Source organism: Rhinoraja longicauda, chromosome 6 (assembly GCF_053455715.1).
Source record: "Rhinoraja longicauda isolate Sanriku21f chromosome 6, sRhiLon1.1, whole genome shotgun sequence".
NCBI classification, from domain to species: Eukaryota; Metazoa; Chordata; class Chondrichthyes; order Rajiformes; family Arhynchobatidae; genus Rhinoraja; species Rhinoraja longicauda.
In genome coordinates this window covers 79,393,042-79,608,634 of record NC_135958.1, presented here as the reverse complement: position 1 = coordinate 79,608,634, position 215,593 = coordinate 79,393,042, and the positions used below count along the sequence as shown (strand labels likewise).

Genomic DNA, 215,593 nt, shown 5'->3' with positions numbered 1-215,593 from the left:
AGCGATGAGCAATAATTGCCACATTACTCAAATGTTCGGGGTTCGCCCTGACTTTACAAATAGCAAGAAACGCTGTTGCCATCAACTCTGCAATTACCAACTCTCTTATTAGAACTGATCTCCATGTTCCAAGGGGAATCCTGTTAAAACTCAGTAAAATGGCCCAAAACCAAACAGGATCATCCCTTGACGGGCAGTGCTCGCAAGCTCCTGACACCGATAATCCGGTCTGATCATTACATTAACAATCTTACCAGTCTTGCTCTCTGCACCCAGTGTAGCCTGTTGGTGTTCTGAAAAACAATAACATTCTAACTGAAACAAGGTTAGAGTCACAGTGGCACAGCTGGTAGACTAGCCACTGCCTCACAGCGCCAAGAGACCCAGTTTCGACCCTGACCTCAAGTGCTGCTTATGTGAAGCTTGCATGTTCTCCCTGTAAATGCGTGGGTTTCCATCAGGTGCTCGAGTTTTCTCCCACATCCCAAAGACATGTGTGTTTGTGGAGAGTGGATGAGAAAGTGAGATAATAGCACTAGTGTGAACGGTGATCAATGGTTGGCATGGACTAGGCATGCCAAAGGACCTGTTGTCATGCTGTATCTTTCAATCAACGAAAAAAGGTGATGTCCTTCCGTGTCACAAATTGTCTATGATTTATAGGGGCACTTTGGGAAAGGTTTAATTTTAGTTCTGAGATACAGCATGGAAATAGGCCCTTCGGCCCACCGAGTCCGCACCAAACATCAATCACCCGTTCACCCTCGTTCTATATTATAGCACCTTCACATCCACTCCCTGCACACTCGGGGCAATTTTACAGAGGCCAATTAACCTACAAACTCACACATCTTTGGGATGTGGTAGGAAACCCATGCGGTCACAGGCAAAAAGGTGCAAACTCCACACAGACACCACTTGAGATCAAGATTGAACCCGGGCACTCTGACACTGTGAGGCAGTGGCTCTACCAGCTGTGCCACTGGTGTTGCAGCAAATAAGTCTCCGGATGAGAATGAGTGGTTCTCTGAGTGGACGGGGGGGCGGGAGCCTGTTCCTGTGCTGCACATTTCTATGAGTAGCTGGTGTGAGATGGTGTTTCTTTAAAAGATTGTCCCATGTGACTCACTGCACTCTGCGTTCCATCGGTCTAGTGTGGAACATTCCAGAAGCAGGCCGCATGCAGAAAATGTCATGGCAGGAGAAACTGAGTGGGATTGCACATTCTTTCAAGAATAAAGAACCGCTGCTGTTAGTTTTAATTTCTGACCATTTTCCCATATCTTGTAGAGATAAGGGAGATACTTGAGCTTATTGCTGGGTTATTAACAGATGAGATCAGTGTAACTTGGCATCATGTTCAGCACAAACATTGTGGGCTGAAGGGGCCTTTCTTGTGCTGTACTGTCCTATGTTTTATTTTGTATGTTATTCTTGAGGACAGAGCATATCGCATGGGTGAGATTACTCCCGTAGTCCATTAACGTCGGTGACAACAGTATGGTCAGATGTGCCCCTATGTTGGTCAGTCACATTGCAGATGCAGAGCGATGCCAGCCAACGTGTTTCATCTTCTCTGAAAAGTCAGGAAGAAGTGAGTACGGACAGCAGTCAGCTCAGCCTGAAGATTGTTCAACTCACACAGGAGGCTGCAGAGATGGTGGACATAGCCAGTCAGCTTTCCCCACCATCGAAAGCATCCACACGAGGTTTGTAGATGCCTCAAGCAGGCAGCATCTATCATCAAGGATCCTCACCAGCCAGGCCATGTCCTCTTCTCCCTGCAACTGTCAGGCAGGAAATACAGAAGCCTGGCATCCTACACCACTAGATACAGAAACTTCTACTTTCCTACAACTATCAGATTCTTGAACCAAAGAAAGGTACCAACCCAAAATGGCACCTGTCCATGTTCTCCAGAGATGCTGTCTGACCCGCTGAGTTACTCCAGCACTGTGTCTTTTTTTTCAACTCTAATCTCATCAAGGTTACAGAATACCATCTCTTGCACTTCCCTGACCTTATTTTCTAAATGAGTACTTTTGCACAAATATTTTTTTTGCAGTTTCTTTTCACAGTCTTGTGTAATTTATGTAAAATGTATGTTTTGTGTGAGTGCCTGAGTGTATGTGCCTGTGATGCTTTTGCAAGATTTTCATTGTATCTCCACCTCACTGTATTTGTGCATGTGATAATCAACTTGACTGGATAGACAAATGTAAAAGATAAGTCTTTTAGGCAGCACAGTGGCACAGCGATAGAGTTGCTGCCTTACAGCGCCAGAGACCCGGGCTCCATCTCGACTGCGGGTGCTGTCTGTCCGGAGTTTGTACGTTCTTCTCGTTTTCCCCGGGAGCTCCAGTTTCCTCCCACACTCCAAAGATGTACAGGTTTGTAGGTTAATTGGCATGGTAAAATTGTAAGGAAAAAAAAACTGCAGATGCTGGTTTAAATCGAATGTAGACACAAAATGCTGGAGTAACTCAGTGGGTCAGGCAGCATCGAGGGAGAGAAGGAATGGGTGATGTTTTGGGTCGAGACCCTTCTTCAGACTGATTAGCCTGAAGAAGGGTCTTGACTCGAACCGTCACCCATTCTTTCTCTCCCGATATGCTGCCTGACCCGCTGTTACTCCATCATTTTGTGTCTACTTTTGGAAAATTGTAAATTGTCCCCAGTGTGTGTAGGATAGCGTTAATGTGCAGGGATCGTTGGTTGGGGCAAACGCAGTGGGCAGAAGGTCCTGTTTCCGTTTATATCTCTAAACTAAACTGAAAGTCTGTGGATGTCATGACCATTGACTGCACGTTGAGAACTGTGGCCCATTTCTAGTTTCCAGAAAATGACAGAGACTTTGAAACATCTGAGGCAGTGTCAAGGAGAGTGGGCAGAAGGAAGCAGTTAGTTGCTGTGCCTTTCCTTCAACTCCTCTGACTATTTGCCGCTGTCCCCTTCATCAGAATGCTGAAACTCGGGGAAAACCGGAGTGAAATTAACTCCAACTGACAATAAGGGGACGTCTGGATTGACTTCACCAGGTTTATTATTGTCATATATACCGAGGTACAGTGAAAAGCTTTGTTTTGCATGCCAAGACCATCTCTTATCTGTTTGCACATAATACATATCCCTCCATTCCCTGCATATCCAAAAGTCTCTTAAATGCCACTATCTTATGTCTTCACCAAACCCAACAGCGTGTTCCTGGCACTCGTGACCCTCTTGTGTACTAAAACCTGCCCTGCACAACGCCTTTAAACTTTACCCCTCTCGCCTCAAAGCTGTGCCCTCTTGTTTTAGAAATTTCCACTCGGGGGGGAAAAAGGTTCTGACCTCTCATAATTTTATATAGTTCTATCAGGTCTCCCCACAACCTCTGGCATTCCAAAGAGAGCAATTCAAGTCTGTCCAACCTCTCCCTGTAGCCGATATCTCCTAATCCAGGCATAATTCTGGTAAACCTTCTCTGCACCTGGTCCTGTTTCACTCCATTGATATATTTTGTGCAGTATCTCGCTCTCATTCCACCGTGCCTTCAGGGCTGGTGTTGAACGCAAATCCAACCACCATCTCTTGGCTCTGATCTCCTGTTGCCAGTTATTCCAGGAACCAGTGGTCCCCATTTTCAGTCTCTCACCTTTGACCTCCTGGCCAGACCAGCTGTCACCGATGGCCAACTTAGAGAAGCCACAAATGCTTATTGGTGAGATCGACTCAGTTAGTCGGAACAGAACAACTCTCAGGACTCCGAGGCCAAGAGCCAGGCGAAGGTGTCATGGTCAGATTCTTGCTCCACTCTAAGGCCAGGGAGTATTGTGACACACATTACCAGCTCCGCGCTGGTGGCAAGGAGCAGTATCAAGCTGTGCTTCTTGCTCCATGCTGGGGCCAAGGGCCAGGGTGGCGATCCACAGTACTAGCTCCACGCTGGGGGACGGGACGATGTTCTCCTGCTCCACGCTGGGACGAAGGCCAGCGTTGAGCTGCGCTACCAGCTCCGGGGTGACGCCAGGGAGCAGTGTTGAGTCGCTCCGTGCTGGGGCCATGGGGGGGGGGGGGGGGGTGGGGGCGGTGTGGAGCCGCTCCGCGCTGGGGCCGGGCGACGGCGTTGAACCGTTCCACGTTTGTGCCAGTGGAGGGCGACGTCGAGCCGCGGCACCACCTCCGCGCTGGGGCCAGGGGGCAGTGTCGAGCCGCTCCGTGCTGGGACCCGGGGCTCTGACGCTTCGCTGCGGTGGTTCCCGGGCGGAGCTCCGGGGACAGCGATAAAGAGCGAGGGTTGAGCCCTGTCCTGCTCTCACTCAGCCCGACCGCGTCCGTCCGTGGGTCCCTGCGCCGCCCCAGTAGGCTGGGTGGGGTGGTGGGTGGTCGTGAGCTGAGCTGAGCTGAGCTGAGCCGGGGCTGGTGCTGGTGCTGGGATTATGGCTGATTCAGAGAGCAGCGAGAGCGGCGGCGGCGGCGGCGGCGGCAGTGGCAGCGGCAGCGGCAGCGGCGAACCCACGGCCAACCGGTTCGCCAGACAGGGAGCCCTGCGCCAGAAGAACGTGTGCGAAGTGAAGGACCACAAGTTCATCGCCCGCTTCTTCAGGCAGCCCACCTTCTGCAGCCACTGCACCGACTTCATCTGGTGAGCACCCCCCCCCTCGCCTCTTGTACCCCTCCTCGCCTCTTGTACCCCCCCTCTCCCTCGCCTCTTGTACCCCCCTCTCCCTCGCCTCTTGTACCCCCCTCTCCCTCGCCTCTTGTACCCCCCTCTCCCTCGCCTCTTGCACCCCCCTCCCTCGCCTCTTGCACCCCCTCCCTCGCCTCTTGCACCCCCCTCCCTCGCCTCTTGCACCCCTCCTCGAGTCTTGCGCCCCCTCCCACGCCTCTTACACCCCCTCGCCTCTTGCACCCCCCCCTCGCCTCTTGCACCCCCCTCCCTCGCCTCTTGCACCCCCCTCCCTCGCCTCTTGCACCCCCTCCCTCGCCTCTTGCACCCCCTCCCTCGCCTCTTGCACCCCCCTCCCTCGCCTCTTGCACCCCCCTCCCTCGCCTCTTGCACCCCCTCCCTCGCCTCTTGCACCCCCCTCCCTCGCCTCTTGCACCCCCCCTCCCTCGCCTCTTGCACCCCCTCCCTCGCCTCTTGCACCCCCTCCCTCGCCTCTTGCACCCCCCTCCCTCGCCTCTTGCACCCCCCTCCCTCGCCTATTGCCCCCCCCCCAAAAACTCCCCCTTCCCTCTCCCAACTTTACGCCAACTTTGCCCCCCCCCCCCCCCCCCCACCCTGGCGTCTCCTCGCCCCCAACCTCTCCTGTGTTGTGTGTGTGTGTGTGTGTGTGTGTACATTCCTGACTTGTGTGCAGATAAACATCGAGCTGTTTTATTTCCTCTTTCCTACTTGTTTTACCTGCTGATGTTTGTTTTTGTTTGTGTTGTGCAGGGGCTTCGGGAAGCAGGGATTTCAGTGTCAAGGTAAGGAGCGCAGTCGGCCGTGCGGCGGGGCGGGTGGTGGTGGTTTTTGTTGCAAAACTTATTACATGTTGGCGGCGACAAGGAACCAGAGAGCGGGAGAGTCATTTGGGTGTCATTTACAAGGCGAAAAAAAGAGGGAAGTCTTGCAGTTTGTGTACATTGCTTGCCTTCTGAGTTTCCGCCTTCTCCCCGCTGCTTTGTAGTAACCAGCAAGTCCTGGTGAAATGTTCGATACTAATTATTGATGGTTGACGTGGAGGCCGGCGTCTTCAACTCGTTCCTGTTGATGCTTGGATGAGTGCAGAGAGTGTTAATACGTGGCTGTGTTCCAGTGTGGCCTCTCTCATTTTTTCTCTCTCCCTCTCTCATTTTTTCTCTCTCCCTCCCTCTTTTTCTCTCTCCCTCTCTCATTTTTTCTCTCTCCCTCCCTCTTTTTCTCTCTCTCCCTCCCTCTTTTTCTCTCTCTCCCTCCCTCTTTTTCTCTCTCTCCCTCTCTCTTTTTCTCTCTCCTCCCTCTCTCTTTTTTTCTCTCTCTCCCTCTCTCTTTTCTCTCTCTCCCTCTCTCTTTTTCTCTCTCTCCCTCTCTCTTTTTCTCTCTCTCCCTCTCTCTTTTTCTCTCTCTCCCCTCTCTCTTTTTCTCTCTCTCTCCCCCTCTCTTTTTCTCTCTCTCTCCCCCTCTCTTTTTCTCTCTCTCTCCCCCTCTCTTTTTCTCTCTCTCCCTCTCTTTTTCTCTCTCTCCCTCTCTTTTTCTCTCTCTCCCTCTCTTTTTCTCTCTCTCCCTCTCTTTTTCTCTCTCTCCCTCTCTTTTTCTCTCTCTCCCTCTCTTTTTCTCTCTCTCCCTCTCTTTTTCTCTCTCCCTCTCTTTTTCTCTCTCCCTCTCTTTTTCTCTCTCTCCCTCTCTTTTTCTCTCTCTCCCTCTCTTTTTCTCTCTCTCCCTCTCTTTTTCTCTCTCTCCCTCTCTTTTTCTCTCTCTCCCTCTCTTTTTCTCTCTCTCCCTCTCTTTTTCTCTCTCTCCCTCTCTTTTTCTCTCTCTCCCTCTCTTTTTCTCTCTCTCCCTCTCTTTTTCTCTCTCTCCCTCTCTTTTTCTCTCTCCCTCTCTCTTTTTTCTCCCTCTTTTTTCTCTCTCCCTCTCTCCTTTTTCTCTCTCCCTCTCCTTTTTTCTCTCTCCCTCTCTCCTTTTTTCTCTCTCCCTCTCTCTTTTTTCTCCCTCCCTCTCTCTTTTTTCTCCCTCCCTCTCTCTTTTTTCTCTCTCCCCCTCTCTTTTTTCTCTCTCCCTCTCTCTTTTTTCTCTCTCCCTCCCTCTCTCTTTTTTCTCTCTCCCTCCCTCTCTCTTTTTTCTCTCTCCCTCCCTCTCTCTTTTTTCTCTCTCCCTCCCTCTCTCTTTTTTCTCTCTCCCTCCCTCTCTCTTTTTTCTCTCTCTCTCCCACTCTCTTTTTTCTCTCTCTCTACCTCTCTCTTCTCTCTCTTTCTTTTTTCTCTCTCTCTCTTTTTCTCTCTCAAAATGCTGGAGGAACTCGGCTGGTGGAAGGAATGGACAGGCGCGACGTTTTGGGTCGAGACCTTTTCTCAGTCTATCTGTGTCTATTGCACTTGTAGATTTCATCATCTGTGACAGCAGTGCAAAGCTCCCTCTCTTTGGTTTCGCCAGAACACAATTTGAAAACAACTTGCTCCGAGATGCTGTTTAAAAAAAAAAAACGAGAACGACTCGAAACCCTTGTAATAACATCAATTTTGCAATGTCCTCGAGTAAATTCTCATCGTAGCCCCAGAGTGCACTATTGTCACACCCCGCCGCCCTGCAGACAACACACCTCTGCTGCTAGTTTTAAAAACAGAACCAAGCTGCGACCTTTGTGATCCTCCCCCACAGTCTGCCTGTTTCACAATTCCTGGTTGTCCAGCAAGTCCTAAAAGCGAGAAATCGAGAGCTGCATTGCTTCAGATTGAATGTGTAGGAAGGAACTGCAGGTGATGATTTAAACTGAAGATAGACACAAAAGGCTGGAGCAACTCAGAGGGTCAGACGGCATCTCCCGAGAAAAGGAATAGGTAACGTTTTGGGTTGAGACCCTATTCCTATGAATAGTCACCTATTCCTTTTCTCCAGAGATGCTGTCTGACCCGCTGAGTTGCTCCAGCTTTTTGTGTCTATCTTTGTACTTCAGATTGAACTGTTTTAGAAATGTTCACTTGCACCTCTGTGTCCGAATCAGAGCATTACTTCGTGGAGAAAATACCAGTGGCTTAATTGCTTAATAAAAATAACTTTGGAAATGACCTGAATGCAGTTTTAATGTTTTTATACTGAAGGTGGCAGTTTTAGTTTGTGCGAGTGCCAGTTGGTGTTCTTCCTTCACCACTGCACCGTTTGCCATCAAGGGATTATCTGACCGGTCTTATTGTGCAGTTGAAGAGCTCTGCAAAATGTGCCTTTCAGACTGGCCTTTGCTACATGTTTTACCACGTATCCAAGCAATACGTTAACAAGCAAAAAAAAAAAAAGATGGACTATCTGGATTGTAATGTCTCGAGCCTCTGCCCTTTCACCAGCTGTTTGTTTTGTAGTCTGGGTTAACGTTGCCATTGTTCGGTTAGTTTTGTCCTCGGTTACAGTTCAGAATTGACACTTTATGTTCCAGTTGCAAATCAGGAAGTGGAGCTTTCTGCTGAAATGGAGATTTGATTAAGTGAAGGGGGAGTGGGGGTGATACGCTTTAGAGTCATTCAGCAGAGAAGCAGGGCCTGCAGCCCAACTTGCCCATGCTGCCTAACCGTGTTAATCCCGTCGACCTGTCTGATCTCTTCTGCCTGCACATGCACTGGTGCTTCATTGTTATTTTTTGCATACAATTCGGTAAAATCTTGCTACTCGTAAGTACAATCATCCCCCTGTACAGCGGTGTAATTAATGCTTGTAGTGGAAGGTGAGTGGACTGCACTGATGCAGCACACACAGCTGCCTGTGATCCATATCCATGTGCTCAGTTTAGAGATGCAGCGTGGAAACAGGCCCTTCGGCTGACCATCGATCACCCGCTCACATTATGTGGGAAAGAACTGCCGTTGCTGAAGTCTGAAGAAGGGTGTCGATCCGCAACGTTACACGTTCCTTCATTCCAGAGATGCTGCCTGTCCCGCTGAGTTACTGCAGCATTTTGTGTCAGTCCGCTCACACTAGTTCTACATTTCCCACTTTCGCATCCACTCACTACGCACGAGGGGAAATTTCCAGTGAGCCAATTAACTGACAATGCCCGCACGTCTTCGGGAAGTGGCAGGAAACTGGAGCACCCGGTGGAAACCCACGGTGGTCACAAGGCAAATCTGTAAACTCCACACAGACTGCATCCGAGGTCAGGATCAAAGCCGGGCATCTGGTGCTGTGAGGCAGTGGCTCCACAGCCGCGCCACTGTGTTTGATTGCTGATCTTCAATTCATTCAGCCCCCAGTGTCCCTGCAAGACTCCCTATCCACGTGCCTGCTCTTGCTGAGACTGCCACTGTGGTCGGGCTGCCTTCTGTGCTCTACGTCTGACACTTTACATGGAGTTTCCACCTGTTGTCACTGGGTTGAATTCCACCCAGGCGGGGGGGGGGGCGGGGGAGGGGGGAGGGGAAACAGCCACCCAGAGTGAGGGTCTGCTCACTGCACTAGAGACGGGGGTAGAGCGTCTTGGAGAAAGAAGCAGCTCCCACCTTGAGCAAGGAGTCCCATCAGTCAAGGAGCTACAAAATAAAAGCTTTTCACTGTACCTCGGCACACGTGACAATGTTCCCTTGTCTGAGGTCTCTCCTCCTCTCTCCTGCCAGGTCAGTCGATGCCATGTGCAAGCTGCTTTATCAATGGAAATGCCGACAATGGGAGGGATGGAATTCCCGGCAGGAATGCTTGGGAATTCTCTGCCCAGTGGGTTTTGAATGCAGTGTTGCTGTAAGCATTGATGATCATCTTCTATGGGTCTTATGGCAGCTCCATGTGTACTGCCTCAGAGTAATCTGCTACTCTTACACTACATTTGTCACACTCTTGTACTTGGATACAATTTGTGGTTGTGAGTAGTAAGATTTTACTGAATCGTATGCAAAACAAAGCATTTCACTATCTAGATACATGTAGCAATTAAGTGTCATTGAACCAGCATAGAATGTGTAGGTAGAGGAGATTAACTTGGCAATATGTCCGGCATGGACATTGTACCTGTGCTGCGTTGTTCTATAGACCACCGGTGTGAGTTTCATTGGCAAAGTTGTGTGGTGATTTGGTGGTTAACTGGGGGTAAAAATTGGCTGAGACATTATGGGGAAATCTGTAGGAAAAAAAACTGCAGATGTTGGTTAAAATTGAAGATGGACACAAAATGCTGGAGTAACTCAGCGGGTCAGGCAGCATCGAGGGAGAGAAGGAATGGTTGACGTTTCAAGTTGAGACCCTTCTTCAGGCTGAATCTCCTGTTCCCTCCTCCAGCGGAGTGCTGGGGGATCTATCCTGTTCGTTGACCCCCTCCCCACTGGAAGGTGGATGGGACCTTGGACAGGGATCTTTGGGTTGGAAGACTGTGCCTCCTGGGGAGTTGCTGGACTGGGAGTGTGTCTCCAACACAACACTTGCCGGTGGCAAGGCCACGCCTGGACTGTCTTCCCACTCCCGGCGGGAGGTGACTTCCCCACTGACTCCCTCCCTGAGTCAGCGGTCTTGCCCGGAGAGAGCAGTGGAGGCAGACTCTACGGCCTGGGTAGAAAGAGACGGCATGGAAATGGACCGTCCACGCCGACCATCACACTGGTTCTACGTTGTCCAGTCTTATCCACACACTCCATGCTGGGGCCAATTTACAGAGGGCCAATTAACCTACAAACCCACACGGCTTTGAGATGTGGGAGGAAACTGGAGCACCCGGAGGAAGCCCACGCGGTCACAGGGAGAACATGCAAACTCCACGCAGACAGTACCCGAGGTTAGGATCTAACATGGGGCTCTGGCGCTGAGAGGCAGCAGCTCTACCCGCTGCACCTGTCTGGTCCGCAATGGGGCATATTTCTGTCTTCTGACTGACGACAGGAGCAGCTTGTTCGTGACCCTGACTGAGTGTCAGATTCCCCCAGAGCTGCTGATGAACTCCCTGTTTAAAGATTGCATTGAATCCTTCCTCAATGTCTGTTCGTTCTGGAGGCCAGTGACTCAAGAAAACTGTTAACTGGTCCCACATTAACGCTCTCACACAGTAACCAGAGCCCACAGACCAGCTTCAGAGCACCACGCATTTGATATATATGTAGAAACAAGGAACTGCGGATGCTGGTATCTTCAAAAAGACTCGGTGCTGGAGTAACTCAGCTGGTCAGGCAGCATCTCTGGACAACACAGATAGGTGACGTTTCGGGTCAGGACCCTTCTTCAGGCCCAACCCGAGCTGTCACCTATCCATGTTCTCCAACACACCTGCCACAGGCAATGATGGTCCAGTTTTATAATGCCATCATAGAGTCTGTCCTCACCTTCTCCATCATGGTCTGGTTTGGCTCGGCCACCAAGCACGACATCCGGAGGCTGCAGCGTATTGTGAAGGTTGTTGGCTGCAACCTTCTCCCCCCCCCCCCCCCCCCCCCCCCCCCCATTGACGAACTGTACACTGCAAGGGCCAGGAAGCGAGTGGGTAAGATCATCTCTGACCCCTCTCACCCCGGCCGCAAACTCTTTGAAGCACTTCCCTCTGGAAGGCGACTCCGGACTGTCAAAGCCGCCACAGCCAGACATAAAAACAGCTTTTTTCCACAAAGTCTGTAGCCTCCTTTTACTCTGGTATTCTATTTCATTCTTCACAAGTTTAAACTATAATGTTTTATTCTTAATGTTTTATGTTTTATTCTTAATTGTTTACTGTATGTCGTGTCGTTACTTGTGAGCAAAGCACCAAGGCAAATTGTATACATACTTGGCTAATAAAAAAATGTATTCAATTCAGAGATGTTGCCTGACCTGCTGAGTCACTCCAGCACTCTGTGTCCTGTTGGATCTACAATGGCTTGCTGTACCTCTGTGATCCAGCATGTCCTTGTATCGAAGCCCTGTGTAGGGACCCCAGGAGTTGAGTATAGGAGCAAAGAGGTCCTTCTGCAGTTGCGCAGGGCCCTAGTGAGACCGCACCTGGAGTACTGTGTGCAGTTTTGGTGTCCAAATTTGAGGAAGGATATTCTTGCTATTGAGGGCGTGCAGCGTAGGTTCACTAGGTTAATTCCCGGAATGGCGGGACTGTATTATGTTGAAAGACTGGAGCGACTAGGCTTGTATATGCTGGAATTTAGAAGGATGAGGGGGGGTCTTATCGAAACATATAAACTTATTAAGGGATTGGACACATTAGAGGCAGGAAACATGTTCCCAATGTTGGGGGAGTCCAGAACCAGGGGCCACAGTTTAAGAATAAGGGGTAGGCCATTTAGAATGGAGATGAGGAAAAACTTTTTCAGTCAGAGAGTTGTAAATCTGTGGAATACTCTGCCTCGGAAGGCAGTGGAGGCCAAGTCTCTGATGGCATTCAAGAGAGATCCAGATAGAGCTCTTAAAGATAGCGGAGTCAGGTGGTATGGGGAGAAGGCAGGAACAGGGTATTGATTGTGAATGATCAGCCATGATCACATTGAATGGCGGTGCTGGCTCGAAGGGCCGAATGGCCTCCTCCTGCACCTATTGTCTATTGTCAGTTCATCTAGTGGGCCGGCCCAGGGTAACTCAGTGTGTTCCCTGCCTGAGGTGCTGTCCTCAGGAATAAAATGTTAAACTGAGCCTCTATTTGCCCCTTGGGTGGAAGTTAAACGTTCAAAGTGATTATTTCAAAGAAAATGCTTCGGGGCCAATATTGATTTTTTTTCATTTAAAAATTGTAGAAAATCAATGTTCCAGTTATCACATTGCTGTTTGTGTGGCTACTAATTGATCCTGGCATCATCAGTTGTAAAGTGCGTTAGATTGTCCTGGTGTAATAAAGGACCTGTCCCAGCCCAGTCACTCCTCCTTCTCCCTGCTCCCGTCTGTCGGAAGGTGCAGAAGCTTGAAAGCACATATCACCAGACTCGGGAACAGTTTCCTCCCCTCTGTTATCAGGCATCTGAACGTTCCTTCCATTAGCTAAGGTACTGTCCGATTCACCTCTACCCCATTGCGGACAATGGACTTTGTCTCTGGAGCTGATGCGCTACAATGCTGAGAACTATATTCGCCATCTTCCCCTTTGCTCTACCTATTGTGCTTGAGTTTGACTTTGTTGTGATTGTGTCGTGTTATCTGTTCTGTCGAGATAACCTGCAAAACAAAGCATATTGCTGTACCTTGGTAAACGTGACACCAATAAACCTAAACCTGCACCTGAGGCATTGTTAAAAATGCAAGCTCTTTCCCCCATGGGGCTCCCTGTGTTAATGCTGCACCTCTTCATCCTGTGCTGAGCGTGGGAGTCTTTGTTCACTACCCCTCTCCTTCACCCCTCGTGTGTGTGACAGTGGGAGTGGATGTGTAACACACTGCATCGCAAACAAACTCAACGCTGTTTAAACTACCTAGTGGTTTCTACTGAATGTTTTTTAAATCTACTTCCAATAAGCATCCCGCTGTGAATATTCTATCAGTTTTTACAAAATAATCTTCCGATAGAATAATTTAATACAGTAATTTTCCGAGGCAGTTATAACACTGTCAGTCCCCATGCATGAACAGCCTTTGTGTAATCGGTGTTTAACTGTCCTGCTGTTTCCCATAAAAAGATGCATCAGAACAAAATGTATGTTTACCATTTGCCCTGATAGGGCCCTCAAAACTTTATACACGCTAATAAATTTGATGCTTTGCCTCCTCCCTTCCAAACACTCTCTTGACTTTTGACTAAACATAAGAAAATAGGAGATGCAAGGAACTGTAGATGCTGGTTTACAACAAAAGACACAAAGTGCTGGAGTAACTCAGCACGTCAGGCAGCATCTTTGAAGAACATGGCAATGTTTCGGGTTGGGCCCTTTCTTCAGATCCTTCAGTCTTCAAAGGCGAGGAGGGGCCAGGGTGAGAGTCTGAAGATGGGTCCCAACCCAAAACATCACCCATCCATGTTCTCCAGAGATGCTGCCTGACCAGCTGAGTTATTCAAGCACTTTGTCATTCTTGGTAAAACAGCATCTGTGTCGACATTCTTATATCCATTCTAAGGCTGTTAATACTGAATAGCAAAACCCTTGTGGTCTAAGATAGACAGAAAATGCTGGAGTAACTCAGCGGGAGAGGCATCATTTCTGGGGAGAAGGAATGGGTGATGTTTTGGGTCATGACCCTTCTTCAGACTGAGAGTCAGAGGAGTGGAAGACATAGAGATATAGTGAAGATGACAGATCAAAGGGAACGATGGTCAAGGAAAATGTAGAATGGTTCATTGTTAGCTGAGCGGAAGTTGTCAACGGGGCAAACAAATAGTAACATTTAATCAGGAGGACAGTGAAACTAGTTGGAGAACTTGTTGTTCTCGGGTGCTGTGTGATGTAGAAACGTCAGCACAGTGCTCCCTGACCCTTCCTCCCCACAATGTCTCGCCCACGCTCTCCTTGGATGTTGTCTGAGTTCTCTTTCCACTCTTGTCAGTGCATTGCTCTGTTTCCCTTTTGGCAACGTCAACCATTTGCACAATTCCAAAATAAATTACCTCGATCTTTCAAAGCCCTCCCATTCTCTTGTCATCTTTACATTCTTCGTCTGTTCACCTGCGAGCCCATGTTTCTTGAGCCTGACTGTTAACTAATGTGTTGGGATTAATCTAGTGTACCCACCCGAAGTGTGGGTACCGCAACAGAGGGGATCTACCTGCGTACTAGATCGGACGGCAGGCTCTTCAACCTCACCCACCTCCGAGCCAAGACAAAAATACGTGAAGCTCTCATCAGAGACATGTTGTTCGTCGATGACGCAGCAGTTGTGTCCCACACCCAGCAGGAACTACAGTCACTGATGGACCGCTTCTATCGGGCTTGCAAGGACTTTGGGCTGACCATCAGCTTGAAGAAGACGAACGTCCTGGGGCAGGATACAGAGGCACCGCCTGTCATCACCATCGACGACTACGATCTCGATGCTGTCCATCAGTTCATGTACCTTGGCTCCACCATCACCGACAACCTCTCCTTGGACACAGAGATTGACAAGAGGATCGGGAAGGCAGCTACAACTCTCGCTCGCCTCACAACTCGAGTGTGGACCAATCCAAAGCTGACAGTGAACACAAAGATAGCAGTCTACAACGCCTGTGACAACAGCACGCTGCTATACGGCAGTGAGACATGGACTGGAGAGAAGACTCGACACCTTCCACCTTAGAAGCATCCTCCGTATACTGGGTATACCCTGACAAGACTGTGTCCAACGCCGAGATTCTGTCTCACGCTGGCCTTCCGAGTATGTACACTCTACTCAGGCAGCGCAGGCTGCAGTGGCTGGGCCATGTCCACCGCATGGAGGATGGCCGTATTCCAAAAGACATCCTCCTCTATGGAGAGTTGACATCTGGGAGGGGAACCATCGGCCGCCCCCAGCTACGTTACAAGGATGGCTGCAAGAGGGATTTGAAGGCGCTCGACATCGATGTGGAGTCCTGGGAGAGTCTTGCAGCTGACCACACGAGGTGGAGAGGTACCCTGAACCAACATCTCTAAACGGGGGAAGAGAAACTGATGGACGCAGCGGCAGACAAGCGGGCACGCAGAGAGGAGCGCAGCAACTTCAACAGACCAGAGACCACACACAAATGTGACCTTTGCCACAGAGACTGTCACTCCCGCATTGGTCTCTTCAGCCATAGCCGAGGTGTGGAGCAAGCAGCCAACTAGGATGCATCACCCATGATCCATTTGAGCTTGGACCTGGAGCTGTCTTATCCTGTGTGGCTGTAGACTCGAGGCTTTGCTGTATACTTTGTCACTGAGTATCAACTCCCTGGCCATTAAACCTCGCGTCTGTCTGTGGGTCAACTTCTGAAAGGGAGAGGAGACCATTTAACCGACCAAAGAGTTAACCGTGATGCATCCATTGCACAGGACTGGTTTCTCCCATACAGTAATAGCTTTGTGAAAATCAATGTGTATTGTATTTACAGGCTTGTTATGCTGCTGTAAGTAAAGATTTCATTGTTCCAATGCCGGTGCATGTGACATTTGAACACTTGACTCTTGATGTGGGAAGTTGCAACCATAAACAGAAAATGCTGCAGAATCATTGCTGGTCTGGCAACATCCTTGAGGAGGGAGAACAGAGGAAGTTTGGAATTTGTGGGGTTTCCCCTGGTGCTCTGGTCTCCTCCCACCCTCCAAAGACATACAGATTTGTAGGTTAATTGGCTTAGTTAAAAATGATAAATTGTGGCCAGGATAGGATAGGCCCAGTGTGTCGCCAGTGTACAGGGACTGCTGGGCGGCCCAGACTCGGTGGGCCGAAGGGCCTGTTTTCCGCTCTGTATCTCTAAACTAAGTGTTCCAGACCTCAAACGTTAATTGGAGGCATTATAAGAGTACAGATGTTGCGATCTTGAGCAAAGAACAAACTGCTGGAGGAATTTTGCATGTGTCGAGTGACATGTTTTTGGTCAGGACCCTTATTCAGGTTGATGAAGTAGAGGGGAGAATGCTGCTGGAAGGGGCTGAGGGGGTGGGGTATGTGGATCCAGGTGAGGGGGTAGGGTATGTGGATCGAAGTGAGGGGGTGGGGTATGTGGATCGAGGTGAGGGGGTGGGGTATGTGGATCCAAGTGAGGGGGTGGGGTATGTGGATCCAGGTGAGGGGGTGGGGTATGTGGATCCAGGTGAGGGGGTGGGGTATGTGGATCCAGGTGAGGGGGTGGGGTATGTGGATCCAGGTGAGGGGGTGGGGTATGTGGATCCAGGTGAGGGGGTGGGGTATGTGGATCCAGGTGAGGGGGTGGGGTATGTGGATCCAGGTGAGGGGGTGGGGTATGTGGATCCAGGTGAGGGGGTGGGGTATGTGGATCCAGGTGAGGGGGGTGTCAATTGGCAGATGCATCGGGTGGGGGAGAGGAGGGTGGAGACGGTGGCTGAGGTTGGAGGTGATGAGTGGAGAAGGCAAAAGGTGGCATCTGATTTTTGTTCTACCCGCTGCGGCACTGTGCCGCCATGTTCTGTCCATGTCCACCTATAAACACGTGGCATTTGCAAGCTGTTGTCAAGCTCTGGGCCCCCTTCCTGCTCGCTGGTGTGAACTCTCAACCGTTCAGTAATCTGCTTCTCTGTCAAATCTCACTTCCCCAAATTAAATTGCATCTGGTTGCAGCCCAGGTTTTACTTTTGATTCTGTGAATTGCTGTTCAGTGACATCTGCAGCTGTCAAATCCCTTGCGCGTGCTCCGATCATGCTGATCACTTTAATAACGTTACGTAAACTGTAGCGGCCTGGGTCCGGACAGCAGCTAGTGTGCACAAGACCACCCTTTGTTCAGCTGCAATGTGATTGCACTCGTGGTCTGGCCGATATTTCTCAACGTTATCTGTAAAGATGATTCTGGTCATTATCCCATTCCTGTCGGGGACTTGGCTGTCGGGCTGTACGTACACTGTGCTGGCAGTCACCATGCTTTAGAATTATTGGGGTTACAGGTGCTTTGGGATATCCTGAGCTTGCAAACTGCACCTTCTAATTGCTGGTCTTCCACCTGAACGCAGAGACTGCATTGGTCTGAGGAGAACGCCGAGTCTCTTATTTCACGTGCACTGCCTTTTTAAAAACAGAATATCTAAGGCATCTTGTCCTCACTTGTACCAGCTTCCAATGTCCAGTAAAATAAACTCGCAGGGCACTGAAGGTGATCTGTTTTGATAAAGTATTTATTCAAGGCATGACATGTTACTACATCCACTTATTGGTGGTGTAATTGATCGACTTGTTAAATGGAGAATCTACACCGATCAGCCAAAACATTATGACCACCTGCCTGATATGCTGTTGATCCTCCGTGTGCAGCCCCATAGGCAGCAGGGTGCGATGCACTGTGTATTCTCACATTCCTCCTGTGACCACCATTAACATTTTCTGTGACTTGTGCCACAGTCGACCTTCTGTCGGTTCGGACCAGACGGGATAACCTTCGTTGCCCTCACGCATCGATGAGCCTTGGGCTCCCAACACCCTGTCTGTCGCCGGTTTGTCCCTCCTTGGACCACTGTCAGTCAGTACTCGCCACTGCTGACTGGGAGCAGTCCACAAGCCTTGCCGTTTCAGAGGTGCTCTGACCCAGTCGTCTGGCCACAACAATTTGGCCCTTGTCAGTCGCTCAGGTCTTTACTCCTGCCCATTTCTCCTGCATCCAACACATCAACTTCAAGAACTGACTGTTCACTTGCTGCCTAATATATCCCACCCCTTGGCAGGTGCCATTGTAACAAGATAATCAATGTTATTCACTTTGCCTGTCAGTGGGCATAATGTTTTGGCTGATGGGTGTGTGTCACTGGATAACTGGCCCGTGATTGCTGTCATGCTCGCCCACTCTCTGCGGGGTGACAGTGGACTTGGTGGTGAAGCAGAGGTGTCTGTGTCCGACGGGTTAGAGATTGAAGGTTGTTGTTGATCACTTGATACCCTCGACAGGGAAAACAAAAGACTTGCATTTATGTAGCGCCTATCATGTCCTCTCTCTCTCTCTCTCCCTGTCTCTCTCTCTCCCCGGGCGCTAATTTCTTCAGAGTATTTCCCGATGACCTTTGGCACCAATAGAGGCAGTCAGGTCGAGTGTGGTGTGGAAGGCAGTGCCCCTGGCAGCAGTACAAACCCAGTGAGCCTGGCAGCATCTCTGGAGAGAATGAATGGGTGATGTTATGGGTTGAGACCCTTGGTCTCGACCCATAACGTCACCCATTCCTTCTCTCCATTGATGCTGCCTGGCCTGCTGAGTTTCTCCAGTTTGTTGTGTCTACCTTCGATTGAAAGCAGCATCTGCAGTTCTTTCCTCCACAGTGAGCCTGGCCTCTCTCTCCCTGCGCTGGCTTTTGCTGCTGACTCTGTGAGCTGGTTACCCGTTGAGGCCTGGCCCCTCCGTCTCTGGCCTTTCTCCTGACTCAATCTGAGGGTTTTAATGTGTTGCTCTGGCTTGTGGTTGTGGAGCTGTCATGATTTTTATCTGCATGGGAAGCAAAATTTTTTTTTTTTTGCTTTATCAGTTAGTCTGAGAAACGCTGCTTTGGGCGATCAGATATTAACCCTTTCCTTGTCGATGAAAGAGCACGAAAAGGGCCCCTCAGCCCAATCTGCTGACTGAGATGCCCCATCCACGCCAATCTCACCCGCCCACATTTGCCCCATATTTCTCTCACCCCAGCCACCAAAGTAAGCAGGAGAATGGGGATGAGGGAAAAATAGACCAGCAACGATCGAATGGCAGAGCAGACTTGATGGGGCCAGATGGCCTGACAACGATCGAATGGCAGAGCAGACTTGATGGGCCAGATGGCCTGACAACGATCGAATGGCAGAGCAGACTTGATGGGGCCAGATGGCCTGATTCTGCTCCTATGTCTTTTGGTCTTAAACCTTTCCCATTCATGCTCCTGTCCAAATGCTCCCCTTGTCTCTGAGATCCCCTTGCCTTTTCCTGTCTCAATGCAGTGGGCCCTCGGGTCACGGAGTGATGTTGGGTTCCTCAGTGTCCCAGAGCTGTGCGTTCAACACCAGTTCCACTGCTGGACTGGCTGGGGTAGTAGTTGCAGTGAGTGTTGCCATTGAACTCTGGTCCAAGGTTGAAGGTGACCCGGGCTCGCTACAAGATGAACACTAGACTATTGAGCAAAAAAAACCACAAAGTGATGTAGCAACTCGGCAGGTCAGGCAGCATCTGTGGAGGGAAATGGGCAGATGACAATTGGGTCGGGACCTTTCCGTCTGATCACTAAACTTTGCCTGCTGCTGTTTGCTAAGACCTCCTTTGTGACAGAACAACCACCTACATTTATTTAGCACCCCTCAAGAGGGAAAGCCTTCCAAGCTGCACCTCTGCCTGCAGAGATCAGATTAGAGTCATACAGCATGTAAACAGGCCCTTCGGCCCAATTTGCCCATGCCGACCAAGATACCCCATCGACACTAGTCCCACCCGTCACCTTAAAGCTATGTCCCCTGCTTCCTGCTTCTCCTACTCTGGGCATTTACCCGATCTAGTCCCCTCATGTTCCAATGCCCCACCATGAAATCTCCCCTCGCCCTACTGCACGCCAAGGAACAAAGTCCTCGCCTGTCCAATCTCTCCCTATAACTCGGGCCTTTGAGTCCTACAGCAGGGTGGCCAACATTGAACATAACAATCTGAATAATATAGGGCTGTCACGGTGGCACAGCGGTAGAGTTGTTGCCTTGCAGTGCTTGGGGCACCACAGACCCGGGTTCCATCCCAACTACGGGTGCTGTCTGAACGGAGTTTGTGCGTTCTCCCCATGACCTTGTGGGTTTTCTCCGAGATCTTCGGTTTCCTCCCACACTCCAAAGACGTGCAGGTTTGTAGGTTAATTGGCGGTGTATGTGTAAACTGTCCCTAGTGTGTGTAGGACAGTGTTCATGTGCGGGGATCGCTGGTCGGTGCGGACTCAGTGGGCCGAAGGGCCTGTTTCCGCGCGGTATCTCTAAACTAAACTAAAATCAAAATGCTGCCTCGCCAAAGTCTTGCACAACTGCATCTTGGACTGCATCGGTTTTGTTTCCAGCGTGGGTTGTTGCATGTGGACTGTCTACACTGAAGGCAATGGGCTCGGCGTGGGGTTAACAAGTAAAGCCATGGCCTGAGTGACTACAGTCATGTAATATCACACTAATCCATTCTCCTTCACCACATCTTAAGCCACTGAGCCATGGGATCACTGGTGGATTAATGATGGTTCAAACATATTTAAAGAGATAAATGCTGGAAACACTGGCCCATCTGTCTATCTTGCAGTTGGTCCCTCTGCTCCGGTTTCCAGCTCTTGCCCTCTCTCCCTTCATGTGAACGTGTCTCTGTCTTGCCCAAACTCTTCCGACCAGGCTTCCTGTAACCTGTGGCTGCACAGTGGTGCAGCAGGTAGAGCTGCTGCCTCAATGCCACAGACCCAGGTTCGATCCTGACCTCGGGTGTTGTATAGTGGAGTTTGCACGCTCTCATGTGATGGTCTGGGTTTCCTCCATATTGTACCACTCAAAGATATGCAGGTGTGGTTAGTATAGGTTATGATTATGTAGGTTAATTGGCACCTGTGTGATTGTCTCTTGTGCGTGTAGGGAGTGGGCAAAGTGGGATAACATAGAACTATGTGAATGGGTGGTCGATGGTCAGCATGGGCCAAAGGCCCATCTTTCAGTCAATTCCATCTCAAAGGCTCCAGCATATGTCAGAGAAGGTGTCTGAGCTACTGTTCTACTTATGCCCCTGTGCCTATGTCAGAGGTGATCTATAAATATAATGTTGAACAGTACAGCACAAAAGCCGGCCCTTCAGCCCACAATGTCCAAGCTGAACATGATCCCAAGACCCTCTCTTATTTAACTGTGCAGAATCCACGCCTTGCATATTTATGCGCCTATCCAAAAGCCTCTTAAATGCCATTAACAGCTGCCTCAATCACCATCCCTGGCAGCATGTTATAAGGTCATGTGATAGGAGCAGAATTAGGCCATTCAGCCCATCAAGTCTACTCCGCCATTTAATCATGGCTGATCTATCTCTCCCTCCTAACCCCATTATCCTGCCTTCTCCCCATAACCCATGATACCCGTAGTAATCAAGAATCTATATATCTGTGCCTTAAAAATATCCATTGATTTGGACTCCACAGCCTTCTGTGGCAAATAATTCCACAGATTCACCACCCTCTGACTAAATAAATTCCTCCTCGTCTCCTTCCTAAAGGAACGCCCTTTAATTCTGAGGTTAGTCTGTCCTCTGGTCCTCGACTCTCCCACTAGTGGAAACATCCTCTCCACATGCACTCTGTCCAAGCCTTTCACTATTCTGTACGTTTCAATGAGGTCCCCCCTCATTCGTCTCAACTTCAGTGAGTCCAGGCCCAGTGCTGACCAGCGCTCATCATCTGTTACCGCCTGCAGGTGATGCATGTGACGCTTGGCAGTCACTGCCTTCAGTGTATTAAAAAAAAGATTGCCTGCACAACTCCTTTACACTTTGCCCCTTTTATCTTAAAGTGATCCCCTTTGGTATTAGATTTCTCCATCCTGGGGGAAAGGTTCTGACTGCCTACCAATATCTGTGCCTCTCATAATTTTATATACTTTTATCAGATCTCCCTGCAAACTCTGACGTTCCAGTGAAATCAATCCAAGCCTGTCGAATCTCTCCCTGTAGCTAATGCCTCCTAAGCCGTGCATTATTCTGCTGCAAACTATCGTTTGATCTGTCGTCGTTTGAGACAGTGAATGGGGTGACCTGGGATTTGAGGCAGTGACTCCGTCACTTTGAAGAAGTGAAATCCAGAGGCGAGATCCCCCGAGGATTCCCTCGGGCAGCGTGGGTCGGTGAGAGTGCTGAACAATGGTTGCAATCCACCCCAAACCACCGTGGAAATTGCAGGGGAATTAAGTTAGCGAGAAACGAGGGGTGAGACGTGGCCACTGGAGACACGCCAGGAAGGATTTCCTCACTCCCGGTCGTGAAGCTTTGGAATTCCCCGTCCCAGGGAGCTGTGGCTGCTCATTCACTGGGGAATGCTCAGGGAAGCCACTGGAAGATTGAGCCTGAAGGGAATCCAGGGATGTGGGGATTATGTGGAATTATGGAGATGAAGTCAAGGCCCAGACTTAATCTGCCCAACGGGACTGCTTCTTGCACTTGTGACCACATAAAACACAGGGCAGTGCAGATACAGGCCCTTCAGCCAACTATGTCTGTGCTAGTCATGCCACCTCCCCTGCCTGCAGGTGGCCCATGTGGCTTTCTCAAAGCCTCTTGAATGGCGAGCTTAACCAAGAGCTGTGACCAGTTTGCTTTCTTGGATAGTGCCTGGAACAATTTCACTTTTAGCTTTCTTAAAATTTCCAATGTGTTTTCAGTTTGTTTCCGTCGAGAAAGGTTGTGAGTAGAAGATGTTCATTGACGCTATTTCGATGGCTGTTTAAATATTAATTGGATGGCTGTGATCAAGGAGTGAAGTTAATTGGACGGAGTGCCCAATCTGCATGCTGTGGTTAAAACTGTGATGCAGTCCTGGAGTGCTGGCACAGTTAGTGACTACCCGCTGCAGGGAAGCACCGGCCCTGGGGAGCAGTGCGGGTCGGGGAGGAAAGGGGCTTTGCATTTCTGTGACCCCGTTTCCCACCATATCAGAGGAGAGATGCTCCAAACGTGCAGAGTCTATCTAAGTAACCCTGACATCAGCTGCCGTCTGTGTGGAGTTGACACTCTGGTTTATGCTTTGGGACATCCCAAAAACATGCTGGTCTGTACGTTAATTGGCCTCCGTAAATTGCCCCTTGTGTGTCGGGAGTGGATGAGTAACTGGGATAATGTGGAGCTAGTGGGAACAGGCGGTCTATGGTCACCATCAACTTTATGGGCCAAAGGGCTGGTTTCCACACTATCTCTTTCAATGATAAAATGCTGACCTATCTAAGTTGTTCCCATTTGTATGTGTTTGGCTCTAAACCTTTTCTATCCATGCACCTGTCTAAATGTCCTTTAAACGTAGTTATTATACCTGTCTCAGCCAGCTTCTCCTGGCAGGAGAGAAACACGTGCATGAAAACATTCTCCAATGATACAAGTACTTTGCCTTGAATTAGAGAGCTGTATTTGGCACTAGTCTGTGCGGTCACAGGTAGGAATTGTTGGCATGTTCTTGAAGGTCTCTGAAAGATCAGCGATGTGGATAGCAATTAGACTGGATATGACATCATCTTAGCATCCTGTTCAGCATGGATACTGTGGGCCAAAGGGCCTGTGCTGTACTGTTCTATGTTCTGTAATCTTATCTGCCTCTGTTATCTTAGCTGTGGATAATTAGTTTAGAGACACAACATAGAAACAGGCCCACCGAGTCCACTCTGACCATCAGTCATCCATTCACATTGATTCTGGTCTCCCACTGTCTCTTCCAGTACATCCACATTAGGAACAATTTTACAGAGGCCAATTAACCTACAAACCCTTTGGGATGTGGAAGAACCTCTGATGCCCAGAGGAAACCCATGCGGTCACATGGTGAACATGCAAACTCTGCACAGACAACAGTAACCAAGATCGGGATTGAAGCCGAGTCTATGGCGTTGTGAGGCAGCAGCACTACCCGCTGTGCTAGTTTGGGGCATGCAATCTCTTGCTAGAGTAACATGACGTTTGACCCTTGCTTCCAGTGCCCCGTCTTTCATCATGGCCCCTGCACTCATTGCCCTTGTGCCCATTGGTTCTCTGTGGAGAACTGTCTCCATAGGTTCTTGTCCTGATATCTCCATGGGTCCCACCCTCTATTCCAGAACCTTTCATTGGAGCACGTTCCACGTGCTTCATCCATCTTCCATTGCTCTCCTCAAAGCCAAGCTTCGAGCCAGTGGAAGCAGTCCCTGAGAGACTTGGGAGATGCAGAGTACTGCAGATGCTGGTTTACAGAAATGGCTACAAAGTTCTGGAGTAACTCAGTGGGTCTGAAGAACATGGATTCAGTAACATTTCAGGTCGGGACCCTCCATCAGCCTGAAGAAGGGTCCCGACCTGAAACGTCACTGATCCATGTTCTCCAGAGATTCTGCCTGACCCACTGAGTAACTCCAGCGCTTTGTGTCTTTTATTTTGCTGAACAGTTTGCCTGGCGTTTGTGTCCGTGCTGGAAGAGGCCAGGCTGAGGAGAGCAGACAGGGTTGGTTAACGGGGTGAGGCATGGAATAATAATCGCTGCCCTCGGACATCACAGCGAGTAGTCCTGCTGTCTGCGGCTGCCCATGTGGCAGGCAGTTTGATGCATCCCAGCAGCCCCGAGAGCTCCGGTAAACATCTGCTGCTTTGCCAGATGTGAAGATTAAAGCCTGTGGATTTTCCATCTGTTAACCGCAGAGGAGAGCTTTCATTTACGTCACCTGTAGCTCAGACCTCTTGGCTCCGTGCTGGTGTTTGAGGTGAGAGCGACTGTCGGAAGTTGTATGATCTGCCAATCTTTTAAATCTTATCTAATCGGAGAACAAAGATGGTGGTTTGTGGTGTGTGGCTTGAGTTGTGCTTCAAATGACTTGAGGGTCTATGATCCCCCTTGTCTGCTCCCTCCTGAGACCCCTGCCCAGCAACTGGGAATAGCAATGATATCCAGCCTTCCTTGGAATGTTAAGGGGGCAGGAGACAGGAGGAAGGGCAGGGTTTCCCACCCACCGACTTGGAGCTGGGAGCACCAGATGTCCCACCACTCAATGGGCCAGTCTGAGAGTTGTATGGAGCTTTGGAAGGGCCTGGTTACTCTGGTAGTTCGCTCAACACTACCTCGCAAATGTAGGGATGGAGAAACAATTGGAACATTAACTGTTTAGAGTTTAGAGATACAGCATGGAAATAAACCCTTCCATCCACCAAGATCACACCAAACATTGATCACCCGCTCAAACTAGTTCAAACTAGTTCCCACTTCCGCATCCACTCCTACACACTGGGGATAATTTACAGAGGCCAGCTAACCTCCACATCTGCACGTCTTTGGAGTGTGGGAGGAAACCCATGTGGTCACGGGGAGAATGTGCAAACTCCACAGTGACTGTGGTCAGAGTCCTCTCCTGATGTGACGCACTGAAGCAGGGTCCAGACCCAAGACCTGCTATTCCTGCCCATGTCCTTGAGTTGTCCTTCTGGGCAGTCTGAGCATCAGGTAATAGGAACCCAACCTGGTGGAGGGTTTGAGAATGAAAGGGGTGGTGTGGAAGATGGAGAGACTGTTCCAGGAGGCCGAGGGGGAGCGGTTCCAGAATTGGAGGCTGTTTAAATTATGATGGATGACCCCTAGCGGACCAGATTCTGGAGAAGCTGCTTCATTTGGAGAGGGAAGGGGGGGGGCAGGTGGGGATTGGGTCCGGCAGAGTGGCTGAAGCCAATACGTTGGTGGTGTTTGAGAGAGCAGGAGTGGGACGGAGTGTTAGGGCGCTCCTGCGGATCGTAGTGATGGCGCAGAGGCTGCACTACCCGCCGCTGAGCTGGAAGTACGTTGGCATTCGAGTGCAGTGCCCGATCTAAGGCAGTGTGACTGCTCCCTCCACAGGACTTCCTCTGGCTGGGTCCTCGGCATCTGCAGTGAGCAGCCTGCTGCCGAGAGAAGAATGTTTATAAAGAAAATGCCTGTGGGGCTGGTGCTGCGTGCTCACTATCAGCTTGGCACTGACTCCAGGAAACATTCCTAGAGTTGGGAGTGAGGATCCAATGTGTGGTTTTGGTTTGCTCACAGTGCACTGACGAGACCTGCTCTGCTGGTCTCATGTGTACATGCATGTGTGGAGCCCACAGTGGTTTTTCAACCAGACCCCAACCAGCCCTGGCAAACTTGTTAAACTTGTTTGGGGATTTCACTGGAAGCCGTGCAGGCTTCGGCTTGTCGGTGTACATGCCAAAGTGTTTGAGAGGGAGTGTAGGAAAATAACTGCAGATGCTGCTACAAATCAAAGGTATCACAAAATGCTGGAGTTTGAAGAAGGGTCTCGACCCAAAACGTCACCCATTCCTTCTCTCCAGAGATGCTGCCTGTCCCGCTGAGTTACTCCAGCATTTTGTGATACTATCAGTGTTTGAGAGTGTTTCTCTCCTGCCTGCTGCCATGTGCTGAGCTCAAGCCTCTCGCCTGCTAGAGACTGAGTACTGGAGAACTCTGTGCTGTCATCCATGGAACCATGCACTATGAGCTCATGGGTCTGCACAAAGAACATTTGTGTCTTTTTTTACAAACCAGCCATTGCAGTTCCTTGTGTCTCCACTTTACTGCTGCACTGTGACCTATCCACATTCTCCAGAGAGGCTGCCTGACCTGAGTTACTCCAGCACTTTGTGCCCTTTTTTGTTAGCCAGCACCTGCATTTCCCTATGTCAGTTGCCCCCATTCTGTTTTGCCTCTTCTCCTCTCCCATGTTTGCTCATCAATTAGGGGGGCGCTGCTGGTGGAGCTGCTGACACACAGTGCCAGAGATCCGGGTTCGATCCTGAACTCTGGTACTGTCTGTGTGGAGTTTGCATGTTCTGCCTGTGACCGCGTGAGTTTCCTCTGGCTGCTGTGGTTTCCTCACACATTCAAAGACGTGTGGGTTTGTAGGCTAATTGGCCCTCTGTAAAATGCCCCCAGTGTTAGGGAGTGGGTGAGAACGTGGAACAACAGAACAAGTGGTCGATGGTCAGCGTGGGCTGAAGGGGCTGTTTCTCTGTTGTAACTTTCAATTGATCTAATTCCATCCTTTCTCGACAGTCTCTTGGGATCGAGGATGACTTGCTTCATCACTGGTTCTGAGGAGATGAGGTCAATGTGGGATCTGCATAGTTTGCCCCCCAAACGTGGCAAGAAGTGTCTGAAGGGGTTATTTTTGTGCGTTGAGACAGAAAGAAAGAAGCCGGAGCAGAGGGAGTTTGTGCATTGAGTGTCAGCAAAAGAATTGTGGGGAGCTAAGAGCCAGAGAAAGCCAGCCTGCCATTCCTGTGAATGAGAAGGCCCAGAGGCCCTGCTTTGTGCTTTGTCTCTGACCTTCATTATTACGCTTCAAGCTCGCTGTCCGATTCCATTTGAAAGCGTGAAACCACCCAGAGTATTGAGTTCCTGATAGTGGCTTGATGGATCGCACGAATTGCTGTGTCCCAGGTCTCTGCGGCAATATTGATCAAGATGCAGATGTCTGAAGAACTGTGCAGTGTGTTGTTCCCAGCTCCCCCCTCCCTAATGGTGGGCACCAGCACGCAATCACTCTCCACTCCTTCCTCTCCACCATGGTCAAGCTGGTGTCAGCATCAACCCATCCCACCTTGTCCAAGGGTGCAAGTTTATGAAGGACAAAATGCAAACTGTTATTTTGTATTGACTTTTTTAAAAAAAGAGGATGCTGGAGTAACTCAGCGGGCCAGGCAGCATCTCTGGAGAACACCGATAGGTAAACTTTCAGGTCTGGACTCTTCTTCCTGATCTGAAACGTCACCTATCCATGTTCCTTTTGTCTCTATATTGTCCTCCATCTTGGAAGCAAGTAGAGGCGTTGATGAGCTTCGTGCTGGGCCCAGCATAGATCCTCAGAGAGTGAGGGGCAACATTGAGGACAATATAGAGAGAAAATCTATTTCAAGATTGAGGACAATGTCTGTGACCTGCTGAGTTACTCCAGCACTTTTTTATTATTTTTGGTTGTAAACCAGCATATGCAGTTCCTTTTGTCTCTATATTGTTCTAATGTTTGGTTGAGGCTGTTACATAACGGCATCTAAAAGACATTTGGTCAGGCACATGGATAGGGAAGATTTGGACAGATATGCTTCAAAGTGGGGAAATTGCCCCGTGTAGATGAGCATCTTGGTCAGTGTGGACACGTGGGCTAAAAGGCCTGTTTCTGAGCTGTGTGATTCCATTGTAACAAGATAATCACTGTTATTCACTTTGCCTGTCAGTGGCCATAATGTTTTGGCTGATCAGTGTATATTCTGCATCTGCGTCTTCCCCTATGCTTTCTGCTAGACTTTGACATGATTGTATCTATCATATCATATCATATCATATATATACAGCCGGAAACAGGCCTTTTCGGCCCACCAAGTCCGTGCCGCCCAGCGATCCCCGTACATTAACACTATCCTACACCCACTAGGGACAATTTTTACATTCACCCAGCCAATTAACCTACATACCTGTACGTCTTTGGAGTGTGGGAGGAAACCGAAGATCTCGGAGAAAACCCACGCAGGTCACGGGGAGAACGTACAAACTCCTTACAGTGCAGCACCCGTAGTCAGGATCGAACCTGAGTCTCCGGCGCTGCATTCGCTGTAAAGCAGCAACTCTACCGCTGCGCTACCGTGCCGCCTATGTAGGTTATTATCTGATCTGTTTGGGTAGAATGTGAAACAGGCTTTTCACTGTACCTCGGTGCACATGACAACGATAAACCTGAACTTGCAAATGATGGCTGGATCTGTGCAGTGGATGGAATGTAATTTCTGTTGAATGCCGTTGAGTAGTTCTGAGTAATGATCCACAGAAAGGGGTTCAAATCCCACTGGGGTTATTTAAATTTAGTTAAATAAACACAGAAGGAAAAGCTAGCAACAATTTTGCCAGCCTTAAAATCCCATCTACTTCTCTGATATTCAGATGAGAAGATCTGCTGATGTTGCCGGTCTGGCCTCTGTGAGCAGGTCCCCGGCCAGCCAATGACTTGTCTAACCCTGTGCTGAAGGCACGTTGCATTTCTCTGCATGATTTGTGAATCAGACCGGGCGGGAGCCCAGGTACCGATCCCTGCAGCTTATCCCTGGGCGTTCCTTCAACCACGGGATCGGTGCTTGTCTTTGCATTAGCTGCAGCGCATTAGTGCTCCAACATCCCCCCCCCCCCCCCCCCCCCCCCCCCCGGAAGACAGCATCCAGGCTGGTTGCCTGGTTTGGCAACTGCAACGCCCAGGAGTCACAGAGCGAGGTGATCACTGCCCTGTCCATCATGGATACTGACCCCCTCACCATCGACTGGATCCAGAGGAAGCACTGCCTCCGCAAGGCAGCCGATGTCATCAGAGATCCACACCGCCCTGGCCACGCTCTCATTTCAATCCTGCAATCAGACAGAAGGTACAGGACTCCCCGTCTAGCTTGGCAGACAAGTTGGGCTAAAAGGCCTGTTTCCCTGCTGTACAGCTCCATGCCTCTTGTCTGATCATCCAACAGAACCCATGCTGTTTCAAGCACAGTACTGCACTGGGACAGGCCCTTCGGCCCACAATGTCTGTGCCAAACATGATGCGAAACTAGTCTCCTCTGCCTGCATGTGATCCGCAGGCACGTGAAGGGTGAGGACATTCTCCGTGAGGTAGTACAGTCAACACTTAACCCCCTGTCTGCCTAAAACCCCAGCTCATTTGTCTCTGACTCACTGGGAGATTTGTTACTTCCCTTTGGGAAGTGTCTTGGGTGCATTGAAAAGGGATGTGGGAGGCCCTGTGGAAATTCCGAGAATGCCCTGTCGTTTGGCTGTGGTATTCAGCAGCTCGCAGCCAAAGCCCTCTGGGCTCCTAAAACCACACTATATCTATGCAAACTGTCCGCTTGCCATCATCAATGTGCAATTGTGGCAATTTTCTCCTTTCTCCTGCTTGTTATTAACCTTAATTGAAGCAGATTGCTCTGGTTGTTGGAGACCGAGATGTTTTGCACTTGGGATTGTGTGTGTACATATAATGGGTACTAAACAAGGTCATTAGCATCTGTTCATTTGCTCTGTGCTGGGAGAGGAGAGTTCTCTGGCAGGCTGTTTGAGGCTTCGTTAACTTGGTGCTGCCTGACTGCAGCCAAGTGCTCGCCTAGCCTGTTCACTGCCCTCGCTGTGACTGACTGGAAACTGGCTCCTCCCGTACTCTGGTCCTGAACTCAGAAGAAAAAATCCTTTCACATGGGAGGCTTTTCACTGTACCTCAGTGCACGTGACATTTAACTAAACTAAGCAGCCTTCACAGGGATCTACAGGCATTGTGTGTGTATATGTAATGGACAATAAACAAGGTCACTAGCATTGTTCAGTTATCTGCTCTGGGAGAGAACCATTTTGGTTGATGCTTCAAATAGTACGGAAATGGGCCCTTCAGCTGCCTTGTCTTTGCTGACTCTAGTGACCTCCTGGGCTAGTCCCATTGCTTGCGTTTGGCCCATATCCTTCTAAAAACTTCTATCTTTTAATCTGTCTAATCGCCATTGAGTCAAGTGTTGGAATAACTCAGCAGGTCAGGCAGCCGTGAGTCTGAAGAATGTTCCTGACCCGAAACGTCGCCTGTCCAATACCTCAACACGTGCTGCCTGATGTGCTGAAATCCTTTTGTGTGGGAAGGAATTATAGATGCTGGTTTAAACAGAAGATGGACACAAAAAGCTGGAGTAACTCAGCTGGTCAGGCTGCATCTCTGGAGAAAAGGAATAGGTGCCGTTTTTGGTTGAGATCCTTCTCAAACTTCAGACCTTCAGCAGGGCCTCTACCCCATTCCAGTATCTACAGTTCATTGTATCTCCAACTGTTGAGTTGTTTACCTCTAGTTTGTGTTCTTTGTTCTCGGTTGCCTGTTGAGCTTGTCGGGGGGGTCTGGGATTTGGAGACTGCCCTGGCTGATCGGGTCCCTGGAGTGAGGGCTGTTTGTGGCTGTAACTCTGTGTCCCACACTGGCTTGTACCCTTCCTCCACGCGCCACTCTGGCCCATTCTCTGAGCACCTCGTCTACAGTTGTCACAGACTTGGTGAAGAGGCTTTTTAACGGTGATGAAAGATGTTTTCTTGCAGGAACTCTTTGGAATTCTGCTAGTGCTGCCTGAATCCGATAATGTGAGCGAGTTTCAAAGTTTATCATTTGGCATTTAACAAGGAAAGCAATGAGGAGTTGGAGATCTTTTTACCCTTGGAGCCTGCTGTAATACCCTGTGCCGTGGTTAATCCCTCGACTTGGAGCCACTTCCCTGCCTGATCCTAACTACCTCTGAATTAAAAAACATTTGGACAGGTTCGTGGATAGGAAACATTTGGAAGGATATGGGTCAAACACAGCTAGGTGGGGCTAGTGTAAAAAGGGCATCTTGGTCAGCATGGGCAAGTTGGGCTGAAGGGCCTGTTTCCCTGCTGCATGATTCTCCCCTTGGACCCAGCTGCTGCTCTCTGGCTAAAAGATTCTGAGTAAAGTTCTCTCCTCAGCTTCGTCTCAAATGGCCGCCGTCTGAGTGACCACGGCCTTTAGCTGGGAGCCTGGGATTAGGTGTCAGCCACCAGCACGCAGTCACCAAAGCCTCTGTGTTCTTCCAGTAATTGGGGTGACCACAACTGCACACAGTTTTTTGTTCTCTCATTTGCTGAAACTGAGAAACTTCCAAGGAGGAGTTCTCCAGAAAGGTATGACACACAGTGGGTCAAGAGGCACGCCCTGTTAGCTGGGCACATCTGTTCAGTGCTGTTGTCTTGAGTCCCTCGCCTGATAACTTTGGGGAGGAAGGAAGTGACTGAAGCTTAGTTGTTAAGTTCAGGCCTTGATGGTGTGTGGTGAACAGAACCATACTTTCAGCATGCGCCCTACACCTCAGACCCTTGACATCGGGGGAAAGGGGGGCACGGGATAGTGGGGGGGGAATGGAAATGGTGATATGATGTGTTTGTGAATGAGGAGATGAGTCTGAAGTGCAGAGTGCTGAGGTGTGTGAGACCAGACTGTGTTTGCAGGCAGTGGGAGCGTTTAGTGTTTGGTTTATTTGTTTTACTGAGATACAGTAGAAAAACAATTGTGTGCAGTCCAGGCAGTGCTTGTCTCATGAGCACACCGGGCAGTGCAAGATGAAGGAAAAACTGTGTGGAATCTAGAATTACAATACAGGGAAAGTGCAGATTTTAAAAAGTGCAAGGACTACAACGAGGTAGGTTGAAAGATTGGGAATTCATCCTTGGCATATGAGAGGCCCCTTGAAGAGTTTGACAACAGCTGGGAAGAAGCTGTTCTTGAATCTGGTAGTTCACACGTGCAAGATTTTGTATCTTCTGTCCGATGGGAGAAGGGAGAGGAAGGTTTGAGTGATCCTTGATTGCGTTGGTGGCTTTTCTGAGGCAGGCTGAAGTTTGGATCGGGTTGATGAGGTGAGGCTGATTTGCGTGGTAGATTGGGTTGGGTTTGAGGTTGGACTGTGTGTGCGTATATGGTTGAGGAACTTTGCTGGACAGATCAGATTCACACAGTCATCAAGGTGCAAACCTTGTTGAGGTTTCCAATGGGGAAAGCCCAGGCAGGGAGTTGACGACAGCCTTGTGCTGACATCACCTGGTGACATGGCCACGCGGGAGGTGTGTGTGTGTGTGTGTGTTTGACGGAGTGGGTTGCTACACCTGGCAGATTTTGTGGCTTCCAAATCTCCTCGCTAAATTCCGTAGCAGGAATATTTTGATTAATCCGCCCTGATCCTGTGGTTTCCACCACGTCAGATGGAGAGGCTTAATGGAGGATGCTTGTCGTGATCGCAGCCTGTCCTGTAAATACTCGCGCCAGGCTGCCAGCGGTGCCATTAATTGATTTTCGTTAAAAATATTTCCGGGCGGCGGCATTTAATTTTGTGCGCTTGTCCCTCCAGTGCGCTGTTTAACCTCCAGGCTGGCAAAAGGCTCTCCGCACTGGTCTGGCCACTGGCCATGCCCTCTGTGGTCAGAGGGGTGGACTGGTGCCAAATGACGGGCTAGGGATCGAACACTTGACACAGGTTGCCCACACTGCTCAACAGGGCAAATATTCTCATCCTCCCTCTCCCCCCCTCCCACCCCCCCCCCCCCCCCCCCCACACCTCTATCGGAGATAAAAGATACAGTAATGGGATTAGTTAAGTCTCGCTCAATACATTCCTACTCTCCCAACCCTCGAGTTGAAGGTCACCTAGTTTGTTATCGTGTGGGATCTCCCTTTGTGAGATTAGTTTAACTTGCAGTCGGCAAATACACTGGAGGTCGATGAGTTAAGACCAACCTTTACTTGCCTGCACATAATCCATTCCCTGCATATCCACTTGTCTATCCAAAAATCTGTCAAACGCCTCTGTTGTATCTGTCTCATGTTCAGCACAGATACTGTGGGCCGAAGAGTCTGTTCCATGTTCATGAGGTCATGAGTCTCGTAAGTGATAGGAGTAGAATTAGGCCATTCGGCCCATCAAGTCTACTCCGCCATTCAATCATGGCTGGTCTATCTTTCCCTCCTCACCCCATTCTCCTGTCATCTCCCCATACCTCTGACACCTGTACAAATCAAATATCTATATCTATATATCTGCCTAAAAATTAGCGGCTATGTACTATGTGGCATTTAAGGGGCTTTTAGGGAGACACGGATATGGATCATTTTCAGGCAGAGGAGTTTAGTTAACTTGGCTTCATGTTTGGCATGGGGACTGTGGGCTGAGGCCTGTGCTGTTCCCTGTTCTAACTCTCTGCTCTGTAGAGTGATGTCCATGACCCGATGTCCCCCCCCTGGTCACTAGCTCTCTCCGCCACTGCTTCCTGATGCTTGGGGCCAGGCAAGGTTCTGCCCCATCTGGGGCAAGTCCTGTCTGCTGTGTGCAATTGTTGGAGGGCGGCACGGTGGCGCAGCGGTAGAGTTGCTGCCTCGCAGCGCCGGAGAGTGTTAGTGAGCGGGGATCGTTGGTCGGCGTGGATTGGTGGGCCGAATGGTCTGTTTCCGCGCTGTACCTCTAAACAAAACTATGTTCACCCTTGCAAGGTCATCACGAGCATCTTCTGCAAAGCCAAGCCTACTGTGATCTGGGAAAGAGGAACCAAGTTCTTTATTCAGTCCAGCATTTCTTGCAATATTCTGAGTCACATCTCTCTGGCCTTTCTATTTGAATATCCATAATATCAAGTTTCACGCTGTGTTTCATCTTTTACTCCAGAGTTCATTTGGCCCGTTAAACTCCTGGATATCCCTCTCCATTTCCCCACTCACGAAAGATGGCACAGCTGGTTGAGCTGCTGCCTCGCGGCGTGAGAGACCGGTTCCATCCGGACCCCGGATGCTGCTAGTGTGGAGTTTGCAGGTTCTCCCCGTGACCGTGTGGGTTTCCTCCAGGTGCTCCGGTTCCCTTCCACATCCCATAGATGTGCGGGCTTGTGGGTTAATTGGCTTCTGTAAAATTGTGCTCTCATGTGTCATGAGTGGGTTGAAAAGTGGGATAATATAGAACTAGTGTGACTGAGTGATTGACCATTTCGGTGACCTCTCAATGGGCCGAAGGGCCTGTTTCCATGCTGTCTCTCTAAATTAAATTGCCAGGAATGTTTAATCTGCTCTCGAAGGCCCTTCAATTCCCCTCTTTGTTCCCTTGCCTCTGCTTATAGTACTCGATCAACTTATCTATGCTTAGCAACATATGATGCTTATCTCATCAGATAGAGAATAGAAATTGGGAGGTCATGTTGCAGACGATACAAGATGTGGGTGAGGCCGCATTTCGAGTATTATGTTCATTTTTTGGTCACCATATTATAGGAAAGGTGTTGTCAAGCAGGAAAAGGTGCAGAGAAGTGTTGCCGGTGTTTTGCTGAGTTGGTATCAGTTGATTGTCTGCCCAGTGCTGTATGTGGTGGCTTTCTGTACACAGGCTGGGTGCTTTCCATAGATTCCTTCCATAGCAGCATGACCAGAACTCTTAGCCATTTAATTGCAGGTAAAATGCCGTTGGACATGAAAGACCTGTGTGGAAGGTGCAACAGGAATACTATAGAAACATAAATAGAAGGTGCAATGAAATAGAAAGAGCTGCAGATGCTGCAATTTACAGCATGGAAACAGGCCCTTCGGCCCACCGAGTCCATGCCAACAATCGATCACCCATTCGCACTAGTTTTTTTATAATTGTAATTGATTTTATTAGACAAGTATAGAAACAAAACAAGTATGTAAATCATACGAGGAATTTGATTTGACATACAATCGTACCAAAAGAGCGACAAAACACGCAACCACAAAAACGTAACATGAACATTCATCACAGCGGCTCCTCCACATTCATCACAGCGGCTCCTCCACATTCCTCTGTGACGGAAGGCAATAAAGTCTTGTCTTCTTTTCTTCTTTCCTCCTTTCTCTCCTGCGGTCGAGGGAGTCGAACCATCTGCAGTCGGGGCGATCGAAGCTTCCCGTGATCGGGGCGGTCGATGCTCCTGCGGCGTGGAGCTCCTGAAGCCAGTCCCCAACCAGGGACCGCAAGCTCCATGATGTTAAGTCCGCAGGCTCCCGAAATCGAACCCCGGCAAGAGGCCGCCAGCTCCACAATGTTAGGCCGCAGTGCAGATGGAGATACGATGAGGAAAAAGTCGCATCTCTGTCGAGGAAAGAGATTTTAAAAAGTTTCCTCCCTCCTCCCCCCCACATACAAAACTAAAGATACACTAAAACAACATTTAACTACAGACTAAAAAACAACAAAGTGAAAGGGAAGAGACGGACTGTTGGCGAGGCAGCCATTGTACGGCACCACCTTATCCCACTTCCCTACATACAGGGGGCAATTTAGAGGCCAAGTGAGCTACAAACCCTCACACATTGGGGTGTAGGAGGAAACCCGGGGGAAACATTCGCAGTCGCAGGGAGAGCATGCAAACTCCACACAGACAGCACCCGAGGTCAGGATCGAATCAGGGTCTCCAGCAGCTCTAATCTGCAGCAAAATACACAGCGTGAGAGGCACTTGGCAAGTCAGGCATCACCTGTGGAGGATGGGTGATGTTTCGGGTCAGGACCCTTCTTCAGGCAGAATGTAAATAGTGTCAGCTGCTCCTAGCCCCAAGCTGTTTAAAGTAAACCAGTCTGGCCGATGTGGCGGAGGCGCCTCGGGGAGAATTCTCTAGAACCATTGTGTGGGTGTATGTGATGAAATTCTATTTATTCATGAACTCTTGGCCAGGAAATATTTGTGCATTTTATCTGGCATTGAGTATTCTCGTTGTGCTGAGTAGACAAAAAATAAGGTGGTGGATGTTTCAAGTGTTTCTGGTTTGTCGTTGCCAGACTCCAGTCGCTAATGACTGTCTGATAGTGTCAGACCGAGCCTCAGTTACAAGGTCGGTGGAGCTGTCGGGTATTTAGCACATTCCATTCACACTTTTTCTAATCAAAATGCTGTTAATATCACAATTTTTTGTAGGTATTTACGTTTAGTTTAGAGATACAGCGCAGAAACAGGCCCTTCGGCCCACCGAGTCCTTGCTGACCAGCGATCCCTGACCATTAACACTATCCTACACACACTAGGAACAATTTACACTTATACCCAGGCAATTTGCCTACATGCCTGTAAGTCTTGAGTGTGGGAGGAAACTGAAGATTTCTGAGAAACAATAGACAATAGGTGCAGGAGGAGGCCATTTGGCCCTTTGAGCCAGCACCACCATTCAATGTGATCATGGCTGATCATTCTCAATCAATACCCCGTTCCTGCCTTCTCCCCATACCCCCTGACTCCACTATCCTTAAGAGCTCTATCTTGAATGCACTCAGAGAACTGGCCTCCACTGCCTTCTGAGGCAGAGAATTCCACAGATTCACAACTCTCTGACTGAAAAAGTTTTTCCTCATCTCCGTTCTAAATGGCCTACCCCTTATTCTTAAACTGTGGCCCCTGGTCATGGGGAGAAGGCACAACTCCGGACAGACAGCACCTGTAGTCTGGATTGAACCCCTGGCTCCAGTGCTGGGGACAATTTACAGAAGTCAATTAACCTGCAAACCCGCATGCCTTCGGAATGTGGGCGGAAGCCCACGCTGTCACAGCGAGAGCGTACAAACTCAGTGCAGACAGCACCTGTAGTCAGGACCAAAAGGTGAACAGGTGGGCAAAAGGGTGTCTGATGAGAAGAGGAGTGAAATGTAAAGCCAGCGGGAGGGGCGTATGGGAATGGGGGGGGGGGTCGGGGTGGGGGGGAATAGGGGACTCGAGGACGTGAGATGGATGTACAAAAGAGAGGAACTGAGCAGGATGACTGGGGGGGGGGGAAAGAAACGGCAGTGCATCAGGGTTGTTTTGGGGCGCGGGAAAGAGGGAGGTATTATGTGAAGAATATCAAGAAAGGTCCCGACCCAAAACCACGCCAAGCCCATGTTCCAGCAATTTGGCTTTTTTTAAATAAACCCACATCTGCAGTTCCTTGTATCTAGACACTTGGAGAGTTTAATGTTCCTACCGTTGGGCTGTGGGCTATCCAGGTGCAGCACGTGTTGCTGTTCCTCCAGTTTGCTTGTGGTCTCAGACCTGGATCTGACACCTCCCCCCCCCCCCCCCCCCCACACACACATACAACGTGTCTCCCAAATTTTACTCCCCCTTTGTCGGCCCCTTCCTGGTGGACTCTGGCAAGCTGCGCAGGAGAGCGCCAGTCAGCTGCCGTGGGGAAGGGACTGTGGTGGTTTCTCGGAGGGGTTGCGGAGTGGCTGAGCAACGTTCATTGCTGTGTACTTGTGGGCCTCTCATGCTCCTTCCTGACAGCCTCCTCCTGCGGTCGCCAACTGTCCCGTACAAGCCGGGACATCCCGTGTGTTTTGGGCTCAATTAGTTTGTCCCGCACGGGACCGCCCTTGTCCCGCACGGGACCGCCCTTGTCCCGCACGGGACCGCCCTTGTCCCGCACGGGACCGCCCTTGTCCCGCACGGGACCGCCCCTGTCCCGTATTAGTCGGGCTTCCCAGCTTCCTCATTCCCAAATACGGGACAAAGGGTGACGCCACCTCCCCGTGCAACCTCGCCCAGCCAGCGGCCACGTGCTCCCGCTCCACTAATGGCGGCAGCGAGGTCACGTGGGGCGCGGGGCGGTGGAGTCACCCTCTGTCCCGTATTTGGGAGTGAGGAAGTTGGCAACCCTACCCCCTCTATCGTAGCAAGCTGTCTGTGCCAGACTATAAATAGCCCCTCTACCTTGAGCCTGCCTCTGCTCCAGGCAAACCAGTAATTTTATTTCTATTTCCCTCTCGTCTAAGAACAACCTTTCACTCTGTCAGTGAGCATTATTATCCCAACTGTGTAGCGAGCCAGCTTAGGGCAGGATTCTGCAGGAAAAACACGAAAGCAGACTTCTGATTTTGGTCTTTTTTTCAACAACAAAAAAAAATCTATTTATAAAGTGTCGTCAGAGTTGAAGCCTGTGACTCTGATTCATGCCTCCTCGCAAACTGGGTTTGGGCTGATTATTGTCACGTGTACCGAGGTACAGTGAAAAGCTTTGTGCTGCATGCTCCCCAAACAGATCAGATACAATACAAATACAATCCCGCCCAACTCCAGTACAATAGGCATAGCCGTATGGAAAATATACGCCGATCAGCCAAAACATTAAGATCTGGGTGTCCTAGTGCATCAGTCACTGACAGTAAGCATGCAGGTACAGCAGGCAGTGAAGAAAGCCAATGGAATGTTGGCCTTCATAACAAGAGGAGTTGAGTATAGGAGCAAAGAGGTCCTTCTGCAGTTGTGCAGGGCCCTAGTGAGACTGCACCTGGAGTACTGTGTGCAGTTTTGGTCTCCAAATTTGAGGAAGGATATTCTTGCTATTGAGGGCGTGCAGCGTAGGTTCACTAGGTTAATTCCCGGAATGGCGGGACTGTCGTATGTTGAAAGTCTGGAGCGACTCGGCTTGTATACACTGGAATTTAGAAGGATGAGAGGGGATCTTATTGAAACATATAAGATTATTAAGGGATTGGACACGTTAGAGGCAGGAAACATGTTCCTAATGTTGGGGGAGTCCAGAACCAGGGGCCACAGTTTAAGAATAAGGGGTGGGCCATTTAGAACGGAGATAAGGAAAAAAAATTCAGTCAGCGAATTGTAAATCTGTGGAATTCTCTGCCTCAGAAGTCAATTCTCTGGATGCTTTCAAGAAAGAGCTAGATAGAGCTCTTAAAGGTAGTGGAGTCAGGGGGTTTGGGGAGAAGGCAGGAACGGGGTACTGATTGTGAATGATCAGCCATGATCACATTGAATGGTGGTGCTGGCTCTAAGGGCCGAATGCACCTATTGTCTCTTGACCTGATGAGCTAAAACATTGTGACCACCTGCCTAATATGCTGTTGGTCCTCCGTGTGCAGTCCCATACGCAGCAGGGTGCGATGCACTGTGTATTGTGACACATTCCTCCCGTGACCATCATTAAACTTTTCTGTGACTTGTGCCACAGTTGACCTCCTGGCGGTGCGGACTAGACGGGATAGCCTTCGTTGCCCTCGCGCATCGATGAGCCTTGGGCGCCCAACACCCTGTCGCCGGTTTGTGGTCTGTCCCTCCTCGGACCACTGTCGGTAGGTACTCACCACTGCTGACCGGGAGCACCCCACAAGCCTTGCCGTTTCACAGATGCTCTGACCCAGTCGTCTGGCCATAACAATGTGTCCCTTGTCAAAGTCGCTCAGGTCTTTACTCCTGCCCATTTCTCCTGCATCCAGCACATCAACTTCAAGAACTGACTGTTCACTTGCTGCCTAATATATTCCACCCCTTGACAGGTGCCATTGTAACAAGATAATCAATGTTATTCACTTCGCCTGTCAGCGGTCATAATGTTTTGGCTGATCGGTTTCGTTCTCAGCATTGTAGCGCATCAGTTCCAGAGACAAAGTCCATTGTCCTCAATGGGGTAGAAGTGAATCAGGCAGTGCCCCAGCTTATGGAAGGACCGTTCAGAAGCCTGATAACAGAGTGGTGGAAGCAGTTCCTGAGTCTGGTGGTATGCGCTTACAAGCTTCTGTACCATAACGCTCGGAGATAGATCAGCTTTTCCACCACTAACTTTATACCAGCACATTGGGGGGGGGGGGGGGGGGGGAGGAGGAGAGCAAAATGATTTTCTCATGGAGATCCTAGCAGACTTTTTGCCTGTCTCTGCAGATTATTGGCCCACGTACCAGTCATTGTGATTTCCACGCCATCGGCAGGTCCTGCAGCGACAGCTTGGACTCTGCAAACACTGCTCTGTTACGGGCTGCTTCAGGAGGTTGGGGCAAGCACTCTCAGGCTTCACGGCGCTCCCTCCTATTCTCTCCCCCTTCTCCCCATGTAGCTCCACTTTCTCCGAGCCCCACCACCCATCTGCAACCCAGAGGAGCAGGAACGGTAGCAGGAGACACCTGTCCCTTGGAGGGACCACAGACTTTAACCTCACGCCAACAAAGGTATCATTATGAGATGTGTACTCGGAACACAGCAACAGGCCCTTCAGCCCATAATGACTGTGCCGAACATGATGCCAAGTTTTAAAAAATCTCCTCTTCCTGCACGTGATCTAGTTGGACAGGGCCCTAGTGAGACCGCACCTGGAGTACTGTGTGTAGTTTTGGTCTCCAAATTTGAGGAAGGATATTCTTGCTATTGAGGTTTGCAGCGTAGGTTTACTAGGTTAACTCCCGGAATGGCGGGACTGTCATATGTTGAAAGACTGGAGCGACTAGGCTTGTATACACTGGAATTTAGAAGGATGAGAGGGGATTTTATCGAAACATATAAGATTATTAAGGGATTGGACACATTAGAGGCCAGAAACATGTTCCCAATGTTGGGGGTGTCCAGAACCAGAGGCCACGGTTTAAGAATAAGGGGTAGGCCATTTAGAACGGAGATGAGGAAAAACTTTTTCAGTCAGAGTTGTAAATCTGTGGAATTCTCTGCCTCAGAAGGCAGTGGAGGCCAATTATCTGAATGCATTCAAGAGAGAGCTAGATAGAGCTCTTAAGGATAGCGGAGTCAGGGGGTATGGGGAGAAGGCAGGAACGGGGTACTGATTGAGAATGATCAGCCATGATCACATTGAATGGCGGTGCTGGCTCGAAGGGCCGAATGGCCTACTCCTGCACCTATTGTCTATTGTCTATAAACACGTGTCTATCTAAAAGACTTAAATGCCCCTATTGTAACTCCCTCCATCGCTGTCCCTGGCAGCACGTTGCATGCGCCCATCACCCTCTGAGTAAAACACTTTAAACTTTGTGCCTCCCAGATTCTGGATTCTGTCTAGAGGTGAATAGTTTTCAAATTGACTGGTTGTCTGGGTAGAAGTTGTGACAGCATTCTTTCTTTTCCTCTCTCTCTCTCCCTCTCCAGGTTATCATTCTCCTCTCTCTCGCTCTCCTGCTCACAGTTACTCTCTCCCTCTCCTGCTCACAGTTACTCTCTCCCTCTCCTGCTCACAGTTACTCTCTCCCTCTCCTGCTCACAGTTACTCTCTCCCTCTCCTGCTCACAGTTACTCTCTCCCTCTCTGCTCACAGTTACTCTCTCCCTCTCTGCTCACAGTTACTCACTCCCTCTCTGCTCACAGTTACTCCTCTCCTTCTCCTGTTCACAGTTACTCTCTCCCTCTCTGCTCACAGTTACTCTCTCCCTCTCTGCTCACAGTTACTCTCTCCCTCTCTGCTCACAGTTACTCTCTCCGTCTCCTGCTCAGTTACTCTCTCCCTCTCCTGCTCACAGTTACTCCTCTCCCTCTCTGCTCACAGTTACTCTCTCCCTCTCCTGCTCACAGTTGCTCCTCTCCCTGTCTGTTGTCTGCGGGAGGCACCCATTGGAGGATGGGTGGGTGGGTGGGCGCAGAGGCAGGGAGTGTGGGGAGGGAGGGAGGGGGTGTTGTAGCTCGTGGGGCTGCTCTCATCCCGCCTGCAGTCGCCTGCAGTGGGTGAATATGATTAACGGGAATTATGTTGCAAAAACATTTGCATTTGGTCATTAAACGTGCGCCAAGCAGAAAATCCAACTAAGTCAGCAGAGTGAAGTGAAATTACGGCCTGTTCTGTTTATTTATCCTTGTTAATGGAAAGTTGTTTTTGTACATGTTCATGGAGTGACACGTGGTGGCAGTGATTCCGCCCCTGGGCACACGGGCAGCTTGGAACCAGTGCCATCACCTCAGTGAAACACACTCCCTGCTCTGCCTGCGGCCTCTGGGGCAAGGTGTTGCAGACTGGGGCGTTCCAGGGTCAAGACCAGGAGCTGAGGGCAGCATTGGAGCTGGCTGCAGTCCACTGCACTTGGAGTGGCTGCTGTGAGGCTGTGCATTGGTGCTGGCTGCATCTTGCTGCTCTGGGGCTGCCTGTGTTTGGCTTCAATAGGGCTGACTGCATTGGGACTGGCCCCAGCTGGCACCCAGTGTCTGTCAAAGACCCAGTGTTTGCCCCTCCGCCTCATTGGTGTCCACGTGACAGACTGTTTGCTGAAGGGTTGTATATCACTGCTGTCGTGCTCAGATTGCATCATTAGAATAACATATTTTGTGCTTCAGATGTTGGCATGAACGTTCTGAGTAAAATGTTATGTTTGTACTTTTCCTGAGTTTCGGAAATAAAGTGTTGCAATAGTCAGCGGTTTGGGCGGTGACAGTGGAGGAGGGAGCGGAGTGGAGCGGGAGCTCAGCACCATTCATTCAGTAACTGAGCTCCAATTCCAACAGGAAAATGTAGACACCAGGAACAGCAGATGCTTGTTTAAAATAAAAAAAAGACAAAATGCTGGAGTAACTCAACGGGTCAGGCTGCATCTCTGGAGAACATGGGTGACATTTTGGGTCTGAAGATGGGTCCCAATCTGGAATCTCACCAATCCATGTTCTCCATGCCTGACCTGCTGAGTTACTTCTGCACTTTGAATCAAATTCTGGCTGGGCAGGTTTAAGAAAATAAATCTGGAATTTAAAAAAAATAAGCTGGTCTTAATGATCGTTATAAAATGACCATGTTATTGAATAAACAGTTCTTTAGTCTGCACTGAGTGGCTGTTGCTGGTTTGTGTGGAGTTGCTAGTGTGGCTGAACTCATTTCACATTGGCCCCTAACAGCTAGATCTAAACTCTCACCAGAAGTGAAGTTCAGAAGTGAAAGGGCAATTCTTAATCGGGCTCTGGGTCTCTCTGGCTCCCAGTATATAATACCCAAACAGTCAGCACAGAAAATATCAGTGTTCTCTGGCTGGGAACAAATTGGAAACTTTGCCATTTGAAATGAGTTCTCTTCCAAGGTGAACAGCTTGCATTTGATACATGGTCCGAGGCACTTTGTGAGTGTGGTCCAGCCAACTCTGGCTGAGATACGGCCCTCGGTCTTAAAGGGACTGGAGAGAGGTTTAGCAAGGGAAGAGCTGCAAAATAAACCTTGCAACTGTGGACATGTCGCCAGGAGGTTACGAGAGGTTTCTGAAAGATAAGATATACGTGCATTTGGAAAGAGGTTAATAAGGGAGATTGTGCCTCACACACTTGAGTTTTTAGTTTATAAGTAGTAACCAAGAAGGTTGAAGATGGCAAGCCAGTCATCTACATGGACTTCAGCAAGACCTTTGGCAAGGTTCTGCATGGTAGGCTGCTGTGGAAGGTTAGACTGCAAGCAATCCAGGGAGAGCTAGCTAACAGGATACAGAATTGGCTTGTTGGTAGGAAGCAGAGGGTGATAGTAGAAGATTGCTTTGGACTGGAGGCCCATGACTTGTGATGTGCCCATGGATCGGTGCTGGGCACCATTGTTGTTTGTCATCTAAATCAAGGATTTTGAGAATATACAAGACATGATTAGTCAGACACTACCAATGCACGTCGCAAGAAAGCGCTCTAATTGCTGTGGGATCTTGATTAGCCGGGCAAGTGGGCTGAGGAATGGCAAATGGAGTTTAATTCTGGGAAGTTAAACGAGGGTAGGACTTTTGCAATGCATGGTAGGGCTCTGGGCAGTGTTGTAGAGCCCTAGTGCAAGTGCATAGTTCCCTCAAAGTGGCGTCACAGGTGTATTGGTTACTGAAAAGGGATTTGGTACGCAGATCTTCATCAGTCGGGGAATTGTGCGTAGAAGTTGGATGTTATAGTTGTACAAGACATTGGTGAGGCCACCGTTGCAGCACAATTTAGTCTTTATCATCCTGCTATTGGAACGATGCCATTAAGCTGGAAAGATTTCTGACAGTGTTGCCAGGACTTGAGTGCCTGAGATAGAGGGAGTATGTATTTGGATAGGCTTGGACTTTATTCCTAGGGGCATAGGAACCTGAGGGGTGATCTAATAGAGGTGTATAAAATCATGCGGGGCATAGATAGGGTAAATGTACACATAACTTTATGCTGGAATTGGAGAATCAAGGACCAGAGGGCCGATGTTTAAGATGAGAAGGGAAAGATTTAATAGGAGCCGGAGGGGCAACATTTTCTCCACTGAAGTCCTTGGCTTTATGGAGCGTGCTGCCAGAGGAGGTAATTGAGTCACATAAAATAACATTTAAATGACATTTTTACAGGTTCATTGGGAAAGGTTTAGAAGGACTTGGGTCAAAAGAGACTAGCTTAGATGGGCATTGTGAACAAGTTGGGCTGAAGGGCCTGTTCCCGTGCTATATGACTCCATGACTCTCGGGGAATGCCAGAGGTTGGGGCCTGGGCAACTGAGGGCAAGTGTCCGGTGGTGGAGTGATGGAAAGCGGGGAGTCTCGGAAGTACTTGCACTTGCCGTGATGGTGTGGATTGGATACTGGAGAGTTAATGGTAACATAAGTAGAGGTGCTCCTCAACCTATGATGGGTTACGTTCTGAGAAACCCATCGTAAACCGAAAATAGCGTACGTCGAAATGCATTTAATACACCTGATCAAGTGGCAGGAAGTGAGCTGTGGCTCGCTAGGGGTCGCTGCCGTTTGCACATCGCAAAGTCAAGATATCGCAAGTCGAAGCATCGTAAGCCGGGCAGCATCTGTGATGCCCTATCCCTGAATGTTGAATTGGTTCCAGTCCATTGGATGAAATATTTCTTATTTTTCTCATATTTCCTCTCAACACAGTAGAAATTCAATGGTGTAGCTTTGCCAATTGGCCACTCTCGTGATTGCCAATCAACCTCTCCCCTGATGTCCCCAATACCCATCTACACCACAGGCAACATATGGAAGCTGATTAAAATCTACCAACCTGCATGCATATGGGATGTTGGAGGAAATGGGATACCCTTCGGAAACAAAGGTGGTCATAGCAGGGAACATGCAAACTCCACACAGATGGTGGCTGGATTATGAATGCAACCTTGGGTTGCTAGAACTCTTGAGATGTTGCCACTAACTGCCCTCGCCTGAAGGCAGGCACTGTACCTCCTGTCTCTTAGATTTGGAGTGTGCATGTGCCAAATGCAAGTTATGCAGAGATGGTTTCTTGAGTTAGAAGATGCTTTGAGTCAACGTTGAACTCTGGTGTTCTTTGATGGGGTGTTGGCAGGTTGGGTGGTGCTGTGATGTTTCACCTGCACTGTTTGTATAAGATACCGTGTTCTTTGCCAGTTGGAAGGAGGAAAACCCCGTTGCATTTGTTTGACCTTTGTTGTCTGTATCCGCCGTTGGTTGCCAAAAGACAAGAATAATTCAATATTGACCTAGTAGCATGGAGACAGGCTGTAAATTCAAACACAACCCGTCTACACGAACCCGCACTTTGGTTTGTGTTGAGGAAGTGCAGCCTGACTGGTATTGCATCCTCTCTAACACCACTGTGTGGAGCTGCTGAAGGTGAGCTCCTCCACCTGTTTCCCATCCCCGCTCTGCTCGAGTGTAGCCCTGATCTTCCAACCTACCTCGTTGCAGATATTGGACTTTTTCTCTGGAACCTTAAGGTTACATTGCTGAAACCTCTGCACTCTGGCATTTTTCTCCTTGATGTACCTGTGTTTGGCCTGATTGTGCTCGTATCACAGTGCTGGATAGATGGAACGAGCTGCCAGAGGAGGTAGTTGAGGCAGGTACCAGAGTGACATTGGGAAAACATTTGAACAGGTAATGGATAGGAATGATTTAGAGGGATATGGGCCAAACATGGATCGGTGGGACTAATGTAGATAGGCATCTTGTTTGGTCTGGACAAATTAGGTTGAAGGGCTTGTTTCCGTGCTGTATAACTCTAGTATTATATGATTTAATTGGATAGCTCCTAAACCTTGTTACGCGCAACAATAATAAACCAAACCAATCCCCCACCGGACTATGTTTGTGGAGTGAGATGGAGGCCACTCGGTCTATGCTAGCTCTTTGAAAGTCTCCTCTTTTAACTTGCTCTCTGTTCTTTCACCTTTTCGTGAAACGTCACCTATCCATGTTCTCCAGGGCCGCTGCCTGACCTGAGTTACTCCAGCACTTTGTTTTTCTTTTTGTAAACCAGCACCTGCAGTTCCTTGTTTAAACCTGTTCTTTCCCCATGGAGTGATTTCTGAAGTTCCTACAGAATCCAAGCCGTGCAGTCCAGTGTGTTGGTTTTTCAAAAGATCTGCTTTTGCCAATTATTTTTAATCGTTCTATGAATCCTGACCTTCTGGCAGGAGAGTTTGCTTTATTAGATACGAGAACTTAACGATTTAAAGCATCACTGCTCAACATAGAACAAAGAACATGGAACAGTACAGCACAGGAACAGGTCCTGTGGCCCACAAAGTCCATGCCGACCACTATGCCAAGTTAAACTATTCTTCTCTGCCGTCTTGTGATAACCCAAGGTCATAAGGTCATGGAATTAGGCCATTTGGCCCATCAAGTCTACTCTGCCATTCAATCATGGCTGATCAATCTCTCCCTCCTAACCCCATTCTCCTACCTTCTCCCCATAACCTCTGACACCAAAAGACAAAGTGCTGATGAGACTCAGCAGGTCAGGCTGCATCTGGGGAGGGAATGGACTGGCGAGGTTTCAGGTTGGAATCCTCTTTCAGACTGGTTCTGAGGTTCCTTGTGTGTCTCTTGCTGCTTAGACCATTCCTCTGTCAGGCCTTGTGTGGGAGCTGAAACCAATCATTCCTAGTCTGAAGAAGGGTCTCGACCCGAAACGTCACCCATTCCTTCTCTCCCGAGATGCTGCCTGACCTGCTGAGTTACTCCAGCATTTTGTGAATAAATCGATTTGTACCAGCATCTGCAGTTATTTTCTTATACATTCCTACAATTGTTCTGATGCCTCAACCAGAGCTTGTCATTGCTGAGTAGCTTTGTTCTCATGTGCACTGAGGTGCAGTGAAAAGCTTTGTTTTGCATGCTGGATGTTTGGAAAGGTAAATGGATTCAATAGACAATAGGTGCAGGAGGAGGCCATTCAGCCCTTCGAGACAGCACCGCCATTCAATGTGATTATGGCTGATCATTCTCAATCAGTAGCCCGTTCCTGCCTTCTCCCCGTACCCCCTGACTCCGCTATCCGCTATTCGTTGGGAGTGGAGGGATATGAGTCACGTGTATATAGATACGTGATAGTCTTGGCATCATGTTTGGCACAGACATTACGGGCCGAAGGGTTTGTTCTTGTGCTGTCCTGTCAGATCAGATAACACTACGCTAATACAATCAGGCCAAACAGGTGCAGTGGGTAGAGCAAAGGAAAGATAGACTGCAGAATACGCAGGCACGGAAACCCACTCACGTAGGCACTAACCTCATATACACACACACAGAACACACGCACAATCCAGCGTGCGCGCACGGAACCCACACTCGCATAGGCACTGACCACACACACACACACACACACACACACACACACACACACACACACACACACACACACACACACACACACACACACACACACACACACACACACACACAATGCAGCGTGCACGCACGGAACCCACAGTCGCGTAGGCACGGACCACACACACACGCATGGAACACGCCAGCACACACACGAAACCCACACGCGTAGGCACAGACCTCATACACACTCACAGAACACATGCACAATCGCGCGTGCATGGAACCCACACACGTAGGCACGGACCTCACACACACACACACACACACACACACACACGGACCACGCATGCACACGCACGAAACCCACACGTGTAGGCATGGTCCTCACACACACACACGCACGGACCACGCATGCAACACACATAAGCGTAGGCACAGAAGCCCACACTGGCACGGTGGCGCAGCGGTAGAGTTGCTGCCTTACAGCGAATGCAGCGCTGGAGACCCGGGTTCGATCCCAACTACGGGCGCTGTCTGTACAGAGTTTGTACGTTCCCCCCGTGACCTGCGTAGGTTTTCTCTGAGATCTTCGGTTTCCTCCCACACTCCAAAGACGTGCAGGTTTGTAGGTTAATTGGCTGGGTAAATGTAAAAGTTGTCCCTAGTGGGTGTAGGATAGTGTTAATGTGCGGGGATCGCTGGTTGGCATGGACCCGGTGGGTAGGTAGTGGCCAGTACTGTGCTGGTAAATGTCTCTGTCGGTTACCCAGTTTCATATCCACTCCCTGCACACTGGGCAGGCCAATTAACCTGCACATCTTGGGGATGTTGGAGGAAACTGGGCACCCAGTAGAAACCCACACGGTCACAGGGAGAACGTGCAAACTCCACACAGACAGCACCCAGTGTGGGTGATTGCAGTGTTTTGGAAAGGCAACTGTAGAATTGGTGAGGTTTTGAGATGATATTGTGCTTGAGTTTTTAACGGTGATGGGGTGAATGCTGGTGTCATTTATGGTGCTGGCCAATGGCAAAATAACTATTTGGGTCTGAAGAAGGGTCTCGACCTGAAAGGTCACCCATTCTTCTCTTCAGAGGTGCTGCCTGAGTTACTCAGCATTTTGTGTCTACCTGCATAATAACTATTGCCAGGACTCGAGGGCCTGAGCTATATGGAGAGTTTGGCAAGCTCACACTTCATCCTGTGGTGTGCCAGAGGATGGGGTGATCTTGTAGAGGTGTATAAAATCATGAGGGGGAGTGAATAGGGGAAAAGCACAGAGAGGGGAGGGGAATCAAGAACCAGAGGACATGGGTTTAAGTTGAGGGGTACAAGATTTAGTGGAAACTTGAGGGGCGACGTTTTTACTCAGCTGGTTGGCATGTGGAACGAGCTCCCAGAAGAGGTAGTAAACGGGCAGGTACAACAAAAACATTTAAAAGATATTTGAAGAGGTACATGGATAGGAAAGGTTTGGAGGGATACAGGCCAAAAGCTGGCAGATGGGACTAGTTAAGATGGGGCACCTGGGTCGGCAGGGACCGACCGGTTGGGCTGAAGGGCCACTTGCCCTCTGGCCCCTTTTTAATTCGGCTTTGACCTAGTTGTGTTCGGTTCAACTGAGATACTGTGGCACAGAGTGGGAATCACGAGGAGCTCAGAGCCCATTTAATCAAAGGGATAATGTGATTTGTTAATGAGTGGTATTAACTGCGGCTCACCATGTTGGTGGAGGCGTGATGGTGTCAATTTAAAATGCCTGCTCTTGTCTGCAGTTACCTTGTCCCTAATCTCTCTGCTCTGTGATAGCTTTGGAAATCCGTTTTGGCAGAGTTTCAGTTCAGCGAGGGATTGGCAGATGGGGTTGTTTAGAGGATGAGGCTGAAGCGTTTCCAGTTGCTGTACCCAATATGCCTTCCTGCTTCAGGATCGGCATTCCCTGTTCCCCAACCCCGTCCCCAGGGATTGGGAATTATTATATTCCAGGTCTGGTCGACGAGGCTGATGTGGAACCTGCAGTCACACAGCCCATTAGTGGAGTGGGGGGCTGGTTGTGGCTGGGGATTTGGGAGAGAGTACGTGGAATACTTTGCAATTTTTACTCTTTCACACAGTGTCCTTCCGTCCATTACTATGGCTCACGGTTGCAAATACAGTGCAGTGGTTGCCGGTTTTGAGAGAGTTGCTAGCTGTGATAGTCATAGTCATACAGCAAGGAAACGGCCCTTCAGCCCAACTCGTCTGTGCTGGCCAAGATGCCCCCCTCCAAGCTAGTACCATTTGCCACGTTTGGCCCATAATCCCTCTAAACCTTTCCTATCCATGTACCTGTTCAATGCTGTTACAATGCCTGCCGTAGCTGCCTCCTTTGGCAGCTTGTTCCATAGATCCACACCCACAATTGTGTGTAACAAATTGCCGTTCGGGTTCCTAACAAATCTTTCCCCTCTCATCTGAAACCCATGTCCTCTGGTTCTTGAATCCTCTGCTCAGGGTAAAAGACTGTGCATTCACCCAATCTATTCTTCCCGACCCCCCTCCCCCCCACCCCATGATTATATGGACCTGTCTGGCGCTACAAGGAATGCTTCCTGTTGGGATGTCTGCATCTCTCTGCTACTGGATCGGGCCGGAAAGGCAGGGGAAGCAATCAAGCTAATAACTAGTGAGGAATTCTTTGAGGAAGGATATGTTGTATCTCCTGGGATTGCTTTAGAGACTTGTACTGCCCATCAGCTTCATCATAAACTCGTGTCTGTTGGTAACTCATGACCTGCATGTTATACAATCATAGTTCCAGCACTGAAACAGGCACTTTGGTCCACTTTGCCCACGCCAATTTTTCTTTTCCCATCTATGCGGTTACTATTTGCTTGGATTAGGACCATACCTTTCTATGTCTTAATGCAGAAACAAGGAACTGCAGATGCTGGTTTACAAAAGGAGACCCAAAATGCTGCAGTAACTCAGCGGGTCAGGCAGCATCTCTGGAGAGAAGGAATGGGTGACGTTTCGGATCGAGACCCTTGTTGTGCTCGAGTTCCTCCACAGCTTGGGTCGTTGAAGTGGATTGAATGAAAGCTCATTCATAAGGAAGCAAGTACCGCGTGATGTTGCATGGTGGCGAGGGAACGTGGACTGACCTCTGCACCAGTGACTGGCGATCATTGTGCGACAGTGCTGGGAGAGGGTTGGACAAGGGTCTTGCTCTCCACTCACCTGACCCAGAGATTTTGCCACAAGTGAACCCGTTTCACCCTTGCCTACCACAATGGGATCTCGAGGTTCCTCTGCAACAAAGTGGCAGGCTTGCCTTTGAATCCTCTGCATTGGTGGAAACCCACGGCCCTGTCTCTGGAGACACAGAGGGAGGCATCTGCCCGTGGAAGCTCACCTTGAGTTCCAAGTCCAACATGTGGGCAGCGCAGTGGCAGTGAAGCTTGGTGTGCACTGTCCCGTGTGCTTGTGTGTGTTTCAGAACGATATTGACTCGTTTCTGTAACTGGAGAATGAATGAAACGCGAGCTGTGTTTGTTGTGAGATGCATCGCTGACACGCCTGGTTGGTTAAACAAGTGCTGACCTGAGATCAGTGGGAGATTACAGAGAGCAGTGGTCACTGCCTCGTCCCTCCACAGTGTCTGTCTCCATGCTGTAGCTTTGCCATTGCACCAGTGTCCAGCATTCTCCAATTAGTGCACTTCTCACACTGCCTCTAGCCATCTGCTGTGACCCAGCCACACTGACAAGCAGCGACAAGAAGGCACACCACTGCTTCCTTCCACTGCACACAGACCCGACCCTACCATTGACTCCAACTACACTCCACGCTGCCTCTCAAAAGCGACCGACATAATCAAAGACTTGTCCCACCCCAGTCATTTCTCCTCCCTGCCCCCATCTGGCAAAAGGTACAGAAGCTTGAAGTCGTTCACCGCCAAACTTGGAAACCGCTCCCTTGCCGATGTTATCGGGCTTCTGAATGGTCCTTCTGTAAGCTGGGCTACTGCCCGATTCACCTCTACCCCATTTGTGGACATTGGAATTTGTCTCTCTAAGTGATGTGCCACAGTGCTGAGAACTGTATTTTGCACTCTGTGCCTTCCCCTTTAGGATATCCATTGTCCTTGAATTTAACCTTTTTTGCAGGCCGTTCAGTAAAAAAAATCTTACTATACGTTGGCACAATCATACTGAAGTACAGGAGTGTAAGTATAGTAAATCACACGAGTCACCACACTTCCAGCGCCATCTTGTACACTGCACTTCAGGTTCAAAGTTGTTCAAAATGTCGAGTCTTGCTGTTGCCATCAAGGCTTTGTGTTCTGTGGGTTCTGTGCTGGTGTTGGGTTTTGGGGGAACTGGGCAGGTACTGCCCCCTCTGTCTCCTGCTTCCTGGGTCCAACACCAGGAGTCACTTTCCTTCCTTTTCCCAGTCGTTTCCTGGGATTTCCTCCCTTTATGGAATATTAACCTGGCAGCTTATTGATCAAAAGCTGATTTACCAATTGCATAACAGTCCACGTATAATCCTCTCTCGCGGAGGCCGATTCTTGCCAAGTCTTCACAATGAGTCAATTGAATTGCAATTAAATGTTGGTTCTGTGGCCTGCACTCCTGTCAAATGCAAATGGTTCTGGCTCAGAATTGGAGTTTTATTATAATCCTTTCATACACAGATTATGCTGGTGTTATGCAGAGCTGAGCTGGTCAAGTGTGCCGCGATGGGGCAGTCGGCAGATATTAACAGAATTTGGAGACCAGTGACTTCGGGCAGTAGGTAGAGCTGCTGCCTCATAGCACCAGAGACCAGGGTTGAATTTTGACCTTGGATGCTGAATGTGTGGAGTTTGCACGTTCTCCCTGTGACTGCGTGGGGTTGCTCTGGTTTCCACCCACATCCCAAAAGTCGAGTGGGCTTGTAGGTCCAATTGATCCTAAAGTCGCCCATAATGTGCAGGGAGTGGATGTTGAAAGTGGGATACGGTAGAAGTAGTGTGAATGGGCGATCAGTGGTCAGAGTGGGCTTGGTGGGCCAAAGACCTGTTGTATTTGTGAACTAAAGCATGTTGGGGGTCTGCAATGATCGAGGAGCAGAGGTGTCGGTAAGAAACTGCTGCAGGTAGATCATAAGAAACGGATCACCTCAGACAATGAGTTAACCCGGGTAATAAAGCATGTGGTGGAGATGGTCTGGAGATCAGGCAGCATCCGTGGAGTGTGACACAGAATATACGTTGACCTTTCTCCAGAACTAGTGAAGCTTGTTTTGGGCTGTTTGCCTGAACCACGTCAGGATGTGAATATTCTGGGACAAATGCCTTTGTCGACGTTTTAGCAAACTAAAAATAATATCAGTCTTCGATTAACTTGCCAGTCATGGTTTGAAATGGCAGTTTATAAATATAAGCAGGAGGTTACGTCAATGAAAGGCCACAATATAATGATACCATCTTGGCTTCTCTTGTTTGCCTTGATTGGCTGGTGAGCATTAATTATGCCCTGCTTGCTGCCGAGATGTATCTTCGCCCTGACATTGAAGGTACTCTTCGCTGTTTACAGAGCCTGGTGTCTGTCGAGGTGAAAGCTCGTCCAAGGATGAGGCAGATTAACCGTGAACAATTGCGGAGATAAAAATAACAGTTTCTAATTCTTGTACAAAAATCACATCTGCAGAGATTTGCAAGATGTGATCTTTATCCAATGCACTGAATACATGACAGAGTAACACAGGCAGTTAGTTCAGTGTTCCTCACATTCATTACTGAGATGCAGGTAAAATTATCCAGTAATTTTAAAAACAAAAGCCTCAAAGCTTTGAGCAGCGTTCTAAAGACTGACAAATTCTGGTTATCATCACCACAACCTTGGAGCAGTGAAGGAAGAGCTGGCACAGAGACTTTGACAGACATGCAGTTGGACAATCAAGGCTTTCTAAAGTCTGCCTGCATCTTGGGATGCGTGTGTCCACAGACAGGACTGCAAGGTGCCCTGCTTTCATCCACTCCATGGGGCGTTGGGGGATGGGGCTTCCATTTGGCTGCACAGTTCTGTTTGATTGCTAGTCAGTTTTGTTGTTATTGGTCGTGGGAGGAGATTAACAGCTGGAATTACTTTAAGATCCATGCTCAAAGCCTCACGAATCTTCCCTTCACTTGTTCAAAGTGCAGCCCGATTGTCAACTTAATCAACACGTCCCACCCCCAATCATTCCTCTCCTCCCCGCTCCCGTCCAGCAGAAGGTAGTGAAGCTTGAAAGCGTGGACCACCAGACTCTGGGACATCTTCTTCCCCTCTGTTACCAGACTTCTGAATGGTCCTCCCTGGAGCTAGAGTACTGTCCCGTTCACCTCCACCCCTTGTGCCTCTGGATCTGGTGCGCTGCAATGCTGAGGTTTCTGTATCTTCCTCTTTGCTCTGCCTATTGTACTTGAGTTTGGCGTGATTGTATTTATGTACAGTATCTGATCTGTTTGGATTGCATGCAAAGCAAGGCTTCTTACTCAAGGAAAAAAACTGCAGATGCTGGTTGAAATCAAAGGTTGACACAAAATGCTGGAGTAACTCAGCGGGTCAGGCAGCATCTCGGGAGAGAAGGAATGGGTGACGTTTCTTCAAACTGATTTCGGGGGAGGGGGTGGGACAACCCGCCCCATCCCTTGACATCAGTCTGAAGGAGGGTCTTGTCCTGAGACGTCACCCATTCCTTCTCTCCCAAGATGCTGCCCGACCCGCTGAGTTACTCCAGCACTCTGTGAAACGTCACCCATTCCTTCTCTCCCGAGATGCTGCCTGACCCGCTGAGTTACTCCAGCATTTTGAGTCTACCTTCTCACTACACCTGGATACACATAACATAAAAGATTTTGAAGAAATGTTATGGCTTTTTAGCTTTTCCCCAAAAGAACCAAAACTTGGAGGGAATCTGTTTTCACCAACAGAAGAAAAGCAAAGTGTTGTCTCTCTGCAGCTGCCCTCATCTTTCTGCAAGATTATCTTGGCTTTCTGGCAACCCCGAAAATCCTCTGAGTTTTGGTGCGACCAATGGATGGACAGCAAGCTTGCACCAAGAGCAGATCTAGTTCTGTCGCTGTAATTGGAGGGTGACTGCTTCATGAGCACAATCTTACAGGCGTCTAAGGCTCCTTTGTGCCCCGAAAACAATGATCTGCAAATGCTGCAAGTTCAGGACAAAAGGTCTTCATTACTGGCATTCTCTTCCCCTTAGGGTTTGGTGGCCAAAATCCCCCACCCCCCCGCACTCCCTCTCCACTGGGGACACACACACACACGATCACACAGCATGGAAACACGGCCTTCACCCCAACTCATCCATGACGACCAAGATGCCCCATCTAAGCTCGTCACATTGGCCTGCATTTGATCCATAGCCCTCTAAATCTTTCCTATTCATGTACCTGTCTTTTAAATGTTGTTATAGTACCTGCCTCGACTACCTCCTCTGGCAGCTCGCTCCAGATACCCAGCACCCTCTGTGTGGAAAAACATTGTCCCTCGGGTTCATATTAAATCTTTCCCCTCTCATCTGCAACCTATGCCCTCTAGTTCTTGATTTCCCCATCTCTGGTAAATTCACAGTCGTTTACCCAATCTATTCCCCTCATGATCTTAGGCACCTCTGTAAGATCCCCCCTCGGCTTCCTGCGCTCCAAGGAATAAAATCCTCAGTCCGATTGTATTGCTGGGGCTTTGATGCGAGTGTTGATCTCATGGTTACACAATATATGCAGATTTTTACATTTCAAAACCACATTTGATCAAACCCTTTGATAGGCCTGTTTACATCAGTGTTTACACCTGAGTGCATATGAAACAGGAGATGCGCAATCTTTAGTTTAAAGATACAGTATGGAAACAGGCCCTTCTGCCCACCGTATCCATACCAACCATTGATCACATGTTCACACTAGTTCTACTTTGTCCCACTTTCTCATCTACTCCCTACAGACAAGGGGCAATGGAAAGGACAATTAACCCACCAACCCCCACTTCTTTGGGATGTCGGGAGAAACCCATGCAGTCACAGGGAGAACATGCAAACTCCACACAGACAACACCTGAGGTCAGGATGGACCCCGGGTCTTAGGTATTGTTAGGCAGCAGCTCTACCAGCTGCACCACAATGTCGGGATCTTGCAGCCTTGTCCAGTTTTTACCGCAGTGACTCGCCCAAGACCTTGAGCTGTAAAACACTTTGACACAGTGAGTCATCGGCGGCCTTGGCTGCTCTGCTCTTTGCTCTGTCTTTAGTCGGACTTTGCTGGACTTTAACTTGTGCCAAACGTTATTCCCTTTATCCTGTATCTGTACGCTAAAAACCGGCTCCATTGTAATTGTGTGTAGTCTATCCAGTTAGATAGAGCTCCAGGGGCTGGCAGAATCAAGGGGTATGGGGAGAAGGCAGGCACAGGTTACTGATTGTGGATGAGCAGCCATGATCACAATGAATGGCGGTGCTGGCTCGAAGGGCCAAATGGCCTCCTCCTGCACCTATTTTCTATGTTTTCCACTGCCTGGATAACGTGCTACAAAATGCTTTTCACTGCACCTTGGTAACTGTGACAATAGACTAAAGTAAACTTTCCCTGGTTCATCTTCAAGCCCAAGGCATGGCTGCATGATATGCAGTGGGTTGAAGCTTGCATGGGCCAGCTTGTGGAGTGAGCGAGGGTGTGTTGCCACACATGTCTGTCTCTGGCCATGGCAGGGTGCAGGATACAGGAACAGTGTGGACCAGCTCAGCTTATTTCCCTAAATTTGCATGGGTTGTGCTGTGATTGTCTTCGTTGTGCAGCTGGATTTCACCGAAACGCCGATCTCTCCGACACCTGCACGCTGGCCTTTCGGCTTTGCCACGGCCCATGGGAAGGCCTTGTCACACTCTAGGCCATTCAGCCCATCGAGTCTACTCCGCCATTCAATCATGGCTGATCCATCTCTCTCTCCTAACCCCATTCTCCTGCCTTCTCCCCACAACCCCTCACACCCGTTCTAATCAGGAATCTGTCTATCTCTGCCTTAAAAATATCCACTGACTTAGCCTCCTGCAGCAATGAGTTCCACAGATTAACTACTCTCTGACTAACCTCTCGTCCAGATTACAGCAGCACCACCTCGGTAATGGGCTGAAGGGGGTGGGCCTGGCACTGGGTCCAGCCCTGAGATGGGGGATGAGGGATGAGGGAGGAGGGGGGTGGGGTTGAGGTGACGGGGCGCGGGGGGGGTGATGGAGAGGTGAGGGGATGTTGATGGAGGGAGATACACGTGTGGCAGTGAAGGGGCTTTTGGATAGGCACATGGATATGCGGTAGATGGGGCAATGTGGATCATGCACACACTATCACAGTGACGAGTCTCTCTCCTCTGGGCCAGTGTCCGTGCCTGTCCTGTCCTTTCTCTTGTTTCCTGCAGATTCAGTGCATGGAATGATATTGATTTCTTCACTCTCGGTGCCTGAATAATTCATGTGCAAACAATTTCACGCCAATTAGCTTGTCCATAACTTGTGAATCGTGGCTGGTGATGAGTGGGCAGGGGTGACCCCGAGGTGGGGCAAGTTGTTGCCCAGAGCCATCTCCTCCCTCTCCTTACACGGCTGTGTGCGGGACACAGTGAGTCTCAGTCCACCCGCCCTCTCTGTGGCACTCCGTGTAGAGGGTCGAGTGGGGTGAGGGGGCGATCACGGTGGCACAGCGGTAGAGTTGCTGCCTTACAGCGAATGCAGCGCCGGAGACCCGGGTTACATCCCGACTACGGGTGCTGTCTGTACGGAGTTTGTACGTTCTCCCTGTGACCTGCGTGGGTTTTCTCCAAGTTCTTCGGTTTCCTCCCACACTATAAAGACGTACAGGTTTGTAGGTAATTGGCTTGGTAATGTAAAAATTGTCCCTAGTGGGTGTAGGATGGTGTTAATGTGCAGGGATCGCTGGTCGGCACGGACCCGGTGGGCCGAAGGGTCTGTTTCCGTGCTGTATCTAAACTAAACTAAAGAGAAGGGACAGGCTACGTATTGATTACCTGCCACATTAAACATTTGTGGGTTAATTGGCTTCTGTAAATAGTAAATGATCCCTAGTGTCTGATAGTGCTAGTATAGTGGTCACTGGTCAGCATGGACTCGGTGGGCCAAAGGGCCTCTTTGTATGCTGTATCCCTAAAGTTTAAATTACCAACCCCAAAAAGGAAAAGTGCAAACAAAGCCCAGAGTCTCCAGTACAGCCAAAGCTCATATTTTATAGTTTAGAAACGCAAGCATGTTCTCAGTGTTGGAGCACTCCCTGGTTTTGGACAACAAGCCAGTCGCCACATGCTGTTTGTTCCTGACACCAGCGAGGCGTGAATATAAAGAAGGTGCAGATTGTAGAGCTGGGTATCGCAACAAGCAGTCGAACAAAGAAGTGGCCTGTAGCATCCGAGATTGAGGGAAAACTGCGTCAAGCTGGCAGCTCGTCAATGCCCAGAGATCAGACAGCTCCAGAGAACATTGTTACTGACAGATCTTTGTGTGATCCTGACTCCAGCCAATGAACAACACAAGCCTCACAAAGATCAAAGTGCCGGAGTAACTCCAGCAGGAGGATGAGGAAGGGTCGTGCCCTGAACCATCACCTGTCCATGTCCTCCAAGCCTCTGGCAGCACCTCTGGAGGACATGGATAGGTGATGCTTCAGGGCACGACCCTTCCTCAACACCGACTGGCTGGACGTTAAGGCAGTTAAGATGGAATCTAGGTACGGATTAGCATGCTCGACATGTATATCTGAGCCAGAATAATCCCAAGAGACTGAATGGCCTCCAGTTGCTACATTGCGAGTTAACACGAGTCACATCCTCCGGGAGGATCGATCTCACCGTCTGATCTGCGGAACGATCCACACTGACAAGGGCAAGTCGGTGAACGTTTCCTCACTGCCTGCACAGCTCTGCCGCTAACCTTGACACAAGGAGAGGAACCAAGTGGGACCATGGACAAGGAGCTGCTCTGACCCTGGCAGGCAGGATGGCAGTGAAGCTGTCAGCCCAACTCCCCACGCTGGGACCAGCACTCATCGGCAAGCTGTAGCCGACTGCACTCACCTCTGCTCACGTAGCTAAACACGCAGGGGCAGGTCTGCGCTCAATCCACCGCCAGTGAAGGTGTTTCCACACTCTGTCAATCTATGACTCTATGCAGAGATGCACGGTCCCACATTCTCCACCTGTTTGCTGTTTTGTCTGAGACGTGCACAGATCCCTCGCCCTTCAACCACGTAACAATCCAGTCTCTGGCTCAGCCTCGTACGCCCCAACCCCCTTCCTCAATGCCCTGCTGCAGGGGGGATTGTTGGAGCTGAGTAACTGTAGACGGCCCCTTGGGTTAAGATTCAACGCCGATATCCTGCTGCCCATTGAGGGGGTAAATAACAGTCCGATAGCATGTGGGGCTGTCCATCACTGACCAACACCCTGCTCAATACACAGAGAGACACACACACACACACACACACACACACACACACACACACACACACACACACACACACACACACACACACACACACACACACACACACACACACACTCCCACCCCCCCAACCCCTACCCCAATCCTCCTTCAGACTCAAGTCGCATCCCACACCAAAATGGCTTCTGTCCACTCCCTCCCCAGGTGCTACTGACCCAATGAGTCTCTGCAACACTTTGTGTTTTGCTCAAGGTCTCAGCATCTTCGTTCCCGTGTCTGCATGCACGCGCCAATCCCCAAAGGCCTGCCTCTTCCAGGGATAATCCCAGCAGCACTCCAGGGAGTAGAGGGCACTGCCAGGCACTCGCCAACACCTCTCTGCACTTGCCCGAGTGGGAATCCCACTCTGCTCACTCCTGGACATAGAGGTCAGTCACATTATTCCCAGTTCAGTTTATTGTCACATGTACCGAGGTACAGTGAAAAGCTGTTTGTTGCGTGCTAACCATCCAGCAGAAAGACAATACATGACAATAGGTGCAGGTGTAGGCCATTCGGCCCTTCGAGCCAGCACCACCATTCATGGCTGATTATTCTCAATCAGTACCCCATTCCTGCCTTCTCCCCATACCCCCTGACTCCGCTATCCTTAAGAGCTCTATCTATCTCTCTCTTGAATGCACTCAGAGAATTGGCCTCCACTGCCTTCTGAGGCAGAGAATTCCACAGATTCACAACTCTCTGACTGAAAAAGTTTTTCCTCATCTCCGTTCTAAATGGCCTACCCCTTATTAGCAGTGATCCATTTACAGTGTATAGATACATGATAAGGGAATAACTTTTAGTGCAAGGTAAAGCCAGCACGTCCGATAGTCCTTGGGTCATCAAAGAGGTAGACAGTGGTTCAGCACTGCTCTCTGGTTGTGGTGCACTGACTGAAGCAGTGGGAGACTCGAGTACTTGCCCAGGGACAGAGGAGAATGTCCAGGATGGATTGTCCAAGATGGTCAGGCAGCATCTCTGGATGACATGGATGGGCACCGTCTCAGGTATCATGTATCACCTCATCTGTGGCACGATGGTATGCAGGAAATGGAGGGATATGGATCGTGTGCAGGGAAAGGAGATTGGTTTCACTTGGTATGGTGTTCAGCACGGACACTGCGGGCCGAAAGGCCTGTTCCTGTGCTGTACTTTGTGTTCAAATTGTACCTGAGCTGCAGAGAGAGAGAGAGAGAGAGAGAGAGAGAGAGAGAGAGAGAGAGAGAGAGAGAGAGAGAGAGAGAGAGAGAGAGAGAGAGAGATAAATCGCAATAAAACGCTACTGGTCCAGAGATGGGAAACTAGTGAGTTCAGAGGAGATTGCACGGAGTTCAATGAATCAGATGAGGCCTTCAGTGACGTGTCTGATCTCTGTGTCCCCAGAGGAAATCTCCACAGTCGCACGCACGCACTCCATCACTTGTCAGCCTTCTGTTCAGCTCCCTCTGCCACATTCCCCCCTGACATTAATGCCATTAAGCTGGAACGATGCAGAGAAGACAGATGTGGATGTTGCCAGGCTTTGAGGGATTGAGCTTCTGGAGAGAGGTTGGGCAGGCTAGGACCTTAAACCTTGGCGCACAGGAGGCTCGGGGCCGATCTAGCAGTGTATGAGAAATCAGGAGCGGAATAGCTAATGTGAATGCACAAGTCTCTTTCTCAGGGTAGGGGCATCAGGAAAAGGAAGGCACAAGTTTACGGTGAAAAGGGCAAGATTTAATAGGAACCTGAGGGGCAATATTTTCACACAGAAGGTGGTGGGTATATGGAATGAGCTGCCAGAGGAGGTAGTTGAGGCATGTACCATAACAGCATTTGAAAGACACTAGGACAGGTACATAGATGTATATCACACACATGGGTGACATGGTGGCACAGCGGTAGAGTCGCTGCCTTACAGTGAATGCAGCGCCAGAGACCCGGGTTCGATCCTGACTGCCGGTGCCGTCTGTACGGAGTTTGTACGTTCTCCCCGTGACCTGCGCAGGTTTTCTCTGAGATAGACAATAGACAATAGACAATAGGTGCAGGAGTAGGCCATTCAGCCCTTCGAGCCAGCACCGCCATTCAATGCGATCATGGCTGATCACTCTCAATCAGTACCCCGTTCCTGCCTTCTCCCCATACCCCCTCACTCCGATCTTCGGTTTCCTCCCACACTCCAAAGACGTACAGGTATGTAGGTTAATTGGCTTGGTATAAATGTAAAACTGGTCCCTAGTGGGTATAGGATAATGTTAATGTGTGGGGATCGCTGGTCGGCGTGGACCTGGTGGGCAAAAGGGTCTGTTTCCGCGCTGTATCTCTAAACTAAACTAAAAGATCGGAATGGTTTAGATCTGCAATGGTGGGCCAAATGCAGGCAAATGGGACTAGTTTAGATGGGATGTCTGTTGCATGATCCCTTCGATGTTGGGGAGGTCAGTACCCGTGATAGAGTGGGCCGAGTCCACCACTTTTTGTAATCTTCATTCCTGGGTGTTCGAGTTGCCAGACCAGGCTGTGATGCAACCAGTCAATAGGCCCTCTGGTTGCATCACTGGTTTCTTTACAAAGATGCCAGGAGTCTGGGCCACGTTGTTTGTCACATTCCCCAAAGCCAGTGGTGTGCGATGGATAATTTTCCCGTGAGCCACGACACAGGGCTAGGGGCGCCAACTGTCCCATATTAGCTGCGACATCCCGTATTTTGGGCTAAATTGGTTTGTCCTGTACGGCCCTTGTCCTGTATTGGGCCTGGGGAGTGTTGTGGGCCCAGACAGTGTGGTTGGAAAAGAACTGCAGATGCTGGCTAAGATTTGTGCCTACCTTCCGGGCAGTGTAGGTGCGGTGTGGACAGTGTAGGCCCGAGGCCCTGGCGCAGCCTAACAGAGGTTGCGTAGCAACCCGCCTCCCGGGTGGACACGAAAAGCTGGAGTAACTCAGCGGGTCAGGCAGCATCTCTGGAGAGAAGGAATTCTTTCTCTCCAGAGATGCTGCCTGACCTGCTGAGTTACTGCAGCTTTTTGTGTCTACCTTCGATTTAAACCAGCAGCTGCAGCTTTTTTCCCTGCACAACCCGCCTCCCGGCCCGGGCAGCCGCCATTGGTGGAGCGGGAGCACGTGGCCGCTGGCTGGGTGAGGTGGCGTGGGGCAGTGACGTCACCTTGTCCCGTATTTGGGAGTGCTATAGTTGGCAACCCTACGCAAGGCTGACACAGATTCCATTGGCGTGCCCTAAAATAACTCTGGTATGGAGAGGCGTTGCTTACAGTAAGCAGGATAATACAACAGCTGTGTTTCCTTGCAGAGTGGCCAATGCAGGGATTGTCAATGGTTCAGGGATGTGTAACTCTGCTTGCTGAGCTCTGTTTGATCTGAAAACATTAATCCTCCCAGTCACCGCCCAGCTCGCTGCCGGAGGTTCAGTGTCCAGTGACCCCTGCAGTTCATGAGTCAGGGTTGAAACCATCTTCCTGCCTTGGAGGCTGACAGTGAATCCTAGATGCCATTGGGCTTTGGGCTGAGCTAGTCTCTAGCATATCACTGCCACCTCCCCAGCCTGACTCCTGGTCCCACAACATCGCTTATCCACGCTCTCCAGAGATGCTGCCTGACCTGCTGGGTTACTCCAGTACTTTGTGTCTCTCTTTTGTACAGCAGCATCTGCAGTTCCTTGTGTTTGGATTAGTTAAGAGATACCGCGCGGAAACAGGAACTTCGGCATCGGGTCGGCGCCGACCAGCGATCCCCGCATTTTAACACTTTCCTACACACACAAGGGACAATTTCTCACATTTACCAAGCCAATTAACCTACTTGCCTGTACGTCTTGAGTGAGGACCTTGGAGAAAACCCTCACGTTCACGGGGAGAACGTACAAACTCTGTACAGATAGCATCCTTAGTTGGGATCAAACCCGGGTCTCCGGTGCTGTAAGGCAACAGCTCTACTGTGTCTCTGGATAACACAACTGCCCGGTAGGTCCAGGGACCAATCTAAGGAATGTTTATTTACCTCCACTTCTGTCTCTACACTAAATGAAGACCAGAGCCAGATTTCTTCTGGTCCAACTCGTGATCTCCAACCAGCATCATTGCAGGTATGCAATCTGTCTGAAGAAGAGTCCCGACCAGAAACGTCAGCTATCCATGTGCTCCACAGATGCTGCCTGACCCGCTGAGTTACTCCAGGACTCTGAAACGTCAGCTATCCATGTGCTCCACAGATGCTGCCTGACCCGCTGAGTTACTCCAGGACTCTGAAACGTCAGCTATCCATGTGCTCCACAGATGCTGCCTGACCCGCTGAGTTACTCCAGGACTCTGAAACGTCAGCTATCCATGTGCTCCACAGATGCTGCCTGACCCGCTGAGTTACTCCAGCACTTGGCTCCCTTTTTTCACAATCCCAATAGTTTGGTAGTGTCAGCAAACTGGAATAAATGATAGATCGGCCAAATCACTGATAGATTGCAAATAGTGCACAGTCTTTCTGATGACCAGATAGCAGGTAACAAAAAAGCTTTCCACCATATCTTGGTACACGTGACGATAAAGAAAACTCAACTCAACTCAACTAAACTAGTAGTGTCGGAAGGAACTGCAGATGCTGGTTTATACTGAAGATAGACATGAAATTCTGGAGTAACTTGGGGTCAGGCAGCATCTCTGGAGAAAAGGAACAGGCGATGTTTCGGGTCGGAACCCTTCTTTTGAAACGTTGCCTATTCATTGTCTCCAGAAGTTACTCCAGCATTTTGTGTCTATCTTCATCTAAACTAGTGTAAGAAAATAACTGCAGATGCTGGTACAAATCGAAGGTATTTATTTCACAAAATGCTGGAGTAACTCAGCGGGTCAGGCAGCATCTCAGGAGAGAAGGAACGGGTGACGTTTTGGGTCGAGACCCTTCTTCAGACTGACCCGAAACGTCACCCATTCCTTCTCTCTTGAGATGCTGCTTGACCTGCTGAGTTACTCCAGCATTTTGTGTCTATCTTCATCTAAATTAGTGTCTTTGATGTCTGGGCCTCTGAAGCCCGTGCTGGGTTTGCCTTAGAAGTGAGAAGCTTGCTGGCCTGCTTAATAATTCATTGCTAATTTGTGTCCCTGGGCTCCAGATGATGAGGTGATTAGAGGCTGGAGAGCTTGAAGATTGCCAAGTCTCTGACCGCTGCCAGGGTTCTCAGTGCTGGCATTGTGGCATTCTGCAAATCTCCCCCCCCCAGGCAAGAGGAACGTCAACCATCTTCTCCCACCCCCCCCCCCCCCCCCCCTCCCTCTTGCCATGTACCACGGCAGAGTAGGTGAGCTCCCCTCCCCTCCCCACCCTCCCCTCCCCTCCCCTCCCCTCCCCTCCCCTCCCCTCCCCTCCCCTCCCCTCCCCTCCCCTCCCCTCCCCTCCCCTCCCCTCCCCACCCCTCCCCACCCTCCCACTGTGCCTCCAGCACCACGCTGTGTTGCGACATTAAATGAGGAATGGGAAGCCCAATGCCTGTCTCTTTTGTAAATGATGGGATGTTTGTTTTTAATTAATTTCTTACAAATAAAGGTCTGGTGAACTTGATTTATTCCATCTCCTCGATCCTGGTGTTGAATAAAGCGAGCTCTTTGTCTCATTACAGATGGGTCTGTGTTTCCAACCCCCTTCCTCTCCCTCCCCTGGAGCTTGGGCTGAGCTCAAATGGTCCCTCTCCCCCAAGGTTGTGTGGCAGTGGCCTGTGGGTGTGGAAGCCTTGGCTATGGGCACGGAGGGAGAGAGGGAAGGAAGAGAGAACAAGAGGGAGAGGGGGGAAGGAGGGAAAGAAGGGAGGGAAGTAAGGTCAGAGGGAGAGAAAGAATGAGGGAGGGAGGGAAGGTGGGAGGGAGTGAGGGAAGGGAGAGAGAAAAAGAGGAGGGGAAAGAAGGGAGGGAAGTAAGGACAGGGAGAGAAAGAGGGAGGGAGGGAGGGTGTTGACTGATGCATTTGCTCTCTGTTTCATGCTCTGCTAGCTGCAGGTACATCATTAACAACCTGCTGTTAAACACAATCTCTGCTCCTTTGAATTGGGTTCCTCTTTGCTTCAGCTTTTCCTTGAATTAATATGAAATACAGACAAGTTCATTTATCATCTGAATAATTAAAGAACAGGAATCTGGTTTCATCCGCATGGAAGCCAACACCAGTGTGAAGTGTTCGGCTATTAATATAAAGAACGGCTTTAATATTTTCAAGCTGCTTGGAGCCTCCGTGGGCTGTTTCCTGTGGGTGGGAGCCTCCATTGAGTAAGCACGCTGACGTGTGTGTGCGCGGGAGTGGAGGTGGCGGTGTACCTGGGCTGTGGACACCCTGTTTCTCAGCGTCCAGGTGAGGGTTGTCCTGTTCCATGGAGTCATACAACGCAGAAACAGGCCCTACACCACAACTTGTCCATGCCAATCATGATGCCCCATCTACATGTCCCACCTGCCTGCGTTTGGCCCCCGCCTCTCGACACCTTTCCTATCCATGTACCACCATTATCGTTCCAGTACTCGAAGGTGTTGCCCATGTGGGCATCTGGCCTGGTGTTCCTTGTGCCTAGGGCATGGGTGCCAGATGTTGGCACACTTTAATTGGGCAGCTCTACACTAATCACGGCCATGTAAATCAATCTGTGTAAGCATCAATTAAACTCGTGCGAGGAATAGATCGGGGTAAACGCATAGAGTCTCTTGCCCAGAGTAGGGGAATCGAAAACCAGAGGACATAGTTTTCTGGCAAAGGGGGAAGGAATTTGAAGGGCAACATTTTCACTTGGAGGGTGTTGGGTGCCACAAGCTGCCACAAGTGCTATCGCAACATTTAAGGAAACATTTGGGCAGGTACATGGACAGGGCAGATTTAGAAGGGTATGGGACAAACACAAGATGTTCAGACCAGTGTAGATGGGGCATGATGGTGAGCAAGTGGGGCGGAAGGGGCTGTTATTGTACTTAGCCTCAAATATTGTCCACGTGCCTTGGCTGGAGAGAATGCCAGAGTTCACGAACACAGAGAGAGTACAGAAGGTGGCACAATGGGCCAAATGGCCTGTGTTGTTCAAGTCTTGTGACTCAGAAGGGATGTCTCCTTATTCCTGTTCAAAATAGTCGGCCCTCTTTCAGGAGTGCTGGGGGTGTGTGTAGGGTTGCCAACTGTCCCGTATTAGCCGAGACATCCCGTATTTTGGGCTAAATTAGTTTGTCCCTTACGGGATGGCCCTTGTCCCGTATTAGTAGGGTTGCCAACTTCCTCACTCCCAAATAAGGGACAAAGGGTGACATCACCATCCCGCGCCCCCACGTGACCTCACCCAGCCAGTGGCCACGTGCTCCCGCTCCACCAATGGCGGCCGTGGACACTGGCTGGGTGAGGTCACGCGGGGCGGTGACGTCACCTTGTCCCATATTTGGGAATGAGGAATTTGGCAACCCTAGGTGTGGAGCACTGGGCCAGGCAGGTCTTGCATCGCCTTCCCCTGGAGACCCTCCAGAGGTCTGGCCGTGGACAATGATGGGTGGGATCTCTGGACCACAAAATGATCCCCGCACCAACCACGAGCTTTGGCGAATGCCCTGTTCAACCCAGCAATGCACTAACACGGTCTCACTGCGCAACAGGCTGTAATTAGCCATTAACGTTAATCCCCGTTGACGTAATAAATAACAGTAAGAATCTCCTGGGAACACAGCAGAACCTAGTGTCTTAGTCCCTGCTGCATCCTCGAGGCTGGTAGTCTTCGACTGGGTACGTTAGCGTGGGATCCGGCTGATTCAATCTTATTGTGGACAGAGTGCTGTAACTGTTTCACGCGGGAACCTTGCTCCATCTACAACTCACAGGCTCGTCATTTTGTCAAGAGTCGAGAGTGTTTCATTCTCATATGTACCGACGATGGAACGGTGAAATTCGTACTTGCAGCAGCTTAATAATACAATAAATTAATAACTGCGATACTGGGTAACCGTTACAGTGCAAAGCCTGCATCGCAACCAAAGACACAATCCAAGGAAGATCGGCGTTGCTGAGGTTAGTAGCAGGAAAACTGCAGGTGCTGGTTAAAATGGAAGCTCGACTCAGAATGCTGGAGTAACTCAGCGGGTCAGGCGGCATCTCGGGAAAGAAGGAATGGGCGACGTTTCGGGGGGTCTCAACCTGAAACGTCACCCATTCCTTCTCTCCCGAGATGCTGCCTGCCCCGCTGAGTTACTCCAACATTTTGAGTCTTGTTGAGGTTAGTGTTGTGTCGTGTTCGAGCCTTTTGGCCGCTTGGCGTTTTGCGTGGCTTAACCAGGGCGTGATGCATAAGTCATTATGCTGTCCATTATAGAAGTTTGATGGAGTATTTGTTGAGGTTCCGGGCTGCACCAAGGTGATCTAGAGATGTGTCCTGCACCATTGTGTAGGAAGGAACTCCAGATGCTGGTTTAAACTTTATTCTGAAGAAGGGTCTCGACCCAAACGTCACCCATTCCTACTCTCCAGAGATGCTGCCTGACCCACTGAGTTACTGCAGCATTTTGTGTCTACCCTGTACCATTGATGGCTTGTTTAATAGAGCCTCTGCCCCACCTTGTTGGCCCCTAACGTCACTGCCACTCTCTCCTTCACCCTGTGCTGGTGTGAGACACTGAGCTCAGTCACACTCTCCAGACTCCAAAAATTGCCTTGTCAAAAGATTTCTAAACTTAGTTTCAGCAAGGAACTTCCCTTCTTATCTCTCTGCGGAGAGGAAGTGTGTCTGTAACCTCCCTTTCATTGGTTTTAGTTTATTTCTTAACTTTGTGTCTTGTCAGTCAACGGAAGTAATGTCTTGGACTAAGCTTATCACAAATCAACATGATCTAGAGGGGGAGAGGCAACAACTCAAAGTCCTCTCACCATCAGGGCTTTAATAGGGTCAAAATCAGGACCCCACAGTTGGAAGTCCGTTTATTTACTTTAGTGTCATTATTGTGTTTTTGTTCTGTAGTTGTTTTTTGGGGGCTGTTTCGTGCGTGGATACTGGAGCTGGTATGGTTTATATACTTTTATTTCTTCTACTTATTGGACACTAAATGCAAGCAGTTAAAATAGTAACTTATAATGTGAATGGCCTTATCAATCCTATTAAGAGAAGCAAGATATTAACCAAAATAAAGAGAGATAGAGTCGAGGTGGCCTTTCTACAAGAAACACACCTGTCTGAAACAGAGCATGCTAAACTAAAACGACTGGGCTTTAAACATCAGTACTCCTCATCATATAGTGCTGGTCATAGGAGGGGGGTGGCAATATTAATCTCTAGCAATATAAGTTTTGATCCCACCTTTGAAAAGAGAGATCCAGAGGGGAGATATATCTTCATGAGAGGTAATTTAGGCGGCTCATTGGTTACTCTGTTAAATATTTACGCTCCTCCCAACTCGGATTGGAAATTTTTTAAACAAGTGTTTGATTTGATAATATCTGAAACCCAGGGAGTATTAATCTGTGGGGGGGATCTTAATGTTAGATTAAATCCTAAACTGGACTCTTCAAATGTTCATATAGCTCAGCCGAAATTGATAAATAAAAAAATTAATTTGGCAATGAATGATATTGGATTAATTGATGTATGGAGAGAACTAAATTTGTCAAAACGAGACTACACATATTTTTCTAATCCACATTTGGCATATTCTCGGATTGATTATTTTCTTACCTTTGGAAAAGACCTTCATAGGGTTGTAAGCTGCGAGGTGGGGAGCATGGGCCTTTCAGATCATAGTCCTGTGTATTTAAAACTACTTCTTGATCGGTATCAAAGAGACACTTTATGGAGATTAAATACATATGTACTGACTCATATGAAAGAACAGATTAAGAACAATATTACAGAGTATCTGGAACTGAATGACAATGACGAAGTTTCACCTCTGATACTGTGGGATGCATGTAAAGCGGTGCTTCGGGGCAAGATAATAGGATACAGTGCTCACATAAAGAAAGCTAGACATGAAAAGTTAGAGCGGCTGCAAGTGGAACTGAAACAACTGGAACGAAACCATAAGGATACAAATGATCAAAAAATCCGAGAACTACTTGTGAAGTAGAAGAATGAAATAAATGATATTTATACAAAAGATATAGAAAAAAAGTTGATTTTTGTAAAACAGAAATATTATGATGGCGGAGGAAAAGCCAGTAAATTATTAGCCTATAAACTAAAAAAACAACAGGCAGAGAATATAATTCATAAAATAAAACACCCTGTAACTAATTTTACACACTATAAATTGAAGGAAATACAAAATTGTTTTGATATATATTTCAAAAGATTATATTTACAACCTCAAATCAGTGGGGAGAAAATGGAGGATTTCTTTAAGGAGATTCATTTGCCAAGATTGACCAGTGAACAGAGTAAGTCTCTTGTAGCTGAAATAACAGAGAAAGAAGTTAGGTCTGCTATAGTACATCTTAAACCAAATAAGGCCCCGGGCCCAGACGGGTTCCCTTCAGAATGGTACCGGGTAATGGTGGACTCATTGGTCCCTACGTTACAATGTACTTTCAATTGGGTTCTCAAAGAGAACGTAATACCCCCCTCCTGGAAGGAGGCAGTAATCTCATTGATTCTGAAAGAGGGAAAAGATAAATCTGTATGCAGTAATTTTAGGCCAGTGAGTGTACTCAACCAGCAACTATTAGCCTGGATCAGACAGGGTTTGTTCGAGGGAGACAAACCCAAGACAACATTAGAAGGACATTGCACATAATTGGCTACATAACAAAATTTAACTTAGAAGCAGTCCTAGTTGGGCTAGATGCTGAAAAAGCTTTTGATTGTGTAAATTGGTCTTTTTTGCTTAGAGCTTTAGATAGATTTGGATTTCACAATACTTTTATTAAAACAATACAGGCTCTTTATGATAGCCCAAGTGCAAGAATTAAAATTAACGGAGTAGTTTCAAAACCATTTTTGCTAGAAAGAGGAACAAGACAGGGATGTCCAATCAGCCCCCTTTTATTTGCGTTTTTTATCGAACCTTTGAGTCAGTGGATTATCCAGAATAATAATATCAAAGGAATAGTAATGAAAGGAGGGGAACAAAAGATTTCCTTATTTGCCGATGACGTATTGGTGTATTTGTCAGACCCTGAACAGTCTTTGTTACAGTTATTTTATGTTTTGGAACAATATGGATCCTTCTCTGGCTATAAGTTAAATGTTATAAAAACACAAATTCTTAGTTTCAAATATAGCCCCTCAGTAAAAGTAAGGGAAAAGTTTAACTTGAGGTGGGATGCTGAATCCATGAGATATCTGGGAATAAACATTCCAATAGATCTGACTAAACTGCACTTGCTTAACTACCTCCCATTGAACAATAAGATCAGGGAAGACATTAGGAGGTGGGACCTAATACCTTATCTTAATTTTGGATCTCGTATTGAATCGGTCAAAATGGTTATGTTACCGAGGCTGTTGTATCTCTTTCAATCACTTCCACTAGATATATCAGACCAACAATTTCAAGAATGGGATAAACATATCTCGAGGTATATTTGGCAGGGACAAAGACCAAGAATCAGATACCAGGGGTTAAGACTTTTCTTTGCCTTCCATCACAGTGAGGGTGTGCCTGGAGCAATCACTGTGATGGCTGTTTGTGTTAAAATTGTATCTGTGTGTCCTGTGCTTTTTGTTGTATACTGCCGGACCCTGACGTGAGAGGACGCTGGCGCTGTTTATTCGCCGCTTCTCCGTTAGGATAGTTTGTCTGTTTGTTTTTATGTTATGATTGTTTTTGTAAAGCGCTTTGAGCTTCTGGTAAGGCGCTATATAAAATAAATGCTTATTATTATTATTATTATTACAACTGACCAAAAATAAAGGTGGGGTTGCACTCCCGTGCTTGAAAGACTATTATGCAGTTGCTCAGCTGAGAACATTAATTTATTGGTGCAACCCCGACTATTGTGCTAGATGGAAGGAGATTGAGATTGCTATAACAGAGGAATTTCCGATTCAGGCTGCAATTGGAGATAAGGAGTTAACAAATAAGTTAATTAATTTGGGAAACTCATGGATTCGATTATCACTTAAGGTATGGAATAAGGTCGTTACCCAAAATCATCTGAGGGATGCTGTGAAGGTTTTGAGATGGTGCACGTTTGATCCAGATTTTGTACCAAAAAGACAGGACACTAGTTTTAAAAGATGGAGTTCTCAAGGTTTGACATCATATTGCACATTTTTACCTAAGGGGTCTATGAACAGCTTTGAGAATCTGAAGAGGCAATTTGGTTTGAATAATGATGATTTCTATAGATACCTTCAAATTCGCCATTATATAGATCAAATACAAAAGGAATGTGCAGAAGTAAAATGGGATAATATTTTGTTAAATGTATTTATTGATGCTTACCATGGAGGCTCAAAACAGAAAACCATCTTAAAATTATACAAGGGTTTACGGCAGAGAAAAGGCAACTCACTGTATGTAAAACAGAAATGGGAAAGGGAAGGTAATCTGGGAGAGCTTATGTGAGATACAATGGAAAACTTCAAGTTCAAATGTTTGGCGGGTGTTTTGCTGGAAAACCCTTATTAGGTTTTTTATTACACCAGTTCAAAAAAGACATTACACAAATTCTTCTTCATGCTGGTGACAATGTGGGTGCCTTGAGGCAAACCATTTTCACATATTTTGGTCTTGTGTATCAGTGATCCCATTTTGGCAGGAGATTCATAAAGTTTTACAAAAAGTTTTTTATATGGATATTCCATTTAAATTTGAGTTGTTATATTTTGGTGCTTTACCAGTACAAAATGCTTCTATTAAAGATAAGTATCTTTTCCAGATCTTAAGTGCTGCCAGCAGGAAAGCTATTACTAGGAAGTGGTTGAAACCTGGAAAACCAAATGTGGATGACTGGATTAACATTGTATATGATATTTTTATAATGGAAAGGATAACTTTTGCTTTAAGATTGCAACAGGGAATATTTTTGAAAAGGTGGGAAAAATGGATGTTGTACATCATGCCCGTACGGCCATCATTTGTCTAAAGCGGATCTTTGTATCCTACTTCCGTGTCCTATCTCATTTTCCTTGATTTCATACCGCTCCAGAAGTAGTGATGAAATATTATAGAGGTATACCCCAAATGTTGGTTTTAGTTGTTTTTGTTTTTGTTTTTGTGTGTAGTTAAGTTTTGGATATGATCAAATGTCCAGTAAGTCATTACCCATCCTTGTAGTGCTTCCAATACCTGTGGTATGCTTTATTTTGGGATATGCAGTATTTGTTAACTACGGAGGGTGTAAGGTGAATGAGAATGTGTATCATTGCGGAATGTATGGAACTGGAAAATAAAAATAAAAATAGAATTATAATTTTTTTTATTTTTAAAAAAGATCTAGAGGGGCACATTTAGGGCTCCTTGTAACTTCACCACCTCGGTTCCAGAGCGTTGGAATAATCCCCGACCGTGGGATGACTCCAACACTTCAAGCAAGGCCTCTGTGGTAGGGTCGCCAACTGTCCTGCATTAGCCGGGACATCCCGTATTTTGGGCTAAATTGGTTTGTCCCACACGGGACCGCCCTTGTCCCGTATTAGGCCCGTGGGCTGCTGTTGACCGGGATGGTATAGGCTAACGGAGTGTGTTCGCCTAACGGAGGTTGCTTAGCAACCCGCCTCCCAGCCCGGGCGGCCGCCATTGGTGGAGCGGGAGCACATGGTGACGTCACCTTGTCCCGTATTTGGGAGCGAGATGGTTGGCACCCCTACTCTGTGGGTCCTTCGGAAGCAAGGTCACTCATAACGCAGGCAGATTCCCCTCGATGGACAACAATTAAATAGGAAATAGACACAAAAAGCTGACCCCAGCGGGTCAGGCAGCATCTCTGGAGAAAAGAAAAAGGTGACGTTTCGGGTCGAGACCCTTCTTCAGGCTAAGAGTCAGGAGAGAGGGAAACGAGGATATGGGCGGCACGGTAGCGCAGCGGTAGAGTTGCTGCTTTACAGCGAATGCAGCACCGGAGACTCAGGTTCGATCCTGACTACGGGTGCTGTACTGTAAGGAGTTTGTACGTTCTCCCCGTGACCTGCGTGGGTTTTCTCCGAGATCTTCGGTTTCCTCCCACACTCCAAAGACGTACAGGTATGTAGGTTAATTGACCGGGTAAATGTAAAAATTGTCCCTAGTGTGAGTAGGGTGGGCCGAAAAGGCCTGTTTCCGTGCTGTATCTGAAATATGAAAAATATGAAAAAAATATGTGTCTATCTTCGGTGTAAACCAGCATCTGTATTTCTTTCCTACAAATTAAATAGAAAATGCTGGAAATAACCTCGTCTACAAGTTTCTGTTTGGTGATGGCCAGATAACCATTTCTCCAGCACAGAGAAGTGAAAATGGATCTTGCACCTGGAGAGCTCCCTGTTCCAAGAGTCGTACAGCACAGAGATAGCCCCTTTGCCCTAACGTGTACACGCCGACTAGTGTTTATAACTGGGCTAGTCCCACCTGCCTGCGTTTGGCCCACATCCCTCTGAACTTTCTGTGCCCATGTTCTCTTTTGAACATTGGGCTCTGCGTGTGTCAGTCGGGTTTTACAGAGACTGAATCCTCACCCAATCTCATCACCTCCTCTGTTAAACTGAGACTGATCAACCGTTGGATTAGCTGGGTGCGTTAAAGCAAACACGGAGGCTAATTTAAAACAGATTCAGCAGACATTTTGCTTCCTAATGCCATAATTCGTGTCTTAGAGCTGCCTAATCTTGTTACAGCCTGTGATCTGTACATGAGATCCAATTAGTGAGAAATGAGAGACATTTGACAGAGAGGGCTCAAGGCTTGGCTGCCAACCCGTCCTCCCCGCCCTTGGTGTCAGGGCCAGGATGACTGCGATTCAGTGGTTATCGCAGGGGAGAAATTTAGTTCAGAGATACAGCACGGAAACAGGCCCTTCGGCCCACCGAGTCCACGCCGACCAGCGATTCCTGCACACTAACACTATTCTACACACACTAGGGCCAATTTACACCTACACTAAGCCAATCATCCTACACACCTGCGCGTCTTTGGAGTGTGGGAGGAAACCAAAGATCTCGGAGAGAACTCACGCGGTCACGGGGAGAACGTACAAACTCCGGACAGACAGCACCCGTAGTTGGGATTGAACCTGGGTCTTCAGCGCTGCAAGCGCTGTAAGGCAGCAACTCTACCGCTGCGCCACCGTGCTGCTCCTTTGCCTTTGAAGAATCTCTCATGTGTGTGATGCAAGCAGTTTTACTCTGTTCCCTTCTGAGGGTTTTGGAGTCAGACAGCATGCAAACAGGCTCTTCGGCCCATCATGTCCTTGTTGACCATCGAGTACTCTTGTAGGTGGCATGGTGCCAACAATAACAGCCTGCATTTATAGCTGTCACTGCAGCCTCCACAAGGCTAGCAGCATAATCAAGGACCAGTCCCACCCCGGTCACTATCTCCTACCCTGTCCCATCAAGCAGGACCTCCCCAATTGTGAAAACACACCCCCCCAGATTCAGGGACAGTTTCTTCCCAGATTATATGGTAACCAAACCGTCCTATCACCAACCAGAGAGCAGTCCTGAGCTATTGTCTACCTCATTGGAGACCCTTGGACTATCTTTAATCCGACATTACTGGACTTCCCCACTCCTGCAGTGGTGTGGCAGGACCTGCAATTGATTGAAAGGTACAACATGACAACAGGCCCTTCGGCCCACTGAGTCCACGCCCACTATCAATCACCCGTTCACACAAGTTCTATGTTCGCTCACTTCCACATCCACTCCCTACACATTTTGGGCCAATTAACCTACAAACCCACACATCTTTGTGATGTGGAAGGAAACCAGAGCAGCTGGAGGAAACCCACGAGGTCACAGGGAGAATGTGCAAACTCCACACAGATATCACCGGAGGTCGGGATCGAACCTGGGTCTCTGTCACTGTGAGGGAGCAGCACTACCAGCCGTGCCTACTCCAGCCGTGCCTACTCCAGCCGTGCCTACTCCATCTGACAGGGCAGATAAATTCATAAGAGTTAGGCCATTCGGCCAATCAAGTCTACTCCGCCATTCATTCATGGCTGACTTATCTTTCCCTCTCAACCCCTTTCTCCTGCTTTCTTCCCGTTCGTTACCCCTGACACTCGTACTAATGTTGTTCAGCCTTGTTTAATGCCCCACCAAATCTTAATTCAAAAGACAGCCCTCTTTCTGTGCAATGTCCCACCAATTCTGCACAGAAGCATCGACTAGCTTGCTCTACCAGGGGATGGTCTTTCCCCATGTGTGTGTGCACGTAGTGGAAGCCCCATCATAGGAGCAACACTGTGCCGTAGATCAATGAGGGTGGACCAGGCTTCCAGTTTCTCGTTAAAGAGCATCTGGAACATCATCGAACCGCTCAGTCCTGGATGGCTTGAATGGGTAAACGGGGAATTATTTTGCACTTGCCGACCCGATTACTTGAATAGAGAGGTTTTGATTGGTCTCTTCATGTGGAGGGCCATTAAAATGCAGAGCCAATTACCACAAGTGACTGTGGGAGGCTTAATTGGCCATTGTGATGAAGAGGGAATTAAGGGAAAGTTTGTGGTGTGGAGGAGAGAAATGGATCGGAGTCGATGGAAACACTGACTGACACAGTAATTAAAACGTCGTGAGTGGAACCAATACTTTGGAGCTCATTTCTTCACTGTCAGTGGAGATTAACACCATTGATTTCATTAAGAGTGTTGGAAAATGTTTTTGTTTTAGAGAAACAGCACGGAACGTGCCAACTTTACACAGACAGCACCCCAGGTCAAGATCAAAGGGGGGTCTCTGGGGCTGTGAGGCAGCAGCTCTACCCGCTGCACTACTCTGCCGCTCTGCCTGAGCTCCAGTGCCCCCTCTTGCAGCCTGTGCTGTGGGAGGGTGATGGGTCAGGTGGGAGGCCTGTGTGTAGTGTGGTCGTGATCTGACCCACTTGCCCCAGTCACGGCCAGACCCACACGGCTGTAATCGTCATGCTGGTTGGTGAAAGTGTTCTAATGGCCATCTCCCTTTGCTTCCCTCTCCTGCAGTGTGCTGTTTCGTGGTACACAAGAGGTGCCATGCGTTCGTTACCTTCTGCTGTCCCGGAGCAGATAAAGGGCCGGACACGGACGTAAGTACAATGGCCAGGAACGCTCTCTGTCTTTAACTGGGGGCAACCCACCCGACTGCTGGCTGGAGCTTGTTGTTTGTACGCTGGGGTTGATGTTGGTGTCTTCTCTGGAGGAGTTTCACGTGCTGAGATCTCTGCTTGTAGTGTGCCCGTGTTAATGCCAGTCTGCAGTTGGCACTGATCTGCAGAGAGAGGTTTACTCGGGACCCTTCACCCTCCCCTTGTATATCTGTTTGGGCAACATCCCCCCCCCTCACCTCTCCAACGCTGGTTGACCAAGAGTTGCACCTCTGACCTTTAGGGACCTGAGTCATCACACCACAGACAGAGAGCAGTGCTCAACTACTGTGCACCTGATTGCTGACCCTGCACTGTCTCTGAATGGACTCTACTGGCTTTATCCTGCATTGAATGTTATTCCCTTATCATGTGTGTGTACATTGTAAACGCCTCGAATGTTGTACGCCCACTCATCCGGCTTAAGTTTACTAGTGGCAGGGTTGGCAACAGGGTCTCGACCCGAAAGGTCACCTAGTCCTTTTCTCCAGACGTGCTGCCTGACCCGCTGAGTTACTCCAGTATCTTCGGTATTATCCAGTATCTACACAGCCCGGTTTCCAAGCTTCTCTTCAGCAGGAGAACGAGAAGGTGACTGGGATGCTCCCACCAGCGACGGTGGTGCAGCGGGTAGAACAGCTGCCTCACAGTGCGAGAGACCCGGCTTCCATCCTGACCTCAAGTGCTGACTGTGTGGAGTTTGCACGCTCTCTCTGTGACTGTGTGGGCTTCCTCCGGGTGCTCCAGTCTCCTCCCACATCTCAATGGCGTGCAGGTTGATTGGCCCTCTGTAAATAGCCTCTAGTGTGCAGGGAGTGGATGAGAAAGTGGGATAACTTGGGACTGGTGTAAATGGTGCTCAATGGTTCAGTTTGGTTTAGAGATACAGCGCGGAAACAGGCCCTTCGGCCCACCGGGTCCACGCCGACCAGCGATCCCCGCACATTAACACTGTCCTACACACACTAAGGACAATTTTTACATTTACCAAGCCAATTAATCTACAAACCTGTAGCTCTTTGTAGTGTGGGAGGAAACCAAAGATCTCGGAGAAAACCCACGCAGGTCACGGGGAGAACGTACAAACTCCGTACAGACGGCGCCCGTAGTCAGGATCGAACCCATGTCTCCGGCGCTGCATTCACTGTAAGGAAGCAACTTTACCGCTGCGCCACCGTGACCGCCCATTGGCGGTTGGCGTGGACTCGGTGGGCCGAAGGGACTGTTTTGGTGCTGTGCCTTTCACTCAATTAGGATAACAATACACTGAAAGTACTGTCTGGATCGCTATTGACACTGAGCTATCGCACGTCTCTGTCTCCCGCTGGATCTCTGGTGAGGGGGGGAGAGATAGATGGGTGGGGGGGAAGTTTGGTTATCTCGCCCATTGCTCCCCTCCTCCTCCTCCCGGTCCACCTACATTTCTTCCTCCGGCTTCACAACTCGCACCTCTTCTGATCTTATCTCCCATCTTTTGTCTTTTTAACTCTGGCCTTTGTCCGACCATTTGCCAATCAAAACCTCCATCCAACTATCGCTCACAAGGCTTTGTTCCACCCCCACCTGCACTACAATCAGTCTGAAGAAGGGTCTTGACCCGAAACGTCACCTATCCATGTTCCCCAGAGATGCTGCCTGACCCGCTGAGTTACTCCAGCACTCTGTGAAACGTCACCTATCCATGTTCCCCAGAGATGCTGCCTGACCCGCTGAGTTACTCCAGCACTCTGTGAAACGTCACCTATCCATGTTCTCCAGAGATGCTGCCTGACCCGCTGAGTTACTCCAGCACTCTGTGAAACGTCACCTATCCATGTTCTCCAGAGATGCTGCCTGACCCGCTGAGTTACTCCAGCACTCTGTGAAACGTCACCTATCCATGTTCTCCAGAGATGCTGCCTGACCCGCTGAGTTACTCCAGCACTCTGTGAAACGTCACCTATCCATGTTCTCCAGAGATGCTGCCTGACCCGCTGAATTACTCCAGCACTCTGTGGAACGTCACCTATCCATGTTCTCCAGAGATGCTGCCTGACCCGCTGAGTTACTCCAGCACTCCGTGTCTTCGGTTGGAAGCACTCCATGGTAGTGTTGAGCCGAGGTGATCACAGCAGTTTCATTGTCCGTGGGCGCCAAGCGGAACATGAAACTTGGACGCTCTCCAGGATTCTGTTTTCTGTACAAAGATGGATTTTCACATTCTACGCATTGTGTTAGTTCCGGTTTAGCCACATTTTTATGAAACAATTCCAAGCAATTTGTTAACTTGTTGATTTTGGACACTCTTAAATGCACCCTGGGAAAGCTCCCAAAGTGATCAGTGTTAAGGCTCGTCTATTGTGTATGTGCGTGAGGTCAGGATGCAAACAACTCCCTCTCCCTTCCACAAGTTTTGTTCTGTTTAGGAGAAACTTGCTTTCATTTTCCAGTTGCAACTTGTACAGAATAATTGTGATGATTTGGTGCATCATGTAGCATGTGGATATTATTAAGCTGTGGATAAATCTGTAGGTTGAGGTTTATTATTGCCACGTATACAGAGGTACAGTGAAAAGCTTTGTTTTACATGCTGTTCAATCGAATCGAATAAAGAAGGGTCCTGACCTGAAACGTCACCTATCCATATCCTCCAGAGATGCCTGCTGACCCGCTGAGTTACTCCAGCACTTTGTGTCTTTTTTTGTAAACCAGCATTTGAAGATAGACACAAAATGCTGGAGTAACTCAGCGGGTCAGGCAGCATCTCGGGAGAGAAGGAATGGGTGACATTTTGGGTCGGAACTTTTCTTCAGACTGAAAGATAGAGATGGGGCTGGGGTTTGGGGGGGGGGGGGGGTGGGGGGGACACTGGAGGTGAGAAAAGGCCTGAACAAATCAGGGCAACAGGATCATCCGACCATCCTGCTGTGAACAGGATATATCGGAGACGCTGCCTCACAAAGGCAGCCCGCATCACCGAACAGCCACACCACTCTCATTTTACACCTGCCATTAGGCAGGAGTCTGAAAACCGTGACCTCCTGGTTCAGGAATAGCTCTTACCTACAACTAGCAGGCTCTTGAATACCACAAGACACCAGTGCAACTGTGAATGATGATGTCTCAGTTGCATTAAGGGCTTTGTGCTTTTTTGCAATAGCATTTGGTTTATTAATTTATTGAATTTTCTGCGTATTGTATGTTATCGATGAGTGTTATGTTTACAGGCCTGTTAAGCTGCTGCAAGTAAGAATTTAATTGTTCCCTTGTCTGTACTGAAGAAGGGTCCCGACCCAAAACATCACCTGTCCATGGTCTCCAGAGATGCTACCCGATCCACTCAGTTACCCCGGCACTTTGTGTCTTTTTTTATAATCCAGCATCGGCAGTTCCTTGCATCTACAGCAAAAAAAACTGCAGATGCTGATTAACATCGAAGTTAGACACAAAATGCTGGAGTATCTCAGCGGGTCAGGCAGCATCTCGGGAGAGAAGAAATGGGTGATGTTTCGGGCCGAGACCCTTCGAAGGGTCGAGACATTTCGGGTCGAAACCCATTCCTTCTCTCCCAAGATGCTGCCTGACCCGCTGAGTTACTTCAGCATTTTGTGTCTACCTTGCATCTACAAATAGGCACTCTTGACTAAAGGCGCAAACTAAAGGAAGAACTTTTTCAGTCAGAGAGTGGTGAAGGTGTGGAATTCTCTGCCTCAGAAGGCAGTGGAGGCCAGTTCGTTGGGTGCTTTCAAGAGAGAGCTGGATAGAGCTCTTAAGGATAGCGGAGTGAGGGGGTATGGGGAGAAGGCAGGAACGGGGTACTGATTGAGAGTGATCAGCCATGATCGCATTGAATGGCGGTGCTGGCTCGAAGGGCTGAATGGCCTACTCCTGCACCTATTGTCTATTGTCTATTGTCTAAATGCAGGTTGTTTTTTTATCCAGGATTGTCACCTGTAATGAAGCACAGATGATAATTGCCTTGGATAGCAGGCTTCTTAAAGCACACGCAACAATGATCACTGCTATTCAGACATACTAATGATACAGCCTGTCTCCAAATATACCGATCAAACTGATCTCTGCTGGGTTGCGAACATTAAAATTCATTAGCCATGCTTCCAGTTATTGGTGCTTTCGTTTTGGTCGGGTGGTTCAATAGTTAATCCCCAGCGAAGTGTGTTGGCATCATGGTTATCCTCACAGAGAGGAGATGGAACTTTTAAATTCATCCTTGGGATGGCAGGTTTAGCTTTTATTACGGTCACGTGCACCCAGGGACAGTGAAAAGCTTTTTTTCCGCGTGCCTTCCAATGAAATAAGATAATATTATCCATGAATACAATCAAGCCAAACTCAAGTACAATAGGTAGGTCAAAGAAAGAGACACAGAGTGCAGAATATACACCGATCAGCCAAAACATTATGACCTGATGAGCCATAACATTGTGACCACCTGCCTAATAATGCTGTTGATCCTCCGTGTGCAGTCCCATACGCAGCAGGGTGCGATGCACTGTGTATTGTGACACATTCCTCCCGTGACCACCATTGACATTTTCTGTGACTTGTGCCACAGTAGACCTTCTGTCGGTTTGGACCAGACGGGATAGCCTTCGTTGCCCTCGCGCTTCGATGAACCTTGGGCGCCCAACACCCTGTCTGTAGCCGGTTTGTGGTTTGTCCCTCCTCGGACCACTGTCGGTAGGTACTCACCACTGCTGACCGGGAGCACCCCACAAGTCTTGCCGTTTCACAGATGCTCTGACCCAGTCGTCTGGTCATAACAATTTGGCCCTTGTCAAAGTCGCTCAGGTCTTTACTCCTGCTTATTTCTCCTGCACCCAACACATCAACTTCAAGAACTGACTGTTCACTTGCTGCCTAATATATCCCTCCCCTTGGCAGGTGCCATTGTAACAAGATAATCAATGTTATTCACTTCGCCTGTCAGTGGTGTTAATGTTTTGGCTGATCAGTGTAGTTCTCAGCAGTGCATCACAACACTTCCAGAGACAAAGTCTGTCAGCAATAGGATAGGTTGGAGAAGCAGAACTCCTCCCTAGCTAACTCTTGGACGGTCTAATAAGTAGTCTTGCCGCAAGGGGAAGACACTGTTCCTGAGAGTGGTGGTGCTCGCTTTTGAGAAAGTTTGAAAAGAGAGGTGGGGGCGAGACAAAGCCCGGCAAGTCGGTTGATTGCAGATGGGTGGACAAAGGCCAGAGATGTTTAGTTTGATGTGATCTGTTTGAATAGCGTGCAAAGCAAAGCTTCAGATCCACAGTCTGAACAAGCACCTTGAGCCTAAACGTCGTCCATCATTATTTTCCCCAAGATGCTGCCTGACCCGCTGAGTTACTCCAGCATTTTGTGTCTTCAGTTACTGTTACTTGCTGCTATCTTGTTGTTCCAGTGGGTGTGTTGGCCTACCCTCTATTTTTCAGGATACACACCAACATTGATCTTGGTTCGGCCTCCTAGCATCGTCCAGAGGTTTACCAACAGCAATTTCCTGTAACGGTTGATGTCCAGAGAGGTTAGTGCAGGCAGCTTGGCAGCAGAGTGTCACAGTCACCCCCCACTGCCTGGGGGTGGGGAGGGGGCAAGGATTAGAAACATTGAAAGATAGCTGCAGAGTAGGCCATTCAGCCCTTCGAGCCAGCACCGCCATTCAATATGATCATGGCTGATCATCTAAAATCAGTACCCCTTTCCGGCTTTTTCCCCATATCCCTCGATTCCGTTAGCCCTAAGAGCTAAATCTAACTCTCTATTGAAAACATCCAGTGAATTGGCCTCCACTGCCCTCTGTGGCAGGGAATTCCACAGATTCACAACTCTTTGGGTGAAAACGTTTTTCCTCATCTCAGTCCTAAATGGCCGACCCCTTATTCTTCAATTGTGGCCCCTGGTTCTGGACTCCCCCAACATGGGGAACATTTTTCATGCATCTAGCCTGTTCAATCCTTTAAGAATTTTATAAGATTCCCTCTCATCCTTCTAAATTCCAGTGAGGGGGTGGGTGGGGAGTGAGTGGGTGGGGAGTGAGTGGGTGGGTGGGGAGTGGGCGGGTGGGGAGCGGGCGGGTGGGGAGCGGGCTGGTGGGCAGGGGGGGTGGGGGGTGAGGGGGGGTGGGGGGCGAGCGGGTTGGGGGGCGAGCGGGTGGGGGGCGAGCGGATTGGGGGGCGAGCGGGTTGGGGGGCGAGCGGGTTGGGGGGCGAGCGGGTTGGGGGGCGAGCGGGTTGGGGGGCGAGCGGGTTGGGGGGCGAGCGGGTTGGGGGGCGAGGTGGTGGGGGGCGAGCGGGTTGGGGGGCGAGCGGGTGGGGGGCGAGCGGGTTGGGGGGCGAGCGGGTGGGTGGGGAGGGGGCGGATGGGGAGTGAGCGGGTTGGTGGGCGAGCGGGTTGGGGGGCGAGGGGGTGGGGGGCGAGCGGGTTGGGGGGCGAGCGGGTGGGGGGCGAGTGGGGAGTGGGGAGGGGGTGGGTGGGGAGTGAGCGGGGAGGGGTGCGTGGATAGGGAGGGGGTGGTGGGGTGGGGAGGGGCTGAGCTGGGCCCCCCTCTGTGTCTCAGCCCCAGCCAGGGGTAGTTATGTGGGGGTTGCCCGCAGTGGCCCGGGGTTCGTGCAGCCAGCAGGCGCTGCAGTGAGGGGGTGCGGCGGGCGGGCGGGCGGGCGGGCGTTTGTGAACCGCACAGCTCACTGCCAGTGACGGGACACGAGCAGGTCGTTCCACATTGGTGCTGAAACACATTGGCCAGGACACAGGGAGTAGCAGCTGGGGCTGGGGCTGGGGCTGGGGATGGGCGGTGGGGCAGGGAAATCCAAATCCAGTCCCCGTCACAGCAGGGTTACAATGGGCAGCTGCTCACCAGCGTGTGTCTGTGTGGGTGGGTGTGTGTGTGGGTGGGTGTGTGTGGGTGGGTGTGTGTGGGTGTATGTGTGGGGCTGTATGTATGAGTGAGTGGCTTTATTTGTGCGTCTATATCTGGTTGTGTGTGTGGGTCTGGACCCGGAGGTGTTTGTGTGTGTCAGACAGTGTGTGTGTGTGCCTGGATGTGCATGTGCCTGTGTGTGTGTATATCAGGGTATGAGTGTGTGTGTGTCTGTGTCAGGGTGTCTGTGTCTGGGTGTGTCAGTGTGTGTCAGGGTGTGAGTGTGTGTCAGGGTGTGAGTGTGTCTGGGTGTGAGTGTGTGTGGGTGTGAGTGTGTGTGGGTGTGTGTCAGGGTGCGAGTGTGTCAGGGTGTGTGTGTGTCAGGGTGTGAGTGTGTCTGGGTGTGTGTGTGTGTGTGTCTGGGTGTGTGTGTCAGTCTGGTGGGTATCTGTGTGTCTGGGTGTGTGTGTGTCTGGGTGTGTGCGTATCTGGGTGTGTGTGTGCGTATCTGGGTGTGTGTGTATCTGTGTCTGGGTGTGTGTGTCTGGGTGTGTGTGTCTGGGTGTGTGTGTGTGTGTGTGTGTCTGGGTGTGTGTCGGTGTGTGTGCGTATCTGGGTGTGTGTGTGTGTGTCTGGGTGTGTGTGTGTGTGTGTGTGTCTGGGTGTGTGTGTGTGTGTGTGTCTGGGTGTGTGTGTGTGTGTGTGTCTGGGTGTGTGTGTGTGTGTCTGGGTGTGTGTGTGTGTCTGGGTGTGTGTGTGTGTGTGTGTGTGTCTGGGTGTGTGTGTGTGTCTGGGTGTGTGTGTGTGTGTGTGTGTGTGTGTGTGTGTGTGTGTGTGTGTGTGTGTGTGTGTGTGTGTGTGTGTGTGTGTGTGTGTGTCTGGGTGTGTGTGTGTGTCTGGGTGTGTGTGTGTGTGTGTGTCTGGGTGTGTGTCGGTGTGTGCGTATCTGGGTGTGTGTGTGCGTATCTGTGTGTGTGTGTGTGTGTGTGTGTGTGTGTGTGTGTGTGTGTGTGTGTGTGTATGTTCTTACACCAAGTTCCTGGGCTTTCTAACAACCTGGCCTCTCCCCACTGTGACAAAATGAAATATGTTTAAATGACTCACTCAGTGACCCTTGTCACTGGTGTGAGCTTTGTCCAGGAAACTTGTTCAGAGCGATTAATTGAATATTGCATATTTTGCAATCTGACAAAGTCATAAAGATATTTGAGATGACACCTGACCTTTTGAAGTACAGACAGCCACATGAGCAGCGTTGCAGTGGCCTGGGCTACACTGGCCTCTGTAACACTGCCCCTCGGCTGCACTGGCCTCTGTAACACTGTCCTGACACGCACTGCCCTCAGCTGCACTGGCCTCTGTAACATTGTTCCCGGGCACACTGTCCACAGGTACACTGGCCTCTGTAACATTGTTCCTCAGCACACTGTCCACAGGTACACTGGCCTCTGTAACGTTGTTCCTGGACACACTGTCCACAGGTACACTGGCCTCTGTAACATTGGACTGAGAAACAGTGTCTCCTGGGGGCGGCCAAGGTGGCCTTTCACGGGTCCAGGCAGCGGGCAGTCGAGGGTTCTACCCACAGTTGACTGCCTGCCCCCTCTTCCAGCCCTGTGTCCATGCCCGAGTGCCTGTGGAGAGGGAACGCAGTGTCCACCGTGAACAGTGGTCGCTGCATCGTGAATAAGGCTGACAACGTTGTCATCTCATGGTGGAAGATTACAATCTGCATGAACAGCAGTTTGGATTAATGTCGTATTATGTAAACTGTGAATTTGTAATAAAAGCTCCTTGTTCGGAAGAGGAAAGAGGCAGTGTGCCCACCGTCACATACACAGGTATGTAGGTTAATTGGCTGGGTAAATGTAAAAATTGTCCCTAGTGGGTGTAGGATAGTGTTAGTGTGCGGGGATCGCTGGGCGGTGCGGACTTGGAGGGCCGAAAAGGCCTGTTTCCGGCTGTATATATATGATATGATATGATATGACCGCTACGCCCATCCCACAACACGTTGCGTTGTTCTGAAGGGGGCTGTGAAAAGCATTATCCATATATCAGCCTGTGCAGCCTGCGTCTAATCTGTCACGTTAAGGACTGATCCCTCTTGCCAAGAACCATGTTTAATGAACGCTTGACGTGAGGTTTTGCAGCAGCAAGTGTGAACAGTAAAATTAAACTTTCCAAGCTGCAAGCACTTCTCAGCCCAACGTATACAGAGTGGCGTGAGACTGTCCAGCATGCTGCAGAGGGAAGGGTTGGACGTGACACTTCTCATTGAGAACACAAGGAACTGCAGATGCCAGATTACAAAGAAAAAAGACACCAAATGCTGGAGTAACTCTGCCGGCCAGGCAGCATCTCTGGAGTTTCCTCCCACCATCCCAAAGACGTGCGGGTTTGTAGGTTAATTGGCCCTCTGTAAAATTGCCCTTCGGGGCAATTAACCAACAAACCCGCACGTCTTTGGGATGTGGGAGGGAACTCCAGAGATGCTGCCTGGCCGGCAGAGTTACTCCAGCACTTGGTGTCTTTTTTATTTTGTGTGAGGAGTGAATGTGAAAGTGGGATAACATGGAACTCGTGTGAACTAGGGTGACCAATGGTCAGTGTGGGCTGATGCGCCTGTTCCCATTCTGCGTTCTGAACCTAGACTGAAGCATCAGTGTGCAGGAGCGAGCGATTAGTAGCTATGTTTTGAGGAGAGATTCTGGTTGTCGGCAGGTGTTTCCATTCGCCACGAAACTCCAGATCTATTCGCGGATGCTGTAATGATGTAGAGCAACATTCCACAACACCACTGCCATTTTAACTCTTTGCGCTGCAGCGTGGGCTGAGGGAGCTGTAAACGGGATGTGATTGAGCGAGGAAGCGTTGCGTTGTCATTCAGCAAGCCCAGCGCACTGGGACAGCTGGATCCCCGGCGGCCGGCACACCGCCGCGCCGATACTGCCACGCTGCAAACGGCCAATTCAAGGGAGAGTGTGACCGGCGGGGAGGGGAGGCCAGCAAGTGTGGAGTTCCACGCCTGCCCCGAGTGGGGACGGGAGATCAGATGAAGGAAGAGCTGCCAGCAACCATCCAGCTGTGCCTGTGACATGGACTCATGTGCCCCCATTCCAGCTGTGCCAGTGCCTGTAACCTAGTCGTGCCCCAATCCAGCTGTGCCAGTGCCTGTAATGGTCATGTACGCTCACATCCAGCTGTGCCAGTGCATGTAATGGTCATGTACGCTCACATCCAGCTGTGCCAGTGCATGTAATGGTCATGTACGCTCACATCCAGCTGTGGCACTGCCTACAACAGGTCTTGTGCACATCCAGCTGTGGTTCTGCCTGTAACCTGCTGGTGCTCCAGTCCAGTCCAGCTGTGGCTCTGCTGAACCCCCAGTTGTTCAGGGGGAACCCCCAATGCTCCATTCCAGCCGTAGCATTGTGTGTATTATGGTCTCACGGACTCCAATCCAGCTGTTGGGTCTTGTGCACTCACATCCAGCTGTGGCAGGATCCCAACCCAAAATGTTCACTGCCCATTTCCCTCCACGGTTGCTGCCTGGTCCGCTGAGTTCCTCAAGATTCCAGCATCTGCAGTTCCTTCCGTCTCCGTTCCTGTTTTGTTTAGTTTTGTTTAGAGATACAGCGTGGAAACAGGCCCTTCAGCCCACCGAGTCCGCATCGACCAATGATCACCTCTACACTGGTTCTATCTACATTCTACATTCTTACCAAAGCCAATGAACCTATAAACCCAAGATAGAGACGAAATGCTGGAGTAACTCAGCGGGACAGGCAGCATCTCTGGAGAGAAGGAATGGGTGACGTTTTGGGTCAACACCTTTCTTCAGACTGATCTGAAGAAGGGTCTCGACCCGAAACATCCCCCTTTCCTTCTCTCCAGAGATGCTGCCTGTCCCGCTGAGTTACTCCAGCATTTTGTGTCTACGGTTTAAACCAGCACCTGCAGTTCCTTCCCACAACTTACAAACCCATACGTCTTTGAGAAGTGGGAGGAAACCGGAGCACCTGGAGAAAACTAAAGTGGCCACAGGGAGAACATGCAACTCCGCACAGACAGCACCTGTAGTCGGGATGGAACCTGGGTCTCTGGCGCTGTGAGGCAGCAGCTCTACCCGCTGGGCTACTGTATCGCCTGTTGGTGACAGCTCCTTAACTTTGTTGATGACAGTAATCTGATGTACTGTCGGCCTAAGGGCATTTACAACTTCAAAGTGAAGGCGTTTCTGCTGAATTAGGTAATCGGTGAGACGGGTTTGACAACGCTGAGTCTCGGGGGGGATTTCAGCAAGATTTTCTGGAACAGACCTTCATTCCTGCAGCTGATAAACAAGGTTGGCTCGAGGCATCCTGTGGGAGAGGCAGTGTTCAGCTCACTCTGTGGGCCACTGCCTCCAACTGTCTGTGAGTGCCAGTGTTCATGAGCGCCAGTGTTCATGAGTGCCAGTGTTCATGAGTGCCAGTGTTCATGAGCGCCAGTGTTCATGAGCGCCAGTGTTCATGAGCGCCAGTGTTCATGAGTGCCAGTGTTCATGAGCGCCAGTGTTCATGAGTGCCAGTGTTCATGAGTGCCAGTGTTCATGAGCGCCAGTGTTCAGCTCACCCTGTGAGCCACTGCCTCCAACTGTCTGTGAGCGCCAGTGTTTGGTTCAGGTTTATTAATGTCACATGTATCGAGGTACTGTAAACAGCTTTGTTTTGCATGCTGTCCAAACAGGTTAGATAAAACTGCACTAACACAATCAAGCCAAACACAAGTGTGATTGGCAAAGCAAAGGGGCAGATACAGAGTGCAGAATATAGTTCTCAGCATTGCAGCACACCAGTTCCACAGACAAAGTGCAATGTCCGCAATGGGGTAGAGGTGAATCGGACAGTACCCTGGCTCATGGAAGGACCGTTCAGAAGCCTGAGAATAGAAGAAAAGAGGAACGGTGGCGCAGCGGTAGAGTTGCTGCCTTACAGCGAATGCAGCGCTGGAGACCCAGATTCGATCCTGACTATGGGCGCTGTCTGTACGGAGTTTGTACGTTCTACCCGTGACCTGCGTGGGTTTTCTCCGAGATCCTCGGTTTCCTCCCACACTCCAAAGACGTACAGGTTTGTAGGTTAATTGGCTTGGTAAATGTAAAAATTGTCCCTGGTGGGTGTAGGATAGTGTTGATGAGCGGGGATCGCTGGTCGGTGCGGACTCGGTGGGCCGAAAGGGCCTGTTTCCTCGCTGTATCTCTAAACTAAACTAAAGCAAATCTGTTCCTGAGTCTGGTTTCAGGTTGTATCTTCTGCCAGACAGGAGCGAATGGCCAGAGTGGGCCATGTTTACATTATGTCGGCTACTATTCCAGGGCAGTGTGAAGTGCAGATGGAGTTGGTGGTGGGGAGTCTGTTGTATGTGCTGAGCTGCGCTACAACTCTCTGGGCAGAGCTGTTTCCCAAACAAGCTGTGACCAATCCCAACAGTGCGCTTTCTACCGTGCATCTGTAGACGTTTGGAGGAGTCATTGGAGACATGCGGGGTTGCCTCAGTCCCCTCAGACAGCAGAGCTGCTGGTTTGCCTTTGTGGCTGTCGTGTTGATGTGTGTTGATGAGGTAGGGTTGCCAACTGTCCCGTATCAGCCGGGACATCCCGTATTTTGGGCTAAATTAGTTTGTCCCGTACGGGACCGCCTTTGTCCCGTATTAGTATGGTTGCCAACTTCCTCACTCCCAAATAAGGGACAAAGGGTGATGTCACCGCCCCGCTCCCCACGTGACCTCACCCGGCCAGCGGCCATGTGATCCCGCTCCACCAATGGCGGCCTCCCGGCCCGGGCGGTGACGTCACCTTGTCCCGTATTTACGAGTGAGGAAGTTGGCAACTCTATGGTGAGGCCACGTCGCTGTGGAACGGCTCCGGTCCCAGCCCGCTAATCCCACAGGGATTACGCTCAGGGCAGCGCAGATTCTAAGTCCAGATCGAAGAATCCATCTTCAAAAAGTAGACGTTCGTTTACCGCTGTGCGCCAATTCCTCTGCTTGTTCCTTCCAAGAACAGTGAGAGTGAGACTTCCAATGATGCAGACACAAGATGCTGGAATCGTCAGCGGAACACAGTGCTGGAGGAACACAGTGGGTCAGGCAGCATCTATGGAGGGCATGGACAGGCTGAGCTCTGAGAATGGACAGCACGGCCTGGCAGACATGAGTTGGATTCCCTGCGGCACCATCAGTGAAGTAAGGCCTTCAGGGCACCTCTCACTGAAGGACGATGCCTCGATGTCAGCCACAAGTCCCTGGAGATGACTGGAGACACTGGGGGTGAGAATAGGTTAGTGACTGACTTAGAGCGACGTATTGTAGCTTTATGCGTCTGGACTGGAGCACAGAACAATTAACGAGCCTCATCTGTAAACCCCTGGGGAGAGAGCAGCAGCCGGGCGCTGTTAACAAAGTACGCTGCGGTCTCAGACTAACGGCCTTGCAGCCAACCATCCTGTAGACCAACGCTCAATGAGGGCGAGCCTCTGTCTACAGAGAGAGCCCGTCACAACCCCTGGCATCTCATACTGCAGAGTCTCCCATCCTGACCAAGGTGCCCCATCTACACTAGTCCGGACATGCATTTTATTAATAAATCAGGGAGGGAACCGTTGCTGTCTGCTCAACTTATGATGGGGTTGCATTCCGAGAAACCCATTGGAAACCGAAAATATCGCAAGTGGAGATGCATTTAATACTCCCGATCACGTGGTTGGAAACGAACAGAGGCTCGCTACGGGTCACTGCCGTTTGCACCCTCTGATCTGATCTGGATTATGATCAGTCTGAAGAAGGGTCTCGACCCCGAAACGCCACCCATTCCTTCTCTCCAGAGATGCTGCCTGTCCCACTGAGTTACTCCAGCATATTGGGTGTATCTTTGTGTGGAGACTTTGTGTAATGGCAACTTTCAGACTTTTCCAATATATTCTTTTTGCCATTACTGCAGAGGGAGTCGGAATGATCTTTGGCAAACCCCAACAGAACAGATCTTCCAGTCGTTTTTCCAGTTTAATTAGTTGTTTATTGAAGTAGTTGTACAAACAAGGAAATGAACATACCAGGCTGTACTTATTTTGCATAAATGTTGTAGCTGGCTGCTCTGTCCCTGGTCTGGTCCCAGGTCTCCAGGTCTTTTCCAGGTTTGTTCCCCCTTCTGCTCACAGGTCTGTTAACAACTGTATACTCTCCCTCCCTGCATCTGACCACTCCCAGTCCGTTATGCCCAAATATATACACCACCCTGTGCGTCGAACGACCGCCCCAAGTGTCCAAAATAATACTGCAAGATATATCTAGACAAAATAATACAATATGCCAACGAGTAGCTAAACTAAACATAAATGGCTCGTACACTTTGCTCAGCTGAAGTTGGTCACTGGTCTGACGTGCAGCAGAGGTGGAGGAGAGTTGTTAGTGCAACCCACACCGAGCTGAATCCAGCAACAAGCTGATCTGAAGGTTTTTCATTTGCCAACTTGCAGATGATGCTTTTCTTTGTGCCTTGCCCAAGTGTTACAGAATAAATGAAACCAGTCTTCCATGGAAGACCACGTACTCTATGTGTTGCCCTAACTTGCTCCATCTACAGTTAGTGTTTGCTCCAACATTCTGACTCGCCAAATGTAACTGTTTCTCAATTATTTCCTTCTGACTGGCAGAAGGCAGAAATACGGGAGGGAACTGTTGCTGTCTGCTAAATATAATCCGGATCAAATGTGTAGGAAAGAACTGCAGATGCTGGTTTAAATCAGAAGGTAGACACAGAATGCTGGAGTAACTCAGCGGGACAGGCAGCATCTCCGGAGAGAAGGAATGGGTGACGTTTTGGGTCGACAATCATATTCCGGATCAATCCTTTCAACCAAATCTCTCCTCTCTGCCCCCATCTAATCTTTCTCTCTCTCTCCTACACTCCACCAATTCCTTCCCTCTCTCCCAGCCCACCTCTCCCCCCAAATTAACTCTCCCTCCCCTTCCTTTGTGACCAGTGTGCAGATATTTTATTTAACACATTTTGAAGGGATTCTGTCAGTAATGTGCCAACAATATGGCCTTGAGCCAAAGCTTCTTGGCTTTAACGTTCCCTGGTGACACAGTCTACTTCCAATTAAAATCTGACCGAGGGAAATAGTAAAACGATAAAAGTTAAGGATGTTAGTCTGGATGCACACGGCTTTTAGAGACAGAGCACGCAAACAGGCCCAGTGGACAAACTCGTCCATGCCCACCACGATGCCCCATCTACACTAGTCCCTTTTGACCGTGTTTGGCCCATATCCCACTAAACTGTTCCTATCTATTTACCTGTTCAAATGTATTTTAAATGGTGGAGTCCCTCCTTCAACCTCTTTCCATATTCCCACCACCCTCTGTGTGCAAAAAAAAAACCCCTCAGGACCCTTTCCCCTCTCACATTGAACTTAAATCCTCTAGTTCTTGATTCCCCTACTCTGGGTAAGACTGTTCACCCGATCTATATCTCTCATGGTTTGATACGCCTGGAGAAGATCACCCTTCAGCTTCCTGCGCTCCATGGAATAAAGTCACAGCCTCGTGCCACAGCTCATGCCCTCAGGAAATCTTGCCCCACTCACCTTAAACCTGTAAACTCTAGTCTGTAGAAGGGTCCCGATCTGAAACATCACCTATCCAGTCCCTCCACGGATGCTGCCTGACCCGCCGAGTTACTCCAGCAATTTGTATTTTACTCAAGATTGCAGCACCTGCAGTCCCTTGTGTCTGGCTCCCTCTTGTGCTTAATTCCCTTCCCTTGGGATAATGATTCTGTGCATGAGCAATGCGTGAACTCACCGGTCTTATAACAAGATGGATGAATTCATGGCCCACATAGAGATAGACTGGTGCCTCCTAATCTTTACAGGGAGAGATTGCAGAGATTGCAAGATGATTAAGGTTGGAGGGGAGACTGCATAGAAGTGTATGATATTATGAGGGGCCTAGACAGGGTAGACAGTCAGAACCTTATTCCCAGGATGAAAATATCAAATACCAGAGGGCATTGATGTGGGTTAACTGAAGGCGTGTGTCGAACATAAACATTAGCATGGACCTCTTGGGTTGAGAAGCCTGTACCTACACCACAAGATGAACTGTCGCTAACTCACAGAGGCTTGTACAGGGATGTGCTGCAGCTAATCACACTGAGCCTGGCAGTGCTCAGCCTTAGGGCATTGCCGCTGGCTACTGGTGCCAGGCATCGAGCTGTCCTTGCCAGCCTTGTGCCTAGCGTTAGGATTTTTCTGTTCTGAGCAAACAACAACCGTGCGTTAATTAAAGCAGACAGGCGGGGGCAGGAGAAGCGCGTCGATGCTGAGAGTCAGGGAGCACTGGAAGAGGCAGCTGATCGTTAGAGCCATGCAATTAGTCCCAGAGTCCAACTCCTGCACCCTCTGTCCCCAACCAGTTAGTACAAAGTTTCCTGGTCAAAGTTGTGACTGACTTTGCCTTAGTTGCCCTTCTGGGAAGGGAATGTGCAAGTAATTAGTTCAGGAGTCTTGGAGCTGTGGTGTATTGTTCAGCATTCCTGTCTTGTCAGATCTCACTGTGAGGCGAGGCTCTCATCCTGTTGTACTGGAACAGATGGAGCCTCATACTGAAGCACAAAACCCTGCCTTGTCTCAGATTGACTGATCAATTTGGCCCACTTTGTCTCCGCCAGGGATCGGTAGAAGTGGCGCAGCGGGTAGAGCTGCTGCCCCACAGCACCAGAGACCTCGCATGCTGACTGTGTGGAGTTTGCACGTTCTCCTGTGACTGCATGGGTTTTCTCTGGGTGATCCGATTTCCTCCCACATCCCTGGATGGGCCAAAGGGCCAATTTCCACCCTGTACCTCCAACAAAGAACAAATTAAAATCTGGCCTCCCACCAACCCACTCCTGCTACCCCTCAGGCCCACAAATTGTTCCTTTTCAGGTGGCCAGCCAACTATCTTGTGCAACTGAACTGCTAAATCCGTTTCCATTCACTTTTCAAAAGCCGGAGTTCAGATTATTGTAATTTATTGCATGAAAACATAACCCCTCTCTGATTCTCGCACCGATTATCTTAAGGGGGACCCGCTGGGAACTAAGTAGGGTCACCAACTAGCCGGGACATCCCGTAATTTGGGCTAAATTAGTCTGTTCCGTACGGGACCGCCCTTGTCCTGTATTGGTAGGGGTTGCCAACTTCCTCACTCCCAAATAAGGGACAAAGGGTGACGTCACCGCCCCACATGGCCTCACCCAGCCAGCGGCCACGTGCTCCCGCTCCACCAATGGCGGTGATTTGGGAGTGAGGATGTTGGCACTCCAAGAACTAAGGGGGAACCGGTGGGGGGGGGGGGGCACTGGGAACAGGGGGAACCGGTGGTTGGAGGGAGGGGGGGAATGAGAGGATGAGAACTTTCTGTAACTTTGTCAGTGCCTTTGTGATGACCCTTTTGTGTGCTTTGTTTGCAAAAACAAAGAATTTCACTGCATCTACCTAGCTACGTGACTAGAAAGTATCATCATGTGTGGTCTCTGATTAATGATACAATATGAATGGATCGATTGTCACCGTGTATTGTCTTTGTGCTGACTGGATAGCATGCTAACAGGTACAGTGACAAAGTTTGTCATTGTTCCTCGGTACACCTGACAATAAACTAAACTGAAATGACATTCTTCCAGTTTATCAAAGCGCGCCCTGTGCGAGATTCCAAACACTTTTATTGAATCTCTTGAATTAATTGAACGATACAGCATGGGAACAGGCCGCTCGGCCCACAGAGTCCGTGCCGACCAGCGATCACCCGTTCACACTGGTTCTTTGTTATCCCACTTTCTCATCCACTCCCCACATATCAGGGCAATTTGCAGAGGGCCAATTAGCCTACAACCAACACCCAGAGAGTTGTGGATTTGTGGAATTCTCTGCCTCAGTGGAGGCCGATTCACTGGATGCATTCAAAAGAGAGTTAGATAGAGCTCTAGGGGCTAGACGAAATCAAGGGTTATGGGGAGAAGGCAGGAATGGGGTACTGATTGTGGACGATCAGCCATGATCACAATGAATGGCGGTGCTGGCTCAAAAGGCCAAATGGCCTCCTCCTGCACCCATTTACTATGTATCTATATACAAACCCTTAATCTTAATCTTAAAACAGAACCTGTCTTCTTAACCTTCTATCTTCTCTCCACCAAACTGAAATATGCCTTCCCGGTTTCTTTCTAGAGAATTCCATTTCACCCCTCCCAAATGCCTGAGGTATGATTCATGCTCAGGCAAGTTCTGACCAGTGGCTGGGTGAGAGTATTGCAGTATAAAGATGTACAGTAAATACAACTTAATTGTAAAGAAGAGTTCCAGTGGAGCAAATGTTTATGACAATGTCGTTATTTACTGACCATCCATGTTTGCTCAAGAACTTGGCTTCATTGGTCGGGGCATTGAGTATAAGGACCAGGAGGTCATGTTATAGGAATAGAATTAGGCCATTCGGCCCATCGAGTCTACTCCGCCATTCAATCATGGCTGATCTCTGCCTCCTAATCCCATTTTCCTGCCTTCTCCCCATAACCCTTGACACCTGTTCTCATCAAGAATTTGTCTCTCTCTGCTTTAAATATCCACTGACTTGGCCTCCACAGCCCTCTGTGGCAATGAGTTCCACAGGTTAACTACCCTCTGACCAAAGAGGTTCCTCCTCACCACCTTTCTAAAAGAGCGCCCTTTGAGTATAAGGCTCAGGAAGTCATGTTCACAAGTTATAGGAGTAGAATTAGGCCATTCGGCTCATCAAGTCTACTCCGCCATTCAGTCATGGCTGATCTATCTTAACCTCTCATCCCCATTCTCCTGCCTTCTCCCCATCACCCATGACACCCTTATTAATCAAAATTCTATCGACCTCTGCCTTAAAAATGTCCGTTGACTCGGCCTCCACAGCCTTCTGTGGCTAAGAATTCCACAGATTCCCCACCTTCTGACTAAAGAAATACCTCCTCATCTCCTTCCTAAAGGAAGGTCCATTTATTCTTCTCTCTCTTTCCTCCTTTTCTTCTGCCTCTCACACCCCTCTTATCCATGGGCAGCGAGCAGGAGCGGACATTGGACACCCACGGAATGGCGGTGCTGGCTCGAAGGGCCGAATGGCCTACTCCCGCACCTATTGTCTATTGAAACGTCACGTATCCATGTTCTCCAGAGATGCTGCCTGACCCGCTGAGTTACTCCAGTACTCTGTGTGCGTTTGTGTAAAGCAGCAACTGCGGTGCCTTCCTTCCACACTGTGACAGGGAGATCGTTGCTGTGGCTCCACTCAACCAGACATTTCACTGACTGTGGATTTGGGGGCAGGGGATGTGGGGAGTGAACAGAGAAGTGATTTTCAAGCAGTCTATACTCTGGGGAGGGCAGAGATTGGAGGAGAGGGACTGTGAGTGTGGGGGAGTGACAGGTGTCAGAGGCAAAGCTAACACAGCCGCTGACTGAAGTGACAGACAGTGAGAAGGAGGCATTCACTCGCACTCTCTCCACCTGAATTATTCAGTGGTGTTGCTTGCTTTTTAATTTGCTTTTAATAATTCACAGGCGCTTAACAAAGGACCAGTTGTTAAACAGTAAGTGACTTCTGTACTGTTATTAAACCGAGGCAAGGATGCAGCACCTTGTCCAAACACATGTGAGTGACAATCAGCAGACCCCACACAAGAGCAACATGCGTGTAAATGAGGCAAGGAATCCCGCGGTGCTGCATCTCAGACCAAGGTTGATGGCACGGTTTAATAAGGAGATATACACCGATCAGCCAAAACAATATGACCACTGACAGGCGAAATGAATAACATTGATGATCTTTTCCTTTGTCCCGCCCCCCCCTGACGTCAGTCTGAAGAAGGGTCTCGACCCGAAACGTCACCCATTCCTTCTCTCCTGTGATGCTGCCTGACCTGCTGAGTTACTCCAGCATTTTGTGAATAAATACATTGATTATCTTGTTACAATGGCACCTGTCAAGGGGTGGGATATATTAGGCAGCAAGTGAACAGTCTGTTCTTGATGTTGATGTGTTGAATGCAGAAGAAATGGGCAGGAGTAAAGACCGGAGCAACTTTGACAAGAGCCAAATTGTTATGGCCAGACGACTGGGTCAGAGCATTTCTGAAACAGCAAGGCTTGTGGGGTGCTACCGGTCAGCAGTGGTGAGTACTGACCGACAGCGGTCCGAGGAGGGACAAACCACAAACCGGCGACAGGGTGTTGGGCGCCCAAGGTTCATCGATGCGCGAGGGCAACGAAGGCTATCCCGTCTGGTCCGAACCGACAGAAGGTCTACTGTGGCACAAGTCACAGAGAATGGTAATGGTGGTCACGGGAGGAATGTGTCACAATACCCTGCTGCATATGGGGCTGCACACGGAGGACCAACAGCATATTAGGCAGGAGGGCATAATGTTTTGGCTCATCAGGTCATAATGTTTTGGCTGATCGGTGTAGAAACGCAAGAAAGGAATCTTGAGCAAACAAAGTGCTGGAGGAACTCAGCGGCTCAGACAACATCTTCTGAGGGGAAGGACTGGTGATGTTTAGGTTTGAGACCCTTCTCCAGACTGACTGTGGTGGGGGAGGGGGGGGAGAGAAAGCGGGAAAAGAGCGGTGGTGGGCAGGATAAAGCCTGGCGAGTGATAGGTGGATGCTGGTGGGGTCGTTTGGCTGATGGGTGGAGTAAGTGACAATACCTTAAAGACTTGAAAATATTCCACGATGGTTTTCCACCACTGAACGTGAACACAGACTGACTCAGAGCATCTGGCCCGGCCTGCTGGACCGATGTGTAATGTTATCATCCAGGGACCATTACCTAATCCTTGAAAAAATAAAATCCCACCGGTTTAGCATGCCTGGGACAGTCAATAGCAATGAAGAACGTTTCCCACCATGCAGCAATGTCACCTGCCCATGGCCTGCACAGATGCTGCCTGACCAGCTGAGTTACTCCAGCACTTTGTTTGTGTCTCCCTTTGGGTTGTTTTCTCTGGAGCGTTGGAGGCTGAGAGGAGACCTGATGGAAGTATATCAAATTCTGAGAATTATGAAATAGAGCAGACAGCCAAAACGATTGTCTGGATACAGGCCATTTAGTGTGAAATTGTGTGGATATTTCCAGTACAAATCTGGATCGTCCTCCCTGGGACTGAGGATCAGTGTCACTTTTCAAAAAGGAGTTTGATCATTTTTTGGGGGGGGGTGGGTGGAAGTGTTGAGAGGTACAAAGACTAGAGGATGCAGCTTTAAGGAGGGAGGGGAAAACGTTTAAAGGAGACTAGACCAAGTGGACCCGTTGGGCCCATAACTCATTGGGTTGCCATTGTGATGTTGGGAAAAATCGCACTTTTTTCTTTAAAATAAATGCCTTTAAAAAATATCTTTAAAAAAAATCTCAATGAAAATCGTGATTTTTCTTTAAAATGTATTTTTTTCCTGCATCGCTCTAGCACCCTCCCCTCCCTCACTCCATCCCCTCAACCCCTCTTCTCCCCCACCCACTCCCCCCCCCTTCCCCTCCCACACCCCAGTCACCCACTCCATCCCCCCTTATCTCCTCCCTCCATTCTTAGGGCCTCTCTATTGGCGCCGCCATTCCCGCCCGTCGGGGTTCCATGGTGACGTGGAACATGGAGGTATTACTGGGCATGGGCGGCTGACGGGCACAGCAAGTGGAAAAGGGATTTATTAAAGGTTAAAATGTGGATAACAAAATATAACAATTTGAACGCTAATAGGATTTCTTGATGCAGGAATTTTCAACATCAGCATCATTTCCCCTTTTCACAACAGGAAGGAGTTGAGAAAATCGCCACAACAAAAGTCAAGTCAAGTTTATTTGTCACATACACATAAATGTGCAGTGAAATGAAAGATTACCCACAGTCCAACAACAAGAGCAATAAAAATAAGCAATAACACACATAATCAAACAAAAAGAAACATCCATCACAGTGAGTCTCCTCCAGTCACCTCCTCACTGTGATGGAAGGCCAGCATGTCTTTTCTCTTCTCCTGCCGTCTTCTCCCGCGGCCAGGCTGTTGTAGTTGCCACGTTCCAGGCCGCGCCGGACGGTGAAAGGTCCGCAGCGGGCCGACCCGAGCCCCGTGATCCGGGGCGGGCGATGATGTCGCTGCCGCTGCCGCCAAAAGGCTCATCGTTCTTTTTGCATAGATGTCGAAGAGTTCTGTCCACCACTTCAAAGCTCTCCCTCCTAATCATCGGGCACTCATCCCGAACAATCAGTCTCACACTCCTGATCAAATGAACCATGTTGGAGTTCTTCTCAATGTTGCACATGGTATTATCGGTCACTTCGATGGGTATCTTGAATCGAGAATGTGCAGTTCTTCCACCAGGCATCAATGTAGCTGCTATACCAGAGGATGCTACAGCAAAAGCAACATCAACTTGACCTCAAACTTTGGAGAGGATCAAATTGGTGAGAATTGTTTTGCCCATTCCTGCTGGTGTATCAATGAAAAACATTGAAGGAACATTCCTTTCCAAGCAGCTGCACACATGGTCATACACTGCTCTTTGCTCAGCATTCAGCAGAGGCTCCTTCTCTTCAACAAATCACTGTTGTTCAGGTCTATTGTACTGCAGTTCACTCAGCAATTCTGGATTGTCACCATCAAGGTTCATCCTTCCATGTCTTGGTAGTGGCACATGAAAGTATCCCAATGTCTTGTTGTAATTCACAAGCTTGTCTTGAATATACAACAGAGCCTGATCATGATGCCTCTCATCAATCATGATATTTGGATCATCGATTGTTCTCCGTTCTCTTTAAAGGTAATCTTCAGACATTGAATTCTTGAAGCGATCCCATAATTGTCGAGGTGTTGATCTCAGCAATCGTCAGCAAAACAAACAAATCTCTCATTGCTTCGGGGAGTCTTGTCCGTTCAGCATGTTCCATCGTCTTGCCAATGGTCGTCAGTTTGCAACAAACCTCTTTCTATAAAGACGTCTTTGAAGGAAGGAAGAATATGTCCGTCATGTGTTCTTGATGAATCGAAGGATACTGGCCCTTTTACGTGATGGAGAAGCAGTCTCAAGTAGTAGAGGTCACATCTCAAGTAGTAGAGGTGAATCGGACAGTGCCCGAGCTTATGGAAGGACTAATCAGAATCCTGATAACAGATGGGGATCTGCCCAAAAAGAGCAGGGAGAAGAAGGAATGACCAGGGTGAGACAAGTCTCTGATTACGTTGGCTGCTTTTCCGAGGTTGCGTGAAGTGCACATGGAGTCAGAGGCGGAAAGCCTGGTTTGCGTGACGGACTGGGCTATATCCCCACCTCACTGCAATTTCTTGCAGACTTGGATAGTTCCCAAACCAGTAAAACCTTTTAATGACATTGCTAACAGTAAATAGTGTAATAACAAGTAACTGCAGATGCTGATTTACCAAAGAAAGATTTTTTTAAATGCTGAAGTAACCCAATGAGTCAAGCATCTCAAGAGAATATGGAGAGGTGACTTTTCAGATCAACACTCTCATGCAGTAAATAGTGTACATAGCAACAGAAAATTGAGAAACGGCATTAACAAATTGGGATTGATGAAAACGATGACAATGGAGTTCAGCATTGAATGTGGAGTCATCCATTTTGGATTCTAATTAAACACCACAGATTTTTTTTCCCAAGAAGACAAGAACTATGGACGAGCAAGAATCTAACTGAAGAACCCTTTGTGGAAAGGCAAAATATATAAAAGGTCAAATGGATTTTTGCCATAACATCAAGGATACAACTCTAAAGTTAATGCCTGCACTCTCTTCTTAATCTTCCAGATTAAGAAAATAACTGCAGATGCTGGTACAAATCGAAGGTATTTATTCACAAAATGCTGGAGTAACTCAGCAGGTCAGGCAGCATCTCGGGAGAGAAGGAATGGGTGATGTTTCGGGTTGAGACCCTTCTTCAGACTGAAGAAGGGTCTCGACCCGAAACGTCACCCATTCCTTCTCTCCCAAGATGCTGCCTGACCTGCTGAGTTACTGCAGCATTTTGTGAATAAACTCTCTTCTAGATTATTCTGTTCAGTGCCGGTAAATAAACCAGAAGGAAATGTGACCTTGGAGTGGCATAAAATGCTAATTAGCAACGATGATTTGGGACTATAGTGGGTAGTTGTGTCGGCTAGGCCTGTATTCCTGAAACTTTAGATATTATCTTTATTCAGCATTAAAACTGATTGAAGAACTAACAAAGAGAAGCTATCTGCTCTGTCATGGAAGAGCAAAGAATATTGGACGTATCTTTTGATAGCGTTTTATCTGTCTGTGGATGGTGTCAGTAAGCACTTATTTCTCTTTATGACAGTGGAAATGTGCAGTTGTCTTCCTTGAGAACAACGGCGTTTCGTCAGTGAAATTAAGATTTTTGTTAAAAGTAATGAATTTAAGAAATATAGAAAAGAGTTAAAACACAAGGTTAGGTGATAACAAGGGGAGGGGTGGAATGAAAAAAAGGAAATACATAAAACCAGAAACATTTGAACAGACATCTATACTAAAAGTTAAAATTTGGTTTGCGTTTAATTTTGATTTAAAAAATATATATTTAAATTATATTTTTTGCTAACTATTGAACTTTGAATAACTGAAAAGGTTTTTTTAAAGAATACCACTCTTATAAGATTACACTTATTATTGTTTATACTTTTAGTATTGTTATAAAGGTTTAATTTAATACCACCAAACCCTCCCAAAGTGTGGCAATTATCAGGTGGTGTCTCAAGGGAGCATTTTCATCAGTACTTTTTTAAACAAACCAAATCTCAGAACATTGCTCAATCCCAACAGAAATAATTTTGAAAAAATGCCCAATGTTACAAATGTATAGATGAACAGGTGCCCAAGAATGCAAATACATAATTTCTGCAAAGAACACATGTAGCACAAAAAAAACTAGCCAATCAGTCCTGATGAGGTGCCACGGATGCTGAATTCCTACAATAGTCTGTTTTTTTCTCTCTAAATTACATCACCCACACACAGTCTCTTGTGACTCCAACTAGCCACTACATTTTAAGTTCGTGAACAGAATCCAGCACTTGCAAAATTTAACTTGGAGCAAAATGAAACGATATAGGGTTAGTGAGGGCGAGTTGTAAAGAGATAATATCATGGCTGATCTATCATTGAATTGTAGAGTAGGCAGGAGATGCCAAATTATTATTTTTTAATTGTTCTGTACATACAAGTGTTCGGGCCTCCAATGAGAACAAGATGCAATTTATCTTACATCCTCCGCACTCTCCTGCCTAAGTACAGCCAAGGTTAAAAGAAAAACAAAGAGAGAGACAAACACAGGGAACTGCAGATGTTGGAAATTTTGAGTTGAGTTTAAAAGTGCTGGACGAACTATGTGGTTTAAGCAGCATCTTTGGAGGGAATTCCTTCCCAACTTCCCACTGAGTTGCCCCAGCACTTTTGTGTTGTATTCAAGGTAAAACAAACGTCACCCTTACCTTGAGCTGGAATATGGAGTTTGCCCATGGAGAGGAGAGGGGAAAGACATCCCTGCTCACACCATGCACTTAAACGTGAATGTCCCACTTTCCCCACCCACCCACAGCAAGGTCTCTACTCACCACCCACCCACAGCAAGGTCTCTACTCACCAACCCGCCATCTTAGTAAAGGAGGTTCGGTGGGGGGAAGGAAAGCAAGAGAGAAAGATTGAGAAACGGAGGAGGAAAAAGGCACCAGAGGTGTTACAAATGCGTGATGGAAACTTTGCTTTATTTTGTGTAGGAGGTTTTGGGGGTGGAAGGATTTGTTATTTTTAAAGATAATGCCGACCAGTTGCCAATGGATGCACGGCCATGTCCAACAAGTACACCAGCTTCCACAGGGAGGGGAGGAGAGGGGATGGAGGGAGGGGCGGGACAGGACGGCCTCAGGGGATGGGATGGGAAAGGGAGATGAGAGGAAAATGCGTCGCGTGAGTCAGTGTTAACACGGAGCCTGCGGCCTACAGCGCCGTTGCCATGGGTGTCGCTGCGGCCTACAGCGCTGTTGCCATGGGCGCCGCTGCGGCCTACAGCGCCGTTGCCATGGGTGGCGCTACGGCCTACAGCGCCGTTGCCATGGGCGCCGCTGTGGCCTACAGCGCCGTTGCCATGGGCGCCGCTGCGGCCTACAGCGCCGTTGCCATGGGTGCTGCTGCGGCCTACAGCGCCGTTGCCATGGGTGCCGCTGCGGCCTACAGCGCCGTTGCCATGGGCGCCGCTGTGGCCTACAGCGCCGTTGCCATGGGCGCCGCTGCGGCCTACAGCGCCGTTGCCATGGGTGCCGCTGCGGCCTACAGCGCCGTTGCCATGGGTGCCGCTGCGGCTGGCGGGTCCCTCCGCTTCGTAAAAAGATGGTGACGATGTTTAATGGGCGGAAAAAAAAGGGAGCGGTGTAAGAAAAGATGGCGAGGGAGTGTGGGAGTGTCATTTTGTGGATTGAAGGAGGGATCAGGCTCCTCCCCCTCGCCTGGGCGTGGGCGGTGGAGTGACGCCCACCTGCGGGCGAGTAATGGATGATGAGAAGAACACCTGTGTGTGGGGAGAAGGGAGCGTTTTCAGGGCGGGGAGCATTCCCATTTGAGACTGGAGACCGGGGATGGGGACGGCGGCGGCAGCAGCGGCAGGGGGGTTGGCCGGCGCCGATAACCCGCTGGCGCGCCAAAGCGTACCTCAGTACACGTGATAATAAACTAAACTGAACTGAAGGAGCTTAATTTAGCATCATGTTTGGCACGGAAATCGTGGGCAGAAGGGCCTGTTTTTGTGCTGTACTGTTCTGTGTGCTGTGTTAAATCATGAAATATCGTAATAGTCACTGCTGAGGCCTGATTTGAATGGACAACAGAGGCTCTCTGTAAATCCGAGCATTGGATGAGAAACATGAAGGGATTGCCCAATTACTCAGATCACAACCTCGCCTCCAGACTTTCATCTTGACATCATTGAGAAAATAAACGTGGAACTCGAAATGTGGAAGGAAATAAGGAACAAGAGAACAAGAAAAGGCAGTAAATCATTTTGGCCTCCATTCCAAAGGCTTCTGCAAACCTTCAGAATTCGCAGCATCAGGTGCACGGGCTGCAATTTAGACTGTGTTGTTATGTTAATATTTTCCTTTTAATTTACCATTGGTCTAACAGAATAATAGGGCAATTAACACTCTGACAGCTCACGTTTTTTTTGTCATCAATAATAGTTTGTAGCCTTGGCAACGCGGTGACAGGGTGAAAGGCAAGGAGATAAAAGTACAATCCCAAAGAAGAAGCCAATTACTTTGAGTAGGAAAAAAAACCTGCAGATGCTGGTTAAAATTGAAGGTAGACACACAATGCTGGAGTAACTCAGCGGGTAAGGCAGCATCTCGGGAGAGAAGGAATGGGTGACATTTTGGGCCGAGACCAATCTTCAGACTGATGTCAGGGGAGGGGGTGGGACATTTGTCACCCATTCCTTCACTCCCGAGATGCTGCCTGACCCGCTGAGTTGCTCCAGCATTTTGTGTCCACCTCCAATTACTTTGAGTCAGACAGCTCTATCACGATCAGGAGAACGGTCCACGCTTGATGAGGCACTCGTTGCTACGACACGGAACTTCAATGGGATTGGGAGAAATCTGGGTGGGCCTGCCCCAGCGCGTCTCAGAGGTTCAGGCAGCATCTCTGGAGAACATGGATAGGCAATGTTTCAGGTCAGGACACTTCTTCGGGCTGATTGTGGTAGTGGTGTGTGGGGGGGGGGGATGGTTGGACAAAGGCCGGAGATGAAAAGACAAAAGGCCGTGAGATAAGGAGAAGGAAATATAAGGGGGTTCTACTGGCGGCACGGTGGCGCAGCGGTAAAGCTGCTGCCTCACAGCGCCAGAGACCCGGGTTCGATTCTGACCACGAGTGTTGTCTGTATGGAGTTTGTACGTTCTCTCCGTGACCTGCGTGGGTTTTCTCTGGGTGCTCTGGTTTCCTCCCATACTCCACGTTTGTAGGCTAATCGGCATGGTAAAATTGTAAGTTGCCCCTGGTGTGTGTGTGTAGGATAGTGTGAGTGTGCAGGGATCACTGGGAGCTCAGAGTAAGCCACAGGATGGTATCTTTTTTTTTTAAAGGTGATTTTTGCGTAATTGTATGTGATTTCCCCTTTCAACGTTCTCTCACGTTGTTGACTGGGAAACCATGACATTCTTCACTTCCAGCATGATCAGGCAATACTCCAACCACAGAGATCAAAGGGAAAAGCCTGTAGATAAGATACTGAAAGCAAAACTGCCATCAGTGCCTATTTACAACACAATGCTACACCGAGGCAGGAAAGGTGATAGAGCAAAAATGGAGCAAAGCAACATGCGGACTGTGTATATAAAATGTGTAGGAAGGAACTGCAGATGCTGGTTTAAATCGAGGATAGGCACAAAATACTGGAGTAAGTCAGCGGGACAGGCAGCATCTCGGGAGAGAAGGAATGGGTGACGTTTCTTCAGACGGAAAAAGAGTCTCGACCCGAAATGTCACCCATTCCTTCTCTCCAGAGATGCTGCCTGTCCCGCTGAGTTACTCCAGCTTTTTGTGTGTCTACCTTTTGTAGATATAAAATACACTTAGAACACCGTCAATCCGGCTTTGGAGTGGTGAAGGTGAGAGGGGCAAAGTTTAAAGATGTGCAGGGCAAGTTTTGTTCACAGAGGATGGTGGGCCTGGGATGCACTGCCAGTGATGGTGGTGGGCCTGGGATGCACTGCCAGTGATGGTGGTGGGCCTGGGATGCACTGCCAGTGATGGTGGTGGGCCTGGGATGCACTGCCAGTGATGGTGGTGGACACAGAGGATGGTGGGCCTGGGATGCACTGCCAGTGATGGTGGTGGAGGCAGATACAATAGTGGCATTTAAGAATCTTTTAGATAGGCACGTGGATATGGATCACAAACATGCAAATAGGAGTTTGTCGGCATCATATTTGGCCCGGGCATTGTGGGCCAATGGACCTATTGCTGTGCTGCACTGTTCAACGTTCTAAATCCAAAACCACAATGTAAGCAAAAGTGCACAGGTTGTGATAAACTGGTTATCAATTACGTAAAAGACCACAGCCATCTATCAGAGATTAGGAACACTAGAAACTGCAGATGCTGGAATCTTGAGCAAAACCCAAAATGCTGGTCAGGCAGCATCTCTGGAAGATGAATCTGAGAAAGGGACTCGAGCCGAAATGTCACCCCATTCCTTCTCTCCAGAGGTGATGCCTGTCCCTTAGTGTCTACCTTTGGTATAAAGCAGCACCTGAAGTTCCTTCCGACGCACATCTCTGGAGGATGTGGACAAACGATGTTTTGTGTCGGGAGGCTTCAGATGTTCAGAAGGTCTCAAGGTTATGGGGAGAGTGAAACTCGGTGACTTGTGATGGATGATCAGCCATTGAATTAGAGGAGCAGGTTCAAAGGGGATATTCCTGGTGATATTTTCTTTTATTCCATGAGCTACCATTTGATTTTGAATCTCTAGACTGAGGGTTGAGCTTATGAACCGTAAATAATTGGATCAAAATACCATCGACCAATCTTTGGGTAACACCAGTAACTCTCAGAGATGACAGATTTACAGTGACACACCAAGTATGATAAAGCACCGATCAGAAAGGGTCAGCATTTGCAGCCAGCAGATCCTTTATAAGAGCGGTCTCTGAGATTGATTCACTGCGACCTCTCCATCACCAGTATTTCCATCACACCGTGCCTCATGGGAACATGAATGGATTTGATTTATTTAGTTAGCAGTCTAAATCAAGTTCTTCATCTAAATCCAACTATTCTGCATTTCAAATACTTCCTTGCCAACTGATCATGTAAATGAGATAACAACTTGACTCAGCCCCGGACAGATGGTATTTGTAATGAAGATCTGCTCATCTGTGGAGGGTGTCGTTGTTCCTGAGGCTCAGGGTTTCGAGTCTCCAGTTCTCCTGTCACCAGTGCCGTGTACCTGTGTCAGTCTGCCTCTTTTTGACTTGTTCATTTCTGAAACATCGAATTTTGGAAGTTGCATTTCCAGTTCACAAAGCTGGAACAAGAACATGGACTGTAAGGAAACAGAAAGGTAGACACAAAATGCTGGAGTAACTCAGCGGGACAGGCAGCATCTCTGGAGAGAAGGAATGGGTGATGTTTCTTCAGACTGAGACGGAGTTTCTTCCCACAGGCCATCAGGACTGTTAACTCTCATATCACCAGGGACTAATTTAATTTACTGTATTAATTTTTTTTTGTGTTAAATTTTTTTTCTATTCTGTTTTGTAGTTTAGCACAATCTGCAGGCGTTGGCACTTTCATTTCAATGCACATCTTGTATATGTATGCAACAAATAAACTTGACTTGACTTGACTTCGACCCGAAAAGTCACCCATTCCTCCTCTCCAGAGATGCTACAGGTCGGAGCTAAAGTTGACCAAGCAGATGACGAGAGGGCAGCATGGAGTATCTCTGTGGCTCTAGCAGAGGGTCTATCTCTCTGTGGCCCTGAAAGAGGGTGTATCTGTGGCCCTGGCAGCATGGAGTATCTCTGTGGCCCTAGCAGCAAGCGTGGTGTATCTCTCTGTGGTCCTGGCATGGGTGCTGTATAATCTCTCTGACCCTGGCAGAAGGAACATAATGCTTGAGTTTGCCTCTGCAGATCCAGTGCTGGCTTTGCAGTCTCCTTGCTCTGTCCCCATCTGATGCGTGGGCAGGTCTGTGGGATCCCAGCGCAGACTTTGTGACAACGCCAAAGTCAGAGAGCAAATATTGAGGAGCTTTTAAAAAAAAAATAAGAACAGAATCAATCTTGCGTTTTTGTCTGCTTTTGTTTGCAGGACCCAAGGAGCAAACACAAGTTTAAAATCCACACCTATGGGAGTCCTACGTTCTGTGATCACTGTGGCTCACTGCTGTACGGCCTCATTCACCAAGGGATGAAATGTGACAGTAAGTTTCCTGCCAGAGTTTGACCAAATGTAAACATAATTCAGAGACAAATGCACACACAGACATGCATGCACACACACACACACATGTGCAAACACATATACAGCCTCACGCGCACACACACAGACGTGCGCAAACACACACAGACCCCACACACACAGATGCTCTTACACACAGACATGCGCGCACACACACACACATACACAGACACACACACGCACATACACAGACGCACACAGACGCACATACGCACACACAGACACGCGCACACAGACGCGCACACACGCACATACACAGACACACACACGCACATACACAGACGCACATACGCACACACAGATGCGCGCACACAGACGCGCACACACGCACATACACAGACACACACACGCACACACACAGACGCACATACGCACACACAGATGCGCGCACACAGACGCGCACACACGCACATACACAGACACACACACGCACATACACAGACGCACACAGACGCACATACGCACACACAGACGCGCGCACACAGCACGCACACACGCACATACTCAGACGCACACACAGTCGCACACACAGACGCACGCACACACACACACACACACACACACACACACAGGCACAAGGAGAGTCTGGCGTGCGTGGATGCACAGACAGACAGAGAGACTGTCGTGATGCGAGTGAAGATTGCTTGAGCAGTGTGTGTGGGCACAGGCCAGGATGTGATCACCCATCTGTCAGACTGCTCCTCCTCATGTACACTCAGAAAATTAGATCCATCATCAGGGGACGTTGTTGCGGTGATGCAGTTAGAGGTTTAGATCACAGTAAGATATTAAAAGGATCCATTGAGCTGTAACTCTGCAGGTAAGCTGCTTGTTGCAGGTCTGAGAGACTGCAACTCTGTACTTCCCCAGGCTGGCTTCATTCGTGGAGTCGGGGGGAGGGAGGGAGGGAGGTGTAAACCAGCCGGCTCATTTACAACACCACCCTCAGCTGGATTTCTCCACACAGCCCTTTGTTGCAATTTGTTTAGTTTAGTTTCGAGATACAGCAGGGAAACCCCTCTCCCTTGACTCTCAGTCTGAAGCAGGGTCTCGAGCCGGAACATCACCTGTTACTTCTCTCCAGAGATGACGCCTGTCCCACTGAGTTACTCCAGCATTTGTGTCCAGCACAAACAAGTCCTTCGGCCCATCGAGTCCATGCTGACATTCGATCTCACGCTCACACTGGTGCTGTTATCCCACTTTCTCATCCACTCCCTGCACACACTTGGGGCAGTTTGTAGAGGGCAGTTAGCCAGAGGACGTAGTTGAGGCAGGTACTATAACAACATTTAAAAGGCACTTGGACAGGTACATGGATGGGAAAGATTTAGAAGGATGTGGGAAGCAGGCATGCTTGTAACGTGGGCCGTTGGAGTGGGGCCTCGTGGTCAGCATGGGCAAGTTGGGCCGAAGGGCCCGTTTCCATGCAGTATGAGACTATGAGTCTATGCTCAACCAAAGGACTTGAAGTGGGGTCTCACTGCTCTCCAAAGCACAGTGCTCTAAATGTTGAATCAATGTTAATTCCTCTTCACGTCCCGCTATCAGCCCTGGTTGTTTTCTCTGAAGACCCCGCTGAGTACAGATGCTAATCGACTTACTATGGGGTTAAGTTCCGATACACCCATCGGAAACCGAAAATATTGTGTCGAAAGTGCATTTAATACACGTAACCTACCAAACATTATAGCCAACTAACCTACCCAACATCATAGCCTAACCTAGCCTAACTTAAATGTGCTCAGAACACTTACATTAGCTATAGTGGGCAAAATCCAAAAAACGTTGTCAACACAGTGCACTGTAGAGTCAGGGTTGTTTACACTCGTGATGGCGTGGCTGACAGGGAGCTGTGTCTCACTGCCGTTGCCCGGCATCACGAGAGAGTACCGTACCGCATATCGCTAGCCCGGGAAAAGATCAACGTTCAGAATTCAAAGTACGGTTTCTACTGAATGTGCGTCGTTTTGCACCATCGTAAAGTGCACCATCGTAAGCCGAGGAGCACCTGTGTTCTGGTAGGCCGAGTGTCATGGTGTGGTACAGCAGGGAGACGGGGCCCTCGGGCTCACCGTGCGAGGGGACCGAGCGCCGGGGTGTAACGTTTCCAGGGCCGGTTCTGAAACGTGCGTGTCTTTCCACTCCGCAGCCTGTGACCTCAACGTGCACAAGAAGTGCGTGGTGAACGTCCCCAGCATGTGCGGCACGGACCACACCGAGCGGAGGGGCAGGATATTCCTCAAGGTGGAGGTGGCCAACGACACTTTGCTCCACGTCTCAGGTAGGACGAGGCTTGAGGTGAAGGGGTAATGGGATCATGACGTCCAGGAGCAAGTCCATCACCCTCAGCTACCCGCAGACGAAAGAACTGCAGACACTGGTTTAAATCGAAGATAGACACAAAATGCTGGAGTAACTCCAGTACTCCAGTAATGCTGGAGTAACTTTGGTCTCGACCGAAACGTCACCCATTCCTTCTCCCCAGAGATGCTGCCTGCCCCGCTGAGTTACTCCAGCATTTTGTGTCTAGCTTCTGGTACCTGCTCTCTCAGTCACTGTGGACATGCCTGATCTTCTCCTGTTTATGTCACTTTCCTGCACAAAGCTCGTGTCTCCAATTTCCAGAGTGCCCAGGAATCTGTTGGTCTTTGTCCTGAATAAAGTCAAGCTGCGTTGAGCTTATTATCACACGCACATGTACGGTGAGGTACAGGTACAATGGAAAAATCCTGTAGCATCCCAGTAACAGTGACTCAGACATAAGGGTGCCAACTACCTCACTCCCAAATACGGAACAAGATGACGTTCACGGCTGGCGTGATCTCACCCAGCCAGTGGCCACGTGCTCCCGCTCCACCAATGGCGGCCTCCTGGCCGGGGAGGCAGGTTGCTAAGCAACCTCCGTTAGGCGGCGCCCGGGCCTCCGGGCCTCCGGACCTAGACTGTCCAGAGCTAACATGTCGGAAACCTAGAGTGTCGGGGCCTACATTGCCACCCCCCCCCCCCGGGCCGAATACAGGACAAGGGCAGTCCCATACAGGACAAACTAATTTAGCCCAAAATACGGGATGTCCCGACTAATACGGGACAGTTGGCAACCCTAATCAGACAAAACACAAAACTCTACATAAATTGTACATAAATGCAGTGAAAATGAAAAAGGTTGTGCAAAAAATTAGACATTAGTACAAAACACACTTAGAAAACAAGTGCATGGTAGTGCAAGAGGTGGCATGTAGTGTTCTGTTGCAGAGGTGGGATCAGGCTCATGGGGGTCGGTTCAACAACATGATGGCTGTAGGACAGTAGCTGTTCCTGAACCTGGTGGCATGAGACTTCAGGCTTCTGTACCTCCTGCCCGACGGTAGCAGCGAGCAGAGGGCACGGTATGGATGGTGGGCCTCCTCGATGATAGATGCCATCTTCCTGAGGCAGTGCCTGGTGTAGATGCTCTCTGTAGATCAGTCGCTGTGTTCACAGTCTATGTGGAGTTATTGCAGATGCCGTTCTTGGAGGACGTTATCTTGCGCGTGCGTGTTACCCGGGGGAGATCCCGGTGGGTGGCACTTGTTCGGGAACTGCGGCCTTGTCTGTAATCTTGCACCCTCGATGGTCATTAAACCAGGTTTGAAGTTCAATAACGTTGTTATTCTTGCAACTTCATACACTCTCGATGTTGAGAAGGGCAGTGCCCAGGATGGTGTAGATGCTCTCGATGTTGGGAAGGGCAGTGCCCAGGATGGTGTAGATGCTCTCAATGTTGAGAAGGGCAGTGCCCAGGATGGTGTAGATGCTCTCGATGTTGAGAAGGGCAGTGCCCACGATGGACGGGGCTGAGTCCACCTCCCTCTTGTGTTCCTGTGAATTGCTGTGCCAGCCTTTGTTGCAAGCAGTCAGGATACTTCTGTAGAAGTTTGAAAGTATTTGGATAGCTGCCAATTCTCCTTAAACTGATAAGATCAGAGATGTTGCCACTTTGTGGTTACATTAATGTGCTGGGCCCAACACTGATCATCTGAGATATTGATGGCCATGTAATTGAACCTGCTGTGTCTCAGCCTAAAGCAGCACACGTCTGTCCAACCTCTTCTTTTCGCTAATACATCCTAATCCAGGCTGGATTATTCGGCGTAAACCTCCTCTGCCCCCTCTCCAAAGCCTCCACATTACCTCCCTGTAGTGGGGGCAACCAGAATTGCACACAATACTCCAAAATGCGGCCTGACCAATGTCCTGTAAAGCTGCAACTTGATGCCCCACCCAGGTCATTCCTCCTTCTCCCCACTGCCATCAGGCAGAAGAAACAGAATTTTGGAAACACGCACCACCAAACTCAGAAGCAGCTTCTTCCCCTCGGTTTTCAGACTTCTCAGCTGGCCCACAATAAGTTAAGGTACTGTCCGATTCACCTCTACCCTCTGGTGCGCTACAATGCTAAGAACTATATTCTGCACTCTTGTATCCGGGGACAGTGTATGTCTGGAGGCCCGGGCTCCGCCTGATGGAGGTTGCTTAGCAACCCTCCTCCCGGCCTGGGCGGCCGCCATTGGTGGAGCGGGAGCATGTGGCCGCTGGCTGGGTGAGGTCACGTGGGGCACGGGGCGGTGACGTCACCTTGTCCCTTATTTGGGAGTGAGATAGTTGGCACCCCTAGCCCCGACCGATGCTGGCAAGCGTACCATACCCCTACCTTATTGTGAATTGTTTTTGTCCTGCCAACGAGTCCCGCGTACACTGCCCGGTGATACAGGACAAGGATGGCCTGAGCCACCTCACTGATCCCTCACCTGTGAGGAGCTGCAAGAAATGAACGTTGCTTTAGTTCCTCGCACAAGAACAGAGCAGGCAAGAAAAGCAAGGATGCAACTGTTAAACGCTAATCGTGTTTTGGTGAATTGCATTAAACTATCTGATGAGACAACAGAATTGATGAGGGCAGTGAATACTGTGTACACGGGCTTTCCAAACAGGCTGGTAGACCAGTGCATGAACAGGCAGACGACAAAACGCTGCCCATTAATTGAAAGAGGCAGAGACAAAATGCTACATAATGAGATGTGGTGAGCCATTATTTTTACAGCTGGAATAGAGTGTTGCAGCGGGTAGAGCCGCTGCCTCACAGCGCCAGATACCGGCTGCAATCCCACCCTCCTTTGCTGTCTGTGTGGAGTTTGCACGCTTCTCCCTGTGACCGCGAGGGTTTCCTCCGGGTGCTCTGGTTTCCTCCCACATCCCAAAGACTTGCAGGTTTGTAAGTTAGTTGGACCTCGGTAAGATGCCTCCCTGGTGTGTCGGGAGTGGATGAGAAAGTGGGATAACATAGAACGAGTGTGAATGGGTGATCGCTGGTCGGCGGCACGGACTTGGTGGGCGGGAGGACTGCTTTCCATGCTGTCGCTCCCAAACAATCAATTCAATCAATGATGTTGCCCTGGAACCATCGCTTTTCATTTACATTCATGATGTAAACGCAAGTGATGAAGGCACTGTTGCAATATTTGCAATGGCAGTGTATTATACAATCATCCAATATACTCTGGATACCACGTTATATGACTGTGATGCTTTAGAGAGAAGCTGCCAGATATATTTGCAAGCATGCTTGTGGACTGAGGAGGGTGCAATCATTCTCCTTGGAGCTGAGGAGTACCGAGAGGAAATTTGTTTAAATCAAAATCAGGGAAGGGTTTGGACAAAAGAACAGCTGTTCCCACAGGTGGAAGGAACGAGACCAAAGGGCACATGTTTACAGTGACTGGCAACTAAAAGCTTTTCGCTGTACCTCGGTAAACATGACAATAAACTGCACTGAACTGGCACCAGACCAGAGCTCACACGGGGGAAGCGCTGCCATAGAAATGGAGCAGAGGACACTACAGCACAGGAGCAGGCCCTTTGGCCCACTATGTCCGTGCCCAACATGATGTTAAGATAAAGTATCCTCCTCCGCCTGCAAATGATCCATATCCCTCCATCCCCTGCATATCCATATGCCTATCTACTCATCTGAAAAAGGGTCGCCACCTGAAACATCACCTATCCATGTTCTCCAGAGACGCTGCCCGACACATTAAGTTACTCAAAAACTTCTTTGTTTTTTTTTGCCTATCTGAAAGCATCTTAAATATTACCATCGTATCTGCCTGTTATGTCACATGTTGCTATGGTTATAGAGTCACACTGCGTGGAAACAGGCCCTTCAGCCCAACTTACTCATGCTGACCAAGATGCCCCTTCTAAGCTAGTCCCACCAGGCTGTGTTTGGGCTCAATCCCTCCAAACCTTTCCTATCCATGAACGACTTATAAATATTGTTTAGTACTTGCCTCAACTACACTCTCTGGCAGCTTCTTTGAAATACCCACCACCTTCTGTGTGAAAAGGTTGCCTCTCAGGTTCCTATTAAATCTTTCCCCATTCACCTTAAACCCATGTCCTCTGGTTCTTGATTCCTGTAGTCTGGGTAAAAGACAAGTCAATTCACTCTTAACTATTCCCCACATAATTTAATACACGTTTCTATGTTTTCATATCTATTGCTCAAAAGGCTGCCAAAATTAGTTTTATTCATGGATTTCAAAAAGGAAATATCAAGTTGCTGAGAAAAATCTAGTTTTCAGGGCCCTGAGGGTCAGGCAATGGGAAAGAGGTTTGCCTTTTCCAGGAAGCCAGCAAGGAAGCTTTGTCACGATGATTCAATGAAACTTTAAAATAGTTTCCACATGAGCTTTTATCTCGACCCCGGGGCTTTGGTTCAAGGCAGCTCCTCTAGCAGTGCGCTGTCTCTCAGTCATGGACTGAAATGTCAGCCTTGCTCAGACGCTGTGCGTGGAACCTGGCGGGGGGTCAATAGACAATAGGTGCAGGAGGAGGCTACAGTGGGGTCCATCAGTGGGCGCAGGGAATGCCGCCATTACACGAGGAGTTGAGTTGGAATGTAATTGTACTTAATGAGCAGGGGATCCCGGTGTGCAGGGGCCACAGTGGGGTCGGCTGGAACAGGTTTCACCTCAGTACACAGCTGATGCACTTGAGTGAATGTGAAGGGGCATTGGGAGGGGGAGATGGCAGCAATGTGGCAGCGTCATCTCAGGAGAATGAGGCTGAGGAGACTGACTGCAGGCTGGGTGCTGCAAGCATTTCATTGCACCTCGTTTAATGTTTACAACCTTAACCGTGAAATTAGTAACTGGGAACTGATCGCCTTGGGGTTGTGTTGCTGCTGAGCTGAAAGAAGTCGATGCAAACGCCAAGGACTTGGGACTGAAGACGTAAATAGATCAGAAGCTTCAGCCACTGAGTTTATTCCCCTCACCGGCTCTCTCTCCCCCCCCCCCTTCTATGTGACCTACCCATTACCTCACTAACCCACCCCCCGCCCCCCCACTTTCAACCTTCCTCTTGCACTCCTCAACCTACATCCTTTCCTCTGGCTTCACATTTCACTCCACTTCTTCTTACCTTACACCCCTTTGTCTCCTTAACATCTCTAACCTTTGTCCATACATTTCTAATCAGCCCCCCCCCCCCCTCATGTGTATCATAGTCACACAGCGTGGAAACAACTTGCCCATCTTCGCTAGTCCCACCTGCCTGCGTTTGGCCCTTATCTCTTTAAACCTTTGCCTGTATCCACCTATCACTTGCCAGGCTTTGTCCCGCCCCCACCTCTCTGTTCCAACTTTCTGCCCCCTACTACAGTCAGTCTAAAGAAGGTTCCCGATCTGAAACGTTGCCTGTCCATGACCTCCACAGATGCTGCCTGACCCGCTGAGTTACTCCGACATTCTTTGTCTTTCTTTCTTCCCACAAAGTGGGAGCTGGTTTTCTGCCGACCCTAAGTGTTTTTGCAATGTCTAGAATTGTGTGGAGCAGCTGATTGGTCTCCCAGCCGTCGGGTGGAGATGCTGCTCTCCGGTAGCGGCTGGCCATCGAGGCAGACGATGCACCTGATCCCTATTGGAAATCCTGAGTGTGCTGTCGACATGACACAGATCTAATCGGGCGCCACCACCGCCACCACCGCCAGCCCCATCGTCTCCCTCGCTCTGTTACCAGCAGAGTGTTGAGTGGTGATGGTGACAATGATCGGGGCAGCCCCCACTCACCAGTCAACACCCTGCTCTGTTCAGTAGCTGCAACTACGCAACGCCACAGCTCCGGTATCAATACAACTCAAAGAGACTGAGTTTCAGTAGAGAAAGACCACACAGCCTTCGATTGAGTGTGGCTTCAAAGAGCTGTGGTGAAACGGAACACAGATGGTAGTAGTCAGTGGGAACAGTCCCCGCTGGCAGGTTGAAACCTCGTCCAGTGAAACGGGCGGCACGGTGGCGCAGTGTAGAGCCGCTGCCTTACATCCCCGGAGACCCGGGTTCCATCCTGACTATGGGTGTTGTCTGTATGGACTTTGCACGTTCTTCCTGTGACCGTGTGGGTTTTCTCCAGGTGCTCCTGTTTCCTCCCACATCCCAAAGACGTACAGGTTTGTAGGTTAATTTGCTTCTGTAAATTGTCCCTATTGTGTAGAATAAAACCTAGTGTAGCGGTGATTCTAGTCGGTGCGGACTAGGTGGGTCGAAGGACCTGTTTCCATGCTGTATCTCTAAACTGTATCTCTAAACTAAAGAAGGATAGAGAAACAAGGAACTGTGGATTTCAGTTTACAAAAGGAAGACTCCAAGTGCTGGAGTAACTCAGTGGGTCAGGCAGCATCTGTGGAAGACATGGATAGGTGACGTTTCACAGAGTGCTGGAGTAACTCAGCGGGTCAGGCAGCATCTGTGGAGAACATGGATAGGTGACGTTTCACAGAGTGCTGGAGTAACTCAGCGGGTCAGGCAGCATCTCTGGAGAACATGGATAGGTGACGTTTCACAGAGTGCTGGAGTAACTCAGCAGGTCAGGTAGCATCTCTGGAGAACGTGGATAGGTGACGTTTCACAGAGTGCTGGAGTAACTCAGCGGGTCAGGCAGCATCTGTGGAGAACATGGATCGGTGACGTTTCACAGAGTGCTGGAGTAACTCAGCGGGTCAGGCAGCATCTGTGGAGAACATGGATCGGTGACGTTTCGGGTTGGGACCCTTCTTCACATTTTGTGTCTTTTTTCCCAGAATTTTTTGTGTCTTTTTTCCCAGGTCTGGAGGGTTATGGACCAAGTGCAGGCAGGTGGGACTAGTGTAGCTGGGACATTGTTGGCCGGTGTGGGCAAGTTGGGCTGAAGGGCCTGTTTCCACACTGTGTCACTCTGTGACTCTATAAACACTGTGACACTGGGCAGCGGTCTCATTGCCGTGCCCCCCAAACTCAGCATGTAGAGGGGTGAGGATCGAACCCGGGTCTCTGGCTCTGTGTGGCAGCAGCTCTACCTGCTGCACCACTGTGCCATCCCAAAATAAACAGTGGTTCCTGCACCTTTACCGGGTCTGAATACTAGAACTCCCGAAGACACTGCCTGCACCAGTGGGAGTCCCATCGCCAGATGGGTTGCAGTGATTCAAGAAAGTGACTCACGACCACCTGTGAAGGAAATTCAGGCACGAACGCCTTCATTATCAGAGGAATCGCACATGGATGTGAACACTGTCGCCAGCAAACATGATGCCCTGGGCCTGGACTCGCTGGAGTTGAGAAGGATGAGGGGGGACCTCATTGAAACGTACCAAATAGTGAAAGGCCTGGATAGAGTTGATGTGGAGAGGATGTTTCCACTAGTGGGAGAGTCTAGGACCAGAGACCATTGCCTGAGAATTAAAGGATGTACCTTTAGGAAGGAGATGAGGAGGAACCTCTTTAGTCAGAGGGTGGTGAATCTGTGGAGTTCATTGCCACAGATGGCTGTGGAGACCAAGTCAATGGATATTTTTCAAGTGGAGATTGATAGATTCTTGACTAGTATGGGTGTCAGGGGTTATGGGGAGAAGGCATGGGGTTGAGAGGGAAATATAGATCAGCCATGATTGAACGGCGGAGTAGACTTGATGGGCCGAATGGCCTAATTCTGCTCCTGTAACTGATGACAGTGTGGGGCCGGAGTGTTGTCACATTAACGTCCACTGCCTGGGAGTTGGGAGATGGGGTGGTGTGTTCCCGCCTCACACACGATGCTCCTCAGTCACAGCTTGTGCAGGGGAGCAGAGCTTTGTGCTGCCGACAGGGAGATTGAGATTAAACCAGACTGTATAGGCTGTACCTGTTTTAAATCCCACCAAGGCTCCTTTTGACAGTTTAATGATAACACAGGGCCATGTTGATATACTGACTCTAACATGGCACACCATTAAACGATTACTTTAGGTTTTAAAATAACTGGCACGAGTAAAAAGGCCATTTGCCCTTGTTTCAAGATCTCAATCCAGTTTTTATAGATAAGGTAATAAAATAAACTTGCACTATTAAAGGGACTCTGGCAATCATCAAAGTAACATTATCCTTTTATCGTCCTTCCTGTCATCATTTTCAGCACTGTTTTCCTCCAGTATCCTTCAAACGTGTAATGAACTGATGCCAGCGAGTGATTCTCCCACAGATAGGGAACGTTGCGGGCCAGGCAGCCTGCGTGGAGGGAATAGACAGGCGATGTTACGGGTCGGGACCCTTCCTCAGACTGTTTGTAGAAGGGGGGAGAAAGCTGCAAACGGGAGGCGGGATGGGACAAAGTCCGGCAAGTGAAACTCGGGATTCCACCCCTTGCACCTGTGTCCACCTGTCACTTACCTGTATCCACCTATCACTGACCTAATACCTCTATCCACCTAGGTCCACCTATCACCTACCAATGTCTATCTATCACTTGCCCGCATCCACCTTACACTGTACGTTTCCACCTATCACTTACCTATTTCTACCTGTTTCTTACCTAAGTGCACCTTATGTGTCCACCTATTGCTTACCTGTAGATGGACACAAAAAGCTGCAGTAACTCAGCGGGACAGGCAGCATCCCTGGAAAGAAGGAATGGGTGACATTTCGGGTCGAGACCCTTCTTCAGACTGGTTAAGGATAAGGGAAATGAGAGATATAGACGGTGATGTGGAGAGATAAAGAACAATGAATGATAGATATGCAAAAAAGTAATGATGATAAAGGAAACAGGTCGTTGTTAGCTGTTTGTAGCTGTTTGTGCATCGTATGGGAGGCGCATTCCCAATCTCGTTGTACCCCTGGGTACAATGACAATAAAGATATATTGTATTGTATTGTATTGTATGTAGATGATAAACTAGTGCGACTTGGGTAGGAGAGGGATAGGGAGAGAATGCCGGGGCTACCTGATGTGAGAGAAATCATTTACCTGAATTCACCTATAACTTATCTATGTCCACCTATCACTTACCTGTATCCACCTCTCACTTATCTTTATCTACTTATCACTTACCTTTATCCACCTTACGTATCCACCTATCACTTACCTGCATCAGATTCCCAGGCGTTGGGAGACAGGATTGTCAGTAGTCTGACGTTGAGACAAGAAACAGTTGTCGTTGTTGGTAACAACGTGTGAACGTGTGATCAACGGTCAGTGTGGACCCAATGGGACGAAGGGCCTGTTTCCATACTGTACTTCTAACCCGAACTAAACCAAAGATGCTGCAGAATTCCTCCAGCACTTTATATTTTACTCAAGATTGCAGCATCTGCAGTTCCTCTTGCCTCTGCAGCTCTGATGTTGTTTGATGATGTTCCGGCAAAGCCTGTTGGATGTTTCACTACACGGAATGTGGCCTGTAAACCTAAGCTAGTGTCGGAAAACTTCAAGCGTCAATTGTGCCGTGAGCAGGGCTGTGTTAAGCCCGTTCTCATTCTGTTGTAAAACACCAAAGGACTGGTTAATGCATCTTTACATTGAGCAGAGGCCCTGCTGTCATTCTTGAGTCCTGACCAATTGCTAAGTTAATCCTTGGATGGAACAAAAGAATACTGTAAAGCTATCCGTGTATACACACCTGGGCTTTGAGAATGATCACACACGCTTTAATTGAATTAAACTTGAGCCTTAATGCAAATCTTTGATGTAGTTTGTGATCAGGAGCCGTGGACCAAGTGGGAATGGCGTAGAAGTTGGCAGCAACTTAATGGAAGTTGATTGAGCGTGAGTGTGGGAACAGAGTTGTCCATTTACTGGAGGAAGAGTTCCAGCAGGTAGACACAAAATGCTGGAGTAACTCAGCGGGTCAGGCAGCATCTCGGGAGAGTAGGAATGGGTGACGTTTCGGGTCGAGACCCTTCTTCAGACTGATGTCAGGGGGGGAGGCTGGGACAAATGTCCCCTCCCCTGACATCCGTCTGAATGAAGAAGGGTCTCGACCCGAAACATCACCCATTCCTTCTCTCCCGAGGTGCTGCCTGACCCGCTGAGTTACTCCAGCACTTTGTGTCTACCTTCGATTTAAACCAGCATCTGCAGTTTCTTTCCTCCACTAAGGAATAGAATTTGTTGAACCGAGGTGTGAGATCGATAAAGGCACAGTTTGGGAGACAGTCCCGGCTGAGACTGAACTGTAATCAGCATCGACAACCTCTGGCAAGGTGATGGATGTTGTCAGCTGGGAAATGCAAAACGTTATAGATGTCGGCAACTTCACCCTGTGTGTAACCGAGCTCAGCCCACTTTGGCATTCATTACCCTGACCCCTGGCCCTCCCCAGCCCCCCCCCCCACACTGGCATTCATTACCCTGGCCCTCCCCAGCCCCCCACCCCCACACTGGCATTCATTACCCTGACCCCTGTCCCCCCCCACACCCCACCCCCACTCTGGCATTCATTACCCTGGCCCTCCCCAACCCCCACCCCCACACTGCCCCCCCCACCCCCACACTGCCCCCCCCACCCCCACACTGGTCCCCCCACCCCCACACTGGCCCCCCACCCCCACACTGGCATTCATTACCCTGGCCCTCCCCACACCCACCCCCACACTGCCCCCCCCACCCCCACACTGCCCCCCCCCACCCCCACACTGCCCCCCCCACCCCCACACTGGCATTCATTACCCTGACGCCTGTCCCTCCCCAACCCCCACCCCCACACTGGCATTCATTACCCTGACCCCTGTCCCTCCCCAACACCCACCCCCACACTGCCCCCCCACCCCCACACTGCCCCCCCACCCCCACACTGCCCCCCCACCCCCACAATGGCATTCATTACCCTGACCCCTGTCCCTCCCCAACCCCCACCCCCACACTGCCCCCCACCCCCACACTGGCCCCCCCACCCCCACACTGGCATTCATTACCCTGACCCCTGGCCCTCCCCAGCCCCCCCCCCCACCCCCACACTGCCATTCATTACCCTGACCCCTGTCCCTCCCCAACCCCAACCCCCACACTGCCCCCCCCACCCCCACACTGCCCCCCCACCCCCACACTGCCCCCCCACCCCCACACTGGCATTCATTACCCTGACCCCTGTCCCTCCGCCCCTCCACCCCCACACTGCCCCCCCACCCCCACACTGCCCCCCCACCCCCACACTGCCCCCCCCACCCCCACACTGCCCCCCCACCCCCACACTGCCCCCCCACCCCCACACTGCCCCCCCTCACCCCCACACTGCCCCCCCACCCCCACTCTGGCATTCATTACCCTGACCCCAGCCCCCCCCCCTCCACCCCCACTCTGGCATTCATTACCCTGACCCCTGGCCCTCCCCACACCCCACCCCCACACTGCCCCCCCCACCCCCACACTGGCATTCATTACCCTGACCCCTGGCCCTCCCCACCCCCACTCTGGCTAACACCGGCATCCGCTCTGCTCCACGCTGTTCCCTTGGCAACACCCCTGGCAACTAACTACTAACCTAGTGACAGCAACTGTACGTGCATGTCAGAGGCACGATAGTGTGAAGGCTAGACCACAGTCTCACAGAACCAGGGGTGGAGAGAGAATAAGATATCCCGTTACACAGCGAGTGGACAGGACCTGGAGCACAGATCCCAGGGCAGTGGGGCAAGTGGTTAAATCGGTGGACAGACCCAGCATGGAAACAGGCCCCTCAGCCCACCGAGTCCACACCGACCATCCATCACCCGTTCACACTAGTTCTACGTTATCCCACTTTCTCATCCACTCCCTGCGCATTAGCGGCCATTTACAGAGGCCATCTAACCCACAAACACGCACGTCTTTGGGATGTGGGAGAAAACCGGAGCACCCGGAGGAAACCCACGCGGTCACAGGGTGAACGTACAAACTCCACACAGACAGCACCCGAGGCCAGGATCGAACCCAGGTCACTGGCGCTGTGAGGCAGCGGCACTACCCGCTGGGCTGCCCGCACAGTTTGGACAGAAGTGTTCTCTAGGATGTTGGCTGAATGAGGAAGATTCTCCAGCACTGAGTTGATGCAGAGCTGGCTCGGGAGAGTTGCTGCAGCCCAGGCAACTGCAGAGAGGATCGTGACTGGTGGGCACTCTGATTGCACAGCCAACAAACAGTGGGTGGTCGCTAAATGCTGGAGTAACTCAGCGGGTCAGGCAGCATCTCGGGAGAGAAGGAATGGGTGACGTTTCGGGTCGAGACCCTTCTTCAGACCAGGGGTATTCAAAGTTCTCTCGACCCGAAACGTCACCCATTCCTTCTCTCCCAAGATGCTGCCTGACCCGCTGAGTTACTCCAGCACTTTCTGTCTACTTTCGATTTAAACCAGCATCTGCGGTTTTTTTCCTAAAACTTTTAGTTTAATTTTAGTTTAGAGATACAGCCAGAGGAGGGGTAGTACCGGAGCTCAGCCGAACGGCCAGAGCTCAGGCGAGCGCCACTCCAGCACCTCTGTAAAAACAAGCCAAAACAAACAGCAGCCGCTCCGGCAACAGTCACAGCTCCGACACCTGAAACATCAGCACTGCAACACTGGCTACAGCGTGGAAACAGGCCATTCGGCCCACCGTATCCGCGCCAACCAGCGATGCCCGCACAATGACACTACCCCCCCACACTAGGGACAGTTTAACATTGACACCAAGCCAATTCACCTACACACCTGTCCATCTTTGGAGTGTGGGAGGAAACTGAAGATCTCGGAGAAAAGCCATGCAGGTTACGGAGAGAACGTACAAACTCCGTACAGACAGCGCCCGTAGTCAGGATTAAAGCCATGTTTGCTTTGCAAGGAATTCTTGCCAACTTTGGAGGTTGTCGGTGAGGAGATGTCAGTGATATCGCCGGCTGGGCAGTGTACAAATTTCTTTTGCGTAAAGTTTGTTTATGGAGTTGTGATCCTGGAGTGTATTTTGCAAGCATTAGCATTGATGGGCAGTTTAATGATAATATGAAGCATAATTGTGTTTAGAACAATTATTGGATATCAAAACAACATCTCTGGGGAAAGGCTGAATTGCAGACAAAATGTTTCAGTGGCCAGAGGGCAGCGAATGTATCTCACACTGGAGATGAATGTTGCTTGTTCTTCCTGTTCGATTAAGCGGCAAATCCGCTGTGAGGCTTTTTCTTTGCAGGCAGTGTAGCAGGAAGATAATTGGTAATTGTACGGAGAGGAATGAACACAGACCGTTTCTGTAGCCTACTACATCGCGCTGTGGGATTTGGAAAACAAAAGCATTACCAAAATTCAACTGCACCCATTCAAATACTGCTTTTATTTGGGGACTTCGAGGACTTGGGTCAGAAACATAGATGCAGGAGTAGGCCATTCGGCCCTTTGAGCCAGCACCGCCATTCAATATGATCATGGCTGATCATCCAAAATCACTACCCCGTTCCTACTTTCTCCCCATATCCCTTGATTCTGTTAGCCCTAAGAGCTATATCTAACTCTCACTTGACTACATTGCTACATATATACATATATCGATACATCGTTAGGCTGCATTTGGAGCATTGCATGCAGTTGTGGCATCCCATTACATCCCATTACAGGGAGGATGTGGAGGCTTTGGAAAGGGTGCAGAGCGAGTTTACCAAAATGATCAGGGAAAAAACTGCAGATGCTGGTTTAAATCGAAGGTAGACACAAAATGCTGGAGTAACTCAGCGGGTCAGGCAGCATCTCGGGAGAGAAGGAATGGGTGACGTTTCGGGTCAAGACCCTTCTTCAGCTAGTTCAGTTTATTGTCACGTGTACCGAGATGCAGTGATAAGCTTTTGTTGTGTGTTAACCAGTCAGTGGAAAGACAATACATGATTACAATCGAACCATCCACAGTGTACAAGGTACATGATAAATGGAATAATGTGAATTACATTTAGTGCAAGATAAAGTCCAGTAAAGTCCAATCAAGGATAGTCCGAGGGTCTCTAATGAGGCAGATAGTAGCTTAGCACTGCTCTCTGGTTGTGGTAGGATGGTTCAGTTGCCTGATAACAGCTGGGAAGAAACTGTCCCTGAATCTCTAGGTGTGTGTTTCCACACTTCTGTGCCTTTTGACCAATGGGAGAGACCGGGGTGAGACTCAGGTGAGCTTCAGGTGAAAGATCATTTTTCAGAACAGGAAAGCAATAGAAGTTAAATAGTGACACAGGATGGAGATGTTTGAATGAAATCTTGGGTTCAGTCCTGATTTTCAGACATCGACCCTCAAGATAGAGAGCTGTGATAAATGTCCAGCACAGATTATCTGGAATTACACAATTTCCATCAGAGGGCATCATATTAAAGTTAGAAGTTTAAAGATTCAGCAGGGGTACAGGCCCTTCGGCCCAATGAGTCCATGCCGACCAGCAATTACCTGTACACTAGTTCTATCCTACACACCAGGGACGATTTACAGTGGCCATTTCACCTACAAACCTCTACGTCTTTGGAATGTGGGAGAAAACCCACCCGGTCACAGGGAAAACGTACAAACTGCATGTATTTAAAAATGGGGACATGAGGAAATGCAGGTGCTGAAATCTTGAGAAAAATAGAAGGTGCCGGAGGAACTCAGCGGGTCAGGCAACATCTGTGGAGGGAGATTCTTCTTGAGACGACGTTTCGACTGAACATCAGCTGTCCATTTCTCCCTCGGGTGCTGTGTGACCCGCAGAGTTCCCCCAGCAACAGAGTGAGTTGGTGAGGAGCCGGTGTGGGGAGAGCACAGCGGCATTCATGTGTGGTCTTCACCCTGAGTTGCCAGGGTAACAGTTACTTTAAATACTGGTGGTCAGAGGGGAGAAAGAAAGTGAAACAGAAAAGTGCTGCCACATGCAGAGAAAGAGAGAGCTCTTGCTCTATCTCTCCACTGATGTAGCTGCACTTTTCTGCTTTAACTGGCTATTTGTTTTCTCCAAAGATAGACACAAAATGCTGGAGTAACTCAGCGGGGACAGGCAGCATCTCTGGAGAGATGAAATGGGTGACGTTTCGGGTCGAGACACTTCTTCAGTCTGATTGATCCATCAGTCAATCCTTGTTCTCCAGAGATGCTGCCTGACCTGCTGAGTTACTCATAGATTCATACAGCATGGAAACAGGTCCTCAGGCCCAATTCATCCATACCAACCATGTGCCTCCATCTTAGCTAGTCCCAACCCACTATGAATAGGTGACGTTTCGGGTTGGGAGTCTTCTGCAGACTGATTGATCCATCAGTCAATCCATGTTCTCCAGAGATGCTGCCTGACCTGCTGAGTTACTCCAGCACTTTGGGTCTTTTTTTGTAAATCTGCGGTTCCTTGTATCCACATCCTCCCTCTAAACCGTTGGACCTCTCCAATGAGCGTAGAAGGATCCCAAGGTCCTTGTGAAGAGGAGCAGCAGAATTCTGATTCCCAGTTGATACTTATCCCTTAAAATGCCTGGTGGTCACAACCAGGTCGGTCTTTGACAGAGGGTGGTGTTGTGGGAATTGGCAGTGTGCCAAATGGACAGGATTCCTGCAGATGTTCACCAGAGCAAATTGTGAGGAGGATTTTGATTAAATACGCACCACACATCTTAGACAAGCAACACCAAATCCCAGGATACAGCTGCTTGTTTATGTGACTAAAGCCCTTTGCTGTGAAGGGAACCTTTGATAACAGTGTAAATCCCATCAGCTCACTGTGCCATTACCACTTGATGTCAAGGTCACTCTGTGCTCGTTTACCAAGGACAGACTACAATTACTCGCAAAGCCACTTAAGTCTCCCTTCAACTTGCATCTTCACTCTGAGCGTTACGTTCTCCCTGAAGTCAGAGAACAGTCAGCAGCAAACAGTGTTTCCCACCAACACGTCCCAACTGGGCTGTAAGCTGAACCTTCAAATGGAAATTGAACGGATATTTAATTAAAAATGAGAAGGCCGAAGGGAAGATTCATTTGTAACTCGTCTTCCTAAAGAGCATTGTCTCATTGGATATTGAACCGTTCCAACAAAGGACAATAGACAATAGACAATAGGTGCAGGAGTAGGCCATTCAGCCCTTCGAGCCAGCACCGCCATTCAATGCGATCATGGCTGATCACTCTCAATCAGTACCCCGTTCCTGCCTTCTCCCCATACCCCCTCACTCCGCTATCCTTAAGAGCTCTATCCAGCTCTCTCTTGAAAGCATCCAACGAACTGGCCTCCACTGCCTTCTGAGGCAGAGAATTCCACACCTTCACCACTCTCTGACTGAAAAAGTTCTTCCTCATCTCCGTTCTAAATGGCCTACCCCTTATTCTTAAACTGTGGCCCCTTGTTCTGGACTCCCCCAACATTGGGAACATGTTTCCTGCCTCTAATGTGTCCAATCCCCTAATTATCTTATATGTTTCAATAAGATCCCCCCTCATCCTTCTAAATTCCAGTGTATACAAGCCCAATCGCTCCAGCCTTTCAACATACGACAGTCCCGCCATTCCGGGAATTAACCTAGTGAACCTACGCTGCACGCCCTCCATAGCAAGAATATCCTTCCTCAAATTTGGAGACCAAAACTGCACACAGTACTCCAGGTGCGGTCTCACCAGGGCCCGGTACAACTGTAGAAGGACCTCTTTGCTCCTATACTCAACTCCTCTTGTTACGAAGGCCAACATTCCATTGGCTTTCTTCACTGCCTGCTGTACCTGCATGCTTCCTTTCATTGACTGATGCACTAGGACACCCAGATCTCGTTGAACTCCCCCTCCTCCTAACTTGACACCATTCAGATAATAATCTGCCTTTCTATTCTTACTTCCAAAGTGAATAACCTCACACTTATCTACATTAAACTGCATCTGCCATGTATCCGCCCACTCACACAACCTGTCCAAGTCACCCTGCAGCCTTATTGCATCTTCCGCACAATTCACACTACCCCCCAACTTAGTATCATCTGCAAATTTGCTAATGGTACTTTTAATCCCTTCGTCTAAGTCATTAATGTATATCGTAAATAGCTGGACAAGTTAGATGCAGGAAAAATCAAGGGATATGGGGAGAAGGCAGACACGGGTTACTGATTGTGGATGATCAGCCATGATCACAATGAATGGCGGTGCTGGCTCGAAGGGCCGAATGGCCTCCTCCTGCACCTATTTTCTATGTAACATACTCTCACCTCTGAGTAAATCACAAAGTGCTGGAGTATTTCAGCAGAGTCAGGCAGCATCTGTGGGTGGGGATGGACGGAGAAAACACAAAGGGCTGGAGTTCCCATTCATTCCTGTCCATTCCTTCCACAGATGCTGCCTGACCCACTGAGTTCTTCCAACGCTTTTTGTTTTGCTCAAGGTTCTGGCACCTGCAGTTCCTTGTGTCTCCACTGCACGCTTGTCTCTGTATTGTTTCTCCAAAGTCCTTGCTGTCAGCAAGCATAATATGAACATTTTAATTTCTACAGTGAGTTGTTACCAAAGGATCATCTAACTCCCAGCGTGGCCGTTGGAATATGCATGAGCCACAAACAGTGCAGTGTTATAATGGGAGACAATTTAAATGCAGCAAACCGCCACAAACAACAATGTGATATTGAGATATTGATACAGTAATTGGATGACTTGGTCAGGACAACAGGCTAAACTCCCCTTTGGAAAGTTTGTTGGACCTTTTCATTTCATTTGTGATGCTAGGCAGCACTCTGCCTGGCATCTGTACGGAGTTTGTACGTTCTCCCCGTGACCTGCGTGGGTTTTCTCCGAGATCTTCGGTTTCCTCCCACACTCCAAAAACGTGCAGGTGTGTAGGTTAATTGGCTTGGTAAATGTAAAAATTGTCCTTAGTGTGCGTAGGACAGTGCGAGTGTGTGGGGATCGCTGGTCGGCACCGACCCTGGGCCAAAGGGCCTGTTTCCACGCTGTATCTCCAAACTAAATCCTAGTTTAGTTTAATTTTCTGGATAACAGCATGAAAACAGGCCCTTCAGCCCACCGAGTCCATGCTGACCATCGATCACCCGCCCCAGTGTATAGGGAGTGGATGGGATAACAGAACTAGTGTGAATGGGTGGTCGATGGTCAGCATGGACTGAATGGGCCAAATGGCCTGTTTCCACACTGTCTCTTTCAAAGATTCAATGTTCGGATATACACAGGATGATTGAATTCAGTAACAAAAGTGTTTGCGTTGCAAAGAATTCTTGTCAGCTCCTAGTTTGCTTTTATAGGTGTAAATCCCATGAAAGTGTTTTATTTTCCTGTGATCCAGGTTAACTTTTACTTTTCCAGCCCTTGCACTTAATTTTCTGCCCAGGGGCCCCTGCCTTTTCCTCTCCTATTCTCCTTTATTTCCTACAATGCAGCAGTGATACATCGAATCGTTGGTGTATTTAAAAACTACTGGGCAGTGGTTTAAGGTGAGAGCCAGGAATTTTAAAGGGGATCAGAGGGAAAAGTGGTTTTTATACCGAGGGGGTTTCCACCTGGAATGTGCTGCCAGGAGAGGTGGGGGAATCAGACACAACCACTACATTTACGAGGCATTTCAGTCGGCAAGGCGTAGTCTTACAGCGGGCAAACGGGCTTAGTGTTGATGAATGAGTGGTACTGTATGAATGGAATTCTTTCCTGTTTTACAGTTTTAAGTGTGGTATATCCATGCCATTTTTATATATTTTTAATACATTTAATATTCAACGTAAACAGTCCATGCTTTGGGAATTTAATGTAAAGACCTTTCCGTGAGACTTTCTGAGATGAGAAAGCCAAAAGCAAGCCGCACGCGGCCAGTGGCACAACGGTAGAGTTGCTGCCTCACAGCGCCAGAGACCCGGCCAGGTTCAATCCTGACTATGGGTGCTGTCTGTGCGGTCGGTGTTTGTACGTTCTCTGTCCTTTTGTGCAAACCAGCCTCTGCATTTCCTTGTTTTTACACTTGTTACAAATGTTCTCTGAGGTGTTGATGGACAGCATCCTACTGCAAAGGCAGCAAATTGAAGGCTTGCTTTTATTTCTGCACAAGGACGAGAAAGCACGGGGTTTTCACCCAGGACCGGTAAGGAGTGGTTGGGAGGGCCAGAGGCAAGGAATGTTGACAAATCAATAACAAGGAGTGAAAGGTTCAAGGTCTTTGCAAGAAAAAGGAATGAGGCCATTAGAAGATTTTTTTTCCTCAAAGTTAGGTCAACCTCAACATCCTCATCCTACTTGACCTCAGCGCCGCCTTTGACACCATAAATAACTCCATTCTCCTCACCCGACTTGAAACCTCCTTTAACGTCACCGGCACAGCCCTATCCTGGTTCAAATCTTACCTCTCTGACAGGCACCAGTTCATCTCCATTAACAACTGTAAATCCCCCACCGCTCCCCTCCCCCAAGGTGTCCCCCAAGGCTCAGTCCTTGGCCCCCTCCTCTTCATCCTCTACCTGTTCCCCCTTGGTCAATTAATCCGCCGTCATGGTCTCAACTTCCACTGCTTCGCCGATGATATCCTGCTCCTCATCTCCACCAAGTCAATCTCCACCACCACACACTTTACACTGACAAACTGCATCACTGAAATAAAATCTTGGCTTCAATCAAATTTCCTCAAACTCAACTGCAACAAATCTGAAATCATCATCATTGGTCCAAAAACGCTCACCAAATCCACCCAAAACTTCATCCTCAACATTGATGGTCTCCCAGTATCCACCTCCCCTCACATCCGGAATCTTGGAATCATCTTTGATCAAACCCTCTCCATCGACAAACACATCAAACACATCACAAAGACAGCCTTCTTCCACCTCAAAAACATTGCCCGTCTCCGTCCATCCCTCTCCTTCACAGCTGCAGAAACCCTCATCCACGCCTTCATCACCTCCCGTCTGGACTACTGCAATTAGCTTACAAATACACACAGAAATATTACCACAGGTGTGGACTAACAGAGGAGATCGCAACTTAGGTGGAGGTCTTGAAGCCAATTCCTCATTTAGAGTCGTAGAACAACGCAGCTTGGAAACTGGCCCTTCGGCTGGACTATGGCTCACCCTCAAAAATCATCAGTAAACTTCAATACATTCAAAACTCCGCTGCTCGTCTACTCACCCACTCCCCGATCCGTGACCATATCACCCCCGTCCTTTACAAACTCCACTGGCTCCCCATCCCCCAGAGAATCCAGTACAAAATCCTCCTCATGACCTACAAAGCCCTCCATAACCTGGCCCCATCCTACCTGACTGACCTCCTCCACAGGCACACTCCCACCTGCACCCTCCGCTCTGCTGCTGCCAATCTCCTGTCCCCCCCCCCCCCATCCGGACCAAACTCAGATCCTGGGGGGACAGGGCTTTCTCCATTGCTGCTCCCACCCTATGGAACTCACTGCCCCAAACCGTCAGAGACTCCTCCACACTCACCACATTCAAAACATCACTGAAGTCTCACCTCTTCAGCACTGCCTTCAACCATTTTAATAACACTTGGACAGGTTGATGTTCAGGAAAGATGTAGAGGGATATGGGCCAGGTGCAGCCAAGTTAGATTAGCTTTGGACAGGCAACTTGATCGGCACAGGTGACTTCAGCCGAAAGGCCAGTTTCCAAGCTGCGTTGCTCTACGACTCTAAATGAGGAATTGGCTTCAAGACCTCCACCTAAGTTGCGATCTCCTCTGTTAGTCCACACCTGTGGTAATATTTCTGTGTGTATTTGTAAGCTAATTTTTGCGTGGAACAGGTACAGTTCCAACCTACCAAGCCTCGTGTGCTAACAGCAAACCTCTCTGTCCCCAGCCTTTATGTCATTCTCTTTCAATTCTTGGCTGGGAATGGTCACAGACTGCAGGGGATTCTTTCCCTTGAGAACAGATCTAGAGTCGAGAGACACAAGGAACTGCAGATGTTGGAATCTTATGTAGAACGCAAAGTACAGGAGTAACTCAGCAGGTCAGGCAAAGCGTCAAGAGAGTGTTTAATTATATATACCGACAAAGGAACAATGAAATTCTTACTTACAGTAGCATAACAAACTTGTAAGCACCATATGCGTAGCTAATATATAATAAGCAAAAGTTCAATGAATTAATAATGACAATACTCGTGTAAAAACAAACAAGTTCTTGGTACAACTAGAGATAGTCCACAGAAGTTCATTGTTGTGTGTAGTGTTCAAGAGCCTGATGATTGTTGGGAAGAAGCTGTTCTTGAACCTGGTGGTCACGGTTTTCAGACTCCTGTACCACGTTCTCGATGGTGGGAGTGAAATGAGAGTGTGGCCAGGGTGGTGTGTGTCTTTAATAATCACTGTACAGCCTGAACTGAATGAACAAAATGGAGCATTCACTCGGCCAGCTTCAGTGCAGAGAGAGGTGGAATTAGCTGTCAGTGATTTATTTGTTACTGAAATGATCAAGTGCCATGTTGGTGTGGAGTTGCTTCGACCTCAGATGGTGCCTATCTATCTGACTGTCAGATTGCAACTTTTTTGTTTTCTACGATATTTGACTTTGTTCAGTGTGAGGATTGAATTGTTGCATTGCTGAAAGACATGTAGCTGTGATGCACGCTAGGAGCTGCAAAGGCACGACCCAGCTTTGAAATGTCAACCAGACTTTATTTGCACTCTGTCTTTGCTCTCTGGTAGCTGTGCAGTTGAGAGACGAGAGCAGTCCCTCAGCTCCCCCACATGGACATAATCCGTAGTGCGATTGAGCAGCATACTGAGAGCACAACCCTGGTTACCCTAATCTCCTGACTCAACCTGGGTCGTATCACCACAACTGCTTGGGGGCTTATTGTCGATTCAGTCCAATGTGTCCTGCCCCTTGCTATTTCTTTGTTTCATCCAGGCTAACTCAATTTTCTCCTCTCACTACCCCATGTCACTTCATTTTGCAATCACATCTCTGCAATTGTTTTGGATAATTGTTACGGTGAGAGGGGCAAGATTTTAATAGGAACCTGAAGGGCAACCTTTTCACTCTGAGGCAGGTGGATATATGGAACGAGCTCCCAGGGGAGGTAGTTGAGGCGGGTCTTATAGCAACTTTTAAAAGACTCTTGGACAGGTACAGGGATGGGAAAGGTTTGGAAGGATTTGGGCCAAATGCAGCATCTTGATGAACATGGTTGAGTTGGTCTTTGCCTACTGCCCACCTCTATGACTCTAATTCCAATTTATTTCTGTTTATTGCCATTAATTTGCTTATCGTTTTACAAACATTGTGTGCATTCAGATTAAGAGCCGTCACTTTTCTTGAGTACTCTGATTGGAGGTAATTGTTGCTTCCTGGCATCGTGAGTTTATCATTTCCTTTTCGTTGCCCAATCACTTGGCTTTTCTGTCATTCAATTTATGATCTTATTCATCCTTTGCCAAGCTACTAATGGCTCGGGTAGTTGTCCAAAGATTATCAGCTTTGTGGTTTTGGTTTCAATTTGGGTCCGAATGATTCATTTTCATTTTATTTCAAACAAACTTTATTCAGAATAAAAAATACAAAACAAAATCTGTGCAAAAACCCTTCATACATTTTCAGTGTCTAAATACATTCGAGTGTGTCATACACCATAGTGTTCACACCTATCTTTACACAACACACTCTTGTTACTCATGGGGTGATATCTCTTCCCTTGTTTAAGGGGCGTCCCTACCGGACTCTGCCCCCTCAATGTCCAGCAAAGGAAGGACTCTGGACTGTGGACCTCCCCCACAAAGTCCTGGTGTTGGCTGCACCAAGCTTCAGTGTGTCCCGCAGCACATCAGAAATAGGCCAGTCGGCAACATTCCTTGACAGCCATCTCCTCTGTCCCCTACAAAAAACATTGGTCAAACCACAACTGGAGTCGTGTCTGTTTCTACACACCACACTCAGGGAAGGTTTAGGTTTATTATTGTCGTCTGCACCGAGGTACAGTGAAAAGCTTGTTTTGCATGCTACCCAAACAGGTTAGGTATACTGTACATAAATATAACGTCATACACCAGTACAACAGGTAGAGCAAAGGGGAAGATACAGAGTGCATAATATAGTTCTCAGCATTGTAGCGCATCAGTTCCACAGACAAAGTCCAATGTCCGCAATGGGGTAGAGGTGAATCGGACAGTACCCGAGCTTATGGAAGGACCGTTCAGAAGTCTGATAACAGAGGGGAAGAAGCTGTTCCTGAGTCTGGTGGTGCGCGCTTTCAAGCTTCTGTACCTCCTGCTGGTTGCCTGCAGAGAGAAGAAGCAATGTCCAGGATGGGACAAGTCTTTGAATTATTTCCTGAGTTATTGTACAACTAAGATACTGACATGAAGAGTAATAGGTTGGGAACATAGATTGGATTTGAAAGAATTGTTCTCTGGGGCGGTCATGGTGGTGCAGCGGTAGAGTTGCTGCCTTACAACGGTTGCAGCACCGGAGACCCGGGTTCCATCCCGACTACGGGTGCTGTCTGTACGGAGTTTGTATGTTCTCTCCGTGACCTGTGTGGGTTTTCTCCGAGATCTTCAGTTTCCTCCCATACTCCAAAGATGTACAGGTTTGTAGGTTAATTGGCTGGGTAAATGTAAATTGTCCTCAGTGTGTGTAGGTTAGTGTTAATATGCGGGGATCGCTGGTGGGCCGAAGGGCCTGTTTCCATGTTGTATCTCTAAACTAAACTAAACTAAATTGAGAAGACGAGAGCAGATCTTAAGGAGTTCTGATAATTCACAAAGTGTCTGGATAGCTGGACACTATCCACTGCAGGAAGGGTCATGACCGTCAGACACAGAGTAAAAAAAGACACAAAGTGCTGGAGTAACTCAGTGGGTCAGGCAGCATCCCTGGAGAACATGCAAGTGTTCTCACTCATCCATGTCCTCCAGAGATGCTGCCTGACCCACTGAGTTACTCCAGCACTTTGTCTTTTTTGTGTAAATGAGCATCTGCAGTTCCTTGTTTCTACAGACACAAAATAAATCTGGTTGGCGAAGAATCCAACAATGTTTTCGAGGATTGTGTTAAATCGGCTTTTCCTCGCTCGCTCAGCTTTGTAAACACAACTTTGTTTTCCTGTTTTACAGTGAGAGACGCAAAAAATCTAATCCCCATGGATCCCAATGGGCTGTCAGATCCCTACGTTAAACTCAAGCTCATCCCTGACCCCAAAAGTGAAAGCAAACAGAAGACGAAAACCATCCGATCGACCCTCAACCCCACGTGGAACGAGTCATTCACTTTGTGAGTGCCCTCTGTTGGTCTGACTTTGTAAACAGTTCGGGAAGGGTTTATTTTTCGCTGGGAGTGAACTTGTTAAAGGTAGAAATACGTCCGCAGTCAATGTGCTGAATGTGGCTTTGCGAGGCAGCTGCACGTTTAGGTTTGTTTATTGTCACGTGTGTGGAGGTACAGGGCGTGCTACCAGCCAGCGGAAAGACAATACATGATTACAATTATACCGCCCACAGTGTACAGATACAGGATAAAGGGAACAACGTTCAGTGCAAGGTAGAGTCCAATATAGTCCGAGGATCTCCAATGAGCCCACTACAAAATTTGACCTGCTATGTCTAGCACTATGGTGAACTGCCCTCAGAACAACTGCAACATTGTAAGGCACTTCCTCAAGGCCATTTGGGAATGGAAATGATACTGGAGTGCCGTGCTTGAAGATAGTATTTTGGACATTTAGCAAAGTGAATGTATTTCTACGCTGATTCGTTTCAAAGTCTTGGTACAATGGGAAGCGCAGTGTTGCAGCGGGTAGAGCTGCTGCCTCACAGAGCCAGAGTCCCGGGTTCGATCCTGACCTCGTGTGCTGTTGTGTGGAGTTTGCACGATTCACCCTGTAACCGCTTGGGTTTCCAGGTGCTCCAGCTTCCTCCCACCTCCCAAAGATTTGCAAACTCCACACAGACAGCGTCTGAGGTCAGTATCGAACCCAGGTCTCCGGTGCTGTTAGGCAGCAGCTCTATGAATAATTGGTTTTCGTTATTCTTGCAAGCCGCAGCTGGACTGATTTTTCTGTTGCGCTTTGGGGCCTTAAATAGACATGTATTTGTTGTAAACAATTCATTAATGTTGGATATTGCTCACTTACCGTAAAGCCTTTTAATGTGGTCTGTCAGTCGACCATAGGCATCTATCTCATGCACCATGTCTTTGTAGTGGCTTTGTTTAGATTTAAAGCACTGATTTCAAATTGAAGTAAATCTCTTGCAATTTTTACAAAAAATTTCCAATGCATGATTACTCATCCCTTGTACCCGTTAACTAAAGCTTATTATTTAACTCTTCATTCTTGCACAACATTAAATCAAACACAGCCTCTTCCCTTGGTAGACACAGAATGCTGGAGTAACTCAGCGGGTCAGGCAGCATCTCGGGACATTTGTCCCTCCCCCGACATCAGTCTGAAGAAGGGTCTCGACCCGAAACGTCACCCATTCCTTCTCTCCGGAGATGCTGCCTGACCCGCTGAGTTACTCCAGCATTTTGTGTCTACCTTCGATTTAAACCAGCATCTGCAGTTTTCTTTCCCACAGCAGCTTCCCTTGTTGCTTTTAAACTGCCAGCTTGTACACACATCAGGAATTTGTTTTCCCTGCTGTTCTTGCTAATTCCAGTCTGAATTTAGATTATAGTCCCTACCATCGTTATATGCATCTGTAATTTCCTGGTTTATCATGCGGTCTACATTACTATGAGTTTTGTTTAAAGTTGACAGCACTCCCATCAATGTTTGCCGCTCCACGCCACTCACTAACTCTTCCCAGTCGATTCTGTTGCCTGATTTTATGAGCTGAGATTCTTTTCCACTTCAGTGTTCATTTCATCCCTCATTATTTATCTAATCTTTTTCATTTGTCTACAATGTCTAATAATCAATTATCATAGAACATAAAACAGAACTGTTTTTATTAAACTTGCCGTGAGAGGGCACTGGGCTGGCCCCTCCACTCACTCACTAACATTGCCAGCAGCACTCTCAATCAACTGAAAGGAGAGGTGTCAACATAGAACAGCGCAGCACAGCAACAGGCCCTTCGGCCCACAATGTCCATGCTCAACATGATGCCAAGTTAACTAACCTCCTCTGCCTGCACGTGATTCATATCCCTCCATTCCCTGCGTTTCCATATGTCTATCTAAAACCCTTACACACCGCTATCGAATCTGCCTCCACCACCACCCCCGGCAGTGTGTTCCAGGCACCCACCACCCTCTGGGTAACAAACCTTCCCCTGCACATCTCCTCTAAACGTTGTACCATCTTAAGGCTTTGCCATCCCCTCTTTTGACATTTCCACTGTGGGTGAAAAAGGATCTGACTGTCTACCCTTTTTATGTCTCATAGTTTTAGGTACTTCTATCAGATCCCCCTCAGCTTCCAACGTTCCAGAGAATAAACAATCCAAGATGTTTTCCACGATGTCCCCACTTGTCCATGTTGCTACCAGTGACACAAATATGGCGTTTAGGAATATTAATCCTGAATATTTAAATCTTAACCTGAATTACTTTTCAACCACAACTCTATAATTACTTTTAGATTATAGCCATGTGCTTTTATTTGTGCTATTAATTCTTCTGAATTGTTACAAATGCTGAGTGCATCGGATAAACAGATTTATCTTTTTACAATTTCCCTGCTCTGAATCTTAATTGTTCTGTTTATATGTGCTGCTCCTTCCTGAAACAATCTAGGAGAAATTCCTCCTCACTTCCATTCCAAAGGAGCAATGCACAGAGACCAAGTAGCCGACAAACCCGCACGACTTTGGGACGCAGGTGGAAACCAGAGCACCCAGAGGAAACCCACTCGGTCACAGGGAGAACGTGCAAACTCCACACAGAGAGAAGGATCAAACAGTGGGACAGAACTGCCAGCTTCATGCTGGTGACGTGATCAAGAGTCAAGGGTGTTTAATCGTCATATACACTGATAATAAAACTATGACATTCTTACTCGCAACATCTTAACGGCCCCGTACATACAGTATAAATTGAAAAATCAAAAACGTTCAATAAATTAACAACCGTAATAATAGTGCAAACGAGAACTTCTTTGGTGGTGGAGAGCTCTGGAGGTAAAACTTGCAAATGCTTCAAAAAAAAGAAGACGCATAGTGCTGGGGTAACTCAGCGGGTCAGGCAGCATCTCGGGAGAACATGGATAGGTGACGTTTCACAGAGTGCTGGAGTAACTCAGCGGGTCAGGCAGCATCTCTGGAGAACATGGATGGTGGCATTTTGCATTGGGACCCTTCTTTAGACTGATTGATTCTTCAGTCAATCCATGTCCTCCAGAGATGCTGCCTGACCCTCTCAATGACTCCAGTACTTTGTGTCTTATTGTGTAAACCAGCATCTGCAGTGACTTGTTTCTACTGAACCTTATTCATTAACCCTGTTTCATTCCATGGTTTGTGAAACGATGGCGGTGTTTATCTCAGTCTCCCTTGTGCTTCCCAGTAAACTGAAGAACAGCGACAAGGACCGGCGGCTCTCGGTTGAGATCTGGGATTGGGATCGAACCACCAGGAACGACTTCATGGGATCATTGTCCTTCGGGGTGTCGGAGCTGCTGAAGGCCGGCGTGTTTGGCTGGTACGTGGGTCCCTGGGGCCAGTGGAGCAAAACCCTCGCGAGTGGCAAGAGAGTCTCGGGTGTTTAATTGTCATGTGTACCGACAACGCAACAATGAAATTCCTACTTGCAGCAGCATAACAGCCCTGTAAACTCAATACTCAGATAATATATCATCAGTAAATTAATAACCACGATACCAGTGCAAATAAGCCCAATGTCCATAATGCAACCAAAGGCAGTCCATAGTTGAGGTTAGTGTTGTGTGGTGTTCAAGAGCATGATTGTTGTTGGGAAGAAGCTGTTTTTGAACTTGATGGTCACGGTTTTCAGATTCCTGTACCTTAATCCTGATGGCAGGAGAGAAATGAGAGCATGGCCAAGGTGGTGTGGGTCTCGGATTATGCTGCCTGCCTTTTTGTGGCAGCGACTACCGTAGATCCCTTCGATGGTGGGGAGGTCAGTACCTGTGATGGAACTGTTCTCCAATGGACCGGATAAAGGGAACTCTAGTCTACCCTTTGCTCGAGAGAATTGAAGGGTGTTCGAATTCAAGTTGATTAAAAGATATTGTTGGAATAAATAACGGAAAACTGTTTGCAGTGTTGGAGGAGACATTGGAACAAGGGCACGTAATTAGAGTCCCGCCTCGGTTCAACCCGAAAAGCTGCCTGTCCATTCCCTCCACAGATGCTGCCTGACTCGCTGGGTTCCTCCACCGCTTTATGCCTGGCCCATTTTAGGTGACAGAGTTGAAATCTGAAACACTCAAAGCAAAAACTGTTGCGGCTAGAGGTTAATTCAGGTTAATTCACGAAATAACTCAAAAGACGCGATTATACACGCAAGGAGAGTGAAGGGAGTTAAGATGCATTATAGTCAGGATTAGTCGTGAACTAGTTAAGTTGTAGATCAAGCACAGGGGTTGAATGACTTAATTCCTATTTCTGCGGTCCCAAATTTGAACAATCTCGAGTTGTATTTAATCTTTAGTTTCCGCCCTCCTGGGCATTTCAGGATCCTGCTGCCTAAATGCCCCAGATTCCGGCACCACAAATCCTCCATCTTGCCATTAATGCCCCCTGCATCCCACCAGCTCCTGCCCAGCCTTGCCAACCACCACCATCCTGACCAGCCATGGCCATAGTTTGTAAAATTAATTAAGAAGTTAATAAAATGAAGTCTCGGGGCTGAGGTCGGACTGACCCGGCATGGCCCTTTGTACACAAACTCTCAGATTTATTAACACAGGACATGATAGGGTCTGAAGCAATAAATAGCTGGCAGTTTGGAGTGAAGAGGTCCTTCTGCAGTTGTACAGGGCCCTAGTGAGACCGCACCTGGAGTACTGTGTGCAGTTGTACAGGGCCCTAGTGAGACCGCACCTGGAGTACCGTGTGCAGTTGTACAGGGCCCTAGTGAGACCGCACCTGGAGTACTGTGTGCAGTTGTACAGGGCCCTAGTGAGACCGCACCTAACATAGAAACATAGAAAATAGGTGCAGGAGACCATTCGGCCCTTCGAGCCTGCACCGCCATTCAATATGATCATGGCTGATCATTCAGCTCAGTAGCCTGTACCTGCCTTCTCTCCATACCCTCTGATCCCTTTAGCAAAAAGGGCCACATCTAACTCCCTCTTAAATATAGCCAATGAACTGGCCTCAACTACCTTCTGTGGCAGAGAATTCCACAGACTCACCACTCTCTGTGTGAAGAAATGTTTTCTCATCTCGGTCCTAAAAGACTTCCCCCTTATCCTTAAGCTGTGACCCCTGGTTCTGGACTCCCCCAACATCGGGAACAATTTTCCCGCATCTAGCCTCTCCAACCCCTTAAGAATTTTATATGTTTCTATAAGATCCCCCCTCAGTCTTCTAAATTCCAGCGAGTACAAGCCCAGTCTATCTAGTCTTTCCTCATATGTAAGTCCCGCCATCCCAGGGATCAATCTGGTGAACCTTCTCTGTACTCCCTCTAAGGCAAGAACGTCTTTCCTCAGGTTAGGAGACCAAAACTGCACACAATACTCCAGGTGCGGTCTCACCAAGGCCCTGTACAACTGCAGCAGAACCTCCCTGCTCCTAAACTCAAATCCTCTTGCTATGAATGCCAACATACCATTCGCTTTCTTCACTGCCTGCTGCACCTGCATGCTTGCTTTCAATGACTGGTGCACCATGACACCCAGGTCACGTTGCATCTCCCCTTCTCCCAATCGGTCACCATTCAGGTAATACTCTGCTTTCCTGTTCTTGCCGCCAAAGTGGATAACCTCACATTTATCCACATTATATTGCATCTGCCATGCATTTGCCCACTCGCCTAATCTATCCAAGTCACTCTGCAGCCTCCTAGCATCCTCCTCGCAGCTAACACTGCCACCCAGCTTCGTGTCATCCGCAAACTTAAAGATGTTGCATTCAATTCCCTCGTCCAAATCATTAATATACACTGTAAATAACTGGGGTCCCAGCACTGAGCCTTGCGGTACCCCACTAGTCACTGCCTGCCATTCCGAAAAGGACCCGTTTATTCCTACTCTTTGCTTCCTGTCCGCCAACCAATTTTCTATCCACCTCAACACTGAACCCTCAATACCGTGTCATTTAAGTTTGTACACCAATCTCCTATGTGGGACCTTGTCGAAGGCCTTCTGAAAGTCCAGATATAACACATCGACTGGTTCTCCCTTATCCACTCTACTAGTTACATCCTCGAAAAATTCTATAAGATTCGTCAGACATGATTTGCCTTTGGTAAATCCATGCTGACTTTGTCCGATGATTTCTCCACTTTCCAAATGTAATGCTATCACATCTTTAATAACTGACTCTAGCATTTTCCCCACTACCGATGTTAGGCTAACTGGTCTATAATTCCCCGTTTTCTCTCTCCCTCCCTTTTTAAAAAGTGGGATTACATTAGCTACCCTCCAGTCCTCAGGAACTACTCCAGAATCTAAAGAGTTTTGAAAAATTATCACTAATGCATCCACTATTTCTGAGGCTACTTCCTTAAGCACTCTGGGATGCAGCCTATCTGGCCCTGGAGATTTATCTGCCTTTAATCCATTTAATTTACCTAACACCACTTCCCGACTAACCTGGATTTCCCTCAGTTCCTCCATCTCTTTAGACCCCCGGTCCCCCGCTATTTCCGGCAGACGGTTTATGTCTTCCTTAGTGAAGACAGAACCAAAGTATTTGTTCAATTGGTCTGCCATCTCCTTGTTCCCTATGATCAATTCACCTGTTTCCGACTGCAAGGGACCTACATTTGCCTTAACTAATCTTTTTCTCTTGACATATTTATAAAAGCTTTTGCAGTACCTGGAGTACCGTGTACAGTTTTGGTCTCCAAATTTGAGGAAGGATATTCTTGCTATTGAGGGTGTGCAGCGTAAGTTTACTAGGTTAATTCCCGGAATGGCGGGACTGTCATATGACTGGAGCGACTAGGCTTGTATACACTGGAATTTAGAAGGATGAGAGGAGATCTTATCGAAACATATAAGATTATTAAGGGGTTGGACACTTTAGAGACAGGAAACATGTTCCCAATGTTGGGGGAATCCAGAACCAGGGGCCACAGTTTAAGAATAAGGGGTAGGCCATTTAGAACGGAGATGAGGAAAAACTTTTTCAGTCAGAGAGTTGTAAATCTGTGGAATTCTCTGCCTCAGAAAGCATTGGAGGCCAATTCTCTGAATGCATTCAAGAGAGAGCTAGATAGAGCTCTTAAGGATAGTGGAGTCAGGGGGTATGGGGAGAAGGCAGGAACGGGGTACTGATTGAGAATGATCAGCCATGATCACATTGAATGGTGGTGCTGGCTCGAAGGGCCAAATGGCCTCTTCCTGCACCTATTGTCTATTGCACTAAATGTCTGAGTTTTCAATGTATAGGGTGGTGGGTGCCTGGAACGCGCTGGAGGAGGCAGATACGATAGCGGTGTTTGAGGCTTTTGGATAGGCTGGGAATGGAGGGATATAGATTATGTGCAGGCAGATGTGATGGTCTTGACATCATGTTTGGCCTGGACATTGTGGGCCGAAGGGCCTGTCTGTGCTGTACTGTTCGATTCATTGCAAGCTGGATCTGATTCCATATGCCGGCTTGGGTGGATACAGCCATTTAGTTTAACTTAGAGATAAAGTGTGGAAAGAGGCCCTTCGGCCCACCGAGTCGGCACCGACAAGCGATCCACGTACACTAGCACTATCCTACCCACCAGGGACACTTTACATTTTTACCAAAAGCCAATTAACCTACAAACTTGCTCGTTTTTGGAGTGTGGGAGGAAACCGGAGGTCCCAGTGAAAAGCCACAAAGTCATAGGGAGAAGGTACAAACTCTGTACAGACAGCACCCGTAGTCAGGATTGAACCTGGGTCTCTGGTGTTGTAAGGCAGCAACTCTACCACTGTGCCACCGTGCCGCCCCAATGAAAAGCATTTTGACCCAGGTTAGGTTAAGTTTGGCTCTGGTCATTTTGAATTTGGTTTTAGGCACCCACCAGTGGTTTGAGCAATGTTTTGTAGGGAGCAGAGATGGCTCTCAATGTCCTTCAGGGAATATTGCTGACTGACAATAATAATCCTAAATATTTTGTGTGCAAAAGCTGAGTTGAAGAAGTAAGATTTAAGTAGCTTCTTGAAGTAGGAGGGAGAGAGCGAGGCACAGAGATTTTGGAGAGATCCTAAAACCCTGTTCATGTAACAGCAAGGCCTGCAATGTGGTCTTTATAACGACCGCTGGCTGTTGGGACACCAGTATCCTCTCAGAGTCATACAGCACGGAAACAGGCCCTTCGGCCCACCTTTCCCTGGAATTCTCTGCCACAGAGGGCAGTGGAAGCCAAATCACTGGATAGATTTAAGAGAGAGTTAGATAGAGCTCTAGGAGCTAATGGAATCAAGGGATATGGGGAAAAGGCAGGCACGGGTTATTGATTGTGGACGATCAGCCATGATCACAATGAATGGCGGTGTTGGCTCGAAGGGCCGAATGGCCTACTCCTGCACATATTTTCTATGTTTCTATGTTTCCCATACCAATCAAGATGCCCCATCTACCCTAGTCCCACCACGCTGGGTGTGGCCCATATCCCTCTAAACACTTTCTATCCATGTACCTGCCCAAAAGTATTTTAAATGTTATTACAATACCTGCCTCAACTACGTCCTTTGGCAGCTCGTTCCGTATACCCACCACTCTCTGAGTGAAAAAATTATTAAAGTGATTAAGAGTGATTAAATCTTTCCCCTCTCACCTTAAACCCTTGTGCTCTGGTTTAACAGACGTTGAACCAGAACCGTCTCATGGTTTAACAGGCAGCAGTAATCCTCCCCTCTGTGTGACATTGCGGTTACTCCGAGTTTCTTCGGCACTTATGTGTTTTGCTCAAGACTCTGCAGTTGCTCGTGTCTCCAACTCTCTGTGTGGCTTCTACAGGTTCAAGTTGCTGAGCCAGGAGGAAGGGGAGTACTACAATGTCCCCATAATGGAGGATGACGGCGATTCAGAACTTCATCAGAAATTTGAGGTGAGAGGTTCCTGAGTGTGGTTTCCTGTCCCTCTGCCATCAGTGAAGAGTCTCACAGCATCCTGCGTTCGTGTTTCAACACGGCCTTTCACAGCCAAGAGTCAAGGCAGGAGTAGACACAAAAAGCTGGAGTAACTCAGCGGGTCAGGCAGCATCTCTGGAGAGAATGAATGGGTGACGTTTCGGGTTGAGGCCCTTCTTCAGAATGAATGGGTGATGGCAGAGGGACAGGAAACGTCACTCATTCCTTCTCTCCAGAGATGCTGCCTGACCCGCTGAGTTACTCCAGCACTCTGTGAAACGTCACCTATCCATGTTCTCCAGAGATGCTGCCTGACCCGCTGAGTTACTCCAGCTCTTTGTGTCTACCTTCGATTTAGACCAGCATCTGCACGTCAAGGCAGGAATGTTTTATTGTCATATGTATCACCAACAGAACAATGAAACTCTTACTTCCTGGAGCTTAACAGCCTATTGACACAAGAAAACACAAATAAATATATAATAAGTAATCATACAATAAATGAATACAAGGTAACCATAATCATGCAAAACTGAAGTCTGCAGAGCATCAAAAGTACCGTCCATAGAAGATGCCAGTTGCTGAGGAAGTGTTCAAGAACCTGATGGTTTCAAGGAAGAAGTAGTTTAATAAATTAATAATAGTTGAGAAAATGCTAGTCCTTAGTGCAAAGACTGTCCATAGAAGTTTGTAGTTAAGGTTAGTGTTGTGTAGTGTTCAAGAGCCTGATGGTCGTTGGGAAGAAGCTTTTCTTGAACCTGGAGGTCATGGTCTTCAGGCTCCTGTGCCTTCTTCCTGATGGTAGGAGTGAAATGAGAGCGTGGCCAGGGTGGTGAGGGTCTTTGATAATGGTGGCCACCTATTTGAGGCAGTGCCTCCTGTAGATGGTGGGGAGGACGATAGCTGTGATGGACCGGGCAGTGATTGACCACTCTCTGCAATCACCTTTGTTCCTGGGCTCTGGAGTTGCTTGACCCGGCCGTGATACAACCAGTCTATTACCTCCACCGTACACCTGTGGAGGTTCAAGCAAGTATTTGTCAAGAGATGAGATGGTATCACAAATGGTTTAGATACGGTTAAATAGGGAATGCTTCAAGCTGTGGAGACACCGATTTCAGGCAAAAGAATGCAAGAGGGATGTTAGGAAAAGTATTTTTTTAAAGAATGCTAGCGATCTGGAACATTAGCAGCAGAGGTGGAAACCTCTTCCGAAAGGGAAGTTGAATGGGCCCTTGGGGTGAAATAATTTACAGGAATGTAGGAAAAGGCAGCAGGGGGCATGGGTCCCTCAGTTAGGAGCCAATGTGGATTTGGTGAGTGAAATAACCCATTCCTTGTCTTATTTCATACATTAGTTGGCAATGCAGGGGGAGAGGAGGGCAATAAAATCTCAAACGTCATCCACGAACATGGCTGCATGTGGTTTAACACGTGGCAAATGGAACTAGAGAGTCATTCTGAACGACTGCAATCACAATTGTTAGATATGGGCAGCGTGCCAAACAATGCATCAGTCGTAGGTAGACACAAAATGCTGGAGTAACTCAGCGGGTCAGGCAGCATCTCGGGAGAGAGAAGGAATGGGTGACGTTTCGGGTCGAGACCCTTCTTCCAAATGCTTCAGTCGTATTGGATTGTCACGTGTACCTAAGTACAGTAAGATTCTCTTTCTGCATATATTCCAGTGATAACCCTGCTACACGTTAGGCACAATCATACTAAGTATAAGAGTGTAAGACAGTAGACCACACTAAGTCTGTACATAAGAGCTTTAGGTGCCATCTGCAAGGATTTGTAGGGGAAAAAAACTGCAGATGCTGGTTTAAATCGAAGGTAGACACAAAATGCTGGAGTAACTCAGCGGGTTAGGCAGCATCTCGGGAGAGATTTTGTATCTATTTGCAAGGATTTGTCAGGTTAGTGTCTTGCTCCAGGCAATCGCCTAATGGATGGTGGGTGGAAACCTATATGATTTACCAGCATGTCATATCTTTAATTGGGGAATGTTTCCCTGCGCATCAAACTGCTTTATCATTTTCTGTGCTACAATAACATTTACATTGGCAACTATCCCAATACTAGACTTTCACATGGTTCGGTTTTGAACTTTAATCTTTGCACATGAATAAACGGGGTGGGGTGGATAAGAAACAACGCAGTAGAACTCTCCCTGTGTGAAATGGTGATGATGAAACAATAAAACGGCCTCCAAAAATTTTTGGCCCAGCAGAATTGGATTGGCTTCGAATTGAGCAGATAATTAAGAGATAGAGATTGAGGTTTAACTGGGGGAAAGAATCTTATAAAGTGAGATCCTGATGAAGAATTGGAAGGAGGAGGAGGGCTGAGGACAAGTCTGTCCATCCTCTCCCTGTGGCTGATACACTCTAATCCAGGCAGCATTTTAGTAAACGTCTTCTTTACCCTCCCCAAAGTTTCAAATGCTTCCTGTAATACGGCGATCAGAACTGCACGCATTACTGCATTAGGTAGCTTGTCGACTAAAACCCATCCATGCCTCATGCTGCCGTTGCAGGGGGCTTGGACACAGACAATTTCTCTGCCCGCTGTCTGTGAATCTGTCAAGAATCAGTGAGAAGAAACAACCTGGATATTTATTATCTTCAGTCACATCCTCAACAGCCACTGAATGACTTCTGACACGCAATTACCTCTGTTATGTAGACAATCATGGGTATAAATCGCACCCTATAATGTCTTAAACCACTGACACCGTTTCTCAGTTGAGGAATTGAGGTTGACAGGTCCATCAGCACCTCTGCCTTTGCAGTACTGAGACCAGTTTTCTTGACTGAACAGGCAAATAGGTTTGGTTTAATATCTGCCCTTAAGACCAGACCTCTATCAGCTTTCATTTATAAAGTTGCTTTAATGTTGTCAAATGGCCCAAAGACACTTTGCAGGAGGGGCAACGATACAGAGTTTGACAGCTGGCCACAGCGTGAGGAAATTCGACCTGTCTCTGATTACTCTTAAAGACTTCTACAGATAAACGACAGAACCAGGGGTCACAGTTTAAGAATAAAGGGAAGGCCATTTAGGACTGAGATGATGAAATACTTTTTCACCCAGAGAGTTGTGAATCTGTGGAATTCTCTGCCACGGAGGCCAATTCACTGGATGTTTTCAAGAGAGTTAGATTTAGCTCTTAGGGCTAACGGAATCAAGGGATATGGGGGAAAAGCAGGAACGGGGTACTGATTTTGGATGATCAGCCATGATCACATTGAATGGCGGTGCTGGCTCGAAGGGCCGAACGGCCTACTCCGCACCTATTTTCTACGTTTCTAAAACGTACTGTCGGGTTATATACAGCTTGCTTTGGGAGCAGCTCTGCCCAACATCCCAAGAAATTGCAGAGTTGTGGATATAGCCCAGTCCATCACACAGACCAGACTCCCCACCATTGTAGATGTAGCCCAGCCCATCACACACACCACACTCCCCACCGTTGATAGATCCATCTACACCTGACGCCACCTCTGTAAAACAGCCTACATAATCAAAAAAAGACACAAAGTGCTGGAGTTACTCAGCGGGTCAGGCAGCATCTCTGGAGAACATGGATAGGTGACGTTCCTGGTTAGGGACCCTTGGTTCTGCTCTCGGTTCCTCTCTCCCCAGACGGACCATGGTTCTGCTCTCAGCTCCCCTTCTCTCCAGATGGAGCAAGGATAGAGTTCCCCTGGCCCTCACCTTTCACCCCCCCAGCTTCTGCATCTAACTTATTTCATCACCTCCACTATGATCCCACCACCAGTCGCATCTTCCCATCCCCGCCCCTTTCCACTCTCCACAAAGACCGCTCTTCACAACTCCTTTGTTCACTTATCCTTTCCCATCCAAACCACCCCCTCCACAGGTACTTTCCCTTGCAACCACAGAAGATGTAACACCTGCTCCTATACCTCCTCCCTCGCCTCCATGCAGGGCCCACTGCAATCTTTCCAGGTGAGACAGGTGTTCACGTGCACCTGCTCTGACCTCATCTACTTCATCTGGTGTTCCAATACGGTCATCTTTCCATTGGCAAGACAAAGCTTAAACTTGGTGATCATTTCACCGAACACTTGCGCTCGGTCCACGAAGACAATAGACAATAGACAATAGGTGCAGGAGTAGGCCATTCAGCCCTTCGAGCCAGCACCACCATTCAATGCGATCATGGCTGATCACTCTCAATCAGTACCCCGTTCCTGCCTTCTCCCCATACCCCCTCACTCCGCTATCCTTAAGAGCTCTATCCAGCTCTCTCTTGAAAGCATCCAACGAACTGGCCTCCACTGCCTTCTGAGGCAGAGAATTCCACACCTTCACCACCCTCTGACTGAAAAAGTCAGACCTGCTGGATCTCCCGTTGCTAACCATTTTAACTCCTCTTCCCACTCCCACACTGATCTCTCTGATAGTGAGGTTGCACACAAACCAGAGGGACTGTGCCTCTTATTCTGTGTCAGTAGTTTACAACCTAACAGTATGAACGTTGAATTATCCAATCAGAGGTAATTTTCCAATGTCCCCCCCCCCCCCCCCCCCCGTCCTTTTTTGTAAATCAGCATCTGCAGTTCCTTGTGCCTTTAATTTTGAACGCGTGATGTGAGCAGCATTGTGATTGTGTTCGGTCGTGAGCTGATGTTGCCTCTCCCACTTCTTAAGCTTAGTTTGGCCAAGTAATGGCATTAGCAGGTGACACAAGGAACCGCAGGCATTGGAATCCTGCGTGGAACACAAAGTGCTGGAGTAACTCAGAGGGTCAGGCTGGGGGCCGAAATGGCCCCTATCCACGCTCTCCAGAGCTGCTGCCTGACCCGCTGAGTTACTCCAGCACTTGGTGTCTTTGCTTGTAAAACAACATTACAGTCGCTTTTTTCTGCAGTCTAACTAGTTCTGGGTTGTTCCACCAATTGTTCGATGATTCTATGAATTTCCCCTGAGAATATCTCCCAATCTCAATGGACAACAGTGCCCGGAGCAAGCAGTAAAAGGTGTAGGAAGGAAATAAAAGGTGTCCACTGGGCAGCAAGAAACCACCAGGTGGCAGCATGGGATCTTCAGCAAAACACAGTGCTGGAGGAACTCAGCGGATCAAGCAACACTTTATGTGTAGGAAGGAACTGCAAATGGTGGTTGAAACCGAAGATAGTCACAAAAAGTTGGAGTAACTCAGCGGGACAGGCAGCATTTCTGCAGAGAAGGAATGGGTGGCATTACGAGTTGAGACCCTTCTGGCTGTAAATCACGGGAAGGGGAAACGAGAGATATAGACAATGACGTGGAGAGATATAGAACAATGAGTGCAAAAAAGTAACAATGATAAAGGAAGCAGGCCATTGTGAGCTGTTTGATGGGTGAGAGTGAGAAGCTGGTGCAAATTGGGTGGGGGAGGGAGGGATGGAAAGAGAGGGAATTGCTGGGGTTATTTGAAGTTGGAAAAATCAATATTCATACCACTAGGCTGTAAGCTGCCCAAGCGAAATATGAGATGGCGTTCCTCCAATTTTTCATGTTTCAGTGAGATCACCTCTCCTCCTCCTAATGCAGGAGAGCATTGCTTTATCCTCATCACTCTTCATTTTGGAAATCTACTGAACCTTTGTCACACTTCCTCTACCAAAGTATATGCTCGGGAGAGAAAGCAGCACACAGCATTGCAAGTGCGCTGTCACCAGCACCCGATATATTGGCAATAAGATATTGTTACTCTTGTCTCCACTCTGCGTTCACAAGAGACCAGCATGACTTCCTGTGTCTTGCTCTCTCTTTATGTTAACGGAAGATAGACACAAAAAGCTAGAGTAACTCAGCGGGACAGGCAACATCTCTGGAGAGAAGGAATGGGTGACGTTTCGGGTCGACTGAAGAAGGGTCTCGATCAGAAACTTTACCCATTCCCTCTCTTCAGCAATGCTGCCTGTCCTGCTGAGTTACTCCAGCACGTTGTGTCTATCTTCAGTATGTTAACAGGTCAGGTTACAATTTCACTGTGTGCTGCACTGTAATGGTCAGATACATGTAAATCTATTTGATCTGTGTTCTTATATTCACTATTTCAGTTAAGGATATGAAGTGTTCAATATGTCATTCCTGAAGTTTAAAAATGCACTGTTCCAGCCAATGTTGTGTCAGATGTAATGAAAGAACACAATGTGCTGGAGTACCTCAGCGGGTCAGGCAGCATCCCTGGAGAACATGGATAGGTACAATGTGCTGGAGTACCTCAGTGGGTCAGGCAGCATCTCTGGAAGGATTGGACAGATGATGTTTTGGGCCAGGACCCATCAGACTGATCGTAGTTGGGGGAGGAAGCTGGCAAAGAGGTGGGGCAAAAGCCTGATGAGTCTTTTCCAGCTTTCTCTCCCCCACTACTAGAAATCTGAAAGTGGCCCCCACCTGAAACTGCACCTGTCCATTTCAGCTGAACAGCTGAGTTACTCCAGCACTGTCGATCAAAACTGAAACTTGGCCAGTTTCCTACAGCACTGTGATAGCTTCTTTGGGATCTTGCACTGGAAGGTATAGGAACCATGTCCAGCCAACAGTCACATTCTCAACACAAGGAGCCAGAAAATATAAAGAAAACCTGACACTGATACTCCAGATAGAAGCAAATAGAATCATGAGAGGCATAAATAATGTCGTCAGAACCTCTTCCCCATGGTCCCCAAATATCAAAGACGAGAGTGCACAGCTCTAAAGTGAGAGGGGTAAAGTTTATAAAAGATGTGCGTAGCAGGTTTTTTCTACAGAGGTGGTGGGTGCCTGGAACGTGCTGCCAGGGGTGGTGGTGATGGAGTACAATGATGGCTTTTAAGAGGCTTTTTGATTGGCACAGGGTTTTGCAGTGAATGGAGGGAGATGGAGGCAAAGGAGATTAGTTTAACCTGGCATCAGGTTCTGCATGGACATTGTGGGCCGAAGGGCCTTTTGCCTTTGCTGTACTGTTCCATGTTCTACGAAAAGAAAATATCACCAATGATACTGCCTGACCCGCTAAGTTACTCCAGCATCTTGTGTCTTTGTTTGTAAACCGGCATCTGCAGTTCCCTGTGTCTACATCATCCGTGGTCATTCAGGTACTGATGTGGAGAGGATGTGGTGATGCCATTTGGAGGTGTGAGACTACTGCTTGCATTGCTAGTATCCAACAATGTATGCGCTTCACTTAAATCCTTCCACCCACCTGTGTGCTTTCTTCATTAAAGCTGCTTTCTTCCTTCATGTTCCCAATAGAAAGCCAAACTTGGTCCAGCTGGCAACAAGGCGATTGAGAAGAAATCAAGTTCATCATTTAATAATTTGGACCATGTGAACTTAACTGACTTCAACTTCTTGATGGTGTTGGGCAAAGGAAGTTTCGGCAAGGTTTGTAAGTGCTTGGGGGGGGTGGAATCATTTCAATAGAGTTAGATGTGGATATTAAAGTGGAGAATTTTAGCCTGGGAAGAAAAAGCACCCAGCAAATCCCTGAGGAGGTAGTTGTTTATATAATTTATTCCACTTGTTACACCATTAACACGGCAGAATGTTCTACCATGGTGGGGAGTCTGGCCTGTGTGATGGACTGGGCTACATCTACAACTCTCCTGACATGGTTCTTCCAGGAGCTTGATTTTGCTCACTGTTCCAGCAGCCACAGTCTCCCGGGACTCCACAAGTACAAAGATGAAAGGTCACATTATTATTTTGCAATAGAACCGTGAAAGAGCATTTGGTTTTAAGAACATTTTTTAGCACATTTTTGTTTGCAAATGTGTAACCTATTTCAGTAGTCTTTGCATGATTTACACTGTCCCTTAAGGCCTTCAATCATCATCTCCTGCAGGTCATGCTGTCAGAGAGGAAGGGGACAAACGAACTTTACGCCATCAAGATCTTGAAGAAAGATGTCGTCATTCAGGATGATGATGTTGAATGTACAATGATTGAAAAGAGAGTCCTGGCTCTGATGGACAAGCCAGCCTTCCTCACACAGCTCCACTCGTGCTTTCAAACTATGGTGAGTCTGTACTCATGGAGGCTAAACATCACACAGAGGGGATACCAAGGACTTGGTTCTTCATCACTTTATGCACTGTTTCAAAAATGGTGCAGTTCCAACTTGGAAGAATGATTTTTGTTTAAATGATGCATTTCAACTTGTACAGTTGCATGTTGTTTCAAAATGATTTGACTATGGTTTTTACCTGATAGAAGTAGTATGTAATTATGAGAGGCATGGATAAGGCAGACAGTCAGAACCTTTTTCCGAAGGTGGAAATATCAAAGACTAGAGGGCATAGCTTTAAGGTGAGACGGGCAAAGTTTAAAGAAGATGTGGAGGGCAAATATTTTTTCACAGAGTGTGGTGGGAGCCTGGAATGCAGTGGTGGAGGAGGCAAATATGGTGGCATTTAAGAGGTGTTTAGATAGACACATAGATGTGAAGGGAATGGAGGGATATGGATCATGTGTAGGTAGAGCTGATTAGTTAAACGGCATCGTGTTCAGCACAGCCATTGTTTTTTTTATCAAAAAATGTATTCAATTATTTGAAAATAATATTTACAATGCAATAAAACAAAACAGACAGAACCCACCACCAGAATACAATACAAACAAATATACCAAATGAAACCATTATACAACTATATTACAATCCCTATCCAGGATGCGTCCAATCCCCTGTGGTGCCCAGCGGTCCCGGAAATCCCCCAGGGTGCCCTTGAACAGCGCACAGTCCCTCGCCAAGACCACCCGGGCGCGGACGTTACCCCGGTAAAGGGGGCACAGACATTGTGGGCCAAAGGGCCTGTTCCTGTGCTCTGCTCTTCTACCACGAGTCTCAGAAACCGTGACCTGTTACCAGGTGTGGTGTTTGGTTTTCAGTTGTTAACCTCTTTGTGCACATTTTTCATGATTATGGCAGCTTTGATTTCCCATTTTAGTCTTCTGAACTGTTGCTCACGTGTAAAGCGATGGTGATAATTGATGCGGTGTGGTGTGGTGCTCAGATATCTTGATTCCTGGTTCCTGCAGTTCTCACTCGAAGGGCTGAATGGCCTACTCCTGCACCTATTGTCTATTGTCTATTGTCTATTGTCTATTGTCACTCACTATTCCAGTGAGCCATTCACATGGTTTCTTCACACCTCAATAGAATCGATCTTGTGGTTAGAAATAATGTCAAAAGCAGCAATTTAAAAGGGCGTTTTCCCAGGAAAAGATTGTGTAGCTGTCGGATGTGCCAGAAAATAGGCTTGCAGGTAGTGCCATTGGCAGTGAGTGAAGGTTGTCGTTAGGTTTTACCGACAATCCATAAATCGGCGTCTGTGATTTGACCCAAGATGCTGATATTTTTAAAATTCCTGACATGCTTCCTCTCACACCACTATAACTAAAATGACCAACGGATCCTTTAGATTATTTCAGTCTCACGTGCTAATCAGAGGTCCCTTACATAAGTCTCTGCTTTACACCCCGACAATTCCATATGTAAGTATTTCCTTCTTGATATTTTGTTGACTGTTCCAAATCAACCATTTTAACGTTGCTCTCCCAAGTATCTACCTCTGCACTGCACTTCCAAACCCTTTTGTAGTCCTTAAACCATTTAGTACTTTGATTATAAGAGTCAGGAAGCCATGATGAAGCTTTAAAGAACTTTGGTTCGGCCGCTTTTGGAGTATTGCGTGCAGTTCTATTCGTCCCATTCCAGGAGGAAGGTGGAGGTTTTGGAGAGGGTGCAGAGGAGGATTGATGCCTGGACTGGAGGATAATACCATCATGAGAGTTTAGTTTAGAAATACAGTGCGGAAACAGGCCCTTCGGCCCACCGAGTCCGCACCGACCAGCGATCCCCACATATTAACACTATCCTACACACACTAGGGACAATTTTTACATTTACTAAGCCAATCAACCTACAAACCTGTACGTCCTTGGAGTGTGGGAAGAAACCGAAGATCTTGGAAAAGACCCACGCAGGTCACGGGGAGAACGTACAAACTCTGTACAGACAGCACCCGTGGTCGGGATTGAACACGGGTTTCCGGCGCTGCAAGCGGTGTAAGGCAGTAACTCTACCGACGCGCCACCGTGCCGCCCACCGTGGACAAACCTGGATATAACCTCTGGAAAGCCAGAGGTTGAGGGGAGACCTGATAGAAGTATATAGAAGTATGAAAGGCATGGATAAGGGAAACAGTCAGACCCTTTTTCCCCAGGGTGGAAATAAAGACTAGAGGGCATGGCTTTAGGGAGAGAGGGGCAAAGTTTAAAGGAGAAGTGTGGGGCAGGGTTTTTTACAGAGGGTGGTGGGTGCCTGGAATGCACTGCCAGTGGTGGAGGCAGACGATAGAAGCGTTTAAGAGGCTTTTAGATGGGCACATGCAGGGAATGGAGGCGTATGGAGTAACAAGGAACTGCAGATGCTGGTTTACAAAAAAGGGCCCAAAGTGCTGGAGTAACTCAGCGGATCAGGCAGTATCTTTGGAGAACATGGATAGGTGACGTGTCGGGTCAGGATCCTTCTTCAGGCTATTCTTTGAAGGGATATGGATTGTGTACAGGCTAAGGAGATGAGTTAAACTTGGCATCATGTTCTGCACAGACATGGTGGGCCGATGGGCCTATTCCTGTGCTGGACTCTACTCTGTTCCATAATTTTGAAGGCCCCTGTTAGGATGACTAGTGTTGTTCCATTTCTCTGTAATGAAACCCTGCCGTGCATGGTAGCACTTTACTTTGCTGGAGCAGTGTGGATGATATAAAGGTAGTTGCAGGTAGTTTACGTCCAAGGAGCGTATAGGAAAGCAAGAATAACTGCTGCCCGCTGGATCACGCATGATTGGAGATCTTGCCCTCCATGTCCCCTTTTCTACCCGAAACGTCACTTATCCAACTTCTCCAGAGATGCTGCCTGACCCACCGAGTCATTCTAGAACTTTGTGTTTTATGCAGGAAATGTAACTGGGTTGAATAAAATAATAATCCCTTCATTAGCCTTAAGGAAATTCTCACGGAACTTGCTAAACAGGGAGCTCGAGTTTTAATAAGAAGAGAGAAAAGCGGGTTAGGAAAAAGTGGGTTTCGGGTCTCGACCTGAAATGTCACCCATTCCCTCTCTCCCGAGATGTTGCCTGACCCGCTGAGTAACTGCAGAAGCTGGTTTAAATCGAAGGTAGTTACAAAATGGTGGAGTAACTCAGCGGGTCAGGCAGCATCTCTGGAGAGAAGGAATGGGTGACATTTCAGGTCGAGACGTCACCCATTCCTTCTCTCCAGAGATGCTGCCTGACCCACTGAGTTACTCCACCATTTTGTGTCTACCTTCGAGAAAAGTGGGTTAGTGGATATTTTTGAAGGAAGGGGTAAGTTGTTATTGTTGTGTGCAGCTGGACTGGCCTGTGAGCCGTAAGGAAGATGAAGTACCTGACATAAACAAGATTTCATTTTGTTTTGAGATGCCCGTTGGGATATGTGCTGCGTTGACAGTGAGACGAGCAATGTGGGATAAATGGGCTGGTCAGGCTATTTCTGGCATGCATGAATCTCTCCTCATTGCTTTGAAGACCATATGAAAGCATTGAATATTACATTATCAAGGGTTTGGCTTTTAAAGCCAACCTGAGGGACTAGGAGTAACATGAAAAACATTAATGCAGCTCTAAATCACACCAAATGTATATTCTGATGGGATTTGCATGTGTTGGGGTAATGGGAACTAGAAAAGCAAAGCCTCAGAATGCTAAGCAAAGCAAGGTACAATGTGGGGAATTATGTGTAGGAAAGAACTGCAGATGCTGGTTTAAATCAAAGGAAGAAATAAAATGCTGGAGTAACTCAGCGGGTCAGGCAGCATCTCGGGAGAGAATGAATAGGTGACGTTTCGGGTCTCGACCTGAAACGTCACCCATTCCTTCTCTCCCGAGATGCTGCCTGACCCGCTGAGTTACACCAGCATTTTGTGTCTACCTTTAATATAGAGAATTATTTGTGCACAGATTAAAATAACAAGCACACCATGGATAAATGACTTTTGTAGCTCTTTCTAACAGCTGCAGATAAACAGCCCAGCAGCATCTAAACGCAGATGCTTTGTCAGACTACAGAATAGTTTTTTCAATCTTCCTTTATATTGATTGCGCTAGATTGCAAAATAATGAGAGAAATGAGAAGTGTTGAAGAGCAAAATAACAATTTGCATTTATATAACGCTGATAAACAAAAGTGAAATGTCAGGCATGTCACGGGTCCCATAGCAATAGCCAGGATTAGGGACAGAGTTAGATAACGTTACTGGGTAAAAGTAGAAAATCTTAGAGTTTAGAGACACAGCATTGAAACAGGCCCTTCGGCCCACCGAGTCCACGCTGACCATCGCACTAATCCCATTCACACTAGTTCCATGTTATCCCACTTTTACATCCACTCCTTGCACACGAGGGACAACTGGACAGTGGCCAATTAACCTACAAACCCGCACGTCTTTTGGATGTGGGAGAAAACCGGAGCACCCGGAGGAAACCCACGCAGTATCAAGGAGAATGTGCAAACTTCACACAGACATGTCTTGAGAACACGATGAGAATCAGGAACAGGTCATTCACCTTTTGTTCCTGTTATATTATAAGGGTGGCATGCTGCCTTACAGCATCAGAGAACCAGGTTCGATACTGACTATGGGTGCTGTCTGTGTGGAGTTTGCACGATCTCCCTGTGACCGCGTGGGTTTCCTCCGTATGCTTCTGTTTCCACTCACATCCCAAAGATCTCGATAGGTTTTGCACAAGGATTGTGAATGTCTAGAGTGAGCTGCCAGAGGAGATGGTAGAGGCAGATGCTAATACAATTACAAGGCATTTGGACAGGTACTTAGAGATAAGGATATACACCGATGAGCCAAAACATTATGACCTGATGAGCCAAAACATTATGACCACCTGCCTAATATGCTGTTGGTCCTCCAACAGCCCCATGCGCAGCAGGGTGCGATGCACTGTGTATTGTGACACATTCCTCCCATGACCTCCATTAAAATTTTCTGTGACTTGTGCCATAGTAGACCTACTGTCGGTTCGGACCAGACGGGATAGCCTTCGTTGCCCTCGCGCATCGATGAGCCTTTGGCGCCCAACACCCTGTCGCCGGTTTGTGGTTTGTCCCTCCTCGGACCACTGTCGGTTGGTACTCACCACTACTGACCAGGAGCACCCCACAAGCCTTGGCATTTCAGAGATTTTCTGACCCAGTCGTCTGGCCATAACAATTTGGCCCTTGTCAAAGTCGCTCAGGTCTTTACTCCTGCCCATTTCTCCTGCATCCAACACATCAACTTCAAGAACTGACTGTTCACTTGCTGCCTAATATATCCCACCCCTTGACAGGTGCCATTGTAACAAGATAATCAATGTTATTCACTTTGCCTGTCAGTAGTCATAATGTTTTGGCTGATCGGTGGATATATCTAATGTGGACAAATGAAATTTGCGTAGATAAGCACCACACGTGGCATGGATGGGCTGGACCAAAAGAGGCCAAAGGCTGTCTGTGTCTTTGATTCTGAGAATCAGAATCTTTTTCCCAGACGGAAAAATCAAATACTAGCGGACACAGCTGTCAGGTGAGAGGGGCAAACTTTAAAGGAGATGCACGGGGCCAGTTTTGTAACAGAAGGGTGGTGGGTGTCTGGAACGTCTGCCAGGGGTGGTGGTCGAGGCACATTTAAGAGTGGAATTTAAGAGACTTTGCAGGGGATGGGAGGATGGGTGCAGGCAGATGTGTTGGTCTTGGCATCATGTCGGCACAGATACTGTGGGCCGAAGGGGCCTGTTGTACGGAACAGGACCATCATAGTGCAAATGCAGGCAGTGCAACCTAACAAATGATATTGTAACAAAGGGTATATCAACAGATATTTTTACGGCAGAGATGGATAGATTCTTGATTAGTACAGGTGTCGGGGGATATGGGGATAGGGCAGGAGAATGGGGTTAAGAGGGGAAGATAGATCAGCCATGATTGAATGGCAGAGTAGACTTGATGGGTCGAATGGCCTAATTCTGTTCCTATCTCATGAAAGTGCACAGTAGTTGGGTGCTGAGGTAAGGTTGTGGTTGGTGTTGTACAAGGTGGTTCAAGAGCCTGATGGGGAATCAGATGAATGATGATTTATAAAATGGAGGCCTGAATATGAGCCTCCACAAAGTCGCCTCTCAGCAGGAAGGATTTGTCCACAGTCCACTACCGTCGCGTCTCTTCATACTTTTTTTGTTAATAGGCAATATTTTAGTTTGGATTGTTTTATCTTCATACCATATTTTCATGCTTCCAATGATTTCAATCCCAAAATAGTCCTTGCATTCTCTACTTCAACACAAAAACCGTGTCATTAGCATTTTAGTTGCATGTTAATACGAACCTTCAGCCTTTTCATAGATAGGTTTCGTGCCTAGCTTTTGTGAATGTTGTACTCACTGAATTCCCTTGAACGCAGCACAATATCTAACTCTTTCTAATTGGCTTTCAATATTTTTATTTCACGTAGTTATAACTGACATCAGACTATGTTTTAAGGGAAAGTACTGAACCAAGGCAGAATCTTTCTGAAAATAAATGGATAATTGTCAGTCTCATTAGAGTTTAACGAATAACAGTTTTAAAAAATGGCATGACCTTACCTCCCTTGTTAATTAATGTTAAACAGTTACTTAAACAGAATCTGAGAGAACATGTGTGAGAGACAGCAAAGACTGGAAGGCTGTGGAGAGGTTGGAGAGGGTGCAGAAGCAGTTTAACCAGGATGCAGTCTGGATTAGAGAATATTAGTTACAAGGAGAGGTTGGATAAACTTGGAGACACAAGCAACTGCACATAGAAACATAGAAAATAGGTGCAGGAGGAGGCCATTTGGCCCTTTGAGCCAGCACCGCCATTCATTGTGATCATGGCTGATCATCCACAATCAGTAACCCGTGCCTGCCTTCTCCCCATATACTTTGATTCCACTAGCCCCTAGAGCTCTATCTAACTCTCTTTTAAATTCATCCAGTGAATTGGCCTCTACTGCCTTCTGTGGCAGAGAATTCCAAAATTCACAACTCTCTGGGTGAAATGTTTTTTCTCACCTCAGTTTTAAACGGCCTCCCCTTTATTCTTAGACTGTGGCCCCTGGTTCTGGACTCCCCAACATTGGGAACATTTCTCCTGCATGAATTATGCCAGAATCTAAGTGCTGGTGTAACTCAGTGGGTCAGGCATCTGTGGAGGATGTGGATAGGGGCCATATCATGTCGGGACCCTTCTTCAGAGTGATTGTAGTGGAGGGAGGAGAGAAAGCTGGAAAAGAGGTGGGGGCGTGACAAAGATAGGCAAATGAAAGGTGGATGCAGGTGAGTGGGGTGTGGGGGGGTTGGTGGACAAAGGCCAGAGATGAAAAGACAAAAGGCTGTGAGACAAATAGTGGGAGTGACTAGGACCAGAGGGCACAGCCTCAGTATAAAAGCACGTATCTTCAGAATGGAGATGAGGAGGAATTTCTTTAGTCAGAGGGTGGTGAATCTGTAGAATTTGTTGCCATGGACGGTGGTGGAGGCTAAGTGATTGGGTATTTTCTTGATTAGTAAGGGTGTCAGAGGTTACGGAGAGAAGGCTGGAGAATGGGGTTGGGAAGGAAAAATAGATCAGCCGTGATCGAATGGCGGAGTAGACTCGATGGGCCAAATGGCTTGAATCTGCTCCTGTCTAATGTTCTTAAAAGGAGAAGAGGAGTGAAATGTCAACACAGAGGAAGGGATATAGATGGAAGGGACAGGAGAGAGCAGAAAGGTGGGGGGAGAAGGATTGTGCACCCACATGGACCCTTTGCTGTCTTACCTTGGCATGGATTTATTTCCTGTTGTTTCATTTTCCATTTCATTACCATGAAGTCATCTTCTTGACGGGCAGACTTCAGAAGAAAAACATTTTGCAAATTGGGATTTTGACAATTTTCTCAAAAATGAGAAACGGCTCTCCAAGATAAATGATGCATTTCTTTCTTCTATGTGATCATGACAAAAGCCAAACCTAGCAGTGAACGCGCCCTGCAGTCCCACACCATAGTACCAATGTGCTGAGATATTGACCATGCTGCACAGATGTTAGGTTTATTATTGTCACGTGTACCAAGGTACAGTGAAAAGCTTTGTTTTGCATGCTATCCAAACAGATCTGATATACCATGCATGGATACAATGAGTTCAAACTCCAGTACAATAGGTAGAGCAAAGGGGAAGATACAGAGTGCAGAATATAGTTCTCAGCATTGTAGCGCATCAGCTCCAGAGACAAAGTCCAATGTCCGCAATGGGGTAGAGGTGAATTGGACAGTACCCTAGCTTATGGCAGGACCGTTCAGAAGCCTGATAACAGAGGGGAAGAAGCTGCTCCTGAGTCTGGTGGTGCGCGCTTTCAAGCTTCTGCACCTTCAGCCATTCAGGAGCAGAGAAGCAATGACCGACCGGGGTGGGACAAGTCTTTTTGACTTTGTACGGTTAAGGTTAATATAGGCCATGCTGATCACTGAATACGTTCAGTATTCAGTTCAAGGTGTTGTAATGATCCATTCTGGGGAGCCTGTGGAAATCGATCTATCTCCATAGCAACACTGGCTTATTAACTTTGAGGCCATCTCTTAGCTTGTGCTGGAGGCTGAATCGCTGGAGGCTGTGAATCTTGTTAGTTAGAACTAACTCCTCTGTGACAACGTAAGAAAGACATTCTTCTCAGCCAGCAGTGAATGGCAGCATAAATTGGCCCGTGAGTTGATGTCAAGAGTGTTTTAATAGTCGTGTATCAAAAACGGAACAATGACATTCTTACTTGTAGCAACATAACTAGTCCGTAAACACAATATAATAAGCAAAAAAGAAAATTCAGTAAATTAATAACCTTAATATTATTGGGAAAAACCTAAAGTCCTGAGTGCAACCAAGACAATTTATAGCTTATTTGGTGTTTGTAGTGTTCAAGAGACTGATAGTTGTTGGGAAGAAGCTGTTCCTGAACCAGGAGGTCATGGTTTTCAGACTCCAGTCCCTTCTTCCCAATGGTAGGTGTGGAATGAGAGTGTGGCCAGGGTGGTGTGGGGCCTTGATTAAGCTGGAAGCTTTTCTGCAGTTGCACCTCTTACAGATCCCTTCAATGGTGAGAGAGGGTTACTAATGATAGTGTATCAAAGTGATTATTAAAAAAGACACAGAATGCTGGAGTAACTCAGCTGGTCAGACAGCATCTCTGGAGAACAAGGATAGGTGACGTTTCAGTTCGGGACCCTTGTGTCTTTTTTTGTAAATCAGCATCTGCAGTTACTTGGGTCTTCTAAACGATGTCACTGTTTTTCCAAGCAGTAGGTCTCTGCTTTTGGACCCTGAAGGAAAAAGTTAACTTATATTTTTGCTTGAACAATAAAGCAAAGATAAATAACTTGCTTTTTACATCAAAACATAAAGTGGTGGAGTAATTCACCCACTCAGATGCTCCCTCCCACAGATGCTGCCTGACGCGCTGAGTTCCTCCAGTACTTAGTGTTTTGCTCAAGCTTCCAGCATCTGCAGTTGCTGGTGTCTCTGTTTTGCCTTTAGCATCAGTAGGTACAGGCCATCAAGCATCACCAGTAATAACTGTCTGAGACGCTGTTGTGGGTTTGCAGCTAATTGACAATTTGTAGTGAGCAAGGTCTCACACGTGGGCCCAGTCAAAGTGCCAGGCTGGCCTTGAGTCCGTTCAAGGAGAGCTCGACAAAGCCCAGAGTACCCAGCAGCAGGCGGCTGCCTTCTTCCGAGTCACACTGTGTCCAACCCCTCCCCACCTTTACACTTTAGCGATGTAGCATGGAAACAGGCCCTTTGGCCCATTGAATCTGCGCAGACCTGTGATCACCCTATACGCTAACACTAAGGACAATTTTTCAACTTGCCAATGCTAATTAACCTACAAACATGTACATCTTTGGAGTGTGTGAGGAAACCGGAGCACCCGGAGAAAACCCACGCGGTCACAGAGAGAAGGTGCAAACTCCGTACGGACAGCAGCTGTAGTCAGGATGGAGCCCGGGTGTCTGGCGCTGTAAGGCAGCAACTCTACTGCTGCACCACTTTGCCGCCCTTGTTCCACCTGTGGTACAATCTGCACCGTGGCCTCACCAGCCTCCTTAGATCCAGCAGAACTAGAGGCAAGTCATCCGCAATCCCGAGAAGAGGAGGCCATTGGAGCTTCTACCCATTTTCACGTACAGCATGGAAACAGGCCCTTCGGCCCAGCGAGTCTCTGCTGACCTATCACCCATTCACATTAGTTCTACGTTATTCCACTTTCTCCCTACACATTGGGGCCATTTACAAGGGCCAATTAACCTGCAAGCCTACGTGTCTTTGAGGTGTGGGAACCCACGCGGTCTCAGGGAGAATGTACAAACCACACAGCCAACGTCCGAGGCCAGGAGCAGACCAGGGTCCTTGATAGACACAAAATGCTGGAGTAACTCAGCGGGTCAGGCAGCATCTCGGGAGAGAAGGAATGGGTGATGTTTCAGGTCGAGACCCGAAACATCACCCATTCATTCTCTCCCAAGATGCTGCCTGACCCGCTGAGTTACTCCAGCATTTTGTGTCTACCTTCGATTTCACCAGCATCTGCAGGTTTTTTTCCTACACTGGGTCCCTGATGCCGTGAGGCAGTGACTCTACCAGCTGTGCCACCATGCGGCCCTGCATTATTTTTCCAAGCAGAACAAATCTTCATACATAGTTTGACAGCAGTCAGTGGAATTAAAACAAATGAGACCAGTTGTGCCTTCATTATGTATTGGCTATCTAAGGCAATTTATGTTTTTGTTACCAAAGATCAAATGTGACTGTTGTTCATGTACACTTGGCTGAACTGCAGAATAGTGTTCAAACATTGCTCGCAGAGCAAGATCATCTTTTGCAGAGCAACTAATTAAAAGCACAGTCTGTTCAATTCAGTGATCTGTTAACAAGATGGCATATTGTTCCTGTCTGGTAATTGGTAACAAAGCTTTTCTTTCTCAGCCCTTCTGCTGCGTAGGCTGAAACTAGTTCGTCACAACCAAAAACAAGAAGGCAGATTATTATCTCAATGGTGTCAGATTAGGTAAAGGGGAAGTGCAACGAGACCTGAGTGTCCTTGTACACCAGTCACTGAAAGTAAGCGTGCAGGTACAGCAGGCAGTGAAGAAAGCTAATGGCATGTTGGCCTTCATAACAAAAGGATTTGAGTATAGGAATGAAGAGGCCCTTCTGCAGTTGTACGGGGTCCTGGTGAGACCACATCTGGAGTATTGTGTGCTGATTTGGTCTTCTAATTTGAGAAAGGATGTCCTTGCTATTGAGGGAGTGCAGCGTAAGTTCGCGAGGTTAATCCCCGGGATGGCGGGACTGTCATATGAGGAAAGATTGGAAAGACTGGGCTTGTATTCACTGGAGTTTGGAAGGATGAGAAGAGACGTATAAAATTATAAAAGGACTGAACAAGCTAGATGCAGGAAAAATGTTCCCAATGTTGGGGGAGTCCTGAACCAGGGGCCACAGAATAAAGGGGAGGCCATTTAAAACTGAGGTGAGAAAAAACTTTTTTACCCGGAGTTGTGAATTTGTGGAATTCTCTGCCACAGAAGGCAGTGGAGGCCAATTCACTGGATGAATTGAAAAGAGAGTTAGATAAGAGTTCTAGGGGCTCATGGAATCAAGGGATATGGGGAGAAGGCAGGCACAGGTTACTGATTGTGGATGATCAGCCATGATCACAATAAATGGCAGTGCTGGCTTAAAGGGCCAAATGGCCTCCTCCTGCACATATTTTCTATGTTTCTATGTAACCCCTATAACGTGGTTAGCGCAAATTTAATATTGAGTTTAAGTCGAGTATATTGTCATATGCACGAGTACAGTTTGGCTCAGGCACAGAAACTGTGGGCCGAAGGGCCTGTTCCTGTGCTATACTGCTCTATGTTCTCGGTACAATGAAAACCTTGCTTACAGCACCTTGTAGTGAATGCACAGAGTCTTTTACACATGGCAGGGGGATCAAAAACCAGAGGACAGAGATTTAAGGTGACAGGCAAGATTTCATAGGAACCTAAGCAGCCATGTTTTCACACAGAGAGCGCTGGGTATATGGAACGAGCTGCTGGAGTAGGTGGTTGAAGCAGGTATTATAAAACCATTTAAAAGATAGTTGGACAGATACATGGATAGGAAACATTTAGAGGGATATGGGCTAAATGCGAGCAGGTGGGGATAGCTTAGATGGGGTATCCTGGTCGGCATGGACAAGTTGTGATGAAGGACCTGTTTCTGTGCCGTATGTCTCTATTCAAGTCAATGAAAAAGACTAAAAACAAGGTATTGCTGCAAGACCCTAATGTGTAGTTTTTGTATAATCTTTTTCCCATCACCCACTTGTATACTTAAGAGTAGGAAATAAGTCCATGGTAGTCAAGAGGTGGTCCGTAGTGTTCTGTTACTGAGGTGGGATTAGGGTTGTGCAGGTTGGTTCAAGAAACTGACACTGTAGCAAAGTTTAGTTTAGTTTAGAAATACAGCACCGAAACAGGCCCTTCAGCACACTGATCGATCACCCGTTCACAATAGTTGCCATTTAGAAACATAGAAAATAGGTGCAGGAGGAGGCCAGTTGGCACTTCGAGCCAGCACCACCATTCGTTATGATCATGGCTAATCATCCACAATCCTGTGCCTGCCTTCTCCCCATATCCCTTGATTCCGCTAGCCCCTAGAGCTCTATCTAACTCTCTTTTAAATCCATCCAGTGAATTGGCTTCCACTGCCTTCTGAAGCAGAGAATTTCACAAATTCACAACTCTCTGGGTCAAATAGTTTTTTCTCACCTCAGTTTTAAATGGCCTCCCCTTTATTCTAAGACTGTGGCCCCTGGTTCTGGACTCCCCCAACATTGGGAACATTTTTCCTGCATCGAGCTTGTCCAGTCCTTTTATAATTTTATACTTTTCTATAAGATCCCCTCTCATCCTTCTAAATTCCAGTGAATACAAGCCCAGTCTTTCCAATCTTTCCTCATATGACAATCCCGCCATCCCGGGGATTAACCTCGTGAACTTACGCTGCACTGCCTCAATAGCAAGGATGTCCATCCTCAAATTAGGAGACAAACTGCACAAAATACTCCAGATGTGGTCTCACCAGGGCCCTGTACAACTGCAGAAGGACCTCTTTACTCCTATACTCAAATCCTCTCGTTATGAAGGCCAACATGCCATGCGCTTTCTTCACTGCCTGCTGTACCTGCATGTTTACTTTCAGTGATTGGTGCACAAGGACACCCAAGTCTGGTTGCACTTCCCTTTTTCCTAATCTGAGGTCAGTTTAGTCAGTTAATCTGCAAACCCGCACGTCTTTGGGATGTGGGAGGAAACCAGAGCACCCAAAGGAACGCCAAACGGTCACAGGGAGAGTGTGCAAACTCCACACAACCGGGTCGCACCCGGTTCTCTGGCGCTGCGAGGCTAGCAACTCCACCAGATGCGACTCTTGCTGCTCAAAGTATTCAATGCTGACGTTGATTTGTGGCTATAATGAAAGGAATCACTCCTTCACTCTTCCAACGGATATGCAAATGGCAAACCAAGTATTGAGTCACTCAGCATATGCTGATGGTACAGGGTCAGCTGCAGAGACAACACAATTGCCTTAGTCAGTGTTACATTGAGCAGGAATTAAAGCAATGCGTCTGTAATTGGAAATGACACCCTCTCCACCTAAACATTGACAACAGCTGTAGTGTATGTAAATGTATGACGCACATGTGTGACACACACAGGCATGTCTTGTGTGGTTAGAAAGGGGAATAATGTTCACGTGTTCTAACAACTCTGTATGTCTTTCTCTTTCTCTGTATTAACAGAGGAAGGGATGAGTGCGCACGCACATACATTACAAACTGGCAGAGTTTGTGGGATGAATCTTCAAGTTTGCAACTGGCTTTTTAATTTTGACTTTAGCATTGGTTTATGTTTTGTCACTTGTACTGAGATACAGTGAACAGCTTTGCATGCGGGCTGTAAAATTAAATCAGATCATACTGTACATGAGTACAATCACGCCATACAAAGTACAACAGGTAGTGCAAAGAGAAAAATACCTGAGTACAGAATATAGTTTCAGAGATTTGTATCGTTACAGTTAGAACGTAGAACAGTTGTGGTGGCGAGCGGCAGAGTTGCTGCCTTACAGTGAATGCAGCGTCGGAGACCCGAGTTCGATCCCGACTACGGGTGCTGTCTGTACGGAGTTTGTACATTCTCCCCTGGGTTTTCTCCGAGATGGGTTTTCTCCGAGATCTTCGGTTTCCTCCCACACTCCAAAAATGTGCAGGTTTGTAGGTTAATTGGCTTGGTAAATATAAAAATTGTCCCTAGTGGGTGTAGGATAGTGTAAATATGCAGGGATCACTGGTCGGCGTGGACCCCTGGTGGGCCAAAGGGCCTGTTTCCACACTGTACCTCTAAGCTAAACTAAAGGAATAAACTAAATTAAACAGCCCTTCGGCCCACTGCTTCCATGCCAAACGTGATGTCAATTTAAACTAACCTCATCTGCCTGCAAGTGAACCATATCCCTCCATTCTCTGCATATCGTCATTACATCCGATCTAAAAGCCTCTTAAATGCCACTATCGTGTCTGCCTCGATCGCCACCTTTTCAGAGACGAAATCCAATGTCTGCAATGAGGTAGTTTGGGACTCCGGCTTAGTTTACGGGAGGGCCGTTCAGTAGTCCGATAACCGAGGGGAAGAAGCTATTCCTGAGTCTGATGCTTTCAAGCTTTGTACCTTCTGCCCAACAGGAGCAGGGATACAAGATTTAGACACTTTGAGAGTGTTAGTTCCATTGGAACCTGCCAGTGGGAGACTTGTCTTGCTGTTCCCAAGGGTCTCAAGCCCGATCTGCCTCTCCAGTTCATGCCAACTATCTCTTATTAAACAAGGAACTGCAGATGCCGGTTTACAAAAAAGGACACAAAGTGCTGGAGTGACTCAGCGGGTCAGGCAGCATCTCTGGAGAACAACCTCTTCTATTTATGCAAGAATGCAAGTACAGATGTTTTGATGAAGCAAAAGCTAACCCTCTTTCTCTGATGAAGGGTCTCGACCCAAAATGTCACCTATCCTCTCCAGAGATGCTGCCTGACCCTCTGAGTTACTCCAGTATTTTGTGTCTACCCTCTTTCTCTTTCCACAGATGGAGCCTGTCCTGCTGAATCCTTCCAGCCATTTCTGTTTTCATTCTTGCTCCTCCGAATTATTATCCTGATTATCAACATTGTTTTGTAAATGACTTGATGCCACTTCTGTCCCAGCTAATTTTCTCTTGCTTTTATGATTCTAAGTTGCAAAAATATGATATGGGAATGCAGTGATACAACTGCTGCCAGAATGCGGCAGTATTAATAAAAGATTTCCCTCGTCCCTCTCACCTCTCAGCGAGTTGTCCTCTTGTGTTGCAGGACCGCCTGTATTTCGTCATGGAGTATGTGAATGGCGGAGACCTGATGTACCACATTCAGCAGGTCGGCAAGTTCAAGGAGCCGCAAGCAGTGTGAGTGTCCATCACTTGTAGCCAGAGCGAGGATGAGCAAAAGAGAACAGTGGCCGCACTGAGAAATCAGCATTGTGCTTTTACCATTCACACTTATGGCTTAGACAGTGTGTCAAAAGCTGCAGGTTTAAAAGGTTTGCCAATGAGATCACAAAAGACAACATTTTGAGTATTGTAGATAGAACATTAGTTCTGCTATCTACAATGTCGATTGGGGCGGCACGGTGGCGCAGCGGTAGAGTTGCTGCCTTACAGTGCATGTAGCACCGGAGACCCGGGTTCAATCCCGACTACAGGTGCTGTCTGTGCGGAGTTTGTACGTTCTCCCCGTGACCGCGTGTGGGTTTTCTCCGTGCTATCATTTAATTGGAGACATTTGATTTTTTTTAATTTTGAGTCCATTTTAAAGCTGTTGCTTCGTTGCAGTTTGCTCGAATTTTGCTCCCTGTCATTGTAGGTTCTACGCAGCAGAAATTGCAGTCGGACTGTTCTTCCTGCATCAGAAGGGGATTATTTACAGGTACGACATTTAACGCTGAATGAAAGATAACAATAAAAAGCAGACAACAGATGCTGCAAATCTGAAATTGAAACAGAAATTGATCAGGGAGCACCTGTGAAGTGGGAAAGAAATGCTTTAGGTTACTGCTTACCATCAGGGTTAGGAAGAGTTATTAATCAAACATGTTTTATGCAGCAGGGAAGTGGGAATTCTGAAAGAAAGCATTTATTCATTCATACAAAGCATTGAGTTTCAGTGAGTGTGGGACATGACCTCACCTGTGTGAAATGTTGTTGGCCACTTCAACTGGACAGACCCTGCCCTGAACTCTGATCTAGTAGTCGTCAATGATATAAAGATTTACTGGATGTAGTAATAGATAACACCGTGTTCACCTCACTGGTCTTTATAACATCACGTTATGTACTGTCCATTGCAGCTGACCTTCCATATGCCACTCATCTAGAAATACAAAGAGGAAATACCACAAATGCCAAAAATCTGAATTAATAACAATAATCTGCATCCGTCCAGATAGAAACAGAGATTACATCTCATGTTGATGAACTGCTGTCAAGAGAATACGCTCTCCCCATCTTTGAAGAGCTACATCTACAGCTATGTTTGACCTTTTGTCACTGCCATTCTTCACTTCACAAGGCACAAGCCAATTGGCTTCAGTAATGTGCGGAAAATCTACTTTCAAAATCACACGGTACCGAAAGTGAAGGTCTTCTTACTTAACGTGCAAATACATTTTATGCAGAGACTTGAAACTGGATAACGTGATGCTGGATGCAGAGGGACACATCAAAATTGCCGATTTTGGCATGTGCAAAGAGAGTATATTTGACGCTGTGACGACGCGGACGTTCTGTGGGACCCCAGACTACATTGCACCAGAGGTGAGAGAGGCCGGCTGATGCCGACCAGCTGTTGAAATGACTGCAACGGTGCTCAGGTATCATTGCCCTCAGATGAGGGGGAGAGATTTAATAACAACCTGAGGGGTAACCTTTTCCACGCAAAGGGTGGTAGGTGTATGGAACAAGCTACCGGAGGAGGTAGTTGAGGCAGGGACTATCGCAACTTTTAAGAAACATTTAGATAGGTACAGGATAAGACAGGCTTCGAGGGATATGGACCAAATGCAGGCAAGTTGGACTAGTGTAGATGGGACATGTTGGCCAGTGTGGACAAATTGAGCTGAAGGGCCTGTTTCCACGCTGTAACTCTATGGCCTACTTTTCAACAATCCCCAACAAATTTTTCTTATATTATTTTTAAAGGTGGGTATAATTAATTTTGAAAGACACAACAATGATCATGATTAAATGCTATTTCTCCTCAAACCAGATGTTAGTAATAAATAACATCTTAGTTTTTGCTGCATTGCGTGGAGCTACTTAATCTAAAGACATGTTCTTTGCCAGTGTGGGTACATTCCTGCTCCTGTCTCTTGTTCTGGTGCAATCTAATCGATGCACTGGGAAACTGCAACCTATAGCTACACCTTCTGCAATTATCATTTTTTTAATGTATATAAATATGGACTGGAAAAATCAGATGGCAAAGATTGCCTCGATGGGCATTTTGACAAAGTGACTAGAGTTCTTTGCAAATGTAATATTTAGCAAGAATAAAGGGGATCCGCTGGATGTAGTTTGTACGTAGATTTCCAGATAGTACTGGGCAAGATGCTGCATCAAAGGCCAATGCAACATATAAACATAGCACAAAAAGTAAGGAAATTTGTGTTTGGTAGTTTATTTCTTTGTTGTAACAATGCTTCTTGGCAATAAATCTTATACCGTTGGAAAGCCTGTTTATTTCCCTTTTAAATTGTGCCACATTTGTAAGGAACATGCATTTGACGGATGAGCAGCAGAGCTGAGTATATGGGTTGCGCCCATGAAAAATTTGCCAAATTTTCTCTGCCAATGCCAAACAGCTTATTCTGCTGTTGCTATTGACTCTTGTTTTGAGCTTCTGGTACCCCCAGGTGCTGACGATCAGGTGCCTGATTGGCACCTGATTGGCAGCATCTGTGAACATGGGCCCTGCTACAGTGGTCAGTAGGTGTCACTGGAAAAACGAGGCTTGTCATCATTGGAGGCAATCTCAATACAGAGAGATATCGAGATGAGATTCTGCAACCAGTGGCAATCCCATATCTCCACAGTCTGGGACCGAACTCTATCCTCCAAGATGACAATGCTCGCCGCCACAGAGCAGGGTTTCTCAGAGACTACCTCCAGAATTTGGGAGTGGAGAGGATGGAATGGCCTGCCAGCAGTCCTGACCTCAACCCCATTGATCACTTGTGGGATCAGCTTGGGCGTGCTGTTCGTGCCAGAGTGACCAACACAACCACGTTGGCTGACTTGCGACAAATGCTGGTTGAAGAATGGGATGCCATCCCACAACAGTGTGTGACCAGGCTGGTGACCAGCATGAGGAGGAGGTGCCAGGCTGTTATGGCTGTGTATGGTTCTTCCACACGCTACTGAGGCTCCTGTTTATTAAATGAATAAATTGTTAAATTGCCAATATGTCTTGTTTCTTCAGACTTCAATCATCCAATCCACCAAACAACACCGAACAAGAGTCAATGGCAGAATAAGCTGTTTGGCATTGGCAGAGAAGATTTGGCAGATTTTTCATGGGCGCAACCCACATACTCAGCTCTGCTGCTCATCCCACAAATGCATGTTCCTTACAAATGTGGCACCATTTAAAAGGGAAATAAACAGGCTTTCCAACGGTATAAGATTTATTGCCAAGAAGCATTGTTACAACAAAGAAATAATCTACCAAACACAAATTTCCTTACTTTTTGTGCTATGTTTATAAGCTCACGGTGTAGGAGGTGAGCTCTGGGTGTGGATAGAAGCTAAGGTGGCTAACAGGAATAAGCCCAGTCCATCACATAAACCAGTCTCACTGCATGCACGTGATCCCAAGAGCCAAAGCCCTCCGTTCTACACAGCTGAGAGAGGCAAAGCTGAAAGGTGATGTGTGGGACGTGTTTTCATTTTAGGGTGGTGAGTGCCAGAGGTTGTGGTGGAGTAGCATTTATGAGGTTTTGGATATGCAGGGTATTTGAAGTATTTGGATCATGTGCAGACAGATAAGATTAATTTAACTTGGAATAATGTCCGGCATTGACAGAGTGGGCCGAAGGGCTTGTTCCTGTGCTGTACTGTTCTACCTTCTAGAGTACAAAGACAAAGTGGAGTAAGTCAATTAGTCAGGCAGCACTCAGGAGGATATGGACAGGCGATATTTTGGGTCAGTCCATATCATCCACAGATGGTGTTTTGACCTGATGAGTTCCTCCTGCACTTTGCGTTTTGATCACGATTCCGGCATCTTCAGTTCCCTGTGTGCATATCCCTTGCAATAAATAGCAACATTCATTAACCTTCATCACCACCTGTTAGCTGTGGGAAACATTGTGTTTCAAAACGGGCAGTCATGATGACGCAGCAGATTACACTTGTTCTCAGCCTGACAAAGAGATCAAGTAGTTTTCCATCAATCTTAGCTTAATCTAACTTTATGTGGACCATTACTCATTGTAACACTTGTATTAAGATCTGAGCACGATTCCCATCATCCCCATAATAATAAGAACTCCATTGGTGTTGTCAGCTGCAAAATCAGACAACATTGGGAGATGTACTTTGTTTCTGAAATTTTAGATATTCAATGTCACAGGAATGTTAGCATTCTATTTTCAGAAATATTTGCGTTTATTTGTTATTTTGCTTGTAAAAAATCCATTAACGTGAACTACTAGCGTTTAATGTGAAGCCACTGATAGCTAGCTGACAGACATTTTGTTAGTGGACTGCTTTACCACTGCTACGAGAAGCACTTATGCCTGTCTTGTTAGTGAATTAACTCGAGATCCCAAAACTGCCACAACTGTTTCATTCATCACCCCACTGATAGGTCAAAATAATTAACTTAAAAATGAGAAAATGGTGTAGTTCAACTCAAATTCAATTCCTTATAAAATATATGACCCAGTTGCACCCAACTGGAGAAATCCCCTGGCCTTATTCTCAATGCAAATTATCTTTCAATGAATATTTCTAAATTTACCATGGTTCATGGTGAGCAGAGTTCAATACAGTGTGAAAAATTATTTCTATTACATTGGCACTCAAGGACTTCCACGGATGATAATGTAACTACATTTCCTTGCAGTCGTGCCTTATAGTGTGTGGTGTCTTTGACTCAGAGTTTTATTTTGGAGCAAATATTGCAACAGCATTATCTCTCTTGTCAGGTACACAATGTCATGCTGACAGCCCAATGGTACTTTACACACAGATAGCTAAAAGCATGAAGAGCCAAAAGTCACTCTGTGTTAGATCAGCGAGGGAGAGCTTTCCATTAGTTTCTTCCTTTTCCCAAATGAACAGTGTCTCTATTAATTATCGTCACAAACTCAGCATCCTCACTGAAGGCAATTAAGGTCTGACCTCTTACATGACTACTTACATCTGAACCCTTTTACAGATGCAAAGCTCCCAATACAGTTTATGTGTTATATCTTCCTGTAACTGTAAGTCGTAAACCAGTGTTGGCCATTTGGGTGAATAAGTAAGCCCACATTTGCAGCTTTAACATTTTCCTGCATTTATTTTCAGATTTGTTACAGCCATGAAACATTGAAAAGAAAAGCTTTGCTTGGGGGAGAAATTTATTTTAAAATTGGTTTAATTTCCATTTTATGCTTCAGATGATAGGACTACACAATTTAAATTCTACTACTCTGAAATTAGTGGCAGGAGACCAGTAATGAGAATATGTGAGAGAGTCACTCCCAAGTGTAAAAAGGAGATACGACTTCATTCTTAAATTTATTACAGCTAGTTGTGCTATAACATATAACAACGGTAATTAGATATAATGAGATTGGTGAAGAGAATGTTATTTGCATTTAGTTTCGTTTGGATATACAGCCTGGTTATAATGGACTTTGATCAGGAACGATAGAACCACTTAAATTACTTTTGAAATTGGCAAGCTGAAAAAAATGCTGTCTTTAAAAAAACATTTCCATGTAACTTTCCCACAGTAATCAGACAGCATTGTCTCTTTAGACTTTCGAGATAGAGCGCGGATACAGGCCCTTCGGCCCGCCGAGTCCACACCAACCAGTGATCCTGAACACTATCCTGAACACTAGGGACAATTTACAATTTTACCAAAAGCAATTAACCTACAAACCTGTGTGTCTTTGGAATGTGGGAGGAAACGTCAACACCTGGAGAAAATTCACGCGGTTATAGAGAGAACGTACAAACCCCAAACAGACAACACCCATAGTCAGGATCGAACCCGGGAGTCTGGCGCTGTAAGGCAGCGACTCTACCGCTGCGCCACTGCGCAGAACACAGCTGTTACTTTCATCACAGGAAGCCAAGCCATCGCGTTTCTGGAGACCGATGCAATATTACGCTGTTAAACATTCTAATATCACAGCAGAAGTTTCTGCAACATGATGTAGTTCAGTACACACTGTAGGGTGATAGCCTGGAACCTGCTGGAGTTACAACTCTTGTTGGCATTCACTTCTTCAGTAAATGCTGGGCATCTTGTGTTTGGCTGCTCAGCACCAGCTGTCTCCGCAGACTGGGTATGAAAGCTGTGACTCTCCACAACTTCACGAAGAGATGACATGACACCTGAGCCTCAGGGAACCTGTGATTCTCATCCCACCTTTACCTAATGTTTGCTCAGTACAGTTCTTAATTAACTTGACACAGAATTGATAAATTCCATTACTCCTGTCATGTTAAGACTAGAAGCTGTGGAAGAACCAAAACACTTAGTAAACAAAAGGACAGGCGGCACAGTGGCGCAGCGGTAGAGTTGCTACTTTACAGCGCCAGACACCCAGGTTAGATCCTGACTACAGGTGCTGTCTTGTACGGAGTTTGTACGTTCTCCCCATGATCTCCATAGGTTTTCTCCGGTTTCCTCCCACATTCCTAAGACGTACAGGTTTGTGGGTTAATAGGCTTGTGTAATATTGTAAATTGTCCCTAGGTGTGTGTGTGTGTGTGTGTGTATGTAGGATAGGATAGTTTTAGTGTGGGGGGAATTGCTGGTCAGTGCAAAAAAAGGACACAGTGCTAGAGTAACCAAGTGGGTCAGGCAGCATGTCTTGAGAACATGGATATGAGACATTTTGGGTCAAGACCTTTCTTCAGGCAAGAAGGGTTTAGACCTGAAGAGTCATCTATCCGTGTTCTCCAGTAAAGTTGCCTGACCAGCTGAGTTACTCCAGCACTTTGTCCTTTCGTATATTAATCAGTATCTGTTGTTCATTGTTTCAACAAAGCATTTAGTATTCTTACACTGAAATTACCAGCAGCTTGTGATACGGTGAAAGTGATCATAAAGGTTAATGTAATATTAATTTTATCTCAAGTGTATTGAAATTTATAAAGGTAGATATTTGTTTAGGTTGAATGAAATCTTAGATTCATTCCTGATTTTCAGACATTGAACCTCAAGAAAGGCAGCTGTGGGAAATGTACAGTGCAGATTTTCAGGAATGATGCAATTTTCTCCAGAGGATATCATATTATAATTAGAACTAGGCCGTTTAGAATGAAGACAGAAGGAACTGCAGATGCTGGAATCTTGAGCAAAACACAAAGTGCTGGAGGAACTCAGAAAATCATGCAGCATCTGTGGAGGGAAAGGACAAACAACATTTCCCGACATTAGAAATGAAATTGGATAGCACTTTCTCATGCAAAAGGTAACGGATATTTAGGGCTCATTGTCAAGGGATATTAGTCAATTAAATGCAGCAAAACAGATTGTCAGACCTGTTATGTAAGGGTACAGGTCTAAAACAGATGAATGTAATTAAGATAAGATCGTATACACTGTGAGGGGGTATGGGGAGAAGGCAGGAACGGGGTACTGATTGAGAGTGATCAGCCATGATCGCATTGAATGGCGGTGCTGGCTGGAAGGGCTGAATGGCCTACTCCTGCACCTATTGTCTATCAGACAAGATCTAATTGAATAAGCCCGTTGGATTAAGCAGCCCATTCCTATAACGGTACTTAATGTAACACTATCCTTCGTAGAAGTGTAAATAATAGAGAGAAGAATGTTCCGCCTCACCTGATTGCACCTACTGCTTCTTGAGTCGCACAGCACGGATACAGGCCCATTGGCCCAATTTGCCCATACCAACCAACATGCCCAATCTATGCTAGTTCCACCTGCCTGTGTTTGGCCCATATCCCTCTGAACTTTTCCTACCCATATACCTGTTGCCATTGGTGGAGCGGGAGCACGTGGCCGCTGGCTGGGTGAGGTCACGGGCGCAGGGCGGTGATGTCACCCTTTGTCCCTTATTTGGGAGTGAGGAAGTTGGCAACCCTACTAATACAGGACAAGGGCAGTCTCGTACAGGACAAACTAATTCAGCCCAAAATACGGGATGTCCCAGCTAATATGAGACCGTTGGCAACCCTAGTTCCAGCGTCAAATGTGTTCCTTGCAGATTGATCTCACAGCTGCCTTTACTCCAGGGTCTCCACACCCAGCACATCGTGAGGGTGAAAGATCAAAATAGAATCGACCATTGCCCACCACAGCTGTTCCCTGCATCTTTCCTGCAGCACATAAAATCCTTGTTTCAAACGTAAATAAAACCAGATCGTTCTCAATCCCAAGGGGCTGCCTAAGAAGGAAATTGTTGCACTGAATGGTAGAATTTCTTTAGAAGTTTCATCAACCGTGCCCTGATCTGATCACAAAAAAGCTTTATAGTAAAACGTTTTCACTCAGATTCCTCACTGGGAGTAGAGGAATCAACAACCAGAGAAAACAGGTTTAAGGTGAGTGGGGAAAGATTTTATAGGATCTTGAGGGACAACTTTTTTACACAATGGTTGATGGGTGTATGGAATGAGCTGCCAGAGGAGGTCGTGGAGACAGGTGCTAATAACAGCATTTAAATCACACTTGGACAGGTACATGGATTGGAAAGATTTAGACCATATTGGCCAAATGGGGGATACATACAAACATAGAAAATTGGTGCAGGAGGTCATTTGGCCATTCGAGCCAGCTCCGCCGTTCATTGTGATCATGGCTGATCATCCACAATCAGTAACCCGTGCCTGCCTTCTCCCCATATCCCTTGATTCCGCTAGCCCCATGAGCTCTATCTAACTATCTTTTAAATTCATCCAGTGAATTGGCCTCTACTACCTTCTGTGGCAGAGAATTCCACAAATTCACAACACTCTGAGTAAAAACTTTTTTTATCATCTCAGTTTTAAATGGCCTCCCCTTTATTCTTAGACTGTGGGCCCTGGTTCTGGACTCCCCCAACATTGGGAACAGTTTTCCTGCATCTAGCTTGTCCAGTCCTTTTATAATTTTATGTGTTTCTATAAGATCCCTTCTCATCCTTCTAAATTCCAGTGAATACAAGCCCAGTCTTTCCAATCTGTCCTCATATGACAGTCCCGCCATCCCGGGTATTAACCTCGTGAACCTACGCTGCACAGCCTCAATAGCAAGGATGTCCGTCCTCAAATTAGGAAGAATTGCATGAACAAGTAGGGCCGAAGGGCCTGCTTCCGTGCTGAATGATTCTATGACTAAAACAGATTTGAGCTAAAGAAAGAACAAGAGGGTAGGCAAGTGATTGTACATCTTGCACTTGAAGCATTGTCTCTATTTATAGGAAGGTGGCAGAGAATGATTAATCTCTAGCAACCATTCTGCCACCTAATTTTTAGTCTAGTCTGAAAATAGAATTCTGCAGTGTGATAGCACGAACATTAAGCATGCCTCGAGGCACGGATGTGGAGGAGTGCAGTTGCAGCACTTATTTAGTTTTATTGTGCTGGTTCTTCTTCCAGCACCTCCACTGGAAGGATTCATGGGCCTGAGCTATCGGGGGAGCATCAATAGGCTCGGAATTTATTCCTTGGAGCGCAGGAGGCTGAGGGATGATCTTATAGAGGTGTAAAACAATCACGAGGAGAACAGATAGGGTAAATGCAAATACTCTTTTACCCAGAGTGTAATCGAGATCCAGAGGACATGGGTTTAAGGTGAGAAGGAGAGAGGGGCAATTTTTTCAGAGCATGGTGGGTATATGGAATGAGCTGCCAGAGGAGGTAGTTGAGGCAGGTACTATAACAGCATTTAAAAGGCATTTGGACAGGTATATGGAGAGGAAAGGTTTAGAAGGATATGGGCTAAACACGGGCAGGTTGGACTAACATAGATGGGGCAGCTTGGTCAGCGTGGACAGGATGGGCTGAAGGGGCTGTCTGACTCCATGACACATGCAGCTTGCCCCACTAAATATTTCCGGTATTTTCTCTTTTACTAAACTTTCACAGATCCTTTCAAAGTGCTGGAAGAAACTCAGAATTAGGTATTTTTCTCTGGTAGTTCAGTCAATTATACATAGAGTTACTGGTAACAGATATTGTATTTTGGATCACAGCTAATAGAAGCTTTGTAACTACCAGCTGGTCTTTTTGACATGCAGTGGGAGTTCTTAGGCAAATATTACCACCATGCTCAACTGTGTACAATGCATTATGGCTGATCTAGCTCAGACTACAGATAGGAATTGCAATTTTGGAAAATTTAATACCGTTGATATTTTTTGTTGCATCTTCCCATGCTCACAAATAACTTGTGTCTCTCTCAGTACCCTTGTACTACATTTATGAAGATTAGATCAGGTTGTTATCATATGTACCAGCGTGCAATGAAATTGCTAAAGGAAGGTAAATATTATCATTTATTGCAGGAGGGTTGGAGTTTCTAAATTAGGAAGTTCTGTTGCTTATTTGCCAGGCCACACTTGCAGTACTGGGCACATCTTTGGTCTGCTTATTTAAGAGTGGATCTACTAGCTTTGGAGATGATCCAAAAGAGATTCACTTGATTAATTCCAGGGAAGAGAGGATAGTTCTATCATGAGAGACTAAACTAATTCAACCTGTTATTTGGAGTTTGGAAGAACAACAATGATCTTGATGAAACACGCAAGATCCTAGAGGCCACGACAGAATAAATAGCGGGCATGAGAAACTCAAAAGATGGGACATATTTGTATGATAAGCACGTAGTCATTTAAAATAGAGCTGTGTGGAAACCTGGTGTTGCATAGTGTGGTGAATCTCAGGAATTCTTTACTCTGGGATTGGGGAACACAATCTTTGGAGGTATTTAAATGGGAGATTGATAATTTTTGAAAGATAAGAGAAGTGGCACAGAAGAGGAGATGAGTCCTCGGAGAGATCAGCTACGATCATATTGAATGCTAGGACAGGCTTTTAGGGCCAAGTGGCCTATTCCTACTCATTTTCTAGTGTTCTTAATGGTTCCACATTCCTTCAATGAAGGTGGTTCAGAATAGTGGACACTTTCCATCCAGATAGCAATTTATTAAATTATGAGAGACATAGAAAATGTAGATAGTCAGATATTTACACACTGGGGGAAAAAGACACTGAGACCAGAGGGCATCAGTTTAACACAAGAGGGAGAAAGTTTAACAGAGATGCATGGGGCGTTTTGTTTAGAGAGTGGTGGGTGCCAGGAACATGTTGCCGGGGTGGTGGAGGTGGAGACAGATACGATATTGGTATTTAATAGCCTTTTATATAAGCACAAGGATACCAAGGATATGCAAGGAATGGAGGGATATGGATCACATGCAGGCAAATGAGCTTAGTTGTAATTGACATCATGGTCAACATCGGCATGGTGGGCCGAAGGGCCTGTTCCTGTGTTGTACTTTTCTATGCTCCTTCCCTGTGTGGAAGCACTCCTTGCCCATAAATAGCTGAGGAAACATCTTTACCAGAAAAAGTGATTTTTGGGAAACTTGCCCAAGTTGAAAGTGTGATGTTTAATGCAGGAATTTGTTGGCAGCAACTTGGATGCAAAAGAAGTCTTGGCATCTTTGAAACACTGATGTATTTAAGAATTGCTTTGATTTCCTCTTTTTTTTAAAGATTATTGCTTATCAACCATACGGAAAATCTGTGGATTGGTGGGCCTATGGAGTGCTGCTTTATGAAATGCTTGCTGGTCAGGTAAGAAACAAACTAAAGAGATTTTCTATGAATAGGATTCAAACTTGTTTTACAATGATGTTGAAATTAGGGCAGCACAGTGCCACAGCAGGGTGGCACAGTGACGCAGCTCATAGAGCTGCTGCCTCACAGCGCCAGAGACCCAGATTTAATCCTGACGTTGGTGCCGTCTGTGTGGAGTTTGCATGTTTTCCCTGTGACCACAGAGGTTTCCTCCCCCGCGCCAAAAAACTGTGAGAATTTGCAGGTTCATTGACCTCTTAAATTGTGCCCAATTTATAGGGAATGAATGTGAAAGTGGGATAACAAAGAAAATGTGTTTTTTGCAGGGCAAATGGAGAAACATGTAGGTATAAACAGAGATATGAAGTACAAGAAAGCCATGGTTACCTTTATAAGACACTGGTTCAGCCACAACTAGGATATTGGGACTCCACATGGGAGATATAGACACAAAATGCTGGAGTAACTCTGCAGGGCAGGCAACATCTGTGGAGAGAAGGATAGTTAGAGAGATACTGTGTATGGACAGAGTTGATATGCGTTTTAAAATATATTCAAAATATGCAGTATTTACAAGCAGTGTAGTTGAAGTTTTGTGATATCCTTGCTGTTGTAGTACAGATGTGTGTTACTCAAATACAGAAATACAGATGTGTAATTTGGTAGTACTAAATTTTGATGATGATAAAAGGATAGCCAAGCCACTTTTTAAATGGGTGTTGAGGTGGATTCTGCAGTAAAAAGTAATTTCAAGTGCAGCAAATATTTATTGCTGCTTCAGTAGATGTGAATTATTCACTCACTGATACCTTGTGCTCGACGTGTATTCCAACTCTACAACGGTTCATTCGCGAATCGCTCCAATATAGTGGAGCCTTTCACAGTGATGCAGGAAACATGTTCCCAATGTTGGGGGAGTCCAGAACCAGGAGCCACAGTCTAAGAATAAAAGGGGAGGCCATTTAAAACTGAGATGAGAAAAAACCTTTTCACCCAGAGAGTTGTGAATTTGTGGAATTCTCTGCCACAGTAGGCAGTCAAGGCTAATTCACTGGATGAATTTACAAGAGAGTTAGATAGAGCTTTAGGGGTTAGGTTACTGATTGTGGATGATTAGCCATGATCACAATGAATGGCGGTGCTGGCTCGAAGGGCCAAATGGCCTCCTCCTGCACCTATTTTCTATGTTTCTATACTCCCTGTGCCATACTGACAACCAACCGTAGGGCCATGGGATAATGGGCCTCTGCCAAAGTTGCTTTGAACATAGCTCATGAAAGATATACAAAGGCAACTTAGAATTACTGTCCCTCTGATTTATATCCCCCGAGAATTCAACCTGACACCTCTGTGTATTGACATCTCTGAGATAAAAATGAAGGGCACAACTTTTGGAATGAGAATGAATAAATTAAGGTGTGCAGTACCAATGAACAGGAATAGCAGAAGGGTTCAGGCGTACTTTCTATAATTGGTCTGAATTACAAATTAGTCTGAAGTGGGTAAGTTAAACAACGAGTGCATTGAATAATCTTTGTGATGGTGGCAGGTTGGGGGATGTTTTAACTAAAGCTTTTAGTGATTTGCTTTTTCCGTTCTGACAGCCTCCATTTGATGGGGAAGATGAAGATGAGCTCTTCCAGTCTATCATGGAGCATAACGTGACTTATCCTAAATCACTATCTAAGGAAGCCGTCTTGATCTGCAAAGGGGTAAGGCATCAGTCTGCGAACACGGTGACATTCAGAGCAGCGTCACAGAGTAGGGAAACAGGCGCTTGGCCCAGCTCATCCATGCCAACACCATGCCTTTCCCATGCATCTAGCCATGCTGACTATCGCCAAACACTTAGACACAAGGAACTGCAGCTGCTGGTTTATAAGAAAAGGCACAAAGAGTAACTCAGTGGGTCAGATAGCATCGCTGGGGAACACAGGTGGGTGACATTTCGGGTCAGGACCCTTCATTAAACTGCAGAAGTGTCCCAACTCAAAATATTGCCACTACATCCTTCACTCTAACAGGAACATGTTGGTCCTGATCTCTCCATATCTCACTGAAAAGTCACCCACTTGCCAGGTGTACCCCACCTGCAAAATGCCTCTCCCAAATAAAAATATTCCAAGCTCCTAACTGACAAAACATTTAAATGACAAGAGAATTGAGGTGTAAGTGGAGAGAACAGGGGAATAATGTCAGGGTGAAGATTGGTGCAGCCATGATCTTATTGAATGACAGACCAAGCCTGAGGAGACGATGAGCTATTCCTGATTTATATGTTCTCATGGAAATATCTGGTTTATATGAATTAATTGTCAAACACACTTTATTGTTAATGACCTGTTAAAAATTAACACGCACACATAACCATTTCTGCTGGTTATGCATGTGTTAATTAACATCATTAATTATGTGTTAATTAATACCTAAAAAGTGGGGTAAAATCATAAAAATTACCAAGCCATAAAAAGTATTGAATAACTAGAACATTTCTTCCAACTGTGTACTGTTTTTTTAGGTAAGTCTGATGTGACAATCAATCACAATCTAAAAGCTATTTTAAACCTTTGTCAAAATAGTCGCAATAGAAAGTCTTTTAAGTGGGGTTCATGAACTATTAGTTTCCAAGAACACAATACTGTAAGAAACTCTTAAAAAGACATAGTCTTGTAATCTCAGCTGCCATTTTAATATTTCCTTTTCCCAGTTGATGACAAAACACCCAGCAAAACGTCTTGGATGTGGATCGGAGGGAGAAAGGGATATTCGGGACCATGCTTTCTTCCGAAGAATTGACTGGGAGAAACTGGAACAAAAGGAGATACAGCCTCCATTCAAGCCCAAAGTGGTAAGTGTACTTACACCATTGATGTCTTTCTTGGGGTTACTAGGTCGCGTGCAGATCTGGAAACAGCAGAATTGCAATTGATAGAACACCTTACTAAAGACGTGGGCTAATACAGCAGGGCATTAAAAAATACATCAGTTCCAATTTGAAACATAGAAACACAGAAAAATAGGTGCAGGAGTAGGCCATTCAGCCTTTCAAATGCTCATGGCTGATCATCTAAAATCAGTATCCCGTTCCTGCTTTTTCCCCATATATATCCCTTGATTCCTTTAGCCTTAAGAGCTAAATCTAACTCTCTCTTGAAAACATCCTATGAATTGGTCTCCATTGCCTTCTGTGGCAGAGAATTCCACAGATTCACAACTCTCTGGGTGAGGAATTTTTTCCTCATCTCAGTCCTAAATGACCTACACCTTATTCTTAAACTATGACCCCTGGTTCTGGACTCCCCCAACATTGGGAACATTTTTCCTGCATCTAGCCTGTCCAATCCTTTAAGAATTTTATATGTTTCTATAAGATCCCCTCTCATCCTTCTAAACTCCAGTGAATTCAAACCCAGCTGCGTCATTGAGGTTTCGGCTTATTATTGTCATGTGTACTGAGGTACAGTGAAAAGCTTTGTTTTGCATATTCAATCAGCTTAGTTAATACCACACATAAAAAAAAGTCAAGGCAAACTCAGGTACGATAGGTAGAGCAAAGGGGAAGATACAGAGTGCAGAATATAGTTTCTCAGCATTGTAACGCATCAGTCCGCAATGGGCTAGAGTTGAATCGGACCGTTCAGAAGCCTGATAACAGAGGGGAAGAAACTGTTCCTGAGTCTGGTGGTGCGCACTTTCAAGCTTCTGTACTTTCCAATACCAGATATTCTCAGTGATTTGAACTTACATTTGTCCAGGGTGCTTTTATTATGTGCCAAAAAAAGCCTTAGAAACAATAAATAACCATGAAAGTGGTGTTACCAACAAACTGTACGCAGGATTGATGGTTACATGAACATAATATGTTCATCTGATTTGTATGCCATTATAGGTTGTTGGGACCGCCCTTGTCCCGTATTAGTGGGGTTGCCAACTTCCTCACTCCCAAATAAGGGACAAAGGGTGACCCTTTGTCCTTTATTTGGGAGTGAGGAAGTTGGCAACCCTAAACAGAACAGAGTCAAAAGTGAAGTACTTCAACAGAGAATAAAATAGTTTGCTGTATTCCTGTACAAACCTGGATGTGAATGTAGCAGCAATGATTAGCAAGTTCACAGATATCATGAGCATTGGTGAGGGTGAGAGTGATAGGTGAGAGTGTTATTTGATGAGTATGTTAGACGGGCAAAACAATGGCAGACGGAACGTAGGCCTGAAAAATGCGGAGGATTAATAAGACTACGATAAACACAGTGAAGGCCCTTCTTCAGACTCGTGTCTTCCAGAGATGCTGCCCAACCCCCTGAGTTTACGCCAATATTTTGTGTTCTGTGCAAGATTCCAGTATCTGGAGTTCTTTGTGAGTCTGGTTCTCCCTCATTACTTCCTGCCGTGTGTCTAAATTACCATGGGAATACAAGAGCATATTCCAATTCTAATAATTGAATTTACTAAACTCATACTTTAATAATTGATGAATGTTCAATGTGCTGCTAGCAACTTTCTACAAAAACCAGATCATAAATTAGTTTTCATTTTACAGAGTGCCATATACAAGGCAGATTTCATCTGTGTAAGTCTTACTTTTTATTCAAGAAGCAATGCAAAAGCTTTTTTCATTAACTTTTTCAGAATGGTGACAGTGATCTTGCAATGAAGTGATCCTGCTTCAGATCACAACGCAATTGTGTGTGCGCTTACTTTTATTTTTTCTAATGTTCAGCAGAATATCAGCATGTTTGTGAGCAAAATACACAAGTGCTCCGGGTTGCAAGCATTTCAGTACTAAAAAAACACATTTTATTCTGATTTCTGAACAGAACATAGAACAGTACAGCACAAGAACAGGCCCTTCAGCCCACAAAGTCTGTGCCAAACATGATGCCAAGACAACCAACTCTTATCGGCCTGCAAATAATCCATATCCCTCATGTGCCTACCCAAAAGCCTCTTAAATGCCACCACCCTTGGCAGCACATTCCAGGCACTCACTACACTCAAAGCCTGCCCCACACATCTCCTTTAGTACTTAGAGCTTCTTCCCAACATACTGCAAAGAAGAATATTTTAATGTTCCATAATGCAAAGGATACAAGCATTTGAACTTGCACTAATGTTGGATTTAGGCGTCCTTTTTTATTTCCAGTTCCAGAGGAGTGGCTATCATAAGTTGTCTCCTTTCATTCCCAAGAATAAATCCAACCTCCTTTTCCCTTGAGAAAAATCATAACCTGACACCCCACAACATAATTTAACCTTATTGCAGAATCATAATCACCTTCACTTTCATCTTCTTCTGGTGCCCTTGGACAAGTGACAGGATTGACAAACATTGTTGTTTAATTGCAGCAAGCCAGCTTAGAAGTGTCAGTCTCTCAAAATAAATTTATCTTTTCAAAATGGATTAAAATAATTCCTTCTTTAAAAGCAGGGAATGGTAGCAAACTCCACAAAATTACAAGATGGACCAAATGGCCTTCTCCTGTGCTGTATAACACGTAGTTACTTGGTGTGTACAGGGTACTAAGATAAATTTGGCAGGCAAAAGGTTTCAGCATAATGACACCAGCTAGATTCTTTTGTCAATGTACATGAAGGGATAAAGCACTCTCCCACAGGATGGTGAGAAGAGAATTAGTGGCACTTAGTTAGCATGTACTGCCCCTCAGGTATTGAATAACAACCAGTACAAGGGTTGTAAGTGGATCAGATTCATAACCTGTGTCAATGCAAATACACTAAATGCTGAAAACAGAATTGAGACCTGAAAATGCTGGAAATATTGAGTAGGTCAGACATTTGCTATAGAGGGTCAGAATTAACATCTCATACTAATAACCTTCCATCATAACTACCTGGTCTTTGTCCAAGAAACACAAAGATAATGAAGTAAAGCAAGGAAAAAGTTACATTTTTTGAAAAGCTAATAAGGTATCATCAATATCAAATTCACTGTTCACTGGTCTTCATAAAACAGTTTTTAATTTTTTTTGGCAAATAAAACTATGTTTGTGTGAATTAATGAACTGTATCTAATTGAGAATGTTTAAATTTGGCCATGCACTTGTGCTACTGCTTTGCTGTAATAGTTGCACTAATTGGGATCTGATGTGCAATGGATTATTGCAGCTTATGTCAGTTGCAGCTTAACCATTTGGAGATTGATCTACTTTGCACTGAACTGGCTTGTTAAATTTTGTAAAATATATCTGTTTTGTTAAAGATATAATTTAACTTTACTTACTTTCATCAGCATTAACAAAAGTTCAGTGACTGATTAAAAGATACAGCATGTAAACAGGCCCTTCAGCCCACCAAGTCCAGGCCGACCATTGATCACCTGTTTACGCTAGTTCTGTGTTATTCCACTCCCAACACACTTGGAGACAATTTGCAGAAGCTAACCAACCTACAAACCCACACGTCTTTGAAATGTGGGAGAAATGTGGCATAGTCACTGTGAGAACGTGCAAACTCCACACCCGTAGCAGCCGAGGTCAGGATCAAACCTGGTCTCTGGTGCTGTTACCAGCTGCACCACTGTGCCACCCTGATATTAATGTTAAGGGTAGAAATTTCATGACTTAATGTTAAACAGATACTGATGGGCAACAAATTAATTTAACTTGCTGTCTCAGACCATCCAATGGCAAACAAAACACCAAACTGAGGACCCACTGTGTGCAAAGATGTGTGGATGCTCAGAGTTGCAGAAAGTGTTTAAAAATCAAGGAATGGCCAAAAGATTAATAAAAGAGATTCAAAAAGTATAATATGAACTAAGCTAGAAATGTAAAAAACAGATAGCAAGGGTTTCGATGGATATTTAAAAAAGAGTTAAAAATAAATTAGTCTGGGAAATAAATGAAGAAAAATAGCAGCTGCTTATTCAGAAAGTGGTTTCTCCATCTTGCACTTATTCATAACTTAGAACAAAGCTGATTTCTTAATCTTTCCTAGTTCTAATGAAAAGTCATGACCTTCTTTCCTGCACTACATCTATTTTCATGCATTTACTTATTCAATATACTTTTGCAGTCTTCTGCTTTCATCAGCACTATTCTGTCCCCACTTAATAGTGTTGGCAAACTTAGGTTTAGGTTCATTATTGTCACGTGTAATGTTGCTTTGTTTTGCATGTTATCCAAACAGATCAGGAATACCATTAATAGATACAATCAGTTCAAACTCAAATACAAGGTAGAGCAAAGGGGAAGATACAGAGTACAGAATATAGTTCTCAGCATTGTAAATGCATCAGTTCCTTAGACAAAGTCCAATGTCCTCAATGGGGTGGAGGTGAATCAGACAATACGTAGTCTGAAGAACCCAAAACATCACCCATTCCTTCTCTCCAGAGATGCTGCCTGTCCCGCTGAATTACCCAGCATTTTGTCTCCCTTTGAATACCTCAGCTTACACATACAACTGCCCATTCACTCAATCAGAAGATGGTAACTCGCCAGTAGGACACACCATGTCCTTCATCACAACTCTACCCTCTCAACAAATGTTGGGGCCAATTGCCTTTTATGTTAAAGATTCCCAATTGCTTTCTGCAAGTCTATATCTAATTCATCAACTCCCTCATTTATTGCCTTCTCCATAAATTCTGCTAATTCCTTTAGACATAGATTATTCCTTACACAACAGTGTCAGTTTCAGCTGATCTCAACACTTGACCAAATCTACACTTCCACCAACTGCCACTCGAGCAATTGGCACTAAATTTGCTGGTTGCACGATTTCCTCAGTAATATTTACTTCTTTTTTTAACCACAGAGTCTTTAAAACATGTAATTGATCTTTATACCTGATAACAGTAGACATCACAAAAACGCAATGATTAAGTGAACGTGCGATTATCTTGTAACATGCAAAGCCAAAGGAAACACTCCACGCACTGTGACTGTCCTCCAATATCTCAACATGGAAGCGAGCTGGTCCTCAGTGTTGTTTTTAAAGGTTCTTCAGCACCGACGTGTTAGATACAAAGCTAAGGGACACTGTTGATCAGTACTAGTTTTGCAATGGTGATTCTAGATACCCCAGGTTACGAATGTTCAACTCATGAGTGTTTGCGAGACCCACAGGATGGATGGGGATGTTTTTGCCGGCTGCTCTGGAAGGCTAGTGAACTCGAATAGTGAGCGGCCTGGATAGAGTGAATGTGGAGAGGATGTTTCCACTAGTGGGAGAGTCCAGGACCAGAGGGCACTGCCTCAGAATTAAGGTACGTTCCTTTAGGAAGGAGATGAGGAGGAATTTCTTTAGTCAGAAGGTGGTGAATCTGTGGAATTCATTGCTAGAGAAGGCTGTGGAGGCTGAGTCAATGCATATTTTTAAGGCAGAGTTGGATAGATTCTGGTGAAGGAAAAAAAACTGCAGATGCTGGTTAAAATCGAAGGTAGACACAAAATGCTGGAGTAACTCAACGGGTCAGGCAGCATCTCTGGAGAGAAGGAATGGGTGACGTTTCGAGTCGAGACTCTTCTTCAGACTGATTCTTGATTAGTGCGGGTGCCAGACGTTATGGGAAGAAGACAGGAGAATGGGGTTAGGAGGAAGAGATAGATCAGCCATGATTGAATGGCAGAGTAGACTGGATGGGCTGAATGACCTAATTCTGCTGCTATCCCTTATGACCTTATGCTGTGGGGCTGCAGACACTTTGGCTGGGTGGGAACAGAGCACTGCTGCCGCCTTCTCTACCCAATGAGCCACAGCAGTGGGAGGCTGTGTGAGAGCGCTCAGAGTCACTCACTCACTCACTGAGGCAGTGACGCTGCTCCTCCCATGCTCGCTTGCTCTCCCACCTCTATGATCCGTGTCCACACATGTTTTTGTTCCTTTCTGAATTACCAGCAGTTCGGAATATGAGCGGCTCTCAGGAGAAACCCCTGCTGCAACCGGGGAAGTGTCGACGCACTTTGCACCAACTTCTCAGCCCTCAGAAGACATTTAAAGGACAGTGTTGTTCGGCAACACAAGCAACTGGAGCAGTTTTTTAGGGCAGGAAAATATGCCATTCAATAGTCTGGTTTATGAGCTTTTATCTAGGTTTAAGGTTTATTATTGTCACGTGTCTCGCATGCTATCCAGAGTGCAGAATGTAGTTCACCAGTTCCAGAGGCAAACTCCCATGTCTGCAATGGGGTGCAGGAGAATCGGACTGCAGCCGACCTTATGGAAGCACCGTTCAGAAGCTAAACAGAGGGGAAGCAGCTGTTCCCGAGCCTGGCGGTGCACATTTTCAAGTTTCTGTATCGTCTCGCCGGGGATGAGACTGAGAGAAGACATATTGGTCTTTGAAAATATTGGTATGTCATAGATTAGCTGCAAAGAAGCTCTCTATATCTGCGAGTATATCCAGAACAAGCAGACAGTCAGTAACAGTCATTGAATGAGATCTCTTTACAGCTGTGTTTATTAAGTTGTATCGGTTTATTATTGTCACATGTACTGAGGTACAGTGAAAAGCTTTGTGTGTTATCCAGTCAAACCATATTATACACGAGTACAATCAAGCCGTACACAAGTAGACGAGGTAGTGCAAAGAGAAAAATACCCGAGTACAGAATATAGTGGTACAGTTACAAAGAAAAGGTCTAACGCCTGCAGGGAGGTAGGTTGGAAGATTGGGATTGCACCCTAGCTTCCTTTATTATATTGGCTGTTTTTCCGAGGCAGCGTGAAGTGTAGATGGTCAATAAGGGAGAGGGGGAGGGCTTGGGGAGTCTGGTCTGTGGGATGGACAATTTCTTGCGGTCTTGGGCAGAGCTGTAATGCAGCTCAATAGGTCACTTTCAACAGCGCATCTGTAAAAGTTGGGAAAAATTGTTCGAGACATGTCAAACTTCCAGAGTCTCCTGAGAAAGTTGAGGCGTTGGTGGGCTTCCTTGCAAATAGCTTCAATGTGCTTGTTCCAGGACAAGTTGTTGATGATATTTACGCCTAGGAACTTGAAACTGTCCATCATCTCAATTTTGGCCCCATTTGCTGCTATGTCTTGTGGTCTTCTGGAAAGCCTTGGTCAGTATTAGTAGGAAATCTTTGATCACAGCAAGTTCCACTGTGGAGATGTATTACTTCAAAATTAAAAGTGTATGTTAAAGTTCAGTGTCTCATTTGAAAAGCTCCCTAATCAGGTCTTGATAATTAAAAGCAACAATTAATTAGTGTAATGGTTAGCTGGACTCAGAATCCAGCGATCCGTTCAAATCTCAGTGAAACTTCAGCAGATGCTTATTTGGCCCATGGATGTGCAGGGATTGGAGGGATGTGGATCACGTGCAGGCAGAGGAGAGTAGTTTAATCGCACATCTTGTTCAATGTGGGCCAAAGGGCCTGTTACTGTACTGTTAACACCCTGTTCTCAGAGATAATGCTTCCATTTGCATTCAATTATTCAGATCAGTGCATTCAGTATCTCTAAGTACTCAGGAAGTGTGGAATAAATTGAACAGATGTAATAAGGTTAAACAGATAGTAACGTAACTTCTGATCTACTGGAAAAAAAGTACTTTTTAACATTCAGCTTATTTAATAATTACACCATCTCCAGCAGGATGTGGGGATGAGTCAGAACGACTAACGAAATATTCGGAAAACAATTTCAATAATCCGCATGGATCTACTTCATGGGCTGTGTCATTGATGAGGGAATTCGGACTTACTATACTCTTTCCTGTGTATCCGGCTCTCATTAGCCAGTAAATGTTTGCACGGCAGTTAAGTGTATAAAGGAGGACGGTTAGATTTGTAGTGAAAAATGAAAAGCTAGAATTAATCTTATTTCAACCAAAGGCTCACATTAAATATCACTTTTGTCATTCACCATTTCCTCAATCGGAGACATTTATTCAGTTAGTTTAGTTTAGAGATACAGCGTGGAAACAGGCTCTTCGGCCCACTGTGTCCGTGCTGACCAACGATCTCTACATTTTCCCACCTTCGCATCCAACAAATTGAGAGCAATTTACAGAAGCCAATTAACCTGCAGACCTGCACGTCTTTGGAATGTGGGAAAAAACTGGAGCACCCACGCGGTCACAGGGAGAACGTACAAACAGATCGCAACCTGTAGTCAGGATGGAACCCGGGTCTCTTGCATTGTGAGGCAGCAACTCAACCGCTGTACCACTGTGCCTATTTACAGATGCAAAGGTTTATTACTACTGAACTTTAAGTAAGTAGCTGCTAATCTTCTCTCAACAGATGTCCTGACATTATTTTTCTCTATCCACAGTGTGGCAGAAATGCTGAAAATTTTGACAAGTTTTTCACAAGAGGCCAGCCAGTGTTGACACCACCTGATCAGCTGGTCATCGCCAACATTGACCAGGCAGAGTTTGAAGGATTTTCATTTATAAACCAAGAGTTTGTACACCCCAGTTTAACCAATGTTATATGAAGAGGACAAGCAATTACAGGAAGCGAGCGTTTGTTTAAAATGATTATAACCAATCAACCATTAACTTTACAAGATTATTAATGTTCAGAAAAGGTTAAGGAATTATGCACTTTTAACTTTTAGACAAAAAAACATTAATATACTTTAAGAAGTTTTACTGACAAAATTTTAAAGTCCAGCTTTAAATTGTCTAATATAATTGTGAACTGCCTTGATAAATAAAGATTTTTAGGAAGGCATTCTCTGCTGAATTTTAGCATTTTGTTTTTAAGATGTTGAGGTAAAAATTGCAATATACATTTGGCCCCCAAGGGACCAGTTCTTTTCCCTTTGTCTTCCCAATTTTAGGTTGGTTCTGTAGCCTTTTCATCAACAACAAATAGAAAGCAAATTTGTTTCTCCAAAAGTATAATGGTTGAAACATGTTTTAAGTAAAGCAAAATATGTCATGGAAAATCTCTAATCTACAACTTGCACTAGTATGTACAATTTACTTCCTTCTGGATTAAAGAACAATTACATTTTGGGGTGAAGGTAGAATTATTCGAAAGGAGTAAAACAAAATGATCAAATTATTTTGGCATTTTAACAAGTACTGAAGAACTCTTGCCTAAAGTAGCCACTCAAAGCATGTTAACTGATTTTCTTATGAGAAATATTCAATTTAGCACATTCCTCTTTATAAGGTACAAACTTAATCGAGTGCACAAAGCAAATATTCAAAACAGGTAACCAGTCTACTAATTTTCTATGAAACGGCAAAGATAATGCTGTACTTCAATTGTCTAGTTCATATTTCATTACGATTTATAGAATGGAATGAATGTTATTTACAAGAAATTATCTTCTAGTATGACAAGGTTTTGTTATAGTTTAATTCAATATGTTAAGGGGGCATGATTTGGCAAGATTTCAACTTGTCAAACGCGCTATATAATTATTTAAACTGAGTCACCAAACTAGCACCCAGCCACTTACACAAGCCATTCAGGAAAATGACCTGACACTTCTTGCAAAAGTCCCCTTTTTAAAGGTACAGATTGCAAGCTTCTTTGAGCTTCTGAGGATGCACTACATCAGGGCATAGAAAGTTTTTTCCCGTAGTTGTTTCCCATCACTTTTTCAAAAATAAAATACAGGATGTTTGATGCAGTTTTTGCTTGACATACCTGGCTCTGCTACTTTCATCAAGCTTGCCATTTTCCAGGTTTAAACAGTAAATGCTCATTCTTAAAGAGTGACAGCAAGTCCACTTGAGCATCTTAATTCAGTTATGGAGACAGTTAAGAATATTTATACCTTCATTTTCAAAACCAAGATTTAGTTTATTCACTAACCTGCCTTTGGAAACTGCACGTCAGAGAACAATTAGCATGCTGTCAACTTGTGTTGCACGTAACAAGGCCTATATTTTGAAAGCACGAATGTTTGATTATTGGTCAAAGTAGTGTTTGTCATTTCCAGATTGAAAATTTGCACCTTTTAGAACTTCATTTCAATTGAAAGTGTCCAATTTTAGAAATCAAATCCTTGTTACATTTCTTTGTGCTATTCTTCTGATTACACATCAGTCACATGGCTGTCAGATTATGTCAGAAGGTACAGTCAATGTACATATGCATCCAGCCCGTTGTTAGTTGAAACATTAATCTTGAAAACCAGCACTAATTGATGTTACAAGCAAAGATTTTAGATGAATGATGCAAATAGTTAATATATAATGCCTGATATAGTTAAGCACTATCTTTCTCAGTTTAAAGTAATATTGTGGACCAAAATTTTTATTAAGTGAGTTTGCTTAACCAGCTTGAATACAAATATTTAATGAATCAGGGGTAGGAAGGAAGCAAGGAACAGTCTTGTAAGTTAAATGCTGAACTGTGGACCATTTTTGTGATGTTTAAGATTGGAAATAAAGTTCAAGGTTGATCAGGTCTCTGATATCTATTCCTTATTTAACATCTCAAGATGATTTCAAAAGACAGTCCCTGCAAGCAATCAATATGGTTATTGATTGGAGTGATTAAGGCATCATTGGGGGATTGGATGGGGATGGGGACAGAGTGGACACTCAGTCTCGTGGTCTAAAATAGTTCAACAAGCCAGCAGGAGCATTGATGAAACAAAATGGTAGCAACTAATTATTTCAGTCTCCTTATATATCAGAAACAGTAACCACCCCTGTATTTCTCTAAAATGTTGGGGGTTTTTAGTTCAAGTTGAGAACAAGATTGAATTGAAAATAAAAACGACTTTAAATGTTCTTTGCAATGGCTGAATTTTGAAAGGAATACTGATGAGATTGTCTTTTTAAACATCTTTTGAGATTATGTCTGAAGAAAGAGACCTTGTATCATGCATGGCACAGAATTCTGGCTATTACATTTAGTACTGTTGCAAAAACCATGCTGCAAAGAGATTTTTTGCCCCCAGATCCAATGAAACCCTAGCCACTTCATTACCAACATTTTTATATTCATATAATCATTCCAATCACTATACAAATTATTTTAGATTGAATTAAGTTATATTAGATGAATGATCATTGAATTTCTCCAGGTGATAATCCAACCAAGTGGCTCCAGACATTATTTTTAACAACTGGTTTTCAGATTATATTCCTTTAACGATTTCAGTTCAACTGCTGCCTGTAATTCTCCTGTTAGGACAGCAGCCTCCTATTCACAGAAATGGATTCAGATTTTCTATCAGACCAGGCACTGTGGTGTGAGAAACAGTTTCAGTTTGATAAACTCATCAAAGCTGGGAAAAGTCAGAATTAAAACATGTCGCACATTGCAGACAAAGGGAGAGGCAGCGCAAACTTGAGGGGAACGACAGGATGTGGAGGATCAGGAGAAATTGTGGAAGGGACTGCCAGCTGCAAGAGGGCACTCTGTCAGGGTGAATGGTTGATTTATTTATATTTCATTCAACTTGATTTACTAGGACATAGAACAGTGCAGTTTAGGAACAGGCCCTTCAGCCCACAATGTCCATGCTGAACATGATGCCGACACACTAATCTCTGCCTGCATGTGATCCATTACCCTGCAGCTATCTAAAAGCCTCCTAAACGCCACTATCGTATCTGTGTAACAAAACTTTCTCCATTAAACTTTGCCTCTCTGACCTTAAACCTATGCCCTCGAGCCTTTCTACCGTGGGTAAAAGTTCTGGCAGTCTACCCTGATTTATACTTCTATCATGTCTCCCTTCAGCCCCTGCACTCCAAAGAAAACAATCCAAGTTTGTCCAACTTCTCATAGCTAATATCCTCTAATCCTGACAGCATTCTGCTGCACCCTCTCCAAAACCTCCATATCCTTCCTGTATAGGGGAGGACCAGAACTGCACACAATACTGCTTGCAAGGTTTGTAACATTATCGCTTCTTCAGTGGGAAGCCACATGGATATTATTAGGTGGCTATTTTGCCATAATGGTGACCCCATGTTTCTAGTTGCACTACTTCTCACTAGGGTTGCCAACTTCCTCACTCCCAAATACAGGACAAGGTGACGGCACCGCCCCGCGCGCCCACGTGACCTCACCCAGCCAGCGGCCACGTGCTCCCGCTCCAACAATGGTGGCCGCCATTGGTGGAACGGGAGCACATGTCACATGGGGCACGGGGCTGTGACATCACCCTTTGTCCCTTATTTGGGAGTGAGATAGTTGGCAACCCTACCAATACGGAACATGGGCAGTCCTGTACGGGACAAACTAATTTAGCACAAAATACGGGATGACCCGGCTAATTCGGGACAGTTGACGACCCTACGTCTCACTCCAACCTGATCTGTGCCTTTGGCCTCATTCACTGTGCTTGGAGACCTCGGTACAAGGTCAAACCCGAGCAGTTCAACTGCAAATGATTGGACATGGCCTTCCAGACAACACAGAATTGAACTATTTCAGATATTCAGCCATTACAGCCTAGCAAGCTCACATTTGCTCAAAGTATTTAGTCACTCTCCTCTGGTACTGTAGATTTAATTCATTGTCTCCTGGACACACATTTGGTTATTCACTGGCCATAACCAACCTCCTTCAGCAACAGCGCCAACTCCACTAGTGCCGTTCACTCTCACCCACCCTGAGGAACATAATAGGAGCAGGAACAGGCCCTATGACCCTTCAGGTCTGCTCCCTTCATCAAGATCAAGGCTGATCTTCTTTATCAGCACCTTTTCCAGCACTAACCGCCCCCCTCCCTCGATTCCCTAATGCCCAAAGATCTATCAATCGCTGTTTTGAGTGGTCTAGACTCCATAGCCCTCTGGGTTAGAAAATTCCAATCTCCGTACCTTCTGAGTGAAAGAAAAAAAAATCTCAATCTTAAATGTTCTATTACTGATTCTGAAACGATGCCCCAAATCCTCAACTCGTTAACCAGGGCAAACATCCTCCCTACATCCAGACTCTCTCCCCATCTCTCACACCAAGTACATTCCTCCTCAGGGAAAAAGACCAAAACTGTGCACAATTATACCGATCGATGCAGTTTCACAAAGCCAAGACTTCTTGCTCCTGCCTTCAAGTACTTTCATTTAACTTACTAATTTCTTATTGTACCTGCAATGACTTGTGCACAAGGATCCTTGGTTTCCTTCGAGCATCACACTACCCAATCTGTTAAGATTTAGAAAATATCACGCCTGTGTTACGAGAGCCAAGGTGGATGATCAGACATTTTCCAGCATTAGATCTATCTGTCATATTCCCTCTCACCTACTCAGCTTGTCCATATCAGCTTGAAGCCTCCTTACTACTCTTCTGTCCTCACAAATCCAGTAGACACAAGGAACTTTAGATGGTTTACCAAAAAAAGTTACAAAATGTTAGATTAGCTCAGCTGGACAGGAACCATCTCTAGACAACATGGGTAGGCAGCGTTTGAGAAGATGGGTAGGTAGCTTGTGAGCCATCTTCAGATAGATTGTAGTGGGGGAGAGAAAAACTGGGAGAGAGAAGGAGCCAAGACAAAGCCAAGCGAGTGATAGGTGGATACAGGTAGGTGAATGCCACAAACACCCTCCTGCCTTGTTCCCTGTGCCCCACCTGGAATCTCACCCATTTTCCCTTTCCCCGTCCCTTTCCACAGGCTTCACATTACGTGCATTTTCAATCCTTATCTCACACTTTTGGCCTTTTCATCTGTGTCTTTGTCCAACCATCTGACAATCTAAAAGCCTCCTCACTTGTATCCTCCTATCACTTGCCAGACATTGTTCTACCCCCACCTCTGTTTCACCCTCCCACTACAATCAGTTTGAAGAAGGGTCCTGACCCAAAATGTCACCCATCTATCCACTGAGTTACTCCAGCACTTTGTTTTGCACAATCCCAGTATTTTAGTAACGTCAGCAAACTTGACTAAATGACACATGGCCCTCTCGGCTAATTCATTGATACAGATTGCAAATAGGAAAGCCCACCGATGATCCCTGCATCACCCCACTAATCCCATCCCCCACGATGAGATTAATTGTCTATCTTTGCCTTCTGTCCAATACAAATCCTCAACCCACATCAGTATCTATCCCTAATTCCACATGCTGTAAACCTTTTAACTTCCAACAATGGACCATATAAAAACCTTCTGTAAATCTAAATACACAACATCCATTTTTATTTGCCCTACCCAGTGCAACCTCTAAGAACAGCAGCAGATTAGTCAAACATGATTTTCCTGTAATCTACTCAACCATATTACTCTTTTCAAAGTGTTCTGTTATCACATCTTTCATTAAACATTCTAGTTTTTCCCTGCAAAGCTCACTTTTGGCTCACAGAATGGTGGAGGTGTACAAAATCATGAGAGGATTAGATCGGGTAGATGCACAGTCTTTTGCCCAGAGTAGGGGAATCGAGGGCCAGAGGACATAGGTTCAAGGCGAAGGGGAAAAGATTTAATAGGAATCCGAGGGGTAACTTTTTCACACAAGGGGTGGTGGGTGTATGGAACAAGCTGCCAGATGAGGTAGTTGAGGTTGGGACTATCCCATCGTTTAAGAAACAGGTAGACAGGTACATGGATGGGATGGGTTTGGAGGGATATTGACCAAGCGCAGGCAAGTGGGACTAGTGTAGCTGGGACATTGTTGGCCGGTGTGGGCAAGTTGGGCCGAAGGGCATTTTCCACACTGTATCCCTCTATCCTTGTTTTCTGCAATAGTCGAGTCACATTTATTAAATATTGATATCTGCATCGTATCACAGATCTTCCCTTGAGATCGTTCCACAGTTTCCCATTTTGTCTGCAACTTTAAACTAGTTTTATTTCTAACTTTTCCCAGTTAGGATGGAAGACCACACAACAATACCCCGATGCACAAAAGCATCTTGATCTTTTGAGCATTTCCAGCATTTTAGTCAACAGATATGTTCAGTATCTGCAGTGCTGTGTGTTCGACCGATTTCAGATCTCTGTTTTATGGCCATATCCAAGAGCAGTGTAACTGTAGTAGGGTACAGAGAATCACAAGATTACTGCAGTAGTGCCATTAACATCAGGCAAGTGAAAGTAGCTGTGCAGTTCTCACAAGTCTCTTGCATAGGATGTTTTAATGAGATTCTTGTTTCAACTGGAAATTACAAGAGAGGGAGAAATAATTTTTTATCAATATTCAGAAAGCTCAGAAGTTTGTATTCTTAAGGTGCAGAGTTTCTGCATGTTGATGAGGTTGGTTTTTTATTCAAGAAAGGTTTTCTAATGTAAAATGTAATGCAAAATATTGTAGATATCTTTATACAACATCAAGAATTCCCGTTTCACATTATATTGGTGAATAACCATCTAAATGTTTAGAACTCCATCTGTCAAATCTAAAGTATGAATGTTCTCAAAGAGAGTGCAATTAAGATTTTTAAACATTGTTATATCTTCAAAGACTATGAACATTGCAGAAATCTATTTGGGAAATAGACTGATAAGTTTGCATTTATCTTTGTGACTTTGTGAGTTTGTTGCTATGCCTCCAGATAACTTTCTGTTTGCTTCTGAACACACTGTTCCAAAACCCCAATTCTATGGTAAACTCCAAGTAGATGAAATCATTCGCACTGTAAAAACTTTTATATATTGTGTAATAGCTAAAATCAAACCTTTCCTCCAATTCGACGACACAGAAAAAATCATTCACGCTTTCATTTCCTCCCGCCTAGACTACTGCAACTCCCTATACATTGGGATCAGCCAATCTTCCCTGTCCCGCCTGCAACTGGTCCAAAACGCCACAGCGAGACTCCTGACGGGTACCCGTAAAAGGGACCACATCACCCCGATTCTGGCCTCTCTCCACTGGCTCCCTGTACGGTACAGAATCAACTTCAAGCTCCTCCTATTCACGTTTAAAGCCCTAAATGGACACCTCCCCCCCCCCCTACATCAAAAATCTTCTAACCCCCCTCTCTAACTCCAGGTCCCTCAGGTCGGCCGACTTGGGGCTACTCACTATCCCGCGGTCTAGGCTTAAGCTCAGGGGTGACCGCGCTTTTGCGGTTGCAGCTCCTAGACTGTGGAACAGCATCCCTCTCCCCATCAGAACTGCCCCCTCCATCGACTCCTTTAAGTCCAGGCTCAAAACCTATTTCTACTCCCTAGCGTTTGAGGCTCATTGAGGAGGCGAACTGTTTGCGTGCTACTGTATGTTTCATTTTTTTTCCCATTGGAACCTAATCAGATGTACAGCACTTTGGTCAACGTGGGTTGTTTTTAAATGTGCTATACAAATAAAATTGACTTGACTTGACTTGACTAATGTAAGCAATGGCAACAGTTCACTGCATTTCTTGGTTAAAGCATTTTTTTATAAGGTGCAAAGATAATGATGCAATTCTCAACGTCGTTGTTTTGGATGCAAGGAATCAGGCAAATTACTTGTAAAAATGGCTAATTTAAAAGAAATCTACTTGCAGCATTTTTAACCTTTAAAACGGTTTCTTCCATTTATTGACTTGTAATGCCCAAAGTCTGTATTTGTAGGCAATATTATTTTCTTTACATTTGTATTGTAAAAACTTTGCAATTGTAGCAACCCCAGAACAGGGAGGAACCACAATAATCACCTTCAAACAACTTCTAATTGGATATGTCTTATTAAAACATAAAGCTTTTTCTACTATAAAATAAGGATATTACTTTCCTCAAATTGTTTGCATGATATTATTTGTTATGTTCATTGTGGTATGACGATCTCTAAAAATAAAAGTCAAGATAAACATGTGACTGACTGTCAACTGTGTTTTCTTTGATGTAAAAGTATACCTCTTTATTGAAAGTCATTTGGACATTAAAAGACACTTGAGCAGATACATGGATAGGAAGGTTTGAGAGAGAAATGGGCCAACACAGGCAAGTAGGACTAGTGTAGATGGGGCATGTTGGTGGGCATGGGCAGGTTGGGCCGATGAGCCTGTTCCTGCGCTGTATTCTATGACTCTGCAAACCTTTTCTACCAAAGATGCTTAATGTTGGCAAGGTACACACTCAACCAGCGTGGCCCAAGAGACAGGGTTTTCTGTGCAGCCATTATAGTTTTAAGCGTAGAAATGATCTTCGGCAATTTAGATCCAAGTCTCTCCCCTTAGAGCTGCTGACCACAACGCCTCAGGGGCTGTCTGTGTGGAGTTTGCACGTTCTCCCTATGACCACATGGGTTTCCTCCAGATGCTCTGGTTTCCTCCCACATCCCGAAGACATGTGGGTTTGTAGGTTAATTGGCCCTCTGTAAATTGTCCCCAGTGTGTAGGGAGGGTTGCGAAAGTGGAATAACATACAACTAGTGTGAGCGGTGGTCAGTGTGGATTTGGTGGGAAGAAGCTTTGTTTTCCTCACTCTCATTAAACTAAACTAAAGCCACAGAAACCTTTCCAAAAGGAATCAGCAGATAACAGTTGGGGACAGGAATTTTAACAAAATGTACTATATTTCTTCCCGAAACACAGTTTAATGCAAAGCCAGCAGTCTTGCATGAATATCAGCACTACGTTTTTTTCCCCAAATCATACAGCACCCAAATATAAATTGTCAGTTCTATCATTGCCAAGTCAATATCCTGGAATTCCTTTCCAATAACTACTGTGAAACTGCCATGCCACAATTAAAAGGAATAGCTCCACCAATATTTCTCGGGCAATTAGGGATGGTTAATAAATCCAGGTCTGCTTACAGCGTACATATTATGCAAATAAAATCACAGTACATTAAAGAGGCAGCATATTAGTGCAGTAACATGGTGTACTATGTAACAGACCCAAGTCTAAATGCAGTCCAGCCTGCCAGAATAACAGTCCCTTCTACTTGCCAATTTGAAGAGTCCCACTCTACACACATACGCATGTCCATTCCCTCCACAGATGCTGCCTGAATCACTGAATTACTCAAGCACTTTGTGCTTTACTCAACTTTCCAGCATCTGCAGTTCCTTGTGTTTCCACCCCATCAACATAAAGATCTTGAAGATGTGGGAGGACACCAGAGCATCTGGAGGAAACCCACGTGGTCACCGGGAGAAGGTGTAAACTTACTGCAGTAACATAGAAACATAGAAACATAGAAAATAGGTGCAGGAGTAGGCCATTCGGCCCTTCGAGCCTGCACCGCCATTCAATATGATCATGGCTGATCATCCGCGGTCACTGGAGCTGTGAGGCAGCAGCTCTGCCAGCTTCACCACTCCACTGCCCATGATCAGAGGTCTCAAAGCATTCTATCCACGGGAGTAAGCACAAGCACCAGGGTCCATTGAGACTTGCCACACATCTTTTCAATGATTATTCGAGTGTTTGACTGCCTTGTTTACAGCACACCTCAATCTTATGCACAGGCCTGCAGACACAGAGATATACAAATACAAGAATCACAGAGACAGGGAAGCACACAAGGTCTCACACTTTTTAGGTTTTTTTTGGAGATTCATTTACACAATTCATCATTCTATCGCCTTGTCATAAGTCATAGGTGATAGTAGAATTAGGCCAATTGGCCCATCAAGTCAACTCTGCCATTCAATCATGGCTGATCTATCTCTCCCTCCTAACCCCATTCTCCTGCCTTCTCCCCATAACCTCTGACACCTGTACCAATCAAAAATCTATATCTTAAAAATATCCTTAAAAATATCCACTGACAGCCTCCATAGCCTTTTGTGGCAAAGAATTCCACAGATTCACCACCCTCTGACTAAAGAAATTTCTCCTCATCAGAAATACAGTACATTTTGTTAAAATTTCTGTCCCCAACTGTTATCTGCTGATTCATTTTGGAAAGATTTCTGTGGCTTTAGTTTAGTTTAATGATACAGCGAGGAAAAAGAAGCTTCCCACCAAGTCCACTGTTCACACTAGTTGTATGTTATTCCACTTTCACATCCACTCCCTACACACTGGGAACAATTTACAGATGGCCCATTAACCTATACATGTCTTTGGGATGTGGGAGGAAACCAGAGCATCTGGAGGAAATCCATGTGGTCAGAGGGAGAACGTGCAAACTCCACACGGACAGCACCCGAGGCATTGTGGTCAGCAGCTCGAAGGGGAGAGACTTGGATAAAATAAGTCCATGAATTATAATTCTCAGGCTTTGACCTCTGGTCCTAGACTCTCCCACTGGTGGAAACATTCTCTCCACATGATTAATAATAATACTAAATGCCACTTGACTAATTTGCTACAACAGAAACAAATATGCTTAATAATGTTTTGCAACCGTATTTTATGTGCATGTCAAACTTAGAAAGATCCATTTCTGTCAGAAACCCAACAATCAGGAAACTGGACCAGGCAAATCCCGTTTTGATTCACTCTCGTCTGGGTTTCATTTCCCCATATTTCCTGAACATACAATACAATATATCTTTATTGTCATTGTACCCAGGGGTACAACATAATAATGTCATCAAGCTACATGCTACTGATTTCTGACTTAACAGGGAGATGCGGGATAAAAAAATTAGTATGTAGCAAGTCAGTGCTGAAAGCAAGTTCAAAATGGCGTTCCCAGATTTCCCACCTACATCATGTTGATTTTCAAACGCTACCGTTTTGCAGGCAGGCAGCACCGTTACAGATTCCAGTCTGTGGCCATGAAGGTGGTGCCACAATGGCCTTGGACCATGTTGTTTTGAGGGAACTGCCACCCAACACTGTGACAGATAACTCTTCCTCTGCCTTCATTTCCCCCTCACCCTGATTTCTCCCATCCATGCACGTACCCTCACTCACATTGTCGGGATCTTCTGCTCTCCCACATCATTTAGTTTCATTTACTTGGGAGACACGTGACTTAGAACATAGAACAGTACAGCACAGGTTCTGGCCTTTCAGTCCACAACGTTTGTGCAGGACAGGATGCCAAAGTAAACTCATCTGCCTACACATGATCCATATCACTTCATTCCCTGCATATCCATGTGTCTATCTAAAATCCATATCCTCCATCAATTGCATATCTTGGTATCTATCTAAAATCTTCTTAAATGCCACTATCGAATCCTAGTATCACCGTCGTTAGCAGCTCGTATCAGGCAACCACCACCCTCTCTGCAAAAGATCTGTCCCACACATCTCCTTTAAACTTTCCCCCCACTCACCTTTAAATTATTTCTGTAATAGCGCCACTTTTGCTTGGAGGATTGTAAATGATTGAATAAACCACAGTACAGCTGTGCAGTCATGTTCCGGTCAGCAGTGATTTAACTTGTTATTCTGTGTCTGAGCTCAAGATATCACAAATTGGCGACGAGATGGGATTCGTCGATTCACCAGCTTTACTTGTTTGTGTAGATGAGGATTTCTACAGAGGCAGGGAGAAGGTTGTATAACTTTTGGTGTCAAGGAAAGCTGGAAATCGGGTCACAAAGTTGAATTCTGTGAGATTGTTAAAAATATATATATAAATCTAAAATGGCAGTGCCCATTGGATATATCAGAAGATTGGGTGAGTTCCAGCAAAGCCGGGAAATGTTCAGTGCGTACATTGAACGGTTAGAGATGTTTTTTGCTGCAAATAACATCACTGAAGTAGAAGTTTCTGATGCAGAATCAAGACGGTTGAGTGAAGCAACTCAAACTAGGAAAAGAGCAATTTTTCTCACTGAAATGGGTCCCGATGTTTATGATACAGTAAAGAATTTATTAGCTCCAGCCAAACCAAAGGACACGCCTTTGAAGGATATTCTGAAGAAGTTAACAGGACATTATGACCCTAAGCCCTTAGAAATAGCTGAAAGCTATCGTTTTGGAACGAGATGCCAACTTCCAGAGGAGGATATTAGTAATTTTATCGTGACACTCAAAAGGTTATCAATTCATTGTAATTTTGGAAATTTCCAAGACCGGGCGTTAAGAGACCGTTTCGTGTGTGGACTGAGAAGTGAGCGGATCCGAAGTAAGCTGATGACGGTGTATGACCTGACTTTTGAAACAGCTTGTAAAACTGCTTTGTCAATAGATATGGTAGAAAGGGGTTCTTGAGAAGTCAGGACAACTTCTGGACAACCAGCGGAAGAGTTGAACAAGCTGCAGTCCAGCAAACTAAAGACGGATAAGTCGACAAAGACGTCAGAGAATCGTTATCCATGGAAGGGTAGCAAGACGACGGCAAAGTCATGCTATCGCTGTTTGGGCTCACACCTAGCACAGTCTTGTCCGTTCTTCAAGGCAGAGTGTTACTCGTGTCACAAGATGGGACACCTAGCAAAGGCTTGTCGAAAGGCTAAGCAGAAAAAAGGTTCAACAACAAGCAAACTGCATTCTGTGGATCAACTGCAGACAGAGGAAAAGCTACTCAAGATATACACCATCTGCAGCAATGAGCTAGTAAACCAAAAGACAAAGAATGTGTCCGTGCAAGTCCAGTTGAATGGAGCTCATGTTAGCATGGAAGTCAACACAGGAGCATCTGTGAGCGTGATTCCAGAATTTGTGTATCGGGAGAAGCTGAGTCATATTCCTTTGGAAGCGAAGCGAATCGAGCTATGTGGTTACTCTGGAGAAGATTCCAGTGTTAGGATGCGTACATGTACCAGTTAGGTATAAGGAGCAACAGGCGGAGTTGCCCCTCGTAGTTGTAAAGGGAGATAAACCTGCATTGCTAAGTCGGAATTGGCTGCAGATCTTGAAGCTCAACTGGAACGAGATATTCCTCGTTCGTGAAGAATTCAAGTGTCCGGAGGACGCAATCAAGCAACATCCGAAGGTGTTTAGCGACCAGGGAGAGCCAATCAAGAGGTACAAGGCGAAAGTATGCGTGAAGCAGGATGCGACATCAGTGCATTGCAAACCACGGGTTGTGCCGTATGCTCTTAAGGACAAGGTTGAGAAAGAACTGAAAAGACTTGAAGCTGAGAACATTATCAGTAAGGTAGAAAGTAGTGAATGGGCAACACCCATCGTAGTTGTACCCAAACCTGATGGTAGTGTTAGACTTTGTGGGGATTATAAGGTGACCATAAACCAGGTACTTGAAGATAGCATACCAGATACCCTACCAACGGCAGAGGATTTGTTTAGCACCCTCACAAGTCTTCACAAAAATGGACTTGACAAATGCCTACTTGCAATTAGGTGTAGATGACGAATCTAAATCCAAGCTAACTATTAACACGCATTTGGGATTGTTTCAGTTCAATAGGCTTCCATTTGGTATATCATCAGCCCCAGGGATTTTTCAAGGGGTAATGACACAAATTCTAGAGGGAATTGAAGGTGTGGTGTGTTACTTGGATGACATCCTCATCTCAGCCCCTGACAGGCAGACACATGATGAAAGGTTGGAAGTGGTACTCAAACGACTTGAAACACACAGTGTAAGAGTGAAGGCACAGAAGTGTGAGTTCTTTCAGAACTCGGTAGAGTACTTGGGTCATAAGATAGACAAGCATGGTCTACACCCCACCAAGGGTAAAGCTGATGTGATCAAGAATGCGCCCACTCCCAGAAACATATCTGAGATCCGATCCTTTTTAGGATTAGTGCATTATTATGGGAAGTTTGTACCAAATCTGTCCACCTGTTTACATCCCTTGAATGAGCTTATGAGAAAAGATGTACCATGGAAGTGGACACGTAAATGTGATCAAGCTTTCAAGTCATGTAAAGCTCAGTTGGCGGAGAGTTCAATGCTTGTTCATTACGATGTCAATAAGCCGATGAAGTTAGCATGTGATGCTTCACCATACGGTGTTGGTGCTGTGATCTCTCATGTGTTAGAAAATGGAGAGGAAAGGCCAATAGCATTTGCGTCTAGAACACTCAATGCCAGTGAGAGAAATTATGCGCAAATAGACGAGAGGCTCTTGCATTGATTTTTGCCGTTAGGAGGTTTCGCAAATACTTGTATGGTAGAAGGTTTGTAATCGAGACAGATCACCAGCCTTTGACAGTGATCCTAAATCCAAAAGCACACATACCAACTCTGGCAGCAGCCAGAATGCAAAGATGGGCATTGTCTGCATACCAGTATGATATTCAGCATCGTAAGGCAGCAGAGCACAGCAATGCTGTTGCCATGTCTAGATTACCTTTGGAATCGGAGGTTACCCCAAACAGAGAGGACTTGTTTTACTTCTCTCATGTAGATGAGTTACCTATCACATCAGGGGACATTCGGAAGGCTACTCGCACTGACAGATTTTTGTCAAGAGTGCAGGAATATATTACAAAAGGATGGCCAAACAAATTGCCGAATTCAGAGGCAGAACTGAAACCATTCTTTGTACGTAGTAACGAACTCTCAGTACACCAAGGTTGTGTCATGTGGGGAGCGAGAGTTGTAATACCTGAAAAATATGGAGTAAAATTGCTAGAAGATCTTCGGTCTCGACCCAAAACGTTACCCATTCCTTCTCTCCCGAGATGCTGCCTGACCTGCTGAGTTACTCCAGCATTTTGTGAATAAATCGATTTGTACCAGCATCTGCAGTTATTTTCGCATACTTCATTATCAGCATTTGGGAATGTGTCTAACAAAGAGTCTAGCGAGAAGCTACCTATGGTGGCCTGGTCTAGATAAGGACATAGAACAAACGGTGAAAGAGTGTAGCACATGTCAAGCAGTTGGAAAGAATCCACCCACAGTACCGCTATAGCCATGGAAATGGCCGGTTCGAGTGTGACAAAGATTATACATTGACTTTGCAGAGTTAGATGGACAACAATTGTTCATTGTGATTGATAGTCACTCCAAGTGGGTTGAGGTGTTTCCGATGAAAAAAACGACATCCAGCAAAACGATAGACATTTTGCGAGGGTTGTTTGCGTCCTATGGATTTCCAGGGGAAATTGTGTCCGATAACGAACCACAATTCTGTTCACAAGAGTTTGCACAATTCATGAAAGGGAATGGTGTAAAACACACTAGAGTAGCTCCATACCATCCCACTTCCAATGGAGCACAGTGCAAATTGTGAAGCGTACATTAGTCAAACAACTGCTGGATCCAAAACTGGCTAACTTTCTGATTACATATCGAAATGATTACATTCGAAACACACCTCACACCACTACTGGTCAAACACCAGCTGAACTGTTCTTGAAAAGAAAACCCAGAACAAGGTTTTCACTGTTGAAACCAAACTTGGCTCAAACAGTAGAAGAGAAACAGGAGAAACAAAAAGCATATCATGACGGAAGTAGAGTAAAGGAAAGTAGTGTCGAGTTGAATCAGAAGGTAAAGGTGAAAAACCATCATCACAAGTGGGTGAAGTGGTTACATGGAAGAGTAGTAAAAAAGTGCGGACCACGGACATACTTGGTCAAGATGTTTGGAAGTGGAAAGGTGAGAAAAGTACACATTGACCATGTCATGCCTATGCAAGCACAGACAGGGTTGAAATCAGACCAATTAGACGATTCAGATAATTGGATTACCACTCAAGTAAAGGTACCAGATGAACCAGAAATGGTACAAGAAGGTACACATGTTAGTGAGAGTTTGAATCAGCCTGAAAATGGAGGTTCAAGTGGAGTTGACAGTCAAACAAATTTGACTGATGGACTGGAATCTATGAATGTACGTCAAAAGGAAGGCTTGACTCGATTCAAAATGAGTCCAAGTGGTTCAAAACAGTCAGAAACTTTTGGTCAGGGAAGATATCCAGAAGGAAGGAGAAACCCAGTGGTTAGGTTAAATTTGTGAAGTTATTTCCTGAAATGTACAATGGGACAAAATCATGCTAACAATTTCTTAGTGTGACAATATAATAATTTGGCAATACTTTAGCATGAGGGTAAATCAGCATGAATATAACACACTGAAAATAGGTGAAATACAGTTCCCAGGCAATGATCATCATTTATTTCATTGCTTTTTTGGGAAGCTTGTGTTGAACAGCGACTGCTGATTTTCTGACATCACATTAGCAACAGCACTTCAAATCTGCTTTATTGTCCATAAACAACATTGGTCTTAGATATTTTATGATTTATATATTATCTTCTTTTGCAAATATACACATTGGCAATAATTTTGATCATTTAGACATCAAAAGTAATAGAAATATTCAGGTGGGTGTGACTTCAATAGACAATAGACAATAGGTGCAGGAGTAGGCCATTCGGCCCTTCGAGCCAGCACCACCATTCAATGTATAGTATAAGAAAATAACTGCAGATGCTGTTACAAATCGAAGGTGTTTATTCACAAAATGCTGGAGTAACTCAGCATTTGAGTTCCTGCCCCGTTCCTGCCTTCTTCCCATACCCCCTGACTCCGCTATCCTTAAGAGCTCTATCTAGCTCTCTCTTGAATGCATTCAGAGAATTGGCCACCACTGCCTTCTGAGGCAGTAAATTCCAGAGATTTACAACTCTCTGAAAAAGTTTTTCCTCATCTCTGTTCTAAATGGCCTACCCCTTATTCTTAAACTGTGGCCCCTGGTTCTGGACTCCCCCAACATTGGGAACATGTTTTCTGCCTCTAACGCGTCCAACCCCTTAATAATCTTATATGTTTCGATAAGATCCCCTCTCGTTCTTCTAAATTCCAGTGTATACAAGCCTAGCCGCTCCAGTCTCTCAACATATGACAGTCCCGCCATTCCGGGAATTAACCTAGTAAACCTACGCTGCATGCCCTCAATAACAAGAAAATATCCTTCCTCAAATTTGGAGACCAAAACTGCACACAGTACTCCAGGTGCGGTCTCACTAGGGCCCTATACAACTGCAGAAGGACCTCTTTGCTCCTATACTGAACTCCTCTTGTTATGAAGGCCAACATTCCATTGGCTTTCTCCACTGCCTGCTGTACGTGCATGCTTCCTTTCAGTGACTGATACACTAGGACACCCAGAGCTCATTGTACGTCCCCTTTTCCTAACTTTCAAATGGAAAGCAAGCTAACATCCTCAGATTTTGTGATGCTTGCTGCTCAAAATGGATCCCCACACACAGTCACTGCAAAGCAGAATGGATGATAAGTGTGGGTTTGCAACTTTGTGATTCTGTGAGCAATATGTTACAGACAATCAAGTTGAAAATCAGAATAATCTGATCCATGAAATTTACTTGATTCCTAACTACACAATATTCCTAAAATTTTCAAATGTATACGAATTAGAATATTCATGTTGATCACGTGTACCGAGATACAATGAAAAACTGTTTTGCGTGAGATCTAGGCAAAATATACCATATGTACAATCAAATCATACACAAGTACAACAGGCAGTGGAAAACTGGGAGTATAAGAAAATAACTACAAATCGATTTATTCACAAAATGCTGGAGTAACTCAGCAGGTCAGGCAGCATCTCGGGAGAGAAGGAATGGGTGACGTTTCGGGTCGAGACCCTTCTTCACCCATTCCTTCTCTCCCGAGATGCTGCCTGATTTGCTGAGTTACTCCAGCAGAGTGTAAAACTGGGAATGGATATTGGAGACATGCCGAACTAAGGAAGTAGAGGCGTGGATGTGGTTTCGTGGACATGGTAACAATGTGGTTGGTCCAGGACAAATTGCAGGTGATATTTATCCCAGGAACTTGGAGTTCTCAACTATTTCTACTTCAGAGCCATTCATGTAGACTGGCCCATATACTGCACCCCACTTCCTGAAGTAGATGGGGTGACAATATTTGTTATGTTTTGTCGACATTGAGGGAGAGGTTGTTGCCTTGACACTGTCTTCCTAAGCTCTCCATCTCCCTCCTATGCTCTGACTTGTCATTGTTCAAATCTGGCCCACTACAGTGGTCATTGATGAACCTGTGCATGGGGATAGGGCAGAATTTGGTCATATGGTGGCGAGTGTTCAGCCCATATTGAAAGGGGCTGAGAACGCATCCTTGTGGGGCTCCAGTGTTGAGAATGTGTGTTGTTGCCTCTCCGCACTAATTGTGATCAATGGGTCAGGAAGTCAAGGATCCCCTTCTAGAGAGTGGTGCTGACTGCAAGGACCAGGAGTTTGAAGATGAGTTTGGTTGGAATTATGTTGTAGAAGTTGGGGCTCCATCCGAGCCTAATGCTTTCCTCGGGAAGGCTGCCAGGGGCACCGTGGGTTCAGGTGCCCCCAAAACTGAGGGGTCAGGTGATGGCATTCCACTGACCTTCTGTTCAAAGCAAGCATTGAACTCACCGGGCGGGGAAGGAGGCTTTGCTGACAGATGCTGGTGAGCTTCACTTTGTAGCCGGCTTTAGTATGCAAGCCTCATCACAATCGACGGGTGTCCATGTGGTTATTTTGGGACCTTAGCTTGGTCCAGAATTCTCTCTCAGCATCCTTGTATGCTGTTTGAAGGTGGTATATAGATTTCCTGTACAGACCAGGATCAATCACTTGGACTTCAACAGGGAACGGATCTCAGTTCCTCCTTGGTTTCCAGTTGGGTAACGCTCGGATTGCCGGCCTTGGCTTTCTTTGGTCTCTACATACTTACTGATGAAGCAAATATGTTTCATGTACAAAGATAGCTAGATTCCTGAGAAGCTTCATTTTGTAGTCTCTTCATTTAAGCACTATTCCATTTATCTATTTACCCCAAAGTGGATAAACACATTTCTCCATGTTACAAGTAACTTGCTCATTCGTTACCCGCTTGTTTCAGCTGTCTAGAACACTTTGCAGACTCAGTATCCATCACTTTGCTTTCCTATCTATCTTTGTGCCCTTTCCCATCCACTAATTGTCTTGTCAATTATTCTAAGGTTTAGCTCCCTAACTGTGCTCACTGACCTTTATGTCCAGGAATCTAACATTTAATGGACATATTCTTTTTATTTTACCATTACTCATTGGCGGTGAAAAGTTCATGGTCTCATTGTTGATGTCTGAATAAAAGCAAACAATTTAAATGGTCCCGACTGTTTCTGATAATTGTCCTTCTGCCCCACGCTGCCATCCTCATCAATACACAGAAAGGCCAACTTACAAAACCAAGTCCTGCCTCATCTGCTATTCGCCCTGAAAACCATTTAGACACACGTACAGTCTGAAGCTCTGGGATGCCATCTATTTGCATTGTGGAAATGACATGAACGTGACCTCATGTTCCACATTGGGCAAGGTTTCTAACAAGACTTCAGTAGCACAGTGGGGCAGCAGGTAGAGCTGCTGCCTCACCACGCCAGAGACTTGGGTTCGATCCCCGTCTCGATTGCTGGCTGTGCAGAGTTTGCACATTTTCCCTGTGACTGCATAGGTTTCTGCCAGGTCTTCCGGTTTCCTCCCACATCCTAAAGATTTAGACTTTATTTTAGAGATATGGCGTGGAAACTTGCCCTATGGCCCACCGAGTAATGATACACTAGCATTTACAATTTTTGTAATTACAATACACAGGCTATATCAGTAGAAGTTGTGGTTAACAGAACAAGGGAATTCCAGTGACTGTACAAGGGAATGGGAGGCTTTTGCAATATAGGCAGATTAAAGAGGCAGATCTCACATCTTTTAGAGTTAAGGCTCAACAAAGTATCTCACAACCACACGAGTGTAGTCACAGCTGTTAAGTAGACTGCCTGTGTGCAAGGTAAGGCTCAATATATACACACACTGAACTTTTTTTCTCTCTCTCTCGTTTATTATATTGTTTCCAGTGCACTATGTTTACATATTATGTTGTGCTGCTGCAAGTAAGAATTTCACTGCTCGACCTGGGACATATGACAATGAAACACTCCTGACTCTTAAACTAATAAGGACTCAGTGACGCTGGGATTAATTTTAAGGCAATAATAATACCAGTGTAGACGAAAAAATGACAGATCCAGAATTAGAAACATCATTAAATGTTGATATAAAACTATTTGCAGCAAGTGGATAGGAAATGTGTGTAACATAGGACGTAAATACCACCAGAGCAAACTATTCAAATATCTTTGGGCTCTTATAATGAAATATTGGTATCCTTACTCCCTGAACCCAAACTCAGCGACGATACTGGCAGACGATAGTTTAATAATTACACTCCCACGTTACACTTCTATTTCCAACAGTGAAATTCTCAACTGTCGCCATGCCACCGAGGCACAGAGGAACTGCAGGTGCTGGAATCTTGAGCAAAGTGCTGGAGTAACAACGGGTCAGGCAGCATCTCTGGACAACATGGACAAGGTGACGTTTTGGTTCGGAACCCTGTTTCAGATTGAGAATAGTCCCATCTTTGAAAAAAAAAAGGTGCTGCAGGAACTCAGGGGTCAGGCAGCGTCTGTTGATGGAATGGACAGATCACGTTACGGTGTCGGGAGCCTTCTTCAGCCTGGAGAACGGTCCCGACCTGAAACATCGTCTGTCCGTCCGTTCACTCGCATATGAAGGAACTGCAGATGCTGGTTTAAACCGAAGAGAGGCACAGAATGTTGGAGTAGCTCAGCGGGACAGGCAGCATCTCTGGAGAGAAGGAATGGGTGATGTTTCTGAAGAAGGGTCTCCCATTCTTTCTCTCCAGAGATGCCGCCTGTCCCGCTGAGTTACTCCAGCTTTTTGCGCCTGTCTTCGCTCACAGATGCTGCCTGACCAGCTGAATTACTCCGGCATTCAGTGAACACTCGCCACTCTGCACACTGGGAGCAGCACCGGCCCTCTCTCCGGTGGGTAAAACACGAGAACTGATCACGTAACCATCTCCCAATTGCAGGATTGTCAAATGCATTTCTTACACCTCGGTTTGGACACGTGCAACGAAACACTTAACAGCGCAGGAACAGGCCCTTCGGCCCACAATTCGACGCCAAGTTAAACTAATCTCCTCTGCCTGCAAGTATTCTAAGAAGAGGGAGCATTCAGAACTAACCTTCAAGGTGTAATCCAACCAACCAACAGCGGGCCCGAAGCAGAGTTGCATCCTCCATTGCCAGCTGTGCATTTAGCTGTTCCGCTCAGAAGCCTTAAAATGTTTTTGTTCACACAATCATTCTTTGAAAGGTCCCGAGAGAGTATACATACAGTGCACAGAGTTGTGGACGCAGACCAAACCATCACGCAAACCAACCTCCCTTCCATTGACTCCACCGACACTTTGCTCTGCCTCGGCGAGGTCAGCAGCGGAACCAAGGACCAGCCACACCCCGGTCACTCCCTCTTTTCCCATCGGGCAAGAGGTACAGAAGTTCGAAAACGCACACCTCCAGATTCAGGGACAGTTTCTTCCCAGCTGTTGTCAGGCAACTGAACCATCCTCTCACCAGCTAGAGTGCAGCCCTGATCTCCCATCTACCTCATTGAAAAACTTTGAACTACCTTTCATTATCTTGCACTAAATACTGTTCCCTTTATCCTTTATCTGTGCACTGTGATCCCCACAGGGTTGCGTCCTTAGCCCCCTACTGTACACACATGACTGTGTGGCCAGGTTCAGCTCCAACTCCATCATCAAGTTTGCTGACGACACTGTGGTGGTGGGCCTGATCTCTGATAACGATGAGAAGGCCTACCGGGAGGAGGTGGCTGATCTGGCACTCTGGTGTCAGGACAACAGCCTCCTCTTGAATGTCACAAAAACTAAGGAGCTGATTGTAGACTTTAAAAGGGCTCAACATCTGAGGACGTACACGCCACTGGAGATAAATGGGATTACTGTGGATAGGGTGAGCAGCTTTAAATACCTGGGAGTCCACATCACAGAGGATCTGACATGGACAACACACATTGCCGCACTGGTGAGTAAGGCAAGGCAGCGCCTTTACCACCTTAGACAGTTGAGGAAATTCAGAGTCTCTCTGAGGATCCTTCAGTGCTTCTACTCTGGGGCTGTAGAAAGCATCTTGTCCGGAAACATCACAATCTGGTTTGGGAACAGCTCTGCCCAGGACAGGAAGGCTCTGCGAAGAGTAATGCAATCGGCTGCATGCACTATGGGAACTACACTCGCCCCCCTGCAGGACCTATATATCAGGAGGTGCAGATTACTGTATTAATTTATTTTTTGTGTTAAAAAAAATAATTCTATTCTGTATTGTAGCTTTAGCACAATCCGCAGGCGTTGCCACTTTCATTTCACTGCACATCTTGTATATGTATGTGACAAATAAAATTGACTTGACTTGACTTGACTTGTGGACGGCTTGATTCTATTCATGTATAGTCTTTTCTTTGATTGGATAGCATGTACCAAAACGCTTTTCACTGTGCCTCGGTATATGTAACAACAAACTAAGCTAAATATCTGTTAAATCACAGCACAAGAATTCCCAAATGTATATTTTAAATCTGGAAATGTACAGCTGGACATGGCCATGGGATTATGTCTCATTCTCTGAATCTCTGGGCTGAGACCTCCATTTTGAATATCTAATCATTATCATTTCTTCTGTGATCACTGTGTGTGAAATTAAAATTGGAGGATGAGTCACAGCTAGTGCACGTCTTCAAATATCAATAGTAACTTATCTTTGCACATGAAGTGTTCAAGGAAGAATTATTTTGGTGCAAAATTACTCAATAAATATTTTTAAATGTGTTTGATGAATAATCACACGGTTAAATATTGACAAGACAGAAGCTGTTGCCTTTGTTGTCTTTCCAATGTCACCAAATCCATTGATGTCCATGTTTGCACCTTAGTATTTTTAACTTTGTGATGAAACTTAAAGCTGTTTTGCATTTCTCGTATTGGGCAGCATTCTACTGAACTCCATCACGACTAAGTACTGTGTGTATGAACAGTATGAATCGACTGTTGCCTAAATCAGTCTTGTTGCACAGTATTATTTATTATGGCGTGCACCTATGTTGCTTCTCAATTGCTCTGAGTACTCAACCCCTTCCATTCTTCCCCATCTTTCCTGCATGTTTCACAACCCAGTCGCAAGCTATGCCTCAGTAATGGTGGTTATCTCACACCCTTCATTTGAGTTAGTTCTTTGCACCCTGTGCAATTGATTAAATAATGCTCATTTGGGCTACATATTACAACTTGTTTAATTTAGTTTAGAGATACAGCAAGGAAACTGGCCCTTTGATCCACTGAGTCCCAAGCTGCACATCGATCAACCATTCACACTAGATCTTTACCTCCTCCCTCGACTCTGTCCAGGGACCGACAGTCCTTTCAGGTTAGGCACAGGCCCATTTGCATCTCCTCCAACCTCATCTACTGTATCCATTGTTCAAGCTGCGGCCTCTTATACATCGGCGAGATCAAGTGTAGACTGGGCGATCATTTCGCTGAACACCTTCACTCAGTCCACCTGGGCCTCCCGGTTGCCAAACAGTTTAATACCCCTTCCCATTCCCACACTGACCTTTCTGCCCTGGGCCTCCTCCATTGTCAGAGTGAGGCCAAATGCAAAATGGAGGAACAGCACCTCATATTTCACTTGGGCAGCTTACAACCCAGCAATATGATTTTGAATTCTCTAACTTCAAGTAACCCTTGCATTCCTCCTCTCTCCAACCCTCCACCACCCAAGTGGTTGTACTAGCTTCAAAGTTGCCTTATTGAGTTTCATTGTCTGTAACTCCTTTTTACCTAGTAAACAGCTATGGCTTGTTTCCTTTATCATCATTACTATTTTGCATATCATTCATTTGTTCCATATCTCTCTATATCACCATGTACAGTATATCTCTTGTTTCCCTTTCCCCTGACTCTCAGTCTTAAGAAGGGTCTTGACCCGAAATATCACCTATCCTTTTCCAGACATGCAGTGACTAGTGGGGTGCTGCAAGGCTCAGTGCTGGGACCCCAGTTAGTTACAATGTATATAAACGATTTAGATGAGGAAATTAAATGTAACATGTCCAAGTTTGTGGATGACAGAAAGCTGGGTGGCAGTGTGAGCTGCGAGGAGGATGCTATGAGGCTGCAAGGTGACTTGGATAGGTTGTGTGAGTGGGTGGATGCATGGCAGATGCAGTGTAATGTGGATAAATGTGAGGTTATCCACTTTGGTGGCAAGACAAGAAAGCAGATTATTATCTAAATGGTGTCAGATTAGGAAAAGGGGAGGTACAATGAGACCTGGGTGTGCTTGTACATCAGTCATTGAAAGTAAGCATGCAGGTACAGCAGGCAGTGAAGAAAGCAAATGGCATGTTGACCTTCCTAGCAAGAGGATTTGAGTATATGAGCAAGGAGGTCCTACTGCAGTTGTACAGGGCCCTGGTGAGACCACACTTGGAGTATTGTGTGCAGTTTTGGTCTCCTAATTCGAGGAAGGACATTCTTGCTATTGTAGATGCAGGAAAAATGTTCCCGATGTTGGGGGAGTCCACAATGTTTTTATGCTTCTGACCCGCTGAGTTACTCCAGCTTTTTGCGTCAATCTTCGGTTTAAATCAGCATCTGCAGTTCCTTTCTAAACAACAGTTCACACTAGTGTTATCCTACTTTCGCATCCACTCCCTACCCACAAGGGAGAATTTTACAGAAGCTAATGAATCTACAAACCTCCACATCTTCGGGATGTGGGAGGAAACCGGAGATAGAGCTCTGGGGGCTAGTGGAATCAAGGGATATGGGGAGAAGTTGGGCCCGGGTTACTGATTGTGGATGATCAGCCATGATCACAATGAATGGCGGTGCTGGCTCAAAGGGCCGAATGGCCTCCTCCTGCACCTATTTTCTATGTTTCTATGTTTCACCCAAAGGAAACCCATACAGTCCTGCGATGAGAATGTGCGAATTCCAGAGAATTTCAGGATTGAAACTGGATCTTCGGCGCTGTGAAGCAGCAGCTCTTCACTGTCCACTGTCCCACCCTAATTCTCATGTAAACTGCTCTGTTCATTTACTGGAACATTTCTTATTTATGTAGACTGAGTTATTTACCTTATTTAACTTCTCATTTGATAACTATTTTATTATTTAGTTCACTTTCTCATCCCCTACCTAACCACTCCACCACGGCACTGGGTTAAAGGATTAGGTTATAACGGATGATTTACAGGAAGAAGCAAAGGTTTGGGGTGGGGGTGGGGGGATTCTAAAGCATGGGCGATTAATGGTTGAAGCCAAGATGCCTCTGTTGAAAGGACTCATTTTTTATTCATTCATAGTACTTCCATTAACCTTACCAATTCATCTCTTCAGTTTATTGTTGTCAACCTTTTCACATCTAACAATTTAAACTTCTTCTGAAATGCCTTCCTATGGGGACTTCCATAGAGAATGCTTTGGCATAAGACTATAGTCAAAGCCAGCATTGAATGGCGTTGTCAATGCACTTCCTATGATGCTTTTGACGAACTAATTAATGGAGGTGAAGGTAGACACAAAATAGACAATAGACAATAGGTGCAGGAGGAGGCCAATCAACCCTTCGAACCAGCACCGCCATTCAATGTGATCATGGCTGATCATTGTAAATCAGTACCCCGTTCCTGCCTTCTCCCCATACCCCCTGACTCCGCTATCCTTAAGAGCTCTATCTAGCTCTCTCTTGAATGCCTTCAGAGAATTGCCCTCCACTGCCTTCTGAGGTAGAGAATTCCACAGATTCACAACTCTCTGACTGAAAATGTTTTTCCTCATCTCAGTTCTAAATGGCCTGCCCCTTATTCTTAAACTGTGGCTCCTTGTTCTGGACTCCCCCAACATTGGGAACATGTTTCCTGCCTCTAACGTGTCCAATCCCTTAATAATCTTATATGTTTCGATAAGATCTCCTCTCATCCTTCTAAATTCCAGTGTATACAAGCCTAGTCGCTCCAGTCTTTCAGCATAAGACAGTCCCGCCATTCCGGGAATTAACCTAGTAAACCTGCTGCACGCCCTCAATACCAAGAATATCCTTCCTCAAATTTGGAGACCAAAACTGCACACAGTACTCCAGGTGAGGTCTCACTCGGGCCCTGTACAGCATCTCGGGACATTTGTCCCACCTCCTCCCCTGACATCAGTGAA

General features: G+C 46.9%; 1 protein-coding gene across 2 annotated transcripts; it reads left to right on the top strand.

The window, feature by feature from the left end:
* The first annotated feature begins 4,215 nt into the window (after positions 1-4,215).
* Positions 4,216-191,235, top strand: prkcaa (protein kinase C, alpha, a). Of its 2 annotated transcripts, XM_078401439.1 has the most exons (18): positions 4,216-4,627; positions 5,423-5,454; positions 76,170-76,252; positions 107,084-107,195; positions 109,386-109,517; positions 133,554-133,710; positions 136,945-137,079; positions 142,515-142,605; positions 149,882-150,013; positions 150,474-150,647; positions 166,175-166,266; positions 166,724-166,786; positions 167,535-167,673; positions 177,808-177,888; positions 179,496-179,603; positions 180,599-180,739; positions 182,432-182,461; positions 189,137-191,235. In XM_078401439.1, exons 1-18 carry the CDS (start codon positions 4,422-4,424, stop codon positions 189,299-189,301), a joined length of 2,073 nt encoding a protein of 690 aa, XP_078257565.1. In that variant the 5' UTR covers positions 4,216-4,421; the 3' UTR covers positions 189,302-191,235. The 2 variants fall into 2 exon arrangements, with proteins under 2 accessions (XP_078257565.1, XP_078257566.1); XM_078401440.1 differs by lacking the exon at positions 182,432-182,461.
* Positions 191,236-215,593: the final 24,358 nt, after the last annotated feature.

What these genes read in the sequence shown, in the direction of transcription:
- prkcaa (XM_078401439.1), top strand. Translation starts at nt 4,422, where the DNA reads ATGGCTGATTCAGAGAGCAGCGAGAGCGGCGGCGGCGGCGGCGGCGGC. An exon ending in TGGAACGAGTCATTCACTTT is followed by an intron (nt 133,711 to 136,944) that starts GTGAGTGCCCTC and finishes TGTGCTTCCCAG; the next exon opens with TAAACTGAAGAACAGCGACA. An exon ending in CAGACTACATTGCACCAGAG is followed by an intron (nt 167,674 to 177,807) that starts GTGAGAGAGGCC and finishes TTTTTTTTAAAG; the next exon opens with ATTATTGCTTATCAACCATA.